The sequence below is a fragment of the Anser cygnoides genome, chromosome 17, assembly GCF_040182565.1.
Source record: "Anser cygnoides isolate HZ-2024a breed goose chromosome 17, Taihu_goose_T2T_genome, whole genome shotgun sequence".
Taxonomy (NCBI): Eukaryota; Metazoa; Chordata; class Aves; order Anseriformes; family Anatidae; genus Anser; species Anser cygnoides.
Window position 1 is genome coordinate 4,955,329 of NC_089889.1, and position 237,543 is coordinate 5,192,871.

At 39.9% G+C, this 237,543-nt stretch overlaps 1 protein-coding gene across 14 annotated transcripts; it reads left to right on the forward strand.

Moving 5' to 3' along the window:
* The first annotated feature begins 4,844 nt into the window (after nucleotides 1-4,844).
* On the forward strand, nucleotides 4,845-216,165 carry TMEM132C (transmembrane protein 132C). 14 transcript variants are annotated; one of them, XR_010825611.1, is made up of 11 exons: nucleotides 5,793-6,224; nucleotides 63,215-64,103; nucleotides 127,038-127,184; nucleotides 162,047-162,230; nucleotides 186,614-186,757; nucleotides 202,456-202,661; nucleotides 203,138-203,411; nucleotides 204,455-204,646; nucleotides 213,069-214,100; nucleotides 214,473-214,562; nucleotides 215,425-216,165. XR_010825611.1 is itself a non-coding variant. In XM_066979272.1 (10 exons), the coding sequence occupies exons 1-10, from the start codon at nucleotides 6,128-6,130 to the stop codon at nucleotides 214,494-214,496; spliced, it is 3,189 nt and encodes a 1,062-aa protein (XP_066835373.1). In that variant the 5' UTR covers nucleotides 5,793-6,127; the 3' UTR covers nucleotides 214,497-216,165. The 14 variants fall into 14 exon arrangements, 12 of the variants coding, with proteins under 12 accessions (XP_066835375.1, XP_066835373.1, XP_066835372.1 ...); XM_066979272.1 differs by having other exon boundaries at nucleotides 214,473-216,165; XM_066979274.1 differs by lacking the exon at nucleotides 5,793-6,224 and adding an exon at nucleotides 4,845-5,047 and having other exon boundaries at nucleotides 213,069-216,165.
* The last annotated feature ends 21,378 nt before the right edge of the window (nucleotides 216,166-237,543 follow it).

Sequence of the window (237,543 nt, forward strand, 5' to 3'; positions counted from 1 at the left end):
CAAAAGGTTCACCTGGATTAGCAATTTATCCTGGGCACAGCACTTTGAAGTAGCTATCCTTTTTCAGAATGCAACCTGCAACAGATGTATCTTGAGTATTTCAAAGCCTTAACTTCCAGCAAATTAAAATATGCAGTAGTACAGTTACAAACACCTTTGAAATGCATTATATCTGACAGAATATTTGTTTCTTAAGTTAGTACATATATATTAAGACAACTAAATTACATTGAAGAAAATGTACTAGTTATTCATGATATATATATCTAAAGGTTGTCAAGATATTTTGATGTATGTTACTTTGTGTATAGAAAAATAAGAGAAGAACTAAGAGGGAACAGAAACATGTGTGGATAATTTTTTCCAACTGTTATTCATATATGTAAATGCTATGATATACACACATGAAAAATACTACATAAGACACAGGTATTACTGTTTTATAGACTTCAGTTGTAATAGAATCTAGAGATAATAATTAGTTCATCATGGTACCTCCCAAGAGTTTGCAGTTTCAAGTTATGGTGAGCTATAACACTTGGATAAAACAAAGAAATAAAAAGACATTACAGAATAGAAAAAAAAAAAAAAGTGCTTCTAGGGATTTCAGCAAATGCTTGAGATATGAAAACAAATACTTAGTCTTCGCTCTGTTCAAATTCTGCTCACATTTGCTTTCCACAAATGATGAAGTTGTATTTACATTTCATGTTTCTGGAAGCTAATACTCCCAAACGTTACTGGTAACTTGAGTATTTACTGTAATTATGGACATCTTGAAAAACAAAATTTATACTATTATATATACACTATATATGTAGTTCTATATTTTTCACTGTTTTTGAATCAAAAAATTAAGGAATACAACATCATTATTTATGTATAAAAACACTGGTATTTGCCTTAGAACAGATACCAATTTTATGGATTGAACCCGTCTAAAGTATAGAAGGGTTCAAAAACAACTGGAAAAAATCAGAGGAGCAAAACCCATCAAAGACAATGATACGATTGTTGTCTCAGGAATTCTCTGAACCTCAAATCTTCAGAGCCTGGGAACGGACTGTCACTGCACACTTGCACTCTTGTACTCATCTCAAAGCATCTGCTTTTGGCCTCCGTCAAAAACAAGCCAGGTGAACTTTTGCTCTGACTTGGTACAGCTGGTATTATGATAGAGATCCTTAGCACATGGAGAAAAAAGATCAGATTCTTCAAAAACTTTAGTTATTAAAAATTATGGAAAAGCTTTTGCATGAACATAGAGCGCTTTATTATATAAGTGCAGAAAAATAAATTTGCATCTATCTGGCATGACTAGCATGATAGCACGACTTTTCTAAAACTCTTGTCTCAGGTAAGGCGTTTGCAGACAGAAATTAAAATGTAGAAAAAATTCAGAGATCCTACATGTCTTTTAGGAAATGTCCTTTTTTAAATGATATTCCCTTTACCTGGTAGTTTCTTTCCTGGACCTGTTTCCCTAAAGCTTCTCACTCATAAATTTGTCAAGAGTCAGATGAAAGATACTTCCTTTACTTCACTAAACTATCTGTGAATAGAATTAGACAATAAATACCTAAAACAACTGTTAGCCACCTGTTTCTTTGTCTCTATTGTTCCCAAAGTTTACCTCATTTTGCCAACAGTGTTGAAGAGTAGGAGAGAAAGCCATATATTTAATCCCTTTTATATCAGTGATTTGAATACCTCAAATTTGATGTCCTCAGTTATGTTTTGAGGTCAAAAAAGCCTTCTCTTCAGAACTAAGACTGAAAAGCACACACCCGTGATATCCCAAATTTTTGACCCATGCAATGGATACATATTGTGTACATTGCTTACAGTCACAAGCATAACTAGAAAATATCACAGTAACTAGGTGAGATGGTTCCTTTTGCAAGCAATAGTGCCTTGTGATCCTAAGGCCTTAATAAAAACATTTGTCAACCAAAAAGATGACAACACCATGCACTGTGATAGAGAGATAGATTTCAGATGTCCTGAATACGAACCCATGCCATGCTGTCTGCATGCTGCACAAATGAGTAAGTGTAAGAGATACAAGTTACATATCTATTTCAAGGAGAAATGCTGACATTGAAGTATAAAAAAATTAGTTTAAGTCGTGCAACACAAAGCATGGAAGACAGAAGAGGGATGATAATGCACCCAGGTACAAGGATGGCATAAAACTAAATCCTGAACATTTTTTTCACTCTATTCCATTATGTGAGCTCAGGTGTCTGGCAGGATTTGGGGTGTACCACCTTTCCTTACTTTCTGTTGGAACCTTATATACATGGAGCAACACAGAATGCAGTTTTGGCATAGATGCAGTGAACTGGCCATAACCCCGTTCAAAGGATTTAAAAAGAAATTCTATATTTAAATTAAATGAGTTAAGAAAAGTATAATTCTGAATAATTACAAACAATTTGTGAGCAGAGAGGTACACAATAAATTAGAAAATCATTTATTTACCTAGTGCTATTAATTTTTAAAGAATTCTAGAATACAGATGTAGCTATGTGCCCATGTACTTTATAAAACTTTTTAGATCATTATGTCGTTATACACATAAAGACATTATGGAGTAAAGTAGGTGCCTTGCTTAAATTCACATGAATAGACAAAGCCATATGTATAATATAGTGCCAAGGATAATGACACGTAGCTAGCTAAAACAGCAAACAAGCTTAACAGGCCTTCAAGTAGTAGATGTAGTTAGTGCTAAATGATTACATCCATAACCACTCACATATATCAAGGACAACCTATGTTTTTTGGCTAAATTACTGAGTATTTGTCAAAAATTAGTTTTCATTAGAGACTGATTAAAACCAAGATCACAGGCTGTAATGTCTATTATACTCACTTAAGTCATGAGTGTTAAACTGCTGGCAACTTCACAACCCCAACATCTGCTTTCTGAAGTTCTGTCAGATTATTGCTTCTGACAAACTTTTGCTTGCAGTGCAGTCTTAGGGCTGGCTGATGGGTTTGTGATTTTATTTTGTTATTGGAAGTCTACATAGCACAAAAGATGGCTCTTTTTTTATCTTGAAATGAACACGTTTTCTCATGAAGAAAAAAAAGTGAAAAATCTTGTACTTCAACTATTTTCCTTTTTATGATGAATGTTACACATCTCTGTGCTCGGTATGAGACAAACTTATAGCTTTTTTATTGTCCAACAAAATAGCAAATGGGATAGCTGTAAGTACCTATTCTAATGTTCAGTTACCTACACAATATGTTACTCCTCAAAGTGCATGATCATGTGTTTGCCTGAGAAATGTTGGTGAGATACATTTACCATACAGAACTGCCGCATACGCAGCAGGTGCACCTTCAAAATACAAATTGTACAAAATATCTCAATTTCTGCACACGGGTTTAGAGTTCCCCTATCAATTGCTATCTGCACATGGCAATATGTGCTTTGATTTGATGCATTCTTTTTTCTGCTTTCATTTTTCAGTTTGCATCAGTGAATTGGCATGTGACTTCAACATTGTGGCTGACAAAATCTAAAGAGGGGTTGGTGAGAGACCTTGATGTAGGTAGCATTTTCAGCTTGAAGGACACTTGAAAAATTTAGGAGTCTGCCTGACCCTAAGAAAGAAGTCAGCTTTGGCCAAGTCACATTCTATTTGTTCCTGAGAATGTTCTATATTTCCTTATGCTTACTGAAGGGAACATACTAGCCTAAAAAATTAGGCATAGCTTCTATTGACAATTTTGGCTCCAAAATATTGCATCTACAATGGCAAGAAATCAAATTTCAATGGAATAATGACAGCTGTAGCAAAATCTATTATATTTAGACATCTCTATACTTCTACTTCTTACCCATGAAAGTCGCTGCCAATGGGTTCTACATAGAATTTCCAAAATTTTCTTCAGAACATTTTAGGCAAATAATGTTATATACACTCCAGCTTGGTTATGATAAATAGCACATAATACTACATGTCAATATTTCCAAATAATCTCATATTCCCTCTAGTTTACATTATGTTGAAATTTTCTTTGCAATTTAAAGAAAACAAAGTTGGTAGTTTATGAATGATGATTGCATTGTTTTTTGGTCCCTTGGTAAAAGTTGCCTTGGAAAGGCTTTTGTCTTGACTGTATCTGCTTTCTGTTATAAATCAGATGAATTGTGTATACACATTATGTACAAATTCAAGTGTAGACAGGATATAAATGCTTGTTAGCTGCTGTGTTTTACTGTTGACTGCGGGATTCTTACATTTAAAACCTCTAACAAGTATCTGTAGTGTCTACAGAATTTACAATCAAGCAGAAAAGGCTATAGCTGTTACATGTTTGAATTATTTTTTCACTGAGAAATGTTTCTTTACATTCCTGTGAAAAAATTATCTTAGGATTGCATCCATATGATATACTTTTTTTTTTTTTTAATGTATTTCAACTAGCTGCTATTAGCTTGATTTTTTTTTCTATTTGAATCAGCTGTTTTTATGACAATAAAATCATGTAAACCATAACAGTCCCAAGCATGCTCCTTCATCATCACTTCCTCATCAGAAGTCCCTATTTTAAAGTAGTTTTTCTTGACTTGGCTTATCAAATTGGGAACAATGTCTTGTGTAAACAATGGGCTTTATAGAATTAGCATAGATATGCTTTATTCACTTTATTTAGAAAAATATCTAATGATAAACTTTGACACCTGTTTTGCTACCTGACAACAGATGGAGAGAACTTCACTAATTTTAGCTTATTAACCAGTCATAGTTGACTGGCTGTGACTCTTCACCTGAAGAATGAGGGCTTAATTTCTCAGACAAAAGCAGAGGGTAGGGTTGTAGAGGGTAGGTTGTTCCCTGCTTTGGGGATTTCTGCACTCAATATTTTCTATTATGATTAAAATATCAGAAAAGATACCTGCTGGATTATCTGGATCAAGTTAAAAGATGGGAATAAAGATGAGGCATGAGAATTATGTTTAGAAGATGAAACTATGCAGAAGGAAATGGAAGTGTGAGAGGTTGGGCTGGAGATGGGTGAAATCCAGGTGGGTTGAGCAGTTCTGAGGGACTAGTGGTGGACTGTAATGGCACAGCACGCAAACCAACGTGATCAAAATCTGTCATGCATCCCTCTTGCTCTTTCTGGAGGGATGTGTATGTGTGTAGTAAACTTTCCTGTTTTGGTAATGTTCTTTTATTTTCTATATATCTGGCACTATACCTGGACTTGAGAAGGGAGGACTGAAGATGTGAGGTCAGTGGTGGCCCATAGTTTCTGAGGGGGCTTCCTCTACTCCCCAGGGCCAGCCGGTCTGGGGGTGCCTTCATTCGGGTGCCCTGCCCCTCCAGTCTGCCCTTGGCCCCCCATCGGGCCGAGGTTCTCCTCTCCTGCCATGTCGGCTTGGCAAACCTCTTCTCCCCTCACGGTCCAGGCGCTGCGAGTGGCGGTCTCACCTCAGCAGCGCTTTCCCGCGGGCGCTCTCCGTGACAGGACCGTTACCGGTTCCCGCTCTCCCCCCTCAGCCTCCCGGTGCCGGGCGCTCGCCCCTCAGCCCGAGGCTTTCCTGACCCTCATGCCCCGCTCCCCGGTGGGGGGTGGGTCCCCCGGCTGTGGTGATGGTGGTGGTTGTGGTGACAGTGGTGGTGGTGGCACCCCCGTCCCCGGGGGCGGGCTGCCCGGTGCACGCGTGGGTTCCCTGATTGGAGCTGGTCCTCCCTCAGCCCGCAGGTCACCGCCTCCGCTCCCCGCCGGGGCTGGGCTCCCCTCCTCTCAGGGAAAAGTGCGTCTGTGTGTGTGTGCGCGTCTGCTGCCGGCCCCCAGATAAAGGCACGGGAAGCGGAGCCGCAGCGAAGGGCGCCCGTGTTTAGCGGCGAGCAGCCGGGGGGCGACCCAGCCCCTCCGCTCGGAAAGTTTTCCTTGGCGGGGCCGGGGGTCCCGGCAGCCGCTGCCCCCCCCCCCGGCTCTGGGGCAGGGCTTCGAGGGGCCGGCATGGGCAGGAGCCCCCCGCGGTGCTGAGCGGGGTCTCGGTGTGTGCCTGCGGCGATGGCGAGCCGGGGGAGCTAGCGGGGCGACGGCGGCCGAGCCTCCCGGAGCCGCTCCCGGGACGTGTCCCCGTCTCGGCGGCATGGCGGGGGCTACCCGCGGCGCCGTGCCCCGCCGGGCGGCTCTCAGCCCGCTGCGGGCGGCCCGCAGCCTGCTCCTGGCGGCCCTGCTCCGCGGAGGTAAGCGGGGGGGCCGCGGGGCGGTCGCGTTCGCGCTCGGGCTGAGCTGGGTGAAGCCCCTCAGGCTGGCCGCTCGCTTTTCGCGGCGTGTGGGCTCAGTTCCTCCTTTCTCCTCGTTATTTCCTTTATCTCCTCTCCACGCCTTTATTTTCCCTTTTAAAATCCTCTCTCTTTCTCCTCTGTCTTACAGTTTCGCCCCCCCTCTCTCCCGTCCCCGTGTTTATGTGCATGGGAGAGAACCTTGCGAGCTTGCATCTGGCTGAAATGGGAAACGGGGAAAGTTTCCTTCCTCCCCGCCTCGGCGGTGGTGGTGTGTACCGACACATCTCGGAGATCCCCCTGGAGCAAAGGGCCCTTCTGCGTGGGAGGGGGGTGGGGGGCCCGGGCCCAGCGTGGGACGGGACGGGCAGCAGGGAAAGCTCCGAGGCACCAGGGGAGCAGTGGCAGTGTTAAGATCGTGGAATAGCATCCTTTAAATGAAGCGGGAGTTGTACAGGGGTAGCTTTAAAGAACGGGTAGAAGCCCTATTACCTGGGCTGGGCAAGGTGGCCGTTATCTGGGTTACATGGCCAGCTGTGGGCTGTGGTCGCAGGAGGTCATTTGGGTGGTCTGCTGCTGCCTCTGGTCACTGGGCTTCTGGGCCAGAGTCGCCTGGACAAAGGCAAGTCTGCTCTAAAGCGACTCGGGGATGCAAATTGGGTGGGATCCAAACAGGTTTCTACGCAGAATTATAGGTGACTGCCGTGTCTCCATGTCTGGTGATCGTGCTCAGACCACGTTAGTTGTGGACATCTGAACACAGCACCTACCCCTTGCCTTTTGGGGAGATGGAAACTTGTCAAGGTCTTTGCAGTTCCAGCTGTTGTGGTCATCCCTGGGCAATAAATATATATATATTTTGCTCTTATTCCCATTGCTGTTAGTGGTGCTAAATGACTAACATAAGGAGATTACTAATAGGAGTCTTCACTGTTCAGTTTGGTCCAGCCCTGCTGACTTCTTTCTCAGGGTGGTTGCATGGAGAGGCAGCCAGGATGTGTACAGAAGTATCTCAAGTGAAACAAAGGTAGAATTGGTGGTAAATCTTTTCCCACCCAAGAAAAACAGAGAAAGAACAGAGTACTTGGTACTGTGGTAAGCTCTTGGTAGGGAAAGCAGAGTACTTGGCAGAAAACTGCATGGCCTCTTAATGCCAGTCATTTTAATATAGTACATTAAAACTAATGGACATCCAAGTGACTCAATGTGCTGTGAAAGTGCTGATGTGAAGAATCTGAAATATGGGGTTTTGTTTGGGTTGCTGCAGTCTGGAGGTGAGAATCCTATTAGCCGCATGCTCACCTTCAGAGTCTGCAGGAGACTAAGACTTGTAAGGAGGGTTTGGCATTTTTTTCTAGGGCAATATTTCTCTTCTGCCATGCAGCTTTTACAGTCACAAATGCATCTTCTCCAATAAGCATTTGCATTAGACTTAATAGAGTTAGGCACTGATATATGGACACTTTCTGTCTGAAAATATTTTTACGAGAGAAATATGTAGGTGCTGCTTCTTAAGGGGGGGAGAAAGTGCTACAGTGAGAGGTTATAAACAACCCAGCCTCGTTAAGCTGTTTCTCTCTGCTGGAACCTGGGTCAACGTTGACTCAGCCGTGCTGTAAAGAAGTCAGCAGTGGTGCCACAGCCAGCTGCTACCAGCAGCAGCTGCTAGGAGTTGCTGGGCTGCGCTCTTTGGGAATAAAAGAGAAAATATTACTTTCCTTCAGGGAAGAAAAGCAGGGCTTCTGAGCAGAGAATTTGCCTCTCAGCATTGCTAGGCACAGTACGGTTTAGAAAAGAGCCGGTTAATTAAACTTATTAAATAAGGTGTTTGTATGGTTTCCTTGTGAGGCCTTAACAAGCATTTCATTTGCGCCCCCCTTGTGTATTTGCACTCCTTTGGTTGGCGTGTTAGGATAGTGATTGTTCTTGAGAGCCAAAGTCCAACTAAATGAAAGTCAGTTTATAGCTCACAAGTGAAAACGTTTGTAAATGTGCTGAGAAACTTACTATTATAGACAAGTTGTCCTTTGCTATTTAAAGAGCTATATTTACTTCTCTGAACTCATTAGCATCTCCTATCAGGCCTGAATTTCTAAGAAAATTCTCCTGAAATGTTGCCTTAGGCCTCAGTGTGCCATTATGCTGTGGTTATTATCAGGCTAATAATGTTAATTCATTCAATCTCAAGAAAGAAGCTTGGCATTTAATTTAAGCCATGCCTCTAGTCAAACCAGGATGTATAAAAAGTCAGCGTGCAAAAGTGTTCTCGCATTTAGGTACACGTGCATGCTTTACATACCGATTACTGGATGCCTGTTCTCTAGGTGGAGAGTGCGTGTGAAATCATATTTACACAAGTAAATCCCAAGTGTATATATATTCCCTTCAGGAAATGACCTCTTTTCAGCAAAGTGCTAATGCATGTGCTTAAGCCTCTTTATAGCCAATAGGAGGTATTCACGAGCTTGAAGTTAGATATTTTTAATTGTTTTCTTGAATTGGACCATAAGTGTAAAGGCAAGTGTACAGCTCTATTTCATTCTATAATGCATAGACAACCGGGAATTCTGTGTCGTATTATCTGTGAACTAAAACAGAACAGTAGAAACCAGAAATACAGAATTCTAAGTCCTGAAAATGAGTTTGGGGATGTAGAGCTAGAGGATTGATTCATTTGTGTGAGAAATACGTGCATGCAAGAGAGTATTGAACGTGAGCAGATGTTACATCTGCATAGAGTTACAGGAATTTTAGGTGCTCAAATAGCCTTTGTACAAAAATGCAGGCACAGTTGTGCATCCAGAGGTTGGTGTAGCACCTGGTTTGGCTCTGCTATTGCTTATACCAAAATCATGTAATGAGATCTTGTTTTAGTTAGTGATGTGGGAACTGATTGAAGCTCTTTATTGTGAATTTTATTTTCTTCCAATTTTAAATTGTTCAAGCAGTTAGGTGGCTTTTTTGTACGTTATTTTGGAAGATCAATAGCATGACATACCTCGGTGTTATGGAACGCTTCCTAGATTTTCTTTCTCAATTTCATCATGTTAGCAGTAGCTAAGAACACAGCAGGGACTTGCATTAAGTTAAATTATAACTGCACAGGGTTTAAGTGACTAATCTAAGATATAACACTGTCAAAATGTAGACAGTGCTATTAATATTCTGACTTCTCATATTTAATAGCAGATCTTAAGGTTTATTAGACACTGCACTTAGTGAAATATGCAACAGTTGTATTATAAATGTCTGTTCAAGCATGTGTCTAATTGCATGACCACGTGATATAAATGTCATACCAGTAATCATTTCTCTAATGCATAATATGTGGCTGGCTCCTGAATTGTGGAGCTAAGTATCTGTGCCAGCTGTGGAACTTTCACTTGTATGAAATCAAATAATGAACAGCACAGCATTAAGTTTTCGTAAATTGCTAAATATTAGTAAGCAATGGTAAGCTATGTTCGCTGAGATTATCGAGAGTTGGGGTTTAGTTCTGCATTTTTGAACTCTACTGATGACGCAGTGGTTCAGCACCACTGAAAAGTTGTCTTGTAACGAATAGCTAGAAGCTCTATAAATAATGGTAAACTTGTTAGAAGTGTTGGCATACAAACTTTCCTAGGCAGGGTTTTCAAGGTAATGCCCCTCTGCAGTAAATATCTCAGAGCTGTTGTTCGTAGCTGTGGTTAGGGTCATGTCTCTTCAAGGCAGTTAGTCTGGAGACAAGTAAAGGAAAGTTTGAAATCTTCAGTGTGTGACCACTCCACAGAAGAGGTGTCAGATTTGTTGCCCTGTTCTAATTTTCAAGTTTTTGGTAAACTCTTAGATTTGATCATACGCTGCATGCCAGTTTGTGCTGCCACACTGAGAGTTTTGGCAGTAGTTCGTGTCTGACAGGCGGTACTTAAATGTGTCCTAGCTGCTGTGAGAGAGACAAAAAAGCCTGGCATGATAAAAGAGGTAAAGTAATATAGTAACAAGTTGAGAGAGCTTCAAAGGAGTGTGTAAAGACAGCTATAGAAAATCATCTAATATGGATACTAAAAAGCTAAACTGAGGATGTAAGACAGAAAGCAAACACACTGTGGGTGAATGACAAAAATAACTCACCCATCAGTTTGAAGGAGACGTTTAGTGTGTACGGGGTGGATTTGATGCCAAAGAGGAGAGTGGATTTAGTGAAAGGAAAGCTGTTTAGCAGGAATCAGATGCTGCCTCCACTGTCAGGAATACCGCTGCCTTGCTGTCTGAACATTGATCAGTTATTTCCTTCTTACTTTCCTGGGCTCTTGTTCACTGTGCTCGTCTCGTTGTTGGTTTGTTAGTTTTTGATCCTGGTTTGGCCACTTTATTCAGGGAGATGTTTTTAGTTTTTAATATCTAAATGCTACAGTGATACAAATACAGAAAATAATCTGTGATGCTATAAGATGCTAACTCTAGGTGTTTGACTGAAATTTGGGTGCTCTGTCCTTCATAGTGATATGCAATAACTTACTGGCCAGAAAACCTGCCGTTGTCTAGGTCAAACTCTTGTCCTGACTTGCTCTTGCAGGCCTGAGTCCTTTATATTTTATTCAGCCTTCCTTGCAGACTCAGTACCCTAGCAAAACAGTTTCACAGTGTTCAGCTCTTCAAGCAGTTGTACTGTTTTGTGTTCTGTGGACTGGCTCAGGCTCTAGTGACAGATGTGACCCCTTTGAAACAGGGACGGACAAATGGTGCATTGAAAGTTCATAGCTTCTGCAGTCTCCTCACTTAGAGGTATCTGGTAAAAGCCTGCGGATGCTTCTAGCTCGGGAAATAATTTTACTCCAGTAAAGCCTGTATCTATTTTAGTTAGTAAATGGAAATACTCTCTCTTTATCTATTTGTTCACATTTTTGGGGTCAATACACAGCCTCAGGTCACCGTTTTTCTTTTCGGTTCTATCTAGTGAAATGACCCAGCAAGTTTACTCTTCTATTTTCTTTGCTGTTCTAAAACATATTAATCTATTGAGCTTGTATTCCATAAACAAAGTGTCATCCCCATCACTAAAATTACAGGCATATTTGCACCACCGGTCAATTAGCTGAATTTTTCTTTAGGGAAGTACATTTGGACTAAGTGGTTCTTTGCCACTACACTTCAGAAATGTGCTAATGTCTTACTATTGCATCACTGACATCTTGGGTCAGTAACTTCGTGTGCAGAGACAACCTCTTCTGGCACTTCTTTTGCTTGAATAACACAGATCATACTAATCATAGTTCCACTATCGTTATCAAAAGTGTTCTTTTACGACTGCAGCTTCAGCAGCTTGACAGATGTAAATGGCTAGATGAGTCTCCTTAATTGAACGCTGCTTTTATTATGTACTGCAGTAAGCATTTAATCTGATTTTACCATCCAGTGGTGTTACAAGTGTCATGCCTAAGGTCAAGCACCTTTTTTGTTGTTTCCTCTCATACAGCATTTTCAGCTGTCTTCTACAAACTTTATTGAAGATGAGATTTTGTAGAAAGACACTAATATTTTGCAATGGTGTCATTTTTATCATAAACTTAGCAGAGTGCTATTCTATTCGTTAATTTCTGTTGCTACCAGCATTTGGGTGTTCACTGCTTTTTGTTGTATAGTTTAAGATTGGGAAATGCAAACTTGCTGCGAGGGAAGACAGAATTGTTAAGTGAATTAGCCTTTTCAATAATTTGAGGCAAACTAAGTCACAATATAATGATGAGGGATTTGACGTTTGTGTGAAAACTTTGAACTTAAATACGAATAAAATCTAGGGGAGAGCTTCTCTTTTTTGGAAAGTCACTTTAAAAGAAGCTTATGCTTTTGAATAGAACAAATCCTTAATGGTCTCCTGAGCACATGTAAAAGTCAGCTTCTCTGTGCATGAAGAGGAAGTCTTAAGTAAATAAAAGGTAAGCTGATATCCCCTGATATTGATGCAACAGAGGGGTTGGTCCACTAGATTCTGCTCTTTAACTGCAACATAGAATCACAGATGTTGAAATGTATCTACAACGATACATCTAATGCTGTATTGCTTAGGTAATTGCTTTATTTCTTCGCTTGATTAAAAAAAAAATCAGCTGAACTGTTCTTTCTTCAAAAATATTTTAAAAACTGATAAAATTACAAAACAAAATGGGGAGAAAGGGGTAAAAAGCTTCCTTTTTTTACTTTGTGAAAGTTTCCTTTAAAAATTATCAAAGCAAAATTTAGATGCAAACACAGTTTTTTTTTCTAGTAGTATTCAAATATGAATTGACAATAGCATAGATACTATATAGAGCACATCATTAGTATTTTTCTATAATATTTGTTTTCATATTGCAGAAATGAATCACCTTGATATGACTACTGTGAAAGGATTTGTCATTCAAATGTCTTCTGAAAAGCATTTTACCTTCACATAACGATTTAACTTTTTTCTTCCCATTGAGAATGAAAACAAACTTCAAAATGTTACAGTTTCTGTCCTTGTGAAATTCCATTTTCCAACCAGTTGTATTGCCTGAGGGTACAGTTCCTCACCAGCTTGAGCCAATGTAAATTGGTGCTGCCAGGTTTCTGCCCTTGCCCAAACTGAACAACCCTCTTTTTGTGCCAGCACTGGCAAGCATTCCTCTCTAAGCTGCTTCAGGGAGATAAAGCACATACAATATTTTTTTCATAAAGGGCAAGTTTGTATCACCGTGGGATCAACTGACTGCTTGTATAAGCAATAGCAGGAAAAAAAAAAAAGATAGGCCTAAGTTGGGGAGAAATGGCTTAAGTGATTACAGTACTGCAGCCTAACACTTACAGCAGTATGGCTTTAATTTGTTCATGTGACAACACAGTAAGAGAAGAGATTATGGGAATTGCTTACATTATATATCCAATGCAGGATATTAAACGCTGAGAGGTTAGAGAGTGAACACTTGGTGAACCATGCAGCTTTGATTTTTTTTGTATTGGGTGTTTTTTCTCTTGTTGATCCTATATAAATAAGTGATGTTTACATTAATATAGTGCCATTTCTACACGCAGGTAGAATGTGCTTTTGATGACTAAATTGTTTTGTTGAATTAAAGACAAAATAAAAACCAAAACCCGCCATCAACAACTGGTTTTTTTGTCTATTATTACTATCAGGACTAGTCGCACTGCTTGTTATTAAAACTGCCATTAAGAGTTTGGTTTTAATTTAAGTTTTCCAGTCATTAACTGTTTCAGCTGAAATATTCCATGCCAAGCATCTGCTTCAGACTGAGTAAATTTTCTTTCCAAAACTTGAGCCAAGAGTTCAATGGTTTACAAAACAGAGCTATGTAGAGGGAGAGGAGGGGTAGTGTGGATTTTCCTTTGTTTAAAAATAGTTGCTGACCTCTTCTATGAGAAGTGCTTGTACTCCTATGAAACTCCCCAGGAAAGGGGTCTTGTGAGATCACTGAAAGAAGTCTGAGGTTGGTTTGATGGGATGTCAAGTCAGAAACACTTGAAGGAATGAATTTGCTCACAACAAGGAAAAACTTGTTGCATCGTTACAGTTAAATGCTATGAAAATTGCCTTGCACTAGGCCTATAACATGATAGGGATGAGCTGTACTTGCCTTGCAGTTACAAATCTGCACTGCAGAAGTCTGACCTGGGCAAAGTGTAAGGTATGGGTAGGGTTGCTGTCCATCCTTGTGTTCACAATGCTCTGTCCCCCTTCCTAGCTGCAGGGCGGACTTACTGGAAGATGAAATTGCTTCATAGGAATAAAGGAAGAACAAAAGCAAGAGTTTAAGGTGGGAAGCAAGGTGAGCAGGAGGAGAATGACGCAGGAAAGTGTGGTCTGAAAACTAGCAAGGGCAAGAATCAATTTGGGGACAGATGGGAGAGAGTCAGGTATTTGGGTGAGGAAGAAGACTAGAAGCAGAGGGAAGGGTCTGATTGTGGAAGGTGGTGTGCAGGAGGAGGTTAGGATAGGGGCCTGCAAAAAGGCAGAAACATTCAGAACAAGATGAAGGTTGTGTAAGGAAATGTCTCAGGACTGGGATGGGAATGACAGAATGAGCAGAAATGTATCAGGGAGCTAGACAGGGAGCATGGGCAGGGTTAGGTCACTTTCTGATGGAAAGAAGGACTCAGGCTTGAGCAGAATGGGTATAAAAGTGCACAGCTGCTAGCATGTTTTTGTCAGATCCTGGGATGTGGAATGAGTTCCTGTAGTAAAGGACTGTGAAGTGATGTGGTGTATATGAAGAGGAAACCATTAGACAAATAGGGAGCAGGCCTGCTACCATGTCGCCCTGCCCCAAGGCCTGTTGTAATCAGGCAGAAACTTCCTGTTGCCATCAGTGGGTATGGAGTTGGGCCCAGCTGTTTTCTGTTTTAATTCACAACTTTAATTCTTGTGGTCTGCAACTGAATTACTTGTACAATCACTGTACAATGCAGTGGGACCTGTGCTGGGACAATGAAGCCTGACCGATGGCCAGTATTTACTGGGCTGTTAAAGCATGCTTGGTACATGCACTCATCTTCAGCATTTTCTCAGTTGGTGAGAGAAAACAATTACGGCAGAGAACACAATTATGCCTTAGCCATCTTTAATCTTTTAAACCTGACTTAAAAAAAAAAAATCAGTTCTTAAAAAAATTATTTTTAATTTCACATCTCAGTAGAAAGATCCAGAATATTTGTTTGTACTCTGTAGAATCAAATGACTTATTACTCTGCTGGCATGAAATAAAGAGTAGCAAATACAATAAATAACTGCTGTGGAGAAGGTAATATAATATTGACATCTCAGTGCCTCTTAATTTTCACTGATGAGAACATCAGGGAAAAGGGAGATTGAATTTGGCTGCCCCTTAGGGAGGGTGGACACCTGCATGTGAATAGCATGAGTATGAAAACTGAGGAGGGCTTCTGTTTTGTATGAAACTTATGTAAAATTTTGTAGAAGAACAATTTGTATTACAATTCTGTCAAATATATTAGTAAATTTAGGTTGTCAATACTTGCACTTCTGCCTTTTCAAGGATGAGTTTATTATTTTTTTTTCAAATCTGCTTTGCTCTTCTGGTGGGTACTCTGATACTTGATCTTGTTTCACTGCTCCTGCTGTCCAATAACGGACTGATCAGACAGAAGATGATTTTCTTTGTGTACAGCTGTAATTTGTGATTTGAGTTATGCAGAGTATGGGTAACGTGACTAGAAAGGACTCCACATTTTCTGTGCTATAAAATGCTTGCTTAGTGAATTTCTACATGAGGCAGTCTGGCTGTGAATATTCAAAGGGAGCTGCACGTGCCTAACAGAAGGGTAAAGCTTGTGCCCCTTGTAAAAGCTGATGTGACATTACATGAGTTGGTGATTGTTCTTGGTGAGTCTCTGTTGTTTGTCCTGGTGTATCTTTATTGTATATATTTGAATCTCACTCTCATGACAAAGCTTACGATTTAAAAAGTGTTTTATTTAGCAAGGTAACTCTAATTTTCCTCTTTTACGTGTTCAAAAAGGAATGTCTTTTGTGAGAAATATTATTGAGCTCATACTGCTTTAAATGACTTTATGCCTCTCTTGTTCCTAATCATCCCAATAATAATGTCAGAAAAATCTATTAGAAGAATACCGAACTAAGGTACTGTCTTTCTATATATTTGTTTAACATGTCTTCGTGTCATTCTATCTTAGAGGGAAAAGGGAAGAAGAAATTGTAAGCAGGGTTCCCATGTTTCTTAGTTCTCTCTCCAGTTGTGTGTGTGTAAATGTGAGTGCTTAGGTAACCTCTGATTTCATTTGTTCATCTGTAAAACAGGAAGGACTAAAGCATTTGATTACCTTTCTGTTATAATGTGGGTAGAAAAAAAATATTTTCTTTGAGGTAAAATTGCAAGTTTTTACAAGTTTTGCAATTGATTAGATAGCAATGTGAATTATAATTGTTTCAATTTTACCCAGAAATATCTACCATGATATGAGACCAATATCACGTGATGGTACTCACCAGTTCACTGGATGTGCTCCTTAGTCATATTTCCAGATGGAGTCTGTAAGTTAATGTATTGTGCTTTGGAACATCAGCAAGATAATGGAACAAATTTTTCCAGTTGTGTGTAACAGTAGGGTTTAGTATATTGTGGGTTTGTTTTGTTTTGTTTTTTTCATTTGGAGCGTCACATACTCTGGATGAAAGGAGAGTGATGGTCTGGAAAGGCAAATGCTGATCTGGAAAGATGTGTAGTGCAGTATCCATCTGGAAGGTCCTTATTACATTACATATAGTTATTCAAAGAGCCATAGATCCATGCCTTGGCTACTTAACAGATTAAATTTGGATATTACTGTATTTCAGGCTCAAAGCATCACAATTCCTCAAGGCTTCAGGCTTCCATTGAACTCTAGTCTTGGTTTTGAAAATTCATTTGGAATTAAATTAGCTGTAGTGACAAAACTGTGACACTTTAATAGGAATCATCAGATGACATTTAAACATGATCATGTAGTGCTGTAATGCCAGAATTGGTTTGAGGTAAAAATCATGCCTTGAGGCAGTGTTGTTCAGGAGAGTCATAAAATGCAAACAGTTTATTTGAAGAGTACTTATATTGATTTGTTTTTGTTTTAATCACGAAGAGGAAAAGGGTCCACTTTTGTTAGTAGCAGAGATTTGTGAAGTTTGAGTTGAACCTACAGTTCTGAGTGCCTCTACAATTTTGGATCCTGACCTGGACCCTGAAGAGGACGTCTCATCTTTGTACATTGTATTTAGACCACTGTTAGTTTGACCCATCTAAATGTTAGGAATATTCTGAGCTTTCTTGTACTGTGTGGCTCTTGTGCATAGCCTCTTAACATTTGAGAAGAGTACGTCAAATTGAAGCCTTGGGTCACCAGTGCTTATTAGTTTCTTTCGAGTTTTGTAATTCATTATTTTATGAATGGACTTTTCTGAAACTAAAAATTCAATTTTAGTGTTAGAACTTGTATGTGAATAAATACAGACACTGGCATGAGCTGTTATCTCAAGTTCTAGCTCTTTTGTAATGAAGCAAATCCTACTCCATGGGCACTTGTTCATGCCCTATACATTGCATGCGAAACCCTGGCTCTGCATATTTCAGTAGGAGGCTTACCATTCATTCAGATCTCAGCCCACATGTATATTGCTCTGTATGCATCTAATAATTCATGGCTGCTAGGTACAGTATCTGCAGTATACCTCACTTTACCATGCAATTTCTCTCCCTGTGAAGTGAAACAGATTGGATGGAGAGGACATTTTTAGTGCTATTCATGGGCAAAGAACAGTTTTGTATTCTTTTGCAGCATTTATGTATCCTCATTTGCTGGAAGAGGGGAACTAGTTCAAGATGCCAGATCTCATTTGGCACTGCTAGACCCTGTCAGAGTTGAAACGATTTTGGAAATATTTTTCTGTTAATTAGTCTGTTTATAAGTGGTAAATACTGTTTGAAAAACACTGTTTCAGTGTCCTTCGTGGGAGAATGTTTAAAACAACTCATTGGCATCTGCGTTCAAATAATTCAGAAGATACTTAATCCAGATAAACTCCTTTACTTGTAACAGTCAAGTTAAATGTACTTATCCTTGCTTTCTTTTTTCTTTTGGGTGAAAACTAACATAATAAAATGTACCCAGAGCTTTCAGTTATTCTATCATGTATCTTGCTGTAGCCCTGCACAGGGTTTCAGGAGGCACAGAGAGAAGCTCTGACATTTTGGTGGAAGCTCTGTGAGCAGAACAGCTGTTTACTTTATCTATGGCTTTATCGACTAATTGTTCATGCAGTGCTTTCTGGCTTCAACTTGCTCTAGGTACTCCTGGATGTTAGTGTTCCTTTCTACCTGGAATAGCTGAGTGCTATGAAAGGGGGGCTGGTAGAACCAAAGTACAACCAAAGCAACCCTTAGTATTTCTTTGCATTAAATGTTAGAAGGCATAGCTGGAAAGCTCACATTCTGTAACCTGTTCTGTTCTTAGGGGTTTGGATATTTAAAGCTGTCACTGACATATCCCATCCAACCTTCCACCCTCTTGAAAGTAAGTTGTGGGTTGCCAGCCTCTGCTAATTTCTAATAGTTTTGAAGACATCTTTGGATTTATATTGAAATTCTAACATGCTACAATGTAAATAGCACTACATATGCATATAGGGTGAATATGCATTTCTGCTTTTCTGCCTGCTTCCCCCCCCAATCATAACTTAAAACTAAAAATGAAATCAAATAGCGTAAGCTTTAAGGAAATCATTTTGAAGAAACAGAAAATGCAAAACACATGGACTACTCAGAATGTGAAGACTTAGGGAAGAAATTCTTCATTGGAAAAACTAACTCTAGTGGGTTTAGTAAGCAACATTTCAAAGCAGTTTGAGATGAAAGGTCTGTGGTCTAATTCGTTACATATGTGATATTTCTTAATGGATTGGTACTATAGTAAAAAAGTCAGGGAAATAATATTTTTTTTAGTTTGTTTTTGGCCTGATTTGGTAGTTTAAAAATCAAGTTTAGTCACAATGTTATCTGAATATCAGAAAATGACATCTAGATTAATTGGTTAGTAATCTTTGCTATAATACCTTCTTAAAATGGGGCTTTCTCAAGCTGTAACTGTTTTAGCTGAAGTTTTCCATGCTGCATATTTTCTGACTGATTTGAGAAAGTTTCTGTGAAGTAGTTCAGTTGTTTCCAAGAACAAAGCCAGCTAGAAATTGAGTTCTAGCCAATTAGAATCACTTCCATGGGCAGCTCTACTTGGGTGAAATCCTGTGATTTTCACTGTTAGAGGCAAAGATAAATGGTGTTTTCTGTAATCTCTTTCTGAAGTGATGATGATGTATGAATGCTAGCATTCATTTTTACTAAGATTCATGACTGCAGATAACTCCTGCAAGCACGTCCCTGCATTAAAAAAAAAAGGGGGGGGGGGATAAAAATGTTTGTGAAGCCATAGAACTTTTAATTCCATGAATAATCTATTCAAAGTTGCCAGAGTTCTAAGTCTGAAAATTGTGTCTAGTCTGTTCTTAATTCAGCTGCCACCCTCTCAATTCTGTGTTGTTCTGAGAATGTTGTCTTTGTGGAGCACGCTGCATCTCAGATAAGGGTGACGTGTGTTTTCTTGTGGATGATTCCCTTTGACTGTCATAAGCCATCATAGTTCCACCTTTCAGGGTAAAAGCTGTGGAGCCAGGGAGGCTCTTGTGTGCTCTCAGAGTGCCTCCTTCCTCTTTTCCACTTCATGCAGAAAAGGGGGAGGAAGCAATCTTGGGGCATGACAAGAGTTAAGGAACAGGTGGTTATCTGCAGGTCTGCTGTCTCATTTCATACACAGGATGGATAGCTTCCTGGGAAAAAATCCCAGATTTTGTTTTGAAGGCAGTTATTGTCTGTGGACTTCTGCTTCATTTGTTACAGAAGTAGAAGGTGTGTAGATATAGCAGGCTCAGCATGGGTTTAACTTCTTAATCTAGACAGAGGAACTTTGGTATTTCAGAGTATAAATAGCCTCTGTGGCTGTCACTGTTTTGTTGTGTTTTTTTTTTTTGTACTCGGTGACAACATCCTGGAGTATTTTCAGTAGCCCCTCAGGAAGGCCACATGAGTGGCTCATGAGCCAAATGCAAGCTACAGAAAGGAGATAGGTAGGGGTTATATGGTTTAGAGCATGTTATGTTACCACTCAGAAACTTCCCTTGGCATTCAGGACTTCATTTTCTGAATCCCTTCTTTGTCTTTATTTACTGTAGCTGGACGTGTTTGCAGGTTAGCTTGTAGCTCATGGAAGGAGCAAAGATTGTAGGAAGATAAAGGTAGTTAAAGGAGTTTAGTAGGGCCCTGGGGAGTTATATTATGTTCTTGTTCCTGCCACAGCATTACTGCGATGCTGGAAAGAAAACAGATTTGTACATTATCCTTTCATACTTTTTTTAAAGAGCTGTCCTTAAAGTAAGCGAGAGATTTACTCTGAACTTATGCTAATGCTGTATTCTTCAGAAAATCAGGCCATAAGTTTTCTAAATAAGGAGTCTGTATTAGCAGATACTTCTGAGTTTAGTTACTAATTTAGCAGTACTGCAGTTCACACTCTTAAAAATTATAGAAAATTCTGTTCTAGGAAAATGCTGTGCAAGTAATTTTATTAATATTTCTGATATGCTCTGTATAGTAGCAAGAAAAGCTTATTGGAATAGAAATAATTCTGTGCAACACTTCAAATAGTCTTGAATTAGTGTATAGGTTATACATGATGGTAAAGAAATGGTGAGCAGCTGTCTATTCTTTCAGCCGTAGGAAGAAGTTATTTGGAAGAAAGAATATGTCATTAAAGGCCATATCTTAATGCATATGTATGTGGGGATGAATTAAGTTTAAGTCTGGATTTCCTTATTACTTTTTTTAGTGCTTTACTTGGCAAATGTAACATTCTTTTTGTGAAGAAACCTTCTGGCTCATTGTAGGCTATTCCTGCTGCTTTTAATATCCTTTGAGATTGATTCATGAAGTGCCAACATCTTGAGCTGTGGAAAAAGAGTAAGAATCTTAAAGAAAGACCCTGGTACATGGGAATGGATTTGAACTTGGACTATTTCAGTGCCACTTTCATCAGAAAGACATGTCATGATTCAAAGAACCTTTGCCATTAAGTAAAGCTATCAACTCGAGCAGTTCTATTTTGATCAAATACTGATAGCATTAGTGTGCAAAGAGTATAAAGAAAGTGTTTGGATCTGGCTTATTGGAATATTTCAGAAAAGTAGTAGAGGTTTCTCAGGTAACTTTTCAACATATCTGTACGTGATAACTACTTGGCAATATTTTTCCTCCAAGTGAGTAGATGAACTTGAATGTTTTTATATTAATGACATTCAGGTGACTTGTGTCTTGGTGTAGGATAGGTCAATATTTGTTTACATTTCACTAGCTGACAGTTCCACAGAGAAAACGATGTGTGGAAACAAAAGAAAACAGAAGTGAAAAGTTCAGTGGAAGAACGTTAGAATACCTGGTGCATCTTCAGGGGATGGTGGTGGACCCTCAATACAACCCACTTCAAACAGTGCGTGTTTTGGAAACTTAGCATCCACAGAGGTAATGGGAAGAAGGACCTGTGACCTTTTGGCTTCTCTTCATTAGTCCTTGAACAGACTGCAGGAAAAAGAAAATCAAAGCTATGCTTCCTTATAAACTAGGAAAGTTAAGTGTGGCCATTTTTCTGGCTTGCTGCATGTGCTCTGAGTAGTTTCAGAAGTATCTCTGATTTAGAAGCACATTCATAGGATGACTTTCAGTAGGTTTCAGGTGAGATAAAGCCTCTTCATTGATTATAGGGAGAGCTGAAAGAGCACCTCATTTAAACAACTAAATATAGTGGAATTAATCTGTGTAGGCTTCTATCATTTCCTGCTTTATTACTTTCCATTTTTTTCCCAACAGATTTCAGATCTATAGAATCCCTTAAAGTTATTTGCCACTCCCAGGGAAAGAGGATTCAATGCATTGCAGAAAAGGCTGAGTGCCTTCAAGGTGAAGAAATGGTACTGACCTGTATTTGGTAAGAAGGTCAATACTGTAAGAACCTCTCCCAGTTCTTAATTTAATGCATTTCTTTAAGGCAAGAGTGGAGTAGAGAACCTATTTGCAGACTTTCTTGAATGGTTTTCCCTGATTGTTTCTGTAGGAAGAAGTTACGTGGAAAGCTGACTGTAAGGAAAACTTTGTTCTTTGCATGTCAAGGTGGTAATAACCTTCAGAAGGTAACAGATACAGGGTACAAAGACACTCCATTAATTCTTTTTTTTTTTTTGTGAAAGAGGAAAGAATCAAGTATTTAGACAGAAAATCAGAGGTATCTTTAAGAAGTCTATTCAGTGGTTACAGAGTTTCTGGATACTTTATAGAGTTCCTGTCAGTGCCTTACATGATGGTATTTTCATCTGCTTACTTGCACATTAACATCAACTGCAGTGCAGGAGGTTCCTTAGTTGATAAGTCAGATTTTATCCTAGCGTGCTTTTTGCAAGAGGACTTCCTTGAAAGAAAAAACAAACAACTTTGTAGGCTGTTCTGTTTTTACCACATTACCGTAGATCAGTTTTTTGTAGTTCTGATAGCTTATTAATGTTTTCTGGAACCTGTTTTAGTTTTCTCAGACTTACCTTATTTTCTCACTTCCCTCTTGCTCCCCTTAAATGTCATCTATTTAAAAAAAAAAAAAGTAAAAAAAAAAAAAAGGAAACGTGGTGGTGTTCAAATAATTGTAACTGAGAACAGAGATCTTTGATTTAGACAGTGCAGCAATGCAGTCTGTTCCAGAAGCATAAGCTTTCCTTTAATAAGCAGCATTGACCCCGAGGGTTTCTCATAAGTTCGGTGAGTGATAGTGCAGAGTGGATGCATCGTGGTATGTCATGAAACCCAGACTGAAATCCAGAGCTTAAATACTGACAGTGAACCCAGAAGCTCTGCTTCATTCAGGTCTGGAAGATCCGCAAAGCACATGGGACTGTCTGCTCTGTACATAGAACAGCTCAGTATATCACCAAAACAACATCAGGCAGCTTAATTTGCTGCTATTCCTGCTCAGACAGCCTGCCCACATCCAGATTATGAGTAGACACATCTGCAATTATGCTGTGCTTCTTGCCAATCCCTAGACCTGTCCTCGAGAGCTGTGTAGACACAGGCAGTGAGCTCTGTTACATACGAAGGCGAGTCCATCAATTCCATGCCATGGGTACCAGATGCAGGTTTGGGTTCTGGCCAGATTGCCCTTGGCAGGACAAAGTTTATTGCCTCTTGTTTTATATTTTGCTTGTTTTTTAAATGTGGCCATTATGTTGGCCAAGTTCCCATAATAAATTATTTTTATGTACCTAATTCATTCTCAATGAAACAGACCAATCCATTAAGGATCCTGCACTAAAAAACTGTAGCTCATTATGTGTTCTTGTGGTGTATGACATCAGTAGAATGCCACAAGTTAATTACATTCTTAATTACAGCTTTGTATTGAATTAGGGACCTATTATACATAGAATAATTGAAAACCTGCTGAGATCACGTCTGGTAACATCTAATTGTATCCCATGATATTTTTTTCCCCTAAACTTTAAATAAAAACTGGTATTTCATTTAGCATGGTTTTAATTAATTGACAAGAGAAATGTAATTAGAGTGGAGGCAACAGACCAACTATATTTAAAATAATCACTCCAAAATTAATCACATTTGGGGGAAACAATTAAGTTTCCAGAGCAGGAGCTATTCTGTTGCACTTCTGGAAAAACCTTGAGCAGGCATGATTGAAGAAAGGAATTGCTGCTTGTAGAAGAGAAGAAAGATTTAAACATTTGGAGGTATTGAGTGATCTTTCAACCTAAGGAAACTTGATATCCGTGCAGCTTCAGGCATCAGAGATCTAGGAAGAGAACTGAAACCTAATGGTTTTCAGAGTATTGAGAGGGGCAGGGCATAGCTGCATTGTACTAGGAGCAGAAGTGGTTACTGGTGGCCTGAAGAGCTGAGAAGCTTTCCCAGCTTTTCTGGACTCCAGTGGAATTGCCTGCTAGCTGCCAAGAGCAGAAGAGAGTTTCACTTCAGCATCAGTGGTTACGCTTGTGATTTGGGCTCCTTGAGCTTTCTGCCGTGCTTCCCAAGGCCCAGCTGCCATGGAAGTGGTAGGAGTTTTGTGGAGGCTGCTTTGCCATCTACCATCAAAAGAGCACTATTGGAGGTAACAGGAAAATGTTTTATTTCCTCCTTTTTTCGTTCTGAAAATATTAGCACGTTCCTGCTGTTAATATCAAGACCCAATAGTTAGCTAAATTAGGCAGGATCAGGGAGTGAGAATGGTGATTAGCAGGAAAGCACGTTGCTCATCTTTTCTTCAACAAAACATTGTCTGTGATCTTAAGCAGAACTAGATTTTAAAGAAATTTTCTGAGGATATGCTTCTGAACAGTATTTTCAACATCAATTTCTGATGCTAACATATAAGCAAGAGGTTTGGATCTGTTTTAGGAAATTATTCTTATATACATGCAATATATATTATATATACAGAGCTGTTTATTTAAATCAGCCTGCAACAAAGCTTTAATTCCAGGATGAAGAATGTCACTTTGTTTGCGGAAAGATTCATTTGTTTCAGGACATAACTGTATTTCCTGATTGTAGCCTTAATTATAGTACCTAACTTCTTTCTGGTTGGTATCTTCAAAATTAATGTGCACCTATTTGGACTTGTCTATACATAAATATGCATATGCTTTGTTTATAAATGGAGAGCATATGCAAGGATAAAAATGATGCATGAGAGCAGGTTTACGAGATCTCGCTGTGCTTGGACACAAGCAGAACTGCTGGGTACATCAACTGCAAACTGGCTGGCAGCCACAGCACACAGAATGGAGGGAATGTTTGCCTAAAAGACTAGATTGTGTCAGGCGTGACTAAGCAGGAATTTTAGCTAAAATGTGTTAGCAAATTGAATGCTTAGAGGAAAATGAGAGTGTTCATGGTCTTATCTTTGTTCATTTGAGACTGGATTTTATTTTTTTAATATGAAAATCAATGGGGGGAGGAAAAAGCCTCTGCAGAGTGTTTCCTGAGTTTTAGAAATGCTGATATAGGTGAGTGAATATTTTGCTTTTGCAGTTCCTTTTGGAGTATGCATTCTTTTTTAATATCCTAGTAGCTCTTGGAGCACAAGACTGTCAGTTGGATTGTGTTTTTTAAAAACAGAAAAACTTTAATTACCTACATGCACTAAACAGGCCCCATGAGAGTGAGACTGGGTAAAGGGAGGGCACTTTGAGCTTACTTTCTGACTGAAAGGTATAATGAAGGCTAACAGCCAAGGCTTATTTTACTTTATGGATGGTGTTCTTGAGGAAAAGAGTTGCAGGACCTGCTTTCTTCTCAATCTCTAGGCCTGTGGGAACGGCTGCTGCAAAGCCATAGCTTGATGGAATAAGCTATTCAGCAGGGCAACTAGCAAAGAACTGACATACTGGTATGTCAGAACTGGTATAGATTTCCTCCCTTTGGTGTGGGACCTTTATGATGGACTAAGATGGTACTTTTCTTAACCCCCCTTTTTCCCAAGAAACGATAAGAATTTGAGAGGAAGTGTGTGGCTTACATTTTTCATCTTGACATCAAAAAATACTTTCTACCAAGTAGAGGTCTGTAGCACCTCTCAATTGTGTTAATAGTTGAGAGCCTCTGTTGCTATAAGGTTTCTGAAAATTTGTCCTTTTTAATTAATAAACAGGGTGAGTACATTGCTGAAATACATGACCCTGCCCACTTGATCTTTTATTCGTTTTCTTTTATGGGCTGCTATGTTCTTTCCTCATTACTTTTCTAATATTAACCTTAGAGGGTATGTATGCAAATTGGTGAACAAACCACTCTACGTGCATGTTTCTGTCATTTGGATAGACTTGGTATGTAAAACACTGCTGCTCTACCAAGATTCTGGGAACTTCTAGAATGTAGTAAACAGGGATGCTGGAGCCTCACAAATGTTTTAAACAGTAAATCTTCTACCACTTTATTTCCCACATTCCTGGGAATATGGGAAAAGAGCATTTAACAATGAAGCAGACATGAAATACTGTGGTTAAAATAACAAAAAGAAAACCTATTAGCTAGAAAACCATTACCTGTCACTGAGGTAGTGCACTGAGCCTAGCCTAGTGTGAACAATTATTTTCATTATATCACTGGGATAGAGCTGAATGACTTGTTTCTGTGCTATGAATAGCAGGAGTCGATTGGAGGGAAGCAGTGTCAGAAACTTTATGTAAAGCCTACCTGTGGGATTTGCATTTCCACAAAATTCACATCTTGTTTTCTGAAGTCAGGAAACACACCGTAGGAATGCTGGTTATGCATCAGGTATACATTACAGACCCAGAATATTCGGCACTGAGATCAAATTTACATCCAGGCAGCTTGCACAGAATCCATGTTCTGTCGAGCTTTGGGGGATAAAAGAAGGGGAGCAGTAGCCTAAATTGGTGAATTCAGCAAAGCTGATTTTTCTTGACAAGTGATTTCTGGAGGTTTCCTATCTCCTGAAGGCTGCAGGAGCGGTTATGTGGAATAAACTGACAGTAATGGGCAACTGTCTTTCTCATCTCTGTCCAGTTTAGCTTAAGTCTTCCATTTTTCAGTGATAATACTAAATGAAGTACGAGCTGGACAGCGGCCAGGTGTCAGCACATGGCAGAAGGTTTTAATTCTGCTTTTAGAAACTAGATAAGTAGCGCACTAATATAAGCTAATATAAGCACGACTCCCTTCTCAGTTGGACAGCTTGAGTGAAGATGAGCATGACACTGCCATATCATCGTGTTTTGTGTTAGAGCTTGTTAAAGCTGTAATTATTACAGCTGTCTCTGTAACATATTGTCACAGTATTAAAACATCTATTTGATTATATGCAATGACAGTAACTAGATAATAATTCTCTGACGATTTTTGCCTCTCTATTACATATGTTTTTCCCTGTTGTTCATACATTGGTACTACTCAGGATTCATAAATGCTGTTGTTCTCTTCCATCCCCCTTCCAATTTCAATACTGAAAGCTGTGTTTCTGAGTAATCACAAAGTTGTGCATTTAACTGCTTCCTCTCTAAGATTCCGTAATTTCTTGAGATGCATTGCAGCCACAATGTATGCTGTAACTCGTGCCCAGAACAAGCTGATTATGCCATAGTATGTGCATTCTGATGATTCGTAAAGACATCTCCTGGTTTCAGTGGAGAAATTAAAACCAGAATGCCTCTGAAGACACAAATGGACTGAAATTGGTGTTTTAACATTAACTGAAGTAGTGCTTTTTAAGCTATCTTTTTCATTCTCTGCAGTTTTTAACCCCTTCCACTCTTCGGCAAGTCTTTGTGCTTGGGTTTGTTCATAACCCTCTGTTTTATAGGGGAAAGATTCCTTTGTTCTGTGGCTCCTAATTTTTTTTTTTTTTAAGTGAGTTTATGGCGAAGTGTTCTGGAGAGATCAGTGCTGAAAAGAAGTGACTGTCTTTCACCTTGAATGCTTTTATTATGGAACATGGAGATTTCTCCACAATGACATGCCAATTACAGATGTGCCTGAAAGTCATTTCTTGCATTTTTGGCATTGAGAAATTTTAGAATCAGAGTCTGTTTTTTTTTCAAAGGGTAGTGTTTTGAATGGATTTAAAAAAAAAAAAGGGGGTATAAAGGTCTGACTATGAGTGCTGGGTAGGTGCAGAAAAGAACATGCTGCCCTGTTGACTGAGTTACTTGATATAATACCGGACAAAGCTGTGACAGTGCACTCGGAAGCAGTCTCGATGAGTCCTTTGCCAGTTTGCTGTTCACCAGCTGAATTTAACTATGGTTCCTCTGATTAGTGAATAGATTTTCATCGGATTCTCTTATTTCTGGTTTCTTCCCCAGTTTTTTTTCTGTGGAAGACAAAATCCATCACAGGGACTTAGATTTATTAACTGCTGCCTGAGTCACTTTGCATGATGTCAGGGGAGGAGAGAAACTGATTGTATCCTTAGAACTGGTTTAACAAAGGCTTTGGATAATTCCTGAGATTTTTAAGATGTTGGGTTGGCTTAAATTATTAGTGTGAAAGGTTCAGAGAAGACTTAAATATTTAAGGCTCTATTCTGCCCTTACTTGTACCCTTGCTATTTTCACATTCTCTGGATTCACTTTTTTTTTCTCTGGATTTTCACATTTGAATGAGAAAGTAATTTCATGTCTCTCTCCCTCCCTGCCTTTCTGCACTCTCCCCCATTCAGCCTGCACAGAGTTGGTATTCTCTCTTCCAGCTGTTGCTGAGGATCTAGGGAATGTTGCCAGGTACGTAGGAATGGGGGAAGGCAGTGTCTAGAAGGGGGAGGAGTGGATCCAAACAGCACACAGCACATCATTCCCTGCTAATCACCAGTGTGATGATAGATACCCCTGAAATAAGCAGATCCCTTCATCTTTAGCAGCTCAGGATTGGAGGCAGAATATTTTGCTCTTCGCTCCTCCTCTTCATCTTGCTATCCCCCCCCTTTGGAAATCACCTTTACTTTCCTGGTAGAATTTGTTCTTTTTCCATCTCCCTGTTTGTGATGCCATTTAAATCTCTTCATATCTTTTTTTTTATTTTTTTCTCTGGGAATACCTGCAGTAACGCTTGTAACTTCATCTGCTGAGAGAGCACTTATTTATGGGTGGTGATTCTTCCCACAGTGATAGATGGAGCTTAGTATGGGGCAAGGAGGTGATGACTAGACAAACAGGGAAGTCTGATCCCATGCTATTGATATTTGCCACCAGAGGAAGATCAAAATTTATGACCTCTAAAACTTGGTAATTGCTTAAAGAAACTTAGGTGTAGATGGGTAGGTTTTGTTTGCATGTAAGAGTTTACATTCCCTGAACAGTTGTTACTACTTTTGTGTCCATCTACCTCTGATTCTCAAACCAGACTTCTCACTTGTGTGAGTATGCAATCATCTGTTCATTCCTTCTAATTCTTCACTAGGCCCATTACTTGTGGGAGAAACTATGGGAAAAGGGATAGTGTATTGTTTGGAAGGCTTCTGAAAATACATCACTTAATGCTTACTGACAACTATTTCCATTTGACTGGGCTCCCTTGGAATACCACTGTAGCTGGTGTTCAGGTATCACCATTCTTGATAACAGTTTCAGTTCTATCTCTTTAAAATGGCAGCTGAATGTTATTCTTAATGTGATCCTATTTGCCATCTGTGATGGTGTAACTAGGAACTATTCAGTCAAGGTGAAAAGCTCACTCAGCCTGGAATTTACTCTTTTACAGTCCCAGGTGTAATGTGCTTGCTAGTGAAGTCTGAATTCAGTGTGGAAAGGACTTGGTCTACTCCATTCCCTTGGAGTATTTCATTAGTGAGTGCTTTTTACAGTTAACTTGTATAGCTGCACTGAGTTTCATCTATGCTAAATGGATTCCAGTTATTCCCCTGACCTTCAACTCCTCTTTCAGAAGTTTATGCATCAAGGAACATGCTTTGATGCAGTTCTAAGAAAGTCTATATCCCTCGGTGTTTTAATACCTTTACTGTATGAAGGTATTGGGGTATCTATGCAGCTTGCCAGCACGAATGGACTGGATAACAACTGGCAAATCCTGTATGCCACAGACAAGGTATCAGTCACTGTCAGGGAAGATCGCTCAACAGCTGTACTCTTTCTTATTGACTCTTCCACATACTAACCACTATGAGAGTGAGGGTGTTGGGTGAATTGCTTCAGGCTGATTGCATTGGTATTAGCCAAACAGGTAGTACAGCTACTTGTTTTCTGCCTCTGAGCTCTTTCTGACAGGTGTCTTCACGCCTTGTGAGTCAGGGCTTTTCCTGTGAAGTTTGAAAGTATGATCTAGAGAAATGCTGAGTACCTATATCGCACCCAATTGTTAAGTCCAAAGTCCAGAAAGTCCTTAAAAGAGCATTCCTAGAGCTGCTTAGAAGGGCTTTTGGGGCATAGTCAGGAATTAGCACAGAGATGCTCTTTTTGGGCATTGACTCTTCAGTTGCACTCAGCTGTTGGAGTGATGTGCAGTGTGATATGGCCAGATACGTGATGCAGGGTGGTGTCTGGGAGGATTATCTCAAATGTCACTTGCAAGAAAATTGATCTAATAACTGCTGTTCTGAGACAGGCTATCAGCTGAGCATCTAGTCTGCAATGTGTTTCGTTATGACCCCTGTCCAACCACAGGCAAACAACAATGGCATTATTGTGCAGGGGATAAAGGAGTATGTTGATCGCTGAAGATGCGGAGGAGGGAGTTCTACCTCCGAAAAGCCTAGAGGACTTCTTAGAGTAGCTTTGAAGGGCATAGCACTTGGTGTGATGATTCACTATTTCTGTTAATTTGTAGTTTAAAGGTGGGCTCTCTTTATTTTTACAGGTTGATGGTTCTGAAGGAAGCAAATTTTTCAAAAAAAATGACGAGAAAGTAATCCTTTTTGCTTAAGAGCATTGCTTTTCTCCCAACTGTACAGGAAGTGAATCTGATTGCTTTGTTCCTTTGCAGAATTTATTTCCTTTCTCACAGTAACAGACTTTTTCATTATGCTTTTGTTAGTAAAGATTGACATACAAGGTCCTATTTGATTATTTTTATTTTTATTATTTTTTATTTTTATGAAATGGAATCACGTTGTTCAGGAAGACCAGAGAAAAGGGAAAAACTCTGCAGACTGTTTCCTCCACATGCCCCAAGTAAACTTTTTATTTACCCTTGTGCACTTAAATACCTGCTACTGCTTAATAAAATCACTTGGAAAATCTCCCTGAGCTGGCAAATGGTAGAGTTTACAAAGCTGCTTTTGAGTCTGTAGGATTCTGGAGCTGATGCTGAAAGGTAGGGAGCTTTGGGAGGGTCTGACCTCAGGAATTCTGGAGCTAGAAAGGGTCAGATGGGTGCTTGAGGTTACGGGTGAGAGGCTAGATTCAAGCTGTGCATTGGAGTAAGGTATATGATAATTGGGCTTTTCCCCTCCTGGTACTTGAAAATAAAAAAAAAGTAATACCTAAATTGATAACTGACTGTGCGTGTTTTAGTGTAGCATTGGAGTGGGTCAACTTGCTATAGACATCATTATTCCCTTCCTCTCATAAGAGGAAAGTTTAATTTTCCTTTATTATATCAAGATATATTGGGGAAACAGTATATTAACTTAGTTGTTCGCTTTGTGTTTTCAGCATTAAAAACGCCATGCTCAAGTTGCACTTCTGCCTTTTCCCCATGCTCTGGCCCTTTCTGCAAAAGTGTGCATATATACGTTTGTGTGTATAACATAAATATGTATAACAGAAATATTCTGGTGAACTGCTTGCTTCTATGCCTGACTTGTATTTGGCATGCACAAGTTATGTGAGAACCTGTTTTATGTTGAAAAGCGGCTGGGATGCTACTTTCAGGTTTGTTAGCTTAGTGATGCACTGGTTTACAGCCAGTAGGGATAAGGAATTGGAAGGTTGCTTTTAAACTCAATGACAGATTGCCAGGGGAACGAGGGCTATAAAGCCATTCATTTGGCTATCCTCTGGGGAGAGTCAGCCATCCATCCAGCTGAGTCAGCGGGAGCAATAAGGCAGGAGAAACCAGCCAGGCAGCCATTTAGAAAATGTGCTAGCTGCTTCGGGGGATTAATTTAATTAATCGGATTAGTTTAACAAGTGTCAAGAAGAGAACTGACCAAGTGACCACTAGATAAACTGTTTTACTAGTAAGCTATATAAAAGAAATGATCAGTGACAACAGGTAGAACTTGTATTTTTTTCCCCGAAATAGTAATTTCAAATAATAAATATTTAGCAGCATATTTCTTTATTCCAGTGCTGTTATGCCTTCATGTTGATACCTGTATGTGGATCAATTTCAAATGGTCGACATTATGCACTGCTTCTGAGTCCACTTTTTCCTAGATCCTCCCATGTTTCTTCCTTTCATATTATTTTCTGTAGTGTTAAACATCCTTCACAAATCACCCTCTTCTCCCTTCAGGCTCATGTGCTCTAGGAAAACTCCTGATACTTTCACATGTGAGTGATGAAAATGGTTGTACTGTTTTCCTTGTCACTTTGTTATTCTGCTTTCCTCAGTGAGGAGCCAGGCCAGCTTATGTTACAGTTGATACGAAGCAGGAGGTGGGTAGGAATTTGCATGCCAAGGAGAGTGGCGCTTAAAAATGGGCTTATGAGCTCAGTCAAAACTGAATTGCAAAAACTGTGTTCCTAGAGACATCAAAAACATAACTTTTTTTTTTCAGAAGGAAATAGATAACCAGAAATGTAAGTTATTGAGTAACTGCCTCATTTATCTTATTGTCTGTAAAACCTTGTGTACAATTAAAATGCCACAGAGGTTTAGCTGGAGGCAAAAAATGATAGCTCTACCAATACTGAGGGAGCCCTTTGGCTTAGACCAATTGAATCTGATGTTACATAAAAAGATGTTAATGAGGAAGACACTTAAGTTGTTTATTTTTATGCCTTTTTTTTAGTGGAAGAAGCCTCTTTTCATTGCTGGTATTTGATATTGTAATCAGCTGTAAAGAACATTTAAGTAAATGGAGACATCCATCCAGCTATGTTTTCTGCTTTTGGTGATTTGAACTTGTTTCACTAAATTCTTCAAATGCATCCTAACAAGCTAAATCAGGTTGCAGTGTTCATTACACTGAATAGCATCCTTCACCATGAGTGTTTCAGTAGAAATCAATACAGAATAATGTACAAGTTAGAAGTATTTTGAAACTCTTGCATTAATAGTAGGGAAGCTTCCCCCCTTCCCTCCCCAAGTTCCTTAGGTTGCTTTACTGTCAGACATGTATTTATTTTGAGGCATTTTCATTACTTTTGTTCAGTAGGAGACTAATTGCATGAGCTCACATACTGTATTTTGAGGAATTAGCTATTAAATAGTAGCAACCTAAAATCTTCTTTGATTGATTACATGTAACTGTCTGAAATACAACAGTAATTCAATGTAACAGTTGTTGCTTATGAGATGAAAAAGTAATTTATTCTGTTAATAAAAAAAATTATACACTTGCAAGGAAGAAATGTTAAATTCATTCTTTACTGTACATTTTTATATCTTAATCCTGTTCAAATTTCTACTGTAATATTAAAAAAAAAATCTAATCTTTTCATGAAGATGACTTTGAAATCCTTTGCAGTGGGAAAAAAAGGACAAAGAACTGCTGAACAGAAGTTGTATTCTGTGAATGTAAATAGGTTCTGCACCATAATTAGTGTTTTTACGAGGGCTGAACTGGAGGCACTGTATTTTCATGGGAAAATCCGTTTGATGTGTACCATCCCTAATTTCTGCAGTACTGAATAACCAGGCTCTAATTCTGCTGTAATGAACCATGTGTTAATGCTACAGCCTTCTGTCCAGCCAGAAGCCAAAACACCATGTCTGACTTTGTAATGAATCTTGCAGTCATCTTGTTGACTCCATGGGTAGGCTTTTGTTCCAAATCTGTCCTCAAATATGGCTAGTTTTTATTGAAACTTACAATGCATCCTACACTTGTGCTTGGGTTTACCCAATTTGCTAACTTTCCTGGAAAGTGTGAATGTTTCATACCCTTTAGGGTGTTTCCTTGCTGGTTTTCAAACAATGGAATTTAAAACAGTGGAACTAACTAGAGCTGTTCATATTTTGCAGTTTAGTTTTCTTTGATTTATAGTTTTTACTGTTTTTTAAAGATATGAGTCAAACAGAACTAACACAGTTCAAGGTTTGCTGTGTATGTCTAGGTGGGAAGGAGTATTCTTGCAGCTGCATTTCTTGGTGTGTCACTTAATGAACACTTGTCTGTGTTCTGATCAGTAACTCATGTATTTTTTTCCCTCTGACTTATTTTCCACTACCAAGATAATTATTCTTTTTAAACTTACAAGCAAAATGTGTTGAATTTGTCATGTTAACAGCATGGATACAGTTAGATCAGGAAGATGTGGACTGGGTTCAGACACAACTGAGTTTTGAAAGTGACATTCAGATCCTGATCAAACGTGCAGAGCTTAAGTAAATGCTATCGTTCCTTCCCCGCACAAAAAGTGCGTGAAGTGTGCTCTTCAAGCAGCCGTCAGCAGGCCTGCATACTGTGTGTGGATGGTGTGGTGTCATCCTACTGAGATGGCCACCCTTGTGGCTGGGAGAGACCTTTCGTGTGCCCATGTCCAAAGCCTCCCGGAGGTACTTTATAGCCTACAAACTGATGCAAAGCCTGTATGAGCTGTGCAGAAGTGCTGTTGGTGGCTCCCGCTGGATGTAGGTAAAGAATGTGAGTGCAAACTGATTTCCGCTGTAAATATTGGTCTCTGAGGTAAGTTTCTTCCGAGTTTTGTTGATTTGCAGGCGTGTGTAGCACTGCAGGTTTACATATAGAGTCTAACCCAATTCAAGTGAGCACTTGTAGTCTTTGTCTGCCCAGCTTCTCTCCATTGGCATAGTTGTTGCTCCTGAGAGTATGTGTTCATTCATTGCATCTCAGTGTGGCAGTCAAAGAATTAATTACTCTGAGAAGGGACAGGCCTCTTCTAAGGAGTTTCACAACTTCAGCTTTTAATGGATCTCTCCCCCCTGCTGGGGCTGCACCGCAGCTTGTCAAAGCATTCGCGGCGGCTGCACGGGTCAGTGGCTCCCAATGGAGAGACAGTGTTAGAGGAGCCGTGACACTGGTTCCTAAGGCTGATTTACTTGGAGCTGGGGGCAGCGAGGGAACAGGGGGAAGGGAAACTGTAAGCTCTTGGGTCATTGTTCACAGGAAGCAGGTTTTAAAATTCTCCTTTAAGGGGGGAAAAAAGTACTATACTTAAACCCAGGCTACTTGTACATTCAAGCATTAACCTCACTGGTTGCTTCCTAAACTGATTGCCTAAATGGCCTGTCTGCAGTGGTGCTAGATGTCGTTTCATTATCTAATGTCACTTATTGATTTTCATTAAAAACATGTCAGCATTGATTTTTCTAAAGCACCCTCGGAAATGGATTCAGACCCTTTTTTATGTTGAATCCACTGCAGAGTCTCCCACTGAATTAGTCTAAAGCAGGATTATTTTCTGACTAAGAAAAGTTGATTAAATATTTTGATGTATGAGTGGTTAAGACTGCTTTAAGAACAAAGCATGCCACGGGGAAATGAACTGAGACACGGGAAATGCTGAAAGGGAGGATGCTATAAAACAGGCACTTTGTCCATTCATGCATTGTTATTTAAAACTAGTGATGTAAATCAACTGAAGATCTGGTCTGTGCATTACCATTGGTTTACACACCGGGTTGTATTGATGTTATGCTGATATGGGAAAGGAAATATTTTTATGTATAGTAAAAAAAAAAAAAAAATCAGACAGGTATAGTTTATCTCTTGAGTTTTCAGGGAGCCTAGCATATTTGTTCCTTGATTGTTAAAATGCTGATGATCACTAACTTAAAGTGATCAGCTCTTTTTGTCATATGCCTGTGTTATTTTCCTGCTCTCCTCCCGTGGCTCATCGTGTTTATATTCATATTTGCAAATCAGTAACGAGATGTATGTAGTGATGTGCGATGACATGAATTATTCTGCAGACCTTTGTGGGGTAGCTCTAGCACAGGCGCCTGTGACTGCGGGACATCACTGGTCCAAGACTTATGCTTATATTCCTTCAGTAGTTAACACTTGGGACTATTTTGATAAAAGCTTAAGTTAGAACAATTGTTTGTTTGTTTATTTTTCCACAGAAGTGACAAACAGCTAAAGATCAGTGGCTGGGAAGTTCTGGTGAATTGGCAACTGAACTTGAAGCTGTGGCATCGTTTGGGTAGCAGTGGGCTGTGGTATTTCAAAACCATGACCAAAACCAAAAGACTTTTGAACTTTCTTTGTGTATGTCTATTTGTAAAGATGGGTAAGATTTTCCCTAAAACTTTGGATTTTCCCCTATAAAACCTGTATTTTGGGTAGATCATTTCTTATTTGGCTTTCCTTATAGAATCCTCTATTTTGTGGCAGAAAATGTGGTCCCAGACTTCTGCACAGCAGATTCTCATCTCCTGGAGAAACAACTCTGCATTTAGCTAATTATTAGCCTTTTTTTGCCTGCCTTGGGTCCTAAGATTCATGAAGAGAAATTTAGCATTGTGTTTTTTTGGGGGGGGGCGGAAGGATTTTGATGTGTTTATATCTACCTGTACATGATATACACTGTTGTTACTCTCCTTCAAATGATTCCTGTGAGAATTCATTACTTGAATATTAGTAACATGGCCAAACCTGATGAGGTAATTTCTCAGGTGACAGAAATAACTCTTTTGTTACCCAAATATCCCCCTGGCTTCTGCTTAGTCAGTGAAGTGCTTTAAGTTATTTGATATACTCTAGGGAAGAAAATATATCATTGATAGAAGGGGACATTGAGAAACTCTGTATGGATGCACAGCGTGATGCACGGAAGTCTCCAACTCAGTGATGTTCCTGCCCTGTCCTAATATCCCTTCTGTTTGAGGGTGGTAGTGGGGAAGTACAACTGGAGCCCTTGTGGGGGTAGAGGATATTTGCTGCCTTAGGAATAATGCTGACCAGGTGTGGCCAATGGGGTATGCATTACAAAGCTGTAGAGTACAAAGCTCATGACTCTCCTTCTGGGGATGAGCCTGCCAGACGGCTGGAGCAGTGTCTGTTGCAGCGGTTCTTGACCTTTTGATCACAGATACATATACCCCAAGGGAAAGTCTCTGAGTGCCTCTCCACATGCTCCTCAGTGGATGGCTCTTTAAAAACTCTACTGAGATCATGTGTGCCTCATCTCTATCTAATTGTGTGCACTTTTTTTTGCCTTTTCTCAGTGTATGTTCTTAGGCTGTCTGCCTTTTCTTGGTTTCTCTGTTAATCTGCAGTCATTATGTTCATTTTACTCTTATTAATGCTTATTGTTATGCAGCACGATAGGCTTTTAGGATAGCTATCCTTATAAATCCTTGCTTTCTAAAAACCTTGGGGAATCCAGCAGTTGTTTAAGCAGGACCAGCTGATGCACACAGGGCTGCTCAAACCTCCTGTGCCCTTTGCATCTGGCAGGTACGTAGGTATCTAACAGCAGATGAACTGCTGCTGCTCCCTTGTATAATATAATAGCCGGTTTCTACAATAACACCAACTTCTTGCCTCTTCATAGTGCAGGCTTCACATAAACGTAGCTATTGTTACACAAAGCTGGGACAGAGAAACACAGTGGTCCATCAAACAGTGTCCGAGCTCTGGAGGTGGCCTTTTTCAAATGCCTCAGAGGAATGCAGGAGAAACCCCCTAATGTGCCTAGCCAATTGTGCAACCCTATATGATAGGGCTGAAGGGAGGGGACTGGATTTCTTCCCAACCCCCACCTGTCAGTCAGCTTAGCCCTGAAGGATAAGCTGATCTTTTGAAGTTAAGGCTTAAAATTGTTGAGACCGGAGGGCATTTCTAATAGGTTACCGGGTTAGCAAAGAAAAACGTCGGTGCTGTGTATGGTATCAGCTTTGCTTTGATCAGGCATTGTTGTGTGTACACACGCGCGCACGCAACACTGATTTAGTAGCTGTTACTTACCGCTTACCTGCACTGTCCACTTGCTAAATCAGAACCAGAGGATCTGTGCAATGCAGTCCTTGAGAGAACAGATCTGAGAGCTTTTTCCAGAGGTGCTGACTAACGAAGGCTGGCTGTTTGTTGACAAAACAATGAAGGAGCAGTGTATGAACTCTGCCTTGCCCTATCTACATGTGTATGTAAGTGCATAAAATAGGAGGAGGTGGATGATCTGATTTGGAGCTTTCAGTGCTAGTGAAATATGAATAATAAAACCATAAGCTGGCACAAACCTACCAGGAGCGATGCACTGAAAATACAACTTTTGAGGGGAAACATCTTCTTCACCCGTCACAAACAGCCATACCATAAATTTTCTCCCTTTTCTGGTTTTAGTGCTGTTGTAAAAAGCCCAGGCCGGCTTTAAAAACCTAAAACTTTCTCTTACAATGGCCCAGGCTGAGCTTTGAGACACTGCCACAATTCATTGTCTGGGGAAGAACCCTTGCTGGGAAGGCTGTGATTTATATCAGCCTGCCTGTCATAGGGTGAAAGGAATGCCCAGTTTTTCATTTTGATCAAATGTTAGGTTTGAAAGCCACCCACTGCTGTAAACTCAGTTGGAGTGGCGAGATGAGATGGAGCACATTGCATGCTTTGTTGCTGAGATAGTGTTTTAAGGCTGTCTGAATCTGTTTCCCATTGCTCAGTGCAGGGGGGAAATATGTGGATTTAAAAGAAGGGAAAATTAAACTGAACGCTTTTTTCTGTACTCTTAGTGAAATAGCAAATGGGCTGAGGGCAGTTCAAGAGTACACTCACTTCACAGTAGACACTTAGAAGAAGAAAAAATCTTTGTAATTCATTTGGAGCCAGAGTAGATGAACCTGTAGGGAAGATGAGAGTGGAATTTTACAGGGAGACTAGCAGAGATAATCACCTAGCTTCTTCTGAAAGCTGATAGACCTGTCCTTATGCCTAAAACTGGAGGGGGGGTGGGAGGAGGGACGTGACTGTTTTCTTCTGTAATTGGATTTATTTTCTTTCATCGGATTTCTTCCTTTCCCCTCATCCCCTCTTTTTTTTATCTTCTGTTTAGCAGTTATTGCCTGGACTTTCCTTTCTGAAAGGATGAATGCTGATACAGTTTTATTTCTATTAAAAATCAGCAATAATTTCTATCTTTTTCTCTTGATGGTGTTGTCAGCAGCACATAGGACTTTCTCTGGTTTTGAGTTACATTGTAAATTTCCAACTTTGACTAGTCTTGTTAAGGTATAAAAGCATCTGATCTGAGTTTGTGGCTTTGAATTCAAATGACATTCATCTTCTGATCTTTCTTAGGTTAGTGCTCATTTTGGCTGAATTTGCTGACAGTTAACATTTTTACCTCATTAATGGTACTCGTGTTTACGCAGTCCTTCCTAGCACTAAATTAAATCAACACTGACTCTTGTATTAAGAATATATATTAAAAATAAATAAATCTGTGCTGTTGAGTATGGCTGTAGACTATGATCTCGATCTTCAGTTTGTATAATGCCAATGAGCAACTTCTGTGAGTAAAGAAGTTTACTTACTGAGTTCAGAGTTCACTACTATGAATAAGAAAATCTTTCTTACGTACCTCTACTGGTATTAGATTTGTGAATGTAAAATTAGATGCTGTAGGTAATTCCCCCTGTTCCACCACCACAAGCTGTCTGAGTACCCTTGGGCAAGTCACGTCTGCTCAGATACAAGAAGGGATAATAGCCTCAGAGGTTTAAAAATAAACACGTTCAAGATTATAAAACTGTGGTGACAGTGGCAAAAAAAAAAATCTCCAGTGTACTTTAACCAGTATATTTGATCAGTCCTTCAGGTCAGAGCAGATTTAAAGGCCATCTGTGGTGTGACTCCACTGACTTACATAAACCAGGATCAAACTCGATTCATGTATTTGTGTGGTCTGACCCCTTTGAATTCTCTGGTCGAGTTGTGTTAGGAAGGGAGAGAAGCACAAAGGTTCACTTGGACTTTTGTGTGTCTAAATAAAACAAAATCCTGTCAACAGCTGACTACAGGACTCTTGTTGTGCAATTTTTATCACAGTTTCAGGAACAGAAGTAGCAAGCTGAAATGTGCCTTTCAAATTACAAATACACAACACCTCTGAATGTTTTCATTAGGGCAGTTACTGTGGGAATTATGAAGTAAATGATTTTTCCCATGAAATAATATACTATTTTTTAATGATAAAGCTGATGAGCTAGAAACTTAGTTATTACTTCATGAATGCCTTTTAAAAACCTTATTTTAAATCTTTATCTAAAATTATACCTGTGTTTATTACATGTTTTCATGTTTCCAGGCATATGGAGAAGAGTTATACTATGGTCACAAAATTCTGTTCCCAGCTGGGAGTGACCAAAAGGACAGACTGATTACAATACCTAGGTCTGGTCTGTAAAGCTGGTTTGCAAATGTAGAAAAAAAAATGATAATAATTCAAGGTCTGTTTCACCAGGACATCAAAGGCTAAGGTTTTTCAACATCATGCTACCACTAATTCCCAGCTGGAATGTGTTAACTGCAGCTATTATTGTTTGAAACGGCAAACATCAGGTAATGTTGCACTGTGGAGCTGGAAACGTTTGTCAGACTTCTTACAGCTCTTGTTCTTGAAATCTGCATCCTCTTTTTTGTCCTAAGTTTCAGCTGAACTCTGAACATCCGAACTTACTACTGATATTCTTGATTAAATAGCTGGTGTAAATTAGGGAGTCCTTTGAATGAATTCAAGTGGTTCCTGGAAGTTTAGGGACCTAGCTATTTCATAAAAAATGCTTTCACCACAGTCCCGTGATGTAGAGAGGTCTGGAAATAGCTGGAGGGCCAGATCTGATCTCTTGTGAGACTGGAATTTGTTTAGGGGAGTTCTTATGTGACATTCCCTCCCACACCTGAGTTTTGTTAGTTATATACATTTTATAGAGCAGAAAAAGAGTGCTTCTGGAAGCTGTCTTAAAAATGTGGGTTCTGAAGAGATTTGGGGCAAAGAGTGTAAATTCCTTTTAAACCCCATTTGTACAAATAATTTACAGAATAAGGATTTTGGACAAGTAAGAGGGGCTGAGGGCTGGAATGTGTGGGCTATGTGGGATTCACGTAGAGCAGCTGAAACAAAATAGTTCATTTCAAACACCTATTGTATGGCTTTCCTCTCTGTTCTCAAGGAGATGATGAAGAAAAAGACAATTTTGCAGCTGATTAATCATTGGGAAACAGTAATCACTAATGGTGTGTTTTGGATCATTATTCAAGGACTTTCAGACAAAAATAAACAGGAGAACTACAACAGTAGCTTTCTCTAATTATTTTTCTGTGCTCAGCCCTATTTCATGTATACAGCAAACCATTTCTCTTCTTCCAATTTATCGTCAATGATCTCTGGGGCATAGATTCAAAACATCCTGCAGAGCTTGTTCTAGAAGCTGACTTGATGAGAGCATATTTACCTTTTTTTTTTTTAAGAGATTATTTATTATGGAATTAGTTCAGACTCTAAAATCGTAGCTTAGATTTTATAGCCTACTTAAATGCATAAATCTGGTTGAAAATATTTTGAGACAAATCTTTCCCAGGTGTAAATTGGCACAGTCTCTCCAGAGCTGAAAAACTGTGGCGACTTGTACGTGCTGAATGTTGGACCCCTTTGATTTGTGTTTTCTCCATGTGTGTAATGCACTGAGAAAAAAGACAACCCTCTTTAATCTGAGGAGAATTTAGACACTAATCAAGTGCTAAAGAGGCACCACGCTGAGGCTGAGAGCTAAAATCCTGAGGATGAAATCAAGTAATTGCTTTATCTTTCTTTTCAGACATCTAGAGATGCTTAGAGGCAAAACTAAAAGAAAATGAATGAATGTAACCAACTGGATTTAGCTGTGGATGGATGTATTAAACTTCCACTGAAAGCAACCAATAAGTGACATTCGCTACAGCTCACAGAGGCTAACACTGGGCAACACCACACCACTATTCTCACATCTTTGACTTGGTATATCCTGTAAGTGCCCAAATTGGTGGAAAATGGGCTTGATTTAGGAATTTTATTTTATTTTTTTTTTTTGCTGAAGGTAGTTCATAATGGATAATCTACCATAGATATTTACATTTGTTCACTAGTCAACTATGTGTCTCTAGGGTCTTTAATTTCTCTGAAATCCCTGCACTTGTCCAAACCCTGAGCAGTGATGGCACTAGAAGTTTGTTTAGTGACTTTCCTCATGAAAATATGCAAGACTAGTGGCTCCCAAAGGAGCAAGTCAAAAAAGTCTAGGAGATAAACCAGGGAAGATGGAGCACTTCTTTAAAATGAGTCATTGAGTCTGCGTAACATCCTGACCATTTTACAGTTACGTTCTGTTGGCAGCCAATTATTTATACTTTGTTACTGATTGAGATATTATTGGTCCTGGATGTTTTTTTCTAGCTCTTCCTGGTGTAGATAGTTTGATAGTTCTACACTCTTCATCTAGATTAGGTACAGAAAATACAAATGTTTTAACAAAGACTGAGTAACCAAGCTGTTTCCAAGAAAGAACTTCAGTGTGTAAAATTGCATGTAGATCAAACTCTTGCACTGTGTTCTGTGTGTTCAACCATATTGATGAGTAGCCTCACTTTTTCTGTGGGTAGTACCTGTTGCAAAAAATGCCTTATGCTTTCTCAGGTTTTGAGAGCCCTCAGATTCTTGTATTTTCTTGTTGAGAAGATCTAGAGGTGACTAAACATTGGGAATGATTTAAAAAACCAAAAGACTGAACAATCTGAATGTTGAATACATTGCTGTCTGTCTTTAGCAGAAATCTGTGGGCAGACTAGTTCTTCTGTCTGAATCTGGTGTAATACAAGTAACCAAGAAGAAGCTGGTGAATGTAGGGAATGATAAGCTCTCTTCTGCCTGATCATTATATCATCCTTGAATTCAGGGGTGGATGGGTCTTTCTGGGATCACTTAAACTTCAAGACACACTTTCCCATTTAAAAAAGAAATACAGAAATGCATTAGTGATGGGAGAAGGAGCTATCTGCAGGCAGTGAATATACCGGGACCGTGGGTGCCTCCCACTGCACTTCAGAGGCTTTGGTTTAATTCCAGTGACACTGGAGTCTTAACCACTGCAATTACCACTGAACCTTCAGATTCCTAGCAACTAGCAAGTAGAGAAAGCAGTTATCTGGGTAACTAGGGAATTTAACACCAGAACAGCCTTCTGTTTCCCTAGCATATTAATGTGCAATGATTATATACCCAGAAGACTAGCTGAGTATCTGGTGGGGGGAAGAACACAGAGCAGCAATAATTTAGATGCCTTACAAGGAAGAAGTAGGGAAATCCTACAAGTAGTTGGGATAGGACCTAAATTTCAAACCTGACTGTCAACTTCCCTGTACTATAAGGTTATCTGGAGGCTTTCTTGTGGTACATGTAGAATAAATGAAGTTCATTTGTTTGATGTGGATACTTATAGTTGTCCTTCACATAACAGAAGAACCGTTCAAAACTGTTTTTCTTCCTGATGGCTGAAGTTGTGTACAATTGCTGTGTTGGTCCTTCTGTACTATACTTTTAATAGATTCTGGGTTTGTTTTTGCCATGAGTTGGGCAAGGTTTCACATGTTCCTCAGTTTTACATTCTTAAAAAAACAAAAAGTAATAAAAAAAAATGCTACTGACTTCCACTGAAAAGGGAAGTGGTGCCGAAGTATAACAAGTGATTGCATCAGGTTTGCATTTCTAGGCATAGCTGATGTATCTAACAGATTTCAGCCATTCAGATTTTACTAAACAGCATGATTAAAAGTACTTTTGGATAAGGAAGGGGAACATTTATTATGCTCTTCCTTTTTGTGGAGACGTAGACATTGATACATCTGTGCGAAGTCTGACTGTATGCAGAAGTTGGATAGATGATGTAAATAATGAAAATGCCACAAAACCAGTCTCTGTATTATCTTTCATGTTCTAGGATGAAGCTACACTTTTCTCCATGCATATTAAATCCAAAACTGATTCTGGAAAGCAGTTCATCCTGTTCATCTCTCCAGCAAGCAGTGTGAAGTGAGATAAAAACATTGATTCAGTTTTAACTTGTTGGACTACAATATGGGATTTAACTCTGATGGTAGTCTAGCAGTTAAATCTTCAGCAATTTTTTAGTATATAGTGGTAAAGTTCGACTATCACTTACATCTAAGAAACATGTTAGGAAATACTTAAAGCAGATTTCTCAAAACTTCTTTGGCAGACATATTGTGACAAATAAGGAAATATTATAAATATTATGTATTGCAGTGCCTCATCCAGTCTCCCAGGCACACTGTGAAAAAGGAGAGACGTGCCACAAGTTCATTCTCTTTGCTCATGGGGCTCGCTTTTTTTTCCTGGCGCAATTGTCTTTTTGCTTTTTGAACTCCATTCCTTTGCCATTGATTGCCACATATCATAAGGCCTGACACACCCACTTCTTCCCTCATATCTGTAGTTACAAAAACGTACATAGAGCTAAACCTACTATGGAAACTTGCTGGTTTAATTTTGGTGTTGGTCAATTGTTTTCAGTTGCTTCACCCAGCCACCAAGTATTTCAGGATGCTCTTATAGTAGATGAGGGAATTTTGGGAGATGGGAATAGGAATTTGTATGTAAAAGGTGGGATTTGTGGGGACTCAGAAGTAAAGATCAACTGGGTGAAATGTTCACTTCTGATGATTTACTGCTGAGAGTGCATTTTCAGTTGGAAAGGCTGTTGTGAAGGTTGCATCCAAGTACGTGCTCTGAAGGACTGAAAAGGTGGTAGTGCTGTATATTTTTCTTGTCTTTTCCCCAGAATACTGAAAGCAACAATAGAAGTATGGCTAGGAAGGATATTGCCGCAGGTTAGCAGTCTACAAGTCAGTCATGGTGAGAGTTTCATCCTGTTTCATGTGAAGAGTAAGATCCTGACTGCAAGTAGTTACTACTTAAATGAGATTGAAAACAATCAGTGTTTAGTGTCCTAGTGAATGATCTAAAGATGGAGGAATAAAATCCAGGTGTGCCGATTTATGGCTTATTGCTCTGACCATTAGAGCATGCTTATCTTTTAAAGGGTTGTTTCAACTGGCAGCATTACTGAGAGCTGCAGAAGTTTAAAAAGCCAAAGGGACGTTTTTCTTCAGTTCTTGAGTGGTTTTTTTGTTATGAGGTTTGTTATGGTTCAGTAGAAGCTCTTTGAATTGGTGATAGCACTGTGGCTGGAAGGAAATGAAAAGAAAATGTAGAACAGGAGGAGGTTTGACAAGAAAATGTTGTTCATGCTGTTATTTGCTGGTTACAAGAATTAAGTATGTCCAAGAAGCTACCTACTTGAGTATATCATGATACGGATTCCTGCCCAACCTATACTACTAATATTGCAGCTAGGGGGCTTTCTGCTGCTATGTTAACAACTTCACAGATGCTATTAGAAAACACTTTACATAAACAAATGCCACTAGTATTTCGTAAATCTGTTGTGACTTGTTGCTACTTAAGGAGAGTCAAATGTACAAGCTGAAGAAAAATTGAGGTTTTTTTTTTTCTTTAACAGAAAACTTTCTGTTCAAGGAGATGAAGCTAAACCTTTCAGATACTAGGGAATGTTCTTAGTCCATAGCAGGTTCAGATACTGGTTTATGTGATAGCTAAGAGCTAGTCCTGTTTTTGGTGCTGTGGAACAGAAGTTTGCCAAAGGATATTCAGGTTTATTCCTGTCATTGCTAGCACATTTATCTGATCCAGCATTCACAGGAACTGTGTTTGTGTCCTCTGGATGAACAGAATGACCAAGGAAGATGAGTCATTTGTGCCATGCCTGGCTGAGCCTGGTAGAAATTTTCATGAAGAATAGCTCGTTTGGCTACGCGCGCTGGAGGCTTGCAGGTATCTCTGACAATTGCTGTTAGTACTGAGAAATCAGTAGCATATATAACTAGTCAACATGGATTTACTGAATAAAATCAATGTATTCTTACACTTACAGGTTATTCCTTTAGGTTTCTAACCATGAAAAGGTATATGGCATAGGAAATAAAATGCTGATTTTCTCATTTTCTGATTAGATACAATTAAGACTTCATAATTTTCTTATGACTTGTGAGAAAATCAAAAGTGATCAAGGACTATAAAAACTCCTGTGAAATTGGGTTGCTTTGTAGAACACAGTAGCTGTCATCCTATGCTAGTTACTGGAGATATGACATTAATTGTGTTGCAGTGTTTTAACTGTAACTGAGTACCTCTGCTAGGGGCTTGACCAGCTGGGTAGAAGGGTGTTGGTTGCCCTAAGATTATTCTGTGCTAACAGTGCTCATGGAATAGCTAACAGTGCAGGAATCGGTGGTGGGAGAAAGGTTAACTGTTGTACTAGTACTTGCTCTTGGATAGTTTATGAAAGACATGTCATATTTAGAAGTACAAAGGTGGACCAACGCTTTCTGCCATGTGTCCTGCTGGAGAGGCAACCTTGGTGTTACAGGAAAACTGCTGATTGAGTTGCGCAAAGGCTTCTCTGCTGGCTGATATCCAGGGCGGGACAGATTCTTGGCTGCAAAACCAGCTGTCTGTTTGTCATTTCAGTTGTCAGTATTGAATGTGCAAAGGGAAGGTCTAAGATAGACTGAAAAGATGAGAACAGCAGTATAGCTGTGAGTCAGCATCTCGTTTGCTGTACTTGGCTTTGGTGTTAGGACAGAAAGATTTAGTAATTATATATGGTAGTTTATTCAGCAAAGAGCAGTTCCTATAACCTTCAAACTGAAAACACCATGTACACTGAGAAAAATAATATCCATTACCTCTAAAATCTTAAGTGTACAGTAAGGCTGGCTGTTGGGTTTTGAAATGCTGAGCAGTAAACATTCTGCTTAAGTTTGCTTCTATTTAAAATTGAATCTCAGCAGATTTATATGCAAATTTCATCAAGAACCAATCTTTGTTCAGCCATTGGTGTGTGGATTTTTCATTAATTTGAAAGCATTTAAGAGGAAAAGAGCCAGTGTTTTTCTAATTGGGTAAGCTAAAGTAAAATTGCTAAATCCATATGTAGGCACCAGACTGATTTGTTTCTTAATGGGGCTAATTTTGCTGAGACTTGAGGGAGCTTAGCATCTCTAAAATCAGGTTGCATATGTAGGTGTTTAAAACAAAGGAAAGAGGCTGGTCCCGCTCCTAGGTGTAGGTGCCCACTGTGGGGCATGCATTGTATTTGCATAGTGGTCTTGGGGAAACAGTTTAAAATATTGCTGGAGTCTAGATTATGTTTTGTGTGAAAGTTATAATTTCATATATTAGAAAACTTTTTTCAATTTATCATGCCTAGGTTTTCACATGTCAGTCCCAAGCACCAAGGAAGTTAGGAGCAATTTCATCAACTTAACTGGATTAGTATCATGCCCTTATTCTTAGCAGGAGTCAGACTTTCTTTGTCTACTGTAAAAACATTACTGAGAATGAAATCTCTGCACTCCATAGAGTGAGAGTGGTCTCAAGTATCTAGCATGAAATAAATTGTACTATCTCCTCTTCTCCCACCTGTATTGATGTTGGCATCTTATGATGTAGGAAAATATAAATTAAGTAAGGTTTTATGAAAAATGGTAAAGTTTTCATTTTCTTTGTGAAGTTTGACTCTAATGTACTGATGCATGTTAAGGTGTTGCAGTTCTGTAATATTAATAATGTCACTTTCCATTACATTCTCAGTCTTTCAAAGATCAATCCCAAGTCATTTCTGAGCACTAGTTAAGGCCACAGCACTTTTCTGCAAAAGAAATCTTACTCATTTTACTTGGTGCCTCTATCTACCTATAAATAGATGAGATGGTCTAAGGTAATTCAGCAAGTCTGGGAGAGCTGCAGATATAGTCTCTGCTATAGAATTACCTTAGTGTTATTATTTAAAGATAATAAAACCTTCATCTGAATTTGGAGTTTACTATCTTAGTGTGATTACAGTGGAGAGTCATATGGTTTATTCCTGACCAGTGAATTTGAAGCATTCTGTTTCTGTCATTGTTGCTTCTACGAATAATCACTTAAAAACCTGCAGTGATCAGAAGCTGAACTATACGTTTGTGTTTTAAATAGTTAAAATTTGTTTCCAACTCTTTTGCATTTGAAAGGGCTCTGTCCTATAAGAATATTTTGCATTAGTTCTTCTCTAGTTATCAGTATGCAAACTTTCAGAGGAACAGAGCTGACAAAAGCCTCTTGGAACAGCAGGTTCTTTGGCAGCTAGTAAGTTCATTATGCCTACTGAAGTGCTATGGGAGGCTGAAGCAGAAAGACAAGAACCTGTGTGGAATATGCTTTTTACCTGTTCTGCTGTGGATTAAATGAAAACAGGTTTTTGGCTCTGAGCATCTGTGCATAAATTCAGTCTGAATAGGAGGCAAGTTATGAAATGAGATCAGCTCTGAACAATAATACTAACCACAGCTAATCTTAAAAAAAAAAGAATATAAATTGCTACCTTTTGAGCAGCCAAAGCGAGTCGGGCTTGTGTAGGTTCTTAAATTTTGCCAGATTTCATATTGTTCCATATTAAGGCTAGTTTTCTTGTATGTTTCAAAACAGGTGTGAGCATTAAGAGGGTGTACATCTTAACCTAAGATGACTACAGGTGTAGGATGCTGTGTGTAACAGTATTATTTTAATCCACTTTATTAATATCCCCTCCCCCCCTTCTGACCTAAGGAGACTTTTCTGACCTATTTTGCTCCCTGTGACTCCATTTGCATTCTCCAGTGCATGCTCCCATTGTTCTGCTGCCATCTGTGCTCAGCTGGTAGGGAAACAGTTACCAGGTTGATGCAACTTTCAGTTACTGCCTGGCTGGGCTGGATCTGAACCAGGGATCTGGAGGAGAGTTGCTTTTTCATTTAGCCAGTTGATGGGGAGGTTCTAAAGGACAAATGTAAAGAATGGTAATTGTTTAAGGAGGAAAAAACAAGTGGGGCAACTCGTACCAAATGCTAGATGTCATTAACAATAGCACTATTAGGATAGCAGGATAGCACATTGTGCAAGAGAATCATCTTCCATCCTTGATGAAATGATTTTTCTGGAGTGTGGTGTGTAAATTGCTGGTGGCCTGCAAACCTAGTTTCTGAATCTCTGCAAGCATGTAGATCTAAAGCATACACTAATCTCTTTTGAATTTGGCTGTGAAGTCTCTGCCAGCTTTCTTTATTGTAGAGCGGAGCCCATGTAGAGGGGAACTCTTCTCAAGAAGCTGGCGTTTCTTTGCTGTAGACTTGATGTGACACTAGACAAGTTATCATTCTATCTGCATAATGATTGTTTCCCTGTGAAATAAGGGTAGTAGCACAGCTCTTGATGATAAGAACTGTAAGCTATTGTGGCAGAAGGAAGGGATGCCTAATTATTACAGACAGCCACACATTTCTTTAGCATTTCATAGTATGTAGCCCAAGTCAGGACTAAGGTGCACAGGCAGAGAACATGCAAGCAAATCTGCACAGTGCCTCCACTATAGCTGGTTCTAATTAGTCATTTTTATGAGCTCCAGAGTCAGACAAAAATGAGGAGCCCTCCCCTTGTGTAGTTTCCTGTTTGCTGGGTGCATGTAAAAGAGATCTGGCTATGATGTATGTTAATAATGAGCTGATAATGTAAGCCAGCTGAGAGATGGGGAGTTAGTCTGGTCTGCTGCCAAGTGGGAGGTGAAAGTTCAGGAACTGACTCATGTTGCCAAGACCTGGTCCTGTGGAGAAGGTCTGCCCATTAATAGATTGAGTTTCTCATTAGGGCTACACAGCATATGCTTACAGCTTTGGGGTTTCAAGCTGAAACCCAATACCAGTAAATGCCTGCTGAACAGAGTGGCAGATTTACTGGTAAATAAAGGATTAAAGGAACACTTGGCAGGGTTGTTGGACTGGAAACCTGACTGGCCTTTGAAGATTACTCCATATTGTAGATCCTCCCTTAAAGTTTATTCTAAGAAGAGACTTGTTCTGCAATTTACCTTGCAGCCCACAGGGCTGGAGTTTTACATTGTCTACTTCTTTTCCTTGATACCTATCAAGGGTGCAAGATGCTCATCTCTGTCTTCTAAACCAAATGCATGCTATTGCCTCTAAAGTAAAACTGCACCAGTAAGTTTTTAGCTCTGAGGAGCCTGATATAAACAAGCTCCCCTCCTGCCTCTTGCAGGCTTTGCTTTTCCATGGAGAGCGAGTACCATGCACTAGATTTCACAGCAAGCAGCTCAGTATTTACAGCATCTCTGAAAATACCCTTGTTTCCTTCTGTTTTGAATGAGGATCTCCAGTAAGCTAGCACAATTGCCTGCTTGGGTTACAGCATGTGATGTTTATTACAGCCAGCATGAATGGAGTGCGTATGTGGCTAAACAGCTTTAGCAAACTTGTATTCAGACAGTTTTAAATAGACTTCTATATATTTATATATATATATATACACACACACATACACAGTGGTCCAGAAGCCCAACAGCTGACGAGTGTTAATACAGTACTCTGGGGCTTTAGGGTGGCATTTTCTTTATATGCCTTTATTGAAAAGAAAGATGATTCCCATTAAACTTTAGAGTTTTGAACTTGTGCAACACGATGACTCTTGTGCCACTTGGCTTCAGCTGGCTAGCTTTACCTGGGGAAACATGGAGTCAAAAGGAACTGCAAGATAGGCTTTGTAAACTGCTCAGTGTTTGACTAGTGTATGGTAATATGCTTAATAGAGTTACCTTTTGCTCTTAATTAATTTAACTATTGTTTTGTTAAGTAATGAAGGAGACAAAACTGCAAATGTGAAGGCAGCAGTGGATTTTATCTAACCCCTCTTCCAACATAAGGCTTTTCTTTGTTCCTGCCTGCCCAGAAGCCACAGGCATCTTTAATCATTGCTGAAATTGTATTGTCTTGATCCCAATAGCTGTGCTAGACCACAGTCTCTTTTGATGCAAGACATCTGGCTTCAGTAAAGTTGCAATAGAGAGAAGGTATCTGGCTTTTTCCTTCCTCAGACATGACAGGACAAGTCAGTCTGAGAGGTCAAGACTTGGATTTACAGTTTATCACAGAGAAATGAATTGCATTTATTAGTGTATATATGCAAATACATATTTGTGTATGCGTATACACGCACACAAGTATATATTTCACCATAATGTGCTCTTTTGACTATGTAAATCTTATTGCTTTTTTGTAAACCAGAACTAGCAAAAATTTTTCAACCTCAAAAGGAGCCTTTATCAGATAGCATAGGCTAAACTGTGGGTGTGGAGTCCGCTAGGTTTAGTTTTTCCTCTGAACCACTTTTTTTTTTTTACCACTGACTGTAAGAAAATTCATAAGGCAGAGGCTTTATGGAGAACGCTGCCTGGGAACAAGCAGTTGGGGCCTAGTATAGATCAATAAGAAAGTACACGTGGGTATACGAGGCATGTGGCAGGCTTGTCTGTGTTTTACCATAGGAGTGCAAGAGGCTCCTCACCTGTCATGTTAGCACAGCGAGGCAGCGCTGCCGAGCAGTGAGGACAGCCCTGTGCGGGGGCTTGGGGTCGGCCGTAGCAGGGGGTGAAAGCCAGGCTTTTACAACCTCTTGGGCTTTGAGTGTGCCTTGGTCTTGCAGAGTCTCACTGACAATACAGCCCTTAGCACTTCTTATTAAATCAGTTGCCTTTTTTCAGCTGTAATGCCTTCCTCTGCTGCTAGTTCCTTTGTCACCCGAGCTGATGGGATTGCATGCTCGCAAAGCCGACAGTGAGTGAGTGCAGCTGATGCTGCCAGCAGTGAGAGTGGACAGTGTTCGTTGTATTGAGACATCTTTAGCTAACCACATCAGCTTCTCTGGCCCTTAGGGGGCAGATTAAAACACTCCTAATGTTTAATAGCATAAATCCTGAGGAGATCTTATGTAAACATGTTCAGTGAGCACTCATTAATTTCCCTTGGGAGTCAGGCTGAATGAAGATGCTTTTCAAAGAAAGGAAAAAAATAATTTTATCTTTAAGGACTGCACCTGTTGGGGAAAAAATGTAGGAGGCACTTGTACTTTAAGCTGTGTGAATTAGGGATCTGTGGCAGAGACATGAGGGAGGTTTGGAAGTTATATTAGGAGAGGACAAAAATAGTGCTCGCAAAATGTATAGCAAGGCTCTGTTTCATTGATTTGCAGGGAGGTCTTGCCAATTCTTGAGCAGCAGCACTTTAGGCGTATGACACATTCAACCTCTTAGAAAGACAGTGCAAGTGTCATTTGCTCTGTGTAATTTTGTGGCACTCAGCATAACAAACTCACATCCATCATGGTCATTTGTCTTTGCCAATGACTTTAAGGACACTAGAGAAGCAACAGCAAGGTAGGAATCTTAGCAAAGAATTATGTTTTAACCAGCCCCAGAAAATAAGTGTACTTTGCTACACCTTCAGAGGTGTGTGGGCCAGCTCTGTCTCTTTCATGAATGCACTCTGCATAATTCCTTACTGAAGTCTCACCACCAAGGCTTTGCCCTACTTTGTACGCTGGATCCGGGTTCTTGTAATGTATCTTCATTTTAGGCACGTCCTGTTTTTTGGCTTGCAAGTTTATTCCTTTCAAGATAAAGTTTGTACCAAAGAAGAACTTGGTCTCATTGGTTTTTGTATCCTAGTTCCAAAAGCGGAATTGCCAGATGTCCTCTCCCAGACACTTTCCTCAGGTATTGCACAGATGGTGTGTTGTGGTTTGACCCTTTCAAGACAGATGATAGCAAGACAATTAGAGCAAATGAAGTAGACTTTAGAGAAGAAATTCTAAATCATGCTTTCCACCTTAAACAATAAAAACAGAATTAAGAGCATGTGTGCATAATTCTTTCTGCATTTCCTCACCATGATTAATCATTCTTTGAGGTTTACTTGTGTCCCTCAGGATTCCTTCTTCCGAATCTCATTCGTAACCTTGTCATTTTGACTTTCCCATGCCCATTACTAACACCACAACCACTGTAGTGCTTTGTTCTTCCTGTCGTTTCTTCACCCACTCACTTCCCCATTGCAGGTAAGCTGGAGAGAGCAGTTCACAGAATGGCCAAAGTTCATCTGCTATGGGAATGGGATTTTAGGGATTCTCTTCCCTCCTACTTCAGCCCAGCAGCGCTGATGTTCACCAAACTGACCATCCAGTGGCTGTTGTGGAGAGCTGGGATGCTGCCAGCTTTTGTTAGTCAGGATGAGATACTTGAGAAAAAACAATTTGGGATTTTGGGGAGGGGCTGTTCATCCCAGTATCCACTGGTTTTTGATGTGTTAGCAGCAGCTAGTTTTCTCCATGTGGATGAGAGCAGACACCAAATGGGATTGTACCGCTGCTGCTGGTGTAGCTCTTCAGTCTTCTCAGGAGGAAAGGTGGTAAGTTGGCTAGAAGCAGCCACTGGACTGAATCCAGTCTGCAGACTACTAGATGAGCCTGGATTTCAATAAAAAGGCTGTTTACTTAGCAGTATCACTAGCACCTGTGGTGCCACAGGGTGCTTCAGGATGCCTCTGAAACACTACCGCAAACCAAGCGGTAGCCAGGGCTATTTCTAGTGCTGCCTTTCCCACCCTGTTTTCCTTGGGCTTAGGGCAGTTTTTAGGAGGGATTCCTCCTTGTCCCCTTCCTGCTTTCTCTTCTGATGTGGGGCCTTTTCAAATGGAGAGAGAAGGCTATGCAAGTTTGAAGAATAGGCACTGCAAAAGAGCCACCTCTTGTAGGTGATATCACCTACAAGCAGCTCTTGGAGGTGCTGTGACCACAATAACACAAGTGCTTTAGCTATCCCTTTTAATTAATTCCTCAAAGATGGTGTTTAACCAGATAGATTTCTGCTTGATTTCTGTCCTGCTGCTGTTGGTGCGGTGGGCTTCCTTTGTGCTCGGGGACAAAGAATTGCTTGGAGGTTAAAGGTGACACAGAGTTCATTTCCCGAAGGGGCAAGGCTGGCCCCCACCCCCACCTTCATTTCTCAATTAATTGCCTCATAGATCCTTGTGGCACTTGAAATGGAGTTGATTAGTGGAGTTGTAGCTGGGACAGTGGGATATCCTGACATGTTAAGGCACAGCACTACAAGCAGGTATTGAAAATGTGCACGTGTTGGCTGGTACTGTTCCAAATGTATCTGTAGAGGAGGAGAGAGAACAGGGATGAGTGTTGTCTTTTACTCTCAAATGAAGTTCTCGTACAAATACATATTTTTTTTCTTTCTGTAAACAACTAGAAAAATAACCTGTGGGGGTTGGGTTTGTAGCTACTGTAGCATACCGTTTTTCTGACTTTAACAGAGCTTTATTGATTATGCCAGTGGAGAAACTTTCCTGTGAGTGGAATTCTGCAACGCTTAATATAAATCAGTACTTCTGTGGTCATTTTTTTGCCACAAATTAGTTATTTTGTATCAACTTTGCATAGATATTTGTAGATGCCAAATGGGATGACAAATCTGGAAGGGGTTCATTTCATCATGGAATCCAAACACTGAAATATAAGATGCCAGTTATGAGTGTATCAAGACGTATGCTAAAAGTATATTAACCCTAGAGAAAGCCTTCTCCATATCTAATAAGTCCTTTTTTTCCATGTTTAATCTTAGAATTATTAAGTGTCTGATTGTACCTAGCTCTTGGAGTAACATCCCTTATATCTGTGTAATGCAGCGCATAGCGGAGATGGTGTGGGCCTTTTGGCACTAATGTAGTATAGAGTCCTTTTTGTTTGTGTCTCTGGCTTTATTTCTAATCAGCTTCTCAGAACATACCTATTTAACAAGAAAAATTATTTTCCCTTTTTCTTACTGAATGGTGTGGGGGGGAAGCATTGTAATTCATTTATTGAATCCTGTGTCCTCTCCCTACACCTGTGTAGCTGCCAGCTCTGTCCGGCATAGATCTGCACACTACTCATGCTGAGCTTTGTACTCTCAGTTCGTGTTGATTTTTGTGGCAGTGGAGAGTGCTGAGCAAATTGCACCATTCAGACTCTAGGACCCTAATCTCTTTTTAAACAAGGAGCCTGTGTAAAGCAATTTAATGTCTAAACAGAGGAGTGATGCCTATCAGCATCTAACAAAGACTTAAACAGCAAAGGAAAGCACAGTGCTGTTAAATGAGAGACAGAGGCGTAGGACAAGAGATTGACACATTGCCAAGGCCAGAACTATTTGTTCAATGTTTGTAATTTGCGTGTCTTTATTTCTGCAACACTTCAGTAATTATTTTTTTACTGAGATATCACAGTGATCAATTACATTAATATTCTGGCCAAGGTTTTGAAATATCATGGGAGATTGTCTCAAATTTAGCTTAAGAACATAGCACACAATCTGCTGAGACCTGTTTTTCACTTAATTGTACTCCTGTTAAAATTAGACCTCTTCAGCAGAGTGTATTCAATGGGAAAACAAGAATCCAGATCTCTGAAAAGTTACTGGTTAAATTGAAAAAACCTGGTGATACTGTCTACTTGTTCACCGCTTGTTGGCTTCCCCTGGGTCATTTTTCCTGTTTAAAAAAAAAAAGTCAGTGCTTTACCCAGTCTTTCTCAGATGAGCTCAATGTTGTACTTAATCAAAAATTAGTCAAAATTCTCTATTAAAGAAGAGAAGCTATCATGACAGAAACTGTCTTGTAGTCGTGCCCTATGGCTACCACATGTTTTCAGGAGAGCTGGGAGTAAACTCGGGTATACTAAATCCTTCTCCCCTTCTATACAGCTGTCAAACAAAATCAGCTTAAGTGTTATTTGCTTTGGATTTGTAGTGCTGACACAATAAATGAATGCAGAATCCATGGAGTTTACCACAATGAGACAAACAGTGTTGGAACGAAAGGCCATCATATGACATTTTACCTACTGTATGTTGCTCTCAGGGTACTGACATTTGCAGTTACTGGCAAGGGGAGGAAAGCCTGGGAACTTGAATAGTGTGTGTATGGAAGTTTTTAGAACCTTATCTCTCAACAAAAGCTGTCATTAGCAGAAATTTGAGTTCCAGATATTTATCTTTGTTTCTAAACAGTAAACTAGCTTCAATACGTCAGATGGCTGCGGCGGTACAGACATTCAGTAATGTCAGCGCTGGCAGTAAGAGTTATTTCTGAAACCTTCACTGACCTTTGCATATACACTGTTGTTTTACAGACTTTTAAGGTCATCAACTAGTCTGAGAAAACAGTTTATAGATTTCAGTCCTGAATGTCAGACAGTCTTTGACTAACATGTCTCAGTTATGTGAATTGAGGGTGATGGAGAAGATAGGTTTTGCAATGCAGTAAGTCGAGGGTGATGTATAGAACGGTGACCATCCAAAATTGGAGCTTTCAGACTGTCATTAAAAGACTGGAAATGCATTTCTAACGTGCAGTTCTCTGAATATTTTCATTTTGTGTTTCCAAATTAGAGTTTTAAGAATCTTTTCCTGTTTGTGAAGAGACTGTGCATCACAAAACAGTATTTGTGGTTTGTACACATGTGCCTGCAGCCTCAGTAATCCTGAGGAAAATGGAGCAACCTAGCAGATGTCGGATAATGCTTTATATTGCAGAGATCTAATCCTGGTTTCTAATAGATAAATACTGAAAAATAGATAAATACTGAAACAAAGAATTTTACTTGTACTTAATGCCATTACCCTATATAGTCTGCATATCTTTCCAAACATGCAAATCCTTAATTAAAGTCTTGGTGTGTTCTTGGTCTCTGTACCTTCCTACCTTGCAACGAGTTCCATCATCTAATTGCACCATGTATGAAAAGATTTCTTCTATCCACCTTGATTTTTTTCACTTAGTTTCACTGACAGACCCTTTTCTTTTAGTATGTTAGAGAAGCACAGAAGTTCTGGTGTATCTTTGTTTATGCATTATTTTAGGTAATTTTGTGGTGTTCCCTGATGGTTTTGAAATGACTGTTCTGTTTCTGCTAGAGAAATATAGGTGAAATGTGTCTGTTTGTACTAAATCAACAAATGTCTGTTGAGATTTACTAAAGGTTTTGCCTGCTGCAGGATACAGGAGATAGATTCATTAAGGACATGCTTTCAGTATGTGGGAGAAGCCTATATAATGGAATATTATTCCAGTTTTCATTTACAATAAACAGAGTGAAATCTGGTATTCTGTCTCCCTGAAATCAAATAGGACATTTGTTCAAAATAACTGATTAAATCATCTCCTGACAGTCTTTATCTGATGTAGCATAATTGAACTCTGATCTAGGCTTGATAAGGTTCTATCTATACCGGGGTTAAAATGTATGGTTGGTTACCGAGGGTGTCTGTTCCCATCTATGTGAACAGGGAATATACAAGTCCAAGTTAATTAACAAAACACTCAATTGTATACTTGTCCTGTGACTTCGAGTCTCAGTTTAATGAAACCTGGATCCTAAAATTCTGAGAAAATAGTTAGCAATCATTTAGTTGACAGAATTGCCCTCGTTGGGTGCTCACAGGATATTTGAGAATAGACTGTAATTTCCCTCAAACATGTTCAGTATATGGATTTCTTTGACAGATTTGTTTCCACAGTTTATTTTTAACTTCACAAATTGGTCTCAAGCATTCACTGTAAGCATTTGACACTTGACATTGCCTATGTGCAATTAGTCAAAGAGTCTCTGTTCTCTCACTGGATGAGAAAGCATATCTGATGGGCAAGCATGAGAAATAGAAAACATGGTTTCTGCAGTTACCCTGTCATGTCAGGTTTTCAATTGATTTTTTGAATGGTCATAGGTCCATAGATTTTAAGCCAGAAAGGAGTAGTAGGCTCTAGTTATCCCTGTACTGAAACTGTAACTTGCAGTGAGAAAAAAAAAAATGTATCTTTCAGAAATGAATCCAGTCTCCCTATAAAGAAATGGACAAACCATTATTTCTGCCTGTAATTTATGCAATGGTTAATCAACCTCACAGTTAAAAATGCTTCATATTTTTAATTTGACCTTGTTTGATTTTTAAGTTTCAGCTGACCTTTGTAATATGAAATATCCTTTTCTAGATCTTAAGGAAAGAGAGCTAAGAGGGGATGAGAGTACAAGGTCATCCTGAAATCTAAATGAATATTCACAGGCATTTATTTCTTGCCAGATTTGCTGAGCTGTAGTTTTAAGAAAAATACTTGCTACAAGATTTTTTTATGCTTTGAATTTACTAAGTGTGCTGCCAGTGTGGAAAAATAAGGGAAAATGGACAAGAAAACATAGCTGTTGATGTTTTGTGGTGAAGAAAACATCTGTAAGGATTTAAGTGCATCTTTTCTACTTTTATTCTTTCCCTACTCTGTTTGCATTTGCTGATTTGGAGCATGTGATTGTCCGTGCAACAGTGGGACAGGTTTGGACTAGTGGAAAGAGTCATGGAAGAGAATTCAAGGACGGGGATTTCTGTGAGAGGATGGCTAGTATAATGCTTAGAATATGTTTAGTATTGCTGGATGCAGGGGTAAAACGGGAACGGGAATACACATAAGGAGAAGGGATAGCTTTTAAATGGTTTGCAGGATTTGTGGTGGCGCTGTAAATAAACAATATCTATTTTTAATATAAAAAAGTGGCATGTAATTTGTGAAAAAATAAAGTCAGTACAATGCAGCATTCAATTACAGCTATGACAGCTATGTTTAGGAATGGAGGGACAAGTCAGTGGGTAAAGCAGTTATAAAAAGGAAGGAGAAGATCCTGCTTTGGAAGTTACAGACTTCTTGGTGGAAGCTTCAGCTGTGCTGATGTGGTAATGGAACACAGACTGAAATTTGTCTACCAGTTTTCACATGGTTTGTTTCCTGGAATGAGTATTTGCAAATGTGCCTTTATGAGGGCCATGCAAGGTACAAAGAAAGATTCTCACATTAGTCCTCTTTTTCACAGGCAGATGTCTTCTGTTCTCACTGGCTTTCTCTGGCTAGGAGCCTTCTGGCTGGAGGGACAGGCAGATGGTTTCCTTGAAGGCTTGGTGGCTTATCAAACATCAGTCAGCAAAGATGCCTGGCCATTGGCCAGTAATCTCCCACCCACGAATGAAACCCTTAATTCCCAATCCAAAAGAAAGTTGTTTCAAACCAACCTCATAAAAGGTTGGCTTAAATATATTAAACCTTTATGACTGTTCCAGTGAATCCAGCACCCAGGGCTCCAGCTCCATGTGAAATTCCCCTAAAGAAAATTCTTCTTACATTGAAATCCAAGAAAAAATAATGCAGATCAGAATTCACCATTTCATATCCAGCTCCAAAAACAGACTTGTTAGGTAATAGGAATTTGACCTGGCCTGTGACGCTGGAGCCAGTGATGTCTTCAACAGATGCCTGTTTGGGTTCAGATGAAGTGCTACAGAAGCATGTGAAGCCAGAAGGATTAGAAAGTCACTAGGCTGTTGCAAAGGAGTAATTACTTGTAAGCCTTAACTTTTGTTCTTGGCTAATGGTAGCTTTGTTTGCTGATTCTCAGTCTTTGCAATGCTGGGCTTCACCTCTGGACAATTTGTGGCTCTTATTTAATACAGAAAGGTAAAGCACTTGCTGCTTATTTGTGCCGTAGTTAGAATTGGTCTTCAGTACAGAAATACTATTTCTGCAGTTCCATTCTTACCCTTGTCCATATTCTTGATTTCCATTTTGGTTTGTAGCGATGTGTAAGTTCTACTTATTTGAACCCGATATGTAAGGTCAACAAGCATCGTTCTCTGATGATCAGGGCTTTCAGATGAAGCACCCATGGCTTTTCAGGATATATTTACACCCTTCAGCTAATCTGTCTGAGGAAATGCAACTTCCCTGATGTGCATGTTTTAGATTTTTATAAATGCACTTAGCATTCCTGTGCAGAAACCCAGTTCCATTTTGGTGATGCAATTGTACCCACATTAGTAGCTGAACTGGCAGTGAAATACTGCTCCCACAGCTGGTACTTCCATAGTGGTACAACGCTTCAATTTAGACCTTGCTTTAACACGAACCCCTCAAAATGTGCTTTGGTGGTTGAGGAGAAAAAAGTTCAAAATTGAGATGTATTCTCAAACATCTGAAACCACTGATAGGCATGGCTTCTTTTTTAAGAGGTGCTCCATTTATTTTCTAAATAAGTAATCATTAAGTGTAGGATTACGTTGTCTAAAGTAAGTTGTGATACGAAACACAAAAAAACCTTGGCATCTTGTTAAATAGATTTTCTGATTAAATTTAAAAAAAAAAAAACAAAAAACCACTTCTGTAGCAGAGCTGATTAAACATACAAAAATGTTCCTTGGAGATTTTGGTAATTAATTGTACCAGGACATGAAGGTTACTGGGTAGAGATTTGTGTAAAACAAACCCCTGAAATGATGGCCTTTAGTTGCTGATACATATGGCTGGGATTCTAAAATAAAGTGGACAGTTTTAACTACCAGCTTTATCAGTAAAAAAGGCTCAAAGCGTTTAAATAAATTGTCTAAAGCACAGCCATCACTGTAGAATTATAGCACTCCTTTACGTACGGTACAACAGTGGGTGGAAATCGTTCGACTGCAATAAAGGAGCAAAGCTTTTTCTCTTTGCTGTCATTCTGACCAAGCAGATTTTGCTGATGTTGCTCAGTTTATTAAAGTGGAAGTTGCATGGCTGTTTTTCTTAATATTCAGCTAGGTCCTACAGACATCATCCATGTGATTGATTCAGAATAAATGGAGTGCCTGCACAAGAGAGACCACCGTCAGTCTGAGTATGTGCTACAGCAAAAGCCCTGGGAATTGCAGGGAAACAGCTGTTAAGTTTCAAGCATAGATACTGATCAACAGCCCTTTGAAATCAAGAGTTTGTCTCTGCAGCCTGCTGAGTTTTTCTGTTTCTTTCAGACCTGTTGAAGCCAAAGGTATTCCCTCAGTAGCAGTGGCTAAGATGCCAGTTCTAGAGCAGGGTTTCGGTGAAATGTGTACCCATGTGTTTCACTCAAGTAATGCTTACGGGCAAGGAAGTGCTTATGTGCTTCCTTGAATTAGAGCTTGCTGCTTTCTGATATTACAAGGCTCTTGGCCTTAGAACTTTTTTTAGGTGTACTCTTTTCTAATGCCTTGTCGAGTCAAATTCAATATCCAAGCTGATCAGCAAGAAACTGAATTCTCGTGTAGCAAACCTTTTTTTTTTTTAAAAGAACAGTGGTAGCTGTCACATAAACTCTTTACACAGCAATTCAGAAAGTTAGCTCTATCTCAGCAGGCTGTGCTGCAGGTGAAGGGATTTAGAGGAAAGTGAACCTACACTACTACTGTTTCAGTAAACCAAGTTCCTGTTGTGTTTCTGGACCAGAAGGAATATGTAGGCTTTGCTGTTTCTTGAAAGATCCATGTTCCAAAATATTTACATTTCTTATTTTTCAGTATTATAGGGCTTGGGGATGTAACCCTAACAGAGTACTATTCTGATTCAGCTAAGGGAAAGTTGGCTCGCTTAAAAGTGAGTGCCATTATTTTGGGCAGGAGTGGCACCTGTACGTTCCTTTCCAGCAGAATTGAGATGTATGCCAAAGACTGGAGATTAACAGGATTGAAACAGCGTGCTACACTGAAGTTCTGTTTTAAATGTGGCTTTACTTGACAGGGTATTGTGCTGGTAATTCACTGCATGCTGATATTTTCACTGACAGGCCTCTTACCTTTCTTTTTTTATCTTTTTGCCTTCTAATTTTTTTAATTTTTTTGTTCAGTCATAGCAGTTTCCTCATTTATGAGAAATAATTCTACCATCCAGTGGTGGTGCATGAATTAAACATGAGCGAGCACATCTTAATTCCTTATTTCAAATTTATGGCTGCCATCCTTTGAGAGCTCTGACTTTTTTCCCCCTCTTCTCCACCTTTTTCTTACATTTTTCTTAATTGCTAACACCTGCCTTCCAAAACTGTTCCCTTCCCCAGCAACGAGTAGTGCCAGCACACTGGCTACATGCATGCTCAACAAGATTGCAGTGAAGTTGTCTCTGTCAGCAGCAGCCATTTGGAGTAATGATAGTTATTGATTATTTATTACTTGAAAACATTTAATTAAGTTTGACTGGATAATTAGTATGCTAGCAGCCAGACATGCTAGAAAGACAGTGAATCTATTATTTGGGAAAAAAAAATAAAAAAAAAAAAAATAAAACCCAACCTCAAGCTGCAGATCCTTGTGAGAAAGACAGTGTTTTATCAGCTATATAGGGTTTTAGAGATCATCAGGTGTTCCTGAGCTTCAGACAGGTCTGGGCATTATGCATTGTCCTTACTGTTGCCTTTCTTTAAAGTGGTAAACAAATACAGAACCTTAAATCCTGACTCTGATGGGATTCCCCAAGGATATTGGAACGGACATATGTCTGAGGGCAAGGTCTATTTTTAAGTACTAAAGACAGTATAGCACTAGATGCATCTTCATTCAATTACCCTTTGTACCTGTAGTTATCTCTTCAGAATGGGTTAGGAAGAGGGCTTGGGAGTATTAAGTAATCCGTGCGTTGTATTTTAAGGCTGCCCTCTATTATTTACCCCAAGTAGGCAATAAATTTTCTTTCAACCTATTTATCACCAATATGTATGTTGTTAATCTTCATAATAGGCAAACATCATTTCAGTCAAAAGGAGTTCGATATTCAGCTTATACGTAAATTGGGCCAGTATGTACAAACCTACTAATTTATGTATTGTATTTTATGTATTATCTATACGCACAAAGCACTTGTTGAAATATTCCTAGCCTGTGGTACATATCTGTTTAACTTAGGAAGCTGATTTACAGTCAATATTAAATTACAGAGGTGCAGATCATAGTGCTAGAAATAGTAGTACAAGGGCAAGATTTCTTGACAGAGGAAGAGAATGAAATGGGATGTGTTAGTTCTTAGAAAAGCAATTTCTGTCTTTGTAGAACAGAGGCTGTATTTGATCTCTGGGCAGCGTTCCTTACAGGGGTGGTGATGAGCAGGCTTTTGAGGGCTGGGGTTCAAGGGACCTTAGCAATGTGCTGAACACTGTACGTGTGCTGTAACTGAACAGAAAGATTGAAAAGAGAGCAGGGAAGTTTCTAAGTGGGTGGAAGGTTTAGGTGGGGATGGCATGGACAGAAGAAGTGGGGAAAGTAACCCCCACTGGTGGTTTAAGTCACCCTGTTTATTTGTGAACTGGTTTTGTGAGGCTTTGACTCTGGCTTGTGGCCAGTCCATAAGAGAATTGGTGTGAGCAAATTTCAATATTTGAAGTTTTGTTAGGGAGGTGAGACGTTGCATGTGAGCGAAAAGTATCTGCACAAATAGAAGTGTCCTATTTCTCATGCAGGTGTCAGTCAAAGCATTCAGGGAGTTCCTGAAGTGAAGTCAGTTTCTCCACGTGATTTTGTTGTGTGTTAGGTGGGCACAAGGTTCTGTTACTTCCAGTTGAAAGGCAAGTGTAATATAGGACTAAGTCTTGCATGGACATTATCTATAACAGCAGGCAAAAGGAGTGAAGTGCTCTGTTGCAGTTTGTCTGTCTGAATGCTGGAGAAAATGATCACCTGTGTATGTGCATGTGTGACAAAACTATGCTAAATAAATGTAAGGTAGCACTGAAGTCTATATCACTTTTTTCTTGTATGTAAAGCAAAAAAAAAAAAAATAGCTACATCTAAACATTTAACTTCAGTGTATATTTTTGCACCGAACGATAATCCCTAGCTCATCAGGTAGCTCCACTAGACTTGTAATAAACATACCTTGGAATCCAGAAGCAGACTTGATCTAACCCACATCACCTTTTCTTTTATTAGTGGCAGAGAGTCGAGGGGTCTTGGACAATAATCAGAGATTTTCTTCTTCACCAACTTACCTACCTGTGAGCTACCGGATCTTCAGTGCCGAGACATCTTTCTTCCTCAAAGAAGCCAACCAGGACTTCATGAGAAATTCCAGCTTGCAGTCCAGGGTGGAATCATTCTTCCCATACAAAGCCAAGAGGCCACCCGTGTTAAATGCCAGCTATGGACCTTTTTCCATTGAACAAGTTGTGCCCCAGGACCTAATGTTAACTTCCAACTTCTTTGGATCTGCCAACAAGTTTACTTATAACTGGAAACTCAAGGCCTTCATAATGAGTGACAAAATTTATGTGAGCAAACCCAAAGTCCAGGTCCTGTTCTACATCGTGGGCAGGGACTGGGATGACTACAGCACCACGGAGCGGCTGCCCTGCCTGCGGGTGTTTGCCTTTCGAGAGACGCGGGAGGTCAGAGGCAGCTGCAGGCTGAAGGGGGACCTGGGGTTGTGTGTGGCAGAGCTGGAACTCCTAGCAAGCTGGTTTAACCCCCCCACGGTTGTTACAGGCCGTAAGAAGCCACCTGATTTTTCTGAAGGGAGCCCTGTGGAGCTTTACTACGCTGTCCAACCAGGAGATGAGAAGGGAGAATGTACTGCTGAGGATGTAAGGAAGGGAAATGCTATCCGGCCAGGAAAAGATGGCCTGGATGAAACCACGTCCCACCTACAGAGGATTGGATCAGTCAGCCTCTATCGAGGCCAGGAAACTTCTCAGCTAACGGAGCTACGGCTGGACAGTAACATTGTCATCTGGCTGCCCTCAAAACCTGTCAAACAAGGAGAAGTTGTGAACATTTATGTGACGATTGCCACCAATTCTACAGTGGATCAGTTCATACTCAGGTATGGTAGGTTGTTTTTTTTTTTTTCCTGTTTCTAATGTGGTAGCACACAGATGTTGGGAGCAGGGGGCGAATCACAACCAATTTGCAGTTAACCCGCACTGGAGGTTGCTCCTAGTCATTGAAATCCATTATTTTTCTTGAACACTGTGAAGAGGACTGAAAGCCTCCATCAGTAGGAGGTTTTTTGACATGTATGCCATGCCATTTAACACATGCCGACATTAGGCAGCAAAGCACAAAATATGGCAATTCGCTGCCTTAGCGGGGCCATTTCTGCAGAATGACAGGCAGTGAGGCACCAGAAAAGTTCTCTGCTTTACAGGGCTTTTAAAATCTGCTTTTTATTGCACAGGCAGAGTTTAAACATAGCAAAACTTCAATTACCTGCTTTTCTCAAAGTGCTCTGACAGTGCTTTGCCTCTCCCACACAGCGGTTTTGTTATGAGAGCTCTTCAGGGAGGAGTTTTAACTATCTACTTGTGGTTAAGCAGCATTTGTCTTTGCCAACATGTATACCCTTTAAAATGAGACCTAATGTGTTTGATATTGCTGTGGTTTGTAAAGGACTGCAAGAATTGAGTGCTGTTATTTTGGACAGGAGTGGCAAAAGCAGTACCTGGGAACATAACAAATGCCTTACTGGTTCAGACCACCTTCCTTTCATTTCCTTCTTTAGCAGTTTCACTACCAATGAGATGAAAATCCTTTGAGGATGACAGACTGGAAAACTTGTTAATCGCTGAAATATTTGATGTATCTTTTTTTCTGGTTACCAGGCTTTGAATTCAAGGGAAATCTCCACGGTGATAAGCAACAATTGCTCTTTAAAGCCTCAGGGAATCAGAGTTTCCCAAAAGATTCTGCACATGAAAGTATTTATTTCTAAGGCTTATATGAATTAGATTAATACATAGTTGACAACTACCGAGGAGAATAGCCTTTAGAACAGGAAGTGTCGCTTGGCAGATAAAAGGCTTTTATTTTAAAAAGAGGGGATTTTAGTTATCCCAGAATCATTCTGATGTTTGCAGCTTTGGTTAAGTTGGTGAGATAATCTCCCGGACACCTGTTTACTGAGTGAAATCTCCGTTACAGAAGTCTTTTCTGACTGCGGTGCTTATCTTTTATTGAAAATCCTTTTTCATGAAATAGTAGAAACAGAATGCTATTCCACATAACAAGCATAGCTGTGGTGAAAGAAGAAATCCAAAGGCAATGAACTGGGTATTTGCTGGGTGGATTGGAGAGGAGTTCACCCTTTGAAGGTCTGCTTCAGTCTTTATCTTCCTGAAAAGGGAGTTGAAGATAAAAACAAGCTTGCTGCAATCTGATGATGTATTTCTTTGCTCTGAAATGAATCTGCCTAGGCAAGGGTGTCATTAGCATGCTGAGAAGTGCAATAGATAGAAATAGTAATGTGGGATATCAGTAGCTGCCTGTGTGACTTGCTGTTATGGAGAAAATGGATTCGTTTCGGTTTTGAGAACAGGTAGCTGGTTTATTTGAAGTGAATAGTCTGACATTTATTGGAATATTGATTGTTCTGTGTTAATCACAAATGCAGAGCTCAGGCCATATTCTCTTGTTGAAACGCCCTTCTGGTGAAAAGGGGATTTGCATTTTTGCTTAAAATTATTTTGAACCAGGCAAAGACATGAGACTGAAGATACCAAGATTTTTAAAAAGAGTTCTGCTTGCTTCCAGCAGGAATAAGAAGGTGGTGATTTTTTCTTTCCATCAAGGGTGGGGAGGGGAAGGGAGTAAGCACACTGAACAGCATTGATCTTAGAAGGCAAGTCAGCCCTACATCTCAGGACAATGTGCAATATTCCCAAGCAGATGTCAGTTTTGAAAACTTACTCTTGCGGGCCTGTTAGTCTCATATCTACAGAAGATGCTGATCCATGCAGTTGTTAAGGCATCACATAGAAGCTTTCCTTAAGTACAAGAGGGTAATTCCATGTAAAAGAAATGGAAATTGTTTTAACAGCTTCCTTGACACTGTAATTGGAAGGGGCAGCTGGGTCCCCACTGGTGAAGCTCATGTGTCACTGTCCTGCAAGGTGCTAACGGTGTGGACACTTCTGCCACTGCTAAGATTTCTGCTGTGTATTTCGTGACTGCTGGCGAAAGGTTGGCAAAACTAAGTTCAGCTTCCTGGTTCTGTGGTGGAAATCTGTCTTCAGTGAAATTTCTTGCATGTGGAAGTGTGGGATTTGACCGGGGAGCCCATGCAGTGCCTATACCTTACAAGGAGGAGCTGACTGAGCACAGCAGCCAGGGAGCAGTGAGTACATATGCTGGTTCTGCCTAGGGGCTGCTTTAACCTTCTCCATGGCCGTTTGCCTGGTTAGATATAGGGCTGTATGCTCTCATATTCATGGGTTCCCAGCAGAGCAATCCCTACATCCTGTGACATGCATTCACATTTAATCATCCTAAAGAAAAACATGCCACACATTATCCCCAGGCACAGTGGGTTGGCTTGTTTATTTTCTGCTTCTTGTATATTATTCATTGAGGTATTGCAACATCCAGTGCTGAAGTAAACAGCATGTGATCATTGCTTTAGGAAAATAATAGCTACAAATCTTCTCTGGCAAAAGTAAAGTAGACTGGTCTGTGACCTCATATCCACAAATCATCGGGATTGAAACTGTTCTTAAACTGTGTCTTAATTCAGAATCCTATTTACTGTATCCATAAACTTATCAGCCCAAGAACACCACTAAAGTCAAGGAGAATGACTAATATGACAGGGAGTGAAACTAATTATGCATGGTAGTACATTAACGCAGTAGGAACACTGTCTGAATAAACAGATCTTCCTCTCTTGCATCTAGCCAGTGCGAGCTATTGTGAAAGTGGTTCAAACATTGCTGACAGGTTATAGGATGTAAGTGCTTCACAGAACCCTCTTCTTGTCTTGCTGGGTGAACTTTGGTAAGTCTTTGCAAATAGAAAACACCTGCAAAATAGAAAATGTGAAGAGTTGATCAACATTACACTCAGGAGTATGAAATCTGTTTCAGTCCTGTTTCTAAAATATTTTGGCTTCCTGTGATGAAAGGAGATTCAGATTTGCTATACGTTACCAACAGTAGAGTGAATAGGAAAATATTGGTAAAAGAAGGGGGGAAGTATCCTTGTACTGTATTTCTGCTGTTGAGAAGGGCTTCTGGCCCCTAGAGGGGAGATGAATTCCACTTATGGCTGACTGCTCAGTGAGGAAAATTCCTGTTACCTCTAGCAGCTGGGTAAATTATGAACAGAAGAAAGGGTAGTGTCATTATAACTTCTCTGTAGATTGGAAAATCAGCACAGGACAGAAAAATTAAAAACTAGCAATACTTGAAATCCAGATCACTTAAGTGTTCTGTGTGCTTCCCAGAGCTGTTGTAAATTAACACCACTGGCTTCTGCAGAGCTGCAGTGATTGTCACTTCACGAATTGCCGCGTATTCAAGCTTTTCTATTCTGAGTCATCGTTTGTATATACTGTATGTGAGGATTAGAAGGCAAAATCCTTAGGGCAAGACCCTGTTCCTGAATGCTTCTGTGAACTGCCCTCACATACAGCAGGCTACAAATGAGGGAAAAATAATAACCATACTGAAAACAAGCTATTCCCAAGAGGTTAACTTTCAGAAAGTAACACGTAGCTATGTGTGTGTATATCTGAAGATATTTGAAGGTAACTGGGAATCTGGCCACTCAATTTCTATTTGTAGTACTGGGCAGCCAGTGAGCTGAATGCATTAGGCAGCTTTGAAAAGTTTGGCCTATGTGCATTGCTGACTTTGTTCTGTAGACCTAAATACTTTTCCAACTACTACACCATTAAAGGATCCTTCTATCTGTTTTTTCCATGGCATGATATACCTACCACATTTGATCCAGTGCGGGGCCAAAACAAAAGATGTGGGAGCGTGAAGTGCTTTGTTATTCTGCTAGGCAGCGGCTAATCTCTAGCGTACTGCAGAAGGTGCTGAACCACCACGTAACCCGATTTACTGGAGGTATTGAGCAGGATAAGTAACGGGAAAGGAGATGAAGTTATCTGTCCTGATTAGAGAAAAGGGGTGAAAAAACAGTAATACAGTGATACAATAATCCTGAGGGAGAAAAAAATTTTGACAGTGCAGCTTGTTCGTCTGAAGGGTGGTAGGTTGTACACAGTGTTACTGAATTACTTTTGTCCAGCAAACAAATCAACCCAAGACAATGGATAATTAGAGATGATGATAAATCTACAGATTGAAAAAAGGTTAAGGGATAAATGCAGTGAGGAAGGCTATTAAACCGATCAGTGGAGGCAGCTTTATATGTCAGTTCCTAATGAGTATTGACAGCAGGCTGTATTAGGTGGTACTGAGAACTGTTAAAACCTAGATGCTCACATCCAGCAACACTACAGAAAGCCCGTAGCTAGAAAAGTAGTTATGATCATAACACCAGTGTGCTGCTTGCTTGTGAATCTCAAGAATTAAAAGACCAGCTTGTGATCTGACCATTTCTGGAGAAACTACTTGTGGAAAACAGGGATCTCTCAGCATCAACTTCACCTGTTTTGTATGGAAGACCTATCTGAACCTCCCTAGGGAGTAAACTGCTGAGAGGAGCCAACTGTGCTTGGCCCTGCCCATACCCACTGTATCTAAAAGGAAACAAAAGTAATTGTTTTCATGTAGTTACTCTTAAATTTGCTATTGACACTTGAATCGTACTGTATTATGAAACAATCTTCTAATAACCTGAGATTTACTAGTATAAATTGTTTATCAGTTTTTAATGCATTTTTTAATGCATCATTGTAGTAGCATCACTGCCTGAAACGACATTGTGTTGACTAACTGAAGCTGATGTTAACCAGAACATGAGAGGCCAAAACCAGAGATGAATTCACTCTATGGTTTGTGTTAATACATAACTTGTGACTTATATTATCCTAGGTACCCATTTTCCACAATAAATGGAATGTTGATTTCCAACTCTGAAATTCTTGAGGAACATGCTTTTGAGTACTGCTTCATGTTTTAATATGAATGAAGTTCAGAGTGTAGCAAAGAGTGATAGATTGGTTTGGTGGGATGCTCTTCTGGTTGTCTTCAGATGTGAGTGACAACAAAACATTTTTCATTTCCCATGTAGTTTGATATAGCTTAACAGTGAAAACACTTAGGAAAGATTTCTTAGGAAAGATCTAAGCATAAAAGGATTTCAGTCCATATCTTGAAAGGAGAGGAGATTGAAGCCCTCAGACTTTCTTCTGTTGTATCATTATTTCATGTTCAATTTTCAATTGACAAGATCTCATCTTCAAAAACCCACACTCAAAGCTTTAGCTATTGCAGGAATATGAAAAGTAAGATATAGTCTCTGAATGCTGGATTTCCTTTTGTGGTACCTTAAACCTTCTCTTTGGACATGCTTTCTGTATTCTGAGGTACTGATAAAACTAACTGGATAATTCTTGCGCTGTATGGAGAAAAGCATGCATCTCAGGCAGTCCAGCTAGCAAAATGCCTTTGTTCTTCTCTTCTCATCTGAGATAGTTTCTCCATTCATATTTTTTCATCTTGAATAAACAAAATGTAAACTTTCTGGCTAAGATCTTTTGGAGTATTCTTCACATTTTTCCTTGTCTTTTTCAGAACAGTCACTTAAGTCAAAACTGGAAGGTTTAAGTAACCTAGTTATGAAGCTTTAATCAGCATTCCAAGAAACTGGAGAAACTCTTCCTCGGTCTTCCAACCCATCAAAGAGCTTTCCCAGTCATTTTGTTATTAAGTAGAAGTCATAGAATTGGATGCTAGGTAAGAGTTGGTTTACAAAAGTGTTCAGAACTAGAAATTACTGCTTGAGCCATGAAGTTTTTTTTATATATTTTGTCCAGTGGTTTAGCCTTGTAAAATGTTCATTCTTACTGTGAGCTGTTTGCAGGTTTTTTTGTTTTCCCTTCTGTAAAATGAATAGTAACAATTCAGCTTCAGATCTACAGTGGAGCAGGTTTAAAAAAAAAAAAAAAAGGTGGTTTAGTCATTGTTATGCACTAATTAATAAATCAAGAGACGTGGATTCTCTTCCTACTTCTATTCAGGACTTAGTCTGTTACTTTGGGCATAACATTTTATTCCTGTTTACATAATCTTTTTAGTTTGTTTGCTTGTACTATGTACTATACACAATTCGGGGAGGATGCTGGGCCTTGCTTTTTGTGCCTCACTCAGTACAGGGAGCCTCCAGTCCCCATAGGGCAGCTGTGGATTACATAAAACAAGTGACAATAAGGCACACAAGAGTTGTTACACTTGGGGGACTATGTTTTTTTCTGTAAATAAGAATAATAGTACTTTGCAAATATTTTGTTCAGGTTTCTTCAAAGTAAATACCTGGGTAGTAATTCAGAGCAATCATGGTATCATTTTTTATTTTCTTGTTCAGTAAGAAATGGAGCATAATCTATTGAAGTTCTCCTAATTCTGTTGTTTACTAGACAATATGACACTGACATAAAAAGGTAATTATTTCACAGTATAACTTTTATAAGCACTTACGATATCAAAAATCTTTTTTCAAAGAGAATGTGTTAATACTATTTGAAAAGAATGCTATCACGCTCTGGTTAGTTTAATTTCATTAGCCTTAGGAGGCACTGTTTGTGGACATCAGTGTCATACTGGAGACAGCTGGGTCCTCCAAACAAGTGGCTCATTCTTCAAAATAAGTTGGTGAAAGAGGTCCTTTAAACAGATAAGAAAAGGCCAAGCTCGTTCACCAGAACAAGCAAAGAGCTCACTTGAGTCTATGGTTGCGGTCAATCAGGTTTGGTAAAGTTTAAAAAGGAATGGATTATTAATTTTATATAGAAGTTACCTGCTTAAGGAAGAAAAAAAAAAAAAAAACAGGTATTCTTCTCCTGACTGTTCAGAAGGTTTCTTGAGCTTTGAAAGACAATGCAATGTGCTCTTTAGCACTGAGAATAAGCTATACATTAGTTGTTAGAAGGCAGTCTCTCTTGCTTGCTTTGGAAGTCATTTGCTGATTGACCACGTCCGAGTCACTGGATCAGAGCTTTGCAACCAGTGAACCAGGAGTTGAGGTTAGATCCCAATATATTCAGGAAGTGAGCAGTAGGGTTCAACATTGCTGAAGTTTGTAGAAATGTAACTGCTCAGCACTGAGAATCAAAAGCTATTACCACAGTTTTCAAAACTTTATCATTAACACCCTGATGAGCTGGCTGTAAAGTGGAATTTCTATTATGCAAAAGTCTCACAAAACCTTAAATCATTAGTGTAATACTCGTAGGAATGTTCTTTGCATTGTGAAAGCATTTCCACAGTGCAGACTCAGTCTGTGGGTTCTTTCAGCCAAATGCAGGGCTTTTTCCACGTGACTGGTTATTTGACAGGTAGCACCTCCATTCCTCGAGTTGCAGACTCAGGTATGAAATCCAACCAGTTGAGTGTAGTCAAACCTGAAGTGTTATATTAACCCCACTATAAAATATATTCTAACTTTTGTGCTTCAGGCTTTTATGTTTTGAAATCTTTTCCCTACTATGCTGATAGAAAAGTAGAAGAAAGTGATAGGGGCTGTCTTAAGGGGGACCATAAGTGGGGGAGAAGAAAATTATTGCATCAGCAGCCAGCCAGCGAATTGCTGTACCAAGTGCTGGGGCTGAACTTTGCAGTTAGCACTGGCAACAATATGTGGAGGCATCTTGTTAAAATCCCCTCCTGTAAGCCTTTTCCTTTCCATATCCTCTTCAGCCTCAGCGACCTAGTGAACTCATTTCTGGCTTCTTTTCCAAATACGCTGCAACACATGTTGCTAAATGCTCACTGGTGCCCCTGGCTCTTCTCCTTCTGTTTAGAGACACTGCTTTGGGGTATGGTGTGCCTCCTGCTGGCTTCTGTCTGCTGACCTCCTGAATGCCTGTGCATGTGCAAGGCTGCTCACAGATCAGATAAGGCACCTCTACTTAATTTTTGTTTAGACTGTTAGCCACTTGTGTGACTCAAGTTACAATGTTTAATTAAATCCTTGGTTACTTGCCCAATTAGAAACAATGGTGGCTCGTTAAAAGATCATACCATATAAACCCCAGTTCTCCCAAACCAACGGTAAGGAGGGAAATTTCATACTACCGGGAGTGGATTTGAGTTGAACCAAGATAATGTTTTCTGGCTGTCTGAAAAAAGGCTGTGATCCGATGCATTAGGGAACCTCCTGGGAACCCTCAATGTGATTATCTGACAAGCTGTTGGGTTCCAAGGCCACTGTAAGCAGAAAAGTGTGTGAGCCTGTAGGTCTGAATGGAAATGAGTATCCCTGAGAAAAATTGTGTGGAGAAAAAAAAGCTTTAAAACCCAGTGCATCTGTTAAAGCTGTAAAAGCAGTAGCAAGTTGCCAGAATGATGCTGGAAGGGACACCCAGTCATAGCTCAGTGTTTTGTGGTAACTTTAGGGTGAGGGAGGAGGTATGGGTAATAAGCCAAGAGTAGGTACCTGGCCTGGAAGAACTGTAAAAATGTGGTGGTTTTATCTGTATTGTTTTATTGGTGCTTGTGGGTCTCGTTACTTAAGACAGAAACTGTCAGATTGATTGCAGTTCCTCTTTTGGTAGGCTATCACTCCTTCCTTGTGACAGTACATATACAAGGAACTGAAATTGTTTATATGTTCGTATGGCACTTTACAGTTAAAACTCCCACAAAAGGCATGAGGATGGTGGAATCTGCTGCGCTGGTCTAGGAGTTAATTTCTACAAAAAAAAAAAAAGCGCATCCCTAAAGGGTACAGGGCGTCTGACTCCACTTTTGTCACAGTTTCCTTTGCGAGCCTATTGGGTGCTCAGTGCTTCCTTTTAATCCCAGTCTTTGCTGTATGTGCGTCTTTAGAGAGGTGTGTTGGTATGTGAGATGTTCTCTTGAGAAGGAAGTTTGTATTTCTATAGGCTTTCAGCGCACTGAAAAGCAGCTTAATTTACAGTTTAGATCAGACTGGGTTAAAAAGAAATTAAGCATCTTTTGTTTGTCTGGTTCCTGGTGTGTTACAAAATGCCTCTATTAGCAAAGCTGCTGGGGGTTAATTTGCACTAACAGTCTAATCATCTCCAACAACATTGTTTTAGGTTTTTGTATTGCTGCTGAGATCAGTAAAACTAGAGAAAAGAAGACTCAAGAAATAGCTCATATCTTGGGAGGGGAAGCATTTCAGACATAGCCCTCTGCATTATCAGCTGTCAGACTGCTTAAAAAGACTTGCTTTTTCTTAAAGCTCTGGCTCTAAGATGTAAGCCTTGATTTCTCAAAGTGCAATGAGACTGAGCTCTTTGTATAAGAAAGACACTCATTAAAAGGAATATGTGGTATTTAAATGCCGAAGTCCAGAGCTCAATTCCTCAGCCTCCCTGATTAGTCATTGAAGAGAACACATAAATAGTTGTGGATCATGAATCACAACTTGGTTTTACAGATTATGGTCCAGTACGTCAGGCACTCTGAAGTGAAACGTCTTTCATTTGCCCCAGGAGTGCTGAAGAAGGCAAGTCAGCCCTCCAGGTGATCAGTAAGGCACAAATGTTGGTGCTGACCAGCCAGAGGGGGATTCCTTTTTTGGCACGTTGGGTATCTGTAGGTCCCATTTTGAGGAAACAGCATATTCCCGTGGATTGCATGGCTGCTTAGGATTCTGAGCTTTTAAAAGGGTAGGTGCTGTGATGCTAGTTGCTGGAGTCACTGAATCATGGGGTGTGCCAGGACTCAGCAGGCTGTAGAAATACCACCAGAAGCAACAAAAATGTGTTTTTCTCTTTGAGATTACTTCTAGCTTAGAAAATTCCCTGCCTGTGTGGAGCTTTTCCTCTCGAAAGGAAGCGTCAACCCATAGTGAGAGTCTGTCACCTGGGAATATTCCTAAATATAGTTCTGTCAAAAGTAATGGGAATATTCACGGGCTGTTTTTTATCCCTCTGGATACAAGACACTCATGAGAGACCATGTTAGCACCAGCTTCTTTTCCATAGCCTCTTGATTACAGTTTTCAAGCAGAAGGGGATGAACAAACACCTTTTTTGTGTGTGCTTAGTTGGTGTTGGTTGCCTGTTGATGTTGATGATAGTGGACAATGTACACTTGTGTGTTGTAATACTGTTTTCCGAGACATGATAAAAGGCTTGTGTTAGTTTTAATCTGTCAACTCAGTGCACTGTGAAGAGGACCAAGCAGGTCTGAATAGGCTCAGGACAAAGGCGAGAATGGAAAGCAGGTGGTGTTACACAAGTCGGTTGTAGTGTCACAAGGGTTGCACAACCTTGCAGGTGACATTGTAGTGGCATTTAAGTACGTGACTTGGATCCTCGACACTGGTCTTTGATTTCCTGATGGACACTGCTGTGCTCATGATGACATGTGAAAGTGCTGATTCCAGACCTAATGAGCTCAACTTCCCAGCAGGTCTCTGAAAAGAAGTCAGCAACCTTGTAGCGTAGGTGACAGCTTCAAAGTAACTCCCCAGTGACTTTTCACAGTGAAGTGCTGGTATCTCAAATCGAGCTGTAGGAAGCCCTAGGAAGGATATTGCAAACAGCAGTCTAGCCTGGGCAGGAGTGCATGAAGTAGATGTGTAATCTCCATTGTCTAAGACCCCAGGGTACTGCTTAAGAATTTTACTCATGTTATCTGTCTCAGACAAAACTATTGTAATTAACACTGGGCAGAAGTACTGACATAGTTGAGAGAAGATTTTATCTGCTGGCTGTAGGCAATGACAGCTGGTTAATTTTAATATTAATTTTCTGGAAGATCTTTAAAGAAATCCTGAAGAGTTGTTTAGGAATTAATATGCCTTGCCTCTCTTCATGTTGCTAAAGAATGACGAAAGTGCTGTTATCTGTAGTTTGCATTCTTTAATTTTCCTAGCATCTCAGGTGATGGGTGCTTTGTCCATTACTATGGTAACATTTTTTTTCTTACTCAGAGTAAACACTGATGTAAAACCTACTCTAACGTTCTTTTTATTCATCACGTATACCTAGTGGATGTCATAGCTGTGCAAATATGTCATGATTGTAGTGGATAGGGAGCAATAAACTGCAAGTCTAGTGCCATGGTATATAGCTGCTTTTGCCTTTCAACTCATACATAATTTTGTCAGCTACTTCAACTCCTACCTGTGTTTAATTAGATTTCAAATACTCTGGGGGGGAACAGTCCTTGGCTGTGTTGGTGAGCATTTAAGAGAACTGGGATCTAATAGCAGATGAGGCACGCTAACTTTCTCTTGCTCTTAAACAGCTCCATTTTGAAGCTGCATTGATCCCATAAACTCTTGGCAGTTGTTCAAAATCTCTCCTATGCTTTTTCTGAACACTAATGATGGGAGTAGCAGTTCCTTTTCTTGTGCTAGCACTTCTGTTCCGTTGCCCTGAAGAAAAATAACAACAACAACAAAAAAATCTCATGACAAGTTGTATGAAGCTCTGGTAGCCCTGGTCCCTTCCACGAGGTTCTGCCATCAAGTTCCCTTGAGATTGCAGTTGTTCAAAAGCTGCATGGGGTGATGCACGTGCAGAGCCAAGTCCTACAGCTCCTTCCTTACAGCAGGGAGGTGGCTCGCTTCGAGCCCTAACACCCAGCAGAGCCATGGGCCACCCCCATGCCAGGAAAGCTGGTAGGTCTGGCTCTTCTCAGAGGGAAAAATCAAGCTGAAAAAATTATTTCTGCAAGTATATTCTAGGGTTCTCCCTGCCCCCATCAAAATTATTTGATAAATGTAGCAATTCTTACTGTTTTAGATAAAAATCTTTTTTTTGACTCTACAAGAAGGGGCCTGCATGTTCTGTGTTATACTCTGTATGCTTTTAGAGTGATTGAGATGGAACCTCATTAAGCATCTTTACAGCTCTCTTAGGTTCATCTCTAATAACTATTATAGGGATTTCCCGTGAGGGAGTGACTGTACCACCTTGCACTAAAATCAAGTGCAATTCAGTCTGATAGCCCATTGTACCGGGAATGATCGCATTAAAAATGCTCTGCATGGGTAGAAGTGTTTGCAGGGTAGAAGCTGTAAGCCCCAGTTCTGCAAAAAGGCTGTTTGAGCATTTATCTGTATGTGCTGTGGCCAAAATTAAATATGTGCAGTAACTTTTTAGAATTGAGGTGGTGCTTTATGAAATACGTTTTAATCCTTGAGGTGGAAATGTACTAAGTACTGCAATTAATATTTTTGAAAAGGATCTGATTGCTTACCCAGTTGATGTGAATCATCTGATAATTTCTTACTTCTGCAGTTAGCTAAAAGTAAAAGAATCCTATAGTTAGCTAGGCTTCCAAAAATGTTAATTACTCTAGTCTGGGGACAGTATTCCATATGCTCCTATTCATGATGATATTCCTACAGTAAAGTTAATACCGAAGGTGGTGTTTTGGGGAGCACCTTGCCTAACCTTGTGCAGTAGGCACGTTAGGTAAGAGTACTCAGCAGAAGGAGCCACAAGGACTCTCTTGTTCTCATCGGCTGAACGGGTGAGTCACGGCTGGATGTAAGAGCGATCCCTGGGAATGGGAAATGGTCAAGAACTTCTTGTTCTGGGAAGCTCTGATTGTTCAGAAAGGCAATGATTGTCCTGTTGTGTCGCATAATTATATCCGCCTCCACATATCCCACTGCTATTCATTTCTATTATGTCTTTTTATTTAAATCCTCGCTATTCAATGAGGAAATTTAACACATTCATGGCGAGAGCAAGTGAACATCAGTGCGCTCTTCTCTAGTCAGAAAAGCTTTAATGGATAAGGAATGTTACTTTGATAATTGTTTAAATGGTGCTTAAGGGGCTCCCTGGGCTAGTTACATTGTCTCCGTGATTTGCCTTTTTCTGCCAAACACTCAATTGACTCAATGTCAGAAACATGAAAGAGAAGGGAAAAAAAAAAAAAGGCAGGAGGATTGCAGCAACTGAATCTTCACCAACATAAGAAAATGAATCGGTCATTAAAAATCAGTTGCCACTCCACAATATGCATGTACTCAGGCTATTCAGTGGATAACTTTGTCTTTTATTTCCCTTTATCCAGAAAAGTAAAATGGAAAAATAAGAAAAAAATTAAATTCAACTCTGGACATATTCTTATAATCTAGGGAAAAAAAAAACCAACTTATTTCCTCATCTTTTCTCTGTTTAATTTTAGAGCTTCGCCATTCAGAGCAGGAAACTTCTTTTGTGGAAATTCATTCCAGATAGATATTTTGGACGAAATCAGAACCTGGATTTTTGTTTGATTTGTAGGAAATTTTTAAACCTTGCACTAATGCTTCTTGTATCTATTTCCAATACAGTATCCTTCATTTCCTCCTTGTCACAGTGCTTTCAGTGACCACCTGTTGCCCATGCTTGAGATAGATGTATCACAAGTCCCTGAAAAATGCTTGCTGGGACCTCTACCCTGCTGTGCAATATATTTAGAACAGATTTTCTTAGAGGCACAAGTATGATGTCATTGTAGAAGTGTAGCTGTCAGATGTGGGTATGTGGAACAGAGATCGGGAACCAGCAGCTGTGAAAGTATGCTTTCTTCTACGCTCTAGAGACAGGATGATGCTTTCCAGCTTTTCACATGTTGAACCTTAATTCCTGTGTTTTAAGTTTTAGTTCTTGTGCAGATCCTGATGGGATCATTTCAATTAAGCTTTCTATTCAGATGTGAAGAAATTTATGTAACCGAATAAGTGTTGGTTATGTTGGAACTTGAGATGTATGTTGCATGTACACCCAACAGTTTGGCTATATTTCTCTTTAAGCAACCTGAGCAGTTTTTTTTTTCTTTTTCTGCACTTTCTACCCTTTTCCTTCTCACTGGAGAGAAACATATAGAGGTTAGGGCTGTAATTTCTCTTGTCTGATTAAACACAATGTAAGACTTGCATTTTGATCTGATACTGCTTGGGTTTTCTTATACAGGAGGAGTGATATCTTTCTAGCATGTGATGAGAAGGGACAGAATGTTATCACAGTTCCAGTGTTTTGTATATTAAATTTCCGTGTGGCTAGTCTTGAAAATAATAATGTGAGAATGACTCTGACTTCTCTGAAATGATAGTCTTCTAGACAAGTATCTCTCACACAACTACTTCAACGCAAAAAAGTTACTTGTTTATTTTATATGTGTATGTGTGTGTATATATATATAAATATATATACATATAAATACATTAAAGAATACTCTCTTGGTGCATGTGGAACTAAGTAATGATCGTAGCAGTAGGTCATGGAATAAGATGCTATCCCCAGAGCCTCAGGATGAGACTATAGCCTTTTGTCACTCCATTGGTCCTTCCATGTCTTTGGCTCACTGTGGGACTGTAACACTGAACCAGCTCACAACAAACCTGGTGATCTTTCAGAGAGGGGTTGTGACTCTTCCGTGCAAGTATGCAGAGGGTTAGAGAAAAAAAATGTGTGCCAGGAGTTATCTTTTTTTTTTTTCCTCTACTATCATTGCACAAGATTTAGTTGCAAATCCAGCCCTTGACCTACGTAAAACCAAGGACTCGTTGAGGCCACCAGCCAGCTGCTAGGTTGTCTCCAAGAGAGCACAGTTTATAACCTTGTCCCCTCCACACTGGGGAGCGGAGCCGCGGGTCTGCACACAGCACCTTTCATACTACTCTGCTGTGCCAGAGGGCTTCCAGGAGCTGCTGCTTTGGTCATCTCCATGGTCACTGCCACCATGAACAGCAGCTGCAAACCAGTTGTTCCTCAACCTTTGCACTCCTTAGTTGTAAATACAATACAAAAAGACACAATCAATGCCAGCAGACTCAGGACCAGCTAGTAGCTACTGCCTAGCATTATTATTTTGGCATACTACAGATTTGCTCTTGTCGTAGGGGGAACCCATTTCCCTTTGAGCATAGTCACAGCAAAGTTTGTTTTGTACTTTAAGTATATGCCTTAGCATATAAAATCCAATGAATGCATCTTCCTTTTGTAGAGCCAAGTGGAATGTTATTTTCTTGTTTGATTTGGCTCTTCTTTCTTAATCTGGAGCCGTGCCAAAACCATGAATATTCATGACACTTTTAAACAAGATTTTTATTGAAAACAAAAAATGGGTCTGAAGTCTTTCATTTGTCATTCTGAACTCGGCTAGCGAAAGCCCTATGGATAGATACACTTTACAGTGAGCTTTTCTTGTGTTTTTTTTCCTTGTTTGTTTTCTTATTGAATGAAAATTTGCTGTGCCCAAAGTGTGCATGACTGGCCAGTAAGCCTAAAGTTATTTCTTTATATAATCTAAATATATTACAAATTAATTTGTTATGTATTTCATCATAGTAAAACTTAATTTTTATATTTCACATATACAAATTATTGTATATTTCATACATGTATAGCTTAAGCATAAAATAGTTAAATGTTTGCTTCTATGCCTTCACTGGATGATCAGAGGGCAGATCTAGCAGGGTTAACAAAAGGTGTTTGCTTTTTCTAGGGCCGGTGTTCATACTTAAGCCTTCCACCTGCAGGGCACCTTGGCTGGCCCGTCTGCCGCTGCCTGCAACTGGCAGCTTGTGCTGCTCGGAGGGACTCAACTAGGGTCAGCAGAGGTGGTAGGGAAGAGGACCAGCCAGGGTTTCTTCTGCTTGTGGTCTTCTGGATACCACTTAGGCATTCACCACTCTGAGAGCTGATAGCTGAGTCCCTGTGAATGAGAAATTTGTCATGTTTCCTCTGTGTGTGCGCACATACATATATACCTCCACATGTACACATAGGTCAACTGCAGCCTGGCCTCACAGGTGTAGAAAGGGAAAAGTGAGAAGAAGCAAGAACAGCAATAAAAGCAAGGTAGATCTTCCGGGTGTGTGAAAAATTAAACAAACGTAGCTTTTAGATGACACATGTAACTGATTTGAAATATCCATGCTCATTTATTTTGCATGGTGAAGCTCTCCTGAGAGTTACCTGTTTCATCGTGCAAAGCAGGCTAACGAGTATCTCCTCCTTCCAGGCATGTTATCTAGGAGAATAGTTTTAAGAAAAAAATGTTTGGAGATCTGGAGATGTGTTCATAAAATGTCTGGAGATGTGTTTGTACAGTGCCAGGTATGATGGAACTTCGATCCTGACTGGGACCTTTTTTGCCCTGTTAAAACATTTTTATCGATTAACAAAAACAAAACAGCAAAACCAAATCATTAAAAAAGGCCACAAACAAAACAACAAAAACACAAGCTTGCATTTTAGTGATGCATATGTATTTCATGATAAGCTAGATCCCCTCATTGGAACATGCAATTTTTTGAACTTTGTTGAAATGTCTGTTATAACAAAGGCTTTTACCCTGAAATATTTTCCATGTGTTCGTTTTAGAAACGATATTCCCAGGTGTGAGCTTTCCACCTTGACAAAACTCTATCCAGGTCAATTGTTGAAGATGGAGGAGAAAAATCCCACTTTTCATTTAAAGTAATCATCTTGGTTCTTAGTAAAAGTCACGTTCTTTGTGTGCCTTAGTCCTGTTGCAATCAGCGATAATTTCTTATTAGGTATTATTAGGAATTTTTCCAAGGTGATGGCCTCACAGTCTAAGGATTTTTGGTGTGTTGTGAAAGTACCATGGAACTCAGTTACTGATGCATGTAAATGCTATGTAAAGGTTACAGTTAATGGCATGGGTCTCCATTGATCCAAAATCAGATCCTGCAGCAATTTAAATCCATGTCAAAGCCTCCATTGACCTCAGTGAGGACAACTGAGTACTTGTGCTAAGGACTAGTAGCCTGTAACACCACGCTCCAACTCCTCATTATCACAGTTGTTAACAGTTAAAAACAGATAATTAAATCAAGACAAGTCCAGAAAGAGAAGTAACTTCTGAAGTGCCAGACTCAGTATGGAGTTGTTCATGCAGGAGTGCTAATGAGGGCAGGGGCACGGAGCGACACTGAGCAGAAGCAAGAGAGGTCTGATGCCGGGTTAAGTTGGGGACAACACTGCCTTGGCTTGTTTAATTGGACATTGGCGGAGGTCAGTAAACACATTAGGAAAAATACCTGGAATAAATGATTATGGAGGTAGAATACATTGGAGTTATTCTTTATGCATGTTTACACACAAACGCACACATCCTGCCCCACTGTGGGTGGCCCTGAAAGAAAAGTCTAGAATTTGCTTTTGCCCACAAGCAAAGGGTTAAAGTAAAGTTATGATTGCAGTTTCCTACTTCTGGGGTTGGTGATGCTGCTTTCAGTCCTGCTGACTGTCCAGCCTGTGCTGCCTTTGCAACCTGTTGCCCAGTGTGTTAATTTGGGTGGGGTTCATTTCTAAAAGAAGTCTTTATTAACAACCCAAAAGCTTTGTGTAAGCTAAAGTGAGGCAAGATTTTTTTCCAGATACCTTGAAAAATTTCTCATCCTAGCTAATGGGGGTGGGCTAGAGTAGATTCAATACAGAAACCTTGAGAACAAGAGAAAGAAATCCATCAATTAATACACAAGTAATATGCAAGAAAACAGAAAAGTGCTCATAGATCATTCAGAACTGAACCCGTTGCACTCCATACTGAGTTATGTGCCACTGATTTTTTTTAATGGTCACGATGGCAGTGCGATAGCTGAAGTTTGCGTGCAGAACAGTGAAAGTGCTTGGGGCATCCTGCGGGAGAAGCTGTGTGGGAGTAGTGGGGAGGACTCCTGAGCCCTCACTGCAGAAAGCAGAGAGGCTGCTGTGACTGAATTGTGGGAAAGTTCTGCTGTAACAACAAAGTGTTTGCTCTTAAAGGGGGGGGGGGAAGTACGTAGCACCATCAAAGAGGGACAAGGATTCAAAGGGAAACATATGTCTAAAACATGCGGGTCAAGTTTATTTGAAAGGAAAATTTGTTTGCTTTTGATTCTTTATAACATTTCCCATGGAGACTAGCAAATATATCTGCCACATTTTTGGCAAAGGGGATTTATCCTAAACCTGAAACACTTAAATACACATACTTACATAAATGTGGTCTCTATTAGTTACAGCAGTATGACTTTTTTTTTTAACTCCAGCCTTTATTAATTTTTTTCTCCTATTGGTTATATTTTAAGCTTAAAATGGGGTTATTAATTAAAGTGATTTGTTTTTATTTTTTTTCCTCTCAATGGTTATGCCATATGTGCAAAGGTCTGTAGAACTAGGGACGATTAGTGATGGGCTGTACTGTAAAAGCTTTGTATAGAGTGCCAGTGGGCCTGAAATCACCTGATGTTTGTAGCTATTGAATGTCATTATTAACTGGTTGGCATTTACAGAAAACATTTGGACAGCAGTAACTCAGGCATCCTCTCTGGCTGAGCTTTTCAAAAATGCCCATTAACAAAGTTGAAATTTGAAGGTGGGGCAGGATAATGTCAAATCAGTCCCTATTCACTGAACTGCTCTGGCTCCAGTACCTTTCCTGGGCTGGAATAATGCTTTTTATTTTTTTTTTTGGCCTTTGTTTTTTCTTTTTAATCGTAATTTATTTTTCCAAACAGTGATGCTGGACCCCCACCACTTTTTGTGATTCAGTTTCCTTTGTTTATTTTTGAATAAACATATGGCACAGCTGTCTGTCATGCACACAAAGCTCTCACTGATGTCAGCAGGAGCATCACCACCTTTGATATGGGAGAGTCAGGATCAATAAAAGAATGGCTGAAAGCTGGCCAGCCTTATATTCCTCTCTTTCTAAACATATGATAGTTGGAAAAACAAACAATCCACCGAGACCTAATTAACTTAAGTGCCTTTAAAACACTGATTGTGAGTGTCATCAGGGGTTTATAGTTGACAAAATGGATACAAACCTTTAAAAGCCTTCATGCAAAAAGATGGGCATGCTCAGGGCCAGAATAATTGCCTCTTACCTGCAGCAGAATAGTTTGTCTCAGTCTACTCTATTTTTCTTACCTTGGCGCTTACTAAAGGACATGTGTATGTATGTATTTGTATACAAATATATATATATATATATATTTTAGAAACAACACTTAAAGATTCTTGATGTAAGCAGAGAGAGGGCTGATGACCCTATCAACAGCCTTTCTAGTGCTTGGGACTAGTTTCAGGCTGTGCAAGGAATAGGGCTTATTTTGCATTTGCCTTTCCCTCCATGCAGACGCCCTTCTTGTCTTTGTGTGTATCTTACAATGCTTTTAATGGCTGAAATGAGATAGTAGTGACAGACTGAGGGAAAATTGCCAAGATTGTTTTGGCATTGTTTCCTTTCTCCCTCTGGCCCCCAAAAAGAGAGGGAGAGAAAGAGCAGAGGCTTTGGCTATTTGCCAGTTTGCTCAGTGATTTGCAGACAGCAGGCAGATCTGCCTGTGAAGATGGATGGTTGCAAGCACTTCTTTAGGATGTTGTGCCAATGACAGATGTCAAGGCAGCCGTCCGTCTGTCTTGCGAGAGCGCTGGTTACCCACCTTCAACAGCGATGTGGCAGAATTGCCGTTCCGACTTTTGACAGTGAGCTGATGTTAAATGACTCCTAATTAAATTAAAGAAGGTATGCAGCTGCAGTGGGGCTCTTGGTGAACTGTATGTCCTCACATCTCATTTTGCCTTTGTTATTTTTATGGGACTATATCCCTGATTTCGGGTGACTGATAAGGGAGTAAATAAACACAGATTGCATTTAACACAGTGAGATCAAAATCTTCACCACTGCTGGGCTTCTTTACTCAAAAAAAAATATATATATATATATGTATATTCTTTAAATATTTCCTCACAGCTGGTGCTAAGATCTGAAAGATCCAGTCTACCATGGAGGCAATGTGTGTATACAGAACTCATGTAAAATATAGTTTTGTCTTCTGCGTTGAACTTGGTGAGTGATGGACTTTGGCTTCCCAGGTCTCGATCTCCTGAGCTTTCAGAGTCCAAACTGGCAGAACAGTCAGCTGTGTTTGGGGTTTTTATTACCCAAAATTACTTCACTATTTTATTACTTCACTCTTTTATTAGTGAAGGAAACCAGTTTTCCTCTTGAAGCTTCAATTTTGGGGTTCTCAAAAGATGAGACCTTAGGTCTGTCTGTCTTAGGTCTCATCTTAGGTCTAATTTTTAGTCTAGATACATCCCCCACTATGTCATTATCTAATAATAATTGTTATTTTCAGGAATCAGTATTGGTTTTCAGCACTTCAGCTAAAAAAAAAAAAAAAGAATATTCATTCCTACTAACCTAAAGATATGAGGAGGTTCCGAGCTACCTCTAGAAACTACTGTAAAGAGGATGAAGTATAGTAATGAACCTTTTCAAGTGAGAGTTCTCTCCAGACATGCTTATATTTTGTTTGGGAAATATGACTTCCAAAATAATTTAAAATACTGTCAGACTCCCTGCCCAGTCTTGTTCTGATTGCATTATACAGTAAACCTGAAGGATGGTCTTTTTTTATTTTTTATATATTTTTTTTTTTTTTAGAACAACCCAGGATAAAAATAGCATCTTTCTCACAGAAGCGGGTAAAAGAGTTTTCACAGACCCTGCCAACAGTGTTCCTGGCTCAGAGCATTTCTATTTATCCTTCTTTTCTTAAAGCACTGAATTCACTTTCAAGTTTGCAAGCATAAAAAAAAAATCACAGAGATCCAAATTTGATGGTGCACTCGAAAGATCCAGTAGGCATTCCAGCTGCATCTTGTATCTGAGCTGTTCTAAATATTAAGCACTAAGCTGCCAAATTATTGGATGCTGGCAGCACTCCCATTTGCCTAGCAGTGCAATCTTATTATAATTGATGTGGTAAGGCTCCTCTACGTAAGAAAATACAGGACCTCCAGAGACCGCAAAATGAACCATAATAAAAGAGTTCTGCCAAGTTTTGGCTATGCAAATTAGGGACATATGGTTGGTGTGGCTGATGCTGGCAAAATCCTTTGAAGCCTCGCTTATATGTTGTCTTGCTGCCATCCATCACACTTCCACAAAGTGGCAGGAGATGTCAGCAGAAGCTGTTGCTGCACCTTAAAATAAACTTGGTGTGTGTTCTGCATTCAGGTGAAAGACTGTAGCCTCGAGCAGAGAATCAAAGTAGGAAGAAGACGTAGCATTGCGCTTTGTTAGTATCACACTCTCGTTTCTCTAGACTATATAAGCACTTAATACAAATAGTTTTGAATTTCAATCTCTACCAGCTTCTTTTGGAAGCTTTGGGCCCAAAATGTTTTTTTAATCTGTTGTAAACGTAGACTAATCCCAGTAAAATTACCATGAAGGAGAACTGAATTTGGCCTAATATTAAATTAATCATACTGGAAAGGCAATTAACACTTTAATTTTAGTGTTGATTCCTTTGATATTTTACATTTAAGTATTACTTCTAGGAATAATAACACTGCAGATTATTTAAAAATTTATTTCAGCTAGAAAAAAGCTGGTTAAAAATAGCAAATGCTCATAATTGTTTATTTTAAAAAACAATGTTTACCTCACTGTGAAGGTATTGGCATTGGAGAATATGAAATGATGAGAAATGTAAACAGAAACATCCTTCATTGTCAGGGGAGCTTTACTACAGAGGTGCATTCAATCAGTGCTGGTTCCTTCTCATTAAGTGGTGTCACTTAATTACAGCTCCAGGTGAAACAAAATGATTTGCAACAACAATGTCAATTTAATTAGCATGATACAAATATAAGCTTTTTTTTTTTTGCTCATTGCATAATGCATAGACATGACCTCTTTAAATGTATTTACTTTTATTGACATTTTAATTGGCTGCCCACGCACAGTTTCTCAGTGCAGTGATTTCCATAGTAACAAAAGACAAATGATCGTGCCACTCAGGCTAGGCACCACATAAAATTACATCGCTAGCCACTTTCTACTTCTTTTCAAAAGGGGTAAAAGCGTCCTTAAAAACCCATAGTCCAAATAGCAGAATGAGAGAGAAAGGGCATGTAGTGTTACCCTACAACTAGGCTTTTGTATTTTAACATGACGTGCTGGTTCAGGTACAGGGTCAGAGGTAGTGAGCTCCTTGACAGAGCTGCCTGATCACTAATGTGGGGGAAATTGCAAAGGAGAGATTCTACTGCTCTCAGAGGCTTGTTTAGGCACATCACTAAAATATAAGCAAAAATACTTCAGTCATCAAAGCAGTAATCTCATCTGCATGGGGGCATAAACACTAGGAATAAAGTGATGCTTTCTTTTGGAAGGGCTCAGCAGGATCATGTATTATTTTCAGGAGACCAGTATGAAAGCTGTATCTGTGTACAATTTTTAACATGGCTGAAACTACAATCAGAACCTCAGTTTATGGTAGCAGAGTGCCAAAGTGTTTGGCCTGTGAATTTGATGTTTTCAGGTTGGAAAAATGTTTGCTGGCAATTAATGTGTCTGAAGATCAGGTTTGTTTCATATGGCACACACAAAATGAAAGTGTGATTAGTTCATATACCATAAACATGAAGGTTATAAATATTCTATTAACAGTTTTGAACAGAACAAATGACCATGTCTGCTAGATTGCAAGCAATGTATTTCACAGTCACAGCAGACTATTCTGTTTTCAGTAAAGGGTGATGCATAATGCAACGTTTAAGCATTTATCATTTTCCAATACCATTCTGAGGACAGTTCGTGGTCTACCATTGAAACAAAAAGTGCAAGTTGGCATTATAAGTAATAACAGAAGATTTAGAAAAAGTCTGAACTTGCTCTGTGCTGTGAATTTACATGAACATAAGGAAATGTGGTTGGTCCATTTGAATAGGTAGATGAAGGTTCTACCATATATGATGAAAGTATAGAGTTAATTATGAGAGGGAGCTTTTTCCACTAGATATTTGAAAATGTCCTATTCTCAAGATAGAGGCTGATTTTTCAGGTGAGATGCAATTAAAAACCTCACAAGCTGTGGTCATTAAAAACTTTCTTGCTCCCTTTCAGATGTAGTGTTTTAATCTCGTATTGTCTTTGATACCTGAGATCTTCTTTCTTCTTGAAATCCTTTCTGTAGCTGCAATTCTATAAACGGTTCTGCTCTTTCCTCTAATGCTATTTCTGTGAAATGTTATATAGCTCCCTCTTTCCAATTGTAGGAAAAACTTCATTGTTGTGGTGTTTATAGCTCAGGATTATTAGCAGCTGAGTTTGCCTGAAATTCTTCGCAAAACAACGTGCTCAATGAAGAGTACATCTTTGGGCAAACAAAGAAATTAATATGTCAAATTTTAACTTAAGCAAGACTGAACCTGAAAATGAAACAGAACTTTCAATTTATAATAATAATAATTCATCCAATAACAATTTTCCATTTTTCCTGGCCTGACCAGCTCTATTTCAGAGCTTATACTTGATAAAATCCTTTAAATGGTGCATTTTTTTTTTTCCTGCAATTTAAAGTATCCCACTGGGGCAATCTCTGCCTTTGCAGTTGTATCCCTGCTGTCCCCCAGACCATAATAATCTTAGGTACTGATTTTTTCCAAGTTGCTTCCTATTGCCAGAAAACAGTAAAACAGTTAGCTTCCAAGTGTGATGGAAACCAGCTGTCCTTGAGTAAGGAAGACAAGATTAAGAAAATCTTGAAGAGAGCTCCATTTCTTGTTTTAATGGAACTAGGATGAGGCACAAGTCCTCTTTTCCAGGATGATGTCCAGACATAATTCAGGCTAGATATTGCTGGCTATGTTAAATTCTCATTGATTATGTCTGAAAATGGCTGCTCTATTCCTTTATCATTACTGAGCATGCAATATTTTTTATTTGTCCATACATTCACTTACAAATCCAAATGACTTTTTAGAAATATTTGAATGTACTTTCCACCTTCTTAAATATTGATGGAGTGGCAAATCAAGCCATTATTAGATTTTTACATACCCAATACATCTACAGAAGTGTAAGGACTAAGATTCCAATTCTGTGCTCTGATAAGAGGTTCTTCCTGTCTCTCTACAGCTATCTTTGAAACCCTCTCGAGTCCTTCTCTAGAAAGCAACACATAGGTCAAATAACAGCATAAGAAAGGACGGGTAATTTTTGTATTTATTTTTCATTCTGTTTTTGGCAGAATCTCTTTCAGGTTGGATTAACCTTGTGCTGTGTTCAATACATAGACTGTCAAATGCTTTGTATTATGCGTGGTGGTTTAGTAATGTGCAATAGAAATTAAACTGAACACAAGAAGTTTGTTTCATTTAATTTTCCAACAAAATATGAAGACTTTTTTTTTTTTTAGGAGAAGGAGACTCAACCTTCTTTTGCCCTGCCTCTTACAGTTTCTTGCAATAAAAGAAAATGTTTTACTGCAGCCATTTACGTACTCATTCCGGTCTAGTGTTTCTTCCTCTTTCAAAGAGGTACTTGCATAAATTTTGATGGGTAGCATAAACAGTTGTAGATTATTCTTACTCCCATATCTCTATGTGCATGGCCATCATACAGTCCTTCATTGGCTTTTTTCACCTTCCTCTCCAGTTTTAGCAGGAAACTGGCTTATCTACATTTCTCTTTTCTCCTATATCCTGTAATAACCAGAATGTCTGGTGGCAGTACAGCCTAGAAGTTGCTTGTGAGTTCAGTTCCATTTCAGAGCTTGACATTCTGTTCATGGCCTTTCCAAAAATAGTATGACTCATTGCAGACCATGCTATTAGTCTTCAAATTATTTGAGTGATGGAAGGGATAAAAGGAGAGTAGAGAAGTATAGCTAGTTTGACTTTCAATTCTGGTGCTGGCAAACAGGGTTTCTTCCTGTGGTGGTTACTGCCTTACAGTGTTACCATGACTGAAGTTATGTACCAGACCCATCTGAGCTCTGTGATGCCTTCACACTTTTTCCTAAGTGAGCGTAAGTGAAATATTTTGATCCTTTCATGGTCATTAGGGTTCTTGACAGGGGTCAAAAATCAAAAGTACTTTCTCACCAAAATAGAGAAAATTCTGATATCTCAAAAGGAAAAATTACACCTCAGTTTCTTTCCTTTGATGGTCCTTTATTATTATTTTGAATATATGAGTTATGTCCTCTGGAGTGATGGTTTCTCAAAATCTGGTTGATGATGGGTTCTATAAACCGGGGAGGAGTGGTAAATCTTTGATGGGCTCCTCTTTTGTCAAGCACTCCTCTGCTTTGAACTTGTGGAGTCATTCAAATTGTCAGGTTTCCTTGGTTTAAATGGGCTTTGAAATGTTATTTTACTGTTTGTGAAGCTAGTACCATTCTCAGGGCAGAGGGGAAAGTCATGCATGATTCTGGGTCAGCCTCACAGTAAGAAGAAGTGTTTCTGTTTTGTGGTCTTCTAACCTAACTGCAGTGCAGCCAGGTCCAAATTCCCTTCTCCAGAGCACTAGAGGACAGATTCTGCTTTCACGGTGTGTGTTGTGGTGCAACAGACTTTAAAGAGCTTTGGGTGAGGCTTTCATGAAAAGGACATATATAGCAGGATGTGGTTTAAATTCAGAGATTGGTCTGAATAGTGAAGATAAAATTGGGGTCCAGTGTTTACTAAAGCTCCAGATTTTAGACAATTCTTTTGTATAGCCCTTTAAAAAACATAAGAGCCAAATTTCAAAGTCTATTGTAAGGCTGGGAGAAACTGAGGAGGTGAGAGAGATGGAGAGAGAATTGAGGTGGAAAAAACCAGCATCACTGTGTTGGATGGAGACAGAGATACAGAGAGCAGTATCTTTCTTCATCACAGATGTGCATGTTTTGGTTGAGAAATAAATAGCATTTCTTTTCAAACTTCCCCCTTGATTTCAAAGTTCTCTGCAATCAAGTGGGTTTATATTATCATCAGCATTTTAGAGAAGGATGAAGAACAGAGGTTAAGAGGCCTCGTCCAATGTCACACAAGAAGTTGGTATTGGATCCAGGAATAGCTTCCCATCCATTGCACCATGCTGTGACACAATGCTGCTATATAGAGAGGAGCTTACTGTGCATCTGTGATACATTATGCAGCTGCAGAGAGCATTCAGTATTTGAGATTGTAACAGCATAGATAATCTAAACATAGAAGAGATGGAGAAAGTCAAGTGATAAAACCTGCATCTTCGTAACCTCCCCCAGCATAACAGCAAATCAAAATTTATATCTTAGGTGGCACAAATCTCCTAAAAACAGGAGTCAAGCAGTATATGCAAGAACAAAAGAAAATAAGTAGAAACTTCAGTAGATGAAGTGTTTATATTCTGGTCCAAACATCTTTTTAACAAGAGAAAGAATCCCTAAAATTAATGAATATGAACTCATTATGATGAGGCAGTGGATAGAAATGTAAAGTGGGACATTGCCTCTAAACCTTCTGCAGACATTAGAGATTTAGTTGTTCAACAGAGAAACACATAAGCTAGTAAGTAAAATCTTGCTTCCAGCAAAGGTAGGCTCCTGTACACCCAGTGGCAAGTTGCAGTCTCGTGGACTTTGTTCACAGTGCCACTGCTTGGGACTGATGAACTTACCCTGTGCAAAAGGTAAAGCTTTAGAAACCAGCAACAGTAAGCTGCTGTTCTTAAGGACCAGACATTACAGAACTCACAGCATGCTTGTTGCGTAACGTATTGCGGTCATATTAAGAGAATATTTTTAGGTTCCTGTTTATCTTCTTGATGAGTGGTTATTTCCTTTAATTAAAGGTTAAAAAAACAGTCTCTGCTACATCCTCTCAACTTACCTAAACTCTTCTAATAGTCTTCTAACTTTTTTTTCCTGCACAATTAATTTCTTTCTAAAGGCCCCTGGTGGGCAGTAAAACGGGGTGACAGCTCTAGAATAGCAGGAGATCGATAGTTCCACAGCAATTTACACCCTCTCCTCAAAGCACGTAATTTTTCTCTATTAACCACAAACATCTGGGAAATCTACACCCTTCTACTTCCTGCTACACAATTGCGCACTTCAAATGAAGCAGAAGGTGTTGCTGTTGAAGGCATTAATACCCGCTTTTGTAACATGTAAATATGCAAAATACAGCCTATGATTAAAGAAGCTGCTTTTGTATATGATAAGGATGGCATCATGCAGTTAAGTAGGTAGCACAATTTTCTCGATACTTATGTATGATACTCGATACTTTATGCATGAAAGAAATCTAAATGCACTATTATGTTGGTACCTACTGATGTGAAATCTCTACAAAACTTCCCTTTGGCTCTTTAGACCAATGCCTTTTTATGTATTTATATTTTGCCTTTCACATGGATTTTCTTGTTGAACGCAGAATAAGTTTCTGTTGTCTTGACTGGCTGTTCTTGAGCCAGTAATATCATCCCCTAATCATATTACCAAACTGGCACAAATGAAAAAGAAAAACGTAATGCCAGCTCTTGGATGAAAGTCATGAGATAAAGATAAAGAACCTCCTGGCTTCCTAATGCTTTTACTTCTTTTTGAGGGGAAAAAATATACTTTTATTAGCTTTTAAGGTCAGATAGTAAAGCAGAGGTTAATCAGTTTTCCTTTAATTTTGGATCCAGTATCAGAAATTCCCATTCAGGGGCTGGAGAGAGCAGCATAAACAATCCATTTTGTTTATGGTTCTCAGCACTGGAACATAAGTCAAGGGATCAAGTCATGCATAAGGAATTCTGCTGTGCTTTGATGGTACCGTTGTCTGTCTGTGTATATTTTTATGCAGATGGGGGAAAAGGTGTTTGTTTGCTTTTTTTTTCTCTCAATTTCTTCATACTTTATCATTTTTTGTGTGTGATTGATTTTCTGTTCTGTCTCTAAAAAGCACCCCACCCACTTTCCACTTTTTTTTTTGTAAGGAGAGATTTGTCCCACCTGAGCTTCATCATAATACGTTTTCCACTATTTTTCTTCACGTGTCTCTTATCTCAACTCTCCTCAGTTGGGACACTTTCTTTTTAAGTCAGAAGTTCGATTCAAATTCCAGAACCACTCATAAACAACCAAACCACCTGGTAATGTAGCAAGTTTGTTGTTTTCCACATCAGATTTCTGTATTCTTGGAAACGATCAAAAGCTACAAACAAGTGTAATAAGATTAAACAAGCAAGATTCAAATGGAGTTCCTTAGCTGAGTGTTTGTATTGAAAATATGTAGCACTGGTACCCGTTAGAGCTCTGTGCCCCCGGAGGGTATGCAAACCCTCTGTCCTTCTTCTGTTTCTCTGATGGTCTTAGAGATGGAGTGGGACAGTCTTCTGGTACCTGCCTGAAATGTGGGAATCTATCTTATTTTCCTGTCTTCTGTTGAATTCTGTTATGATGAACAAGTAAATGCCTTGAGTCTATTATTCAGCAGTCTGTCTGTAAATGTGCCAATACTAAACTATTTAATGAGACTAGTGTGGGACTGAGTCTATTGATGGCTGTGGTGGTAGGGCCCATATAAAGTCACTGTGATGGCTAATTTGTTGTTACTGCTTTGGAATTATGCCAGGAATTAGAGAATGCAGTTCGCTCTTCCTGCATTTGACACCTGCAAACGCTGTGATGGTAAAACAAACTTTCTTAAATCCATATTGGCTTTCTTCCTTCGTCTTGTGCCTTAATAACATGCTGGCCATCCTGTTTGCTAAATCATTTTCCGCTAAGATTTCTATTCGCTCCTCAGCTCTTAAACACACAGTGCAGGGTTCATAGCTTGTAAGGAAACCTTATAGTAGAGGAGCACATATTTTATAAGGGAATCTTCTGCTCGTTTTTTAAGCAGCCAGTGATTTCTAACGGGTTTTGTAAACATATTCAAGCTGGCATTCCCACAAACCAGTGTGGTAATTGATGGCTTATCTTGCTCTGGGAATAACCTACAGGTTCCTTTGATTATCTTCCCATTTTTTGTGAGAGTCTGAGCATTCATTTCTGGCTCTGTCTAGGAGATGCAGGACGGCATCACACAATTAAACGACCTATCTTCAGTTACACAGTTCTTTCTCTTTTGCTGCAGGGAAAATTCCATCCATTTTATGCCTGACGCGTATCTTTGCTTATGGATCACAGTGGGGAAAGGTTAAGAAACAGATAAAGAGGACAGTTGGGAGTAAACCAATCATGTAATCCATCCTATTTCAATACATTTCAAAGTCCTGGTTATTTCAGCTAACTGTAGCTATAGAAGTTTCTTGGATAGTTGAGAACTACTCTAGTTTTAGACAACAAATATTCTGTCACAGATCTAGTGCTGCGAATACCAGGGAGTATTGAAATCTGGGCAGTGTGGAAGAGCCATTGGACTCCAGAGCCAGAACTCTGGTGGTGAGCACGAGCAGAACTGAAGTCATAGTCTGGGCTGGAGCACTGGAAGTGTTTCATACATGACACCTGGAGCAGCCCTGAAACTGTATTTTGCCCTTAGTGACCTTGTACTTGTCACAGCCGTAAATAAAAGAAGGGCTAAATCGTGTTAGAAGCTCTCTCTTGCCTGGTGTTGCATGTTTTTGTTTTTATTATTTTTTTTTCAATAAGTTTATTTAGGCTCCCTTAGAAAATCATTAGCAAATGTCTGTAACTTCCTTAATGTCTTCCATTACATAAAAAATAATCAGAGAAATATCATTACTTGTACCTTCATAGAGCCTTGGGGTCCCAGGCAGGCTTTGCATGCTGAAAGACAGACTCAGTCCTGAAGAACCTGCTATAATTTATACCCTGTCCTGACACTGAAGAATGACTTACAGACAAATTGGGGAGGGATGGGAGTGGCATTTAGAACCTAAGAAACCAGTAGTTGTGACAATAAAGGGGGGTTGCGTTCCTGCATTTGGGGGTAGTGGTTGAAAGTTTTCTTTTTTGTTCTGTTTCATCTTTTTCCTCTGTGCTTTGCAGAGAGAATCTTTACTTAGAAGCGGAAGGGTACTTTTTTTCTCTGAAATTTCATGAATTTCTGCATCAGTCTCTACTGTTTTCACTGACATAATTCTGTATTAATGAGGTTACCTGAAACTGCAGTTGTGCAAATTCAGATTGTCTGTGCTGCTCCCCAAGGGCTCTTTTAAAGATGCGCTTTGCATCTCTCTGGCTATCCTAAAGCAAACACTTTAAAATAAAACCATATGGTAAAAACTTAGGGCAGCTCTCTGTTGGTTTCCTTCCTTTGCTTCCAGCATTCAGCTATTCACGTTAACTGAGCAAGGAAGGTACTCTGGTATATTCCTGCAGCATTTCTGTTGTGCTGAGGGAGACACCAGATATTACAAGATACTAATCACTGTCACTCAGCAATACCATCCTTAGTCTTAAGTCTCAAAATTCTACAGGCAATGAGAACATTTCTTCCTAAATTAGTGTCACCACCACTGGGAATCACTCATGCCCTTTCACAGAAAAAAATTTTTGAGAGGTAGCCTGCTTTCCTAAGGAGGTGATGGGTTTCTTCTGTTCCCCATATTATGTTCATTTTTATGTTTTGGTAGGAGAATGCCTCGTTTCCCATTATTGTGCCACAGAATAATGTGCCTTTTAGTTGGCTTTTCCATCTGTTGCCCTGAATTGATTAAAAAAAAAAAAAGTAGTTTGTGATCAGTCATTCTTACCAGTTGCCTCAAATGCGCCATTTTTTTTCCATTCCTCTCAGGACTAAGCAGAGGTGTTATCTCAAGGTCATTTAATGTCTTTTTCTATAGTTTGTTGGTGAATTCAATTTAAGAGAATAATAAAAACAGCTTGCATCAGAAGCACATGGAGATTTTGTTTTCCTCAAAATCCTACAAAAAGCACCCAGTTTCCAATGCTGAGGTAGTGACAAAGTGCTGGGGCTGATGATGCCTGAGGTAGGAACTCTTCTGCAGTGAACATCACCTAGGGTCTTGGGGCTTCCGACAGGGAGGCTTATATCAAAGTCATGTTGTTTTGAGTCTTTTCGTTGTTGTTGTTGTTTTGAAGCACTTTGCAAAAGTGAATGTTAATAAGTTTATTAACAGATTGTAAACAGGAAAATGTCAATCACAAATAAAAGTATAATCAGAGGATATCTACAATCAGAAAATGAGTTGCCCTGGATGGGACCAGCTAAATCTTCATTTGAGAATGTCTGTGTATTGAGAGATGATGGGCACTTCAACAGGAGAATATTATTTCCCTAGATAATATTGTCCCGAGGGTGGAATTTTTCCTTTTGTTATTAAAGGGTATCATCTTGGGAATTCTGACACAGGCTATGAAGTTTACTAGTAAACAGCTCACAGTTCAAACTCCTTTATCACTGACCCCAATGCTTAATAAATAAAATCTTTTCCTGTTATTAGACACCAAACTTTCTTCATGAATGTAATGTTACAGTTTAGTTAGTGGAATGCAGAAGGATTGACAGGATATTTTTAAGGACTTACTTTAAGTAAATCCAGGCTTTCAAGGAAAAAGTTCTAATCGTGGTTTGTTTTTTAGATGCTTTTTAAAAGACACCAAAAAACCCATGCTACATTTACAGGTGTGTAGCCGTTTGTGCTAATGCTTGCCTCAAAGACTCGAAATGACAGAGTGCAACAAGCTCAGCACCATTAGCTCTTTTCTGATTTCATACATTTCTTATTAAAGCATGGAACTCTCAGTGAGGGAAGAAAGGCTCAGTATAGAAGCTGAGCAGATTTCTTATTGTTCTGAGAGGTGAACTGGTAACAAAAGTCAGCACAAGGACTATTGATTATGCTATAATGCCCTGTTGATATGAAACATAAAAGAAGAATCCCAAACCACTGAATTTCTGATTCTCTCAAAAGTAACCGGTGGATCTTGTGCCTTGCAAAATTCCCCTGGTGCTCCAAAGGCTACCACAATCAACTCTGTCCATTGATTGCAGTGAGTTTTCAGTAATGCCTTTACACCTGGGCAAAGTGGGTGTGAAATGAACTGTGATCAGGAGAATAGCATTTTATATCAACTTCGGCATTTTGAAATACGTAGGAATGACTACTACTTCTGTAGTGCAAGATCACGTTTGCGGGTTATTGTTTTTTTCAAGTATTGTAATGCTATAGCAGTAAAGTGGGGGGGAAATCCTCCTCCCACTGCCTTCTCATTTTGAATTTCAGACACTTTCCTCCCCTTTTATAGCAGCAGTATATCATATTTACAACATCTAGCATTTCAAGGTTAGATGGCAAAATGTTGAGTCAAAAAAAAATTGCCTTCCCAGGGATACTCAAATATTTCAGCTCATGTTTGGAAGACAGTGCTGATGTGCTACTGGTTGATTTCATTTCAGAAATGGACAACAAAATGATTCATCTAGACAGAGTCAAAAAGCTGATCTCAACCTCAGTGCTCACTTTTCAAACAGTCTATGATCAGATGTCTTGTGTGTTGGTAAGGCATTTATCTATATACAGTGCTACTTCTGGAGGTTTTCAAGTTTTCAGACCCATATGGCACAGTATTTCATATGAATGTCAGCAGGCTGAGTCCTCATCAGGATTTCATATATACGTGTCACCAAGTTTTTCTGATTCAGCTCCATTGCTGTGTCTTCATACTTCCTGTAGGAATTAAAGTCAGACCAGGAATTATCAGTGACTTTTGCAAATAATTCTGTCTCCTTCTTGCTTTTTGAATGTGGTGTAATGGCTGATGGCTACTACATTTCTATACTGTATTTTTTTAATACTTCTTGTCAATAGAGTTTTAAGGTACCTATAAAAATTCAACGATCTCAGTATCTTTTCTCTGTTTTTGCGTGTTTCTGATTTTAAGCAGTTCAGGCTAAAAGCTGACATTTCCAGCACACAAAAGGCTCTCTGCAGCAAAAAAAAAATTGTAGGCTTTTGTCTCCCTTTGAAGCCCCCTGGGATACTGGTCCAAAGATATCCAGGGCTTAGTCCTTCACACAGGAATTCAGGTTCCCAGGATAATGATAAGATGAAGCCAGGGAATTCGGGCTGCATCCCAAGAGTTAACTGCATAGACGTGACCATGTCAGCAGCTTGCGCTGCTGGAGAGACAAAGGTTTCCTTGGTGAGTCTGCATCTGCATCATTTTTATATTCATGCTGCTTATTCCTTAAGCTGGCAATGGTGCCTACACGTAACACCACTGTAGATCATTCTTGGTCCTTGCTCACTAGTCAGCAAAGGATGTTGTCAAAGTCTCACCAAAAATATGTGCACACCTTGACACCTAATTTGCAGCACTGGCCATTTTGCAGAGAGCAACTGTCTTGCTTCACCATCATTTGTGGCTTGGCCGAAGAGTGTAATTGTAGTTTATGCTACTCTTTATGACCTGACTTTGATTTAAGCTGTTATAATTTACAGGTTTGCTCCATTTCTTTGAATCATTGATGACAAGGCTTGGTGATTGTAATTATCTTTTTGACTTTAACATTTTCTAGCAGTAATTTCAGAAAATTCAAAGGAGGTATAAACAAGCAAACGTGACAACTGTGTTATTGCAAATAAACACACTGTAAAAGACCCACTGTATGTTTTATGCCTATCCCATAATATTTACTAGTACTTTTTGAATACAAATAGACTTGCTGGTTTCTGCTAATATATATTCATTCACATATTGGAGTAAGACATTTATCAGATAAAGGCATAGACAACCTGGACTGATTCTGTTATGATTAAAACAAAATGAGGCTAAATGATGCATTGTTAATAACAGAGGAAAAACTCTGATGTAATTGAATAGACTAAGCAGGTATTCAGAGGGAGATTAGTACTTTCAAGGGAAAAATAATATATTAAATCTCCTGAAGCTAGGAATTATTCTATATATAAACTGTAAAAGAAAAAGAAAGTCTGTAAAACTACTTTTCAGGTGATAATAGTTTCCAAGAATATAGCATAATTCAGATGAGACTGGATATCTTTGCAAACAGTGATTATAATTTTCAATTTTTTGCCAGACAACATTATAGTGACTTTCATTTAAACATTACATTTATTCTTTCAAGCCTTAGCAGGGCACTTATATGGTATTTAAATTGTGTTCATGCCTGTTTTACTTGGAGGGTACACCAATGTATTAAAACGCTAAAAGACTTGGTTGTGTGGTGAGTAAATAGCAGAAGAAGGACTAGACTGCGTCATTCATAGTCCCCTACTCTGACTACCAAATGTATAGCTTTTCTGAGCTGTTTTATCAAAGATAAGCACCCTTGAACTATAAACGTGCTAAGCTATGTTTTCATTGCAGTACTCAGACCTATTTATATGAATGTTCTAGCTTTCTTGCACAAAGCTCTGAAAATGTCATGGATCAAGACGGTAGGCATCTTCTAGCACCCAGCCAAAGATGTCAGTCTACGGCTTACTTTTTAGTGTTTAATTCTTGAATTTTAAAGGGATTAAAGGCACTTTTCTTTTTTAAAATGCTTTATGTAAAAATAAATATCATATTTTGTTAGCAAGAAAGGTTTCTCTCTAAATTTACATTATCAGTTCTGCAACCAACACAAGCTCGTTAGTATCCTATTTTCCTGCAAAGCTGCACTGAAGAGTGCTTTAAATTATCCCATCTTATGAATGGTTTCCCTTTTTTATCAGTTGGAAAACCTTTACAAGCCTCATAAGAGTCCTTGAAGCAGTTACCTTTGAACAATTACACCAGATTGTTATAAATTTTCCGTATTGTTTTTATTGCCTCTCTGAAGTGATCTGGGATTTTATATCCCTACTTTTTCATAGGGTCTGGTTCTCCTGGCAGATGCATGCTTACATCTCCCAGGAACTCTAATGAGAGGCAGGCATTTGTCTGGTTTGGAGACAAGACCTCCTTACGCTTATATTGAATTTATTCTTTTTTTCTTTTGAAATAGTCTTTAAGGTTGAAGAAGAGAACTAGGACAGCCTCATTCCATTCCTAGCTGTCCTTTTCCTTTGCAATATAATCACATCCTTTCTTGACATCTTCAGTGAATTACAAATTAGTAAGCGTAGTTTGTACTTGCATTTTGAATCCTGAAAGAATATCTGCTAACACTCTATGAATCAGAAATAATGACAAGAAACCGATACTCCAGTTAGGGGATTAGAAGTACATTTCATCTCTGCTAGCTGGGGGTGGAAGGCTGCTGTTTTTACAGGTTTCAGTATTACTACTTTCTTTGCTATTCTGCTCACACGCAGGCATTGAGCAGCCATCTAGGAGATTTTAATTGTATTAAAGGAGCTCATTCCATATTGTTTTTCGTGCATTCCAGGTACGCAGCTATTCAGTGTGTGCAGATTTTACATCATGCATGCACTCAGATGTGGCTGTATCGGATTTAGGATGTACTGCACAGATAATTCGTGTGCATATAGCAAATCCAAGGTGTTCTGGACTTTTCAGTGTTGGCAGGTAAGGACATAGGAAACAGGAGTTCAATTTACAGCTCTCCAACAGGCTTGGGCAAGTTAGACAAAGCAGTTCATCTCTGGGCATGGTGCAGTACTACTTGTCTTTCGAACTTGTCACCTTGACTTGCGGGTACAAGTTCCTCCTCCTACCAGTTTGTCTAGTGTTTTGGTTATGACTGGAGCCTCTGAGCACATATCACTATGGAGCAAAAACCCCACCTATGAAACCTAGAAACAAGACTGTGATGGAGCTGATACATACAGAAATCATATGGTTGTACCGCAGACAGCCCGCGGTAGAGCTCCATTTGATACACAGGTCTCATGAGACCTGGTTCTTTGGTTTAACCCTAGTTATCTCTCTCCTAAGTGCTTCTGATATTATAGCTGTTGCAAGAAATCTAATTAGCTAATGCTTGTACACTGTGTTCAGATCCTTAGATAAAAGTCAGCCTACATGCACGCATGAAGTGCCAAGAAATATAGTCAGTAAGCTTGCTTGCGCAGCAGGGTATCTTGAGATTAACATGGCCTGTGATGATGGGGTGACTTCCAGTTTTCTTTTCTATGTCTTTGCTAATTAAAAGGAGTAAATAGCTGCTAATTAATGTGGGCTGATCATTTTTTCTCTTCTAAATACCTTTGTTTATGTGATCTGTGTCACTAAGACTGTCGGGAACTGCTTCTAAGTTAGCGCTATCTAAAGGATAGTAAGTAGTAAGCCCAGCGCTATGCGAGGTTGGCTTTGAGTATCAACTCAAAAAAACAAGCAGAAAAATCCCTTATAATAATGACAAGGTAGGGAAAATGCATCACTTGGCTTTCACTTTTGTGCATCTGAGTTCACATCCTGTCTCAGCACAAAAGCAAACAACGTTTTGCCGCTCAGCACTGCAGAGCTCACACATTCCCTGTGGTTGCAACTGTCTGCTCCGGAGATTTGACACAGCCCTTGTTGAGAAGCTTGTTTGTTCAGTTGTAATACTCCTATTAATGCAAAAATTCATTAAGAAACTAGGTGGAAAATGCAAAGCTTCTGTGCTACTTAAATCCACTAATCCTATTTTGACGACTTAGATGGTGAATAGGCTTCAGGCTGTTGGTCTGCAAGGGAGTGAAATTCAATCCAGGTGAATGAAGGAGACAAGGCTTATTTTAGTGCATTCTGTACCATCCATTAAGCTTATTTGATCCTGAAATCGGGAGCAGAAAAGCTTGCACAACGGGTAAAGGCTTTTTGGAAATGCAACATCATCCAACTATGTTTACAAAATATTTGACTTTGACAAGCTAAAAAAAAATTGGATCTCCACCTTACAAAAGTTGCTGTAGACGTCATGAAGACCGACAGTTTCACAAATTGAATAATTTGGAGAACAAGAGAGAAAATGACCATGTCACTATCAATTGTAATCAAAAAGAATTAAAAAGAAAAAAAAAAAAAAGAAATATTTCTTCCTGATAGAGATATCAGCTCAACTTTCACTGTTTGTCTGGGATTGCATGGTTGATTTGGAAAATGCCTCAGACCTGGAATCCTTTATCTGTCTACATGGCTGTGGAGCATGATGAAGAGAAGCTCTAAGCTTTACCAGTAGTGCCTCATCCAGGCATTTCATATCTGAAGTGGAATGGTCTTGCATTAACTGTCATTTATTTGCTCTTTGACCTTTACTTGGATAGTCCAATAAACAGTTGGTATTTGCTGTTGTGAGGGAATGGACTCCCAACTCAAACACACAAACCAGTCACTGATAACATTAGATTTTGTGGTGTACAAGGCAGCATGTGAAAACAAATCAGGTGTTACACATTCTAGTCCTTTATTTCCCATGTAGTCAGTGTATGACCTTGGTGAGACATTCAGCCCTTCTGAGCTGCCTGCCCTCTGCAAAAGAGCGCAGTGTGGCTTGGATCATAAACAAAAATGCTTTTCATGCCTGTAATTGCTACACCTTTGATAAGCATCTATAAATAATATTAATATGGACCATATTTGAAGTAGAACACTAGGAATGAAAAGTCAGCATCAGCACCAAGGATTCCACATACTCTATCCCCTCTACTTTTTATTTATATGCATCAGATTTATCAAGCACCTTCAGGTAAGACAGAGAGAAATGCTGAAGCGCACAAATGCCTCTTAATATGCCCTTCAGTTCTCTGCTTGCATTGCTGCGTCCTGCTGAATAGAAAAAATGAGATGTCTATGGACATTTTATGTGCTATATGCTCTTGATTTTTCTTTGTTCGTTGCTATTTATCCAATCACAAAGCATTTTATGAGAATATGTCAGTCTTACACCAGGGTAATGGACATTCTATTACTCTCTCTCTGCAGACAGCATTGAAAACATGAAGTGTAAAATCAGATTCATTACCTAAAGTCTCAGAAGAGAGCAAGATGTTAATTGCAACTTGGCTTGTTAAACTTTGTTGTTCATTGTCCCCTCTATTTAGTTAATTATAATTCTGCTTCATATTCGGAACAACTGCATGTGTCATGTAACAGTGATACTTATTCATGGAATCTGGAGTTTATGCACATCATTTTTGTGCTGCCAAAACATTTTCAGAATAGATTTTTATTCTTAATAGTTCATAAGGCATGTTTGCTGATATTAACTATTCTGTGTAAGGTGCCACATACACAAAGGGTTTAAACGCAACTTCTGGTGCTTGTACATGAGAATCATCAAATCAATTCTATGCTAGATTATTACCTGAGGAATCTGATGCAGACAGTGAAAAGAAGGCAAAACAAAAAAACAGCAACAACAAAAAACAAAACAAAGCAAAAAAAAAAAAAACCACTTTTCTGTAACTAGAGTCAGAAGTTTTGAAATCCTGAGTAGTGAAACCTCCATTCCAACTTTTTTGTTCGTTAGTTTAAGTTGTTCTGTTACAGGTTATGCGTCAGGTGTTAGGTAGTGGATGGGTTCTACTGGTGCTAGATGGGACTTGCTTTCTTAACCATCATAAATGACATTTGGTATAGCTGGTGTTTCACCATGCAACCCATCGTCTTCTCCTGGGGAATGAACAGTACCAGACCCCTGTCCTTTTTGCTTACCTTGTAGCAGAGGGTTTTTGTGACTCTAGCCCTGGCTGTCTGCTCAGCACATTTTTATGCAGGCTTTCAAACCCTGAAAACAGGCCAGATGTATCAATGCAACACTGTACCAAGGAATAAGTTGCTGTCCTGAGTGGTAGGGCAAATCTAATTTCAGATAAACTGAAATTCTTACATAACTCAGGCACTGTTGTGGCCTCTGATACCATGCTTTGAGTTGCACTGTGTGCAGAGCTTGCCTGTGTACTGCTAGCCCAGCTTGTTTGTAAATTAGGAACCCACCGTTAAAAATTTGGCTCAGCTCAATGCATACAAAAGATGCTCTGAGCTTCTTTCCTTGCTTGCTCTTCAGGTTATGGTTCCTACGCTATCTCATTGAGCCAAAACTTGTATTATTGGCTAACTGTCATTGAAGAAATAACTCCACTTAAGTTTGTTTCGTATTGTAACTGTTTTGCAATGAAAAGCAAGACTGACAAGGTATACATTTGAATTCTTCTTAATTTTTGTGGCAGGAAAAAAGAGGAACTATCTCTAGGGGCCGCAGATTGCTGCATGTAATTGAAGAGGTAAAATAAGAGATGCTGATGTGTTGTGCAGTTTAAAGTGGTTTGAGGTACCAGCCTGTTTGTTGCAAAACATTCCTGTTCGGTAGCATTTCAGAGACTCCTGGTTTGCTCCCTCCTTTGGTTTTCAGTCAGTGGCTCTGTAGGTAGGAAAGAGGAAAGCACAGTCCTTTGGAGCTGGTGACACTGAATTGATTTTTGGGTGTCTCTATTTTAGGCCACCCCCTGTGAAACACTTTACAGCAACATGTGCACTCGTGCCATGATTTCAGTTTTATTAGAAAAACAGCAATACCAGATGAAAATCTCTCGCCCAAGGCATATTCCATATGTTACTTCTCAGTGCTTTATTTTCAGGCCTGCGAGAGACAAATGCACTTATTCCATTAATAAAGCCTGTGACTTAAAGTGCAGTTCTACCCTGGAAAAAATAGAAATGTGGAGTTCTAAGTTCATTTTCCATCAATAGCTTCTCCATTAAATTTGTTCAGATTACAAATGAAAAGGTGGTGTTATTTTTCAAACTGTGTGCCTGTAGGCCTCAGCTTTGCCCGTGAAAGCAGCCTTTTCATTCTCATATGGAAATCACAATGAAGAGGGCAGAGATCAGCGCCTGTGCTCCATTCCACCTCTTCAAGGTGACTTCTTATTTTTGTAAGGTTCCCATTATTTACTGCTATGAAGCCCCATTTAATGTGTATGTAGGGGGCAATAAAAATTTTAATAATTAGAATATATATGAATATACTAAGGAAATAAAAATACTGCTTCCCTGCTTTTCTCCCCTCAGTAAACTCCATTTGCAAGTTTTAATAAAATTGTGTAAGTACAACGATTTTGTTCTTTTAAGTACCCCTCCCCGTAATGATTTCATAACCTCTGAGTTTTCAACTCTCTGCATTATCACTAGAAAATAAATCTCCCCTACCATTCACACGATGGATTTATTGCCTTTGTGAACCTCACATTACCCTTGGTATTACTGCGGCTCTGCTAGCAGTCCTTGTCCTTACCAGAAGCTTTAGACAAATGTCATTAGCCGATAGAGGATCCAGCATGCACTGTGGAAAATGCATTCATCCTGGGGCCTTAAGCTTTGTGAATAGAAGAGGTATAAATAAAAAATAAAAAAATAGGTCATTGGTCTTCCAAATGCCACTCTTGCAAACAGAGGCTGGGAAATTCCAGCCAGAAAGGCTTCACAGAAAGGTAAAAATAAGCATCTGTTTTCAAAGAAGTTCCGAAGTACTGAAAAGTTTTCGTGTATCAATGTGGAAAGTTGTCTTTTCTGGGGGAAAGAAGGAGTAGAAGGTGGTGGTAGGGGTGGTAGTTTTCTTTCTGAGTCACTTGAAGCAAAATCTTTTTGAAAAACACCAGTATAATAGGATTAAGAGGGCAAAGATTCTTAAAAATTAGTAAAATTGGATTCAGAGAGCAGGTTGATAGTGAAAGACAGAATTAGATGTTGGCTAAAAGCATTCTTTAGCAGCTCTATTTCAGATGGCTGATAAAGAAGCTGATCCTGTAGTCCTCATTCAGGCAGAATTCATTTGGGTCAGTGCAAAGCTTACTGATACATGGACTGCAGGATCAGGCCTGTACCAGGCAGCATTTTGAATTATGGATAAACACACTCCCCAGACAACGCAGAAGGTGCAAAGCTTTGCAGGAACAAAGAAAAGAGGCACTGATTTACCTGGAGGAGGAAGGGCCCTGCTCTCAGTCTCTCCTGGTGACCTTGGCTCTCAGGAGGGCTGGTGAAGTTGGGTCTGGCACAGGTGACCCAGACACTTTGCTTATGTCTGTCACCGACGTGTCCTGAATACCTGCATGTCTGGTTTCGTGGAGTAGATGTTTCTCATCAGATGCACAACTCCATATCAGATATCTCAGGGTTACCTCTTTATCTCAGGTCTATCTAGTTACCTGTAGGGAGGGTGTCCAAAACCTGATTTAGGTACTTAATCCAGCATTCATTTCGAGAGATTTTTCTGAGACTTTCCACTACTACTTTTCTGTAAGAATAATTAAACATTTGAAATAGTTTGTCTCATCTTCTTTTGCTATTTTTAATATGCTGAAAAGATGGCCTTAAAATGTCAGAAATAAAAGGGGAAATGGCCTACTGGCCTACGAAATAAAATGAAGTCACAACCAAATGATCCTGTGGCATATTGCTGTGGATACTTCAGTTTACATTAGATCAATATTAATTTATTGCAAGGCTGGCACACTCTTTGGATATTTATTAACTGTTTGATTGCTTGGAAGCTGGTAGCTTTGCTCCATATAATGAAAATGCTTACATTTAGTCAGCCTAGTGGTTCTCCATGCTGCAAATTAGTAACCCCTTTCCCTTCCGATGACAGAAGCAGCAGGGCTATGAGGTTGTGATAAGTTTTCATCTCCATGTGCAAACAGGTAATACTCAGACCTTAAATAATTTACTTGAAACAAAATCCTGGCTCTTGCAGCAATTTGCAGTGTGAATTTACCCCATCTTTTTCTTTTTACAAACCATTGGGGGGTATAAGCCCTCTAATCATGTCTTGGTACAACAGCATAACAGGGCTTCCAGCTACTATCTTGAGGCTGCTTTTTCTGCTCATAGTAATAATAGTACAGTCCCATCTCTGGTGTCAGTCGGGTTGCCTTTACATCTGTCTCTTTGCTGGAAGCATCGGCATACTGACATGGCTGCATTTGTGTTAAACTCGCCACTGTGAGCTTTAAAGCAGAATATATACTGGGTGTATAAGAGGTAGCTTGGATCTTGAAGTATTCTAGTTGTGTTTACGTGATGTTTTCTGATGCAGTAGACAATGCTGAGAGCTAATAACATTTCCAGCTGGATGTACAGAGGGCCACATGGACTGGAGCAGGGGATTAGAAGACCTAGTGGTAGATTAAGCAAAGATACTGAAATTTTAGGGGTCTTTAGGTACTAAAGGCCTCATTTGATTATCATCCACAGCAAGGGAAAATCAGAACTGGCTCTGAATTACGTTGGCTTGATAGTATCTGATAACCTTTAAAGTCAGTATCTGAAGTCAGACCTATCCCCTTTAAAGTTGGTAACGTGAGCTGTGCCAGACCTAAAGGACAGGAGATTGAGAACATCAGGGTCTTGCTGGACTAAGTATTTGTGGAATTTTGTAGAACGAGCTGAGGGACTTGGTAATTTCTCTCTCCCATGGGATACTCTGAGTGTGAATGTGTCTGCTGCTCACAGAAGAAAAGAAAAAAAAAAAAGAAAAAGCATAATTGCATGATTGGCTGATGAAATCAAAGTGGAATAGCTGGCAGCCTTCTTACTATCCTCCCTGTGTTTTTCTGTCATTAACATGCTAGCTTTGTCACCTCCGATCAGGGAAAGATAAATCCTTCCTTTTGTAAGGAGCAGAAACACTTTCCCTCAGTACACAGAATAATGGCCTCTTCTGTATATTATTCATATTCTTCTTTTTGTACTTGTCATTTCTCTATATCCTTGGTTGTTGTATACTCCATAATTCTTAGTGGTTTTATCTAAGGCCTTTCAAATAAGGAAGTGAATGGCTTAGGAGATGGGTAGAGGTTTGCCAAGGCTCTAAATTGACTGACATATGTCATGTGCAGGTCTGGTACCACTACCCTCGGTGGCTGCTGAGCAACCTCATCAGCTTTCCGGTGCGCAGGGCCAATGCCGTAACATCCCTCATAATGACAGGCTTGTCATTACCATAACACAAAGCCTGTAGACTAGATTTTTCTCACTGATTTCTAGAAGTACTCTGCAGAATAGGACAGAAATGGAGCAGAGGATTGCTGCAAGCCCATACTGGTTTTCTGTGGACCAAAAAATACAATGTGCAGCAGCTTTGTCAGTCCTAAGCATCTGAAAGTTATGAATCAGGTGCCCCCAAACTAGAGGGAAGTGGAAGGAAGATGTATAATGCTATATATTAGTGCTCTTTTTGTTCAGTAACTACTGTTTGAGCCATTATAATGCACTTGTGACATTTCCAAGCTTTTCTCCACAACCTGAGATGGCTTTAACAGAAATTGCATAGGAGGTTGGAGGGCATGAACTGAGGTTCTGTAGCAGCCCTTGAAATCTGATTGCAGGGGGATGCTCCATGTGTGCATTCACGTATGTATGCACGTGCTTGGTTACCAAACATTTCATTTATTTTTGGATGTTATTAGTCTGATACAGACAGTGTTGGGGGTAGCTGCTTCAGCATTTTTGGAAAGCACATCCTTTGTTGCTGCTGAAGCTTGTGCAACTCTAAATCAGGTGCTTGTGTTCTGCCCTGTCATATGCTATTTAGGTCTAGTGCTTTTCTGCTGCATCAAACTGAAACAAAATGATTTTCATCCCTGCAGTTAGTAGCTGGCTGCAGTTGTATTAATTGAAATGACTTTTGGGGAGAGTTGTGGAGGGGAAAAAGACTCCCCAGGAGATAAGAAAGGAAACATGATTTATGCTGATTTGTAATCCTTACAAAGAAAAGGAATAAACACAGTAAGTGTTAGAAATATACTAGTCTATTTCATCTTGTGGGTGGCTTTTTTCTTTTTTTAAGTGTATCATGACCTTAATATCTGCATCCAGGAGCAAGCTGTTGCCTCTGGCTCTCACCGAAAGCTGGTTTTCTTTTGATACATCCCAGAATCTTCCCACTGATTTCTGCAATATGTCAAAGGAGCTCAGCAGTTTGTTGACCTCTCAAGACTTCGCTCTGTTCATTTTGGCCTCAAGAGTTCACAGTTGTCCTCAAGTGCAGGTTCAGCCTCCAAAAAAAAAAAAAAAGTCTATAAAAGGTCTTGCTGAAATGGCTGATGGTAGCCCAAGGGAACTGTTGCCCTTGGGCACGTCCAACAATGGTTGTTGAGATAATATTGATGACCTAAGTGAGCCTGGAAAATCAAAGGTGTAAAACCTGATCCTGTAACTGTACAGCAATAAACAAAAGGCTCGTGGTTTCTAATGTACAGACATCTGCCTGCTCACTCCTAACCTGTCCCCACAAAAAAGCTTCTCCGTCTTTTGAAAGGGGCAAACAGTGCCTTGTTGAAAAAAGTGTCAAGTCATGCTTTTATTTTGATTGCAGTGTTTATTTCATCTCTAACTTTCTAGTGAGTTTCTATAGGAAACCCTTTTCTTTGATAGTCTGTAATTAGTATTAAAGATGACAGCCCTCTGTGGTCAGATAGGAGAGAGTTGGCTGAGATGTTCTGCAACAGTAATTGCTGTTACAGTTAGGTATGAGCCAGGAATAAGGCAAACCAAACACATACAAAAGGGAAATGGAAAGCAACTTTCAAGCGAGTTGCTGCCTGAACTCTTGTTCCTAATCCTTCATTGTAACAGTCCTGCAGCTGGGCAGGCTCATTTCTGTCATAGTCAATATTTATTCCTAGTTTTCTGTAACAGGAATTGGACACCACTTACCTAATGTACAAAGAATTTAAGGGGCTCCTTTTGTTGGGATAGATTAGTCAATGCTATTCAGATCTAGACAAGTCAGCCCAAAGTCAGAGAGCGTGTCCCTAAAAGGAGCAAGTCTTCAGATGGGAGAACAGGCATGATCATGAGGTAGAGACATGAAGAGAGCTTCTCTGCTAAGGAATTGTGTAAAAGTTGAGGGAAATATTTACTTAACAAATACTTTTGGACACCAGAAGTTCGCAGTCTAAGAGGACCCCTCGCTGACTGTGTGAATACTGTCTGGCAGCCTCAGTGAATGGGCCCCAGGTCCATGCTTATTGAAAATGACTGTATGTTTCTTTTGAAGAATAAAATGATACCTCTGCACTGTGATGTGACCCATCTGCAAACTAAATCCAAAGAAATAAGGAGCTGAAGCTGTAGGGCTGGATTCAGGGTTACCTGTCAGTGCAGCTGAAGAAGAGCAGGGATGGGCAGGCTGGAAGTTACCTGTAACAGGGTGGTGACTGGGCCAGTTAGACAAATCTCTGAATGAAAGAAGGAGGTGAAAATAAATGAGAGGAATAAAAACAGAGTGTTACAAGAGGATGTGCAGAGGTATACAAAGCTGAGAGAAAGCAAATACAAAGGGACTGATAATGGAAAGGAAAAGACAGCAGAGAGAAATCAGAAGTAACTGTATACGAAGTACCGTGTGTGTTTGTACGTATAGACAAGTGTATACACGCACTTACAAGGTAAAACCCACCATGTTTTGAAGTGTTTCTTTATGATAAAAATGTGTCTGTCACTCAGTAACTCTGAAAAAAAAAATAGAACTGTGGATTTATGTTACAAAACAAGTTGCAGGAGGATGAGGGTGGTTTTCTACCTAACTTGAATTCCCTGAGACGCATCCCACCAGTAATTTATAAAAAGTTATTAAATTTATTGTTTTCTCGCTTCTGATCTACGTGAGTTTCCATCGCATGCCCTTCCCACTGGCTGTGGCCAGCCAGCTGGTGGCCCCGTGGAAACCCATGTGTGCTGCACGCATCTGGCCCAAGGCCTTTGAGGTCAGCAGCAGTGCTTGGGCTTACTTCTGTAAGTATTTGTGCTGATCTCAAGGGCTTCAGGTCTGCACCTAAATACACAAACTACCAGCAACTGCCTCAGGGCCCAAGGATCTCTGCTATTACTGGGTAAACTTAAAGCATGAAAGAACCCAATTCGGAGGCTGCAGTACTGTAGATCACTGGCAGCTTTTACCAGGTTAAGACTCAATTTAAACATAAAGCTAGCAGTTCTGTCTGCTGTATTCCCCTAGACCATCTTTGTAGTATTTCTATCGTACTGTCAGCATGCAGATTAGAATACAAGGTGTGCAAGAACAGCAGCGGTGTTAACGTGACTTAAAGTGACTATATGCAAGTCTGAGGATCACGATGAGGAAAGCAAGTATTAGAGTACAAGGGATAAAAAGGAAACCTGTTGCCATAATTCTCAGTTTAATCTGCACTTATCTTTCTTAGAAATATTTCTGCTTTGTCAATGGCAGTTCTGGCACTCATCTGTGCCAGAAGGTTGCCCCTGGCTGGTTGGAGCTGCTCGGTACTTCAAAGAGGCAGGGAGGAGGCAGGACTAAACGGATGGCAGCACAAGTTATGATAGCACCCGCGGAGTCAGCAACTCCCTGCTGTGTGGGACATCAAGGGAGTTATCTTGCCCAGAATAACGGTAAAACTCCTGAGTCCACTGATTAGAGTAGAAAAGATAGACCGATTAGAGTACAAAAGAGTACTGCATCTTGGGGATGAACCACCTGCTAATCAGTCCCTTCTTTTATTGCTTGTACGAATACATACTATAACACCTAACATTTGAAACAAGTATTTGCCTGAATGACTCCTCTCTTTCATGATGTTTTAAGGATACCTGCCCCTTCCTCTTTCTAGCAGTTGATCTCAGATATTATATTTCTCTAAGGGAAAAGGAAACACAACCTTCATGGCTGATGGCAAAATTGTGTCCGTAACAGCTGCTGAAGGGGGAGTGTGGATGGGATTAAAAACACAAAGGGATTGCAGAGGAAGATTACTTTAAAAAGTCACTTGGGGTCTAAGTAATAATCCTAATAACTACTGCAAACATTAAATATTTTCCTCAGCACTGCTGTTGCTCTGGCAGCTGGGGGAATGTCACAAATATGCTGCTTAAAGATCTTTTTGTAGTCATAGAATCTGCATGGAGCAGCAAATAAAATCTCAATGCATTTATTTATCCAAAAATTGTCTCTGGATTTATAAACTAGATCTGTGAAGGTGATGAGCTTGTATTTAGCACGTGCAGCTGAATCTGCACTCTGGATTCACCATGAGAATTTTTTGTTTACTAACACCCATCTTTCTCTCTGCAAGCATGTTTTGGTGTGAGACAGCTGCTTATTCCAACTTGCTTTTCAACAGACAGCAGAGCATAGTTTCCAATGGTTGCTCATATAAGGCGTAATACCTCATTATAAATGAATGTTCACCTTTAGTGAACTTCACAGGGAGTTTACCTAGATGTGGGTTATGCATAACTTTCTTCAGTTTCTTGCAGGGCCATGAGATGGATCTTTGACTTGTACCCATTGGTTATTTTGAGTTTCAGATCATAAAGGAGCCTTTCTACTCATGTACTCTTTAAAGAAATTGAAAGGGTGAATAAATCATAAGAAATCTGCAAATTCAGCCTGTCCTCTCTTCGGTTAAGGTTAAGTATCTGAAATGCTTACCATAGGGGAGTACAATGGTATTGTAACACTGCTGCAAACACCTCCCAGGCACTATAGGACTTCAGTTGTCTCAGTAAGAGCTTCCCTTGAGTTTCTTATGAGCCCAGATTTCCTGCTAATTCCACGAGGTAACATGAAAAGGGTTATAAAAAAAGAGGTTGAAGAGAGCAGTCTTGTGATCCTGTGTTTTTGTGCTTCCACATGTCCCCATCTGTTGATTAATAGTTATATTATTTTGTAAACTCCGAGGTGAGGAAGATCTTCCTGCTCCGTATTTGGATAGTGCTTATCACAATGGGATCTCCATCCTTCATAATGGAAGGGATTTTTATGTTTTGGGATGCCCATATCAAGCATTGCAAAAATATTAAGAATTACAAAAGCAAGCATGGGGTTCTTCTTGTTGAAAACAGTTTTTCTTCTGTTTTCCCTCTTCCATATTTCTTAATAGAGGTGGTGATTCCCAGTTCCAGAGGACTAGGAGCTGAGGCTTTAAAAAAAAAAAAACATAACAGCTATGTCCAAAGAAATTCTTGAAGCTATGGACTGGGGAGTTAAGCAAAGGAGGATGTACGCTAAACTGGAGTTATCTGGTGCATTACTTTTTTTTTTCTTCTTCTACTTTGGGCCGTCTTGTTTAGTATCTTGTTACTGCTCTGATAATTTGAGCTCAATGACAGTGGTTTTACCACCTAGGTGGCTCCACAATGCAGTTATCCAAGGCAGAGAGCAAATATAGCTTATAGTAGCCATGAAGTCCCTTAGGTTTAGAGCTCATATGAGCTGCCTCAAGTTTAAATACTCTTCTCGACCAGTGGATTTGAGAATAACTTGGTAATAACTAGGTTGAAATGTGGCTGTTTCTCTGAAAACAGGATGAACTGGAGTATGCAAGTTAAACACAGTAGCAGCCCTGTGACAGCTCCTGTGAACATTAGGAGCTTACAGTGTTTATCTTTGCTGGAGGCAGAATATTAACAGGTTGTAAATTCAGATTGAGTTTCCTTTCAGCTTGGAAGACAGATCCAGATTCTCTGTGTTGTGTAGTTCCCTCTTGCTTTTATTTATGTATATGTATTTTCCTCCTGTCTTTCCTCTAGTCCCATAACTAGTGCTATTAACATTCAGAGCTGCAGAAAGCAGTTTTGCCATGAGATATATTACAGGGTTAAATGACTAGCTCTTAGACTTCAGTAGTGTTATCCAAGCTTCACAGATAACATCTCTTTTTCCTTTTCTTTTTACATAAACAATGAAGTACCTGAGATCTAAAGAGGACTGGGAATGATAATGAAGAGTTAACCATAGAAATTGACCCAAACCAAAGAACTCTGTGACTGGAAAATCCCCAAACCCATTTAATTTCTTCTTAGGAAAAAAATAAAATAAAATACAGCTGACAGCATCCACCTCGTGCCTTGCAGCTGAGCTCTTCAAAGCTTCCTAAGGGATTTGAAGCACCTATTCCATTGAAATAAAAGACAGCTGATTTTCCTAGTGTCTCAGGGAATTTCAGTTATGTAAGAAGCACTATGAAAGAACAGCCCCTGAGCGATTTTGAATCCCAGGATTCCTCACTGGAAGTGGAAGGAATTTATATAATTTTGATGGACAGCGAAGTCCCCAAAATATGCAATTTTGGGGGAGCTGAATTTAGTGCAATTCAACTGACAGAGGAAGTTTCAGAAATACTGCAATATGCCTCTGCTGCTTACAGAATTAAACCTGTATTCAAGAAGCTTAGGCATTCTGGTTTAGAGGTTCTTAAGGATTTGATTACTGTATTTTCATAGTAAAATATTTATTTATTTTTTGTATTGACATGGCATTTTTTTCAAAGTTGTTTCAAATAGACCAACATTCTAAAAAGTGAAAAGAAAATGGGAAGAAGCCAGAAATGAGGGCTAAATACCTACATTTTCAGGGACATTTACTTTTTCTTTTTTTTTAAACATTTCCTGAAGGACTTTTCTGGATACTACGTGAAAAAGAAAGTGCCTGAAGGAAAACAGATGCTCTGAGGATCAAGATTTTCCATTATAGTAATGATCAGCCCATACTGTAAATCTAGAAATCAAAGAAAACAAAATTCTTGCATGGATGGCCCTTCATACTAGCCTATTTAATGGGAACCAAGTCTGAAATACTGCTGTTAGTGATTAGGGAAGCTGAGGCGATTCCAGATAAGAAAGGGTTAAGAATGAAACTATTAAAGGAGAACAGAACATTAGGTGTAGGGCAGGAAACAGATGTACGGACAATGTATCTCAAAATAGGACATACGGGCAATATATCTCGAACAAGACATTGGAATCCAAGATAAGAAAATAATGAGCAGAAGATTCGAAGAAAAAACAGTCCTTGCGGTTAGGAAGAAAGCTAATTCAGCAGAATCCTGACCAAGGGTGAAAAGTACACTGTGAGGAAGACTTATGGCCTTCCTCTCTGAGACCACCGACCACAGCTCGACGACCCCTGCCCAAGACCACTGAGAGGATCTGCGCAGGCGCAGGACACAAAAAACTGATTAGCATGAGAAGCGAGAGTAGGCGGGGTTAGATAATGAATATGTATAGGCGTTAATAAAATATTAATCACTGTGATGTATAAATTTGGGACGGCTTTTCACTTCGGGATGCACGATAGGCGGAAAGATCCCCCGTGCATCCGGCGCCGTCAATAAAGAATAAATCACTTAAAGAAATTGGATTTATGATCTTTGAATCAATCTGGCACCCCAGATGGGACTTCTTCTCTGTCGGACCGCAGGACCCGCTGGGAACAGGACTCCCTAGGGTACCCCCGGGATTTCCCGGAGGGACTCCTCGACTCAACGGATCACTGCGGAGGCAGACACGGACCCCATCATTGTAAGTGATTATATTCTTTATTTTGGTTTATTTGGTTGACCGGTCAATTGGGGTCGTCTGTAAGTCGGAAAGTAAAAGTTTTCTGCAGGACGGCATTTGGTTTTTTGGAAAGCACTCAGTTGCTGTTGGGAAACAAATAACCTTTGCATGCGAGGTTAGTATTACGTTGTGTTTACATGTGGAACTTGACCTTGGCTATTGTCTTTGGGATTTTGATTGTACTCTTTATAATGTTACTAGGATCTTGGTGTTATTGTGGAAAGCTGCCGGCTTGTATTGTGTAACAAGAAACATTCTGAACTGTAACATGGGGGGGCAGCAGAGTAGTGGGATTCCAAAGAAAAGCCCGTTGGGATGTATCTTGAGTCATTGGAAAGATATAGGGGGATCCCCCGGTGGAACTGAAAATAAGAAAACGTTGATAAAATATTGTAATCAATGGTGGCCACTTTATAAGTTGGATTGTGAGGGAAATGGCCACTGAATGGAACCTTAAATTATAATACTTTACTACAGTTAATGTTGTTTCTAAGGAGAGAAGGAAAGTGGGATGAGGTGTCATACGCAGATATGTTTTTCACTTTGAGAAACCACCCAGAATGGCAGAAGGAGTGTGGAATTAACTTAGCCCCACAGGATCCTTTGATCCTGGCAATAGAAAAGGATATGAAGAAGGAAGGGGCAGGAAAAATGAAAAGATGTTGTTCGGCGTGCAGTATCGGGCAGAGATGTTTGAAATTGAATGAGTCAGAGGAGAGAATGGAGGATTATGTCCTCTCGCCCCAGATAATAGAACGAGGCGTGGGGGCGAGCCCAGGAAACGGCAGAATAGATAAGAAAAATGAGAGTTGGGGGAATGGAGACTTTACCCCGATCACGGCTCGAACCCGAAGTAAGGTCGGGCCCGTTATTCAAGCCCCGTTACGACAGGCTATGGGGGCTAACGGACCAGCTCGGATAAAAGTACCTCTCACAACTGCTGAGTTAGATTCATGGAAGGAAGCTGTGAAAGGATACCGGGATGATCCAGAATCAGTGGCCCGGAGGTTTGAGCTGATTGTAAAGAATTTATATCCCGATTGGAAAGATATAGAGATAATGCTGGCAGCATTATTGGAAACGGAAAAGCAACTGGTAATTAAGAATGCACAAACTCAAGTACAGACCCAGGTAACGTCAGTTTTACCTGGAACTGTGGAGGTATATGTGCTCAGAGTGGACCCAAACTGGGACTATAATGATGAGGGTGATTATAGGTTATTAAAAAAATATCAGGAATGGATTAGGATCGCCTTGGAAAGTGCGATACCAAAGTCTGTAAACTGGTCTAGGTTATATACCATAAAACAGGGGCAAACTGAGACCCCGTCAGAATTTCTCGATCGACTAAGGACAGCAATGCAAAAATTTACAACGATAGACCCCTCTTCTGAGGAAGGTAAAGTCCAGCTAGTATCATTGTTCTTGGGTCAGTCTGCGGACGATATAAGGCGGAAGCTTCAGAAAATGAAAGAGCCGGATGTGAGAGATTTAGAAAGGCTGGTGGAAGAGGCATGGAGGGTATTTAGGAATCGAGAAGGGAATGAGAAACAAAGGCTGGGTAGGGCTATTGCTGCGGCAACTGTTGCGGCCTTACAGAGGCAAGAAGAACCTTTTCGGGGAAAAGGAAGAGGGAATGGGATAAGGGGAAGGTCAGTAAAGCCTCCCCTGAGACCGAATCAGTGTGCATATTGTAGGGAAGTGGGTCATTGGAGAAGGGAATGTCCGAAACAACGGGAGAAGAACAGGTTGATGGTAGCTAGTGTATCTCCCGACCAATGAAGTGGACCGGGGGATTCTACCCTAGCAGATCCGCTGGTTAAAATTAAGCTAGGGAAATCAGGACAGGAAGTGGAGTTTTTAATTGACACAGGAGCGACTTATTCTGTGTTAAACCAGAAATTGATACCAGAGGATGAGGATTTTGTGACGGTGATAGGAGCTACAGGCCAGCACGAGAAAGCCTTTTTCCTAAGGCCTTTAAAATATAAGTTAGGGAAACAGATGGGAATACATAGGTTTTTATATTTACCAGGATCCCCGAAGTCTTTGCTGGGGCGAGATTTACTAGAACAATTAGAAGCGGAAATTGTCTTTGAAAAAGGGAAGGTGGGGTTAAAGGTGAGAGAAGAAAAGCTGATAACCGCGCTAAGCTTAACGCTGATACAAGCAGACCCTATCGGTAAAGTACCTTCGGAGATTTTAGACCAAGTTTACCCAGGAGTCTGGGCTACTGACATCCCTGGGAGAGCCAAAAATGCAGCCCCGATAGTGGTGAGATTAAAGCCAGGGGAAAGGCCAGTTAAGATTAAGCAATATCCCCTAAGATTAGAAGACAGGAAAGGAATTAAGGGGATAGTGGATAAGTTTTTAAAACATGGACTGCTGGTTGTGTGAATCTGAATATAATACTCCTATACTACCAATTAAGAAGCCAGATGGGAAGAACTATAGATTAGTGCAGGATTTAAGAGCTATAAATAAGATCACTGAAGATATACACCCTGTGGTAGCCAACCCGTACACATTACTGACTAAATTAAAAGATAATTTAGTTTGGTTTACCGTACTGGATTTAAAAGATGCCTTCTTCTGCCTGACTTTAGCCCCAGAAAGTCAGAAGCTTTTTGCTTTTGAATGGGAAAATCCAGACTCAGGACGAAAGGCTCAATTGACCTGGACCGTATTGCCGCAGGGATTCAAAAACAGCCCCACGATTTTTGGGAATCAACTAGCAAAAGAGCTTGAGGTTTGGGAGGCCCCAAACACCGAAGGAGTTCTGCTGCAATACGTTGATGACCTTTTGATAGCCACTGAGAATAGGAGCAGCTGCATGCAATGGACGATAAGTCTCCTTAATTTTCTGGGTTTGAATGGGTATCGAGTCTCTCAACAGAAGGCTCAGCTGATTCAGTCACGTGTAACTTACTTGGGGTTTGAGATTTCAGGGGGAAAAAGGGAGTTAGGAACAGAACGGAAAGAAACTATCTGCCGTACCCCAGAACCACAGACCATTAAGGAATTACGAACTTTTCTAGGGATGACAGGTTGGTGCCGTCTATGGATTAATAATTATGGACTAATTGTAAAACCCCTATATGACCTCATCAAGAATAACCAATTGAAATTGGTCTGGACGGGGGAAGCACGGGCTGCCTTTAAGAAGCTTAAATTGGAGTTAATGCGAGCACCAGCTTTGGGTCTACCGGACTTGTCTAAACCCTTTTGGTTGTACTCCTATGAGAGACAAGGGATGGCTCTGGGGGTGCTGGCACAGAAGCTGGGCCCCTACAGGAGAGCTGTGGCCTACTTCTCTAAACAACTGGATGAAGTAAGTAAAGGTTGGCCGGGTTGCCTTCGAGCGGTGGCCGCTGTCATCATGAATATACAGGAGGCTCAGAAGTTCACTATGGGACAGAAGATAACCGTGCTGGTATCACACACTGTCTCGGCAGTCTTGGAGCAGAAAGGGGCACACTGGTTATCCCCTCAAAGATTTTTAAAATACCAAGCAATACTGGTGGAGCAAGATGACGTAGAAATTGTGGTTACTAACATTGTGAACCCAGCTTCTTTCCTTAGTAACGCTCCTGACGAGCCAGTGGTCCACGATTGTATCGAAACTATGGAAACTGTGTATTCTAGCCGACCAGATCTCAAGGAGGAGCCCTTGGAAGACGCGGACGAATCATGGTATACTGATGGAAGCAGCTTTGTGAAACAAGGACAACGCAAAGCAGGGTATACGGTGACGACCACTCAACAGGTAATTGAGTCGAAACCATTACCCCTTGGGACGTCTGCTCAGAAAGCAGAAATAATTGCCCTTACGCGGGCATTGGAACTAGCAGCAGGAAAGAAAGTAAATATCTGGACAGACTCTAAGTATGCATTTGGTGTGGTGCATGCACATGGGGCTATCTGGAAGGAACGAGGATTATTAACGGCCCAAGGAAAACAAATAAAATATGCTGAGGAGATTTTGAAGTTGTTGGAAGCGGTAAAGCACCCAGAGAAGGTGGCTGTTATACATTGCCGGGGACACCAAAAAGGAACCGCTGACTTCGAGGTAGGGAACCGATTGGCTGACCAAGAAGCAAAAAGGGTGGCCGGATTGGCTGAGGCAGAAGCGCTCACTTTAATACCAGACGGTAAAATACAAACTTTAGGTGAAGGACAGGAACCTAGGTACACACAGGAAGATCAAAAGTTAATTGGGGACCTGGGAGGAAAAGCAAGGAGTGATGGATGGGTATACCTGAAAGATAATAGGGTTGTACTACCCTCTAATTTAATATGGCCTATGGTCATGGCAGAACATAATAAGACTCATTGGGGAGCAGACACCTTATATAAAAATCTGAGTCGAGTCTTGGTGGGAAGAAATCTGTATACTACGGTAAAACAAGTAACCCAGCAATGCAGTATTTGTTTGCATCATAACCCTAATACAGAAAATAGGGTAAAGTTCGGAATAATCAGTAAAGGAAACTATCCAGGACAACAATGGCAGATAGATTTTTCAGAACTGCCAAGAAAAGGGGGGTATCGATACTTGTTGGTTTTGACAGATACTTTTTCCGGGTGGCCGGAGGCTTTTCCCTGTCGAACCAACAAGGCAAGAGAAGTGGTTAAGGTTTTACTGAATGAGATAATACCGCGTTTCGGAATTCCGGCAGCAATGTCCTCGGATAGAGGCTCTCATTTTTGTGCGCAAATAGTTCAAGAAGTAAGTAAGGTCTTAGGGGTAGACTGGCAACTCCATACCCCTTACAGACCACAGGCAAGCGGACAAGTGGAAAAGATGAATCATCTAATCAAACAACAAATAGCCAAAATAGGACAAAAGACTAATTTATCATGACCTCAGTCTCTCCCTTTGGCTTTACTTAGAATTAGAGTAAAACCACAGACAAAGGAAAATCTAAGCCCTTTTGAAATATTATACGGAAGACCCTATCAGTTTTTGTTCAGCGGGGAGGACCTGACGCAACTGGGGTCGGGATACTTGTGTAATTATTTAATAGGACTCCAAAAACAGTTGGATCAAATATCTAAAGTTGTCTCAGGAACCAGGGCTAGAGGGCTGGACCAACCAATCCACCCCTTTAAACCTGGGGATTATGTGTATGTAAAAGCATTTGCAGGTCGCCCTTTGGAAGAAAAGTGGACGGGACCATACCAGGTGCTGCTGACAACACATACCGCCATCAAGATTAAGGAGCAGACGGCCTGGATCCATTATTCGAGAGTGAAGAAAGCTCCAAAAGCCCCCTGGAAAGTAACGCTGGGTGACGGTGAACTGAAACTAAAGTTCAGTCAAGCGAAATGAAGACACTATGGTCAGGAGTATTTAGTAATGTAGTTAGCAGAAATTTAGTTAACAGAATTGTTTTATTTCTGTGGCTTATAGTTGTAATTGTGATTCAAGAATTGGAAGGTGCTTCTATGATGATAGAGAATGGTGGGTGGCCTTGGTCTGAAGCCGTAACCACAGAGGATAAGAGCAATCATCCTTACTGGCATTGGGAACTAGCCAATGGCAAGTTTCAAAGGTGTTACCAATATGGGAAAAGGCTGAAGACCAGGACCACAGACTAATAATAGATGCACTTAGTATGGCGCAAGATAATGTATCTTTAGCTCTTAGTTGTATACAGGTACAGTTATGGATGCAGGCAACGGCTGCCTTGATCATTAGGGAAGGAAGTGAAGGCATTTTTCCGGCTGAAGTCCGAAAGATTGTTTGGGACAATGCCAATGATTTTGAAAAGAAGTTCCAATCTTGGTGGACTCTGGTAAATTTTACCTATGATCCCATTATTAACATGGCTACTGCCTTTGTGCTTACTATACGTAATGCTACAGTTTATGTTATCCACCCCATTGTTGCACTAGGGTTAAATCATGAGGAAACAGTGCTCTATCCTTCGGAGCATAGAACCTGGGCCCGGATGAAGAATGCGAAATGGCAGTCTGTGAATCTGGAATCATGTGTTACCCGGGAACAACAAGGATTTATTTGTGAGAGCAACACAATTGATGCTCAGGATGTATGTCTTGACACTGAGCAAGGTGTTTGCCACTTTGAAATTCATCCAAATACTAGTCAAAAGACTGTGCTTGTATATATTGGTCAAGGCTGTGTGTGTTTAAGAACTGCTTGTGCTTTTGTAGAAGTAGATAAGGAAAACATAACTCTACCTAGCAAAAATCATTCTAACTTTTGTATTTGTAACTTTGTTAGAATCATCGGGTGTGATTTTTTATATTCAGCACCAGTGGTATCCCACCAGTTGATCAAGTCCAACAACACAATGTATCACAAGTTATTACCCACACCTATTGGGATGAACCTCACGCTAGTGAAGTAATTACTTAAACACCAAGACCTGATCAAAATTTTAAAAGGCATTCAGGAAGATGGAGAGAAGACTTTAATCACTGTCCACCATGATACAAAAGAAATAAACAGAGTTTTGCAAAGAGTAAAACAAGACACAGATCATAGCTGGTGGGACAAACTCTTTGGATGGTCGCCAACTGCAACTGGGATTTTGAACACATTGTGTCACCCAATTATTGTTCTATTGATGTTATTTGGTATAAGTTTAATATTGTCTTTTGTAATACTTGTTTGGAATTGGAAATTGTTACAACGAATGGCAATATTAGCTTCCCTGACGAAAATACATGGCAAGGTATTGAGAGATACATATCGTAGAGGCTGGGAAGAAGAATTTTTGTATTCGGAAAGGTCTCTACCGACATAGAGGAAATATAGAAACAAACAAAGGTTCTGTATAAGATTAGTAAGGATAACATTTCATGGGGCTTTGAGGAAATATGGAATAAGTTAACCTCATGGTTACCCAACTTTCAATAGTTAGAACAAGTTTTTACTGATCTGGTTATGTTATTGGTAGTAGGAATATTTGTATGTATGTCACTGCGATACTGCTAATGATAAGGGCATGCAATGCAAAAGAATTTGCATGGGGAAAAGAAAAGGGGGGATTGATTAGGGAAGCTGAGGCGATTCCAGATAAGAAAGGGTTAAGAATGAAACTATTAAAGGAGAACAGAACATTAGGTGTAGGGCAGGAAACAGATGTACGGACAATGTATCTCAAAATAGGACATACGGGCAATATATCTCGAACAAGACATTGGAATCCAAGATAAGAAAATAATGAGCAGAAGATTCGAAGAAAAAACAGTCCTTGCGGTTAGGAAGAAAGCTAATTCAGCAGAATCCTGACCAAGGGTGAAAAGTACACTGTGAGGAAGACTTATGGCCTTCCTCTCTGAGACCACCGACCACAGCTCGACGACCCCTGCCCAAGACCACTGAGAGGATCTGCGCAGGCGCAGGACACAAAAAACTGATTAGCATGAGAAGCGAGAGTAGGCGGGGTTAGATAATGAATATGTATAGGCGTTAATAAAATATTAATCACTGTGATGTATAAATTTGGGACGGCTTTTCACTTCGGGATGCACGATAGGCGGAAAGATCCCCCGTGCATCCGGCGCCGTCAATAAAGAATAAATCACTTAAAGAAATTGGATTTATGATCTTTGAATCATTAGCAGCAATGTATTACCTAATAAATTTTGTACCTAAATTCCCCAGATGAGATGGGGCTCTCTTTTGCTGCTTACCTGTGCATTTGGCTTGTAAATGAAAACCTCTGTAGCAAAGGGGTGGCCATGCGAAGCACAGGTGGAAATCCGCTTGCTGGGGTAGGACGGAGGCAAACAGGGCTCCTGAGGCTTGTGTAGAGTCATGCAGGAAGCCTGGAGCTGACATCTGATCCCCACTATTCCCCGAGCACAGCCATAGCCACTTAATCACACCCACTCTGTCCATGTACTCTGCAAATCAAAGAAGCATATTTGAAAGGTCGACACGGCTAACCAGGCCGCAGTCTTATGTTCTGCTTGTGGCTTCTCAACTAAGACCAGCAACAAGGCCTCTAATGAATATTATTTTGCAAGGCAGATGGCTGTCCAGTTCATTCAGAGCTGTGGTGAGATCTATCAACTCATTTCACATAGATGAAAGGAAAAAGACTTGCTTAATAAAACAAATCTTGCTTAATTGCAGTGGTTAGTCTCCTGCCTGGTTTTATGGGTTCCTGCAGCTGGCTTTAATCTCCTGATTTATGTTGGGAACAAAGAAAGAAAGGAGTGAAGTTAAATCATGGCAGGAAGAAGTTGAAAATTTTTTGGCAAAACCCAGAAAGGTTAGGGACTTACTGTAAGGCGCAGCCCAGAAACAGGCCACCAGGAGAGGGTCCCTGGGTCTCAGGAGGTAGGGTAAAATCGTTTCTTACAATGTGACCTTTAGAGTCAGTAATGTCAAAGGTTTCTCCTAGTCTGGGCAGCTAAGGGAGGAGTAGCAGAGCTGCAAGAAACATTGAAGCTCCAGAGAGGACTGACCAAAAGGGGTCAGTATTTGTTAAGTTGAAACACCAGTTTGGCAAATACAAATAGATGGGGATTTACCTGTGGAAGTACAGTGGGTTTAGCGCCAGCGTTCCCTCACCCCTCATGGTGTGGCCTGTGCTCAGCACGCGAGACCTGAGGCCTACCTCACAGATGAGCTGGTCCCCCCACTTAGACTGAACTTGCATCTGTCTTTAATATTTACGTTTTGAATACTTCCTAAAGAAAGGTCTTCCAGCACAGCAGCTTGGGCAACAGATGTGAGCTGAAGAGACTGTACAACTCAGTGGTCACTGATCTGAAACCGGCCTGCGCTCAAAGTACAGCATCCTGGGAATAGCATGGCATTTATGAGGAGCATAATGCAGAAGATGCAGAGCTAAGTATAACCCTCTGAAAAGAGACAGTCTAACAGGACCAGAAAGTTAGTGACTGGAAAACTATTCCAGGTATTATGGAGCCTATAGGAATTTACTATTGATTTAGCTTTTTATTCTCCAGGGGAGCCTTGTCTACCCCAGCTGCTCTGCAAAATTTGTTGGGAGTGCAGCCTGCCAGTACTGCTAACCCAATGTAAGAGTCAGCTGCTGCTGCCGAGGGTTCAGTCCTGCTCCCCCCTTTCCTGACTTACTGGTGAGCTAAGGTGGTAGTGTTAATATGTGGAGGAGGATTTAGCTTCCCGGATGGCTCACTGCAAGATCTGATCAACAGGCTGTGCCCTGGCTGTACCAGGGAAGTGCGAAAGCATGAAGCAAGGACTCTTCCTTATTTCTCTGAAGTGACAGAGGTGATGCTCTCTAGGATTAGCGAACATCAGCAAAATCACAGAGCACATGAAGAAACGTGTGCAGTACTCAGCAGTCTGTCCCGTCTAGGCCCTGCTGCAGGTGGTAGAACCCTCCCATGGCTATAAGCACTTATGCGAGATTAAAATTTAAATAGGGAATTACAATTTGAGCTCCTGCAGTTGTAAGTCACATCTTCAGCTCTGGCTGTTGCTGATTCAATTGCCTTTCAGTTACTGTCTTTATCAGCTGTATAGTATTATGTCTAAACACTGCTGAGGTTTCTTGTAATTTGAGGACAGTGAAATGGAATGGCAAGATTTTTATCTGCAGCTCTGATCAGCCTGTATTAATTAGAAGTGTCATTTCTAAGTTTGACACATTAGGAAGGTAAGGTGCTAAATGAAAATCTTTGTGTACAACTAAAAGCTTCAATTGGAAACAATATTTGCTTGGAAATTGCAAACTTACACAAATGCATTCGGTGTGAGATCGTGTCAGTAAATATTTTTACTTGGTCTGGATGACAGTTATGTAATGATATGTAGGTGAGCTGCTGGAGACTTTTTCAGTAACGTCTTTAAGATGCAGCTTGCTGTGTGCCAAGTGAAATGTTTTAATTTTCCCTTTGAGGGAATTAAAGAGAGAAATCTGTTACCCAGTTATTTTGAGACAAAGTTGAGGAAGAGATTTCCTGTGCTGTGAGTTAATAACCTTAGAATTTGAAGCAAGAAGCCCCATTCTGGCTACCATGTGTTCATAAAGCTTCAAAATCTCATTCAGATGGAGTCTTCTGTGTAGAATGGGATTGAAGCTGACCTCTGGTATTCTGTTCTGTTCCTAATGATGGTCTTTCTTTCATCTTTCCATTGCAAGGTCTGCTTTCGTCAAAAGATCAAAAACTGTGCTTAACTTTTCATCAAACTCAACTAAATGAGCTGCCCTTGAAGTTTTGTGCATATGTAGGTGGCTTGCTTAGCAGGGTATGTGTTTAGATCCAGAGGAAGTGGAGGGTGATTTTTGTTACTGGTCAGCAGACCTGGAGCCTTTCTTTAGTTTATCCTACTGCCATGGAGAGCACATAGCCATGGTGACAGAGGACATTTACTGACACCCACAGAAAATGCCATAATTAGATAGAAAAAAGTTGGGGTGGGACATTTTGACTCCACTTGGGTGGAAGTCCAAAGTGACAACTTCTGGTTGTGCTGGTGGATACTTCCAGGCTGTAGAGATGTGCAAAACCACCTTTCTGTGAGCATAAGCAGCCACGGCAGATGGGAGAATTTTGCAGTATGAGTGGGTGGGGAAGCATGCACTGAGGGAACCTGGAGTACTTCAGCTGTTTGTCACCTCCGTTTATTGTCGCTGTGCCTGCTTCCCTTAAGTAAACATGCTTAATGTATATATACTGCATAGATTAGGTGGGTAAATACAGGAGACTGTCAAGCAATTTGGCCTTCAGGTCCTCTATCTCAAGGTTTATTGAGGTACTATAAGTTACAAATTTTTATATACAAAGTTGGCACTATTGATTTTTAAAAATTAATATTTAATCACAGGCATACAACAAGGTCAATGGATTTTTGTTAAGGAATTAAATAGACTTTTCCTTGCTAGCACTCAAACACTAAGTAAATAAAAAATTAAGTGAAAACATTTGTAGCATATGGGTACAGACTGCATTTAAAAATGCATGGGGCTCAGTACTGTCTGATTTAATTCTGATTCATCCATTGACCTTGTTATATAAAACTCAATGCCCTTTTTAGAGAGAGAGTTGCAAATTGTGCTTCTGCATATTTATTTAGGAAGTTCAATCTTCTGGGTGTTCATACCCTAATTCCAGTGCTAAGTGCAATCACAACATTGATTTTTCTCGCTAAACATAACCTACTTTACCCTGGGATGGATTTTATTTTTTTTTTTCAATAGGCTTTATATAATGGTATATGTGAAAACCACTCAACTTAATGCCCCATATTGTAGTTAATTAACAAAATGGCATTGTAGCCATGGTCTTTCATCCTCTGGCAGTGTATTTTACTGCTAACCTTGACCACACAAAATGTCCATCCTAATTAACAGGAGACCAGGTATCGAATATGTCAAGCTACATGATGGAAACGGCAATTTACAGCTGCTGAGGAAGTTGTAATTCTGTTGAAAATCCAAACATGAGGAACTTCATTTTGACTGACATTATGCCATTTCAAAGTCCATCTCAAAGAGCAGCTGAACAAAGTATTTAAATGATCAGGTTTTACTTCTCCCCAGTAGCTAAATAACAGTATCGTAAAATATGTCCAAATGTCTCCTAAAATACATGCTACCAAAAGCATGCAGATGGATTTTTATGGATTTCAAGATTGGTAGTAGTGTTTTCTTATTAATGAAATGTTTATTTATTTATTGTTCACTTATTTGAACTGCATGCTGGAAAATTTAATGGGGCTTAAGGCTTTAATGAAACTTCAGTAGCAGATTTGATTCTCCCCTTACTTTTTCTTGGTTTTATTTCTGGGTAATTCAACTGAAGGCATTAGGGGTACGTCAAGTTTGTGCTAGTTTTACTGGAACAAGACTGTAATTTGTGAAGCTCCATTGTGTTTCTTGTTGCAAATGAGAGAATTAAGCTCTTTGCTTTTATACAAAGAAAAAAAAAAATGTTTTCTTTTTCAGTGACTTATATTACTTGTTTTCGTCTCAGTGTTAAAAATCTTCAGGAAAACAATTATACTTGCTCAAATTATTCATGGCTACATTTTTAAAGTGTTTTAATGTCTAAAGATATGCATATGCATTTTTTGCATCAGTCCTCTGGGCTGGTGGAATTTTGTGCCTCTGTCTTTTTGAAGAGAGAGACTGTATAAGTACCTGAACTGTTTATTCTTGATGTTTTGTAATAGAACTGGAGGTCAGAAGTTGTATGTTCTGCACCTAAATAGCATCTTTGCTGGGAGTTCTTCATACAAATGCTCCTTAATTAAGCAAATACTCATTAATTAACCCTCCATGCAGTTATTGCTGATGATACTAGCATCACTGGATAAATACAGTTAACTTTTTACTGGGCATAACAAGTAACAGTGGCAGAAATTTGCATCCTGGAAGAATATCACTGAATTAAAAAGCCTTGTATTAGCCAACGGCTGCATTCTCTCCAGACTGGAGATTCCAAACAGAAACAGAAATTTCCTTGGGAATCTGTCACCAAGAAGGCAGAAGAGCAACCTGTCCACTAATAGCTAGAAGAATACTATATATATAGGTGGATTATTTAAAATTCTCAAGTGAAATATTCATCTGTGCAATGATAAAGCACAAGCTTGTCTTGATACAGATGAACAGAACCTTATGAAGTCTTCTCTGTTGGGACAAATTTATCTTTGAAAGAAATTGTTACCAGAATAAAGAAATAAACGTCGAGTGCAGATTGTCCTACAAGTTTAGTCTTGGTCATACCCCCAGCCTACTGTTGGCAGAACATATAAAGGCACACAGGAATTTGATTCTGTCCAAAAAAAAAAAAAAATAATAGGTGGCCTTAGATCTGCACTCATTATATCAGTCTACATTTATTTATGGATTAGAAACATCTTTAATACTTAGCTTAATTTTGATACATTGAGATTTCCATGCCTGAGCTATATTAGGAAGATCACAGTCCTGAATGACTCCTATAAACTTTTTACAACTGCTGTTTCCAACAGGGCAAAGGTGAAGAAAGGTGTAAATATTCTCAGTGCAAAGACAAGTGATCCCCAGCAATGGGACATGAAACAAGAAGTGGGGAATGGTGGAAAGCATTCGACCGCAACAGTTATTTGTCAGAGGATAGCACCAAGTTCAAGGAACAGGTATGAAACCTCATCTTCTCGGCACATTAAACTCATTTATATCCATGATACCATTCATTGGTTGAAAGACTTAGGGCTCACATTACCAGTACTCATAGCTATTAAAATTGTAGCCTGGAAATCTGGAGACACTTATGTTAACTATGGTACCATCTGCTGATCTATAACAGGACATCTCAGTTTCCAGGTAATGAAATTAATCAGTTTAAATGAGAGAAAAAAATAGGCCTAAGGTTGGGAGAGGGGATCATTTTGGCATGGATATAAATATCCTTAATTTTAAAGGTTTTTACTGAACGTAATTTTTTGGCTAGATAGTTTTGACCTTGTTTCTCTGAACATACCACAGCCTCCATGGTTGGCTCACCAAGCAAGTAATGAATTCTTCCAGGATGAGCCACTGTAACTTTCAGGCATTGGTACAGGATAATTTAAAGCTTTCAGTATTTAGTGTCCTGTGTGTAATATGGCAGAATCCCCGTTTGCAAATCATTTCTTCTTCCAGAACTAGAGTTTCCTTTGCTAGGCCATGCACTGGTAACTGTCAGAGGCAGCCACACACTCCAGGAAGCACCAGTATGAGCTGCCCTGCCAGTGCCTGCTTTCCCGTTTGATGTTTGTACTGAGAGTTAGTCTAGCTGTTCCACAGCCATAGAAGTGGTGCTTTTTCAGGAACTCTGATTGTCTTCCACATCATGCAGTGAATTTGTACACTGTTGGTTTCAGTGGAAATCATTTGGCTCATGCTGGGTGTCATCTTTTGAAGTCTAACAACACTGTTGTTCATTAGTCCACGCAGAGCATTTCCATTGTACAGATCTGAGCAATGTTTCCCAAGCGCTATGCTTATTAGCCTCAAACCTGGGCTCATTGAAGAGTATCATAAACTCATCAGTGGATTCTGTGTTGGCTTTTGCTTTCGCATGCAGTGGATCTGTACTATCTTCAGGCACAGAAAACATGAGCAGGTTTTAACACTTATATTCTGTGCCTGGCTTGAGTGCCTGGGAAAACTAGACTTCCATAAAGTGTGGAAATTTCTCTTGTCAAGAGCAGCTCATTCTTTCATTGTATTTACACTTAGTATCATTGCAGCTAGTGAGATTTTTAGTGGAGATTTGGGGGGGGTGAGGGCGGGGGTGGTGTGGAGTGAGGAAAGGAAAAATAACTCATTTAAGTCTGCCAGAAGTAAGGAAAAAAAAAAGTTTGAAAGGGAAAACATGGCTATAGAACAGCATGTGATTCTGAACGTATTTACAACTGCAGAACTATAATACCCAGGTTATCAAATCCCAAATTAAGTCTTCTTAATCCAATTTGCATAAAGTCTAATTAACCTATAAAAATATTTTTAGCGCTGATTATGCAAATAAAAGTCAATGTTTTAATTAACGCCTCTCTCTACTTGTGTATGTAAATAGTCCCTGTCTTCTGAAAGCATGACAAGCCTAGGTTTGAATGAAATGTTAATATACGAGGATGAGCTTGATGGAGAAACTTAGGGGTGTGTGTACTGAGATCCCAGTGGGAAAGCACACGATGTAGCAGGCATTACAATTACTGAGCATCACTTGGAGCCCCCTGTGCAGAGTACAAATATTCTATTAAACTGATTTAATTTGGTCAAGAATTGCAAGCCCCTAATGGGATCTTTCTGTGCTGCCGCCAGCGTTTTCAGAGTGGTTTAGCAGTGTAGGGCATCTGGGCAACGTGCAGTTCTGTAGCAAGGTCAGCGTACGTGTGAGCTACCACTCTGGAGCTCCAGCATCAACACAGACTAATTTTCTCCTGCAGTAAACTCAGTGATTTTACAGATACGTTGGTTAATTTAAGCAGGGAGTGTTATTTTCCATGGCCTTCGCCAAAGAGCTTCTGAAAAGTAAGTAAACATTTATACTTCTTGAGTGCTTTATGAACACTCACACAGCCTGTTGTGAGGATGATAGTATGTTCCTTTTCTTTGCGTGACCAGCTATTTCTATCACAGCTCAGAGAATGAGCTAGCAGGAAAGGAAAACGAAAGGTCTTCTGCAGTTATGCTTTATTCCTCTGTACTGCAACCAGCAGGAGTAATTTGGCTCTCCCTTTGTGTTGTCACATGTGCCCAGTTGGTTGTGAAAAGTCAGAATATTTCTTAAATTAATAGTAAATTCTCAGTGTATTGGTATGCTGCCTCCTGCAAACTGTTTTGTGGAAACAAGATAAAACCTCATCCCAGAGCTCCTTCTGATCATAATGAAGAAGGTGATGTGTTAGGTAGTTAAGCACGTGAACAGGAACTCCTGGCCTTTCTCTGCATACTCTTATTTACTTGGGAGTCTCCCTGACACACCATGGTGAACCATTGCACTCCTTCCCCTTCACATCCCTGGAAACAAACCCCCAGACTCCATAAAACAACTCATTTTTCTTGCCATGTTGCTTTTCTTTTCTTTCATCTTTCTACTATCATTAGTGTATGGCTGTAATTACTTTGTAAGCGTGCAAGCGTTTTGAAGCAAGCAGTTTGTATCCGGGTGCAACACCACTCAGCAGGTAACAGCTTTCACATTATATAAGTAATAAAAACCAAGGGACATGCTTTAGGTACCTCACACGAATAATTGTTTACGCTTACATTTTGAGAATATGTGGGCCATGTTTTTTTACTTTTTAAGTAGTATTTGTTCTGTTTAAATTTGTGCCACTAAAGCAAAGAGCCGTAGCTCCTTAACTTTGATTTATTCAGAAAAACTTTACCACTGCAGCAAATAGCTGAAAACAGCTTGAAATCAGCAATGTTTGTGTGCCTCATAATGCAATTTGTGCTGAGATTCAAGTAACTATTGATGAGGATAGCAACAGTGTGTTGATTAGTGAAAACAAGGCTAGACTACTGCTTGGTCAGTTGTTTTCCCTTGTTGTTTCTCATGTCTGGAGGACAGCTGGTGGGTTTGAAATGTGTCCTCAGGACAGACGAAGAGATATTTCTGGTTACTGTCACAATCAGTTCCATATCTTAGCCTTGCCTCTGTTTGGTTCCAGGCAAGTATGGTTGATTTATGATGTACCACATCTACCCTGAGAGCAGCTTCACTGAAAAGTCTCGTACTTGTTGTGTAGCTTATTCTGGACTGTCACCACAGCATATAAAGGCTGTTCCAAGACAGACCAAAGGTTATTTTTAACCTAAGTAATTTTCACAGACTTTTTTTTAATGGCATACCTCTACCAGCTGGTATGCTGCCAGACGTGGGGATGAAAACAATGGATTAAGGGTAGGAATGAGAAGGGGGAATTTCTTAAGCTGCCTTCTCTGCCAAAGCAGGAGTATCCTGTATCTGCTATGTCAAGCACTAAGTAGCAGCAACAGGGGCTAATCTAGACCTAACTCCCTTCCTGCTTCTTCAAACCTGGCAATGGGCTGGTACAAGCTGCCTTCAGTCTGTTCTTGGGCTGATGTTTCTGCCTGTGGATGTTTTGTTTTGTTTGCACAGGAACAGAGTCACTCAGTGCTTTTGATTTCTGCCAACGCAGCAGTGCCTGTCTCCATAACTGGGCAGAGAAACAGAGTGTGGGAGAACGGAGAGACGTTTAGAAAAACTGACATAATGGAAAACTGCTGTGATGTAGCACTTTATCCTCTTGGCCTTGAACCTTTTGAGAGGCCCGTGGGCTTACAGCTCTCCAGCCATCTGTCTGATAAAGAGGCAGACTCAGGAAGAGTGCTTCCAGATGTTATGTTTATGTTTCAGACTGTGTCACAATCACTTCCCCTGCCACAACACTTTTTTTTTTTTACTTTTTTTTTTTTTTTTTTTTACACTGGCTGGGTATCATTGCATTCACATGCAAAGAGCTAATGATGTTACCAGGTTGTGTTTCATATCATCAGGGCACAGAGGAAAGCAACAAAGCCATTACACAGTTCTGAGCAGGTCCTTCCTCTGTCTGGCAGCACCATGTGTTGCCAAGGGGTTTCAGCAAAGTGAAATTTTCTTGTGCTGGAAAAAAAAAATTGAAGCATATGTGAACAACATGTCTCAAACTCGAAAAACCGCAAGCCATGCAGTGTGTGTGGCTGGCTATACTTGAAGACAGGCAGTGCATTCCCAATGTATGGGTACACAGAAGAGCATCCAGACATTACAAACAGGGTTGAAGGTATTAATTATTTGGAATCTGGGTCACCTTCCCCTGGCACAGTTTGGGGTCGTTGTGGTTTGCAAAGCTCAGCAAGGTGGCAGAGGTGCCTGCTGACCACAAAACCTTGCAGTCTGAGCAGAGGACATCTGTCTTCACAAGGACTTGGAGGTTTGGTGCTCATGGATCAGGATTTTTTCCATAGAGTTGTTTGCCCTTCTGACTGTTAATTGAGGCAGGATCCAAGCTGGCATGACACGTGCCACTACTGTAGTATTAGCTGCTTGGGAAGTCTTATATGGTCATATCTGCATCTGCAGAAACTGATTTGTCCAAGCCAGAGAGATGCTTTAGAAGGAAGACATCAGCAGTGGATATCCTTTACCATTGAAGCCCAAGAGGGAAGCAATTTCCTTTAATTTATATAAAAGTCACATGCGAACAAGTGTTATGGCCTCCTGAGTATCATGCTTTAAGCATTATGCATATTTTGGTGCAAATTAGGTGCAGTCTTTTAGTCTGCTGGCAAGTTACCAGTGCAACCCTCAGAGCTTGCAAGGCCAGTCATTCCTGTGATGTGCATCCATCTGCTTAAAATGACACGGGAGAATTTATGCACATAGCTTGCAGTAACAGTTTCAGGAATAATACAGCTAAGCCTTTACCTACTGCTTTAAAGATCCTTTCCTTCCACCCTTTCTTGTCTGATTTACCCAATAATTTATCTTTGCTTGCTGTCTTTGCATTCTAAGATTTCCCTTTATGTTAGGATGCCTGCTTCAGGTCAAATTAGGGCACAGATGTCTTCAAGCATACAATGTAGGTGCCAAAGATATACTGGACATCTGCACATATGGCGGAGGATCAGCCAGCTGTGCCTCGTAACAGTGTCTTTTCTAGGGCACAGAAGACTTGGGTTAAAAGGTTGCTTCCCAAAGGAGCCCTTCATACAGTTCCTCTTTTGCTGCTTTGAACGTCAGGAGTGTTTATCAAAGCACTGACCTGGTGACAGAGGAGGGATGAAGGATGCCTTTCGTATCTCTTTCAAGAGGAAGCTGTCTGCAGGACAGAGGCAGACGCACAGTTACCATTGCCTCACTCTGCCTGGCTGCTGCAGCGTCTGCACAAACTGTCTTGAAGGGAAACACTTGTTTCTTGTGCCTCGCCGTCTTATCGGGTACTTGTGGAGAGCAGGGCCACTGGTTGAACCTTATGAGTCCTGAGTGGTTTTGACTTAATGGGCAGCTCTCAGCTGCATTAAGGGAAAGTGAATTTCATGGGAGCCCTCATGAACAAGGACTCTTGCTGAGGCTGAAGGGCCTTTTCTTTTCCATGCACTCAGTAGTGCAAGTTCAGAAAGATCGAATTTGAGATAACTAGCAATCGTCATGACAACAGCATCTGTCTGTCTAGTTTTCATCTCGCACCTACCACTGCAAGGCCCTGCTCCATAGCTGGTGTGTCTTGGTCCTGCCAATAAGCAAATAAATAACAATAAATAACTACTATCAGTAAATAGTCTTGCTGGAAATGTGTGTTTAACACATTCGTTGTATGAGCATAAATACCTGCTTTATGACAGAAAAAGGCCAAGCAAACCAACAGGATCTGCACAAGGCAATCCCATGAGTTTTCTGTCCAAGAAAAGAAATTAAGTGAGATGAGATAGCAAGATGCACAAAATTAGGCCCATCCATGATCTCCACAGAAGTTCCAGCCCAGTTCCAATAAATTAATTGTTTGTTTTTTTGTTTTGTTTTGGTGTGTATTTGTGTGTCTACTTTGGAGTTTCCGGGTCTGTTGGGAAGAAAAACTAAAGCATGAAGAGAAAGGTCATTCTTCAAATATTTCTTGCACTAGTGAAAGCATCAGATTTTGTTTGCTCAGCAAATCTGGACAGTTTGGAAATGCTCTTTACAATGCTTATCAAAACCAAATGCTGAACACTTAGCCAATGTGTGCAGTAATCCAGCCTTGCTGAGAAAGTTGTCTCATTTGCTGCCAGTGCCCTCCTGCTTTCCAGTCAGGTTGGAGGTATTGTTTTATTTCATTATTATATAAATAGAGCAGAGCCCCACACATATTAAATTGAATAGGATGTGCAATCATGGAATAATGGGAGAGTTTTATATCCATTTCAAATTGATGGGCAAATTCAGTAATAACTGTAATTCCTGATGTCCAGGATGAGATTATTTTTTGATTTCTGACAAAACAGTAATTTCTCACAGATTGACTAGAAAACATACAGTCTCCTTCTCAGTCTTTGGCTTATGTCTGTGTTTTGTAGAGCTCCTGGATTTTATAGTAGGAAAGGCTGGCCGCCCCCCTTGCATCCTCTGCAGAATAACTGCTGTCTTCTCACCTCTTGCACACAGCAATCCTCATCGCCTTCCATTTTAATAAGATGTAATTCTTAGCCAGGTTGTCTGTGAAAATCTTTCTGATGCAACATGTTCGTGGACTGACACTTTTGTTAATATTTTTTCTTTGCACTTTAAATCATGAGTTCTAATTTTGGACAAGGTCAGCTCTCATTTGTCTGTGAGATTTGACATGGGTAGGATGTTTTAGTAGCTATTGTCATGCAGCCTTCCTTGTGATTTGGAGACAGTGGAAGATAAGAGACAAAAGATGCAGAACTGGGGGGGGGGGGGGGGCGGAATTTGTGCATGTATATTTTTCCTCACACTCTCTTTGAAGCAGAAACATCTGCTGAAAGCCATAAACAGCTGAGTTCAGCAATACCACATCATGATGCCAAGCAACTCTGCTTTCCTCTGTAACTTTCACAGCAGAGGAAATAAATCAGTCAGGCAAAAAAGAATGAAGAAAATTTAGGAAAAAGCACCAAAAGCCAAACCTTTGTAGAATATAGTGAATAAGATCTTTGTTAGTATTTAGCAGAGTAAATTGAAATATTTCATACACATGTAAATCCTCTATATCATTGCTACTTGAGGAATTTTGTGAAAACAAAACTCCTCTGAACTCATTTGCTCTGAGTTTTATTGTAGGGATAGTATGCAGCAATCCTAAGCATGCAAGTAATCTGTTCATTTTTCTCCTCCAAAACGCTGATGAGCATCTTGTTTCCAAGGTGCTTAAAAGTGGTCAAGAGAGACCTCTGGAAAATCTACTGCAATCTCAAGAGAATTAGATGATTTTGAACGTTTTCCCCGTCTCCCACCTCTGTCGGAGCAGTAGCAGCTAACCAGCTGGCCGTGAGAAAGTATCACCAGTTGCTTGAGACCTTTGCATTGCCTTGGATGAAGCGTGCTGTATTAGCCAGGTGAACCACATGTTTCTGCACTCTTACTGAGATCTACTTTTCCACTCAAAGATGCTTCAGTTTTGAGTTACTACCTATTTTAAGCACAGACAAAAATATCTTCTCTGTTTCTTTATTTTGTTATTATATAATAATGGTGGCTGCTGTGTGAGACAGGCAGAAAATTACTATATAGATGTCTTTGTTGTAAGCCTTACAAGTTAAGCAAGGTTGGTAGGAAAATCAGCAGATTATGGTAAATGCTGACTCAGAGGATTTCACGGTGTGTTGGTGGTGCTGTGTGGGGCTGTCCCTCCCGTCACCGCTCCTGACTGTCCCTTCAGTTCAAGTCATTAACCTCCATTCACAGTTGCGAGCGTATGTAATCAAATACATGACATTACTTGTGTACCTGTGGCAAGTGATGGCTAGACACTGCTCCTGCTACCTCTATGGCTCCTGCTGCACTACTGCCTCTTTGTTCATCATCTGTCTTTCAGCATTGTATGTCTCACAGCGCCTAAATAATAGAAAGACAGAATATTCGTGTTTTTACACACTGCATTTTTTCTCTTTTTAAAAATTCAAAATGAGTTTAAGTGCATTTCATTAGCCTCTGCCATTACACCCATCACATATCTTCCAGTTGGAGATAATTGTAATGTAAAAATAATTTTATAGGCACATTAAAATTATCACTTAAAATCACTTATGTGCAGGGTTTATAAAGGAAGCTTGGTCTTCATAAACACTTGGCAGACCTAACTGTTGTGTCATTAACACCATTTTTACATTGGTTTAGCTCCACTGAGTTGAATGATATTAATCTACTGATTCTCACTCTTGTAATTTAAAACAAGATCAAGCCTTGCACAATCATAAGATGTTTGTTTAAACTCATTTGTGGTATCCAGTTCTGTGATTGCAAATATGTTGCTTTGAATACCAAACCAGCATAAGGTCCTGAACTCAAACAATTTCGGAGACCTGGTCTGACAGCTGTGGGTAGTGCATCACTCCACGTGTTTTTGGTTCCTTCAGACACTCATGTCTCAGGCTGCCTTTCATGCTGTCCCCTACTGAAATGTCATCCCCATGTGTAGTGCATCAGCAACATTACATCAGTTCTTGGAAAACCTTACTCTCCTTCAGTTATCTTAGAAAAGTTATAGCAATGACAGGGCGTCTAATGGGTACAGCTCTCTTCCTACAGCTTTGTATTACTTTTTCAATATTTCTATGCACTCTTGTCTATCTCTCTCCATCCGCTGTCTTTTTTCCTGCTTATACTGGTAGGCTTGCTGAAGCAGGCTGTGTGTTCATTATTTGGGCAATATGCAGCACAGCGAGATCTAAGCCTGTGACAAGGATCCTACTATACTAATAAATAGTCACCTCCTTTATCTGGTTAATTCTGTGTTTCTGCCTGAAAATAGTTGAATGGATCCATTCCCTGGTGTGAAGCATGTTTTAAACCTTTTCAGGCTGATATGGGGAGAATATTGACTTGTAACATAGCTACTAATAAGCCACATTACCAGTGCTTGAGGCTGAATGCGGCAGCAGCATCATTGTTCTGCAAACACTTTAGAGCATATGAGCACTGCTAGCAAACAACGTTTTGTGTAATTCAAGCTGGACATAACACAACTCGGCAAAACTAAGGACTCTGTACGTTTTGTTATGATGGATTTCATCTAATTCTCCCTGCAAATTTTGCATAGTAGATAGAGATAACACATGCTTTTACATGCTTAGAAAGTAAAAATCTTTGCTGTAGACAAAACAATTCCTTTAATAAAAAAAAAAAAAACAAGTGTTAGAGATCATTGCAGTTCTCGCCACATAACCAACCTTCACACAAGAAAGTGTAATTAGTCTCTTGGTTTCTATAGGTCATCATTTGCAAATTGTATTTATCTATAATTCAAGGTGCAGGGAGACCTCTGGCATTTCACATTCTAGGTATGAAGGAGGGTTTTTCTTTGCTATCACTTCGTGGTGATCATCAACAAATACACAAATACATTTTAAAATGCAGCTTTTTTTTTTTTTTCTGAGCTGTGCAGCCACAGTCCCTTAAGTGTGTAAATCAGTGTAGAATTTGTCTTGTTCTGTCAAGTGCTTGTACAAATCACCTGGTTTGAATTGGGTTTGGTTACATACACTGGCAGGTCTGAAGGGACATAGGATGTGTTTGGAGGATACTGTATATTTCCTGGCAATTGAACAAGGGAGCAGTAGGCTGCTCTTTTGGAAGGTGGGAGATGTGTGTGAGTTCTCAAAAACTTCATTAGGATCCATGAAATCTTGACTAAATAAGACCCGTAGGGTTCTGTTAGTTTCAGTAAATGATATTGGATGATTAAGATCAGCAATCATGCTCTTCTGTAACACTTTCACAATTAAGAATGAAAAATTAAATTGGAGTAACAATGTTATACAAATGTTGCCAATGTGTTTTGAATGCACTTTTTCCTTAAGCAAGGAAATCCAGTGCTTTTTCCTGAAGAAATCTGTGATGCATCTGTATTACTTTGAAGGGTCTGAATGAGGAGTGTCCACAGATGGTATAAATCAGTCTGCTGAAATGATGTATACCAGTTTGTCACACTATCATTCACAAAGAACTCATAGATGTTTCCCATTATTACTTTACCAACATGTGAGTAATTTAACTGGGAAGCAAATTTATTAAAGAAAACTGAGATGCTTGTTGTAGCAGAGATATTTGATAGACCTATGCTGAATTCCAGATTGCTGAATTCCAGGAATTTCAGTTCCAGTTAAATTTACAGAGAAGAAACCTTAGCTTCATTGAAGCAAACAGCAACATTTTCTTTGCGGTCTGAATTTCACCCCAAGTTTAGACTAAATTTTTGTTGTTCTCTCCTTCCTTCTCCTGGCTTGGAGCTCAGAAAACTAGATAATGTCTTTCCTGTTCAAGGCTGTGAACAGCAGCTTGCACACTACTCTACCATATGTATATCTGCATACATGATCGTAATTATTACAAAAGGAGTTTTAAGTAACACCCCATTGATTTTTGGTTTCCATGCTGCAAATTAATGGACTGAGCATGCACTCTTTGTAATCACACTAGTAGAAATTCAATAATGACTCTGCCAGAGTTCTTGAGTGACCTCAGCCACTGAATTCATTCTGATTTCAGCTACTTTTAATGAGACTGGCATATTTAGCAATGCCATCAGATGGCTTGAAAGCTAAGTGCTCTGTCAACCAAAGCATTGCTGATAAGTCAACTAGCAAGAATTTCAATGTTTGTATCAGTGCTCTTACCCAAAATAGTTTATAGCTCCTCTGTGGCAACGTTCATTTTAATGCACAAGGCAAAAGACATTTCTGATGTATATAATCTCCATGAAATATTCTGTTACAACTACAACATTTCAACCAAACCAGAGCTCAGCAAGTATCACTGACAGTCCCCGAAGGAATGTAATCTGTCTGGTTAGTTTAGCAATTGTTCAGCTAGATTTAGAGGTTTTAATTGTATTTTATTATAATTTCTCATGGCATTTTTGTCATCTGTGAAAAAGCGTAATAGGATGGTGAGGCTCTCCACTTGGAGATGCTATTTCTCAATTTTTGTCTGGAGAAATGCTCAGAAATTTAATGAGACTGACTGAGAAGGAATATTTACAGATAGATCTTGTTCATTGCTTCATATCTGTTTGGCTATCTGTACTTGCTTACTTGCAGTTTGGTTTTACCTGTTCTGATTTCCTCACAATGAACTAGTAAGCTCCTACGCATTTCAGATGAATGATATTTAAATACAAGTAGTAGTAAATACAAGCAGTTCCTAACAGTACTCTTTATTTACAGAAGTTAACCTAGAATCATGATGGTTAGTGTAGGGGACTTGATCACAAGGAACTGGCTAGTAACTCAGCTTTTGTTAACATTTCTCCCAGAACCACTCAAGAAGGGGATTGTTGCCATGTTTTGTTAATCAAAGCTGTACATGTTATTTTGACAGGCAGCCTCTCCTGTTCTTTTCAGTATTCCTGGGGCTGGCAGAATTGCTGAGGTGAGATGAAACATAGTCATCAGACATTATATAATTGCCACATCCTTCAATGATGGAAATCAGTAGAGATTTGTCTGGATCTGAACCACTGTATGAATTCATTAAAAAACAAAACACCTAAGAATATATCCACAGTCACAGAACAGACTTCAATTTAGAGCAGAACTTAGGACATTTGAGGGCAGTGTTTTTCACAGACCTGGCCAACCACACTGTGCGTAAACAGGCTCTGACTTTATAAATGTTTGAGAAGTGTGACCTCTCTTCACCATTGTCCACTCTCAGAGGAATACTGATTTCACTGGCTTTGTTTTGAGTGCTGTACCTCAACAGCTGGTTTTAAAATGAAGTCTCTGCAGTTGGCAATACAAGAAGTTATTAGAACTATTCCAGATGTCACTGAAGACAGACTCAAGCAACTAGGTAAACCCTTTAATTTCATAGCTGCTGCTAGCTTTTCATCTGTAGCAGGGAAAGAGATGGGCCCTTCATATCCCAAGGCTTCTCCACAGTTCAGAAGCCTAAGACGCTCTACAGCTTCATTCTGAACTACACACCAACTCAACAGACCTTGCGTACCCTGTCTCTTCAGTGAGGACTTGAAGAAGAAAAAGAGTCAAAGGGGCTAATTAGCTGGGTCACCAAGTGGTCAGGCTTGGCAGGACTGAAGGGAGGAGAAGCACTCTGTGTGAGCATGATAGAAATGAAGAGATGTTCATCCAGACCAAATCTCTCTCAAGACCTTAAAAGTTTTCTGTCCCTAATTAAAATCAGGTGCAGATTATGTGAGCATTTCAACTTCTGTCTCCCTTGTCTCTCTATTACTCTTTCTCAGATCTTAATTCTTCTGACCGCGATAGCCAAAACCTCTCAATTATTGTCACACTCTAAATAGCTTAATGACAATAATCCTCTGTAGGGAAAAAGAGAATTTAAGTGAATGGAAGTGATAATTAGATGCAGAAAAAATATGCCAAAAGTCATTGTCACTTTGCTAACTAGATGTAATTTAAATTTTACAAGAAGGTATTAAAATTACTACTCTTGGAAGAGAATCCAAAACTATAATGGTTGTTCTTTTTTTAAGAGAAGTCACCCTTCTCCCTGCGGCCAGTACCATAAAGTCTTTTGTATTGAAAACAGCATAGTGCTAAGAGTGGGGAGCTAAGTTGTTAGGGAGAAATATATACTTTAAACATTTAACTTTATCATTTACTGTATACCACTTTTGGTGTTGGCTCTCTTTTTTGACACTTGTACAAGGGAATGTATATAATCAAACCCAAATCTGTTTCCATTGAAACTGAAATACATTCTGATGATTCTGGAAAATATAGCTTGGCAAGTCCTGAACCTGCAGACTTTTCCAGAGCTTCCTAAAAATCTGTAAAATTAACCTTCAAAATCTTTGTAGGACTGGATTCCCACTAGTCTCTTCTGTAAGCAGTTTCTGCATTCATCTGTTTTTTTTTTTTTGCTCTGTATTAGATTTACTGATGTGGGTAGAAATCACCTCCGTAATTTCTTCCTCTTCTAAGACATGTAGTGGAGATATTGGCCATTATTCATCTACTTGACGTTCAGGTTGAAAATACCAAATGCACTCAACTCATTTGTCCCTCCTGTTTCGGTCAATTTCTGGGTGGAATATTGATTTGATTAATTACCTGTTTGTAGCACAAATGTACTGGAAGTTGCTCTGGTGACCTCTGGATCATCTAATGGCTGATCCATGGGAACTCTCTGTCATGAGCTGAGCTTTGGCCTGTGCCAGTCCCAGAGGCTATAGTGTCAGAAGTGGGAAATGGTTGATATCTTGTATCCACAATGTTGACTTTAAAACTACTGCACTTTGTCGTAGGTGCTGTGTTCTGGGATAGAATCCAAACATTTCTTATTTCCTAGTGTTTCAACCTGTTCTGTCTGAGTCATGCTCTCAGACATCAGCAGAAATCCATCCCAGCCCTAGGAGAGTCGTGCTATAGAAGAGCTGGGCTATATGTCAGGGGGATCCAGAAGAAGCCTCAGTGATGCTCCTACATTACTCACCCATTGTCTTTAAGGCTTCCTAGGCTCACCTAACACAGCCCTCCTTCATTCAGCTTCAGATTCTTTTAACACTGATTAAACCCTGGGGACTTTGTTCCTATCTAGGTTGGTTGCAGTATCTGCTACTTTACTACTAAAGCTATTGGAAGCAAGGGAAGCCTGTGCTGCTAATTCTACGTATATATGTTCTTTATCTCTCTCCTCCTCGACAAGCCTTAAACTTTGCCTAAAAATGCCCTTAACAATAAAAAAAAATTCCATAGTGCTGCCGAGCTGGCTGATTTGCTGGTGACCTGCCTCTGAGGACTGCGTTACTCAAGAATTCACTTGTCCTTTAAACATGAAAAGACAGACAGGTGGGGCCTGGGGTATTACTTGGTACAAAGCAAATATTTAAAAAACACAAAGTTTCAGGCCCTTATTGGTAATGGAAAGTTCTATTTTCAAAGTGCCATTTGACATTTAGAAGATTAACTGGTATTGACTTCCTGTGTGAGTTGGGCTCCTGAGTATCTGAGTCACTTTTGGAAACCTGAGTTGGCCATCTGTTTCACTTAGGCTTCGCAGTGCCAACTGAAGCAATGCATAAATACTTTGATGACTATAGTTTGTAGTACCTAAGTTTTAAAAAGCAGTTATTTCAACAGTTTTGACACCTATTGGAATTTTCAGAAGCTCTGGGGCCTCAAATTCCCACTGCCTGGGAGAAGGCAGATGTGTTTGAAAGCAACTGTAGTTTGAAAGGAACTTGTGCTTTTGAAAACCCCAGAGCTACCCCATCACTTTTGAAAGTAGAACTAAGGTACTTCCAGAAATTTCACCTCCCATCCCAATCAGACATCTGACAACAGAACCTGAAAATGAAGATAATTTCTTAAAATGGGGTAGAAAAGTGAGATGGAAAAATTTAGCTTATGTAATAGGAACCTCCATTGCAAATTGGTCTGTAGATTCTGAGAATGATGCATGCAGGACACAGTTGAGACTGCCAACATGGCCATTTGGGGCACAGAGGAAACTTTCTGTTATTGGTTCAAACTGGATATGGACAGGAAAGGCAGATATGGCTACAGTCTAGCATAGAGTATGCCAGCATTTGAGCAGGGCTTTGGCATTGGAGGGATATGAAGAATTATTTGGGAAAAACTTTGCATTGAAAAAGAACTTTGCATTCATTTTTGCCTTGAAGGAAATAACTAGTCTAGGGAACCAGCCTGGACTGCACTTTGAACAGCCATCTCCAGGCCATTTAGCGTCAGGGGAGGCTCATAACGAGAGCTCTCAGTGCCCTAACCCACATTGAAAATGTTTCAATATCCAATTTTATTTGGGATAGTCTGAGTCTCCAAAACTTTCCAGGATTATGTCACCTTTCTTCCTTTTCAATTTGACAGTGAATTTAATGATACTGAAAAGTGTCTGTTTTGAGAGCTTTGGAGATTGTACAGAGTTCACTGATCAAAGATGTGGAATAGCACCGAATTCTTTCTGCTCCTCCCCTGTGATGTCCCTTGACCAGAAGGACAAGAAAATCTAGAAGGTCCATGTAATTTTGAGCATTTTATTTTATTCATACTCAAAATGCTTAATGGAAACTGTTCTATTTTGATGCCACTACGTTTTGATGACAAATATATATATATATATATATATACACACATATACATATATCAGTTGGCAGATTTCAGCCAGTGCTAGCTCTGTCTTATTCCTGGAGCCAGATGACATGCATCCAAGTTGCCAACATTTATTACATTACCATGCCAGTAAGCCAGACAGAATGATGGCCTGAGTCTACCTCCAGTTTCTTTTACTGCATACAGATTGCAGCAGTTTTTCCCATTTCCCACACCAGTCATCTTGACCATATACAAAGTCATTGGTAGATGTGCATTGTCTGAGAATGTAAAATCCATACAGATATGACTGTGGTAGAAAAAATTTTGTGGGAGGCCATGGAGGCTTGCTTGGATGTATCACCGTTTCTCTACAATTACTTTCCATTTTCAGAATTTAGAACATTTAAAGCTACTAGTTTTTGTTTAAAGCTGGTACTGCATCTTTTTTTTTTTCTCATTATAATTAACTGTGTATTGATTGTTGTTAAGGAATTTAGAACAGTGGAATGTGTTCAAAGTTGATACTGTAGCTGGATCAGAAGTATATAAAGTATATAAAAAAAAAATTGTGATTTCTTAGGTTTAATATGAATCCACTGTTAGTTGCACTTTCTCCAGAAGATGAAGCTAGATTGGCTAACATGATAACAGATGCAAACAATTTTCAAAAGATTTTATTCTCATTATGTAAGCTCACTGTTTTCCTTTAACACAATGTCAGAGTGCTCAGAGCCTTACTTACATAGTAGGCAAAGCTCTGCAAAATCTTCAATACTCAATTTAGCCATGCACTTAGAGTTTTTGTCCTTATTTCTCTGATGGACCTCCTGTATGACCTTGGGCAAGTCACTTCATTTTTCTGTTCCCAGCTTGCATATCCTAAAATACGGTAATGGTACTTTACTCCCAAGAGCCATGGATAAAAAAAATCTGTCTGAAAGCAGTAAAGGAAGGGATTAGTATTGCTATTGTTGTTGTTATTGTGTATTTATTTAAGCAGTGTGTTCTTATGGTCTTACGCATCATACGAGCAGACCTACTGAAGGCAGTGGGGCTGTTTATACATTGAAAGTGCTTTGTTGGACAATGGCCAGAAAGCAGGGATGAGCCTATAACCAGTAGATATTCCCTGAGGCATTTAGCAGCAGGAACTATGGTTCCAAGCCACGTTATGAGAGTGGATAAATATATATATAATTGTCATCAGGATTTAAAGTCTTTCAGGAGGCATAGGCTACTTTGCATGTAAACAAACTGTAGGTCTTGAGGGAGTCTGTGTCTCAGCTAAATCTGCTCATGTATAAATCCTCTTTTTAGGCTTTATATTTTGTAATCATTGTAATTCAGCTACAAGTGCACAGGATTTGCACATTTTACCACCATTAAGGAAGTCAATAGGAGCTGTGCACCCCACTCACTGTAGCTGCCCTTCAATAATTAACTCCTTCCCATCTCCTAAATCTGGAGTCAGGCACAGCATCAGCACTTGAGACGGCCTTTTTAGATCATTCATCCTGGGAATATACAAGTGAGGGACAACTAATTGTTTTGTATTTGTCTGCTTATTGCTGTCTTCCTCTCTTTCCTGAGATACTAAACTGCTGACTTTGTTGTTGCTGGGTGAGCAACCACTCCTGCAACTTTCTGAAGGTTAGCCACCCCTCTGACTTCTGTGCCAGGGGATCAGGCACATGCTCCCCGAACCCTTCAGTTTCATTCTGATGCTTATTTGACATCCTTCCCATCATATGCATTGTGTAGCATTAACCAGCTGCACATGTTCCCCTAGTTAAATAAATTCTACAGCCCAAATTCATCACTGAAACAAACTGATGCTGGGAGGTACATTCTCAGTTGATGACATTTTCCACCAAAAATATTCCATTAACCCTTTTTGCAGTTTCTTCAAATGTTTTCATTTTTGTTTTCATTTTCATTTTCATTTCAATTTGTGGTTGTTTCACCATAAACAGCTTTTCAGGAATGACAAATGTTGCTTTGCCCATCAAAAAGAGGGGACAGATGTTCCAGAGAGTAAGAGAGAGAGGAAAATACTCAGGCTTTTACCAGACAGCTATGTTTGAACTTTTCTCGTGTAGTTAAAAATGTAGAATTGAAACCTGTGGGAGAGAGCGTTGAACATTACTTCACCTCAATCATCCCTGCTAAGTATTATGATTGCAAGAAAGGAATCCTTAATATCCCTGTTACACATGGAGCATTTTATTAACTCAGAGAGACAGTTGGGGTTGTTTTTTTTTTTTTCCCTAGAGGAAACAGTAAAATTTGACAGGCAATTTTGTAAATGAAGACAGTAAACAGCTGTTGAAGATGATAATGTCTGAGTGGTTTTGTTGTTTCTATGAAAACTTAGTTACACTCAGTTTATATTAATTTTTCATTGTCTTCTGTTAAATGAGAATTGCTTACATGGCTGCTTCAAATGGAACCTTGATTGCTTTCCATCTACTGCCAAAACCATAGAAGACAAAAAAATAATAATCAAACACATAAAAACATTCATGAGCAGTGATACAATGAATTTGTGCTATAGTGCATTTTAATTTGATAAATTAAAGTTTTCCTATGCGGCAGTTTGTGTTCATGTGTGAGAAAGGCATATACGTTCACCATTTAAATTCAATACTGTGTTAAACATCAGTAAAAGCAGTTCTGGCTGCTATTGGGAGCCTTTGGTGTAGTATTATGGAAGTCCCCAAAAGTCTAAGTAGCAATGTGGGAGAAATTAAATTAAATGTATGCATGGAAAAGGAAGTGCAAGGATAGCCTTGCAACAAAACCACCAAAGATAGATTTAGAAGATGGAGCTTCAGTTCCCACCTCGCCCACAGATTTCCTGTATTGCCTTTGTAAATACTGTTTAAGAGCATGGAAAGAAAGGGTACTGCTTGAGGTCCAGGCATTAAAATGAGAGGTCCCATTTCTAACTGCTGCAGATATTTAGTGTGATCTGGAGCAAAACACTCCTTTTTCTCTGCACCTTATTTTTGCATTTATAAATAGAACTTATAAACTTCATTTCCTTATTTATTTGTTTGTTTGTTTATTTTTTTATTTTTTCCTTCTTCGATGTGGACCGCAAGGCCTCCTAGTATGTGAAGCAATCCTTTACTAATATACCACTTAGCACAATGGTGTGCCAGTATTCACTGGGATACTGTAAAAGGAAAGAAAGCAGAATAGTTTCAAAGAGTTTAAGCCATAATTCATTCCTGCTTTGAAGTACTTCAGAGGCATTTAAAGCTTCTGCTGACTCTCTGCATATGGATGATTTCACCCAAGATGGATATTTCTTTGAGTCTGAGAAAGTGGACAGGATCTATTGTTTGTGAGTTCACAGGATGATCAGGCAAGCGTGAATGAAGGTAATTTGTTTTGTTTGTTCGATCGTACACTTAATAACACATGAGTCCTGTTATGACCTTTTACAGGACTTTGTTTTGGCATAAATGTCAAGAAATGCAACTGGGAATGAAAATGTTGATAAATGTATTTCCAGGATTTAAGTTGTAGTTTCGACTTACTAGACAACAGATATTTATGCAGCCTTAATTTTTGAAACATTTCTCATCACTCAGTCCTTCATAAATACTTTTTAGAATGTTTCTAAATACACAACATTTTTCCTTTGCAAGGCTTCACACTATGAAAAGCATTGTTCAGGAAGGGAAATCACTGCCTTTTTAACAAATTGATATTTCAGAATTCACTGCAGTCTTTTTTTATAGCTTCTTCACCGAAAAAAGTTCAACTCATATGTGCCAATGTCTTCAAGGAGCTCCTGTTTTTCTTCTATTGAATCATTTCTCTTAACAGGCTTAATAGAAGGACAGGCAAGACAAATGACTGGTGTGAGATCATACAGTTAGTCCATGACCCCAGAAAGGGCTTTGACACAGACTCTTAACACTCGACCACGTGATGCTAACATAAGCCAACAGCATACAGCTAACAGAGATGCTTGCTGTTTAACCCAGAACCAGTTACCAGAGCTTTGAAGCAGGGAGAGAGGAGGGGACAGCAATTGAGCAAGGAGAATTTATCTGTAAAGAGACCATCTGATCTGAATTCCCCTGCATGTAAAGGGCCAAAGTTGTGCAGTTAATATCACAGGAGTTTGATGGCAGATGTTGGCTAGCCAAGCGTAACATAAATCTAATGTATAGGTTAAGAACTGGGTAGGGGGAAGGGAAGTAGATGTCATTTGTTTGACAAATTCAGCCTGACCAACAGGCTTTCTGCATCTCTATTACTTCCCACTCTACACACACACACACACACAGCATTTCATTCACAACTTCTATCTTCTCACTTTGGCTTGTCAAAGATACATTTGTACTTGCCAGTAAATTGCATCAATAATTCCAGAAACATTTTTTTTCTTCTGCTGGCATAAGAAGAACATGGAAGTAGTGTGTGTTAATTTGATACAGCCAGATAAGATATTCTGTTTTTTTTCCTCTTCACTTTTCTCTGTCCATTTTACCCAGACATTCTCCTTTTGTGAACCAAACCATCAGCAAGAGGAATCGAATCAAAATCCACTGATGTCAGGAAATAATGTCAGTTTGCACTACATGACATCTACTGAGGATGAAGAGATGACCTCTGATAGCCCAGAGCACCTCTTACTTGCCAGTATTGCCTTAGGCACAATTTTGTCTTTATTTTTGAATATTTGAAGCTCGGTATTTCTGTAATTCCCTTTCTCTATATTCAAAATGCTCCATCTGCTTTGGGAAACCCTTTCAATTAGTCATAAAGGCCAAATCTCTTTATAGAAGTAACTGGGTAGCACAGACAGCCTATCTGTGAAATTAAGAGCTATCTTCCCAACAAAATGCAGTTCTGGGAAGAGTTGGCAATGCTGCTGGAAGTTCTTAAGAAAATATTTGTCCATTTTCAAAGATCATTTATGTTGAATGGTGTGTAGATATGAGGATGTCTAGAATGTGTAAGAGACTCAGGCCATCCCATGTGGAATATGCTAACCTCTTTGTTCTAGTACAAACCATATATTTGGCAACAGTAAAATATTTGCAGCAATTTGTGTCCCGCATTTGACAGCTCTGTGTGCACCCTATTGGCTTAGCACTGCTCCCTCACCAGAGTAACAGAGTTGAACACCCCTGGAAATTCCATTCTGTGTGTCAGATTACTCTACAAAGATCGTCTCTGCATTAGCCAGAATTTAAAATCTCTATAACAAAAAGGTTTTATTTAGTGATTTTAGCATGGTCCAACAACACTGGTGTTTCTATTGTGATCTTGAGGCACAATATTGAGCACGGTACTTTAGGTGGCCTTGAGGAAGCTACAACTATTCCATTATTTTGTGACCAAAAACATTTGGACATCAACATTTTTACTTTCCATGGCCAGACATAAACAATCACTCAGCCATCCACATTCCTGAAACCTGGTTGTTGAAATAATCTTGGCACAAGGAAAGGGATTTGTTGGGTTTGTTGTCCAGTGCTTTGCAGCCTGACGTTGAGCACTCTGCCAAGTGACACAAGAGCATGTGTCTTGTCACAGATGAAAGTACAGACAAAGTTGTGGAACAGGAGAAAATCATACTATGATCCCAATTCGTAGGATTAGGAGGAGGAGGAGAAGGACAACAAAAGGAAAACCCATCTCATATGTAGTGCAGCCAGGTCAGCTCTGGGAGCAGAGCATTACAGTTGGTGGAATATTCAGTAGCAGCCTATAAGCAGCTCTCTGCTGGTGGAAAAGGTCATCTCTTGTTTTGCCTTGGGCATCAGAAAATACTTTGAACTTGCTCTGGCTTCTCCAAGTTGACACTGCTGCTGGAGAGTGCGCCTGAAGGTACAAGAGAGGTGACAATGAAACAGCGGCCCTATTCCCATCAAAATCAAAAGCAGAAAGCCGATCGACTTGAGTGAAAGTAAGGTCAGGACAAAAGTGTCACATGTAACATATTTTAGTGTTGTCATCATACTGATTTTCAGACACAGGAGAATGGTTAGCAGTATTCGCTGCACAGCTCCAAGAGTTTTGAGAGATGTTGACACAAATTTTAAAAGATGGATCATTTCCTGCACACTATGGTTTCTGTACTTAAAGAAAAAGTGCCGCATGCTGAGGGGAATAATAATGTGTCCATGATTCACTCCTTTTATAATCTTGTTCTGAAGGGGATGCATCTGACAGATTGCTACCACAGGAAAATCAAACTAGATTAAGGATGTGTAGCTGGGAAGAGGCCGGAAGGTGCAAACTCCTTTATATTTATGCTGGTAATTTCCAAGACCACCCCATCATGCTGGCTGTCATCCTTCCACATTTTTAACCTTTTCAGTGTTGCTCCTGCGAACCTATTTTATAGAATAAGAATCTATGCCAGTCTTGAATTTTCCTTGCATACAGCTGTGAGTGCATTTGCCCATTGGCAGTTCGGATTAGAGCATGGCACACACTGTACTGACAAAATTCGAGTGGTTGTCTGTAATAATGACCTCTTATCTGACATTCCCATAGCTGTGGAGCCAGTTCTGCTGGTGTTCTCATACGGGAGCAATTATCAAGTATAAGAAGGTTTCCACAGCATGTAGACAAAGGTGTAAATGCAGTTCAATCACCCCAATTTAACAGCATGCACGAGATGTACGACTGTGGCTCAGCTGAGAAGTGGGACTTTGGTAATCTGCAGTAACAAGGCTCTTTTGAATCCCATATGCATGTACTGTGTGTAGAGTAGCACTTTCACTGTTGGCTTGGTATTACTTCAGAGCCTTGGAAAGCTGGACTTTCATCAGTCCAATTCCACCTCTCTGATCAAGTGAAGTGTCAAAAGTCAGCAAAGGGCTGGAGGGGTGACTAATACTGCCGCAGATTTCAATAACAAAGGGAGGGCTTGGTCTTTAGAAGCTTTTTTTCTTCCTCTTGACAGTGTCCCCTAAAAGTTGTTCATATAATTACGCAGAAACCTATTTTGATTTACCTAGTGTAGAAAGGTGTAGAAAAAGAAGGTATAAAAAGGCAATAATCATTGCTTGGAAAACACTCACAGTAGATTTAAAAATCTTTGCTCTGGGCTGTGAGACAAATATGTAACTATATGGTGCATAGAGACATTCTGTGCTAGACTCTTGTTTATTACTTTCTGTAATAAAAAACTCACTGTTGTTTAAAGAGTAGTCTGATATCATGTAGCATATGGTTCCCCCAAGCACTCCTACACCCTTCCTAAGGGTCAAGTTAAGATGAAAACTTGTTCATTGCAGTGGCAAGTCACATTTATAAAGCGTGGCTTCTCTCAAAAGCCTCATCCAAATCCACTATAGTAAGGAAGTGGTTGTTTTTGTTGTTTTTGTTGTTTTGTTTTTGTTTTCTTTGAATCAGGGCCTGATTTAGCAAATTTGAAACTGAGACTTCCCAATAAATTGGACATAGCTGTTTTCTAATTGAGGTGCTGTAGAGAAAAAACAGATTTGGAAAGAACCAGAGATGTCAGAGTCATCACTTCGAAGTTGCTCTTTAGTATATCTGTAAGTGTTTTGTCAATCGCGTAGGCACTTGGTTTTCACACAGGCCATTTAACAATAGGATCGTGTCTCCTTCATTCGTCTTCCTGAAATACTGAGGACACATTGATCTTCATGTGCCTGACAGTCAGACGGGAACGTCTGCGCTCTGCCTGAAAACTGATGTCCGCTATCAGGTCTTAGAAGGAACATTTTAGCTACAAATATTCAGTTGTTGTACAAAGAAATTTTTACAAGCTAGCTGGCATCTTCAAGAAACTTTGATGAACATTTTGCTTAAAGACAGTTCTGCTACATTAGCAAATATATTCTATATTTTCCTGCTTTTTCATTCTATTAAGCAGAAGTGTCAGATGGGACTGCCAAGAAACAAAGACCCAGGAGTTTTTTTCTCCGTGCAAACATGCTGACTCTAGACCTGAAGTCTCCATCCTGCTGGTGACAATGTCTTCATGACTAATAGAGAATTACTTTTTTTTCTCCAAAACAAAGTATGTTCTGTGGAGAAATTTTCAAATGCTTGAGAAAAGCAGAAGATTAAAAAAAAAAAAAAAAAAAAAAAGGTAAAGAAAACTTTTTTGGTAGAAACTCCAGTGATTGCAATTTTAATGCAGCATTATAATGTTGCCATGGGGAAGTAGTCAATAATAAATACGTATAATGTCCTCAATCAGTGGACATAAGGAGAAAGAAAAATATAAATATCCAGAAGGGAAAGGGTGAACTTGCTAGGGAGATCTTGAATTATACAGAAATCCAAACATAGATACTTGGTGTAATCTCAAATCTATCATACTTGACAGTATGCTTTTAAATGACTTCTTAAAAATGTTAATTGCACATCATAGGCATTTCAGCAATGACATTTCTGCCATTGAATGTCATGGGGACATTTTTCCTTTTATTATCCTTGAACAAGAGAAATGAACTACTAGAGTTAAACAACAACAGTATCATGAATTTAAATGGATTTACCTCCAGTATTTATGTTGGTTCAGCTTTTATGTGCTTCTTTTTATGTTTACAGTGAATGAGAGCTGTGGATTGTTAGGAAGGCAGAATTGTTAAGCATTGCATTATGAACTGCAAAATAAAGGTTTGTCCATCAGATTTCCAGAGCTACAGATGGTGAAAGCCCTGGGGTCCATGATTTTTGTAAATTTGAAGAGATGGTTTATAACTATAGACCAAGGAAGTTGGTCACCGTTTTGTCTAAGTTCCACAGAATCTTTACTACAGTCATCTCTGTCCATCATACATTTTGGTTTTAAATATGTAGAAAGAAGGGAAGAGAAAAACACAGGAAAGGAGAAGTGGAGCAAAACATCCCAGCAACCCCTGCTTGTGTTTTTGAACCAGTTGTAGCCATCACTGCAGTCTGGTCTTTTCCTGCATAGGGAAGTACTTCAGGTTCTTAATAACTCCTGTCGGTTTCAGCCAGGTGGTGCTGCACCAGTACTGGGCAGAGTGATCCTGTGTGGCCTTATCTGCCAGTCTATCTATGTAAATACTGGCAGGTGAATCTTCAAATCATCACGTTGTTAATCCTGAAATACATGTGTAACAAACTCGTTCAATCTCTACATGATTCATATGTGATCTCCACAAGGAGAGCCTTGTCACTCATGCCCAGTCCTGGACGATAGCTCTCATCTGGTTGCCGCTCTCAGACATGCCACTGTGAGATCTGTAGCTTATCCTAAGGAGGACTTAGGAACTAGTCTATGTCCCTGTCCTCCAGCTTAAGGAGACCAACATAGATGTGTAAGAATTTCCTTCCTGAAGCTCAGGTCACACAAACAGCTCTCTTTCTAGTTAAGATGCAGGCATTAAACCACAATTACTTAAAAACTTAAAATTTAAATAATGGAAGAAAATTGCAGGAAGTTAAAATAACAAAACACACTTTTAAAATATTGTTACTAAAGGACGTATTTGGACTGTATCATCTCAGCTAGCTTCTACATCTTGCACTTTTTAGCATAAAACAGATTTTTCCACTGTGAACTAAAAATGGAGATTCTTTGTCTAAGATGGCTCCTGTAGCTTCCTTTCCCTCTTTACCCCTTCAGAGGAAGGAAAAAAAGAAGAGAAAAAAAGATAAGATTTATAAGCCTTTTTTTTTCCCCCTTTCTAACCTATATTTCCTCTATCTTACTTCAGAAAACTTCCTAAATTCCTAAAAACATCTGCCATACTTTTTTCCCCATTAGTGAAGTTCTTTGATTAATGTCAGTGTACACATTATTTTACACTTCCCTGGCTTTGGGCTTTTTTGTTGTTGCTCGTTTTTTTTTCTTTCATCTTCTGAGAACAGATTTGGTAAGCTGCACGCATAATGTACACTGAGAGGTATTTAATGGGTATTAAATATGTATTCTTTCTACATTTCTAAACTTTTTTTTTTTTATGTTCATCACATAAAGACCAGCCTAATGATGCCAAAATTGTGAATTGGGGATGGGTGTCTTAATGTGTACAACACTTTAAAAACTCACCCTGTCCTCCTGTCCTTCACACTTCTCCATGCACAGCCTTGGTTTTACAGTACTTGTCACAATTTTCTACTATAAACTCTTAATGCAGTGCAGCAAATCTATGCCAAGAGTTGGTAAAATGTTTCTTTTCAAGTTCGACCTTGCAAGATCATACTGCATAATCTGAGAGAACAGAATACTATTCCTTGTCCTCATGGTGATAACTTTTGAACACATATTCAGCGTGGACCAGCCTTTACTATTATCCAGGGCAGTGCCCTCAAGTGTAAGCATACTTACAAATAATTAGTATAACTGAATTAGGCCACTCTGCCTGACTCTCCTCCTCTGTCAATTTTCACCTATATCATTCCTTCCATTTATGTGGAGCTTCATCTGGTTTGCACTATTATAGCTGAGTTCAATTCATTTATGTTATTATTAGTGCTCAGACTTTTCCTTAGATTAGTTTGGGCTTCTGCTGTACCCTAATTGTATTTTACTTTAGCATGGTAAAGAATGTATGAGCAGTATACAACACTGAAGAGAATTTACAAGGTAAGGGTAAGATTTAAGTAGTACATCTTATATTCTTCAAATACTAATAAGGGGAATAATATGGAATGACACAAGAAATATGACCCAAGATTGGGAAAAAGGAATATATTCCTGCTGCAGACTCTTCCTTAGTGAAGCTTGCAAAAATATATTGACTTTCAAGAAATAAAACTACTTCTCCACCTTCCCCAGACTGATACTCTCTAGCTCTAGGTTGTACACAGCATTATTCAATTCCCTGCAGCATCTAGTCCAAGGAACTCCACACAAACTGAGTTTGCTCTGTGATGAAATTGCAACTGTTGAGGTTATTTCTCAGAGGACAAGGTTCATTTCAAGACCTTTTACTCTCTATTCAGGCAGCTTCACAGGCACCTGGAAAAGCTCTTCAGCTAAATTGGAGGTCTCTCCAGATAGTTGCCACCAACCAGTTGTTGATCATTGCTTCTGATCTGAAAAATCCTTTTACCTTCTCCATGTACTTGAATTAGAAAAACTATGGTCATAGCCAAATGTAGTGTAGGGGAGGAGCATGGGGCTATCACCCACAAGCTTGGCTTTTCATTGCCCCCTGAACTTTGCTTATGGTTAACAAGTTTGAAAAAAAAATAAAAATAAATTAGTTCACCTTTTGGTTATTTTCTTTACTGTTTCACCATTGTACTCAAAACTTATATATTGTTTTCCTTTACTATGCCATTACATGCATGATTTCTTTACATCCTTTGCCTCTATGAAATGCAGATATTTTATCAACTTTACATCCCTGATGGATGGTCAATTTGGTAGGTGTTTTTTATAAGAGGCATTTGCAGATACCCCATTGAAAAGGAATGGGGATCTGTATGCCCAAATATTTTTGGAGTGTGAAGCATAGCCCAACAGCAGATATGCTAGCAGAGCAGTAAAAGGAAGAAAAAAAGAAAAAAAAATCACAGGAAGCCATGGGAACTAGAGTCTGAAGACACCTGACTTTTAAGTTAGAAGCGCCTATCAAACATCTGATTTACATACGCTGTTACTTCTAAATAAATGTGATTTGTGTTGCCACCTGATACATAATGCAGTTGCATCTACAAAACAGATGCAAATGCCTGATACACTTACATCTACATGAGCAATACCTGGAGGCATGTTTTGCATAGCAATCAGCACTTAGGCTACATCCCTTTCTTTGATCAATGCGTCACTTGAGGGCATAACAGACCACAAGTGTCATGCAGTAACACTTGGTCCACTATTAGTAACTGGTAGATAAAGAAATCAACCGCTATTGTCAATAGCAACTGACGCATCTTCACTGGGCAGGGTAGTCTTTCGGGGGCTACTTCAATAACCAGGCCTTTCTACATCTCTTTGCCATTTTGATCGTATTTTTGCAGTGAATCTCTCTGAAACTGTGTTCAGGGTCTCCTTTCCAGTGATGTCCCTTGGAAGATTTTCAGTGCTTAAACACTTGCTGTCACCAAACGAGGAAAATACTGCTTACTTACGGTGGTTCTGGAGAGACTCCAGGACTGAGTGCATACTAAGTAAAAAATGTCCTTCTTAGAGGCAAGAATAGATGATGAATCCCTGAGAAAGCTTATTTCTTTACCAATCTGCCTACATATTTTGTTATCTGAAAATATAATGAAGACATTAGTAGGCTAATATCATGTACAAACTGAATGGAAAGTGAAATAAAAGTGTGAGATGATGATAGCTTAGTCCTGGGATTTGCACATAGCCTTTATCCGATGGCAGCAGTCTGAGGTGGAGGTTCACATGCCTGCTTCCTTTGCGAAAAGGGAAAATCAATCTTATACCTTGTGCCTGGATGTGATGTAGTATCAGAGAAGACTAATGAGCCTGTGATCTTGACAGCAACATTTATTAGTTATTAGTGACTCTAAAAAAATATTCTGTAAGAAATCGGTGAGATGTTGTGATCCCCAGTCAAGTTTCCCTTCTTTGGGGACTGTCTCATTCAACTTTTTGCTTGGCTAAGAGAGGAGCATTTCTGCTTTTCTGTATTGTGATCAGCAACATGACTTTTGCTGTTTGTTGAAGATAGCAGTTAACATCGCTGACTGAGGTTGGCATCCATGAGCAGGGCTTGTAAAGAGAAGTCAGATAGATACCACATACTCTTAATTTTTGTTTGAGACTACAAGAAAAATAAAATCATTATTATGGGAAATAAAGGCACAGGAAGATCACATCCTAGGCTCTCTCTACCTTATGCCACTTAGGAAGTGCATATGCAGCTAAGAATTTCCCTAGCATGTGGGAGCTCTCAACATAATGCAGCAGTTCAACCACAAGTGGTCTTCTGCCTCTGTCCTACACGGTGTGGGATTGAACCCAGCTGAGATCATGGTGCTCATAAAGTTACTATATTCAGGTGTCTGAAGTGGTAGACAGACGCTGTTCTATTCTTTAAAGCTCCATGATGCCTAATTCCTATTGATTTTATTTTAGCTGTAAGGATCTGTATCTTCGTGTCTTGCCTGAGGTCATTAAAGGATGCTGTGGAAGAGCTAGGAAGTGAAATGAGATTTCCTGTCTCAGTCCAATACCTTAATCAAAAAGCTATGTTTTATATCACAGTTTATGACAAGAAAACTAAGAAACCTTATTAACTAATGCAGCTCTCATCTGGACTGTATGAAGAAATCAAGTACAGCATTATATCATCTGTTTAAAGATATGCATGTAAATTTTGTTATGTTGCTCAAGAGTTTGCTAAGTTATACCTCAGATATTTTCCTTTGAAGACCTTCATAATACTTTTAATGTGGTAGTTTTCTTGAAATTATGTCCTCCCTGTTTGTTAATTGCCAAAATAGATCATCCTTTTATTTCTCCTCTGCTGGTTTTTATGGCTTAAAGATGAAAGCTAGGCTAATATTGCAAATAAGAAATTTAAACTGTGTTTTGTGTAGAGCAGTTGGCATTCTTTAATTACCACTTGCTTTCTACACTTTTGCAAAGGGATTACCTTTGTAACCATTCTTATTAAGGACCTGCTGAAAGAAAGTGATATTAAGCATTTGTACTCCATTTGCTGATCAAGCCTTTCAGAATAGAAATGGATGGCTCAAGGGCACAGTGGTAGATATTACGGCATTTAGCTCACAGGTGACTAATTCAAAGGAACCTGGGTTGTTAATGACCCACCCTTTGTTAGAGCTGAGTGCTGACTATAAAAGAGAATTGATGTGTACAGAGCTGTGCGTATAATTTCATCATCTTTAAAATCATTGTAAGTCACTTTCCAGATCAGGTTCTAATTTTTGTGTTTCGTTAATTTTGGTTAAATTGCTGTAATCCATTATCCAATGTGGTTAGGAAGGGTGCAGGAGGATGAAGAAATTGAAAAGAGCAGGAATAGTGGAGCATATGTTCTGTACCCCATTGCAGTCTTAGTGGGAAGAGGCATTGGTGTGTGCATGCAGGTGGGAAGAAGTACAGGTCACTCACGGCTCCAGTTTGACCCTTGGCTTTTGATGAGAGCTCATCTCTGTTCATGGTGGTAACGTACTTCAATACGTTAATTTTAGTGAAGATAGGATGTGAAGTGTAAGTGGGGGAAAATGAGATTTGTACTCTTTTCATTTTTTTATGTCATTTAGTAAGTGCTGATCTTGCATTGAGATGTCACTGTCAAACTGGATAGTGTTAAAGAGGAAAAGAGTTGATAAATTTTCAGCAGGTCGAAATAGTCCCAGTTCCCTAAGGACTTTCAGTGAAAATCTGTTGGAATAAAGGATGGCTAAAAAATGTTTTTAATCTAGGTTTTTTAAAATTTCTCTTTTGAGAGCCACAGTAATAAATCAAAATTATTGATTTAGCCTGCAGCAATCTTAAGATTCACTTATTTAAGTGTCGAAAATTCTTTATTACTTGGAGCAATAACCCAACACTTTGAAATCTCTCATCAGAGACTCCTGGCCCACACATGTAGACAGACATTCAACAAAGATTTCTGTTTGTGTGTGGATCTTACACCAGCTGAGATCTCTACACTGTTTTTCTTAGTAAGTACCTGCCTTCCTTCTCCCACTGTGCCCTGAAAGCCTCTGCAGCACTGGCTTTGTGGTTCTTGCTTGGGGACTGAGCTGAGTGCTGGCCACGTGTGACCAGTTCAAGCTATTTCAGCACTGACACATCGAACATCATTCTACCTCTTACTAGACCTCTGCAGAGAAAAAAAAATCTGTTTTTCATTCTGGCATCTATTGTATTATCCACATTATGTGTCTGTCTTATGTATGGCTCGTGATGATGCCATGTTTTAAACACCCTGCGTTGAAGAGAGGGTTAAATATAGCTTTTGATACAGCCAGTCTTGGGTTTCCATGCAAGAAAAATTTCCTTCTGAGAGTACCAAAGGTTTGAATGGTCAGTAGTTTCAAATAAATGCTTATTATCATGCTCAAAAAATTCTAAAATCAAGAATCCTGGTTACATTTACACTAGTTGACACCAAAAGGGTGTGTTCATCCATCCATCTGGCAAGATGTGGTGCGTTAGAATCACAGAATCACAGAATATCCTGAGTTGGAAGGGACCCACAAGGATCATTGAGTCCAGCTCCTGGCTCCACGCAGGAGTTGCAGGGCAGTTTCTCCCAATGTCTCTTCTGTTTTGCCTTTAATGCATTTTTTATTGTCTTTCCATTAACAGAATATTTCTGGTCCATCTTCTTTTTCTAAAACTGTGCTCCTCAGAAGTGTTCACACAGCTCTGCAGCGCAGTTCCCCCTGTCCTCCTGGGTTAGTAATTTACTGTTAGCCTATGCCAGTTGTAAATTAGCAACCCCATCACCAACTTGCTGGCTCAGCTGCTGTACCCAGTGAGTAGCATGTAATCGCTGCAGGCTGCTCCTGCAAGGGAGTGGCCGTGGGTTCACTGTGCCTCATGTAATGCCTATGTGCTCAGACCTGGAGCAGCTGTTTAGCAGATCAAAAGGAGTCCTTACTCCCTTTTGCAAGTGCATGGTCCAATCTAGCCATGAATGATTAGCATATTTATAAATCAAAATAAATCCAGAGAGTGAATTGGCCCAGGAAAACTCTCAGTCCAATCAAATTAGACTCATATATCCACCCCAGAGCAATTTCTTAGAAGCCCAGCCTTCACGAAGCTTCATTTGCAATCTCTACGTGCTGTGTACTTTAGAAAAGTTTTATAATTACTTGCTGTTCCGGCTGCTGAACAGTTCTAAATGTTAGATATTAAGGAACTGCTGTTTCAGTCAGTGAACAAGCTCTGAACATTAAATGTGCTTCATGAGAAGTTTTTTTCTCAGCCATTACACATCTCTGAAGGCATATTTTTTTTCAAGTGGATGCTTTCCCAGCTGTTGATCATCTCTCAGTTTCTTGTGTATGAAGAGAGAAGGAAACTGATGGTAGTGTGACATTGTATAAAGGTTTTATTGCTGTGAGAATGAGATGGGTGCATTACTTACAAATGCAGGCATTGAAATAATTATGCGGGTCATCCTGAGAAAGTACCAATAAAACCTTTATTTTGTTCCATATGTATTTTTGGCTACTGTGCCATGTATCTTACAGAAGAAATATTTAAGCAATGTTTTACAGAATTCTGCACAAAAATTTTGGTACTATTTTTGATATCTACCATTAGAGTCTGATACTTTGGGAAGAAGAAGCCTGCCTGTCTGCTCAGACAAGAAGATTTTTGGCTGAGGTAGCCAAAGTGCTCAATGAGAACTGGAAACCGAAATTAAGCAGGTGTTTGAGGCAGTGTTGTAAATGGCAATAGCAGTGATTTCTTCTACAGAATAGCTCAGCAGTTATCAAAAAGACGTTTCATGTACTGAATGGTGTTGAAATTTAAGATTCACACACTGAAGACCATTTAAGACTAGAAACAAGTGCTATGGTTCTCATTTCCATTGATAATGAAATGATGATGCAGTGGTTTTCCTGAGATTTGGAAAATCACAGAGAGCTTTCTTACCCTATAACAGTCTTCCACATGACCTTGTGTGTGTCACAGCCTCTCCTTCATTCCTTGTATGCAAAATTGAGATTGCTATGTCTACAGCGCAATGGAGAAGAGATTTAGGAGTGTATGACCCTCAAGACCCTCTACAACAGATGGTATATAAATAGAGCATGGGCAATAAATCCCTCATTTTAGCCCGAGAAGATCACATAGTGGCAGATGTAACTGTCAGTGCTGCAGGAGTGATTCTTATAATTCTACATTTGGGAGAAAGGAAGTCAGCTTTTGTCAGACTTTCTTATGGTGGAGTTAAGTGCTTTTTAGAGATACAGGCTGTTTCTTGTGGTTCTAGTGAAGATAATATGGATGAGAATGCAACTAAGGTAGTAGTAATCAAGTGTGATTTACATTACAGTTGTAGTTTGCCAGCACTCCAAATGTGTGTGTTTATTTGTATAATAGATGAAAAATGTTGAAATTTTCTTTGATTACAATAATCCAAGTAAGTATGCGTCATGGGTTTAAAGTATAAAAACAAAAAGATGTACTAGAATCCTCCGGGTATTATTAGGCTGGAATAAGACTAGAGTACTTTCACATATAAACTACAGAATATTTATATATGTATGAGATATGGAATAGGCATCCTGAGACAGTAACTTAGAGAAACTATGTCTACACTGAGAGCTGACTAGTCCCTGTCTGCTACTTAATCTCTGGAGCATTTCCCAAATGGGGAAGTAGGAAGTATGTAAGTGTGCACTGTAGCCTGCATGAAGTAAGGTTCATGATGCATGAAATAGCACCTGCCATACTGCAGGTGAGGTCAAGAATCATGTAAAACAGATGTCATCTCATCATATTTCCTGTGTCAATCATTGGATATCATGACAAAGTTGTGGGGATACCTAGAAATGGCAGCTAGAGCAGGCTGTGGTCTGTCCACATTGGAGTTAAGTGTGCCATCAAATGTTTAATAAAGACAGCATACCCAAAGTTTTTCTTCGGGGTATTTCTGCTGGAGAGCTCAAAGCCAGGCTCAAGTGTGTGCCTGCAGGTAAGCAGTATAGACAGTTGATGAGCAGAACTCCAGGCAACTCTTGGAAAATGAAGTAACAAGGAAAAATAGGCGGTGTAAATCAAGAGCTAGGAGCCAGAAGGAGCTGATCAGCCCTCACCTATGGCAATGCATCAGGAATCAATGGGCTGGCTGGAAATGAGCTCTTTCCCACCTGTAAATTCCCACCTATTGCTCTCTGGTCCTACCAGCAGAGTTGTGGGATTTTGTTGTAAAGCTACACGTTTCACATCTGCTCAGAGGCTATTTAGAGAATTGTAGACTTCTTGATCAGGGAGACTTTCCAGACATATATTCACTCTAAGAGCGTCTCTGATGTGTGCAAAAATTTATTCCCTATTTAACAAAAGTGAAAGCACTGAGATAGTCAATCAAAAGTAAAAACTTTTTCTCTGTCAGTCACAGCATCAGATCTAGAAATGGTGAAAATAATGGCCTTTCAGGTGTCATTAATCTAAGGCATAATGGTGTCTTTAAGAGCTAAATGAACGCTGTAGCTCAGGTGGTTCAGATATCTTTGCATATAATCATGCTTTCAAATAAATTACAAAGTTCAATCCAGTATGTATTCATTTTGAGATGCCCCAGAAGTGTGTAAACTACAGTTATAACAGTTGCCTTGTATTTACAAGCTCTAAGATTTATTTAGTAGGAACTCTTCAAAAGGGAATAGGCCAGTCTTGAGTTATGAATTGCTAAACCCATCCATCTATTGCATTACCACACAAAATCACTCTTTAAATGCATGGAGGAAGTATGCCACCATTGCAAAAGTGTTGCGATGTCTCTCTTTTTACAGAGAAAAAAAAAAACAGCAAGGAAATAAATTTTAAGCATTAGGCAGTATTAAGACTTTCCAGGGTAAGCCATCCAAATGAAATCCCATAATCAAAATAATAATTATCAGGGGAACACATTTACTTTCAAAGTAATCATGCAAAGTAAAGCACAAAATATGTCTTAAGTAATAAAATGGTGATTTCTGTTCAAGAGGTAAAAAGAAAGTTTAGCATTTCAAAATATAAGTGCTTTTTACATGATCAGTTCTTGACAGATTTTCTCAGAAATGGACCTTTGTGTATTGTACATTAAAAAAAAAAAAAAAAAACAGAGGAAAAAATTGAAGCTGTTATTTGGTGAGTACATCCAAAAGTGTGATGAAGCTGGAACTGGGTTACAGAAGCTAGGAAGATGCCCATCTTTCCCTTACTTTTGAAATTATTACAGCATAGGGTTTGGTAGAAGTACTATGCTGTGAAATATCAGAACTTTCTATGATACGGAAAGACATTTGGAAAGCACTGGAAAAGTTAATGTATATTTTCTGATGCATGTAAAATATCTATTTATTTTTAAATTAAAGTAGCAGGTAGTCTAGCAAATTTATTTCGTATACTTTTATTTCTGATTAAGTTAAAGAAATTTAAGGTGAAAGAAAGAATTTCAGCCTGTCTTTCCTGTTTATTATTCAAATTATCTTATGTTTCCTGAATTTAGGGTATATTTTACTTGCCGTAGCTTTGTTCTTTCTGTTTGGTTTCAGTTGCATGTTTTTTTAATATCCAGAACATACTTCTAAGCTTAAAATATTCTCTTCATTCTGCCATTTAACCATGTTCATTTTTTTAATGGCTGCCTATATGCTATATATATATATATATATATATGCTATATATATCTACTTCAGTTACACCAAGTTTGATTGCTAAGGATTTATACAAATTTGGTGACAGGGATGTACAATGAATCTTGTTTGTCTTTTTGGCTGGGCTAATTCTGGGCTGTTTGTCATCATAAACTGCACTGGGCTTAAGTTTGGCCAATAGGGGTCAAATCCATCTTGTAGGATTGAATTATACTTACAAAGGTCATAATAAACATGTAATGGAGTAAGTATGTTTTTCTTTCATCAGACAGAAAATCCTGGGTTTTATCCCCCCACATAGTGTCCATAGTAAGAGCACCTGACTCATTTTGAATAATTTCACTTTGTATACTCTGAAGAAGTTGTAGATTGGAAGGGGCCTTGTGTTATATCTGCATATAAATAGCTGCATTTTCTAGTAGCTAATATGATTCACTTCATTTGCCATCTTCAGCAAAAGTAATAGCTCTTGCCTTTCCCTGTTTTCCTCTTTCAGAAGTAACAGTTTATTCAATGAGGTCGTGCAGATGAACTTTGAAATAGCCAGTTTCAGCAGCCTTTCTGGAACGCAGCCCATCACCTGGCAGGTGGAATACCCTCGGAAAGGGACAACAGACATAACCTTGTCTGAAATCTTCATCTGCCAAAAGGATCTTGTTGGAATTGTTCCATTGGCAATGGTAAGAAACTGTTTCAGCATGTTGCTCCATCTGATCTGTATGTGGTCTGAGAAAACACACACCAGGCCTCAGACAGATTTGCAAGGGAGGGCTCTCTGCCCTGCCTCCCATTTTATAGCTTTATAGGACGACTTGCTAAAATCATGCCCATGTTTAACGGTTCATAGACGTCACACAATTTCAAACCATAGAAGAAAGGGATGCTACCACTTTAGAAATCTCTCTCAGACTTTAAATCTTGAATTTCTGCCATGCACAGTTCCTCCAGGTTACTAGTTGTGAGCACATAGCCAGGTAGATTTAACTATCCATTTCTAATTTTGCTGTTACAGAGCTTGAACTTGCAAGGTCCCTTGAGCACCTTTTGCTAAAGAATAAGTTGCTTGGTCCTCAGTAGGCTGAGGCTGGTACTACTTTTGCTGGCCTTTTCCGTAGTGGTTTAAGAGACTGTGTACATGCTGAAGTAGGGTCTGAGCATTGATTTTACACGTCCTGAACATCAGGAAAGGGAGAGGCACAGAGCTGCCAGATAGCTAGAACAGGATCAAGAGTCAATTAAACAGAGGAACTGGAAGTGCTACAGTTACTCAATGTTAGAGATCAGGATTTGGAAGAAGAGTTAGACATATCCATCCCATTTGTGAATTTTGCCTCTCCTGTGAATAATCTTGTTGGTGGAATCCTGGCAGCCTTTTCTTTGAACAATGTTCTATGGTTTGCAGCAGATAATTAGATGAGCATTATTTCCTGGAAGTCCTAGTCTTCAGTATATTCTTCCCCTTTGAAGAGTGAAACTGCTGCTCATAACAAATGAGGTCATGCCCAGCAATTTCCTGAGCCAAACTCTGTTAAGTCAGCAGAAAACCTGTGCTGCATTCCAGATCTGAGAAGAAAATAATTGTCCTCATTACTGGTGGAGTTGAGCAGGGAATACATATTTGAACTTCCGTCTTCTAAAGGCTGAAAATGTGCATAAGGAAGTCTTTTCTAGTCAGGTTTTATTTTGAGATACCTTCTGTAGCTTCCAGTACCAAATGACAGACGTCTGTCTACTGATGGACTTAACATCTCTTTCTTATTCATTTTTTGAAAGAATTCACCAGCTTCTTTCTATATTCCATACCTGAGGGAATCAAGATTTTCTTAATATTTCATGACAGGGTCTAATGCCTTTGCACTTGCATAAAAGGTTCAAGCTTTATGCCAAGACTTATGTCTATTCCATATTAAAATTAATCCACTTACAAGGGTTATTCTAAGAACTGGAAGTCTAAATTAATGAATTTTGTCAGGTATAAATCATATAAGGTGAGATCCTTTATTCCCATCAGATGTACTGTGGGTTTTTCAAAGGGTTCAAACAATGAAATCATTAAACCTTTCTCTTTGCAAAGCTTTCTTGTGTTTATTTATCTCATTTCTGTAATTTGTGATAACACTTGGCTGGAGCCAAAATATACTGTGTTAATAGAATCCAGTTGGGTGAGATGCCAATGCAAAATTGGCTTTGCTAGCAGGATATTAGTAGATAAAGGGAATTTTCACAGTTTTCTGTTAGCTAAGGCTGCAGATCCAGCCAGGGTGCTTTCTTCATTTAGGCATTAATCGCTAGCTGAGCTGATTACCTGGCAATTCTCCTGTTCAGAAACAAGAGCCACACTGAAAAGAGAGAGGGGGATACTGTATCTACTGAGAAGTCAGACCACACTCTTTATCTCTACTACACACTGTAAAGCAACCGCACATTATTGTGCACAGAAATTAGATCTCAATGTTTATCAGCAAGTGTGTTTCATAAATCCTCTAGAGGGTAGAGAGGATTATATTGATTTAAGCATGGAGTGTTCCTACAGCAACACTGCTAACATCAAAAGTAAAATCTGTCATTCAGAGTTTATAAAGTTGGCCAAAAAAAAAAAGGGGGGGGGGGGGGAGGACCGGGGAGAGAGAAGGAGCCATTGCTATTGTGCTGGACTAGGATGTGGGATTTCCAAGATCTGACTGAGTTTCTGCCATTGGTCTGATGGGCGTCCTAGTCAGTCCTCTGGAGATGAAAGCAGCAAACTTTTGTGTGTCTTGTTAATGATATAATGGTCATCTGTGACTCACAGAGTAAAGCATCTCTCATGTGAGCCATTCCAAATTCTGAAACTTATGAAACACAAAAGATCTTTTATCCTTTACTGGCCTATGACTGATTATGTTACAAAAAGAAGATGAAAAAGAAGAGGGCCTTCAAAAGATTAGTGGAATTGATGCTACAATATTTTGGATTGAAAGAGATTGAAGAAACATTGCCAGTAAAAACTGAACCTAAAATTTTAAGAGAGCCTTACAGATTTTGGATCAGTAGAGCAAGTTGTAGGATGCAGCTGCTGAAAAATCAGTGGAAATTCATCATACAATCAAAAGAGAGGATTTTAGTAGAATCCAGATTCTGTGTGCCTAAGTATGCAGCTAAGTAGTATGTACAAGTAAGAAGCAGCAACACAGTGATGCTGCTACGGTGAACGCAACAGTGAAATAAAATGAGCAAGAGAAATATCAAAGGTACTGGGCTGAGAATAAGTAGAATAACTTTTTCCCAGGGAAAAAAAAAAAAAAAGATGTAAATTTCAGGTAAGTATATTTTTTCCTGCGCTCAGAAGTTAATCAATCTGAGTAATTTTGGAGGACATTTCACCATTCAAGGTATTTAGAGAGAAAAATGAGACAGAAAAGTAAAGAAAATGTAATTCTAACCACTTCTGTTGCTTTCTAACTCTCAAATAAGAGAATTTATTTATAATTTATTTAAGTATGTACTGTGGGGAATGATGCATCATAAATGGATCCTCATCACACATATGTAGTACTTTACCAAAATCTTGAGTCTGACACTTGGTGTAACCATCCACTCCCTGTACCTTTCATGCAGGCTGCATGAGGTTCTCATCAAAGGATGAGATTAAATTTGTTTGTTGTATTTCCATCATTGAGTAGCAATAATTAACAGAGGCAAGACGTGTTAAAAGGTAATGTCATTTATTAGACCAACTGATACAGATGGAGAAAGAGAGATGCTATTTCAGGCACACAACCCCTCCTTCAGATCTCTTACCTCACTTACTTAAATCACAACAGCTGCAAAATACTACAGCTACAGAAACTCAGGCTTGTAAAATTCAACAATTAGGGGAGATAAAAAAGAAAATAAAAAGATCTTTTAAAGCAAAATATATACCACTGTTTGCTGACAGGAAAAATCTATCGCAAAGATTGAACCTTCCAGTAGAGAAATCTACTGTCTGAGTCATGTCCTATTCGAGCATTTCTGATTTCATGTTACTTGTTGCAGGATCAATTAGAAAAGTGCTTTCATAGGAGCTTAATTAATTATCTGCTAAGCAGCTTTTGAAAACCTCTTCAATTAATCACACGTAACCTCAGAACTTACCAATTAAGGTGTACAAGGTTGGTTAATTTACTTCCCCCATTTTCCTCAAATTTCTATCCTGTCATGTGCAAATGCAGCCAACTATATTGATTTTGCCACTTGACTAGATTAAAAAGAAAAAAAAAACGGAAATTTTTCACGTTTGTAGCATTCATGCACACATGAATCTCAATGAAGAAGTCTATATATTTGTGTTAAAGATTAGGCCATGTGTTAGAAAATCGAGCAAGAGATTTCTTCTCATGCTTTAAGCGTATAATACAGATTTTAATACCATTGAATTTTGCTTTGGGATAGAACCAGGTAAAAGACTTATTTATAAGTTCGTTTCTTGATGCCAGTAAGGCACGTTGGTATTGAAGGATAACTCCTTCTGGAAGGTAGATTGATGAATCAGTGGTTTAGTGTTTATGCAAGACAATCTGGGTGCCTGTATATGGAATTGCAGTGGTAGTCCTTAATCATATGGATAAACTCTTTTTGAATTAGTTGATCTCTAACTGTGACTTGCATGAAATCCAGGTATTTAAAGTGCTGAAGTATAAACCTGATGTCAGGAGCAGAGTTCTTGTCTGAATGTACTCCAAAAGACATTTGTCACCATGGGAAGCCATGTAACTTGCTCATCCATGCATATTTCCTCTTTAAAATGACTCTAATACTAAACTTCTGGTAGGTCTTTCAGGCTTCATTCATTCAACTCTATAATCCATTGATAACTGCTTGCAAGCAAATTCAAGTTGGAGTGGTTCTCAGGCATACGTGTGCGCGGTTGCTGCTGTTTCACACCTCACACACTCAGAAGCTTGTCTTTTCTCCCAACAGCATCAGTGGGTCTAATAAAAGATATCAGTTGTTCCTACACACCCTGCCTTTCTAGTGATGTAAACTGCATCTTTTCTTTCCATAATAACTGCTGGTTAATCCAAGTTCAATTTTTTTTAATCCAAGTTCAGAATTGTTACACAGAATACCCTGGCAAACCCAGCAATAACGTGGAGCTGAGAGTCTCCTCTGCTTATCATTAAGCAACAGAGTTCCACGCATACTTTTTGCTATGTACTGAGTTGTTTGGTCTCCAAGTGCCTTTCTTTACATTCAGAACTCAGTGTAATGGTGGTTCTGCTGCAGAAGTGAATGGACATTTAAGACAAAGAGCTGTGACTCAGACGAAAATGCTTTTTGACATTTTTATGTATCCTTGTTAACTTGCTTTCCATTAAAACACAGATGACTGAAAATTTAGCTTGCAAGGCAGCGGTTGTTATATATACACTTATATGTACGCCATTCTCTATGATAAAGATTTTTTAAGGTATTTCATTGCAATGAAGGGAAACTAAGTCCCTATATTACATTTTAAAATATGGGCCTAAATAAATAGAGTTCTCTCTGCACAGTCTGCAATTTCACACCATAAAGCTCCATCTATTTCAAGGTCACAGAAGTGCAGGATTCTCACTCCCATTAGTCTTTGAGTCTTGAACGATGCAGGAGGCAACAGGCACAGCTAGGAGTCATACGGTTCAGGAGTTTTCCAAAGGGCAAAATCTGAGGCTATCTAAACTCATCCATTTCCCAGTTTGCTTATCGCAAGCAAACTAACAGAAAATCTGCATACTGAACTTTTCAGCTGACAAATATTGTCTCAGATAATTAAATTATGAATCACATCAAATAAATAACATGAAACAGATTTATTTCATGTAAAAGCTATCCTGTTACTATTAGTAATACTAACAAATTAAATGATCTGTGAAGCCCTAAATAATACCAAGAAGTAAAAATTTGTAGAGTTTAGTTACAGGACTGTGTTCTGAGTGAGAGACCAGACTTAAAATCTTCTGATGCTAGGGCAGAAGCAGTAGCCCAGATCACTTATATGCCTACCATTTCCCTCATGGTAGGTTACAGTCTTTTAAATGAGGGTAGCATTCCTTCATTTAGGTTTATGGTGAATATAATTTCACTAAAGTTTGTGTCATTGCTCTATATTTATACCAGATGAACTCAGGAGCCTGCATACCTGCTTGTAATTTGGCTCTGTCACATAATGTGTTGAGCTGTGACTTGCTATGCATATTGATTAATCTTATCTGATAAGACTTGGCTCTTTTGTTGTCTACCCATCAGGAAACAAAAGTGGGAAGAAAAAAAAAAAAGATGAACTGTTGTACTGTTGTCCATTGATTCTAACTTGGCCAGAAGATGCAAACAACATAAAGAACTTAAAATGGCTCAATTTAATAGTCCCTTTTAAGTCCCAGTCATCATTTCTAAAACCACTGCACTTTTGATTCTAGCTTCTGTTTTCCTTTTCTTTGCTATGTTCATATTCACTCCTACCTTTTGCAGGAAATGAGAATAGATCAATAAGGCTATCTCAGCTGGCTGGAATTACTTTTTTCCACTGGATCGAGTTATATGTCATTTTCTATGCAGTGCAACAGCATATATAGTTTCCTCTTTCAGCATCCCTCATATCTGACAATGCTGTTGAATAGATTACTTGGGAATTTTTAAAAAGCTGGGGAGAGGTGGAGCCAGCCAGCTTCCAGATTTTTAAAGTGTTCTGTAAAATATCTCTGCCATATAGAGAACTTTTGTATTTTTTGGCCAATTCCCCTGCCTGTAGTAGAGAGATGTCAATACAAGGCTTAATATATATGCCGCTCAGCCTTGACAAAAGAGAAATTCTGTGAACCAAACAAAACTTTGCAGATCAGCCAGAACGTGCAGTGAGACAGCCAGCGACTCAATTACTGGACTTTTGCTGTTATGGTAATACCTAAATGCTGCACAGGCAGATGACAGGCAAGTCAGAATCCTCTCTAGAAAATTTTCAGTCCACAAGTCAAGATGATGAAATTCAAGGTGTTCAAAGGTGGATAAACTGAGCTCCACGAAGGGCAAAGTATGGACACTGAGACACCAGACATCACACCACATTTACATCCTAACGAAGCAGGAAGTAAAGACTTGAGATCCCCCAGCCTGTCTGTTCTCGATGCCAATCCGTCGTGCACGTTAGAAGTCTTCTGGTCATGGTCTCTTTCTTCTGACAGCATGGCACAGTGCTGGATGCTTCTATGCTTCTTCTCAGCATTGGAACCTGGCTAAGTCCTCATTCTGCTGCAGATTTCTTGGTATTGGTTCATGGTACTGCATGTGGAACTTGTCAAGCCTGGAGATAGTTTTGTACTTATGATATATTGGGCTAGATATGAGGGCTGCTGTAAGTATTGGCTCAGGTTTATGATACCAGTCTATCGGAAGAAGACATCTTAAGTAACAGTTTATATTTGAAATGACAGCTGATTAAAATTCTGATTGTTTAACATAACCACAAAGTCAATTTCACAGCTGCCACATGCATGTGAGCAGAGACCATGCAGAGACATAATAATGAGCCAGCAGAAATTGAGTTTTGGTCCCAGATGATGGTGCTTGAGAAAGACAGTCCACGACTGTGTGTTTTGATGCTGTGTCTGCTAAGGACTGTATTCATCAGATGTGCCCTCCACTGCTGCCTTCGCTGCCAGCAGAGACAGTGGGAAGAGAAGCACTACTGAGCAGTGGCAGGAGACTGCTTTCCGAGGCTGACATTCTGCCCAAGTTTGCAGCTAAAACAGAATTGGAATTTAAAGGCAGAGAAGTTGCTATCTTGTAAGGCTGTAGTGTGAGATAGGTGATTCGTCAGAATTCACCCGTGGCCCACAGTGGTAGGCAAGTGCTGTGCCTTATTCTGATTCTCCTACTGCACTGCACTTCTGCTGTGGGGGATTTGTGTGAAATGGGAATGGAGAAGGAAGAACGGAGAATGTTACAGAGTTCATTCATGAGTTGCTGGCAGAGCTGAAGGAGGATTCTTGATTGCCAGATAATGCCTTCCCCTATGAAAGTTAATTTATTAGTTTGCTTTTTTTTTTATTGTCTAAACTCATGCTCTTTTATTAGCTTTAGCTATCAATCAATTGTCTTAACTGATAAATGCAAGTCCAGACACTGCCCAAATTTATTTCAGGTGACAAAGATTTCTGGTTTAGTCTAGAGAATAAAGTGGTCTCCACCTTCTCATGCTATCACTTATCGAGATGCTGGGATGAGCAGTGACTGTCAGAGCAGACCAGGGATGTTTGCAAACACAGCGTGTGCTCAGCCAATGTAACCATTAAGTAGGTTAACTCTGACCCATACTGAAAAATAGGACAAAATTCTATTAATTAGCAACTTTTTAATTATGGTTTTGATCTGTAAAGAAAGTTTTAATGTTTCTGGGGAGTACTTAATTCTTCACCATCAGGTGAAATACCTAGCAGAATTATGAATTGTTTAGACTGGACCCTAATTAATGAGGTCCTGAGGTGCTCTAGCTTGGCAGAGAGACTAACTAGACAACCAGGAGACTTTACTATAATGGAAGGCAATGAGTGAGCATGGGGAAAAAAATAAAAATCACCAGGACTTTTTTAAGCCTCAATGTTATAATGAGCTACCCCAAGGATTAAAATACCCAGCAACTTTTCACCTTTGGTTTATTATTAGATGCATGTTTGCCTTACCCAGCTTTCAGTTTACACTTCATTATCCAGCCAGACTCTCATCACTGAGGATGTTTGTCATAGAATTCATTAGGAATCTATACTTTGAAGTCCGTAGCTGTGCTTGAGGGAGATAAAACAGTAAAACCTAGGATGGGGGTCAGTAGTGCCCTGGTGAGAAAGCCAGCACCACTCTTCTGGCTTTTCTCTTTGCCTCTCTGTGCAGCAGATGCTAAAAGACATGGGAAGCAGCGGTGGTGAGAGGATTTGATCAGTGCATAACCTCAGAAACAAAAGGGGGTTCCAAGACAGCACCAAAGTTTGGGCTGCTGTTACTACTTTGCTAAGCCAGAGGGGCAGTATGCAAAAGCCTTTCTCCAAAGCCAAAGCTCTCTAGATTGATGCACATATACTAGATGGCTATAAGTTAACAGACCAAAACTTCATACAGTGTGGCAGTGGCCCCGTTGCTGTAAATTGGCACAGACAGTGAACCTATCAAGATCTTTTCTTCCATCAGAAACAAGTCATGCCTAATATTTAAAGCACCAGCAACATAGCATGAGTGTCAGCAAGCCAGCACACTGGTGAGAGAGGGAATTTCAGGAAACAAATGGAAACAAAAGTAAAGCTGATATTAATTTTAATCAGATCCTAGTCATCTAATCTTTTCTTTATCAAAACTGATTGCCTTTCCGCAAGATCTGTTACCTCACAAAACAATAATATGGCTGTAATGATGTAATTTATTCCTGCAATTTGGTTTTGGAAATCCTCTATCATTGAAAAATAGCAGCAGCACAACTTTGTTAATTGCAGCAGTTGAATATTGAATGCTCACTGTCACTATCAGGATTAGTGAGTACGCTGTACTTTGCTCTCCAAGGCCTATAGGACAAGATCTGTACATGTTTTGGAGGTTGTGAAATGAGTATTTTGATTAAACTGAGTGTAGAAGAAATAGTTCAAGTTCACTGGGGAGTTTAAGAAAAATGAGAGAGGGAAACATGAACCTGTAAACTCAATATTAAAAAGCACACTAGTGTGTTAATCGACCACATAATGTTGTGTTTACAGATAGTGTGGTTCTGCAGCACAGCCTCTCCTGTCCTTATCCGACATTTGCCCATTTATCTGTATTCTTGTACCCCCGAGCTACTTCTGAAAGACTAAACCTTCAGGTTCATTATGGAGTTTTCCTCTCAGTGTGCCATTTTGAACTAGTTTACCTGCTTGTCTTTTTTTTTTTTTTCTTTTCTTTAATGTAAAAATATTTTACCCAGGCATAACACTTTTAATTTACATAAACAGATTTCACTAGATGCAGGTGAGGAAAGTGCATGTGGACAAAATCACCTTGTGTGATTTAAAGGTGAATTTTCTTCCTTTTGTGTTCTAAAACGTTGCATAATTGAATGAAATCCAAAAGGTTTGCTATAACCTCTTAGTGATCTTGAATTCTCATTCTGGAGAGCTAACAGAAGGCAGAAGGCCTCCTGCTGCATATATTATGTCAGCAGCTGAAACCAAACCGATCGGTCTAAGACCTGGATGTACTTTGGAATCATTTTGTATAGGGTACGACGTGCCTGTGTGCCAATATCAAGAAGTTTTATATGACTTGAAGCTTCAACTGAGCCAGCAGAAAACACTATGTTTTAGATTCTGGATCTGGGACAAAATGTCAATTGCAAGCATTGAAAAGCGGTGACTAAGAGAGGAACTGCCAGCTGGCACCAAGTATCCCGCGGCATATGTTTTAAGAATGCCTGGAAGCTTCAGGAGTGAGCTTGGTGTGGAAATAAATAAGTCATTTGAGACTCAGTAATTCCTCCTCACTGCTCTTACCTCATTCAAATTATGGGCTACTCATTAAGCACTGAGGAGACTCTGACATGCAAAAATAGGAATTGTCTGATGGACCAGGAGCCACATGCCTGGACTTCTGCTTATTTTGTATCTAGTCAGAACTCACACACCAGTTCACTCATCTTTAGAAAGGACACAGTACTTCCTACGTTACAGGATCATTCTGTACTTCAAATCCTTTAACAGTGAAAGCTTTCTGCTTAAACATGAATTCCAGTCTCCCCCACTTGGTACTGGCAATGTTGTTCTGGTCCAGAAGGGTAAAAACATAAGTGAAGCAAGGTTTGTAGATAATGTCTTTTATGAGGTCATCCGACAGAGTTAGAAAAAAAACAGACAAGCTTTCAAGCACTAAAACCTGTTTTCAAGCCTCTTTCAGTGTTGTAAGTTGCTCTTAGATGCTCAGATAAAGATAATGGTCACTGTGTTTGCTTCAGGTTATACTCATAAAATACTGCCTTAAGCAAAGGGATTTGATCCCTTTGTCCTTCATATCACTGACTCACACAATGGGCATGGCAATGTCTTTCAAGGATGCTTCTCCAACCTTGAATCTCTAGCTAGCACGATCGTGCAAAACAGCCCTTGAAGGTAAAGGGCATCTTTGCTTGAATCAGGAGGAAAGAATTGGATCTGTGATTATATATACTTTCTATACTTCACCCCTGCCTACATTTATGACATTTTTTCTTCCTATAAATGGTAAGACACACCAGTCTGTTAGTCATGTGTCTAGTCAATAATTTAATTTTCTTGTATGTCACTCTCTCCCATCTTTTTAACTGTACTAAGTTTCTGATGTCTGTACAATATCTTCTCTCATTAATGCAATAATCTGTTTCCTGCCCTCTGTGTGCTTTGCTTATGTGGACCTGCTATGAAGTCAGTGAAATCAATAAGCTGTTTGAAAAGGGAAAATAATCTAGGGGCAAGGATAGGAAATAATAATAAGAATGATTATTTTCTGCATTTTTGTTACTACTTTTTCATAGCAGTTCCAAAAGAAGCTCTATTGTGTCTTGGTTACAGATTGTGCTTATCAAAAATTAAGGCTGTATAGCCAAAATAAGGAAAGAAAAAGTAGAAATTTTCTCTTGCTGTTTCTAAAATAGACTAAATTAAATTGAAAGATTTTAGCAGAAGCTGTCTGTTTCTTTTCCACTGTGGTTTAAATAGAGTTCTGAAATCCAGGAACCTGAGCCAAGTGTTAATATGCACTCCATGGTCAAAAACTGAGGACTTTAAGAAATTTTTAGATGAATACTCCGCATTAGAGGGAGAAAGTACTAACAGTGACAGCCCTGGTAGCTTTCATGTGGTTTTAGTTAAAATAAATATTTATTATTACTATATAGTATTCATGCTCATTAATAATCAATGACATATTAATCTACACAGATGAAACAAGTTCACAACCCTCCACAGTGGTCATAAAAGTCATCTATGTATCATGCAATACCCCAGTTACTTAAAAAAAGGAAATATGAGGGAGGGGGTACTTAATCCTTAACGTCCATAAAGCATTTAAAATTGCTTCACCCCAGCTATATAGTACATCCCACCTCATACTGTGATTAGTGCCGTGCAGCTTCTGTGAGGCAGTCAGGCTAGATAATATTTTACATCCCTCATCCAAACCAAGCTGTTTATGCTCTGTCAGTGTGGCTTGCAGCACTATATAAAACAGGGTTTATATCAGCAGAATCTGGGGGCTTCAGCTGAAATTCCAGGAGCAGATTATAGTAGGTACCATATTTTTATGTGCTGTAAAAGAGTTTCTGCTTCTGCTGTTAACCAGAAAGAGTAAGGATGTAGCCCCCATGTAGATGGGGAGCTGTAGTACAGAGATGGAAGATTGGAAACTTACCTTGCTAAGTCAGGAGAAGAAAGAAAGAAGTGAGCCAGGTGACTATACATAGGTGTCTAATACCGTTATATACTGTAGAGTCTCAGCCATCCATCCAGGACTGCCAGGTATGACACAAGACCTACAGGACACCTGTGCCCTTCTGGAAGAGCATCTGGAGGCCAGGCATGATGCCTACAAGCATCTAAATGGCACTCTATTCTTAGGCATTTCAATCTTTCCCCAGAGCTGCAAACTGTCAAGTGGAGCTGTGGTGAAGCACATCCCTGAAAATGCCATGTTTTTTGTCTGTTACTGTGGATTTCTTCAGTATGTGATTTAATTTACAGAAAACAATTTAATTTTACACAAAATGTACTTTCTTGACCACTTTTCCTGCTACTGCTGAGCAAAACAGCACTACACACTAAAACACATAAAAAGTACACAGAGGTATTTGTTTTATATAGGTATAGGTACTCTCAGGTCCTCACCGTGAAGCTTCTTGACTCCCACAACTGGGAAACCACACTGAGATTTGCATCCTTGCTGCCCAGCAGGACTCTGTGTTACTGTTATACTCTGTCTCCACAGGCTGCACCCAGCCAGTGATGTCAGTGATGATGCTAAATTCATTTCAACCACAGAGGACATTTGCAACATGTTAAGAGAGAAACTCACAACAGCAAAAGTATCACACTGATCCAGATTATCACTAATTGGTGGAAAAGCCCTTGTATCTGTCATATCATTAGCTTTATAGACAACTAAATCAGTTTTGCCCGAGGAATAGGACACCAGTCCTTCAGGTTGAAGTCAGCAGGGCTATGTAGAAGTGCAGGTCCTACTGCAGGGAAGCACATTAGGGAGGACTCTTTAGGGTTTACTCCGTAACACTTGATAGAATAGAGCTTGGCTTTATTGAAGCCACTGGCAAGATCACTGCTGATTTCAGTGGGGTAATGTTTTAAAGCATGATGGCTGCAAAAATTTGCTGTAGGAAATATGTGACATAGAAATATCTTATATATAAAATGAAAATTTCTGCCTCTATCTGTCTATAATAAGTATATGGCTTCTATTAACACAGAATGCATCATAATCTTTTTTCCAGTGTAGTTGGATATGTGTATGTGTGGATACAGACTACTCACATATATGTGTTGCGTGGAATTGTCTGTGTACCCATGCACGTGTGCTAATATGCTTGTATTTTTTCAATCCGCAACTATCGGTTACCACTATTACAGCAATATTATTACAGATATATGGCCAACTATATAACAGTGCCGCAGGTTTAATTGAAATGAACATGGGAAGAATTTCAAACTGTTAATGAAAATTGCCTTTTTACTACCAGCTATGTTCCCATGGTGGTCACACAGACCGGAGACATCACCGGAGCTGTGCTGGTTCTGCTTAATGATGAAGCAAACCCAATTTAACTGGGGGTCTTTTTCCAAATATCTTCCTCAGACTCATGAAAAAGGAAAGCAAATGACTGACACATCTTGAGCCTAGAAAATGCCTTAAATTGACAAATTTCATGTATTAGTCTTTTTGCAACAAAGGAGAGCTGTAAGCCATGAAATGATTTCAGCAAAAAGATATCATATAGCTCCATCCATGGCTGCTTAAGCATCCATGAACCATTCCATTATAAAATCACCAGGTGGCTATTGTCTTTCTCTCCCATTCAGGCTTTACCAATATTCCCACTCCCATCTGTGATAAACTTAATAGGACCATTCAGCAATGGAGAAAAACATGAGAGGTGTTCATCATAGCTGAAGGCTTTTTCAGACAATTATTCCTTAGATGTTTGAGTAAATGAAAAGCTATTTTTTGAGATTAAAAAGGACCGAACACTTTGCAGGTTCTGAGGCTATTTTATTGCCAAAGCTTTTGGAATCAGTAACAAATATTTATCCTTTTCTGGGAATGTTGTAAGTAGCTACAGCCACTGAAGTAATAATCTTGATATGTTTATCGCCACTCTATTTTCCAAGTGTGTGGCTACTCTTCTAAAAGTGCTCGTTAGAAGAAAAAATATACTTCTGGGTATGTAATGTAGATGTTGTCACATGTCTACTATATATGAAATACATATAGTTTATGTACTGCATAAATATATAAAATCCTGAATTTTCAGGAGAATTTAGGGCAGTTAATTGCTTATACATGAGGTATACTTATATTCAAAGATATCCATAAGCATACTTATATCCTTAGGTGAAAATGGGTTGAAACAAGAGCGAAGTTGTTCAATTATATCGGTCTCAGAGTAAGGGCTTTTAACCTGTCGCTTCACAGCTTTTCATCTATTTGCATTTTTTTGTACTCAAAATAGCCAGTAATGATGCTGGGGTAGGAATATCTCAGGTAATCACCCACATTTCAACCCATAAGTACAATTCTTTTCTCTCTACATAATATGGTTCCTATGTAAGTGCTTTCATTTCTAAGTCAATTTAGCAAAATACTGCAAGTAAGGAATGAAATTCACAAAGAAGAAGAGCAGGTGGTTTCCTGCGTTACATATATGCATCTTTTTAAAAATCAGTCTTTTTGTTTCATTTATGTCTAAATAGAGAGAGATAAAATGAGGGCTTTTGCTTCCCATCTTCTTCAGTCACCTTCATGTTCTTATTCTACATTTTAAGTAGTTACAGAAAGATGAAATGTAGGCTTCTGCTTCCTATCTCCTGCAGTTGTCCTTATGTCCTTATTCTGTGTTTTAAGTGGTTCCAGAATTGTTTCCTTTGAAGTCACTTACAGACTCTTCCTCCACACAGCAGGAAATACCTTCTTTCTTTGAAAATATGTACCAGTCATTGGATCCTGGTTTACCCACGCTAGTCAACAGGAAATAGACACAGCTTTAGCAAAATACTTGTCTTTTTAGTGAGTTGTACCTAACAGAGTTCAGTGTCAGAGCTCCGACAAAGCAGAGTCCCCCAGCCAGGGGCTCAGTCACTGTTGATACACATTGATTATGATAGATGCTTAAAAAAGACAAACTGTGCACATTTACAGCTTTTGAGACAGTAGAGGAAGACTCAGTCAAATGTGAAAATGTTCTGTGGATTCTATTTCATGCCATTATTTTGCATTTCCCATCACCTGAGGGGTTAGATTATCTAATGAGATCATCTTGTCAGAGTAATTGAGGGTGGAAGGGAAGTTTTGAAGTTATTTCTTGTGCCCTGATTCATTAAAAAAAGTGTTGAACGCAAGTTCAATGTATTGTCACATATAAGCTGTGCATGTTATTCATGATTCAAGTAGCATAACAGTTCTTATGACAGGTGGAAAGGAGTGTTGGGACAGTGTGCTCACTTGTCTCTAGTCTTGGGAGAGTCTGTCTGACATCTCTTTCTTGCAGAAGGGATGCTGGTTGTTGCTGCTGGAGGGAGTACCTCTCCAACCTGCTTGGTGGTCAGGCAATTCCGTCTGTCACAATTTGGGTACATGGGGCTTCTAAACTTCTCTGAGGATGTGAGTTCTCCAAGGGTTCAGTTATCATTACTGTAATTGAACCCATGCACTCTGTGGGAAAGGATCGTGTATTTCTCATTCCACCTTGCTTTATGCTAGGTAAAGACAGAGCTTAGGATAGCTGTGTAGGAACAGTCTCTTACTATACTCATTGATCGGCATATTGAGATCCAGATATCACCTGGAGCCAGAATGGGGTTATTTTTATATAAATAATAAACACAAGTAACAGCAATATTCAGGCAGTGGAACTTTACTGTTAGGAATATTAATGGAAGTGCTTGGATTCCACAACGGAGAGGAAATAAGATTTCTTGGTTAGTCTTGGTGCCTGTGGCAAAATATTACAGCTCCGAAATCAAGTTTTAACTTCTCATTATAAACTGTATATGACGAACTTAAATACAATAAAGTAAATATTTGATTCCAAAATAAATTTGTTAGAATAAGTCTGATTTTCTATTACTCACAAGTGCAAGAAGTGGCAGGACCTTCAGAGGGCTGACTCTAAGTCTCTACAGCCTTCATACAGGTACAGATACACAAGTCTAAGTAATGGCTTTATAACTGTTCTCCATCTGTATAATTATGTCACAAACTGTAAAGTGAACAAAGCAATTTAAGGCATAGCTAATTTTGTTCAGTTGCTCCATTTTCTTCTTACATTTTAAAGGAGATGCTCACTTTTGAGAGATGAGAGAATTATATTTAGCAATTGAGTGTTCATCTGCTACATCAAAGTAATCATTGGGTGTGTTCCCTTTTGCAAGTTTGAAAGCTAACAGGATAGATTCACTGCAAAGTAAGTGTGGATTAGTCATCAGGAATCCAAAGAAAATTTTCTGTTTTCCTATCTGTTAATATATTCTACATTCCCCTTTTCTGCCTGCAGAGTTTAGTTTATGAGGATTCAAAAGTCCCACTAGCAGGGTATTTGAAAATTGTACTAGCAGGGAAGAAAATGGAATGGTCTGTTGCTAATGGTGAGGAGTGGGCAATAATTAAGATTTATCTCAATATGGAGACTATAAACAGAGACAAGATCATTGATTAAAAGAGCATTGCATTTGCAGAACACTTAGTTCCCATTTTGAAAAGACACTCAGATCTTTTCATAAATTACATGGCTCACAAAAACTACAAGGAAGATTGAGTTGAGCCTGAGACCTTCCCATCCCAGCTGAGTGGTGTTTGCTTTCTGTCCTTCTGGCCCCAGGAATCTGCCACTATTTTCCTTGCCGTGGGCCATCCCCAAGAGAAAAGGGTGAGGGGGCCCTGCCTAACCTGTGCACTGGGGGTCTTTACCTGTGTACTGACGATGGTCAAGGCCACTCCTCTTTGAGATGAGAAATATGAGTCTGAATCCCTTCCTTACATCCCTGTTTCCAACTTTCTTCCATTTACCTTCTTCGAAACTTCTGGAGACCCTCACTGGAGACATCACACTGATCAAGCTCTTCAAACAAATACCGTGCATGCTGAGGACAGAACAATGCCAACATCCACCTTTGGGTCTTTCCATGGGTGATGTTTTATCTGTGTTTGACTTCTGGATTGTTTGTTCTTCAGGGCAGGTATTGTCCTTAATTTTTGTGCCATGTCCATTGTTGGTCATTTAACAAAGATTTAATAAAGAGAAGATACCTCACAGGGCTGTCAAGTGTCAAAAAGAATTAGCATCCAAAAGAAACTGGGATCTTTTGTTCTGCTGTCCTGGTCAAAAACAGGCTGCAGAAGTGGCCACTTTTGTTAAATAAACCTGTTTCTTATGTAGATTTTGAATGGCCTGATTTTCACTACTATTAATCTGTTCATTATTTTCCATTTTCCTTCTCACTGTAGTCATAGAGTAACCTGGATTCCATCTGCATCCATGTTTGAATACTGAGGGATGCAATTAAGTAAGAAGGTGTCCCCCTTGGTTTTACTGCTTAACTGCATTACCCTGTTTCTTTTGCAATGTAGCATTGCTTGCAAAGTAAAAGTCTTCATGTTTATAAAATGAGGAGAGAAGCAAAACAGGATACACATATGGTGGGCTCATGGCATTGGAATCAAGTCAAGGAAATGAGCAAACCTAAATTCCACCACCAAAATTTGTCTTCCCCTACTGTCTGCCAAGGGATGAATTTGCCTCAGGGAATGGAGAAAACTTTGGTCTGTAGGAATTTTCCTGTTCTTCTGCAGTGTGTGCTGAGAATGTAGAGGCAATGTTAGCTTCTTTCCCTTCTCATATAAATTGTCTGTCAATGTAGAGTGTCAGAGAATCCAGTTGGCAGCAAGCTCAATGTGTAATTTATTTTTAATCATGGGATTATGTCGATAAAACATAATCTGATGCCTAACAATATCAGTTTGTTAATCAGCTGTAATCTTAGGAGTATTAATAACTCAAATCTGCAAGCGTCGTGTCACCAGACTCACAAATCAGCATAACACTTGTCTGCAGTGCAGTACCGTTCTGTGCAGCACTCCGACTAGGATGCCTTGGAAACCTGTGGTGCATAACTTTGTGCTCATCAGTGGAATATTTATGGTGTTTGCAACTGGTGTGCATGGAGTTTACTTTCTGTCTCCCACAGCTCCATCATCTTTTGTAACTGTGTGGCCAGGGTGTCACTGTTCATCAAGGGTGATGGGTTGAACAATAGTTGGAAGCACAGTGCAGCTCCTGGAGCTCTCCTCCTTAGCCACTGTCTCCACCAATTCAAGTGCTGTCAACAACATGCAAGGGTTTGCTTCTTCTGTCCTTTTTCTGTTAGGCACGAACTCTTGACTTTAAGGTGGACAGTGCCTGACTGCCTCTTTTCTATTTTTTTCAGGAAACTTTCCTTATAAATTAAACCACAATTGGCTTTTCTGTGTCATTCCTTCAGGTCTGCAGTGTAGGTCTGTTTCTCATGAGGTACCATGTTTGTGTGAGGGAGAAATCTTAATGCTAAGCTATGATTAACATCATTCTATGAGATTCCACTTACAGAATTTTCAGCCTGTAAACAGGACCATTCTCATGACCTCAGGCTCCCATGGATTTCTCTTGATAACACCATCTAATCGGATTTGGAGTTTAATTAAACAGCTGTCACTTTGCTTCCTCATTCTGCTGCAATTTAATGTTGAATTAGTTCCTAAATTAGTCATGGCCGAATGCTTGCCTTCTTACAATTGAGAGGTTGGATGAACATAAGGTTTGCTCTTCAACTAATTCAAGCATCTAGGGCTCATATTCCATATTCTTGCTCTTTGCACAGTGCTCCCACTGACATTGATGGAAGTTCCCTGACTGAAACTGTGATGAAATAAATGGTCAGATTCCTGAAGTGTCAACCGTAGTGTTACCTAACTTCAAATGGCCAAATGTGAGCACGTGCATCTTCTCAGCTCTGGCTAGAACACATGAGTTTTATGAATGTTATTTTCCCTTTCTAAAAAAGTACAGATTTTCTGTGAAGCAGCATAATGGGTGCAGCTGTGGAAGTAAATGTTTACACCAACATTACTGCTAGTGGACTATCCAAATTAATTCTGATAGAACCAAGACCAGTGTATGAACAAAGGTTTATGATACTCTGAGTCATGACATCAGAGTTAGTTTACAGTCACAATTCCACCTGGCTCTAAGCAGGAAAGCTCTGAGGCTTCCTATAGATTGGTGATATTTGCCTCAAATTCTGCGTGTTGATCTCAACGAACACAAGTCTCTAATGTAGTGTCTGACTCCCTGCCTGCCTCCGATCTCACCATTTTCCTTTGAAATACTCATTAACTCTTTTCCTGATTTATACAAATGTAATATCAGGGTTTGTAACTGTGGTAGCTTGGTACAGGTATGCACAGGGGAGTCCCAAACAATTAGGCTGATGTAGCTTACCGGTTCTACCTTGTGGGCTTCTTGATTAATTTTTGTTGCTGTTTTTTTCCTTATCAAGAATGCAGACGAATGTAAGTGCGCCTTTGTTGCACTTGAGTCATTACTGATCAAGTGCTTAGCTATCAGGAGGTGGGAAAGCCACCCAGCCCTCTTACTTTATTTATCTGGAGAAGGCAGATGAACAGTAGTTTTTTTAATGGGTAATGAAAATGCTATATTGGTTGAAGACATTTACTCTGTTCTGTTTATGAGATCTAGCTTGAAGTTAAAAGTTATCAACAAATTTTGACAGTAAATTCTTATGCACACAATTCATGGTTTGCTTTTGAATATCTCCTTTGATGAGAGCCTTATGTTTCACCACTGGAGCCTTCCTCTAACCATTAGAGGAAGAAGAAAAAAAGTGTTCTTTAATGCTAGTTTGTTAATTGAATATGTGTGAATAGCAACAGTTTCCTTGGTATGCTGTACTAATTGAAGGGATGCCCTGTTAACGGGGAAGAATCACCTTAATCGGTATTTTGTAGGTAGTTTCCCATACCAGAAACCTGACTCTATCTGCAATGTCAGTCACGTGGTTTTAGGATTCTGTCATTGTGCTATGAAGACAGTTCAAGGCTTCCAAAGAAGTCCAAGGCTCACATGTCCTTACTGTGTCAATGAGGATCATATGTGTTTGACTTCAGAAATGACAACCCTTGGTTTTTTTAGAAATTTTCATATACATAGAGGAACATTTTTCCAACCTGGATATTGATGCTTGTTTATAACTCATCCTCTTTCTGGTCTTTCAATTTACTTTACACTACTTTCCCTGTTTTTTATTTTATTAGGAGCAAGTCCAAACATTGCTATCAGATGCTTTCTGTCTTTTGTCACACAAAATAAATTTGAATTTGAACTTCAGTTGCTGCCTGCACAGACAGTAAATTAGTTGGGGGGGGGGGGGGGGCGATTTTAAAAATTGAAGAATGTGGAAATGGCCAAAATATTGTGGTTTTGAAATGCACCAACATTTTATATGAGTTTTTAGTCTCTCTAAAGGTTTCTTAGTAATGTTGTTTGTATACTTTTTTTTATACTTGAATTAGACTAGGATAGTATATTTCATTTTAAACTAAAGCATAAAAGTCACCACCTATACCAGCTATTGCATTTCCTGCAGTTACCTGCTGTGAAGATAATTGTTTACTTAATGTTACGTGAATATTCATAAAAATTCAGCTGCAATTTCTGCTTATAAGTGGATGACCAAGACTGTTACAGGGGGTGGCAGAGTACAAAGTTTGGGAGCCGAATGAGAGTCCTCTTGTCTGTGGTGCACATTCAGAGTGCTCAGTATAGCAGAGCAGACAGAGTGACAGTTCTATTTAATCTCCTTTTATTTTTATGAGTTTCAGCTCAGCTTTTCAGGAGTCTTGGACCATGGATCCTCCCATACGTTGTTTACAGTTTTCTGCCTAACAGCTTGTGTGGGGATGCAGACAATGGGTCAGTTCTGCGGTACATTAAAGCCCTTGGCTGTATTGCAGGAATATAAAGGAAAAACAGAGAAAGCAGAAGTTATGCCATAGGGCTATTCCATACGCAGCGCTATAGGGTACATGTTATTCTATTTTAGTTCTAAACAAAAAGACAAAAGAATCAAAACTCAGTTCCTTGGTCTTGCTTGTTTAAATACCACAGTTGAATAACATAGGGCACTACAGAAAAAATAAGGTAAGTGGCAGGTTTGAATTGCTTTTACCATACTGTGTAATATGCTAATTACTTATACTTCAGTATTTCTAAATCTGTGTAATATCAATGAGTTGTGACTGCTATCAGTGATTAACTAAAAAAAAAAAAAAACTTTTAGTGAGGTGGCGAACGATTGCTTCCAAATGCTGAGGATCTCTAATGATTGTAGTGGCCCTAACTATGAAGCTATTAGATAACACGTCCCATATATTTCCATTCCTTTGTGCACATCATGAATCTGAAACTCCTGAATTTGATTGTCATGCAGAGAAGAGATGTGGAACTTCAGTAGCCTTTGTCATGACAAACTGCCTTTTACAATTTTTACGCAGATGCAGCTCTGAAGTAATTAATCAAAATAAATTCATTCAAATGCACATTCCTTTAATGAAACCATTAGCAAAGGGCAGAAGATTGAGGTTTCTAATTGCTGATAATGTGCTAGTAGTCAAATTTCCTGTCTTCTCTATAGAGAGGTCTTGGGAAATTTCAAAAGGTTTTTTAACCTTTGTAATAGTGGCTTTATATCAAACCCACTTAGAATTCAGATATACCAATAATGACCTATTGGAAAGAGAGAAACAGAAGTGACAGATTATTACGTAGCAATTGGTACATCAGTTCTGCACTAAGGAGCACAGAAAGCAGAAATATCACTCACATTTGCCTGTCAGGCTTTTTCATTTTAAAGATACAGATAATTTTCTTTTGTCCAGTGAGGAAGGATCATATTATTTGGGATGGGTGAAGTAGAATAGGCTTATTTAGGATACAAGATATATAGGTTATTGTATTACCATTCCGTTTTGAAAATCGGAGAATCAGAAGATAGAGGGGTGGAAGAAACCACAAGAGGTCACCTGCTCCCTTTCCTCTTTTACCTAAACTCAAAGAACTGATGTTATTTCACTAAGATATAACCTGTTCTTCAAAAATCTCTTATGATAGATAATGTATTTTATTCTGTCCCAGACAATCTATTCCAGAAATTCTCTATCATTATTTGTATAATAAAGACTGCCTTAATGTCAAACAAATCTTCCTTGTTGCAGCTTAAGCCCATTATTCAGGCCCTGTCCGTGAACACAGAAAATAGTTTATTCTCCTCATTTTCAGAAGACTTTTACGTATATGGAGACAGTAATCATCTTTCTTCAGTTAAGAAAGCCTTTACTGAAGTATATTGCTCAAAATCAGACACATCCCTTTAGCTGAGGCCTTGCTAGTGCTGAGTTGAGAAGGACTTCACGTCTTACCGGGTGATACTACTCTTTACAGAGCTTAGTGTGGGAAGGTTTTGTTTTTTAACCACAGCAGCATGCAATTTCCAACTTACGTTCAGCTTGTGATCCACTAGAGCCCCAAATGCTTTTCTGAGAGCAGCTTTTCCTGTTCAGTTTTCTCCATCTTGTATTTGTGGAATTACTCGTTCCTCAAAAAATGGTGCAACTTGGTTTAACTTTATTACATTGCATTTTTTTAAAACCACTGTGGTGTAGGCTCAGAGCTTAGCAGTGACTGTGGTTGGTGATGCAGCAAACATGATTTAGTGTGATCTTACTGGCAGTCTCACCATCACTCAAGGTAACGCAGCTGGTGGTGTTATGCAGGGCTGTGAAATCAGGAGCACTGCGTCCTCATGCAGATCAGAGTGCCTTGTGGCCTTGCCTGCTGTTCTTCCCACTTACCTTCTACCTTCTTTTTCTTAATATTTGACTTTTTGTTGGGGCCACTGATTACTCAGCACAGCAGGCATGAGCAAAGCTGAGCTGGAGGAAGTTCTAGTGACTCCCAGGTAGGTTGTCACAAGTTAAATTCAGGTAATGAATTCACTCTGATGCTCGAAGCACAGAAGTTTTATCTCACTGTATAATCACATTTTGTTTTTTTCTCTTCTTCATGACAGTGGTGTGGGGTTTGTTTGTCTGTTTGTTTTGTATGTATATGATTTTCTTTTTTGTGTGTGTTGAACTTCATAAATTGCCATTAAATGCAAACATGGATAAATCCCCAAGCCACAAAATATGCTTTAAATCTGAAACTCATTTCTATTTATGGTATTGCTCTTCTTCTGAATCTGTCCCTTTAAATTAGATTTCTCTACCAGTAATTCATATCAGTTGCTAAAGACAAGCTGGATCTGAGTAGAATCATTTCAAAGCAGAGCTGAGATAGCCTGAAAAGATGTCCTGTCATTTCCACAAAGTCTCTTGCTGCTCCTTCACCCTGGAGTCCTTAGTTCACACTGTTTAACACTCTGAGCCACAAAAAATAAGGCGTTAAAGGACTGAGGCAAAAGTTTAATTTTAAAGGACATATAGCACTTGCAATAACCAAATGCACAGTAAAAATATGTTGAACCTGCTTTTTGGTGAAGCTATGTGGGTTACTCAGGGCTTGTTGCTTTGCAAGTCTGCCTACAGAAGAGTAGGCTGAAGGGGATCTCCATCTTTGAAAATCAGGAGTTTCCAAGAATGGCCTTAAACTTTCCAATAATGTTATTTGTAAATCTGGCTCTAATTTACTGTGTTGTGTAGCTCTGTTTAAATAAATGTCATAGGAATAATGTTCTTACTTTCCTAAAACTGCCAAAATCCCTATTTTAATATGTGTATATATATATTAATTTGATGGGCTTTCTTATGAAAGCAGCAGGAAAACCTGAGAAATAACAAGTTGCAAGATGAAAAGAAAGTCTGACCTAGATTTCAAGCTCAATAAACTTGAATTGAAAACAATTTCAATAGTATCAGTGCCCCATTTTGCTGCTGTTGACATTAACAGCTGCAGTCCTCTTGACTGTTGCTGAAAATTTTGCTGAATATTTTATTCGTTTTATAGAGTTGGAATTTGAAAAGATGGAGAAAACTTTGAAGATCTTCCTGTATGGGAATCTTGGGACTACAATGATGCTGAAACAGTTCAGGAGTTAGAAGAGTTAGCTTAGTCGATGGTGCATTCAAAGGCTTTTATATGCCATGACCCAAGTTCAAACTTCAGATTTCCTTGTTATTTTCCTTGCAGTTAATAGCATCACTAACTCCTTCTGGATTCCTTACATTGCTTCACTGGCCATATCAACGGAAATTAAATCATCTTGAAACAGTTCCAGATACAAAGTTCACAGAGAGGCCCTGTCTTTGCAATGGGCTTATATTCAGAGAGTAATGTTTTTGCTTTTGATACTCTTGCATCCTGTCCCAACTATTGTCAATCAAATCCAGTTTTGTAATAATCCTGAACTAACGTCTTAGAAGGTCTATATTGGGAAAAGCCCCAAATATTAAAAAGTAGAAGCTGTCTGTGACGTGTGCCTGCTTGGACTGAACTGAGCTGCGGTCCTTTTGCTCGCTATTTACCAATGTGCGATGCAGGTGTCAGTGCTTGTTTAGCAGGTAAACTATAAATGGACTTTTACTACTTATTACTGAGTTGTGCCTAATAGAAGATGAGATTAGGTCATTAGCTGCTGAGAATTAGTGCATCTCTCTTGAGTATAAGTCCAACTGAAGAGCTGGTGCTCACTCTTTGGAAATGTCTTTAGCTGTCTCGTAACGGTGCTGTGCTTTGTTTCATGTACAGGATACGGAAATACTGAACACTGCAATTCTCACGGGAAAAACAGTGGCAGTGCCCATCAAAGTGGTCTCCATTGAGGAGAACAGTGCTGTGACAGACATCTCTGAATCAGTTGAGTGCAAATCCTCTGATGAAGATGTCATCAAAGTAAGTTCACGCCCTATGTTGGCTTCTGAAATTTTTTGTCTTTTTATATAATAATAACCTGGGAACAGACACTAAATCTAGACCTGCAAAGTAATTGTTCTTTTGTTTCAAAAGCATAATGAGGAGGATTTTTAAGAAAAGAGAGAGTTAGGAGCATGAGTACAGCCACCACACTGAGTTTCAATAGAATTTCAGTGTTTAATTTTTATTCGTGTCCTAGTTTTAAAATGTCTTGGTAATGTCACCTCAAGTCCTCTGTGCATGGAGTTCATTCACTGCAAAAATAGCTCTGCTGTTAGTGCTGCCTCTCCAGATGTTTCTTATTACCTTGCCAGCTGTTACTATCACCTCCACAGCTGCATCAGTAGAATAGATTGGATAAATATTCCCCAGCAACTGCAATGCAAAGTCATCCTGGTGGACGTCACATTCTGCTGAGAGCTGCTTTGAATTAAGTAGTTGATTCTGCACAGAAGTGGCTAGAAAGCACTCACATTGCCTGATCCATCAATTTAGCACTAGCAGCTTAATGTCACACATTAACTAATACCTGTGGGGTCATACTGTCTTATGGCAACACAACTATTTCTGCTGTGAATGTGTAGTCAAAGCCCTGAAGGAAATTCACAGTTGTGCAGAGAGACAGTACAAAGATAATGCTGTTCAGGAATCCTGTTGCAGCTTTCCACATAGGATTTTCGTAGTGCATGATCCTTGAGCAAGGGTGATTTTACCCTGGTCCATAAGCTCTTTGGAAAAGGAATTTGTTATGTTATATTTGATATACATCACCAGATGATGCATAGAAAATGACAGCACAATGATTTCTCAAATAAAAATTAATCTGCAAAAAAGTCTGAGTTTTATAGCTTTGGAGCATATTGATGAAAAAGAAATGAAATTCCCAAATCTTACCAAGAGGAGAGTGTTGTTCTTGCAGTAATTGCAGCACATCCTGGACTACCACAGTTCTCCAACAATTTGTTTGGAAAGAATGTTTTCTTGAAGCACTATGTCCTTTGATTAGCACTTGGGACCCTGCTGTGTTCTTCTCTTCTTTTCTACAGAAATAATTTATCTCCGCTAAAAGGGTTTCTTAAAACAGAGTCTGTTTGCACTATTGGAACATTTTTAAGTGGCTTCTAGAAGCCTCCCTATCTAGCCACTCTGAAGTTAAAGTGGAACAAATAACTGGAGGCTAGCACACAGTGCTTATTGGAATTGACTAGAGAAAATTTTCAGGTATAATTTCTTTCAGGAATGTTTTGAAATTGCTCAGACAAATAGGGAAAATGTCTTCTGTATATTTAAAAATATAAGCAGACTCCCTAGAGGAATGCATCTGTGACATAAGAGCTAACTGCTATAAATCATACAGCTAGTTAAAAAACAGATTTCAATGAACATTGAGCGTTGAACAAAAAGGTTTTATCATCTAATCATAAAGAAAAAAAGGTGGTTGGTTTTTGTTTTATTTATTTATTTATGAATCAGGAAATTTTCCAGTAAATTTCTTTATGTGGGCAAATGAAGTTTGGGGTTTGAGTCATATTGAAATGTATTTATTTGTTCTGATTTTTAAGAGCACGCAGAGATCTTAAAATGGAACATAAAAATCTTTCATCCTTAATTCATTTTGAAATTCCCTGTAAAGGTTTTATGTTCAATTCTTTGGATATATCATCTTGCTCTGTAAAATACTGCTTTAGATACCTTGTTGGTAGTAACCTTTCTGTTAAAAAACAGAAGTCTAGTCATCATAAATGATACTTCTTCATACAAGATCATGGTATCTTCAACAAAAAAGGGTGCATGTGTTTGCAGCTCGTGTTCGTAAGCATCCCTCTCATAACAGAATCAAAACACATTTAGATGTATGAAAGCCTGTAGATGAATTTAAACCACAAACTAAGAAAAGTAATGAGATATTGATGAGAGCTATGTAATACTTAGACATATTATCATTTAAAGGTTCACAGAGGTATTTTCGTATGATTTCAGTTGTGTGGAATTTCTGATTGCTTTGGATTCAGAGAAGCATACAGAGTTATTCTGGAAGCTGGGGGGACTGCTGCTTGCTAGGACTTAGCTTGTAATATTTCGTCATTACCTAGATAAGTGTCCATTTGTATGGGTCATGTAAACAGTCTAGAGGTAATGTTTTTGCCCTGCAATTTGAATGGCCATCAGATAAAAGCTTATATGTATTAATTTTTACAGTGCCTTCAGTTTGGCTGTAATTACATTATTCTCAGTAACAGAGCCCAGTGGAGATGTAGAGATAAGATATATCTACAAGTAGCAGGTAATAGCTTCCCCAGCGATAATCTTGGTCTTGAGGCAGTTCAGTGCATAGTTTGTATCCTGTCTTAATCTGCTGAGTATAACTCCTTTTACATTTTTTTTAACATCTCATAGTTTCAGCTCCAAACAGCACTCTGTTCGTTCACTTCCAAGTTCACTGTTGATTTCCTGACCTTTAAAAGTCTTTGAATGCTCTAGACCTTCACACAGGGGTCCAACCTTATAAAAGAGGACAAAAAATTTATTATGGCACTAAGAATCAAGCTGCAGCCAAATTCTACTTTGCTAAGCTGGAATTTACTAGTAGGATCCATATATCTGGATCCATTAATAGTGATTGCTGTTGCATACATAGCCTCTTTTTCATCTCCTGGAAATTAAAGTTGATTGTGGCTGCTTATGCCAGTGCTTTTGTATGGTTTACTCAAGAGCAAACACTGCTCCGGGTTCCCAGGTCACCTGGCAGTTAGCACAGATGCGGTTTCATGCTGCGAAGGAGAGCGGAGTTTCAGGAGACTTGCAATACCTTGTGACATTTCCAGACTGAGAACTCTTGTGGATGTGTTCTTTTTTTGTTGTTGTTTTATTTATCTGTGTATTTAGTGGTGGTGGTGGTGGTGTTTTTGTGGTTGTTTTGTGTTTTTTTTTTTTTTCCCCATGGAAATAACCTGAGTTCAAAAATCTTCTGTGCTATTTCAGAAGCTACAGTAAACATTTTGGGTTTGCATTTCATTATTCTTGGGCTAGCTTTCATCCCACCACTACATGAAGGGATGTTACATATATGGCATTGTATTTTTATTGTATTTCTAGTATTTATAATCAGTAAATTGAGTGAATGTAAGATCAAAACATAGATTCACATAATATTTGTACAAACATGCAGCTGCTATGGTCATCAGTGGGAACAGAAGTGTGGATCTCACCTTTAAGACATCCCTTGGTAGCTGTTAATAAACAGTGGGCTCTTATTTTCTTTGGGACCAATGAGCAGAGAAAAACATTAACGGTAGGTAAAGGCCACTGGAAGAATGTTAGGAATTTGGGTTATGAGCTCCAGTCTGGGACAAGGTGTCACAGCTGTCCCGCTCTTATCACAATAGGTTGAAACAAAATCCCAGATCAAAGCAGTGCTGAACTGTCGGGGGCTGAAAATTTGACTAGGGTTTTTTATAGTTGAACTCTGGTTTAGTAGTGAAAAGCTTGGAACCGCTGCTGGTCTCAAAGCTTTCAAAGCAATACTGATGGGACTCATAGACAACTGTCAAGGTTGCAGATCTTGTTTAAAGTTCCAGTCCAGTAATCGTTCATGCACATAAGTAACTTTGCTGTGAATACTGCTAACATCAGTGAACCTACTCATATGAAATAGTCCTTTAGGATTCATACATATTTCAGAGATTTTGCCATTTCTGGTGGAAACAGTTTATACAATGAAATTAATTCTTACTAAATAGACACAATTTATGTTGGAATATGTGCTGTTCATTTGTGATCTGTTCAGATTAAAGGCCAGTCTGGAGGCTGTGTAACACATGATGCAGGAGAGACTCAGTTTGCTAGTGAGGAAGCTGACAGATGGATGTTTTCCTAATGGGTAAATAAATAGTTGTGCACTAATCGTAGTAACTTATTTTTATTTTTATCTGGACCATATCACATGACCCTATTTAGTAAGGAAAAGTAATCAGCACTTCATTATTTAGAAGATACTTTACTATTGTCTTAATATACCCAATCACAAACAAATAGCTATGCTTCATCCTCTTTAATTCAGACAACTGTAGACTCAGAGAATGGTTTGGGTGGGAACAGACCTTAAAGACCATCTAGTTCCAACCCCCTGCCACGGGCAGGGGCAGTTGTTCAGATAACTACAAAGAAATTGCACTGCTCTTCCTTGCCCTCCAGTATTTGCAAAACTTGCAGCATTTTATAAAAGGAGATATAGAAAGCACTGTCTTCACTTTGATAGGCAGAGGAACCACTAGTTAGCAGCATCCATAGGTATTTTTATTAAAAGTTGAGTTATGCATTTTTCTGCCAGTAGATTGACTGCAGTTCCAGGCTGAGTGCCTGAACTGCAGGCAGCTAATAAAGAATCAAACTCTTCAGCCTCAGTGCTGCACTCATTAAAGTGCTGAACTCATTAAAGCCATCAGGAAAGTTCACCCTGAAGTTTTAATGGTATAGGGACAGTCCCTCAGGCTCCTTAATGTCTCATCATATTCCAGAGGAAAACTAAACAAACCAACCAAACACAACAAAAACAATAACAACAAACATAACAACAAAAAAAAAAGTGAGAGAGATCTATGTACAATAGATATCTGTAACTATTTAATGGAAGCCCTTTCATATTGCTTAGATACCAAATAGATACTTACTCTGACTCAAAGCAGTGGCTACATATTGGGGCAACACAATCATTTGCTCTCCGAAGCACGTGGGCTGGATGTGAGGCCAAATTCAAAAGCAGGCTTCCACCACAGGCTAAGGGAAATCATCCTGTCCTTTATTTATTTTAGCCCTACCTAAAAATAAGTGGTTATCACTGCACAAGCAAGGCTGATACCCTGTTAGTGAGAGCAGAGGTTCCCACACTGCACGTATATCAGCCTGAGTGGGGATCAGCTTCTCCCCACAGCTGGTGGGCTGACTGGGGGCAACGTCCTGCTGAGGCACAAGCTCCTGCTACCTGATTTATGTACTGTAAGGGCCCAGCTGGTCCCTGGACCCCTCTGAACTTGCCAGGCATGCAACAAAAAGAGAGCAAACCCCGGGCTCAGAGAATGGTGATGTGCGGAGAGATGATGATGGAAGGGCATGTGGTGTTAAGTTAAAGAAAGTGGTGCTGCCAAAATTCATTGGGCTCTCAAGCCTCTACGAAGATGAATGGGATTCAGGATGTGACAGTCCTCACCAGGTGCACTGCAGCACTGAAGGATATGGAAATGTTCAAGATTGTTAAGGAATGACCTAAATGTCTCATGGCTTGCTTTCCACAGGACTAATTCAAGATCTGATCTTTTTCCTATTGAAATTAGTGTTACACTGTTAGCATTGCAGTTGTGATATCATAGTGAATCAGTGCTTCTGGTCCTGAGCAGAGGTTGGGGATAATTGTACTTGGTTCGGTGAAAAGTTATTATGGATAGTGCCAAAATATACAAAGTAGGAATCTCTTAAGTATCAGCCAGAGGCACACTAAGTCTGCTCAAAGCAAAGCTTCCCATGGCCTCTAAGGGTTCTTCCCTGTGCTTTCTTACTACCAGCAGCATCTGGAGGCAAGTAATGATGCGGTGGTTGTGATGAAGTGTGATGCAGATGGTGATTTCAAGGGGAAGCAGAGTTTGAGAAGGTGTCGGTCCATTAGAAACCCTGGCAGGTCACTGGCACGTTACATTTCCTCTCATATCTTTCAACTCCTGCTGCAAACAGCAGGGTAAGCATCCAAACTTGCATTGAGTTTCTGCACCTCAGCACACACATATATTCTTTGTATGGGGCTTTATTGCAATGCTTTCAAGACTCAGAGGATTTAGGGCTTCACATTATGTTTTTAGTGCAGTTATAGGAGAAAATAAAAACAAGGGGCCAGCAAGAAAGAACTGGTTGTTCCTACCAGCTATTTTGATCGAGGAAGAACACTAACTTCCAATAAAAAGCTGCTACAGTGTATATAATGCAATTGATTTATTGCTCATTTTTCACTTAGGTCAAATAAAACTCTATTTGGAGTCTGTTAGCTAGGTGCAACTGTTGTAGAGATGAGCACGCTGAATAACGAGTTGATGGATAAACTTTTGATTGAAACAAGTCTTATTCCTATCTCAACCCTGTGAAGCAAAAGGAGAAATGAAACAGGGTTTCCTGGAATCCAATATGGTCTAATAATAGGCCATACTTTGTACTTGAACGTAATGCTCTCTTCTGGGGTTTTACAGGTGTCCTACAGGATGCAGTGGAAGCATGCAGGGTTCAATCTGAACACTAGCAGCCACCAGCAGTCCTCCTACCCTGTAACATGGAGTCAGCTGCTCATGGAGTGTTGATGTCTCTTGAAAAAAAAAAAAAATGTAGTAGCTGTGTAACTTTCTGGCATTAATGTAGAAAAGTTGCATTATCTCTTCTGAAGCATCTGTGCGTTCATTCTTAGGCATGCAAGTCCTTTCTTGGTTAGCTCCAGAATGGGGAGCAGAAAGCTCAGTCCATGTGATGCTGCACTGAGAACCAACACAGCTTCACTGCTTTGGGGTCCTGAGCTAGGTGGGATCTCTGCTTGGGGCTGTAGGGACACACCAGCGGGCTCAGAACAAGCATGGGATCTCTGTCACATGCTCCATCGACCACATGTTGCAGATACCCACAAAGGGCACCACAAATCACTTTCCTGAAATGAATGCGCAGCAGCTGATGAACTGCAAATACAGTTCCTACTCAGCACAGCCTAATACAGCCTTGAAAGCCCTCAAAAGCAGAAGCTATATCTCTTTGTGAGTACAAACCTAGCACTTTTTTATCTGATGGTTCCTCTTTCCTCTTCTGATACTATGTTTTCGTGTGATCTGTGTGAAAGTGAAAAGCTTTCAGACAACAGAAAGTCACAGCATGGAAATTCCATTGTTTTGCTGTTCTGAAGCCCTGCTACTTTGTAGGCTTTTCTTCTGGCAAATCCAACATGGTATTTTATATTATGAACAGAATTGCAAAGAGAAAGTCCACCTCCTTGCCCTCCCCAATAGTTTTTATAGTCCTGTGATTTACAGGGATCAATATATATCAGCAGAGCGAAAAAACTTCAGAGGTGTTGTAGAAAAATGAATCTTTATTGCACACTTCTGTCAGATACAAATACGACATATAAGCCAGCAATATGTGGAGTTTTCATAGATGTTATATCATTAATGTATGATACTATTGCCCAAACAGTCAACCTCAATGGAAGTTGAAACTCAAAATAGACATAGTCTGAGATATTTAAATTCAACAATAAAAGGTGTAAATACTTTGCCATGAAATAACAGGCAAATATTTCAAAGGCAGCTAAAGAAACATTTAAGCCATATTTTTGCAGACTCCTTTCCCTGTCATCTCATGCCCTCATGCACTCACTCTCTGTGTTAGTGATGCCAGTGTGGAAAACCTATACATCCCAAATGAAATATCAAAGCAGAGTGGCAGTAACAATGCCTGAAGATCCACAGAAAGTGCTTCAAAATGAACTTCAAAGTTGCGAGATCAAGACCAGGAAAGGGAATTGGAGAAATAAAACGAATCTCGATACAGGTATAGATTTAATGGGAAGATTAGCAGGTTTCTACAGACCTTTTTGAACAATATAGGCAGAAGAAATAGTTATTTGCCTCTCTTCTTTTTCTGCTAAGAGTTGCAATTTACACATTGTCAATTTGTATATTGTAGATATATATTCAGTTAGGAAAAAGCAAGCAATGTTATGTTCTTGTAACTACTGTCTAAAGTGTCTAGTTGGTAGAAATTAAAAGTCTTTGCATTCACCCTGTGATCCTGCTTTGACACGCGAGATATCTGGGGCCATGCTGTATATGTAGTCTGGCATATCCCTAGTGAGCAGTAGCCAAACTCTCTGTTCTGCCCCATTTTCAGAAATTACTTGACTTGAGAGTGCACAAAACAAGACAGATTTTGTTTTACGTGATAATGGTAGCTGCAGAGAGCTCCTGTGGCTCAGCGCAGCTACAGTTCAGCTTCAAAAGCTGGTCATTCGGGAGCAAATAGATGCCCTCCAGTCTCAGCTGGCATTTTGTGCCCCTTTTACTCTCTCAGTTCTGTCGTAGCGAATGATATTCAGTTAGTTAAATGTACTGCTTCTGCTCTGCAAAGCTGCCAGCAAAATCTTTGTAATGAGATTAGATAATGTACAGCCTTTTCCCTAAGAAATGCTCTCTAGCTTTGGGGGTTTTCTAGTTAGTTTTGCTAATCTGGCTGCTGATATTGAAAATACAGACGCTTCTCAGCAGAGAGAGTCCAAATTGCTTCTAAACTATGGCCTGACTTTAGAGTTCTCTCCTTTTCTTCAGTGCTCAGGGCTCATTCCCTGTGTTATTAGTGCAGGTTGCTGGGAATTTTGCCTGAGGGCTGATTGCAGGGATCGGAACCACATTTGGAAGGTGGCAGCTGTTCACAAGCACAATGCAACATGAAAGCTGCAGCCGTGTTATTCATTGAAAACCATGGAGTTAATTCTAGGAGTTGCAGAATGTAAGAGACTTCAGTCATTTATTAAAGTGTAATACCTGCCCTTCTCTCATCACTGTTTCCAGAATGGGAGTGATTATTCCTCAGTTATTTCAAGAAACAAATTCATTCTTTTTCTTTTGTTGGGTCATGGGTAAAAAAACAACTCTTGGCATTATTTTTGCTTGCAGTGTGAAAAATCAAGCCTTTCGTTTATTATGACAGTCTTATCAGTGTAGTCTTCATTACTGTATTTACCTTTATGTTTTCCCTGTGAGGGGAGCTTTTGGCTTTGCTTTCCAAGTCACTGAGCACAGCTCCAGGTGAAGTCATTGGGAACGAGGGTGGCTCTGGCAAGTCAAGTCACATTGGCAGTTAGCAACTCCTGTAATGGATGCTTCCCTTATACAGGCTGATCTATGTGTTACAAAGCTGTAAATATCATGCCAGATATCACAGAAGAGCTCAGGTCTGAAGCTTTAACTCTTACCAGACTTAAACAGTTTAGCATGAGAAAATAAATAGTACAGACCTTGAGACAGCTTCCATTTTCCAGTGGTAAGTTATTGATTATTCAGGGTTATGCATCCAGGCATTTAAGTACTTCTTCTGAAGTTGCCATCATATAATGCTCATGTAGCATAGGACTTTCTTAATGTATAAAACCATAGTCTCAAAACCTCTTGAATTTAATAGAGAATAATTGCCTTTCTACAGAAAATATTGTTAGAAGAATATTTTAGCACAAATTCTATAACAAGGACACATATGTTAAAAAATCCTAAAGAGTCACACAAAAATCTAGTGGACTGGTTCTCACTTCTTACCATTTTCAATATTATGTAATTGCCAGTATATTCAGTGGATACGTCATTCTGGTGCTCTGTATTTATTAAAGGAATGAATGACTTTTTTTTCAAAAAGCTTAACCTCCCCGTGTGCTTCAATTGCCCTTCTGGTATGTAAGAGGGATGATACCGAGCTGAAATACTAAGAGAGTCATCTCTTTGAAAAGTGCTGAGTATCACTATTCTTTCCTAATTATCCCGTAAGTTTTCTCATTGAAATTGAGATTCTATTAAGAGGTACTGGAAAAAGCTTTTTGCTCATAGAAGTGCTTTCATAAATATTTAAGCATTTATGTAACCTTTGAATATTTATTACATTTACATTAGTATAACAGATATGGGCAAATGGGTTTACACACCGAAATACAAGATTCTGGGCCTTTCCAGCCTGATAGGGACATTTATCAGAGAAGCCACTATTCAAGTACTACAGAACTATTTATTTTACTTAAAGGATTAATTTGCTTAAAGACACACAGCAGTATTTCTTGTCATGTCAAAATTAGAGTGAAGAGAATGTGTGACTAAGTCACAGAGGACGGACTGAAAGCCACGTATCACAACGCTGGCCTAGCCAGGACCCTGAGAAGAGAGCTCCTCAGGGCTGGACCTGTTCAGAAATAGGGAATCTGTCTGTGCTGTGTCTTGTTGAGAGACAATGTCCTTTAAGAAATCTGGGATCAGAATCAATCAGATCAGAATGCAATATTCCTGCTGTTATAGCCCAGATATTATTCTGAGGATTATTCTGAAGTGAAACAGATTTTCTGGCAGCTTGACACTATTTCCAAATGAAATTTAGAACATCGAAGAGTTTTCCACAAACCAGCTGCTGAATCCAGAGCTATGCTGGATTTATATATTACTGTCTTGATGGAAACTTCCGTGATGAGGGCCCAGCAGTTTCACTTCTCAAAGGATGATCTAGGAGGAGAGGACACAACTCCTTTCCCGTTTCCGATACTGACCTGCAGAAACCTTTGACAAGTCATTTTCGTCTAATTTACTTAAAGTGGTCTCCAGCCGAACGTGCCTCTGCTTTATGTATGTATCCCAGCAGGGCACTCATCACCCACAGTTCCAGCTCATGTCAGTCACATCTAAAATTTCTCTCTAAGAATATAAGTTAATTTTAATCCTTTTTGTCCCACTCTGCATTGAGTGAGCAGTAGCCGGCTAGCATCCTATAAGGTACTTATCAAGCTGCTTTTCTACCATAATTACCTTCCTTTGATTTCTCCAGCATTTCTACTGCTTTTTTCATACCTTCAAGTGATGGGAGCCAGTCAGTTTGTAAAGCAGCTGACAAAAAGTAGAGTTTAAAATATTTATCCCATGGATACTGAAATATTTATGCCTTTATTTGTAGAAGTCTTCAGTTGTACTAGGCTAATGAATACAAGCAGGATATCTACTATTATTGTAACACAGAATCACAAGTGGCTGAGGTTGAAAGGACATCTGGAGGTTAGTTTGTCCAGCTCCCCTGCTCAAGCAGGTCCACCTAGAGCCATTTGTCCATACCTCTTCATTTCTGTTCTGTTTTAGTTTCCAGACTTTTTAAACCTCAGGATGTTTAACGGCAAACCACATAGACTTGTTCCTAGAAAATGGATGGATGCCTCACAAATTTGTAGTGTTCATAAATTTAACAGTATTACCATATTAAAAGCTCTCTTCAGAACTGTCCTTCAGAGACCTGTTGATATGGATTGATGTCTCCAGAGCTGAAAAACACACTTGGACAATAAACAAGCCATACATTAGACTCACACAGTCAGTACCATTTATTTGTGGGTCTTATAGCTGCCGTTTTCTCCACTCCTGTGTACAACAGATACAAAACAAAGCAGACAGTATTTTGACTTCACCATCTTTTGAAAGACATTCTCAGCTCATATTTGACGTGGAATTTGTCTTTTGAAAACAATCTGCCTCAACCAGTAATTGAATGAGATTTCGTAAGAATCTGTAGCAGAATTTAACCAACAAAAGAGGGATACTCTTACAGAATTGTCAACAGCCCCTTTATGGCTGCAGAGTCCAAGGCAGTACATCGTCACATCCCTTATGGTGACTTCAGGCAGCTCATGCTGTGGGAGGCTTCTCCCTTCTTGCAGTTATCCAATACAGAGCTCATTGTGGGATCGAGAGCTTAGTCTGAAATGAGCAAGTAAAGGAAGACCCAGAGGTTTCACATTTAACTGGTAACTTTACTAGGAATTCCAATATTCATCACAGCTAATTTGTTCATTACTAGATGGAAAGGTACATTTGCTCCCCAGATCACAAAGTCACATAGTGCCATAGGTAGTGTGATTCAGGAGTGACTCTTTTTTTTTTTATTTATTTTTATTTTTATTTCCAGGCAGTAGTTTGCTCTGTAGTTTGCTCTGTCAGCTCAGTAAAATGTGATTTGTTGCGGAGAGAATCTATCCAAGTCATTTAGAAAGGCAATGGCCTTTGTAACAAAGGGGTACAAAAATATAATGCCAGAAAAAAAAGAGACAAAGAAGAAATCTCTGGGGAATTGTGCTTAGCCCTGTCTTTTGCTGTCTAGCTTCTTTATTTTAGTTTTAGTCTGGAGAGAGAAGTTAGAAAAATAGAGAAAAAGGGAAAAGTAGCTGAATGCAGCTTAATAATGAAAGAAACTGCTGAAATAGCATCAGAAAGCTCTTTAAAATGCAAAACTTCTTGCTGATCTGCTATGCAGAATGGACAAAAAAACCAATTGCTTAAAGGTGGTGGCTAAGCAGGCTTTCCCTTCATCATCTCTCACTTCTTCTGATGCGAAAGATAAGAAGCAGTTTCAGAGAGAAAATGTTTTCATAGTTAAAGCATAAATACTACAGGAGATGAGAGACAGACAGATCACTGTTCAGAGTCTCCAGCCTTCCAGGCTCTATCAGAAACTTCCTTAAAGTATTGTGGGCAAGTCTCGTAGGTGAGAGCTGGTCATTGCACTATTTGGTGACCTCGGAAGTGATGCAAAACTCTGGAGGAAACAGAGGTACTTCTATCGCATAGGTTGCGTCACATAACCACTACCCTTTTTTTGTGAGTCTGCTTAGCAAGTTAGACCTTACATTGTGAATTAGATGCTGAGATACTGCTCCCCTCTGCCTTTCTTCCCCTGTACAGCATAAGTTGGGAAGTCCATTGCCTTTCTTTGTAAAAAGCAATCAGCGTTACTTTAAGAACAATGCCTACCTGAAGGCACAAAAGTTAAAATGCGTGCAGTAATACAATATAAGCTTTGCTCCTCCCGTACTCGCTCTGTGCTACATCTTTATCAGAAATAAAGGAACAGAAGAAAGAGCATGTGTAAGGACATTAGCAATGCTTGTACTTGGTGAAAAGAGTAATGTTTTTCTCGATGCAAGTCATAAAGACCTGCCACTGTTGCTGATGCATGTCCAACACTAAACATTAACCTGTAACAATTTTAAGGGCTGCTTGGTAGCTACAGCAGCCACTTCCTTAGGATGCTGTATGTATTTGTTTAGCCATTTGTTGTCACATACCCATGAAGGCATATAGCAGCTTTACAAATACAGATGGAGATTGGATCTTAGCCCAGAACCATTTAGGAATTGCAGTTTTGCTGCTATTGTTATTGTATTTTTTCCCGACAGCTGCATTTGTTCTGTTACTGACAATGTTCGGCTTTAGATGATATTAACTCGTACACCTAGACCAGACCTGGTCAGTCTGAAGCTGAATATGTTATCAGGAATCTTTATATCAGTAGGTGCATGTGGCTTACTGTGTGAATAAGTAAGAAGCTTCTACAACTAACTCAGAAGGTTCGTGCATTTGCCTTCGGGATCAGCTCCATAGAAATGAACAGGATTGAACCAGTTTCAGAATTGGAATGGTTGCTGCTCCAAGTGAAATTAAATTAGATCTTAGTGACCAGCCTCCCAAAAACTTCTGTTCAAAGAAAGGTAGGGCTAAGGAAAGAAGAGCCATATCTGAAGCTGCTTTCTCAAATGTTCTTGTGTCTTCCCCTCCAGGCACACCACTTCCCATTTGGCTCTAGAAGTTGTTCCGTGCTCCAGGCACGGCACTGACTCTTGCTGACCAAGGCTCCCTGGGCTGCATTGCTTACACCTGTGGGGGAAAATGGACAGAGAGTTGAAATGACTTTTCTGAGACCATAGAGGAAGACAAAAATTAGAATCTATGTCAGCCAGGACTTCCTTGTACTTTCATTGAGAGTGTTGTGCAATAGGTAACATTCATTTGTGGTATATTGTTTGGATGTGAATTGCTTTTAACCTCAGCCATCCTCCAATTGCTTTTAACCTCAGCTAAAAATTTGATCTAAGATTCTTCCTAGACTCTCCATCTCTGTTGAAGAGACATTGGCACCTGCAGGGAGAAGGGGAGTAATGCTGCTGAGTGTTGAGAGAGTCACCCACTGGCCATTACAGTTTCCATGCAACTGAGACAGCAGCAGTGTTCAACATCGGCAGCTCAAACATGGGAGCTGAATGCCCCAATATGTCCTAGTGCTCTAAGCAGAAATGACTCTGTGATCAGGCAGTCAAGGCTGTACCTCCTGATATGTGGCCCTTGCTTGCCTCTTCAGTAATTATTTTAGTGAGAAACACTTTCATGATGTTTCCTCTTCCAGAGTGAAGCTGATGCAATGGCACCATAGAAAGCAAGAGTAGCAGATTTAGGGCAGGGTTCTGAGTCACTCTGCTGTATTATATACTACATTATGCACCTCTGCTACATAGTACTTTTAGATTAGATCAAACAGCCTAGTGTGAACAAAGTCCATTTCTGTATTGCCATTCAAGTTGCCTTGTAAAAATACAGCATGCCGTTTGTATTGATAAAATGAAGGAATTTCTGCCACCTTCAGACTTTTAAACCTGTCTTAGATGGTCTGAGGGAGAAGCCTAGACAAACAGGTGGGTCTTCTATTGTAGCATGTAGCACTGTTTTCAGTACCCAGAGTCAGCATAACCCTCTTAGGGAGTGAGTCATAGAAATGTTTGTATTATGTTCTCTGAAGTTTCCTCTTGCAGTCTCACCATCAAATATTTTACCACAATGTGAGAAGTGCTTACACCTGACAGATGATACAAAGTGGGATGTGTATGTCAAGCTGGGAACAATTTAGCTCCTGTATCGTGGTCACAGAGGACACCTATCTGTTTTATTAGTGTGAGGACATGAACATTTCCAGCAAACAATCTTCATTTGAATACAGTGGTATGGGGAAGGGGAGTGGGGATAAAAGGCAGCAGATGACGTTATAAATGTATGTTCAGGTGGGGAGACACATTGCCACCACTGACGATACTCATTATGGGTGATGAAATACAATTCTGATGGATGGGAGCAAGAACGGGAGTTGAAGAGATTTGCTGGGTTTACTGTTAATTTCTGCAGACATACCAGCTCATTTAGTAATGTAACAGCTCCCATTGCTAGCCACTTAATATATGATTAATGTGCCACAGGATTTCCCCAGACATTTATGACACCTTTAGGAATAGATATGACAATGACTTTATCACATGGAGTCACTTCATACTATTTGCATCCCTCTTAATGATTTATATATTTGGGAGTGATTTTATCACTGGTACTCAGTAAGGTAATAAATGAGAAAACTCAATGGTCTGTAAATTACAACATTGATTAAAGAAGCAATTCCTGATATAACTCTTACATGACTATGATAATGCTTGCTTATATTTCAGGACGGTATTTACATGTTAATGATAAATCTACTGCAGTGTTTAGAAATACTTTACAGCTTTAACCAAAATGAAAACCTTTATAAACATATAATTTTATTGTGGAGGGAAGGAGTAGGATTCTGTTATTCCTCAGTGGAAATATCCACTACAGAGCCAGCTTTGTCTTGAAGACTGAAAGCAGTGTCACCCCCTGCTGAAGGTCAAAACTCATTGGGTAGAGCTTTGGTTTGCTGCTTACCTCCACTGAGGCCTGTTATGGTTTGTTGGGTTCCTCTTGGCCAAGCTGTGAAGGAGCTGTGCTCATTATGAACTCCACAGCACTGTGATCAGCTAGTGGCTCACCACATAGCAAACAGAAAATCAAACACCAGTTTCATAATTGGTATCCAGTTTTTAGGCATCTCCAGAATAATTATGCCTCCTGAATCAATGAAGGATTTTCGTGTTCAGCTGTTTCCATTGTAAAAATCTGTCATTTTCGTGCATTAAGAGATGGGAGTCTTTTTTGATTATTTTGGGGGTTTGAGGTGCCAGGGTTACACTTCAAGCCTGTTTTGTCTCAGCAATTACCTTCTCTTCTTTCTCTCTTTCCCCCTCACCTTAGGTTTCTGACAGATGTGACTATGTTTATGTCAATGGTAAAGAAATGAAAGGCAAGGTGAACGCACTCGTGAACTTCACCTACCAGTATCTGAGTGCTCCTCTGCAAATCACAGTCTGGGTTCCACGCCTGCCTCTTCAGATCGACATTTCGGACACAGAACTGAGCCAAATAAAAGGCTGGCGAGTCCCCGTGGTTTCCAACAAAAGGTGGGTTTGAGATGCTCAATTTCTCGGGTGTTTTTGTGAAATAATAGAGGTGATTTTAACTCGCAGCGAGAACAGCTGCAGCACCTGCACCCACATTGCAGTATGTTTCCTTGAGGAACAGCAGCACTGGAGTCCTCGGCTCTGCACTGGCCATCTGCAGATATAATAAAGGTTTTAAAGTCTGGGGGAGTTCTGTTTGTGTGAGTGTGTCTATCATGTGCAACAGAGAACAATGTGGTGCAACGGTAACTGTTGTTGTTCAGACATTGCAGCTTAGATGAAGAGGTGGTACAGTCCAATTGTATGGCTCTTCATCACACTAAGTAGCCATGAATTAACAATGGTCCTAAGACAATAGAAGGGAGGTCTTAATAACTTAAGGGAGCACTCTCTATTAGCACTTTAACGTTAGTTTTCACTAATGTTCTTGAAAATGCTTTTTTTACACTTTTTTTTTTTTTTTTAAATCAAAAAAGGCCCACCAGAGACAGTGATGACGAGGATGAAGATGAACGGAAAGGGAGAGGATGCACTCTCCAGTACCAGCATGCCATGGTGCGAGTCCTGACGCAGTTCGTAGCTGAGGATTCCAGCCCTTGGGGTCAGCTGAGCTACCTGCTGGGCTCTGACTGGCAGTTTGACATTACAGACCTGGTGATGGATTTTATGAAACTGGAGGAACCTCACATTGCCAAGCTGCAGGAAGGCAGGATTTTGATCGGACGGGAAGTAGGAATGACAACGATGCAGGTACTGTGCTCTGGACTGCCACATTTCTACCACTCTCATAGAGAATCTATGCACGGGCATAAAATATAGTACAGTGTTCTGCTATCTTGAAACTGGATAATTTTCCATTACATTCCTGTGACCTATTAGAGTGTCACACACAGCATTAAGCCAGGGACATTCATCCAAGCTAGCGCATGGTCTGAGGCATGCAGCACGGTCAGAATTGGGAAGCCATACAGCCTTCAGAGACTTTTAGGAAAGGCAGCAACGGCAGGCTCAGTGAGAGCTCTTGTCCCTTATGGATGCAAGCTGCCACCAGTCAGCTGATTGGCACCATTTTAACTTTATGACACAGAAATCTTTAGATAATGCTGATTTGCTTTTGACTTATCTAAACATTAACTCAGGAAACAAAAATACAACCTGGTTAATAACCCTGAAGTACTGATAGTGGATGTTGATGACACCATTTCCCAGTTCTGCCCCAGCTGCACAAAATCTGAGTATAGCTAGTCTATCCAACATGATATGGATATAGTGGAGAAGAAAGTTATTGCATGAACTAGCTGTCCTAAGATCCCATAAGGGCAGTGGTATGGCTGTCAGTTTCATTAACAGGAAAGATTTCCTACTTCCTTGATGTTCCATTAGGAACAGCAAAGATAGAGAAATGAGAATTTTCAAGCGAAGAAATGAAGGGCAAATCCTAAATGTGTCTAACCTCCCTTTAAAATGTTTGGGAGGTAAGTCTGATGAGCTCGTCCATATTGGGACCCAGAGTAACAGAAGACAGTTTTGAATCAACTCTTTTAGTGAAGTGATGCAAATAACACAACAGAGGCTGCATAGTTCTCAGTACTGGCTGCAGTGTTCTCAGCCATACGCTCTCTATTGAATGTTTTTTTCCCACCCTCCACATGAAATCAGACTGTCTTTGCAGTGTGCTTGTCTGCTTCTCCTATGCATAAGATTTTGGGGACAAGAAGGAATGATGACCTTAAGAAATGTTATTTTAAATTATCAGCATTTTTCTAAATTGATTCTTTTGTATTTCTCAAAAGGTTTTGTCTCCTCTGTCTGACTCCATCCTGGCAGAGAAGACAGTGACTGTTCTAGATGACAAAGTGACCATAACAGACCTTGGAGTCCAACTGGTGGCAGGGCTTTCGCTCTTTCTTCAGCCAAGCGCAGCAAGTAATCAGGCTATTGTGGCTACAACCATTGCCCAAGAGCTACTTCATACTCCTAAGCAGGTAGTGTACACTCCGGTTTTTACTGTTGTTGCTGTTTGGGATGGGACAATGTTTTATCAATGTGAATTATAGATGACTTAATTATTTCACTAACAAGTTTAAGACATGTCTATGGTGATTGCTTTTCTCTAGAGTTACTCTGGAATTTTCTTCTCAGTTCTTCCCTTCAGATATGGACCTAATCCACAGTAAAAGTTCTGGCTATACTAAAGTTTGTATTATTTACATTTTTAGTACCCTTTTTTTAAATGATGCCACATCTGTTATTTTTGCAACACAGTCTCTGGACAGAGATCTGTTTGCTCTATGAGCATGCCCTTGTTTTCCATGCCAGAGAGCACAGAGCTCTGTGTATCACAACAATTTAATATTTTGAAGAGCTATAAAATAGAGGAAGAAGAAAGCCAAATACATTTCTTTTACCTCCTGGAGTCACAGCAGACTGCCAGGCTTCCCCGTCCTTTTATTTTTCAGGTGGATTTTGGGGAGTTCATCATTCAGTTCATTAGGGTGTCACTATGCTGATCCTACTTAATTTAAGCCAGCAAATTTCCATCTCTGTAAAAGGAGGCTTTCAAGCAGTGTGTTTTAGGTCACAACCCGTATGGAAAAAAGGACTGGGGAACAACAGCAGATCGAGACAAACAGTTGTTTGGGAACAGATTAAAAACAAGGGTCAATAGCAGCAGAACAAGCTGTATGTTCATTGCTCTTTCAGTCAGTTGATTTGAAGAGTGGGACTGGGGACCATGCAATTAACTCTGTCCACAGCTACTCCTCTCACAGAAACTGTATTTTATCTCACAGAGATAGGGAGAGATTTCAAGTCAAGTTTTATGGCCCATTTTCGTGATTATTGCTACCTAATTTTCTGGAACATAAAAATAATTTAGATTGTTTTATAACTTAGTGACAGGAAAATGTCCAAACTAGAAGGACATGCTGCCCATCTGTTCAATTTACTGCATCCTGTAAACATAAGAAACTTATGTAATTAACCCATCTATACCCTTTCTCCAGGGCTTACAAACCACTTCTGACATATTGTCTTCAGACAAAGATGGTAAAAATGAAAGCCAAAGCACGCTTAACCCAATTCTATTATGTAGACAGAACACCATTTCTCCTGCAGCATCTTTGGAAGAATCATGGCTCTGAGTGCAGATAAAAGAGCTTGTGAATCTGGAAAGGTTGCACAGATATATCATCAGCTACTCAGATTTGTATCTAATTTGTCCTGAGTATGCAAACATATTTATCAAAAATAGTTTATGACGTGTTAAGATGCAACATTTCAGTAGTGCACAACATGACGTCTACTGCCTGAGCCTACAGAGAGCACTACTGGATTGTGTTTATTAAAGATACTGACTGTAAAGCAGGAGGCAAGAGAAAATCAATCAAGTTTTTCTCAGTAAAAGTAGATCAAAATCTGTTAAAATCTGGAAAAATCAGGAACTAGACTCTGTGAGAAGGCAGTGGGAAAAAAGAAAAAAAAAAAAAGTAATAGTAATTCAAGATCTGGTATGCCCAAAGGAAATTTTGTTGCTTAGCAGGCATCCCAAATCAGTCAGTTTTCCTACTCATTCCACGTATGGCATCTTCTGTTCCAGTTTCCTGCAAACATACACCAGTGTGCTCTTGTGGAATCCCGCTTCAGTCACTGCCTCTCCTTCCAGCTGCTCCAGTCTGGAGCCTTCTATCCCCATTGCCTCTGCCTGCCCACCACCACCTCCTCTTCACCAGGAGAAAGAGAAGTGTCCTGTAGCTTTTTTTTTTTTCTTTTTTTGCATCACATGAAGTAAAAGACAGGAATAGTTTTCACTCTAGAAAATACACTGACGGGAAGAGTCTTAGCACATGAGTGGCCTGTAAGAGTCACATATGACTTTTTCTTTCATTGGCAGTTTGAATGCAGGATATAACATTTAAGTCACTTGCCCTTAGAAGAATTAATGCAAATGCAGTAATGCTTGTGACTAAATTTAACAAGAAGTAATTAGTGAATTGGAGTATGCCAGCTGAGATCCTTAGTGAACTGGAATTTCAGAAGGCGAGTGCTGAGTGCTTTCTGAAAATCAAGCCCTTTTGAAAGAGGGTTTTTTTCAGAGGTGCAGCCCAGAACTAAGCATATACTTGAATATTGAAAGGACTTCATTATTTATGTGTGTCAATTCTTCTCACAGAGGTTTATAAATGACCCAAATAACTCATGCAAACCTTACTGATGAAGCTGAAAAAAAAAATAACAGTAAAGACAGCTGAAGGTTTAATTTTTCTCAGGAATTATTGTATGTTTCAATATTGTTATATGGAAAAAAAATAGTTCTTATTCAAATATTTTCCTTGGCTACGCTTTAATATCTTCAATAGCCAAACCTCAACATAGATTAGCAAATGTCCTTGGGTAATTGGTACTCTGGCAGGCTCAATATTGTCCCTAGCAGATTTAGCAGTACGTCTGTGTAGTGCAATGGAAGGCATAAAGCATTTATACAGGTTGTGTTATTACAGATCCTTCAATATCATAGGAGTGAATTTAGTATTTTAGCTGTGACTTTCAGTGAACATAATGACTAGATTAGTTCCTTGATTATAATGACCGCACCATTTCTGCGTAAGTAGGCCAAGGCAGCAAGGCACGAGTCCTGAAAAGTTGGCAGTTTTTCCAAATACTTAGCAATCCAAAGAGGATAAGTCAAAGTTTTTTATTTTGGATGACTAAAGTTAGAAATCTCTATCTGTGCTTTGGCAACTCATTACCTGAGGTCACCTTGAGTGATGCTGAGTCCATGCCTCCTTTTCTTGAAATCATGGGGTCATCTTTGGTACTAAAAGTGGATCGATTATTTAGGTGCCTAAAAATAAACTCAGGTTAAACAACTTTTAAACATCAAAGCTGAAATATCTTCTGAAAATTTGGAAACTGTAGCTGTATGCAGTCTATTTTTAGTGGCCATCTGCTCAGGTAGAAAAGCTGTTCCATTTGGCTTGCAGACCTTTGGTAAAATAAACACGGCCATCTTAAAGCTTTCTTCCAAATGTAAATAAAAGAAAATCTTCAGTGTTTAGGTCTTTTCTGATCTGAAGGAGCTTCAAGGCCTCTTACATTTCAGCTGGCTCTGCAGAGGAAACTCACAGTCATATCATAGATTTTTCATCACTGTAGGGTATTGCATGTGGTCTAATAGACCGAAATGGGAGTGGATAAAATAAAATTAAAAGGAAAGCCTTTAATAAATAGCTGTGTGTATTAATATATGTCTCAGTGCTACTGGAAAATTCAAGACATTTTCTTAGGAAAAAAAAAAAAGAACGATGTTAGCACTTGCTAAAGGCCAAGTTCTTCTCCTTCACATGTGTAGCTCCTGTTGACATCAGTGACAAGACCCAACCCTGTGAGGTCACCTGTAACCTCAGGGAGTGTCCTCTGAAATGTCAGCTGTCTTCTGACAGGGGGCAAGGATGCTCAGCACCACCTGAATGAGGACGACAAGCTGGAGTTACTTACAACTTCCTGCCCCTTGGATTGACACAATACTATCCTGGTTTAGCTTATGTCCTTCACACAAACAGGGAGTTCACTGACATCTCACAGTTAAATAATGGATATTGAGAGTACTTTTATGGTATGGTTTCATTACCCCATTCTAGTAATATAAATTACTCTTAAATTGGATTTCTATCTTCTTTAAACAGAGCAATGTAATGGCACATGAGTATGACAAAGGAAATAAGCAGCATGGGAAAGAGAAAGGATGTGTAGTTAGATAAGAATCTGAATTCTTCCCTTGCAAATACAAGCAAATTCCCACTGGAAAGGACTGTCACATTAGCAGATTGGACAAAAAGGAGAGAAAGAAATACACAGTAGGGGAATGCATTTTTTGAATTAAGATCTGAGTGTTGGCTGCCTTTCATTTCCACATCATAACGATCAAGTCCAATTTTTACTGCACAAGCCACAGGCTTAAAAATAAATGCACATGTAATTCTTTGATATTTCATGTGATAAAATAGCCTGGGAAACCCATTTCAGCATTCAAGTCCGCAGATAAAACAATCAGAGCTGGTGTAATAGAGGCAGCTGAGAACAGTGTTCCTTTTCCTTTATTTTAGGGAGGAATGTTTTCTACAGAGCCATTCTGCTCTCCCTTTCTTTCCTTTGGTGTCCTGCCTCTCTCCAAGACTGCTGCAGCTGACCCCAGCAATTTAGGGCTTATTCACAACTACTTTTATTTGTGCTTTGGTGAATAAAGACCATTAAAAGGGTTCTTAATTCTGGGCATGAAATGAAATGAAACATACTGATCAGTCCTCTCATGCATATTTCTAAGCAGTAGAATTCTCTCAAATGCAATCAGTCCTACACATTTTATTCACCCAGTTTTTGCTTGAAGTATACAAGGTATCATGCCCTGGTATCAAGCTGATCCCAGCTTTTTTTGAGCAAGTATTGAAGGACACTCTGTAATCACAATCTTTCATAGTGAAAGGTTTCTAGTGATGCTGACTGTGATGCCACAGATGGGCTCAGTGGAACATAGTAAGATAAGCAGTCTTTCAAGTGTTTTATAAGGCTTTAGAGGGCAAAATAATCATCACTATGGCTCCCAGATTTTCATAGGCAACCTGTGCAAGTCCCGGCACTGCAGGACTCATTAGATTTCTGACTAATATGCTTTGTGCTGAGCTTCCAAACCAGCTCTGCTTCCCACATTCAGGTTGCCTTTTGGAATGTGAGCCTGGTTGTTTTTACTAGGTGGAACAGACACAGCCAGCAAACAGTGGTGTTTGTGGTCAGCTCGTACAGGGGAGTTTGAAGCATTCCAGATCAGGAAGAACACAGCTCCTCAGGGATTGCTGATTTCCATTAGTGTCATGTTACTTATTTATCCTAGAAATTTCCCCATAGTTTAATCCACCTAAATATAACGTGGATAATAAAAGATAACAATACTAATAGAAAGCAAAATGCAAGCTTATCCAAGAAGATTTATCAAGTGGTATCTTTGGACTGATAAACAGCAATGTAATTCAGGGCCAGAAAAGGTGTTGAAGGTGCAGTGGATCACAAAAAACTGGCAAACTTGCTTATATGGTCTGTAGCTATAACTGGAATTGAGAAGGTAAACAGCAAAAGCACTAGAGAAAATGTATCCTGATAAAAGGGTTTTTTAATGTGCTTAGGGAAATCATGGTATTTGGTAATCGACAGTGGTTGTGGAGAACAGTTTCTTCACCTCTTCCAGATTGGATTGTTCTGTCATTAATGTGATCTAATGTACAGTATCTGACTCACTTCACGTCATCACAGTCACCATATAAATCAACCTGTTCTCTAAGAGACACTGACACTAATGTGTGGTTGTGGTTCATTTGTTCATAGAGTGCAATTGAGTATTCATGTGTGTGCATAAGTGAAAGAGAGAGGAAAAGTAGAGGAAAGAAAGGAGAGAGAATCCCTCAAACTATTTGTTTATGCTTAATAATTAATGAACACAAGCATTTGTCATTTCATTGTTGAGGGCATCAGACTGGGGGCAGCAGCTTAGCAGGTAAGAAGGCACCAATCCATCTTCATCTGCTGATGGTAATTGTAGGACCCTGTCAGAGATTCGGAGGGGATTTATTGACGTGGTACGTAGGATTTGCAGAAACAGCTCTTTGAAGGACACGGTACTAAATCATTTCTTTTTTCTTTCTTTTTTTTTTTTTTCTTTTTAGCTTTTCAGAATTTATAATCATTTGGGAAATTTACTTCCTTCCCCTGTCTTCAGCTTGCCTTTAACGATGTGAATGAGAGGAGCTATCTTTTGCCAAGTGGAATATTTGAGCTGATGCAATGTATTTTGGCAGGATTTGAGATTCTGTCCCTCTCCCTCCTTCCCCCTCCCCTTTTAATTAACATAGCATAAGCATGACAGTGTTGTCTTGTGTTGTGTTGTGCTGTGCTGTGGTATGTTGTGTTGTGTTGGGAAGAAATTGGTTCTTCCTAACCAAAATTGGTCTCTTGGAAATAAAAAATAACTCAGTGCTGGCTGAAAATAAAGGCTAGGCTATTGTACACCCATTATCTATAGTAAATCACATGTGTGTCTGCAAATCTCAGCTAACTGCCATTTCATTCTTCTCTACCTCTGCTTCATAAAACCAAGTGTGCAGGTTAATGGAGGAATGGAAGTGGACAAAATAAAAGTTGTTTTAAAGTTGATTGCAAATTTGTCAAATTATAGCAATTTGGACAAAATTTTCCATGCTGGCTACCTCTTAACCTGAAAGGTACCTGAAGACTGGCAAACCAGAAAGGAGTCAAGACAGGAAAACCAACCAGGGATGTTGATAACTTGAAGAGAACAGCAAAGAAGATTATATGGCTTCTTGTACATCTTCCTCCCCAGTGTGGACAGAGACTTCAGATCCCACAGAGCTGCTCTTCTACCACCAGTAGAACCAATAAAACCTACTTGCACAGCAAGGGCATAACCAAACGTGGGGCTATGCAACACTAGGTATGCTATTTGGCTGTAAAGGAATACACAAAGGATTTAGCAATGCGAATAATCCCTATTTAGAGACAGGATATGATGAAAGTCCACAGCTGAGCAGGGAGGAGGCACAGGCCTTATAGTTTCTGATACTAACCATATAAAACTCTTCATTCGTTTCCTCATTCTGCTCTCCAAAAAAAAGGGTACAACTGATAGGCAATGCCAATCCTATTGTGATGTATAGTTGTAATGATGCTGATGTTTTTGACTTCCATAGGCTGACGAAAAATAAACGTATCTTAGTTACCTCTCTGATAGTACATGAGGCTGCCCTCTATCTCTAGGGAGAAGAAAAGCAATAGGGATTTGAATTACTAGAGGAGATAAATCTTTTTATCTCTACACATATCCATAAGAAAAAAAAAAATCCTTTATTTTCCCATGGATGGATTTGGTCTGCTGTAGATTTTTATGATGTAAATTTCAGCTGTGCCTTGTAGCTCTGTGCTTCAGTCTGTTCAGCCATTTCTCAGTTGTTTCTCTAATGGAAGATCAGCTGTTTTAATTTTCTTATGCATTTCACCCTTTCCAGCTCCTGAGCTACTCTGGCTCTATTTCAGCTCTTTGAATCACCAAGAACTTTGCCTTCTTCCCTGTTGTGCCACAACTTATTTTCCTTCTACCAGTCCCTCAGGAACTTGCTGATAGCACTTTGGAAATCAAATATTCAGTATAGTCCAGCCTACTGCACAGCTAAATGCCCCTTGCTGTTTTCACTGAAAAGCTTTAAATTTAACTAGAAGGGTAGCGATTCCTTTTGTTTATAACCATAGCATAACAAATTGCAACCAATTGGAAACCATATTGGGTTGTAAATTTGTATTATGACTGGACGTTAACAGGGTGGCAATGTCTTTCCCCGATGGTGATTTTCAGCCCAGTTGTTCTGATGTACCCAAGTGTAAAGTTATTAGGGCCGTCTGTGGTTTAAGTCTGGTAAAGAAAAGAACTTTTCTGTGTGAAGTTGCACTCCGGCAATCTGCCTGCATGTCTTCTAGCTAAACAGGCAAGACATAGAGCAAATGAAAAAATAAAGAAATCTCCTGCAAAGAAAGCTACTGAGACGTGGAGAAGTAAATATCTATATCATCTGGATGGAATTCAAATGGCAAAGAGCTGACCTCTAGCTTTGTATGTGCTTCTAATGATGATTTCTAACAGTGCTACCTGCAGAGAACAAAGATAGTCCAATTAAATCCAAGCCATTTGTGCTGTTATCATAGAGATCATACCAGAATCCCCATCCTCCTCTCCTTGAAACAGAAATGCAGTGGAGTTTTCAATTATTTCAAGGATAAAGTGTGTTTTATTTAAAACAAACCTTTCTCCTGCAAAATAGCAATTGTTCCATGAGTCTTTTTCTTTCAGGCGAATCTTTTGCTCTAATCATTTCCAAAATAGTCTGGTAGCTCTTTATCCTTGCTGATTTTTATGCATTGTTTAATTTGACAGCTCCCTGTGACACCTGAGCATGGGCAACATGAGGAAAATAAGTGTTCTGTCAAGTGCCTCTAGTAATTTTTCTGTTTTGTCTTTTCCAGGTTTTGTATGACTGGAATGGCTTGCTTTCTTTATAATCGTGTAAATTGTAGCTTGCTAATGAATACTTTGGTATTGCGGACATCTCATATCAATTATTTCATATGTTCTTTTGCGAAATACTTGCAGGAAGGGTAGCAGTGGAATGTTAGTGAAAAATGTGACCAATGTTCTGCCCCATCAGCTGAAGCTTGGTTTGCTTTAAATGCAGCCCAGAGACATTGTCTCCCATTTCCTCCAGCTGCTGTTCAGAGCTGAGCGATCAATAAGCTGCAGTGGCTTTAGCTGTTCTGTTTAAGATCCTGTCTTTAACCATACCCCTCTTCTTTCAGGAGGCTGTGGTAAGCACCTGGATTCAGTTCAGTGACAGCTCTGTTACTCCGCTGGACATTTATGACCCTAAGGACTTCTCTCTTTCTGCCGTGTCATTAGATGAAGCTGTTGTCTCAATCCACCAGAACGCTGCCTTGAAATGGCCAGTTGTAGCAGCAGAAGGTGAAGGTCAGGGCACATTAATCAAGGTGGACATGATGATTTCTGAAGCCTGCCAAAAGTCCAAGAGGAAAAGTATCCTGGCTGTGGGAAACGGCAACGTCAAAGTCAAGTTCGGCCAGAATGATGCAGACTCTGACCCAGGTGGAGATTATGATGCTGATGAGATTGAAAACCATGCTAGCGACCGGCGGCACAAAGTGTCAGATCAGGAGCGGTATGGCCAGGATGGACGATATTATGGTAGCTCTTCAGCAGAGCGAGAGGAAAGCGCCATCAGGAAAGTCAGCACCACTGCAAAATCTGTAATAAAAAATAAAGTGATGAAAAACAACAGGCTGGATGGTGGCAAACTCTCAGATGATAGCCAGCTGCAGAACATCCCCATAGACTTCACCAACTTCCCTGCTCAAGTAGACCTCCCAAAAGGCAGTGAAGGCATGGAGGAAAATGATCTGGTGCAGACACCCAGAGGCCTTAGCGATTTGGAGATCGGGATGTATGCTCTGCTAGGTGTCTTCTGCCTGGCAATTCTAGTCTTCCTAATAAACTGTGCAACATTTGCACTTAAATACCGTCACAAGCAGGTTCTGGTGGAAGGACAGGCCACCATGACCCATTCCCATGACTGGGTCTGGCTGGGAAATGAAGCAGAACTGCTAGAGAACACAGCAGATGCATCACCTCAGCAGGATGAGCACACAACCATTATTGACCGAGGGACGGGTTGCGAGGAGAGCAACCAGCTCCTCAACGGCAGTGCTCAGAAGAACATTCAGAGCCAGGTTCACAGGCGTGCTGACTCAGGGGGCAAGCTTGTAAAGGACCAGAAATCCGAACCTTTACATTCGCCAACATCTAAACGGAAGCGGGTAAAATTCACAACATTCACTACCATCCCACCCGACGATGGTTGTCCTACTGTCAATTCAATCCTAAGTAGCAATGATGATGACATTAAATGGGTGTGCCAGGATATGGACCTGGGGGACTCCAAAGAGATAAGAAATTACATGGAGAAGTTCAAAGACAAAGTGTAGCTCCTTGCTGTTTTTTAGGGGGTTTAACCACACCTTGATGCCTTCAGTTCTACAATATATATTGGGAGAGAAGAGGGAAAGGGGAAGGAGTCACCAGGAGAAATGATGAGGCAGTTTTTGTAATCAGGGAAAGAAATTTGCCAAACTGTCCACGGTTAGTTTTTTTTCATTTAGGTTTTTCACTTTGTTTTGTTTTTCCAACAGTTATTCTGCTATTCGCGGATTTAAGAAGTGGAATATAAATAGCAGAAAGGAACAAGGAAATGGTATGATCAATATAATGAACTGGACAAGGTGAGGTTGTGAAAATGTATTTTATGGGTCATAGAAACGATAATGATACTAAGGTTTCAAAGTACCAAAACTATTCAGGAAAAAAAAAAAAGAGAGAGAGAGAGAGAAAGAGAATATAAGACCATGAAAAGAATAAGCAAGAGACAAACAATGACTTGTTTATATTACTAATAGAACATCCCAATTTTGGACATATGACCTGTAAGGAGACTTTTTAGACTGATATTCAGGCTGGTTCTTTCTATTCCTTCATTTGAAGTGAAGATGTGTCTTTGGTATTGAATATGAAGGAGAAAGAAATTACCAGGTAGTTTTAGTTTTACTTATCTGATTGTCTTATAAGTTGAAACAGAATAATTTTCCCTTTCATAATATTCTTCTAAATATTTTAAAAACAGGAAAAAATTCAACCCAGTAAGTTCACAGTGGACCAAAAATATTTTATTTCTAAGTTAGCTGTAAGTAATCTGCTGTCATTTAAAGAATTCAGAGGATACATACTGACTAATAATCTCTATGTGGTGTCTCTTCTGAAAGCAAAAGCCTCAGTTGTTTCACCCTAGCTAAAAATATGTTCTGTTTGGAAGGAGTGTTCATTTTACTTTCAGGTTTGGATTGTTTGTTTCATTGTTTGTTTTAAATCTCCACAACCAAAGTTCCCACGTTTCACCAAGGGAAGAAGGTGCTTGTTTATGTTAGTACATTGAAATAATAACCAATGGGAGTGCTCCCTGGTGTATTTTAAGTGTACCTGGAATGGACACCATGCAGGTCAAATATGTACAGTCTGGATTTTTTTTTTTTCTGAGTCCATGAATTCATGATTTCATTCTATAATCTCTGTTTATTCCAATGTCACCAGCTCTCACCAAACTCTGAAGCTAGAGGAATGGACTTTAGGACACTGATTGTCCTCAGACTTGCATTTCCTTGTACTGGGAGAGCTGGCCTCAGGACAGACTGTTGGGAGGGGAGAAAATATTACTGAAGGAAGATCAAGAAATAACAGCAATTTTTATTTTATTTTATGTTATTTTATTGACATTAGACCAGCTAAGACGGAAAAATTTAGACTAGATTGTACAGCTGTTGTTTTGTATTAAAAATAAAAAATCATAATACAAAACCAGTAATGAATCTAAAGCAAATGCAAAATAGAGCCATACATTCATTGTGTAAACTGGCTGAACCCCATTGACTCAGTGCCAGTTTAGACCAATGGAAGATGCAGATCAAAATCTATACAATGAGGAAACCACTGACAAACCAAAACCTTCTGTAACTCGAAGGAAGATGGTATATCCAACTATCCAACCTTTTGGAAAGCAGTATTATTTCTTGACTGTTAGCCAGAAGCACTTGCATAGTCCTGTCTTTATTCATGGATTTTTTTTTAATTACTAAACTCAGTAGTTTGTTGGTTTTTTGTTGTTGTTGTTTGTTTGTTGTTTTTTTCTTGGACAAAATCAAGCCTGCCACACAGTAACATAGATGGACGTTTTAACAAGATAAGCCTAGTATGCATTGTAGACTGAAAGAATGTAATATTTATTTATACATGTTATACAAATTGTAATTAAAATGCTTTACATGGCTTGACAAATTAACCTCTCTTTTCTGAGGGGAGGGGGCTGTTTCTGTCATTTCTGTGTTGGAGTACTGCAACCACTGCCTAACAGCTGAAACAAAATTTAAGGCACTTTCTGAAGAGAAGAGAATAGAGATGTATAAAAGTTCTTCACCGCTCTGACCCTTCCTTTGTGAACCTCTTCCCCTTCCCACCCAACATGTGGTGATGATGATGGATGGCAGGAGAAGACAGAAGTCAGGCACAGTTCATGGCAGTGTCACTATTAATCTTGCTCAACTTCATGCTTACCATCAGCACGAGCAACTCCAGGACTCTAGCTTCTGATGTGTGCAACTTTCATGCAGCCCAGTCATAATTAATTATGTTGCTTCTCTGATTGATACAGTAGGTTCAGATGAAAGCAAGTTTTACTGAATCACAAGTGACATATACAAAGCACCCCGTATCCCAGTGGACCCCAAGCTACTTCATAAGCTAAACACAGCGATGCATCAGCCACACCTCAGGGATCAGTATATCTTCCTGGGAAAATGCAAGGGCCTCTCTGGTGAAAAAGACATTTACAGTGCAGAGCTGCGAAATACAACAGGAGAGGAACAAGAAAGATATATGGAACAAAAATAATACACCATGGTAGTACAGACACACACAGTGCAATTGTTCAAAATGCATTTTTAAGAAGGCTGTTACTGTGCTGAGCAGCCCTTGTTACAGCACACATGAAGGATGGCATCTCCAATAACTGAGCACTCCTGAGCATTTTCTGGGATACAGATACAGCACTGGTAGGGAGGAAGGGAATTGGTTGCTAATTCTTTATTTCTAGTCCATACACTCTTTTACACTCAGCTTTTGGCAGCTGAGGCTTTATAGGATCAGAAGAGGAAAAGGATATCTCTATCCAACATAACAATTGGCTACTGAGAAGAAAACCTTATGAGGTGAATTTATCTTTCTCTGCATGTTAGTGATGATGTGCACGTTTGTTTGCTTGTTTTATCTTGTTATCTCACTGTATTGGCTAGGAAAAGTGTTTCACAGTGAATGAATACATTATTCCTAATTCACCTCCTCTCCAAAACCTCAAGCATTTTTTTCAAGAAATAGAAACACATCTTCATTGAAATTAAGAGGGGGGGGGAAATCAGTTTCCCATGGGAAACTATTTTGCAATTCCTTTTCAAAACAGTGATGTAAATTTTTGTTGAAAGACTCATTCCTGTATTAACGCAGCTCAGATTGGATTCAACACTCCCAAAGAGGAACAGAGCTCTTCTGTTACAAGTAGGAAAGTTATAGCTTATTTATTACTTCAGCTTTTGTTAAGATAATCACCATTGTTTCCTTCTTGTTTATTGACTGTGTGTATAACTTTGTTTGCTGTTCATATTTAGACTTAGGCAGTTTGTTTGAAATAACTCCCCATCAGAAATATATATATATATATATTTAATATAGAGTGATGGTCATTGTGTCATTGACCAACACAAAAACGATGCCTTGTTGGGAGCTGAATTTCACTGATGAGTAGCCATGTATCAATTCTGAGTGATAATATTCTGTCATGATACGTTAGAAAATGTAGTCTCCACAGAGTCCCTCTGCAGCAGGTGGTTTCAGGGCTTGCACACACAGAGCCCACCGAGTGCAGCCTGTAACACCCCGTTGGACGTTGGCCATTCACAAACACATCCGGCATTTTACATACACTGCATATTGCCGTGGGTATTTGTTGCAGTTCTGACTTACTCTTTTTCTTGTCTGTGCCATAATAATCACTTTGTAAACAGTGACAATCACATGCAACTGCCCATATGAGCATATGCAAGGCCAAGAGGAGAGGCTTAAGCAGGAGTTTTGTTGGGCTGCTGGACTCGAGGCAGGCAGTGCAGCCACTTTCCCAAAGCAGACTGAAATGGAAACAACATTACTGAAGAACTTGAAATGTTTTTCTCTGGTGTTTTTTTTCACTAACACATGCCTGTTATTGATGTCTTTTAGTTCCTGAGTTATCAACTAATGGACTTCAGCTAACCTCCATGTTGGCAACACGATGGGGTTTAAGGCTGTAAGAGGAAGACATGTGGAATACTGCCTGTCATAATATCACATCTTACTGTAACAGAAAAGAAGAACCCCTGCTCCAGGTTCTGTACTACATATGCAGTAACAACTGAAATATGGAAAATATGTTCAGACGGGGCATGATGTGTTTAACAGCAGGGCCGTGTGATATGAGGCTTGTGATGGTTGGGGGGGAGCACCCAGAAAGTCCCAAGATCCCACTCCAAATCTTTTCTGAGTCACAACTACAGCATTTCTCTCTAGATCTACACCTGCTGTAAATCTCTCTGTCTCCACTGAAGCCATCTGGTACAGGCATGTTAATTGACAGCAGCCAGGAGTCTGGACTTTTGATTTAATATATATGAGAGGTTCTTGGCTGTTTAGGAAGAGAGTTTTAAAGACATTTTGCCATGTGATATAACTGACTTTGTGTGTTTTGCAGCACAAGGGGTTTGTTTTCCCCTATCATAAAAGTGGAAAGAGATGAAGCTAATGGCAGTGCTCTAGAGGCTTGGGCAATGACTGCTTCTCCTGGCACAGCCTGCTCTCTTCATCAGCAGCAGAAATTGTTTCACGTGTCTGATATTTCCTTTACTAACACCCACCAGCCCGGATGCTTTTTCGAATGAAGCAGAGAAAACATCTTCTGCTTGCAGCAGCCTGCTGCCTTGGTCCAGACTGGTTGAGCTGCAGCAGTGGTGATGAAGGGCTTGGGGTGTTGGTGGTTTCTTCTCTCCCACAAGTGTTTAACTTCAAAGGAAAAAGTACTTTTGTATCTGAGTGGTGGTGACTTTGAAAAGGGCTGGTTCTCTGTGCTCTTTGTAGGTCTGAAGCCTGGAGGAAGCCTAGGAGAGGCCATTGATTTTGACTCCTGTAACTTGTGGCTGAACAGGAGCATGTCTTCAAAATCACTTGATCTTTGCAAGGAACAAGGAAGACGGGCTGTATTTCAAGAGACTATGGAAAGGAGGAAAGAGTTAAAAACAAACAAACAAACAAACTTATCCCTGCCATCACATTTATTTTTTCTGAAGTTACATACAAAACATGGTGCTTCAGAGCCAGAAAAAAAAAAAAAAGAAAATTTTCAATTTGTCTTCCACTGACCAAAAATACCGTCAAAGTCCAACTCTGACTGAGCCCCCATAAATGATCATCTCAGCAGGGAGGAAACCACCAGGCTGTGAAATATCATTTATTTGAGAAATTCACATTGGGTCAAATGCCAGGATTTACATTTCTTAAGCTTTGTGGTGCCACAGTTACCAAGGCACTGGGATCAGGCACAGAGAGCCTCTCTGAACATCACTCCTGGCAACGTGCCTTCCTTGCCAGATGAGGGAATCTATAAGTGCCAGGGATGTATGGCTGCAAAGATAACACGCTGCAAGGTACATTTTTCTGTCAAGGAGCCAAGGTGGAAATTCATTAATAATAATTTGCACTTAGAGGAGAGCCTTTCATCTGAGAAGCTCAGTGACTTCCAATTGTTGGGAAAGGGTGAAGATGTGAACAGGCTGAAGGGGGCCTGGTGTTTTTAAAATGAGACAACACCCAGTGAACACATTCCCGTTTTTGGGGTGCAGGAGCTCAGCTGCACCTGTACAAGGTCTAGACTTGTGTGCCCCCGGGGAGGTAATTAGTGAAATCACCTGATGCAGGCAGTAACAAGGAGCCCAGCCTGGGGGGAAAAGAGAGCATTTGGGTTGGTGCAGCTGAAGAGAGATCACAGTGTGAAAGTTTCAGTAGATGGGATACAGTGAGCTGGTCTGCCAGGGGGATTTCACTTTGGTGAGAAAGTGAGTCCTGCTTTATTTATTTAATATTTTTTTTTTGGGGGGGGGGGGGGGGGGTGGGGGGTGTTATTTTGTTGTTTTAATTACTGGGTGCTTTGGGGAGAAGGAGGACTCTTCCTGCTTGCTTAGGTGTCCTAAGTTTGGGAATAAATGAGAGGAACTGTGTTGCTTGCCCCTTGGCAAGGGAGTTGCTAAAGGAGGAGGATGCAGTCTGCTTTGTGCCTGGGGTGTGTCGGGGCTCAGAGAATCATGTATTTGTTTGGAAACCAGCAAACCTTGAAAGTCTACGCACCTTTAGGAAGAAGAACAAGGCTGAGATTGTTTCTGTGCTGTCAACACAGCTGTCCAAAGAGTTCTTGGCTCAGAAACCCAGTGGTGTATGTTTGTGCAGCTCAGGACTAAACCCCAGGCCAGCTTTCCCCAGGCACTCACCCCTGGAGATGCTTCTAGCGATGTGTGGTGCTCTTGTCACCTGAAAGTAATTAATCTGTTGTGCCATTACCATGTTTCAGAGAGCCTGAGATAACAAGGGCTATTGCAGCTGTTGGAGTGGGACATGTAGAGCGTTGCCTGAAGGTGCAAAGTGTGCAGGGACGCCAGTGGAGAATTTTTTTCAGAGGAGATTGAACCCGGCGTAGTTTCCGTGTCCCTGTTACCTGCTAGAGGGAGTCCTTGGAGTGACCTATCTCAGTCTTGCATGTGGATTTGTTTTTAAAAGGATTTTCTAAAAGAGAGCCCAGGTGATAGCTGGTTGTGTAACACATGGACGCTCAGGGGACTCGGACTTGGGGATGGACTGAGGGCTAATTCAAGTGTGAGCCAGTGCCAGGCAACATACCTTCACTGCAAGTCCTGCATCGCTGGCACTGTCAGTGTGTCCCAGCTTGCCAAGCTGTTGCTTCATAGCTTTAACCTTCTAAATGTTCTTCTCAATGCTTTCCTGAAAAGCTAAACTGAAGTGAGATATGTTCCAAAGATTATTTATCACTGTAAAAAGTTTGTCTGCGTGTCTGCCATATACACTATAATACCACTGGGTATTATAGTCTGTATTTAAAGCAAATACTTGAATTTGAACAGAAGATGAGGGTTTCTGTGAGGTGTGTCAGTAGACATTTTTCTGGTATGTGTGCATGGAAACACCCTAGCAGCTGGGCTGGCAATAGGACAGTGACACCCAATGCTTGCACATATCTATCTTCCTTCCTTCTTGCCCAGGAAGGAAAGTAGAAAGCAGAGTGGGAGGACTGCTCTGTTTTGAAATACTCCTAAACTGGATTTCAGTGTTTAAAAATAAGCTGTCAGCAAAGATGCTGTAGCAGACACTGATTATGATGCAAATTACTAAACAGCTCTCCCTTTTGATTACTGATTTCGGTCAAGCTCAGCCCCATTCTTTTTATGCTTATGCTAGGGAGGGATAAAAGCTCTTTGTATGAGGTGTTGGTGTTAAAGCCAGCCATCAGCATCTTGGAGACAATGCGTTGGTGCTCAGCTGAGCCATGTGAAGTTGCACAGATATCCCATGCTAATCATTCCCTTGGCTGCAGGAGGGGCTGCCTTGTGCACTCTCGGGCATGTTCCAGACAGTGGTACATCTTTCCAGAGCTGCAGTAGCACATCTGGAGATTGTAGGTAATTTTTTTTTTTATTTTTTTTTTTTCTTCAGCACCATGATAGTCTGGTTGTTTCTGTCTACAAATGCAAGCCAGGAGGGAAATCTTACCGAAGGCTTTTGGTTGTTTCACCACTATGTCACACTTGGTATAGTGGAGGAAGCACCTGGCAGAGAAATGCCTGTCTACCACTGGCCACATCTACTCATTCACTTCATGTTTGTCTTACCACTGGGTATTTTAAGCTGCTATCTAGCTTTCCAGCCCTCTCAGCAGTACTAATGAAAAGCCACTAACACAGCTTCATGCTATCCATATGAATTGTGAGAGGAAAAGTAAAAAGAGCTGTGGACTGTTTTTATTGCAGAACTGAAAGAATGAGAGCAAAGTCCCATGAGAAAAAACTTAAGCTATATGAAGGCTAGGATCGCTTTCTCGGTTTGTTTTTCTGCAATGTATGTATAATTCCCCTGTCTGCTGTGGCCTTTCCTGGTTTGAAGTGATAATTTTCCTAGTTTGGGGCTAAGAGGTATGCAAACCCTCTGGGACTCGGGCTGGCTCCGCTGCCTGGTTCTGGTTAGGGGAGCAGGAGCAGCCCAGCAGGTACTGGAGTCTCCGCTCTGACAATCGATGCTGACACCCGAGGGAGCTGTATGATGAACAGCACTGTTGGTAAGGGCTGTCCAAATAATAATCTGGCTCAATGTGATAGTGAATTATTCTGGGGGCAGGCCGTAGTTAAGTGTTTTCTTATGACAGGGAGAACTTTGGTTCCCAAACAGATTTGTACCAGCATATGAGGCGTCAGTTAGCTGCACTGCAGGCAGAAAGCCCCAGTCTGGACGTGAGGCACCCAAAATGCTGTGCAGCTAACGACTAGCACTTCACTGCCATTTCGTAGCAATTGCAGAGTTATTTGGGGACTCCTCTTTGGTTATGATGACACTATAGATCTTAAAAAAGTGAGCTGAGGTTACCATAATGATGAGACTCTATTAATTTAATATGATATTGCTACAGGGTCTTTTTGTGGATTGTCTGAAAAGATTAATATTCTTTAACAGAAACTCTTTGGCAAATCAAGTAACCAGCTCCCATTCTTCCACTCCACCTCTGCATTTTGGCATCTGCCATTTACTTTTTCCATCATGTCTCTAGGTTCATCATGCCACATTCATCAGCATGGCATGCGATTTACACATGTTCTTGGAGGTTTATTTTTTTAAATCTCTGCTTTGTAGGGCATTGTGTTTTCCTATTTTTTAGGCCTACTATTACAAAAATAAAATGCAAGATATTGTTAATGGAAATGTGTGGGTTGGGTAACTGACAGCTTCAGGGCATTTTGGAAATTCACTGAGCAGACTAAAAGGGAAGTTTCCCTGAAATGTGGAACAGAAGACATTTGTTTTCAGCTGGGAGGGAAAACCTGTTATAAATCCAGCCATCTTCCCCATACCAGAGTGCTGTTCTCTGTGCTTCTATCTGCGACTACCAGACCTTTTTAGTGTAATTTGTAGGCTTTTACTTTCCATCAGGTAGTACTGATGGCACCCAGGTGGCTACCGTCAGGTATATTAGGTGTATATATATATGGGTGTCATTGCTGCTTGAGTTGCAACCAGCTCTGAGGAAATGTGGGACCCTGGATGTCTCCTCTCCTATTTCAGTCCCCCACAAGGCTGTCCTGGTTCTTGCCCTGTGACAAAGGCTGGTGGGCTCTGGTGATACAGCCTGGGTCTTTGTCTTCCCAGCTCTTATTCAGTTCAATGTTTTTAGTGCCCTTAGCTTTGGATTTATGAACCAGGTTATGCTTTGATGAAATAACCAGTCCTGTGTAAATTTTATTAAAAAGATGAGCAAATAAATACAAAATGAAACAGGCATATTACTAATCAGGTAAACTTCACTAAACTAGTGGAATGGAATAATGCAGCAATCAAAGGCTGGGATTAAAACTGAATCTATAAATCGGTGGATTTAAGTTTACCTGCTGGTTTAATTTGGTGAAGTGTTATCAAATTCAATGATAGGACTGATGCTAAGAGGAATTACTCTGCTCTGGTCTTATCTGAAAAACATACGGAGGAGCTAAGTCCTTTCAACTGATTATATGAACCAGTGCTTTGGCCAAGAGAGCCCTTCAGTTGGTGGAGGGCACAAGCATATGGGCGGTAAAAGCAGACAGGACGTTAAATAAAACACTTCCCAAGGAGGTACCTGAGTGCAAACAAATGCAGAAAAATGACTTGTCTGTATGTCTTGCATAAAATTATCAACATTTGCAGCAAATGCATGGCCTTGTCAGGTCTTGTTCTGTTCCCCCGGTTCTGCTATTTTCCTTCAATAATGTTAAATCTTCCAGCAGACTTGCTCTGGAAGCAGTGATTGAGTTATGTGCAACTCTTTAGATCTTTCTGTTGCTCAGAACAGGGAAATATTCACAGCCTGGTATTCTCTTTCAGGTTCTTACTAATAAACATTAATATCTACATCTATTACAGACCCGTTTCTAGCAGGAAGGGAGTATACAGGGGGAGGGAAGAGGGGAAGAGAGTTGGAGATCATGCTGTGGTGTCATCCCCATGTCTTTTGTGGTTATCACAGCAGTGCTTGGAGAAATTTGGGAAGAGGTGAGCTAGCTATTTCCCACCTCCCTGCTTCTGCACCAGTGTCTGTGTGAAGCAGTGTCCTGCCTTGCCGGTATGACCCTTCGTGGCACGGTGAAGGTGATAATGAATGACTTTTTTACTTTGCAAAACCTGCTCAGTTAGCAGTAAGCATGTGTTCTTTCAGAAATGCTCTGATAGCAGCATGAGGGCAGGTAAGGGGAGGCCAGCCAGGAAGCTTGAGGTCAGCTTTGTAGATGAGGTAATGGACATAAAAATCTCCATATGCTGAGAAATCATTTAAAGAAAAAGTATTAACCTAATTAGCCCACTTGTCTCTTCTCTCTTCAAGCATATTCCTAACAACAGTTATTTCCTACCTTAGATTAGAGAACTAATACAAGTAATGTCATAACTTGTGTCTTAGAGTCTCTAGAAGTTGTCACTTTTTAAAATAACCTCTTCAAATGCTGTCTGCAGATGTGTGCACTGTGTGTGTGGGCTAGGGAATTTTATTGTGCTAAGCTGAGGAAGAGAACACTAGATTCAGGAGATCTACTTCCTTTGGTAGGAAGGTCAAAATAAGGCAACAAAAAATAATCATGAATTTCATCACAAAAACTATTGGAAAACTGGAATTTGCTCACAGGTAATGCGGGAGTTGCCCCTGGGAGAAGCAGTCACATGGACATCACACAACAACTGCAGTTGTATGTTGAAACAAAACTGGATGGCTGAGCAAGGCTTGATGTAATCCCGGCTGCAACAAGGACTGCAGATATGCTTACTAGCAATCTCCCCTCAGAGCCCTACAGTCTATTCAGACCAGTTTAATTAGTTCAGTTCCATGCAGCTAGTCTGCTAGAATTGAGAACTCCTGAATCTCCCTCAGATATTAGTGACACTGGTTAAAAAAGTACTTTGAAGGCTTTTGCAGACCCTTTGTTATCAGAGCCGTAGGAACTGCCTCTCTTCAGCCCCGGGCAGCTGGTCAAAGCTTAGGTGTGTTAGGAATGCTGCTGAACTGAAGAGCAAGAGCAATTTTAAATGTGAAATCTTTCACTGCTGAGTGCTTAAATCCTTTGTTTTAAATGGGAACTCGATGTTCCTGGATTCAAGGATGTGATCTAGTGGAAAACAGTTAAAGTCATGCCAAGTACCTAGTTCTGAGTCAGTGAAATTGAACTCCAGAAAATCCTGATCTTTGAGCTCTCCATCTAGCAGAAATATTAGCAATTACCTGGCAGAAAATCTTTAAGCTGAAAGAGCAAGACTCATTTGGCATCGGGGAGTGTCCCTCAGGAATAGGCACTGCCTGTCCTGGGCTTCTGTCCAGAGCTTTTGTCACTATAATGTATATGAAGAAAAATTCTAATGCATCTCTTATGGGGAAAAAGATAGCTCTAAGATTTCAAGGTTAATTAAAACCACGCTGACAGTGGAAGACTAGAAACTGGTGTAATCCTGAATAGCCAACAAATTACAGGTGCTAGCCTGACATGGGAAAAGGAAACTACTAAGTGCTCACCTAGGTAGGAATTTTGGCCAAGGTTGCAAGAAGTGATTAGCTGCTTAACTGGTGTTAAGATGTCATTGATGAAGTAAGGCTGCTCCGTATGCAAATGCAGGCACGCAGTACTATCTGCCAGAAGATGGCACTCAAAGTATGGCATGCTACATATCTCAGAGTCCTATCTGCTTGCTCCTAATCTATTGGGTAATAGTTTATGCACATGCAGACCTGGAGGTGATGGAGTTCTGTATAATCAATACAGCCTAGGGTTTTGTGAATGGCTACATCCTTGTGCCTCAAAGGGGTCAGTCATCCAGGAAGATAGGTTTCTTTTCTGCAAATGAGAAGTCACAGCTGAAACACTTGGTTTCTCTGAGGCTCTGAGTTTTGTTGCACAAGTCTGGCATTGCTGTGCATCTCCTGGGAAAAGAAATCTGCCCTCTGGATAGCACAGTTCCACTGCACTGCATGAGTTTAGCGAAGGTATACAATTCCCTGTCTGACACTCCATCTGTATTTGCATCAATCTGCTGCACCTTGAATATAATTGACATACTAGCTTTGGGACAAAAAGTAAATGTGTGGAGAAATGTTTTTTTTTCCTGAATGAATAAAAGATCCCCTGAGGAATCCGAAGACGGGTAATCCATCTGAGCAACTAATTCAGGCCTATTGCAGAATTAGTGTGGCTCAGTGGACTTTTTTGTAACTCTCTGCTTGATTGTGCTAAATGCTGGCAGAGTCCAGATCTCTGCCTCGGATTATAGCAAGGATGAGATAGACTTCTGTGCTAAGGGGTGACCACAGGCTGGGACCCAAGTATAGTGCTGCTAGTTTTCTTAAGGTGCACAGTTCTCCTCTGTTTCCTCATAAGCAGTCTAAGCACGCACACAGAAACAGTTAGGGCTCAACACAAACCCTCTCAGGAGTGCAAGGAGGCAGCACTGGAGAGCACGGGCAGACTTCAGGGTGTCCCCAGGCCTGCGAGACAGCCCGGTCACTAATCAGAGGGTCCTGGTGTGGCTGAGTCCCCTGGGAATGCCTGGCTGGTCTCCAAGCCCCTGCATCAGGATGACAGTTGAAACAGGCATCTCCTTTTCTCCTGATTCATCAGGGAGCCTCTCTCTGATTGTGCAGCCTGGGGTTCCCTTTATGCTTATGCACTTCCCACAGCTTAAGCTCTTAATGAATTGCAGTCATCAAGCTGAAATGTGCCACCTTAGTGGAGTAGCTTCTGCTGGCTTCTGACTGCTTTTGGGCAGATCTGGGACAGTTCTGCCTCTGAAGGGTTGGATGTAGGGAGCTCTTCTGTAGTCCTTGAGGATTTGAAGCTGTCCTTGGGCTCTGTGAAAGTAACTCTGTCGATTACATCTTGATTCTCGTGAAATGGAGAAATAAAGTAGAAAGAGCTCTTCCTCAGTTTGTTCTTTCTGCTCAACTTTGGGACCTCAGTTTGGTAAAAAGGCACCCCTGGGTTATCAAGAATTCATCAGCTTTAGGCTAGAGAAGAGCACAAGGGATCCAGTTTTCTACTGGATAGAAAGTGGCAAGCTCGGCTTTGTCCTTACAGCTGGAGCTTTAACTGTGCCACGGGTGATCCCTGACTTCCCTGAGGGTTCACAGCCTGCAGACAACTGTGTGTTGCCACAAGGCACTTCAGCTAAAATCCCTGAAGAACCTGGCAAGTTGGGGGACCAAAGAAAAGTAACGGCCCTGCTGGAGTGGCCTGGGAGGTGCTGGGGTGCAACGTGACTTACTGTGAATTATTCAGGGCACCCTGGCTATCCAAGAACTACTGAGGGATTTATTTAGTTTTGCTTCAAGGTTGGCCCATGTGTTATGGACCGCTTCTTTAGAGGTAGCTCTCCTGGCTTCATTGTTTTCAACAAAAGAAATAAGGTAATTGTGAGAGCTGGAGGCCTGGTGGCCAGGAAGCCTTTGGAAAGCAAAGCGAGCTGCTGTGTTAGAGAAGGGAAGATCTGAAAAAGAGGCAAATTAGAACTAGGAACAAAAAATGTAAGAGAAATACCATGACCTTTTCAGGGAGGCTGGATTTTGATCAGTCTTCTGAAGTTCGATTGCCACTTCTGATACTTCTCAAATTGCATTTCTTCTTCATGATTTCATGTATGTCCATCACCTGATCTCTGACCCAGCTGACAGGGAGTCTTTTTTTCCCCCTGAGTCTGTTCTGAATAATTTTAGACTTTTTATTTGAATTATAAACTTTCCTAGATTTTTTATTTAATATAGATGTTGGCCAAAAAATTTTGAGGCCTGAATGCCATTAGGGTAGAAATCCCACTGGTGCCAGTGCTGTCTGCAGACTGATGCATCCCCCCCAGGAAAACCTGCCTTTGTCATCCAGCATTGGTGGCAGTCCTTGTGATGCTTGGTCACCCGTTGAAGCTCAGCATGCCACTTGATCCCATGCTCCAGCTCTTTAGTTCTATCTTGTCCGTGGCATCTCAGGGGACTTTTCAAAGGCCCTCGTTGTAGGCAGGGTTATTCAACCAGTGTCTGTAGATAATGTATTGGTGCCCAGGTCCCAGCCTTCATGTTCCATTTCTGTCTCCTTCCTTCCCCTCTTGACAGGCTCTGTTCAATTGCCCTTGTCTCTGTGTCGGTCTCTTCTGTACACCTCTGCCCTGGATGCTGCCTATAATTACTTTTACACAGGGCTGTAACTCATCTTTGCTGCGTTCGGAAAGCTTGCAGCAATGTAAATAAATCCTGTCTGCTACTCTAGTGTCCTGTTACATGCATGCTTAACTTGACTGAGCTCAGGGTATTGCATATGCTAAGTACATCTGCAATGCATGTAAAAGGAGGGCTGTTAGTTCCAGGAGAAAACCATGAATCAATGTAAGAAATTAGGTAATTTAATGTGATTTAGTGGTATGCGAGGGGGAGGGTGTCTTTTTAGAAACATTTTAAAATTCTATAATTTCCCCAGAATTGCTACAGAACTCTTGCTCTGTCCTTATTGTTGTATGCCAAGTATTTTTAGAGTATGGTTTAAATCACTCTTGCAAACATAAATTTAAGTCCTAAATAGCCCATCACTTCCAGACTTTACTTGGAAATCTTAGAAACCTTCCTTTCCAACTTGTGGATTATTATAACGACAAATGTGCCTTGTGCCATTAACATGGTAAACCTGTAGAGTTTTCCTCCAGTCTCGCATATGGCTGTTACCTCTATATGCTATCATTTATTTAACTGGGCAATGATATTTTTATCATGTCAAATAAACACCAAAGTTTTCTATTCTCTTCATTGCTCAAGTTATCAAAGGGAAGCCTGAACCTGAACATGCAGCAGCATAATGGGTTTCTCTCTTCCCCGCACACAAAAGCTGAAAACTCCACAAAACTTAGTAGCAAAATACTGTAGGTGTAGAGAGGGGAATGGACTGGGAGAATGCTGTTTCTCTTGTGTTTAGTAAGTGATACAAAAAGAGAAGAACTAAATACTTAGAGCCCCTAAAATCCCCAGTAAATCTGCAACTGAAACCTTTGTTTTACAGTTTGTTGCCACAAATGCATTTATATAAACAAAAATGTTATACTAGGTTTTGTTTCACTATGTTATAAATAGTTAAAGAACAGAATAGGAAAACATTTTCTGCTAAGGGAGAAACACCTTTAAGGATAAAATGGTAGTATGTTGTTGATCACTCTTTTTATTAGCTTAATCAGTGTGTTAGTACTTTCTGAGAAGAATCATAGAATGATCTGCTGTCATAAAATGGATTCATCTCTGTACTGGAAGTTCTGTTCTGCATTTTTTAAATCATTTGTGGTGCATTAGGTAATAGAAGTGAAGTGATGGTTTGTCTAAATGCATAATTCTCCTTGATGGAGATTCATGAGTAAGTTCCTTCTTGAGTCTGGCTTGGCTTGCATTTAAAGTCTGTTTGATTGTTTACTCAAGGCAAAACTTAGAACTTTCCCAATTTATTTTATTTAAATTTTGAAGCCTTCAATCTTACTAGACTCTTTAATGTGTAAAAGTGGCTAGACAGACAGACTACATTTCCAGAGGGACCCCAAAGCAGCAGGAGAAGGCTTTAGGGTTTATCTATTAGGGTTCTATTGTACATGTGGTGGGTTTAGTGTGTATGTGGTGGGTATTTTTTTTTTATTTTTTTTATTTTTTTATTTTTTTCTACTTTGGTTTGGTTTGGCCTCTAGGAATCTCTGATGGTTCAGGCAGTGGCCATGTTTGTAGAGTCCTCAGGCAGCTCTGGCTCACACTGTGCTTGCCTAACACAACGGTTGTACCCAGGAGCTGCCTCTTTGGGAAGGAAGCCCATGGGTGGCTGGGGGTGTGCATGGGAGGAAAACATTTCTCAGAGAGGTTTCTGCAGAAGAGGGAAAGCTTGAGGGGAGGCAGGCAGCTCCCCTGCTGCTTCTGATAACAACATGAAGCTCAGAGGAGTGGAGAAGGTTTTTGATCATGTTAAATCTTGCAGAGGAGGAGAAACATCTACAAATTTGTTAAAAGACCTTAGTGGAAGTGCTTTCCCGTGGCTTTAGGAAGAATCTGGCCCTCACTGTGGGGTCTGAAGCAGAGGACTAGCATCTTCAGTGGGAAATAGATGCCATGGAAGGCTGTCAGGGGTAAGAGTCTGCCAGCTCTGACTTTACTTCAGTTTTCTATCCTGCTGTGTACTGAAGAGTGTCTATGTAATGGTTAGCCAGGCAAAGATGCAAAAACCTTGTAATTAAGCAGGACGCATCCCCTGTTAAGAGGCTGTTGCATTGCCTGGTACAAGCTGCCCTGCTCTTGAGCTGGAAATGGAGCAGTTGCAGCAGCACACCTGAGTCATGGGGGTGACAAAGAGGGTGTTAAATGCTGTGTTAGGTGCTTTATAATACTGTAGAGTTCATCAAACAGCATGAAGAGCTAACTGTTTGCCCTTTTTAAAACGAAGGGAAACTGAGGCTGAGGTACAAAATGACTTTCCTGAGCGGGAGATGGTTCAAAGCAGCTGTGGGGCATGGAGTGGGCCTGTGCCATCTCTGTGTGCCTTGGGCAGTGCTGTCTCCTGCTACCAAAATGCATTTGGGTTCCTCTTGCTGACCTAGAGCAATGTGACTGCAGAATGTTCAGAGGGTTCCTACTGAGAAATACTCCCAGGTTCAGCCACTGAATGCTCTGTCTCATCAGGAGGCCTCTCCCCTCTCCTCCCCACCTGAGGCTCCTCAGAAAGCTCGCTGCCACAGTAATTCTGCCTTCTGTCAGCGAGGCTTCTCTGTGCCTTAAAAATGCCACCTCCTGTTGTACCTACGTGCTTCTCTGACATAGATACTTATCCAGCCCTGCAGGGCCAGCCTCGTTTCCCAGATCCAAAGCATCTTCTTCCGTCTCTTTCATACATCATCACCAGCAATGCACAGATATTAATAAAACTCAGACGCACAGAATGATTATTGTTGGTTATGTCAACTAAATTTAAATGGTTTTCCCTCTCTGGTAAATCATACATGACAGACTTATGAAATAAGTTATGCTGACTTCTGAGCACTGGAATTTTGTGGCTAACAGCTGTTGTTTTTAAAGAGTGACTTGCCTTGGCTGGAGGAAAACAAAGGCAGATAAACATAATGTGATTTGTGGAGTCGCTTAGTGGAGGCTTGTCAAACAGGGCTGTCTAAATCCTGGTGATAAATATGGAGCACTTGCTGGTTTGTGACTAGGAGAAGCTTTTTGTGCTGTCAAGTTCGGCTTCTGCTTCAGAGAAATCAGCTTGCTCTCATCCGAGAGCATCCCGCGCCATTTTCGGCACGCAGCATCAGATGTGCGCTGAATTAAATCCCAAGGCTTTGAGTTTAGGAGGTAGCTCTGCCTGGTAGGAGACTGAAAGCACGTTGTGAGTGGCTTGCAGGAGGCTACCTGGCACTGAGTGAAGAAAGACCTCATCTAGGTACCGGGCTGGGGCCCCAGGCATCTCGTGCTCTGGGAGGAGGAACAGCGGAGAGCCGCTCCTCGGTGCTCTGAGTCCACAGGGAGGCCTGGCCTCCCTGGGTGTGGTGGCCCTGTGGTTTTCTCAGGTGGGTTGGATGTTTGCATTTTAACTCAATTCTAGATTTTTCTCTTTAAAAAATACCTAGCGGACTTCAGGGGGCCACCAAACATAAGACATGAGGTTATTTAAATAGACTACTTGGCCATGAGACTTACTGAATTCCCAGGAGGTTATTTTTGTGATCAAGTATTTAAGAAAATGAAAGTTAGAACGAAACCAGGAATAAGAGCTTCCAGGTACTTCTGTTAAGCAGTCTTGATGTCTGGGCACAAACAAAACACTACTTCCTTCCTGCCCTTCCCTATTCCCCTTGGGATGTGTGCTCCTTGCTCAAACCTTCTGTATTTTTGCTTATTTGCCTCAAAGAGCTCTGCTAGCTCCTCTTGCTCTGCCCCCATCATTTCATTAGGTTCTAACAAGGCATCCAGGGGCTTGAGTTTGGAGACTTTGACACTCAGAGGTAGCTTTGTGGGGTGCGCACAGGCAGATGTCTAGCTTGTGCAAGACCATTGGACTTCTCCATTTGCTTCTGAAGTGAAGCTGGGCTTACCCTTTTGCTTAACAGCAAACAGTTCTTCCCTCTCCCAGGCCTGCACTTAATATCCTCTTGGATTATTTGCTCTGAACAAGTTGGATGCTCTCAACTTTTGTCACCTTGAACATAAGGTTAACTTGATTTGCAGGAAGAAATCTTCACTGTGTGGAGCACGCTGTGTTTAGATGCTGTAGTCGTTGCTGCTCTCCTCAAGAACTCAGGCGCTGCTAACCTTGGAGAGGGATGACATTAAGTCGTGTTGCTTTTGTACTGAATCCTGTTTTGACAACAATGTCCTCCAAAAGCAGACAATAGCTGTGCTAATGTATTCAGGCTTGTAAAATGGAAGAGGACGTGGAGAACTCTGAAATCTTGTGACTGGTCTGATGACGAAAGGCCTGCACCTCAAAACTGCTGCTGATGAACAGCTCAAACACAGAGTGCTGCCCCAAAATGTTACGGTGGCTCCCCTTTTATTCCTACACCGGCTCTGAGCAGCAGCAATGCAGCCAGCCAGGTGGAAGATGCAACTGAGCTTCCAGTCCTGAACTGTTCCCCAAGAAGAGGGAAACTCTCAGCGAGGTGACAGCAGAGTGGGAGCGCGTAGCAGTGCTGCGCATCTCTGTGATAAATAGTGCACTGCAATTTCAAGAGCTGTCAAGCAAGCACCTCTTGCCTCCATTAAAAATCAGTGTTTACACAGGAACACTGAGAGCAAGGAGCCCTGAGCTTATTTGGTATTCAAGGATGCAAAGAGGAGCATAAATAATTTGATATTCATACTGACAACTCTAGGCACTGCCGTAGCCCCAATTTCAACAATGTAATGGACAGTATGTTATCTCATAATGCGTTTTGAGATCAGAGCTGATTTAAAGGTTATTCATCCTGGGAGAAATTATGCTGTAATTGAATTTATCTTGCCTTTATCTATTCAAGGAAGCATAACTACAGTTTAAGGGAGAAAAATACATCAAGGAGCTAAATTTTTATTATCAGTTTGTATAAAAGATACAAATTATTCCAACAACCTTCCTCCACCGAGCAATATTACTTGTTGTATAATCGAAGTCCAGACTGGAAAGTAGAGACTTTTCAGCAGGTAAAGCTCTACCTTCAGCTCAAAGGATGGCTGAAATGATAGTGGGGTGAAGCAGGGAAATAATCAGGTTTATCTAGAATGAATTAGAAAATAACTGTGTGGTGTTTAAGGGAAAAGGAAACTTTCAGCTGTGAGAGATGGAAACAGAGCAATAGCATGCCCATCTTGTGAAATGGTAGGTAATGCGCTTGGTGAGAAACTGGGTAGGTGGCCACTCCTGTCTGTTAGCTGGCCAGGACTGGAAGAAGCCTTTATCTAGGTTAATGGGTGGGGAATGAGCATGGTAGGAGCCACCAGCTTCTGAGAGCTGTGGTCCAGGGCTGCTGGTAAGCAGCCTGTGCCCTTCCCAGGGTGTGCGTGGCCTCCCAAGGATGGTGCCTGGAAGTGGAGCAAGAAGTGGTGTCTGAGTGTGTCATCCACCCTTGGCTGGTTTTGGTAGGCCACTTCTGTGCGCCTGGCTCTGAGGCTTCACGCTCATGTACCCATGTACAGGAGACCCTTAGAGCGTAGAGAGACAATGCTGACGGCAGAAGAATTGGGATGTCAATTCCATAACCAGATTATTTCAAGCTATTTTTAAAAGGAAGATTGCCCTTAGCTGTTAAAATAACGCTCCTGAATGTGTCTCTCTTTATATCTTGGTTTCCTTGCCCAAATACTGCAATTTTGATAAAGGGAAAAGAATTCATTTACCTCCAAGATAACATTTTATGCTAAATTTCAGCCAGATGGTACAGAAAACAGCTGAGACATTATAGCCCCCAAACTAGGCTTTAAATAGAAATGATAAGTTGCTATAAAGCTGCCACTAGCACTGTTCTAACAATGGAAGAGTTATTTCCCCCATTTGCTTCCCCATTCCTTATTATTTATCTCCTGTTCTTCATTATCTATGCCATTCCACCTCTCCTACTGCTTGTTAGAGGGAAGGAATCCATCCTTCCCCTCAGGAGCAGCAGAATTTCATGCTTTTCTTCAAAACTCAGCTTTTAACAAAACATTTCCAAAAGATGTGTTTTGGTGCTTGATCTCCCCTCCCCTTGAGCTTCCTCTAAGCTGGTCTAGTGCAGCCTGCTCAGCATGCTACGACGCTGTGGGGTTTCTTCCTTGCTTCCATCCTACCCTGCTGAGGATCGCTCCTAGGCCAGCACGTGCTTCATGCCCCTGCTCTAAACCTGACTGCGGGACAGCAACGCTCTTCTCAAAGGGTGTTTTTAAAAAGCAGCACTTCAGCAAAATATTTATTCTCTCAGTCTGAGAGCTTCCAAAGCCTGAAGTGATTGCACAAGCACTGAATGTTATTTTAGTGGCACTTGAGCACAGTCAATATTTGGATAGTACCAAGGGAAAAAACGAGCAGCCTGAGCACTGCTTACACATGGCACAGGCAGAGCGAGCCCACTGTTTGTCCTCTGTATTCAGGGATGCTCCCTGGTGAGGTCTTTACCTTCGTTAAGTCAGCCACTAAGAAAATGAAGTGTACTGAAAAAAGCCCAGCTCTGGGAGGTTTTCAGCTCCTCAGAGGTAATAAAAAAGCAAATAGGACTGCTGGCTGCTCTGCAGTCTGTGTAACTTGCCTCTCCTCCAGTGTTCGCAGGGCTGAGCCTGGAGCCTCACCAAGCTGCCCCTCCAAGCCCTGCTACCTGCTGGAAGGTGGTGGCACTCTAGTGCGTGGTTTTCCTTGCCAGCTTAGGTCTCCCCATGCTCATAGCCTCACCTCTGCTCCTGAGCTTTGCTCTTTTCAGTGCAAAGAGCAGCAATGGTGAGGTCCAAAAGCAAAGATCTGACCTCAGCTTAGCACAAGGTCTGTCCCTGTTCACAGGGGATTGCTGACAGAAACAGGGATGTGCCCACTCCAGGCGTCCTGTGGGACCCTGTGCCCCCCAGCTTAACACAACCACTGATCAGTCTTTTCCTCACTGTCCTTGTGACACAATCTGGGGTTGTGGTGTCACAGCTATGTACAGTGCAAGTGGAGTATATGTATGTGAACCCTGGGCTTCATTTTAATTATTAGGGAGAAAAGAAATCTATATTTTTACTATATGCATTGGTTCAGTTAAAAGTGCCAGGATACTGAGAGTTAATGAATTGGCTGAACTGTGCTTGTGCCACTGCTGGAGCTCAATAATCCCCAAACCTTTATTTTATTTTTATGCACTACCTTTCTGGTATTATTCAATAAACTGGCTTTCCAACTTAATGCATCGTTGCTTCTGGATGACCACAAACTCTGAAACACACTCAAAGCCCAACTGATTTTTAATATTTTAATACATGCATTTTCATGTCTTGGTTCCATGAGTGTTTGCAGCGTCTGTGTCCCTTCAGGTGACAGCAGCACTCAGCTTTGCTTCATGGTTCTCACACCTGCACATGAAGCCCAGCATAGCACAGCTGACAAGCAAGGAATAGAGAAGCAAATGCATTGACTGATACAGAGTAGAACTGGAAAATCAATTTGATGGAAAACAAAAGCAGAATACCTCTTGGTATAATAAAATTTGCTAGCGGCTAAGCAGTTATCACCTGAGCTGCCCCAGGGGAAAACAAAGTTTGATTCCCCAGCTGGAAAATTTCACTGTGATGGTAGTGAAGGGTTTAGATGGAAACAATTTTCAGGGGTGGAGAGGGGGGAAAGCACTTCCTTCAAATGCTTCCTTGTATACTGATAGCAGGGACTTTACTCTTGAATTTCATGAAATCTAGAAGGAATCCTCCTGGGAGCAGAAGCTGCCTTTGCTTGTTGAGTGGTGCAGAGAGCGGTGTTTTGGCCCTGGGACCAGAATAGCAATCGGAAGCGTAGGTAGGACAGCACCATCGGTGTGAGCCTGTGATTTAAGTACAACCATTAAGGGAAAACTGTATCCCCAGCACATTGCTGAATGAGGGCAAGGAGGGAAGGACTGAACCGCTTGGGAGCAGTTCAGGAGGGCGCTGAAGAAGTTGCATTTATTTTCTTGTGGCAGTTGATCACTTACAGTGGGCTGCTTCTCTCTGAGCACTTAAATGAGAGGGTTCATAGCATGCAGGCTTGAAGTCCAAAGAGTCCTGCCACAAGCAAACACAGAATCAGAAGCCATCCTATAGCTGGCTTTTCTAGAAGGCCTGAAGTATCCAAAATACAGACATTTCCCTGCAAAACCCAGCAGACACCACCATCACTGCCACCAGCAGAGGGTGGGATCATCTCACCCCTCAGTTAGCGCTCGGGGCTGGACCCACGCTCACTCAGAAGGCAGGTGATGTGCAGGAGGGTAAGGGCTAAATGTGCTCGGACAGCAGTGACGGGCTGTCCCAAAGACTGCCTTGTCACAGTGCATTGGTTGCAGCAGGCCTGGGGGTCGAGTGGGAAGGATGACACAAATGCAGACCATCGTACCACGTGCACTGGAGTGGCATGAGACAGGTAACATAAATACGCAGTTCACGAGGGGGAAGGCATACTGAGCATCAGGAGAAAATAAAACCAGGTCAGAGTTATGTTTGTTCAGAGCGGGGAAGGTTCCACCCACTCCACTCCAGTGTGACCCCTTGGACACCTTTGATGCAAGTGCTATGTGAAGGGTTTTAGACTGGATCCTCTGACACAAAATTATTCAGAGCACGTGTGCTCTGGGCTTGGCTGGTTGGTGTGGAAATCCTAAAAAATCACGTGTTGTCACAGCATGGCCTTATCTGCATTTCTCCTACTACACTGCACAATACTCTTGTCCTGGGTATGCGGTCGTGGCTCTCTGCAGCTGAGTGCTGAAATTCTTGGGGCTGAGATGCATCTGATGCACAACTGATGGTGCTGAGTGCATTGTGTGGGGAGTAGTACACAGGTGACAGCTGTGCACCGGAGAGTGCAGAGATTTGTCCTCATCTTTTGCATGAGAAGAGAGCAGAGAAGTGGTTTTGGTGGCCAGGCTCTGGTTTCCAACAGGGGTATACAAAACCAATTGTAATTGCTGAAGGAATTTCACATGTAGCTATGCTAATTATTTGTGTCTCTTCTTATTTTGCCACACTTGGAGAAGAAGTGCAATCATCTAAGCCTGTGATTAGAGTTTACATGATGAAGCCTGGAATCTGACAAGATGTTAATTCTTTTCTAATTCTTAGTTTAATCCCTT

What these genes read in the sequence shown, in the direction of transcription:
- TMEM132C (XM_066979271.1), top strand. Translation starts at nt 6,128, where the DNA reads ATGGCGGGGGCTACCCGCGGCGCCGTGCCCCGCCGGGCGGCTCTCAGC. An exon ending in GTGGATCAGTTCATACTCAG is followed by an intron (nt 64,104 to 127,037) that starts GTATGGTAGGTT and finishes TGTTTCCAACAG; the next exon opens with GGCAAAGGTGAAGAAAGGTG. An exon ending in GCACCAAGTTCAAGGAACAG is followed by an intron (nt 127,185 to 162,046) that starts GTATGAAACCTC and finishes TTCCTCTTTCAG; the next exon opens with AAGTAACAGTTTATTCAATG.